The sequence below is a fragment of the Anomalospiza imberbis genome, chromosome 7, assembly GCF_031753505.1.
Source record: "Anomalospiza imberbis isolate Cuckoo-Finch-1a 21T00152 chromosome 7, ASM3175350v1, whole genome shotgun sequence".
Classification (NCBI taxonomy): domain Eukaryota; kingdom Metazoa; phylum Chordata; class Aves; order Passeriformes; family Viduidae; genus Anomalospiza; species Anomalospiza imberbis.
Genome location: NC_089687.1, coordinates 18,907,458 through 19,170,216, shown reverse-complemented (window position 1 = coordinate 19,170,216; position 262,759 = coordinate 18,907,458). Strand labels below are relative to the sequence as shown.

At 37.3% G+C, this 262,759-nt stretch overlaps 2 protein-coding genes and 1 long non-coding RNA gene across 4 annotated transcripts; all 3 read right to left on the bottom strand.

The window, feature by feature from the left end:
- Positions 1-14,312: 14,312 nt before the first annotated feature.
- B3GALT1 (beta-1,3-galactosyltransferase 1) lies at positions 14,313-20,009 on the bottom strand. The gene is made up of 2 exons (XM_068195765.1): positions 19,818-20,009; positions 14,313-19,240 (listed from the first exon to the last, which is right to left on the bottom strand). Exon 2 carries the CDS (start codon positions 19,009-19,011, stop codon positions 18,031-18,033), a length of 981 nt encoding a protein of 326 aa, XP_068051866.1. The 5' UTR covers positions 19,012-19,240; positions 19,818-20,009; the 3' UTR covers positions 14,313-18,030.
- Positions 20,010-50,571: 30,562 nt separating this feature from the next.
- LOC137477092 (uncharacterized) lies at positions 50,572-194,921 on the bottom strand. 2 transcript variants are annotated; one of them, XR_011000796.1, is made up of 4 exons: positions 194,769-194,921; positions 113,352-113,491; positions 65,374-65,477; positions 50,572-50,590 (listed from the first exon to the last, which is right to left on the bottom strand). It is a non-coding gene; the product is annotated as an uncharacterized lncRNA (long non-coding RNA). The 2 variants fall into 2 exon arrangements; XR_011000795.1 differs by lacking the exon at positions 50,572-50,590 and adding an exon at positions 62,446-63,559.
- A 12,812-nt stretch (positions 194,922-207,733) lies between these two features.
- Positions 207,734-244,046, bottom strand: XIRP2 (xin actin binding repeat containing 2). The gene is made up of 10 exons (XM_068196791.1): positions 243,746-244,046; positions 229,243-229,396; positions 225,271-225,407; positions 222,873-223,004; positions 216,945-217,052; positions 216,530-216,596; positions 215,709-215,842; positions 209,900-210,033; positions 208,211-209,003; positions 207,734-207,952 (listed from the first exon to the last, which is right to left on the bottom strand). Exons 1-10 carry the CDS (start codon positions 244,025-244,027, stop codon positions 207,734-207,736), a joined length of 2,160 nt encoding a protein of 719 aa, XP_068052892.1. The 5' UTR covers positions 244,028-244,046.
- Positions 244,047-262,759: the final 18,713 nt, after the last annotated feature.

Here is a 262,759-nt window from a genome sequence, read left to right as displayed (position 1 = left end):
CTTGAAGAAATCAATGGTTTTCCCGGGGCAGGCTCCGTGTGCTGCCGGTTTGTGCAGAGCCCGGGGTGGGGTCGGCGGCCCAGGTTGGGCGCTCTGGGGCCGGTCAGGCCTCTTGGGGCTGTTGGTGCCCTCAGAGCTCCTGGTGGCCGAGCCCCGGGGCTGGGCTGGCTCTTGGCAGCGTGCGGCTGGCGAGCAGCGGGGTAAGTGAGCCCTTCCCCCGGGGCCTGGGCCCTGTGCTCTGGGCCCCGTGCTGGCCGTGGCCGGGGATGCCGGGCGGCCGCCGGGGCTGGCCCGGCCCGGCCCGGCCCGGCCCGGCTGTGCGGGCCCAGGGCGCGGCGCGTCCTTCTGCGGGGCAGGAGGGTTCGCAGCCGGGTGTCCACCTTTGTGCCTTTGCAGCGTGAGTCAGTAAAAAAGGTACCTGAAACGTGCACGTACCAGTGACCCAGGTGATAACTTGCAGCACTGCGATGGGGAGGGGCTAAATTCTGAGCGTCGCTATGGGATTATTTTAGTGTACATTTCTCTAAGCATTGCACCGTTATTGACTAACCCCCCTGCACTACTGCTACAGTACTTTCTCAGACGAAGTGAATGTTCGGGGAAGCGTCTTGTTTTCACTGTTCTAGAAGAAGAAGTGGAATATATATAGAATATCTATTTGGATGAAAATAATGTTCCACTCGCTATACACCTCCCCAGAAGCTGGGAAGAAGTGTTGGGATATGAGTAGCAACTGTCAAAAGTGCTCATCTGCTGTGCTGGTTGGAGCTGCAGGAGGTATCTAAATAAAGAATCCAATGTTTTAATTGAGGCAGTCAGCAGTATTGTACCAAGATAAAGTTGTTTCAGTTGCTGCTCACTTGTGGTCTCATCCAGAATCATGGGGGTGCTTCTGTGGTTCAGTGAGGCAGCAAATTCATGTGGCACTGTTGGCACAGCTGTGTTGGGTTTTAAAACTTTTTTTTGTTTTTACTGCTTAGATGTTGTGTATAAATACAATGTGAGCAAAATGCATTTTAGAAAAGGTAGAAAGGGTAATTAAAGCTGTAGTGTGTTAAAATGATGCTTGTAAGTAGTTTATACTTTTAGTATATACAGAAGGTAAAAAGAAGGTGAAAATATATAGTGCATTGCAGTAGAAAGCACTGAACAAACTGATGAGTAGAAGTAAATGGCAAATGTCATAGCAATTTGCTTTTTTATTATTATATACACATCCTCTGTTGAATAATAAGGGAGAAAACTAGGAGCTATTCATTTGCTCATGTTTACATGAAAAGCGTTAAGAAGCTGGTTGAAGTTCTTATACATGTGACATTACTTGCCCCAAAATAGTTGTGGTGCTGGCTACAGCACCTGTCTTGTTTGAAAGAAAAGGTCTTTAATTAATGAGGTGAAGCTGGAACAGGGGAGCTACCATGTAGCTGTCTCTAAGGCCAGGAAAATAGGGCTTAATTAGATAGTGCTAAAAATAAAATCATCTGTATGGTGATTATATGCCAGTGCCTGCAGCTGGGCACTTGCAGGCTCTGTGGGCTGATTAATGTCAGTGTCCATGGAGCCAGCCATGCCAGTGTGCTGTGCTGTAGCTTGCTGAAAGTAGCTCTGTGGACTGAGATGAAAGTCAGTCAAAACACAGCTCTGCATTTATTAATTTCAAAGTGTTAGGATGAATATAAACATAGAATTTAGCTAGCACAAAACCAGATCTGGAGACTGGTTTTGCATATGTAAAGGAGTGGGAGAGAAGGGACATTTCCAGTCTTTTATCTAGTGGGACTCCAGTGTGGGCTGTAGGCCAGGAAAGCTGTTTCCCATGCTGGCAACATATGCTTTTTGTGCCAAGAGAACAGGAGCACATATCTTCCTTCTGACAAGTGCTGACCTCAGATCTTCCCACCAACGTGTACAGAATTGTGCATTCAAATTGCAATCCAGCTAGCTAGTTTGATAGGTATTCTTGTTTTCTAAAATACTACCCTATGTACTATCACAATTTCCTCTATTGCCCTACAACACCCTTTGTGAGTGGGAGTGGAAGAAGTAAGTCAGAAAACATAATTGAATTTTCTCTCTCACATGTTGTCTCCTGAGATAAAGATGTGTGCCTTTTCACATAGCTTGGTCCTTTGTCACATCTCCAATTTTGGGGCTTCCAGAGCAGTCCTATGAAATTTGTATGTGAGGTATCTCTCTTCAAAATGTTTTTAAACACTGTTATTTCTCTGAGAGGGAATGCTGTGTGCACCTTATAAATGGTATGCCTCCCACTCATGCTTTTCTTTAATCAGAGATCTGTTTTCCTTTTCACCACCTACCTCTGCATAATGATGTTGAATGGTGAGATTTGCCTGTGCCTGAAATCAATTAGCTCTGATGAGGACTCTGACACAGACCCAAAACACTGCTAATTGAGTGCTTTGAAAATGCTGATTTCTGTTTAGCAGGGAGCAGAGGATGTTGCCGCCCGTTCCCACCTTACCCTCCCACATTTTACCAAAGCAGCAAAAAAAAAACAATAAAAGGGAGACCTTGTTGATTACAAATAGCAGTCTATTTTTTCTCTGAATCAATTGTGATAGAACTTTATTCAGTCACTTGCTGTGGGTTTTTCTGCTGCATCAAGTGGGCAGCCTTTCCACTCTCTTGCAGTGCACTCATGTATATGCATGCACAAAGAATGCTAATTATTTTAAAATGAGAAGTTGGAAAAGGATCAGGAACCTATGTCTTTGAGTTCCCTGTGCATGAGCTCTGCTAATGAACAGCCAGGTTTATTCAAACCACAAAAACTCCGACACAGTCTGGTTTCCTTGCATTTTATTGCACAGTGGCCTAGCTGATGAAATAATCCAGGCATATTAGTTGAGCATTGTGACATTTTAGTTATTCATTTTCCCTGAATGACTAAGAGTAACATTGCAATGCACATAAAAATATGGTTTTATATCTGCTTTATGATTGTTAGATTGATGCTCATCAAGCTGCTTTCATAGTTGTGTTCATCTGAGATGTTGAATCAAACTCAGTAGTTGTGAAGTTGTCTGCTGCGAATAACATTGAGAATATGGACAACGGTGGCTCAGTGAGCAATTACAGAGTCATGGAAGAGTATGTGGTAAGAAGGAGAAATAAAATTTTCCTTGCATAAACCAATAAGGAGGCAATCTTGTCCTTTTTGGGACATGCATATTTTGCCATCTAATTTTCAAGCATGAATTTGAAAGGCTGTGCTTGTTTATTGTCTCAGTAGGGTGTCAAAAATCACTTATGCAAGTAGATGTGTTTATGTAGAGGGACAGCTATACAAAATAGAATTGGAGTAGATGGAAAATACTTGCCTTTATTCAGTTTTTTCCCCATAGGTACACTTCTGAAAATTAATAAAAAACCAGCTATGTTTCACATAGGAAGATTTATTTATTTACTTATTTATTCTTATGGAAATAAAACCTGGTTCTTTTTCATCTGTGTAATCATTCAGACTCATTAAGGAAAGATGCTGCTCATGAGTAGGAGTGCTGGGGTTCTTTAGATTTACTTTGAGTAAAAAGGCTTTTTGAGTTGTGTCATGTTTACTCTGTAGACCCCATCAATCTAACTTTCTTTCCTTTTAGGGCACTTGAGTTATGACATCTCAAAATGTATAGGAATGTGTGGTTATTTGGTAATACAATTGTCTTTTCACATAAAAAGCAGTGTACATAGCTGTCATCATCAGGCAATTATAAATAATGAACCAGAGGAACCAGAGTATCAAGAGGGTTTGAGTAGGTGGACTTTGTGCTACTCATGTCCTATAAAAATAAATCAGTAGGCAAAAAGATTTAACCTCACAGGTAGTAAAACTGCTGTGTTCTGGAAGACAAGCTGTGTAGCACTAAACTGCTGGTTTAAGGGAGAGGCCTGCATTTTTACCCCCATCTCTGTTTTTGAAAGCGTGGAATTGGTTTTACAAAGCGTTCTGGTATGGGGAGGGGGGAAAACCCACCAAACTGCTTCCCCCCCAACCCACACCTGTACTGTACCTGTGGTGGTTTATAATGTAGAGGGCAAGGAAAGCTTTTGAAGACTGGTACCTTAAACCTTCTGGTATTTGTATTAAGGTTGCTGAAAGTTTACTTGTTTCCTTCTGGTAAATGAATATCTTTTGCCAGTGCCCTGCATTGTGTTACTGCTCTATTACTGACCAAGTAAAAACTCAAATGGTCAGCAAACACAAGTTTTTCGGAAGAAGGGAGGCGTGGGTGTCAATGCTTCCTCTTCTGCCTGGGGTCAGCCCGCGCTGCCGCCGCTGCTCCCTCCTGTGCTGGCTGGAGGAGGCGGCGCCGGTGCCGCGGGGCGGCTGCAGCTCCCGGCCCGCCGAGCGCGCATTGCTCCCCCGGCCAGAGAGCTGGGGTCTTTGCCTCTGAATGTGCCTAAGCAGAAAGTTAGCAGTGCTCCATTCTGATGTAAAAAGTACCTTCCTAGAGGTAAATTTACTATGCCTTTTTTGCAGGACTTTGTATTTAGGCAAAGAAATTGATTTTACCGTTTTCCAAGTTGCTTCTGTTGCAGAGATCTTACCGCATAAGCTGAAAGCTGCAGCTTTCTGATAGTGCAAAGTGGGCAATTTGTGAAATGAAATAAAATTCCTTACCATTTTTTTCAGCTCTGTGGAAAGCTTTTTGTGAAGTAAGTGTTTCAGTGCGGAGAAGTGCAGTAGTTATCTGGTTGAGGTTGTTAAACCTGAAACTATTCCCATCATTTCATAGAATCAGCTAAGAATCCTGTTGCATTCAGGATCTGTTTCTCTCTGACTCCCTTTCTTCTCTCTCCTTGTTAGATCACCTCTGATTAAAACAAAGCACTGGAGCATTTACTCTATATTATGAGAAATAGGAAGAGGGTGGAGAAATCTGCCTTGAATTAGAACAGAGGATCCAGAGGGAAGGACCATTATTGAAATCTCAGCCCCATGAATTAGTAATGCTTCACAACAGCTTCAGTGGGGCTAAAATTTCACTCCCAATCTGTGTCGATTATGAGCTCCTCAGTTTACTCCTGGGGCTATAAAACGGAAAAGGATCCAATCCTGATTAAAGAGTAAGTGTGATTTGAATGGAAGGTGATTACTAAAATCTCTCTCAAGTCTTCTATCCTGCTTATGCTGCAAGCTTTTCTTATTTATAATAGCATAGCAGAACTATCCAAGCAGAAAATTACACCAGAGAGAAAGAGTTTTCTGATTATCTCTGATTAGGTTCAGTGCTAACCTTGTAAATTTGCTTGTCAGATGGAGCACTGCCAAATCACCCATAAACCTGATATTCTACAAAAGATGGAAAGGGTGAGGGAACTCCTGCACTTTTGTATTGCTTGATACTTTCTTTTTTGTTTTTTCTCCAAAAGGATTTTTGCAAAGATGAATCTGGGCTCTTGGATGAGAGCTACTGAGCTACAACTTAGTAACATTAATTACTCATTTAGAAGTGCTTTGTGTTCATGGATTTCTGTTTATTTATGTGTATAGATGTATAAGGCTGCAAAGGTCCGAATCTCTGAGGTCTGTCCTGTTTGAAGGTAGTGTAGCTTGCATTGGTCTGTGGAAGTCAAAGCAGGGCTGTGTTTAAGGAAATGGATGAGTGTTACTCTTTTCCCTTTTCTATCATCTTCATATTCTGTTGTCAGCTTAGTTGAGCTTTTTCATAGCCAAAGATTTTAATTTTTAATAAAGTAATTGCGGATGCAGTCTTACAGTAGGGCTGTATGTATTTAAATCCAAATAGGGATGGTTGGGCGGGGCTGTTATATTTGCATATGCTCTATAAAACGTTTAGGCAACATAAAGAGTTTATGCTAGAAGTAAATTTACTATTCCTTCTCTTTTCTGGTATAAGCTGAAGGCCTAGAAATACCCTTTGGAAGAGTACTTGTGCCATACCAAATTAGTGTCAGTTTAAACTGAAGACAGCTGTGGGATACAAACAATTGCGGCAAAGTGATTCAAACATTCTGTTTCAGTTCAGGAGCATAAACAGGTTTGCTTCCCAGGTGTGTGTTAGATGTGTATCTTCAGTATTACAAAAAGGGACAGTGTTTTACTTGTGATGAAATTGGCATTTTGAAAATGCTTGGTACCATTTTGGTTTAGCAAGGGATATACTTTGAGATACTGAGACATGCAGATAATGTTCTCCAAATTATTTGAGGCGAAGTGTGTTCTTTAGCCTAACACCTTCTTACATCTTTATTTATGTTAATGCAAGGCAATGCATATAAGAAATTATTTATACCATAATATTTTGTAACTGTAACTTTTATTTTGTATTTTTGTGGCTTGCATAAGCCTTCTCTAGAGCTAGTCCAGGCAGTCTGCTCTGCTTTCTGGAGGTGGTTGAGCTCTTGCACTGAAGGTAGCCCAGCAGGGCTGTGGGGTGTTGGTTGCTGTGGAGTGTGGAGCCTTGTGTGTGCAGAGTGCGGGTGTGAGGGGTGTGGAAGGACCTCCAGAACATCGTCTGGATGCAGTCCTGCTGCTCAGCCTCTGCTCGTTATGTGTTCAGAGGGAGAGGAGAAACTGCTGTGGAGCAGGGTGGCAAGTGCAGAGTTGCCAGTAGATAATGGGGAATGTTGTTACCTCCTAGCTTAGATTTAGTCTGTAAGTGCCTGTGAACAAATACCTGAGCTCTGATTCTCTCACCCTGCACCAGCACGTTTCTCTTGTACATTCTCTTATTTTCACTCAGTGGTTTCAACACTGAGTTTGTAGGGAGGTATGTGACTATAAAAACCTCAGAGTGACAACAAAGATCTTGATAAAGCATTTAATACATCCTAGAGGTGTGTGCATTTTTTGTGCTGCTCTTGCTTGTTTACATGCTGTCCTTGCTTCCTATCTAGAAAGTACATGGCAGCAATTTCTTAAACAAACAAAACTCTACTACTTCACATACCAATTTAATTAGTGGCCTTTGATTCTTCCAAAAATTGTATCAGTAATTGTTCAACTCTCCACAGTATTTCTTTTTCTGTCCCAATTTATAGATACATAAAACTGTTGTGAACCTTGCAGTTCACAAAATACTTTGTTTTGGTTTTCTTCTGTTCTGAAAGGTTATTTTTTTAGCAGTGGATTTATCTTTTTGTCTGGGTTCACTCATCCCAGCACTTGACATGAGAGCAATGTGAGGCATTGGGCCCCTTGTTCTGTTTCCTTAGCCCTGCCTTGCCTTTGCCATGGACAGCTCGCTGTCGAATGAGGAGATCTCTGGGACCCACGGGTGCTGGTTTGTGGCTCGTGCAGAGGTGTATGTGCAGATTCTTTTCAGAACTTAGACCTGCTGTTGCTTGGAAACTGCCCCTTCTAGAAAACCATTTCAGGGCTTGCTCACAGCTTTACATGATTTAGTTCTTCATAGTCAGCTCTGGAGCCCAAGGTGCTGCTGCATTAACTGTTGAGCAATTCCTAAATATTCTGTACAACAGACTCCCCCAGGTCTGGCTTACTCCAGCAGTCATTTGTGGGCTTTAAAGCTACCACTGTAACTGTGAAAAAAATCTAGCAGGGCTTTGATATCTGAAGAGTTAGATGGTGTAAAAACCCAAACCCATTCTGTAGCTGTAAACCTGAGTGGTTCTCTCTTACAATACTGAGCTTTTGGTATATCTGTGCTGTGTTTTTCTTTTATTGTCACCTCTGAACTTGTGTTTTTCTTACTAGACCTGATTTCTGTTTGTCTGTCAATACAAATTAAGCTAATGGAGCATTACTAATGCTTGACGAAATAAATCTCTGGAATTTACAATTTGTTAGTACTTTTAAAGGCATTTGAAAAAACAAACCAAAACTATTTAAATCCCATATATGCTTAGATCTTAATGAGATCCTTTCAAACGCTTCTGTTGGAGACAAGCATGCTTGCATGTTAACATTAGCTAATATAAATTGGTAACAAACTCTGAAAATTAGGGCTTCTACTGCTTATCTATCAATGATCACAATCCTTGTGTTAGTCACAAAAGAAATCCCTTAACTCTGAAAATAATTTTTTTGTAATTAAATGCAAATTTACTGCATTCTGGAGAGGAATTTAGAGCTGATTTGTTCTTGTAGAACTGATTCATATTACTGTGAATTTTTGGTAAGTTAACACTAAGATTATTTGTATATAACGTGAATAATGGCAAATCTAGGAACAAGGATATACATGACTTCACAAGATACAGAATGGTACCTATATCCATTCCATTGTAACAATCAAGCAGGTGAGGCTAAGTTATTGGTCTATGCCTTTTACATTTCTATTACTTCTTTCTGTTGTTGATGTTTTTTCAAGCTAGCATGGAAGAAGTTTTTCCAGAAAAAAAATGAAGTAAGCTTTAGTAATTTTACCTATTGGTGACATATAATCTTGAGGAAATGTAATGTGGTTTATGGTTAAATTAGGTCTGTGTTATAATTTAAATTTGTTGTATCAAACATGTAATTTTGGCCTAAATGCAGTGATCTGAATTTATTGGAAAAGATATGACTGTGGGAAGAAGACAGAATTTGTACTACTCCTCTTGAAAATGCTGCTTTTCATCATGGTGTGGGTCCTGATATGATTAAAATTGCAGTTTCACAGATATGTACTTTCAGAACCGTTCAGATAAATCTGTTGCCAATTGTCTGATATGTTGCAGGCAGCTGGAAATCCCCCAGATGATGATGTCTCACCCATTGTGAATTACTGCTTAAAGCAAATACACGTCCTGGCATTACAGCAAACTAAGAATAAACATGAAAATTAGAAGCAGTGGTGTACATGAAATTTCAGAACATGATTATTTTTCTAGAGCTTTTTTATCTGACATAGGTTTCAAATAAATTAGTTTTTTTGTCATGTGCAGTGTGTCAGTTCCACTAAAATTTCTGCAGTTCCCAAGTTTTTTGTCTAGTCCTTGTACGAAAGGCCTCTTTATTCCTCCCCACCACCTCCGGGTGGTGATGATGTGATATTCTCTTTGCTTCCTATCCTAGAGTGGTTTGGGTTGCAAGGGTCCTTTAAAGGGTCATCTGGTCCCACCCCCTGCAAGGAGCAGGAACACAGAATCATAGACTAGTTTGGACTGGAGGGGACCTTTGAAGGTCTTCTAGTCCAGCATTCAATTTTGGTTAGATCAGATTTTCTTGCTCTCCAGCAATAGCACAACTAGGGAAAGTAATACCTGGGAAAGGGCAGTGCTGTTTGCCCTACTGTCTCCTCATGAGCTGTCACCCATCCTCACAGTACTTGCTGAGAAAAAAAAGCAAATTTTTCTCATTTTATTTTTGTATTTCATGTACATGCAAGTACAATTTTCCAGATGGATTTTTTTCTGTTTTTTCTTTTAAAAGTTTGCATTACATTAAGTTTTTTTAAAAATTTATTTATGAAAATACAGAAATTATGATGCATTAAATTTACAGAAATTATGATGCATTAAAAAATAGTAAATTGTTAGGTGCTATTGAAATTAAAGGCATAGAAAAGAAAATAATGAATTATTGCTGGAAAGGGGAAATATGGCCAGGGGGTAGTATTACACTGACAATTCTTATGATTTTTAGCTTACTTACTGATATGTCTGTCCCAGCATTCAGATAAAATGTGATGTACTCCTTTGAAGTGGTATATCTCTGGTGTTTAGCAAAAGATAAAAATGCAAGCTTGTTTTCAATGACATTTCACGCACAGCAATTTCAAAACCATGAAAAAAAATCAAAAGCATTTCATTTTAAATGGTCAGGAAATAGGTGATTTGTCACAAATGAGGTAACTTTTTCTGCTAAAGGTTCACACTCCTTAGTTCATAGAAATCCTAAAATGTAGTATTTTGGGCCACCGTGGTCTTTTCTCCAAGTTAAAATGTGCTCTTCCCCAGTGTAAAATTTGTGCCAAAGTGTAACCAAAGATCCTGTAAGGTTTTTGCCTGCTTATCCTAGAAAGCTCTCCTAATATTGCTGCTGCAGAGTTTGAAGACCATTACTGCCCTGCAGATTTTGTTTGGCTGTCTAATACAGGTGTAGTTTGCTGTGGTGCCTAATAGGCTTGACATTTTTCGGATTTTCGCTTGACTTTAGCGGATTTTGGGTATTCCTGGAGTTCAAGAAAAGGAGCAACATCTGGAGCTTAAACCTTAAATTGACTGGAGTAGAGGCCTAGATATTTCAAAAGCTGTTGCATGTACTTGTGGACCTTCTTCCCCATGTCTCATGTTTTAGTAAACAACTTTGTCCTGAAGAAGGACAGCAGTAATCATCCCACACTGGATAAATTGCACACGGCCAGTGGGGTGTTTTTGGGAAAGTAAGGGTCGCCTATTTACATTTACTTAGTCTGATCATTCTTCTGGGTGTATGGCTGGATATATTGTCTTCACCTGTCTCTGAAATACAATTATACATCACTATCCATCATGTTAGGTGCATTGTCTTGTGTGAATGGTGGGCTTTTTAAATCTTATATATGAATTGATAAAACAGCCAGTAACTATTTTGTCAAATACTGACTTGCAAGGCTCAGTTTATTTTCCTATTGATATTACATGTTCAAAGTCCTTTTTAATGGAATCTGTGAACCATTGTGTAATTTAATGCACCAATTAACACAAGCCAATACCTTTGCAAGTAATTAAATCAGTTTAAAAATGTTGCACAACTCACCTATCTGTTTGAAGTGACAGCTAAATTGCAGTATAATACAATTTAAAAAAAAGTATACTTCCATAACCTCTACTTCTGTGACAGCACCTGCACTATGTGCATGTATATTCCCCTATTAAAAAACGTAATTTTAATTACATGCTGTATATATTTTTTATTCTAGCCCATTACTTTTATCCCCATGTGTAGAAATGCTGAATCCAAGAAACAAAGCAGTAAATAATAGTGCCTTTTAACGAGCAATTAAAGCAGCCCATCATCAACCTTGGCTTCGGCGGTGTTGCTAATTCAAAGTACAGCTCTGCTTAGAGCAAAGCGGTGCTGGGGTGCTTTAGTCGGCCTCATCCTACCGGGACACCGCTCTCCAGGGGCAGCGGTTCTTCATTTCTTAACCCATCCTGCCAAAGTGATGGCAGACGTCATACAGAGTTGAGTGCACTTTGTGGAGTTGGTCCGGAATGGTCTGGACCTTTCTGTGGCCATTGTGAGGGGAAATGGTGTTCTGTATAAAATTCCCTAACTGCATACAGGATGGATGTGCAGGCAGCCTTTGGGGAATACCGGGCGCGCTCGCTGGGCTTGAGGCTGCAGATGGAGCCCGGGGGAGACAAGAGGCCCTGAGCCGCCAGCTCCGTGTGACAAAGGGCGCTGGTGCCGCCGGGCATGGACACCGGGACGCGGCAGGAGCCGGGGCTTCCCCGGGCTGGGAGGGGCTCGAAGCCCCGGGCTCCTTTGCTGGGGACGCTCCGCGGAGGCGCCGGCTCGGGCTGTTTCTGTCACCCGGTCCCAGCGGCGCTGCTGTGGCCTTGCGAGTGCGACTGCCGGAGCCTCGGGAGTGGGCACGCTGGAAGTTCCCGGCACAGCATCTACCATGTCCATAGCTACTGCAGCCTTGCAGACTTAGTGTCTGCTCCAGAGGCTAGCGGAAGTTCATTTTCTGCTTTAAATGGGATATCGGTAAGATAAGCTGTCCCGTCTGGTGCAACAAATCCAATAATGCAGTTTTTGATAGCTCAAAGACAGCGACAGAGAAAAGCAGTGCTGTGTTCAGCCTTCATGCTAATACTCTTGTAACAGATTCAATACCAGATGTCTGACTAATGGGGAGATATGAGGAGAGCAGAGGCAACATGGAGAGCAGAAGCAGATAAAAAGGTTAAAACATTGAAATTGTGGAATAAAGTATACTTGATTAAGTGGGAGTTACAGTGAAACCTGAAAAATGCTGTTTCGAGTTCTGATGAGCTATCCAGGGTTGTGAGGAAAGGTAAAAGGAATAAGGAAAAAAAGCCAAACAACTTTAGACTTGTGATAGTGATCTCTGCAGGCAGAGGCAAAATGAAAGATGATAGATTTTTTTTCCCCATATACCTGAACTAGGCAATATCAAAGAAAAGATTTTTGAAGGAAGAACTTCAAGTGCTACTCATCCCTTGAAACTTACTGAAATCAGTTTGCCAGGTATTCATGTAGGACTGCAAACCTGTCAGGGAAGGGTCCTCTCTTCATGGAAACACAGTGTTCTTCGTGGCTGCTTTGAATGGATACCTTTAGATGGGAGAATGCTGAGCTGTGCAAAAGCACATAAAGAAAATGGAAAGAGTTTTGGAAATAACAGGAAAATGTACCAGATTGAAGTAGATTAAAAGTACAGAAGGACCAAGCAAGGCTAAGTGACTTTTGTAAATCAAGGGAAAAGCTTGTAATGATGCTGTAGGGTGTTCTCTGCTTCCCCCTTGCTTTTACTGATATCCTGTGATACCTAGAGGTCCCATTTCTCTTTGGAGAAAGATGTCATGTTAGAAGATAGGCGAGATAAAGGAACTCTTAAAGAGAAAAGGGATACTTGATAGATGCAGATATAGTAGGTGTTAGCCAGCACACCTCAAGTTTGGGGTATTTGCTTCACCCAAATGAAAGGTGTCTGCATTACAAAACCACTGCACTTAATTCTGTCCAGCTTGATATGTAATGCTGCCTTTGCAGAATAAGTGCTCAAGGATAAATCTTGCATGACTAATAAATGCCTCTTGCTCTTGGCTCTTTCAGGTGAGGCAGAGATATAATGTAGATTCAGCTAATATGCAGACCTAGCAGAAAAATGGATTTTTTTCCTGTGTTAGACAAGTCATCAGAGGAGGTACTTGACACAACTTAATTGCAGGTGCGGTTGAATAAATAAGGTACATTCTTCCTTTTTTTCTCCCCAGATGACTCTTCTTCTTCCATTTCATAAATTCATATTTTTAACAAGAGAAAAGGAAGCAGATGCTATTCTGTACAATGTTCCGTTTCATATAGATCTCCCTTTTTTGGTGCATTGCTGCTGTAATAGACCAGTGTCAGCACTTTTAAGAAGGTTTTCTACATACTATTATCACTTAGGGCACTGCAAATTTCTCTGGAAAATCTATGAGAATCAATTAAGTAAATGAGAAAATAGAATGCTTGTAATTAAGATAATCAAGCTACATGAAACCTACCCTACTAGTGCAAATATCTGTATATCTCCAAGCTGTCTATTAATTAAAAACCATGTAAGTGTTGCAATTAGACTCAGGCTGCTTTGGTGGAAACCAGAGAGATGAAAACGATTGGAGGGGTTTTGCTGTATGTTGGTTGGTTGGTATGCTCTTGGCTGCTTTAAAGCATCTCATTGTGGTTTGTAAGGCTGCTGTGTTGCTGCAGACACTCCTGGGATGCCTGAGGACTCTGTTGCAGGCTTCAGCTACTTTCTTGTGACCACTTTGGTTTGCAAAAGCTACCTTTCTTCTCAGAGGTGGGGTTATTTCCCCCTCCATTTCATGAATGAGTTTTGGATATTGAGCTCTAAAGCCAGTGGAAAAGAGGTTAGATACTTTGTTCTATGTAGGAAACTGCTAAGGGGAGAATGGAGAGAGATTATTTTTTCTGATGTTCTCACAAGAAAAGGGACTTATTCCTCCTTTTGTGTTATTTTAGTTTTTTGCTTCTATTTTGATATGAGGACCCTAAAGTTGCCCAGACCTCCCTGAGAGACAGGCCAGTATCTTAAGATATGTTGTTGGGAGGCAAAAGCTACATGAGACTTATTGGGTAATCTGAGTGTACTCAGACTGTGATTCTTCATTTATTTTCTGGTGTTTGTGGGGTGGGGGGGAAGCAAAAGGCTGTCATGGTCACTGTGTGTCTGTGAGAGACCAAGGAGGACCCCTTCCCTCTGTATGGGTGACCTGGCTGGTGACACAGCAACGTCAAACAACTTTATTGTGGTTTTACGAGATATGGGTTTTGGGACATTTCTCCTGTGTGCAGCTTTTGACGGCTGCAAGCCCACAGGTTAAGACACCATGCAAGTAGCAGAAGAGCCCTGCTGAGGGTGGGGAAAAAGCTTTGCCACCTCAGACTGGCCAAACCTGGGTCTCATTGGCTGGGGATGCCAAAGCAGCTAAACTGGGCAGAGCAGAGCATGAACCTGTCTGCTGCTTTGCCAGATGTTGCCAGGGCTGCATTAATATTACTGCTTTCAAGCTCAGAAGCTTCAGATGAAGTAGTGCACCTGATCTGTGTGGACATCAGCTCAATGAAGTTGTTGCACAAATAATGAATAAAAGTAGTATTTTGTTTTGTTTTGGGTTTTTTTTTTCAAATTAAAAAAAAAAAATATCTGCTTTTACAATACAATATTCTTCCTCATGACAAATGAGCAAGTTCACTGACCCTTGTTTCCAGGTAATACAATTTACATTTCTAGAAAGAGGTGAAGAAGAAAACTTACAGGACACCTTCCATTTTTCACTTGATTTTTTTTAATTATTATTTGACATTGATACAAAAAAATAGTATCTTGATTGGCAGCTTTGCTGGCAATCCCACAAAACTGTAAATAATACATTAATCTAAAAGAATGCACTCCTACAGACATTACAGATAAAACAATATATACAATTTAGACAAATAAATACATAAGTACAGCCAGTCATATATAATGATACACCTAAATTTCGGTTACTGTTGACAAGCTTTTCTAGTTAATTACACTCTTCATTTACAAATTGCCATTGCCATCTATATTATGACGACAAAAAACCCTCAAAGAATCAAAATTGATACTTAACATTATTATTAGGAAATGTGGAAAATGAACCTTGAGGCTTCTGTTTAAATTCTCTCACAGTTTTAGCAAAATAAAAAAGGAAAAATGCTTTTGTGAAAAAATTCCTCCTAAAGAGAGGCACTTCCCCCCATGTGCTTTTTCATATGCATTTTGGAATCAAAATGTGATTACAGTCAAACTTTTGAAGTGAGTAGAAGCCAGCATGTTTAACCAAGTTGTCATTTGTCCCATGCCCAATGGAACAAAATGACCTTTAAGTAATGTAAATATTTTTTGTTTAAAGGAAGTCTATTGAAAACATTTGTTTCTTTACAGTATCCCACATGGCACAAATACTACTGAGTGGAAGGGAAAACTGTCCCTATAAGTAGATGTATTGCTACCTTTCCATATCCAGATTCCAATAGTGAAATTTCTGAGCAAAGTGAAAACAATAAATCTAAGTCTAACAAGCTAATGAAATCTAATGCCAGAAAATTAATGGAAGTAGTAAATTAGGATTTTGTTGTGTTGTTTTAATTTCACTTGACAGCAAAAGAAAAAGTATCTTGTACATTCAAAAGTTAGGGCACACATGCTTAAGGCTCTTGAAACACTGGACAAATAATGCCTCACTCAGCTCCATGCATAACAAAATTCTACACAGCAAGCAGACAGACATATATATAAATATATATATATATACAGCTGAATACAGAAGAAAATGCCTTAGAAATATGTACATCAGTTTCAAGGTGAACATTTACATTTCTGTTGAAGGTCTGTCTATTTATAAATGGCAGGAAATACACTTTTTCAGATACTATTTTCAAGGTACCTTGCAATTATTAATGCAGTCTATTTGTATTAGGAGAAATTCAAGGCTACCATGCTGCTTGAGCCCTGAGGTATCTGGATTGGGAGCCCTGCTGTCCTCCTGGTTACTAAGCAAAGGCCACAGAAGCATCAGCAGAAATAAGGCAACCAAATCCATTTGTTTGTGATTCAGAACCCCCAAATTACTGCACAGTGCACAGGGATAGCAGAAGTGATTGCAGCCTGTGGGTTCAAATTATTACAAAATGTGTTCTGGGCAGGATGGCATCTGTGCTATCTGATTTACCCAAGGGCTGGAGATGAATTTCTCCCGCATTTCCATTCATAAACAAGAATATTATGGGATTTGTGTAAGGAAATCTGAACTTCACCCAGTCAGTGTGTTATATATTCACTTATGCAATTAGTTGTACCTTGGAAGTTCTGGATTTAATAGGGCATAGCAGCTTTAACAAGGACTAGATCAACTGGGGAAGGATAACTGTTTAATTATGCTGCAAGAGATTTAGCATTCTTATAAAAATTACTGGGGTTTTGGTTTGGGTTATTTTTATTTATGAAGGGTACACAAGCTCCTGTTAACAGTAACTCCTAGGCTGCCTGTTGTGTAGCTTCATCTTCAGATCTGACATAGATTTGCTTGAGATGGCTCCTGCTAGTGACTTAAAAGCCAGGTACACTTTACCTTATTTACAAGTAATTTCTTTTGAAATCATAGTGCTGCATCTGTGAACAAGACTAACAATTTGCCATGAAACTGCAAACCTTTTAGGATGGCATCTTCATTCCTCTGTTACTGTTGTAAAGTGCTGTGTATGTCTATGGCAAAATCAGGTCAAAGTTTCCCTTTAAATTCTTCTTCAGCTAATTTCTGACAACTTTATAGACATTCTCAATAACATACAGACTTAACAGTTTTGCATATGTTACACATAGTGCCAGCTGCAATGAATGAGACTGTGTGTGCTGAGCATGGTGTGAGTAATCGTCAGCTGATAATACATGCGGCGAGTTTTGGTTTTTGGTAACTTGTGTGTGAGTTCTTCATTCCAAGTTGTTTGCTGAGCAATATCATAGTTCACCTCCTTGTTATAAGGTGGTACTGAGTAGAGATGGCCTGAATTTATCAGAGCTTTCATGACATATCGTAAATGTTTATATTCAAATACATATAAGCATGTTATGAAACTTGAATAAATATTGTGTACTTGATCTCCTGAGTGGGACCTCAGTGAGTATTGACTGTGATAAGTAAATGGAGAACTTCAGTAGGTTTTTAAAAAGGTTAGCATTTTGTGTAGTTTTAATAGTTTTTTCCTTAAACCCCCTCTATTTTGCTGTGAAATTTGTAAATACATGTTATGTATTCTGTTGTATGTCCAGTCAACAGAAAATTGATTGCATTCTTTTATTGGACTAAATTCCTCTTTTCTACACCATTAGAAATCTGTTAGAATCTTGTTGCTATATGTACTGCAGCAAAAAGTAAAGTTTCCCCTTAAAAGCTGCTTTTGTGTTACTTGTTTTCAGGTAAATAGTGCACTGACTGATGTTGAAGAAATATGCTGCTTATTGACACTTTTAGCATTCAGTATAATTATATGTTGCTATTCAAGGTGTTTAATGGAGAATCTGTTAATACTAATGAGAGACGTTGCCTTGCTTTGAAATTAAAAGTTAAGATATTCATGCTTTACTCATATATTTTAAAGATAGTTTTTCATACATCTCCCCCATCTTATCTCACCTACAGATTTACTTAAATTTTAATTGTGTTACATATTTTATGGGCTATTTTAAGAATTGTAAAGAAATTGGTTATTCTGAAATAATTTAAAAAATACCATTTGGCGGATGAAAATATATTTCAGCGTGTGGGTTTGTTTCTGAGGCCAGTGAAACTTTGATGCTCTTACCTGTCTAAATTCTGCTATTACACCATTAGTAAGCTATTTGGGAATTGCACACGTACTATAAAATACACATGTCAAAGTAGGTATATAAGTTCAGTGCAAATGTATGCTGCTTAATTTATTAACAAGGCTCTAAATAGAAATGGTTGTTGGGCATCAAGAAGAAAAGTATGTTTGTTATTCTTCATTTCTTAGAGCCTGAGTCTTATCTCAGAGGCTGGGGTGTGAATTGTTAAGCAGCTCATAATAGTTTATTACTGTCCTTTTACACACAAATGCAAGAATGGATATGTGCAATAGATGGTAATATACAAAATCTGAGATTTGACTCCAGATTCTTTCAGTTGGCATAAAGTCCTTATGAAAAAGAGCCTGAAGTTTGTAAACCAGTAGTCAAAGTGAGAATGAAAAATCAGTCATTAAAAATCCTCTCACAGTTAATATCCCACAGTTTGACCTGCAAATCAGCAGATCACTTTGTCAAAAAATAACCAAACTCAACCAAAATTTAAAAAAAGGTATTTACATCTATAAAAATCTTAACATCTAAGGTGTTTCTTGCTGGACATGTCATTCCAAATTCTGTGCATTTCTTCTGGTGTTATCTGGTGCACTGTGATCACCCTGCGGTACCTGCACAAGCTGTAGGCCATTTTCCAGTGATTGAAGCCACTGTTTTGGAAGGGGTGAATGCCCAGCTTCCGAAGGCAGAGTCCAACGTACACATCTTCAAGATGTAGAAGTCTGGTATGAAGGGAGGTTTTGTAAATCATTTCTGCTACATCAGCTGAAAAAATGTAGCCAGTGCCTGAACAGAAGGGTGGGTAATTGCTGTCGGGATACAAATCTCTGGGCATGTACCACTTACTGCGAACATCTCTTATTGGTCCTCCATTTATAACATAGCCTGTGAAGTACCTTCTCCTTGGCTTGGTGTTAGGTTTGAGCAGTTTATAAATAAGATTGTCCATATTTACAAAAATATCACTGTCAGTCTTCATAACATATTTCGCCTTTGAACAAAATGTTGCAACCCACCTCATCCCCATCAATGTTTTCAGTGTGAGGTTATGGTAAGAGTCGATAAAATCTTCCACAATAATGTCATGAAAAATTTGGCTTTCTTGCTCTACCATTTGATTTAACACAGGATCTGCGTTTTTTCCAAGAAGAAATAGTGTGGCAATTTTAATTCCTTTGAAGTTGTTTTCATCGCCCCACGTTTCTCGAATGGCTTGCCTTGCATCAAACTCTTTGTGAGTTGTACTGATAAGAATGACCAAGAACGGGGCGCTCTTCTCACATTTGTTTGGTTCGTTGATAAGGAAGTCAAAGGAATGTGGATTTATCGGTCGAGTTCTTATGTTGCCAAAGGACACATTTTTTCTGGCTATGGATATGCTGCTGACCTGTCTGTGGCCCGTGTAGGAAGAAGTAGGACGAGTTATACTTAAGTACCAAAGAGCGCTTGCCCAACAAACTACTGTCAAAATGTATAAACATGAGACCTTTGAAGGCATTGTTCCTCTAGCTCTTCTATTCCATGTGATGAACCGATAGCCTTTGTACCGTGAGGGCACCTGTGTCCTGGAGAGGCAGCATGTTATTAATGAAACTTGAAAGTTCGATATAGAAAAGTAACTCTGTAATCATTCATGGATCTCAAATAGGAGCTATTAACCCTGGTGATACTCAGCTTTTCTTCTTTTACTAGCAGCGGCTTCCATTTCTTGGAATTTTCTGTTATTTCTGAAAAATATGAAGAAAAATTTTCCATTGCGAGACCATAAAAGCCTAGGGCACAAAAAATGAGCTTATATATGGTTGGCCATTAGTAAGCTAAATGTGTTAATGCATTTCTCAGATATTTCTTTTTTTTCTCATGAGGTACCAAAATGTGAGATAGTGTACTGGAATACAGCAGTGTAACTGAAGTAATGCCTTTATGACTGGTAATTTCTCACAGGTGGTTTTATATAAAAGAAGATAAGCATGCATAGCATGTTGACCATTTAGATAATTTTAAAGGTATATGAAAATTATTTTATGGTTTCTAGCATTTTCTTGCTTCTTAGCATTTCTTCTGGCCAATCTTTCAAAATGCGCTGTGGAACATTTTAAAATAATTTAAAGAATGAAAAATAGTGTACTTTGTTCTAGGATTGGCAGCATCTGTGGCAGCTATGCACACAAATACTTACAAATCTAATTTGGACTAAATGCTAATGTGTGTCCTGTTACCAAGAACACACTTTGGTGGAAATCAGACAGAATGGAACTCATTGGGAAAGGTACAGAAGAGAAAGAGATATGTATGCTGTCTTACCCATGCAAAGATCAGCGCTCAAGTAGACTCCATAAAAGTCTAAAAATAAATTAACACAGTTCAGTTATTCTTGTTAGCTTCCTTCTCCTCTCCCCCCAAACCAGTCTTTCCATGAACAAACATAATTTGTGGACCGTGTAAGATGAATCACGATGGCAGCCTAGTAATAGTGGTACTTCACTGGCTGGTGTGCAGAGAGTTGCCTGTCTGGACCAGGTTCTGGCACTGGCAGCCCTGTCTTGGGCTGTTACAGTCTTGCCTCCAGCATCAGGGAGTTTTGAGACTTTCCTGGATGGAGGGAATGTGCCAGCCCTGAACCTTCCATTGTTCTTGGCAATTTTGCTGGGAACCAGTTTATCAACGTTTTGTGGAAATGAGACAAGCTGCCTCAAGCCTCCCAGCTCAGTGCTGACTCCTCCAAGGCACATCAGGAGCTGGAGAGTGCCTGTAGGCTCCACCTTCTTGAGTTTTACTGCTGTGTTACTTCAGAGCTAAAGGATAGTAGAAGCATGCAACAGAAGAGCTTTTTGCAAGAGTCTCTGAAATATTTAACGTTTACTTTGGATAGAACAAAATATGTATTCAGATAAAAAGATAGAAGCCCTGTCTTAGAAATGTCCTCTCTGATTTCACACCACTGACACACTGCAGTCAGACCACCCCCTAGGCAGGCCATCGGAATGAAAGGACTGTTAGGTACCCATGCATTATTTCACACTGAGGTTTAAGAACAGCATAGAAACAACCTGAACATTTGCTAAATCTATACAGACTGTATTCTCCATATAAATTCTTATAGCTAGCACTGTCCTGCTAGTCTTCATTACATGCACTTTTAATTCTTTAATGACTGGAACTCACGTGCTGCTCTTCCCTTTCACAAACTAGCGTAATGTGAATTTTTTTGCCTGCTTCAGAGCTTCATCACTTTCAATTCGTTTTGTCCTATAACTGGGGCAATTTAATTAGGTAGAGGTGGGCTGTGATCTCCTTCATTGCTTTTCACAGGACTCAGGGTTTGCAATCTTTTCCTACCAAGCAGGACCAGCAAATGTTTGGGAGCAGTGCATTTAAGTGAGACCTTTAATTGCTCCACAGGGCTGCAGAACACAACAATCTTGGCAGAGCAGACACATGTACATACTAAATTAATATGGTTGTGATAAATATATACACAGATGTTACTGTAATGTCTGGAGAGGGGATGTATCTGGCTTTAACAACCTGCTGTGATACAGTTCTGAGAAAGGCAAAACCCGTCTGGTAGGTTGGTTGTGTTTCTGGCTTCACTGTGAAGCTCTGCTAATACTCCCACTGGAAGTGCCAGTGAGGAAAACCACCAAGTGCAAAAAGCCATAATGTAATGAAGACACAAGAGTGTAAAGTCTAGAAAACTGCATTAATAAAGAAAGAAATACAGCAATCGTGGATTGGAGCTGTAGAGCGAGAGATACATAAGTCAGTGTGTTTAATGGACTCCAGCATTAAGGTCTCACAACTAAGTGTAGTATTCTGCATATGATGTATTATTTTACGAAACAATATATTGCATTATCTAAACGTGTATTATGTTCTATATCTTTTCTTTCATAAGGATAGGTGCATTAGTTACCATGAGCACTGTGCAGACATCTGAGGGAAAGGAAAATTGTAACCAATGCCTCTTACAAACTGCAAAATTACATAAAATTGCTTTTCAGTCCAGCAATGTCATGGCTGTGATATCCAATCTTGTGTGCTCTGAAAGGATTAGAAGCAACAAAAGCCTTACTCCATTTTGAAAAAAGATTCTGTGCTGTTGTAGGGAATTCTTTTCTCAGTTATGAAATCTATAGGTAGCCCTTGGATCACTGGGTCTTGAAACAATTTTATCTTTTTCTGTTGCGTATTTGGTGGGTTTTTTTGTTTTGGTTTTTTTGTTTTGGTTTTTTTTTTTTTTTTTTTTTTTTTTTTTTTTTTTTTTTTTTTGTTTACTTTGCCTTTTAAAAGAACAATAAGGGTTGAGATGGTTTACTTTGGTTTGGAGTTTTCTACACCAACCCTGCAGAATTTTGGAGCAAAGTGCAGGTGAAGTGGTTAAGAGTACACAGGCTGTAGTTGATGAAATTTTACATTTACTTATTTTTTAGGAAGATTGAGGGAAAACCAAAATGAGAGCTCCCTCCTATTCCAGCTCTTGTGAGGTGAAGATGTAAAAATTAAAGTTCATATTCCTTCTTTACTTGAGCTTTGTGCTATACGTAGGGAAGAGATTTGAAAGAAAAGAGCATAAGCAAAATTGGCAAATAGTGGGAATGCAATACCTGTACAGTACAAATAGCTAATGCAATTAGCTGAGAAGTCGTGGTCTGTTGTTGGTTGAGGGACTGTGTACAGATTATGAATGGGATGGGATTGTTGTGGAACGTGTCTTGAGTTGTTTTATTTTCTTGTATTAGCTTTATTATATGCTTATGACAATGGGAAGATGCCAGCAGCTCACATCCCAGGCAGCAGACAAAGAACTTAATGTTACAACTTACTTTAAAAGCTTTTTGACTAATCACACAAAGCAAAAGCATATTGACAGTAATTCTATCCAACCACTATAAGCATACATACCTTTGGTTAAAACAATGTTCGCTTATTTCAAATACAATACCTGCTTGTAAGCCATAAGATACAATGCACAGAGCTCCATTATTAAGCTCAGAACTTCCTAATATCTCGCTAGATATACTTTTCTGTAACTTAGGGAGTTATTCTAGCCAAGTGTTAATACACTGACCATTCTTCTATTTGTCTTTACTTTCTACTTCTTGTATAATTTTTCTGCTGACAAATCTTATGGCTACTGCTTAGCTTTAATTCCAGTTCTGCTGTCTCTGAGGCCTGCCTTTTGCAACTTGTCCAAAACCTTCTGATATTAAGGGTTCCCACAATACTTTGTAATTTAGGTGAGATTATTTTTGCCTCCAGGACGGATCTCTCTTCCCCCTTGTAGTATCACGTAGGTGGTGGATAAGTAGCTATGTTGTGTATTTTTTTGGCCACGGGACAAATGATCCTACAGATTATTTCTGGTAACATTGGTCCTGCCCAGTAATTTCAATAATGTGTATTTTGTATTTGTATAAGAAAATATCTAGCTTGATTAAGCAGAGAAATATGAACTAAGCAGTGAAATACTTACTTTGTGATTTAGCGGTCAAGAATTTCAGACATTCATCTATTATTAAAGATTATGCTAATTAATCAATATCCTAAACTAGCACCTAACTCAGGCTTAGCAGCAATACAGGAATAATTCTAGGAATTTTGCAAAACTATTCACAGTATCAAAGTCTGTGACAGCAGATCTTTTTGTTGTCATGTGTTGTGACCTGTAACAAATTTACAGCCTTGTGGGACTTGAATATCAAGGATGTGAATTATATGGAGTGAAATCAGAGTGTAAAACTAATGTACTCAAATTATAGTGAATTAAAAATTTTGTGTTAATTACTCATTTGGAAAGGGGAGGAGTAAAGTATGTGAACTAAGATCGCTATGATTAGAATAATGACTGAAAGCACTTCAATGCCCACATTACTGTACTTCCTTTAGAAGTTTGCCCAGAAGTTATTCAGAATATTTTTAACCTCATCAATTGTAAATATTTCAAAAGTTGCCTTCAATATTTAAGTGTATTCATATATTGTATTTTAATCCGTTTAGATTATGGATTCAGTATATCATTACTATAAGGATGACTTTTTTTCCACTTTTTTTGCCGTGATCTTTTTTAATTTGGTGTTGAAATTCGAGGACCTTCTAACCGGGAGGATATGGGATGTCACAGGGAGAGTGGAAAGGTTTTATCAGCTTTGGATTTTGTCTGTTGGAATAGACTATATCACATCTGGGGATACTAACACAGGCAAAGGAAGGTGTCACCTCCTTACCTTTTTTCTTTGGAGTGAAAGAAAGCTTTTTAGCAGGACAGTAGCAATGTTTAAGCTCTTGGATCATTGGTTTTAAAGTTGTTTTAATTCAATCTGTCCCTTTTTCTAACCTGGTAGTCATACTGTAAGTAATAAAAAGCTCAAACATTGAGGATAGATGATGGCAAAAAGCAAATGTTTAGCATTGTGTTTCCGTACTGTGACACGAAGTTGTGCATTTAATTGCACTATTCACAGCTCGTGCTGTGCAAGCCAGAGAAGCCAGCCAGTCGGAGCACAGAAAGCTCTACTGTGTAACTTCTGTAAGTAATTGTCTTGATGAGGACTGTATTTGTAGCAAACCTTTTATGAGCTGACTGCACATCAAGAATAATCCTCCAGGTAATGAGCACATTTAAGAATCTTGTTAACTGTTCATGGGCAATTTTCAGGCAGACGCCAAATGAGTTCAGCTAACGTCCCTCACCAACGGCAATATTTTGCCAATATTTTGGAATGCTGCTGAGTCTGCTGAGAGGCTGTTGATCTTTCTTTCAAGAAAGCCTGTCCTATGTAAGTACAGTGGCATTAATGTGTCTAGATCCCAGTGGAAGCCCGTGACAGAAGCCACAGCTCTTGAAGCCTGGCTGGTTGCCATAGTTGTAATCCATGCCCTACCACTGCTGGTGAGGGAGGTGCTGAGAGTGCAGGCAGTCAGGATGCTGGCTGACTCCTGGGGATGAGCTGGGTGAGAAGCCAAGGGAGATCACAGCATTTCATCCTGACACAGCATTTCATCCTGACACCCAGGAGTCTGTTAAGTAGAGCACAACTGAGTCAAATTAACACTGTGCATCTCTGCTAAAATGTACCTTTTCCTTTCCCTGGAAAAAAGAGGGAATGCAGCTGCTCAGTTATTTAGTAAATGTAGCAAACTCTTCTCATTTTCCCTGAAAATTTTTGTAAATTTTCTGTGATCATGGCTTTCACCTGTATATAGACCAAGATGTTGAAATGACTTCACCATTTATGAAATCCTTAAATTACCTAAGGAAAAGTCTGTGATTATTACTGAATCTTGTTAAGAAGATAATTGTACTGAACATTAAGAACACATCTACATGGAAATCTGGGGATCTGTTATGTTCTAGGCTGTATGTTTTCACAGTAATTTCTGGAGGAAATTTTGAACAGATGGCACAGGTGATTTAGCAGAAGATTACAACCTCCTTTCTGGGAACTTCATTTTAAGTTTCCTAAATATTCTAAATGCTTATTCTGCCTGGGTGTAATGGATCTGAAACCAAATCAGTGCTGCAAAGAAAGACTTTCTTCTCTGTAACATTGTGGAAAGAGGCTGTAACAGATGCAGAAGCCACAGTCTTGGGGTGAAGGAGGAAAGTACAAGCATTCACTTCAAGTTCATGTTTTTTAGAAAAATAAATTCTTCTATTTAGAAGGTTCATAGCTGTCATATGTTAAAATATATGCTTTTCTCAATTAATTTTTGTCCAAAAAGGAGGAGGAGTAACAATTACATGAAGACCAGAACATGTGAAATCACAGTCTCTGTGGTGATGATAAGTCATCAAACTGGGTAATGAATCTACTTGCCATAATTCGTATGCTCTTAGGGACATCAAAAGAAAAATACAAACAATTAAAGCTTTTGGATTTACTGGGAAAAGTCCTAAAATAGTTTCGAGCCTGCCCATTAAGGTATCAGTCATGATGCTTGAGAAACTTGGCTTTTAACTTCATCAAAACTAGGGATGCCTCAGGCTGGAAACAGCTATATATAAATATATTGTTATAAATTCATATTGATGGTCAATACCTGGAAGGATTCCACAATATCATAGGCATATCCAGAATTCATGTTATCCTCCCATTTCTTCCACAGCAGTGAGGCTAGAAAATTTTGTAATTAGTGAGTTTAGCTGATCGTATTAATAGCATAAATTCAACTTTTCTGTTTAAGGATAAGGTTTGATAGTATCAGATGTCCAAGGAAATTGTTGGGTACTGTGACAATGTGTCTATGTGGGCTTTTTTTTTTCTTTTCCCTGGAAATATTCTTCATGTTGAGGACATCCCAGAGCCTTGACTTGTCCACGCATGAACAGACTGCAGTACAGTTTTTTTCATGTTTACATTACAGTAATTAATGTGAAGCTGTGTTGTGAAGCATTTGTCCCCATGAGCTGTTTGTAAGTCAAGCATCAGGTTTCTAATTCCCATTGAGAAGTTGTAATAAATTTAACACAGGCTCTTGCTTTTAAAATTGCATGTGTCTCACTGAACTGTAACTTAAAAAACCCCACAACCAAAAAAATTACTTTTATCTTCAACAAACAAATTACTTACTCTCAGATATGTGAGAAACATTTCCTAGACATACACTTTATTGGTTCTTTTCTCTTTTTGGCAGTTGGTAAGTCATGATTGAGATCCCCCAGGTTATTTGGGCTCTCCTGGTCAGGGCTTTCTGAAAGTTTTGCCTTAAGCCTGGCAGTTGGAGCAGTTTGGGCTGTACCAGGCAGGCAGGGCTGGCTGTGCCCCCTCCTGTGCCCCCTGCCCTCCGCTGCTCTGTGTTCCGTGCCTCTGTCCCACACTGCTCCGGCTGCCACACCCAGCACCTGCACCTCCAGCCCGGGCTTCCCAAGCGAGTTACCTTGCAGAGAGGGGACAGGCCTGTTGGGAAAATGGGACTCTCTGCTCTTTGACTGAAAAGTGGAATTATTGCCTTGGATGTTTGCCTTAAATACCTGGAGTGGCGCTTTTCTGCAGAAGTGTTGGTGTGGCCACCAGCCCATGTAGGTGCTCACAGGCCTGCTGACCTCAGCACAGCTCAGGGCCAGCACTTCTGGCTCTTAGGTGTATATAATTGCCTTAAAACTAAGAAACCAGTTTCTTTTCACTTTGTCATAACTAAATGATAGTTGAGGTTTTTCTCAAACCTAAATCAAAACCTACTTTTATGGGAATTGAACGAGAAAAAATTCTGCTGTAGAAGAGGGCATTGTTTTTGCAAAGCTGTTAACATTTGAGAGCAAGCTAGCATCAGACTCTTTCAGTTAGCACATATGGAGCATTTCACAGACATGAGCCCAGACTATTTGTCAGCATTTAGTTTTCTGAAGCTTGCAGTTGAATCGATGGCTGGGCAATGTTACACTTAAACATTCACTCAACACAAGAGGCCATATCTCTTGAGGCATGATTTTGAAATAGGCTCATAATAACTGGGGTTTCTTGGATGAATCAAATAAAGGAGTCCATGCTGTATAACTTTATTTGGTAAATATATATCCTGGTGAATGCATGGGAGTAAAACTGTCCTAATTCTTCTCTAATATTTCCAAAGTGCAGCAACTTGTGTCCCCATCTGAGAGGATGTTTGAAAAATACTACTTGGCATCATAAATGGGTTGCTGCCTCCTTAACTGAAGTGAAAACACATTTTGGGTTATCAGCTATGCCTACCTAGTCTACCCTCTTGCTCAAAAAACTGTTTCTTTATTTTCCCACTGTATCTCCTTTACAAAAATTGTGAAAACTGTGTATTAATATCAGTGAAAGAAACTTGGGTGTCTCTGTAGAAGGCAACCAGTTAACAACTTGTCCATTTGTGCTCAGATCAGAATTTAACCTGACTCCTATGAGAATTGTTAAAAGCCAAAATTAAGGAAGTTTTCTTGCAAAGTGTTATTGATGAATATTTTGTAAAAATTTCTTTGTTAATAACTCTTATCTCCCAGCTGGGCAGAATATGGCTGATAATCTTAGGTATCTGATAAAGCAGCAGGAAGAAGTGCATTTTGGTAAAGAGTAAATCTGAATTCCTATTCAACTTACTTTTATCACTTATGTCCTTAGAGCTGTCCTCCATGTGTACTTTAAAAGCTTTCACTAGGAAACATAAATTTCAAATCCCAGATATCTCTGTGAGCAGTGAGGAATACTGACTCATTTCCTACATCTTTTGTCTGTGAGGATTGTTAATTAGGGGTATTCACAGTGACTGGTAACTAGGAAAATAGCTAAACAAACTTCTTGCTAATGTTTATCCATATGTGTTTGTCTGTCTGTCACTAAATTTAACGGCCATTTCTGTGGGCTCATTATGCTGATAGCACATTTAGCTTTCTCTTTATCCTATTGTGATTAAGGGAGCCTAACCAGAACTGCCCAGAATAATTGGAAACTCTTCAGCTGGCTTCTCCACCTGTAATTGCATTGTCTGTGGTAGGCTGATGTAGGTATAAATGTAGACTCATTTGTCCATACTGAAGGATTTCTCAAAACAAAGGCAAAGAACTGTTATATAAAAGATGAGCTCAAGTGTATTCAGGATTGAAAAGCAGGGAAAACAGTCTTGCTTCTATATATTGACTCTTACTGAAACTCTGCTGTGGCACAGGTAAAGTGTGTGATTACAGGACTGCTCCAGAGAGGATTATGCAGCAGCTTGTGTACAGCATTGCTCAGTGTTTTCTGTTCCAGCTCCTGGCCTTGCACAGCACACCCCAAGAGTCACACTATGTGCCTAACAGCATTGTCCAAATGTTTCTTCAACTCGGTCATGCTTGGTGCTGTGAACACCTCCCTGGGGAGTCTGTTCCAGTGCTCAACCACCCTCTGGGTAAAAAACCTTTTCTTGATATCTAAACCTCCCCTGACTCAGCTTCATGCTGTTCCCTTGGGTCTTGTCTCTGGTCTCGACAGTGAAGAGACTGATGTTTGCCCCTCCAGCTCCCCTTGTGAGGGTGTTGAAGACCACAGTGAGGTTTCTCAGCTTTAGTGTCTTATGCCTTTATTCTGCCTTGATTCTAATGCAGCTCAACAGACAATATTCTCTTTTTATCACCCACTTTTCTTTGGGATGTGTTGGCTCCTGCTAGGATAGGAATGTAGTGCACTACTGATAGAAATCAACTTAGTGAAGCAATAAACAGAAAATATGTTTCTGTCACTATGCCCAAGGGAATCATATCAAACCTTAGTTATCCATGTGTTCGAAGCCAAGCCTTAAGGAAAAAGAGGGTACATGAATATACAGTGTAAAAATATAGATTGCTTCTCTACACTCCATCTGTGGACCTTCAAGAGCTCTAGAAACACAAGCTCACTGAGCAGCTGTATACCCCAAGGAGGCAGATAACACAGTAATAAAATATGCCAAGCAATTTAAGGGTCCAAATCTTGATACATACCACAGTGTTGTAAGAGTAGTTAGAGTAGTTTTAACAGAGACACATTATCTTCTGTGAGACTTTTTCTTACAAGAAGCAGCATAAGAGCAAACACCCCTTTTGATCATTTTCCAGACTTTGGAGGTGCTTAGTCTTTGAGCAGAATCAGAAGGGATTGCTATATAAATAATGTGAACCAAGACCTCTGGAGGAAGGTGTTTAGCTCATAAGGTGGCTGGTAACAACAGGGATTCTCCTGAGTTTGTTTTAACTCTTGTGTAGGGCTCCCTCAGCATCCTAAAAGCTTTTCTCACTTTTAGCAGTCTCCTTTCAGCATTATTTTAATCTGAAAGATCTCTTGAACAAAAGAGATTTTAAAGCAGTCTGCAGTCTTTGGTTCCTTTCATTTCTTGGCTATTCTGACATCAAAGGCAGCATGAAGCAGAAGTGAAAAGAAATGCAGTAAAACAGCTGTCAGGCCAACTGTTGTGGGATCACACAGGAACCCTGCTTTGCTGTGTGACCAAGTGCTCGATGTGGGACTCTGTTCCCTGACACAGCCAGGCTCTGTCTCCACTGGCACTCTGTCCATCAAGGAAGGAGGTGTGCTCAGATTCATTCTCCTCATGTGGAAAAAGGGCAGGAAACCTGAAAATTGATGCAAACATCAGTAACGCTTCATCCTGCTGCTTGGGAGAAAAGGAATGACTTCCTGACACTCTCAGGAAAGTGGGGCAAGAGAGGCTGTAGAGGCAGAGGTCGTGTCTGGTGGTGTCTGGTTAAACCCTCTTTGGGTACACAGAGGAAGACAGGCAATCCTGCCTGCATTGCAGAGTGAAGCCTCCCCATAGGGAATGGCTCAAGATGAGAGGAAGACAAATGATCTGAGTGCACAAAATTTAAATTTATTCTTTAAAAACCTTTGTTGCTAGATGTAATGAAGAGTAATGCCACAAAAAAAAAGGGATGTAAATAAATTCTTGTTTGTCTTTTGTGTATGTGGTAACAATGTAACCAAAAGCTACCCCAGTACTTTTAATGCTTTGTTATTCTTTCTCACTCTTCCTTTGTGTTTTTCTTTGAAAAAAAGAAAAACTCTGTATAGCTCAGAGTCTGTGTACTTTGCAAAGATGCTGCCATCTGCCATTTACTTTCCTTTCTGAACCGTGATCTTAGACATATATTTCAGGGAAAAGGAAGTCAAGTGGTTATTTTCCTTTTGTGTGAACAACAATGCAAATAATTCCAGAGCCAGGCAGTAAGGCTGCCTGAAATGCCAACTGCAAATCTCCTTTTCAGCGAGTCATTAATTCATTCTGTGAAAAATATGCTGGGTAAAAAAACTCCATTTCAATTCCTCCTCCACTCGCTGGATCAATTAAACTCCATATAGCAATTTTTTGAGATAAAGTCAAATAATTTTTTACATTTTCTAACCCTTATTCCAGCTCATTTTCCTTTCAGCCTCTTGCTATACGTGCTTCTTGCAGCAGACAGGGGAGCAGTGGCGAATGCTGCTGGACACATGGTCCAAGGTTGCCTGTCCTTGGGTCACCCCAGGCTGCCACGAGGCAGTCTCTCACCTCCAGGACATGGCCCTCTCAGAACTCAGGAACCCCTCGGTGGATGAGGGGGATTAATGGTCCCCTCCTTAAGAGGGAAAGCAAGAGCATGAGAAAGGGGTTGATCTTTCTCCTTCTCAACTGCTTTTGCCTTGTCTTTGGAGATGAGTTCTTCAGGAGCTGATAAAAAAACTACATGAGCTCAAGATGGAAAATACTTCTTTGCATCTGGGAAACTAGAGTCAGTGTGTCTAAGCTGGCACTGCCACAAAAATATCTATGCATTTATTAATGCTTCATGATGATTTTTAGTCTGATCGGTTCCCTGGTCAGATGTGCCTCATGGTCACACAAAAGCCTGGATCAGCACAGCCGAGAGGCATCCTCACATTGAAAAGAGACAACCAGGCAAAATGGGGCAGACCTGTTTTCATGACTGCACTCCTGCCTTAATGAGTATTAGAGAGCTTAGGGCTCCCCTTATTCCCTTGGGAACTGTAGCAATAGCCCCAAGATTTCCTTACACAGGAGTAAGACCAAGCGCACAGCTATTTCCTCCTCTTGCAACAATTGCAAACAAGTAAAAAACCAAAAAGCTTTTGCTTGCCTATCAAATATTTATGTTTAAATTTCAGCGATTACTGGAAAGTTTTGGAAAACAATTCAAGGACTTGTCAAGGATTAAGAAAAATACTCTCCCTTTATATTTTTTTTTGTTTTCACAATAACAAATGATCCGTTGGATCCTTTAACTCTCCTGAGATCACTCTGAAGTTAAACTGGAAACTTAATTGGATTTTAACAGGAAATCTGATCGTGCATCTAGCAGCTTTAAGTGGCATGAACAGAATAGCATTTGAGAATGTGCTGCTATTTTGAAGATGGATGTGATTTTCTGATTTTGACAGAAAATGAAAGCATACAGGCTGTCACAGGCCTCTGAATCAGCCAGATTCTTCTTAGAAGCCAAAGACAGCTTGGCTCAGGTAGGCTGTTCTCCCACATGTCTTTGCCAAAACAGAGTGTGTGCTGAGGCTTTTTGCTGTTGTTTTTTTCTTCCAGATGGTGTAACGAGGGATAGACTGCTGGTTGCTTGCCAAGGGTTGTACAGTATTGTGGCAAAATGCAATCCCAAGCTGCAGTTTTGAAGGTAGCATATCAATCACTTACTCATCAGGTTCCTATAGTTCTTGCATGTGGGGTCAAACTTCTGTCATTGGGCCAAGGCTATTAACAAGATTAGTCCAAATGTTTTGAGAGCGACAAAATTTGGTATGGTTTTCTCTCCAAATGTTGATTAAAGTGTCCACTGCTAGGAAGGTAGGAGCCAATATGCAGCTAATCCTTTTTAAAAATCTCTGTCTCAAACCTAAATTGCTAAATCCCTCAGGTCAGCAAAAAATAATAATGCTTTGGGTTTGCCTGTGATTTTTCTCTATATACATTTAAAGTAAAAGCAAGAGGTTACTTGGTGTCACAAATAATTTACCATTATGGTTTGAAACAAATTGAGTTTTTGAAGTTTTAAAAAAATTCTTGCACTTAAATGAAGTTATAATAATAAACAGAGCAAAATATGAGGATTTTTTACTAAAGCATGTGCAGTTTTTTGCCACATTGATATGTACGCCTTCCTCCTGTTGACAGGTGTTTTCAAAATAAACCTGATATTAATTGCACCTTCACTGGGTAACACAGTGGCAGAATGATCCACCTTCTGGCTGTCAGGTCTTTGAGTGGGATTAAACACTTCTAGGAACAAAGTTACCCCCTGAGAGTAGCACATACACACTATTTAGTCACTGTACTTGAGAAAACTTCCAATCTAGGCAGGGTTAGTAACTAAAACAGGCAAGGAAGTCAATCTACCTTGTCATCTTTAAGGTGTAACTTTATTTTACATAAACTGTTCTTGTTCTAGGTGCTCACTTGACCTTGCAGCAATCCAAGATGGCCAAAGTGATGGTGACTTAAAATAAATGCACTGGCATTTATGATCATAAAAGCAATTTTAATATAGCAATATGCTGCCATTTTAATAAAGTACTACAAGTAGTCTCTCCCTTGTGGCAGGGCAGGGTTGGTGTTGAATAACATTTTATTAAAGACTTCAGAATGACAGTGTGTATGAAAAACACATGTAAGAAGATTGCTTTGCTATGAGTTATAAAACATAGGAAAAAGTTCTCCAAAACCCAAGATCAGTTTTTAAAAGTGACTTGACAAGCTAAGTATGAGTAAACTTGCTCTCCAGTTTAGGCTGTTTGGAAGAAGCATGGCTGACATTTTTAGTGTCTTAGTGATATGACAACAGACAAAAATCTACAATCATTCTTTAGATGCCCAGTACACTGTATTTGGACCACCAAAGGTATTTTCTTCCTCAAGTAATAACAGATTATTATCCTGGCTGGCAGGAAATAACCTGTAAATTATATCTATATCTAGCACATATGGAAGAAAAGCCATCAGATAGTATCATACATGAAAAATTGGTTGCCTTGCTCTAGTAACAAAAAGTTTAGGCATAACATCTTTTAGTTTGAGAAATGATGAAACCAGCAGTAACAAGAATAACATTGCTAGTTTCCAAAAGTAGATGTATTAGATTGAGAGGTAGGTCATTTGTCAGCCACCCCTGTAGATAAAATGAAATGGAAGACAAAAACATTTGCTCAGTATCACAAAGCCAGAGACTGCAGCACAGTATTCCATGTCAGTATATAAGATTACGTATTCTAAGGCATCTACCTCTTTTTCTGTATACCTCTAGAGTCACTGAAGAAGGTCTCAAATTGCAGCATGCTCTAGCATCTCAAGTTCTGGTGGGAGAGAGAGATTTCAGGGAGTTGTCTTTATACAGCTGGCATCTGTATCCTTGAATGCCATTCATAAATTAAACTCTGTTGAATAACAGTGCTCCTAGGCACCCGCTGCTTAAAAAGTGCCCTTCAGAGGGATTGAGCGATCTTCTGCAGAATGGATTAAGCATTTTACAGTGCTCATAAGAAACCAATCTGAAAAATAGGTACCAAACCCATTAAATCACCTCTGTTGGTGGATCTCTTAAGTTTTTAAAAACCTCCTGTGTGAAGTTCCTTCTGCAGTATTGTTTAGAAATTGTTTAGCTATAACTTTACGTGATAGATGCAGAAAATGTAGCGGGCATTTCAGTTGTTTGGCAGTTGATCTTGAGTTCCACCAGAGCCCATTAAACTAATTTTGCTATAGGTTTACTATTGACATCTGAGATTAAATGTCAGGGTATGAAAGAATTTTTTTTAAGGACTATGATTTTTTGTTTCGATACAGCATGGTCAGGGCCAAAGGACTGTAACAGCCTGCTGTGGTGTATTATTTCAATCATTTCTTCTTGCCTAGGGAAAATATTTCTGATTAGTGTAGTTACTATCCCTTTGTTACAAGGTTTATACAAAATTCAGCAGTGTTACTGCAACTGAACTTAATAGGTGCTGTGAATGCTTGGCCCTGGCTTTTTCCTGTTGGCAGTGCTCACTTGTCTCTTATTGTCTCATAAGCTACAAACCAGGATAATTCCTTTCCCAGAGCAGTGGTGAATCTTGGTGCTACAATGCTTCAGTAAAATATTTTTCAGTCCGAAATCCATGCTTTAAACATGGTATTCTCACTCACCCAGTTGTCATTCAGTCTGAAAGAGATGGAGACTGGAGACCTGGGGTGCTTTGGAGGCTGGTCCAAGACTGCCCTTCCCACAGCTGGCAATGGGGGTGGGTTCAAAAGCAGCCAGAGCCAGTGCCTCATGGTTTTACCTCTCATGTTGGTTCTGGGGCAGCATCTGTGTTATGGCCTAGGAATTTAGTGCTGTATCTTTCTACAAAATACCCAAGAGAGTCCATGGAAATGGACTTCTGCAAGTGTAGGACACCTGTGTGTAAGTTAAACACATTTTTCAGTGTTTTGTCATGCTCTGAAATGATCCGAAACTTTCAAGGGCAGTGTGTGGTAGAAGAGGTCTCATAAGGTGTTTGTATAATTGTGATATATGCAGCCTAATAATACACTTTCTGCTCTTCTGCTTGATGGAAGCTTTTCCTTGATGTCCAATGGATATTAAGCAATTTAATGACTTGATGAGTAAGAACAAGGTGATTGCAGAAGTAGTCTCAGCCAGCTAAAAGTGAGCATGCATCTCTTTGCTGCTCTGCTTTCTGTTTAAATGGTGCATTTAATTATAGGCATCGCATTTGGCAAGAGGTGTTCGGTTTGCAGCACATACCTGACAATGTCATCTGGCGTCTTCTGTTACAGCAAAGACTGCCTGAGGGTTTGCCTGAACAGTGTTATTTTTTGTATCCCACCCAGTGCATAAGAAAAGACCTTCAGGCAGCAAACCAGCCCTATTCAGCATCTATTGCTGAACTAGGACAACAGGTTCAGCATCTATTGCTGAACTAGGACAACTTGCATGCAGCTTGGAGCGCAGGGCTGTCCGAGTGGCTTAAAAGATGGGTTTTGGCCAAGTGTGGTTGTCTTTCCTGTTACTTTTGTGAGGTTATTGCAGTCTGCCTGGGCCTCTCAGTATTAATAGCATTTACACAAACCCTGTTGTCAGCTGTTGCTTGAGGAGAGATTCTTCCTTTTTGCTGCTTATTCCTTCTCTCTGCTCCAAGATTATGTGCACGTACAGATACAGCTTCCAGATACAGTTTTGACTTAAATTTATAAATGAGTGTCAAGCTTCTTGTGCTACTGCTGTTGCTGTTATCTTTCATCTTTAGTGGGATGGGTCTTGTAGCATTTGCAAGCTTTTTGTTGCTTAGTCTTCTTCTTGAAGGACACCCAAGATAGTAACAAATACTTCTGAAATGGCTCCACAATGTGTTTGTGGTATGTGTTTAGGCCTCTGGTTTGGTTGTTTGTTTTGTTTTGTTTTTTTTTTTTTTTTTTAAAGTATTTTGAATAGAGCCTAGATTTGTTTGATAGATACAGTGGGAAGAAATAGAGTTGTTTACTGTGAACCCTGTCTTGTCCCATGACAGCCTAGTTAACTACAGATCAGCAGCTACAGCTGTAGACTCCAAACATGAAAAATCCAGGATGTGTTCCAAGGAAAGGCTAATTTACCAAGGATCATTTCAAAGTCCTGCTGATGCCTGGTTTTCTGTCTCTGGTGTCTGCAATTGGCCTGGGCAATGCATGGCTGTTTGTATCTCACAGCATGCACTGCTTTATTTCTCTGGTAAAGGTTAACTGTTTAACTGATTAATTATCCAAACAGACTAGATTTAGCAGTGGCAGCTCTTGGATTTTGAGAAGATGCAGCACATTGACGTTATAAATGTAGCATCTGGCTTTTCCTATTTTAGCATGTGATAACATTTAAGGAGCTGGTCAGGCTTCTGGAATTTTAAACCAGATGGGAATTTTATATTCCCTCTTTATTATGTCTAGTATGTACTGAAAGAAGTGGTGGCTGCCTCAAAAAGAGGACCTGTGTTTTGCAGCTCCCAAATGACTGGGCATTTATTTCTGTTGCTACTTTTAGAATTCTCATTATCACCTCTGTCCCTTCACCACCCTAAGCCTTGTCCATGTCCAGCATGTCTGCTTATTGCTTCTATAACACCTTTTTTAGGGCAGGATGCTGCCTTCTTTTGTTGTCACAGGAGCTAAACTTAAGACAAAATGGCAGATAGGAGCTGGGCTGTGCCCAGATCAAGTTTCTAATGCTCTCAAGTATTTTAGTATAAACACAATTATTTTCAAATTAAATAAAACATTTGGAGTTTTTAATCTGCATTAGAAAAACAAGATAAAAACTAAGCAGACTGCAAGGCAAACAAAAATTTTTAAATGCCAGTGGACTTCTGATGTTCTTACATACACGTCAACAGTTTTGTGTTTTTTGATATGCTTTACAAGCAGCAGAGAAAGGAACTTTACGTAGTCAGGATAAAGTGTGTCTCAGATTCTCCTGAGAGAATCCAAGCTGCAGCAGGCACTGCATCTGCAGCTCCTGTGTGTCAGCTGCTGGATCTAGTCCACAGTGGAAAGAAAAATAATCTGTTTCTGATGAAATGGCTCTTTGTGATGGGTGGTGTCAGTGGTGGAGATGCTGAGGTGTTTGTAAAAATAAACATGTACAGTCCAATATAAGAGCTCATTAGATAGTTGCAATAGTTGTTGATCAGTGCAATTGTAATATTTTCTTTAATTTTCTAGCTAAAGATCTACATCTTCCTTAATGAGGATATTGCTTAGAGAGAAAATTAAAGATCAGAATTTTGATATAAATGGATCCCTCAATATTATATTAATTTAGATTTGAATGTGTAGATGTGGAAAATTTTGGTTTAATTTTTAAAAATAATAATTTTAAAGGCTTTGAAATAAATAAATATATCTTATTTTTTCTTATTGTAATTAGAAGTGTAAGCACCACATAACTGGAGAAAGAGTGCCTGTTCACTTAAGACTTACAGCGCACTATTGCATGCTCAGAAACAAGACCCTCATCTGACCTTCAAACTTTTAAATATTTGGTTTTGTCTTCTGACGTACAGGAATTCCTTCGAAAATTTGAGATCACAAAAAGTGCATAAGTAGTGCTGAATTCCATGTATAAAGAACAGTAATCTAGAATTGTCAAACTATAATGCCTGTTCCACATGATAAATCTGCTGCATAGCCATTAAGTTATTATAGCATTATGTAGTTAAGAAATTTAAAAAAATGAAACTTGTGTTATCCAAGATTTTTAAATTGTGGTTTTGATGAACAACATGGAAACAGGAAAATTGTAAAAAAAAAGTTTCTATTCCTTACATTTTGCTGACCCTCATCCTTACTTTTAGGTTTTCTGCTAAATATCAGAAGATCTGGCATACTAGACAGTGACAGGAAGTGCATCTGACAGACCTCACTCTTAAGTGTTGTTGAATAAAACATTTGGTGGAAATGGTTCTTGGCACCCTCAGGTTTGCATTAGAAGTGTAATGGCTTTAAAGGAAGCCTAAACACCCCCTGACAAATGACAGTTCCAGATTTTAACATTAAGATTACAGATGCTGCTGAAGATACCAAAAGAAATGTGCCCAGCAGTTGCCTAGTGCACTTGCTCATGACAGTACTATTTGTCTGTCAGAAGATCACCCACATTGGTGATCTAACATTGATGATGCTGCCAATTTCTACATTATGAAAAGTAGAAGCCTTGATCATTTTGTCAGTCACACAGCCAAGGTTCTTGCCTTTCTCATCCATACCAGAAATTCCCCTTTCACATTTCTCTAGCGTAGTTGGAGGGACCAGTTTGTCTGAGTTTTCAGTTAACAAATTATTTCCATTTACTTGAAAAGTAAATTAAAAAAAACCCCCAGCTTATAAAAGCTGTTTTATTTTGCTTACTTGTTTTCAATAATAACCATGCTAAATACTATATAGGTTTTGAAAGATATAATCCTGGACAGAATTCTCAAACTACACTAGGTTGTACCTAGATGATCTTTAAGGTGTCTTCTAACCCAAAAATCTCTTATGTTTCTATGTTGAAGACTAATATAAGAGAGTAAATTCAGGCAATTATGTGGACTTAGCTGCACATGTTTAGCATATGGTCTGAAAAGCCATAGACATGGTATGTGCTGAAGTTGACTGCTGCTGTGAACTAGTCATTGTGTTTCCATGAGTTTTGTGGCATTCTCCAGCTCCCCACAAGCCACACCACCGGGAAACATTGTGTCCTTCAACTGCTGATGCTACCAGAAGTGACTGTTCATTATGGGCAATTCTGAATACAGAATTCTTTTTTATTGCTATATCCAGACACTTAAAATGAAAGACTCCTAATATGGTCTCCGTGGCACTGGTAAGCTCAGGAAGCATTCAAGGAGGATCAGAGTCACTGGAATGAGAATGAAGGCCTTGTCATCACTTATTTTACATTTCTCTTGGAAAAGTTATATTTCTGGGAATTATTTTTCCTCCACTTTTCAAAAATGAATATCAATAAAACTTGGAAATTTGAATGTAGATTTCAAAGATTTGTATTTAAAAATGTAAAATGAAGTTAATTGGGCAATCCTGACCAAAATTGTCTTTTGTTTGGTTTCTTGATAACAAAACTTGGAGATAAAATGAACAAAACATTGCTTAAGTTGATAGATACAGTTTTAGATTTAGAATTCTTTTAAAACATCAAAAGAAAATTTCTCATTTTGCTCTTAAATGCTCTATCAGGCAGATACTTATTTAAAAGTAGGAATATTTCTTATTCAGAGACAGTTATGGTCTCATTATTCTTATTAGACACAACTCTCATTGGAATCATCCTGAACTTTGCTTCTGTGATTAGTATCGTTTTGAATGAAACACTGACATTTTCAGGAAGCTCTTTGTTACACCACTTCTGCTTTGCTGTATCTTCCCTTCCACTCCTTTATTGTGGCAGACCTATTGTCCGGTATACTTTTGTTCCAAAAATCTATTAATTCTTTTTAATTCTTTTTTTTTTTAAAGAAAAAAAAAATAGGGGAAAAAAATCTCTGTATCAAAGGAAATTAATATTTGTGTCTCAGGGAATACTTCATTTTGAAAATTGCTTGGAAAACTTCAATAATACAAAACCTGAGATATAGTCTTGGTGGACTGTGGTGTATAAATACCTGTATTTTGACCCAATCTGTTTCAAGTGGGTTCATTAACAGGAACATAATGTATTTGACTTTTAAAATGGTAGAAAACAGCAATCAAATTAACTAGATGCTGAGTGTATTTAAACTGTAATTTCTCCTTCCAGTAGGTCATATAGTGAAATAATTTTTCCAGAGATCCCTCTTCCTGCCTTTTAACAACATTCTGGTTCCTGCTACTGTTACAATTAGAAAGTTCTTACAGAAGAGAATGTGAGAATACAGCTTCATCGCACATCATCATTTCATGTAAGAAGAGTTTGAAAAAGAAATTTCTCAGTACTCTTGGATACAAATCATGTATTCAATAGATACTTTTTTAATGATACATTGCCGTTTTCTGCATAGGATACCCTCAGTGTTTCAAGGATAATAATTAATTATCTGTCAAGCTTATCCCACAGGAGCTAATCATATCCATTTTTACTAATACTACTTTCTTCTCCAAAGGTGCTTTTTCTTTCAAATTTAATAAATGATTACCGTAATTAATTTAAATATAGAGATTTATTTGCAAGCTGCCTTTAGGCTGAAGTCTGTGGCTTCTTTTTCAGGCCTTGCTCGTGTTGTGTACCTAAAATCACATCTGTTCTTTTGTCTGCTATATAAAATCATCTCACAAACAGTGCTACCTCTCTCTGCAAACTCAGGTGTACTTAGAAAATACACTAATTAGTTTCCATTATCCTTCTACTTTGCATATTTTCCTCTCTACTTATAGTTTTATGTAATTTGCTTTGCTAGGCTTTGGTTTTTTTCCTTATGCTGTGAGCTTTTAAGTTCAGGGATATAACTTAATAGGATCTGATTTAATAAGATGCCAGCAGGTAGTACAGGATATAATAGTTGAAATAATTGTTCATAAATGCTTTTAATGCAAATGTATCTCCAGTACTTACTGTAGAGCATTTCATTTCAAATTTTCTATTTTGATCTAAAAGTTCTCTTTGTATTAGACTCTTGCTTTTCCAGCCCTGTGAAGTTAAGCACTGAAAGTTCTGCTGCTGTTAGGGGGTCAAGGGAAGATGTCACCAGCTAAAAGTCTGGGTCAAGGGAAGATGTCACCAGCTAAAAGTCTGAGTGGTTTTAATTGCTGTGTGCTACTAATTTGGTGACCTGCCACATAGGGCAGGTGTAATAGGACATTTATTCAATGTTCCCTAGCTTTCAGGTATCCTTGTCATGTCTAAACAGAGCGCTGACATTTCTGTCATCAAGTTTTGGGTTAGAATCTCAAACTTAAGCTAGTTTGAAACAAACAATTTTGTAACTTTATGATGATGATTAAAGAGAAAAGAAGTTCTGTCCTCTCCAGAACATTAATGACAGACCAGGTAATATCTTCCATCCTAGAAATGAGGTTAAGCACTTGGAAAGCCAAGGCATATCAACAGAAGTGAAATTGAGGTTTTCAGAGCAGACTATCCAATCATCTCACATTGCAAGCGAATCACTCTGTGCAGTGATTTTATACTGTGGAATGTTTTTAGAGTGCTATTGCTTTGTATCATCCTGAAGCATAAGTCACCATAGGCCTGCTATAGAAATGACCCTATCAGGAACAGCTGAACAAGTGACAAATCTGCACACAGATTGCCAAATTAAGTAGTACAAATTCTATGTGTAGCTGTGCTATTTAAACCTTTCAGTTTTGTGAAATACACTTCTCTGATGATGCTCATGTTGTTATTCCAATCATAGATTACATCCAATCACTTCAGGATTTTAAAGCTAGTCTGGGAAAACATGTAATCCAATTTATCACGCATTTGCAGTCAGCTGTAGTGATTGAATTGACACACATCTCCTCCTACAATTTTTCGGATCACTTTTGAAATTTGGTCATGAATTTGGGAAGAGCAATGCCAAGCCATTCTACACTGTTCCCACAATTGTGCTGGTGATGTTTGCCATCTTTGTCAAAGGGGGATAGAACAGTATTTATCTTCACAAAATTGGATACCCACTTTAACAAATTGCAACCTGTTTTTGCACCTCAAAAACAATCAGATCTCTGCTGGAGCAAAATTCAGTGAGCAGTCATCACCAAATATCCCAAGCCACTAAGCCACTAGGTAGAGTGGCTTTTTAAGACCTTCTGATAAAGAAATAAAGAAATAATTTCAGCATATATCATTATTTAAATCCAGGCTTGAGATGTAACTTCTCATGTTTTTAAAGTTTTCATACTTTTAAAATCTTTATCTTCCTATTCATGGCCAGGTAATTTTGCAGAATGGAGTGAAAGGAGGATATGGCTAACTTGCCAGTAAAAATATATCATTGCTTCTCAGGATATAAAACTGTGCTGCGAAATTGGACACTTGTGGAAGCTGTAATGTCTGTTTAGTGTTTCTCAGACAGATCTGGTCTTCTGTTTCTACTTTGTGGCCAGCCACCACCATGTGGCTCCAGCACAGGTGATGGACATGAAAAGCTTATTTGCTTTACTCACTTGAAGTTGTGTCTGCAAGCTGACCTGTCCTTACTGTTACCTGCTTTATTCCTCTCAATTCTGTCTAAGGAAAATGGGTCTAAGTTCTGCATCTATTATCTAAAGCACTTTAAATGTTTGTTTCACATTATCATCGGAGCCTTACTGGAGCTGTTTTTAATCCTTTGCAAACATGGTTTAATAGAAAGCATAGAGAAGAGAACAAAGTAATCCAATCTCCATGAGGATTTGCATCAGTGATTTAGGATAGGCAAAGGACACGTCCCCCAAAGCTGTAGATCCCCAATTACAGGACTTGCCTTGTGCATGCTGGAGCAGCAGCTCTCAAGTTTGCAGCTGCCCTCTACACCACTGCTGTTGGCTCACAGAGCAGAAGGTGTGTTTGCTTTGAGCCCCTCCTAAATTTTGATGCCCAAAGGGATCTTCACGTCTGAGAGGCATGGTGGGCAGAGCAGCTGCTTCCTTGCTTCTCCTCACTGTCAGGCTGGGACCAGTAAATAGATGTCTGTGTGGGGAAGGCAGAGGGATGTTCTCTTTAAGTGTCTTTCAGTTTTTCCATCACTGAAGCCTGACAGAGACTTCATTATTTATAATTACTATAATTTTCTGTTGCTGACCTACAATGCAAAATGCCTACGTGGATATTTTTACACATTTATACTATAGCCTGGCAGCTGGGGACTTTTTAAAGATGCAATTTGTGAATTCTGGGTGATTTTATGAAGCCATTGTATCATGACTGCTTTGATATGCATGTGACCCATGATAAGCTGTTAAGGCAGAACAGGACTGAGGGCTGGGTGAAGAGGAGGTGAAGTGGCTGCAGAGCATGTTCTTCAGGACATGGGTGTGGGGATGTGAAAATTCAACCTCTAAAGGTTGCCTGCAGAGATTGGAGAAGTTATATCCAATCACTGGAGTTGCAACAAGCCTAAATTGTACTCAATATTTAGTATTCTAATGTTTGCCTTGAAACACTAGTTTATTGGTTAATTATATAGCATGCTTTTATGTGTTCTCTCTATATAGAAAATATTTCAAAGAAGGGTCATAAGATTTCCTTTTCCATTTCCTGATTTAAATTAAACAGGAGAACCTTAATGTGCTGTAGCTATCTTTCTACCTTGCAGCACAGCACTGTGGTAATGTTAATATTTTTTGTGAAATTGTTAGTTTTGTTCAGTATCAAATTAAAATGCTAACAAAAGAAAAACGCTAAAGCAGAACTCAGTAACACATCATATGTTACTGCTGCTCCTTTGATGAAATTATCTTGTTGTTTTAATGTAGCAGGATCAGCTTTACCTTTCACTCCAAAATGTCATCACATTGTAAATAGCACATACAGCGTTCTGTGTACATATTGTCATTGCACTTAGGCTTGACTCGTTCTCGTGCTCCTTGTTTCACTGAAGTCAATGAGGTTATGTGGTTCAATGAGAGCAAAATGTATTCCTTTCATTTAAACTAAAATGGCAAATTACAGCTGTGAGTGCTTCTGGGAACATAGTGAAAGTCACAATAAAATTTAAATATAATTTATGCATTGATCTGAAATAGGAAACTTTAAGTGCTCAAGAATGTTACAGAAAATTGGAGTGACTAGTGTCGAATTTTGGTCCTGTTTCTTCATTGCATTTTTACCATGTCTCTACAATTCATTACAGAAATTGAGATCTGGTATTGCTTCTTACAAAAGAGGAAAGCAGTTTTTTTCTAGTGGAAAAAAAAAAAAAGTGTTGGACCCACTCTTTACCAGAAATAATTAAAAAAAATAATTGAAGGGAATAAAATTATTTTTGTAAGATATTTTCTTTTTGAACATAGATATGGGCTGAAATTAACAACATTTCATAATAAAATACCAGAACAGTGACTGACTTTGTCTTCATCATCATCATCATCAGTCATCATTATTTTAAATCTGAATGAAGAGGGTTGTGATTTGCACGAGTCGGTACATGTTCATCTGCATCAGATGTGCAACCAAGACTTGGCTTTTTTCTTTCTCAGCTTTTTCTTTTCATACTATGGTATTTTCTGCTGTGACACATTGAATAAAATGGAAGATTATATCCTCAGATTCTAACACCCAATCTAAGTGTGAGAAATCACCTACACGTAAGTTTTAAAGACCAGACTGTAGGATATCTACTAGCTTCTTCTATCTAGAAGTACAGAGTGCTAGCAGTATTTGTGATTTATCAGGCACTGCAAAGGAGAGGCCGCTTTCCTAAACACACTACAACACTTGTCTGTCCCAGACCAGAGCTGGTTCTTGGACCACTGCTGACTTTTCCCTTTAGTGGGATAGATGCTGCATCCTCTGTGGGGACAGTGAAGTTGGTGTCCTGATGATGAAGTGAGGAAGGCTTAGACAGCCTCTGAAAAGCAGTGCTTGGTATGATGGGACAGGTAATGCTCTGGGGCACTTGAGAGGGATAGCAAGGGAGGGAAGTGGTGCAGCAAGGATTCTGTGTAGATCTCAGAAATCTGAGGAGTTTGGTTTAGGGTATAACTTGCGGTAAACCAAACTGAGATATGAATTGGTGATGCTTGAAAAGTTACAGTGATTAATGTTGATTCTCAACAGAAAGGCATGATTATCACCTTTTCTTTATGTGTTTAGCTTTATGTAGAAAAAAAAAATCTAGTTCTAAATGTCAGTGTAATATTTCTGCAGTAGTGAATATTGTGCATAGAAAAAACTGGACAGATAAACTGCACTGACTCACCTCTACATAAGTAACTACTATGAATACCACAGTGCAGGACCTCGCAGTCAGTGGTGGTTGGATGTGCAGCACTGACCTGCTTTTGCATATGCAGAAGTGGAACACAGCACCCTTTGGGTCCAGCTGCTTCCTCCTGCACATTCAGACGCTGTGTGAAGCTTTCAGAATGTGTGCTAGGAATCTATAGTTTTATATGGGCAACTTAGTTCCTTTTGAAAAGTCATAGAGCAAACAAATGCCCCAAGCTATGGCTCTACTTTTCAGCTCATAGAGACTGTATGTAGGCTGGTTAAATGGATGAAAGGAAAATGTAGCTTTTTCTTGTAGTTTGGCCGCAAGAAAAATAAGTCCTCTAATTGATTGGGTCAAGACCCAGTCAATTCAGGGACCCCTGCTTGGATGAAAATGGAATGTCATTTACAGCACAGACAGGAAATCTGATCTAACACAGCTAAAACAAATCAGGAGTCTCAGAGATTCAAGTTAGAAGTAGAGGTAAATGTGAATAGCTTAAGCTGTGGAGGGCCAAACTTTGTATGCTCTGAGCCCATATTCATACCCAAGCTGATAGATAGGCCAAGCTATTATAGTTATACTTTCCATGAAGAGCAGCTTTCTTAGGAAACTGTGCTCAATAACACCAGAATCTCTCACTGGCGTTTTTAGCTGATCCCTCCACCTAGATGCCAAATTCGGCAGGCAGATAGGTAAAGTCAGGGTCCTGAACTGATTTGTTGGCAATTTAAAGTTGAAGTGAATATGAATTGGTGAGGACAGGTGAAGCAACAACAATATAACCAGCTACATCTTCCTATACAATGGAAATTGAGGAAATCATGGTTTAAAGTTACAGTGTTCAGGTTATGCTCTTGCATTCTTTCAGGTGCATTTTGCAGAGGAAACTGAACAATATATTCTTTATGCACTAAGAACAACCTGGAGTACCGTTGAAAATATAAGCAAAAATCTAAAATCCGTTATTGTTGCCCTGATTTTAAAAAGTGTTAAGTTTTCTTTTATAGTTCTTTTGAGAGTTTTAAAGTTCTCATAAAACTTCTCTAGCCTTCTGATAATGTTTAAAAAAACATTAAAAAATAATGATTGTTTTGCATTCTTCTTTGTGGGAGGAGAGAATTGATGGACTGTTGGTTTGACCAGTGTGGTTTGGAGAGGTGGTAATTCCATCCTCCAATCCAAGGTCACCATTGGAATTCTATAAATACCAGATGTCCGAATAAAGCTTTCTCTTTTTTCTCTTTTGAACTTACCAAGCTTCTGTGCACTCATTTTGTGTCCAATAGCGACACGTTACTGTGCCCATAATAACAAGTATTAAAGCCTTTTATGTCTCTCCTTCCCATACTAATGTTTCTATCTTTTTCCACAAGTGTTCAGGTTCAAGCCCCCAGTAGGATTCTCCTGGCAGGCAGGAATTGATGCAGCTGCCTCTTGCAGATGCTCATAAACATCTTGTATTGGTCATGGGGCTGTGGCAGGTGAACAGGGTGGTTATGTATGATGAGTTATAGTCTCCACTGATGACCTCGTGGGAGGACCACAGCCACCAGGAACAAATGAGTGCAAACAGCTTTCATGTGTTCAGGAGGTGGAGCAGAGAAGCAGGGCCCAGCCGGGGGTGGTGTGGCTGCAAGGAGCCTGGGCAGCCTCGGTTCTGTCTGAGAGGTGAGTGCTTTGCACAGCAGTGAGCAGAAGTGCAAGGGAGGGAAGAACCAGCTCCACTGACTGCAGCTTGTGGGTTGCACAACGATAAAAGAGTAAAGGATTTGCTTATTTGTATTAATGATCCACACCTGTTTGAGTGGGACAATTTAAGTCACTGAACCTATGGGTAATTACTTATATAACATACTTGTATGTCTATGTACCTCTAGAGAAAGCGCTCTGTAAGTACGTAAGTACTGATGGCTTGCTATGGCTGAATGATGTGACCCTTTATTTTGAACTTTGAAATGGATTTTTTTTTCTAACTAGAATATTAATGAGCCCACAGGAAATGTTTGCTTTTCAGAAAGTCTGGGATTTTTACAACAGTTTTCTCTGAATTAATTGGCAGAAAATGATCTTGACCTCATTTTCCAGACCTTGGAAAAAATGAATCTGAAGCAGTTGACAGCTACATAAAAATGGCAGCTTTGCACAACAATTTGTTAATTAATTTTTCCTACTTGGAGATGACTGTCCTTGTTCACAAGGGTTATTGATATTTTCTGTTATCTGCATTTTCCATTTAGCTGTTATAAGCATGCTATTAGTCACATAAAACTTACTTTGTTTTTGTGAAGCTGTTAATTATTTTTTCTACACAAGTTTTTGGTGGGCCTGCAGGAAAGAATGGTTCTGGTTTTTGATTTATTTTGAAGTAAGATTCCTGTGGGCTGGATTCAGTAATACAATCCATTTGTCTTGAGCACTGCAAAGGCTCATGGCAAAGCTCTAAAAATCAATTTTTTGAGACACAGAGAGAAAGCCTACAGCTGTACAGCAGTTTTACCAGTCCAGAAATGTGAGGTGTTTTAATTTTTTAACCAGTCTTTTAATGCTTATAGATTTCTTTGTTTTAATAGGATTATAATCAAATATTTAAGTCTCAGAATATAGAACCTGTAGGCAGAAAAAAAGTGGACATCATTTATAAAAGCAAATAAGATATAGTAATGAATTCAAAATAAAATCCCATTAAAGCACATTGCTTAGAGTGTAAGATCTCTCCTACAGAACTGGACACGAAGACAGAACTAGAATGTGGTGTTAATTAGAAATAATTTAATGCTGTGGTTCCATTCTGACTAAATACAAAATATGAGTGGCCTGGCTGTCAAAAAGTGAGCTTGGAAGCAAATTCTGGGATAATTTGAAAGGCTGGTGGCCCAGCACAGGTGCAGAGATGGGTGGGAGGGGGAAGGAGATAGTTTCATCTAGATGGTGTTGCCTTGAGTTCAGCTGTGTCCCCAGTGCAGAGCTGCTCTCAGTAAAAGCTCAGCTGGTGGCTGGGACAGAGCAGCCTCTGCATCCTCCTCAGGTCTGCCTGTCCCTCTGCTGAGAGCTCTGCCTGTGCCTGTCACCTCTCTGCAGCTCTGTCAGGCTCCTCCAGGGACGAGGATGGTGCTGGCCCCTTCTTGGGGGCTCAGCCAAGTTCTGCTGCTCAAGTGGCCTGGCTTGGTCACCTGCACAGTGTAAGCTCCATCTCACAGGGTTAAATCAAATTATAGAGGTTTATAAAGTAACTTTGTGAAATGGTTTCCAAATTTGTGATGCAAATTTGGGAATGCAGATGAGGTTCAGGGTCCTTTGAGTTATTCAGCCCTTTCTGTAGGGAGAGAAGCTGTGGTATGCGTCAGGTTGATTCACTGTAGGTTTGACTAAGGCCTGACTGTAGTAATTCTGAAAAAAAATGTTGAAAGTTTTATGGATAATGTTATACACAACAGAATGAAGGAACTGAAGTATGATTCTGACTTGCATTACAGCTGGGGATCCAAAAGATTCTGTTTTGCTTTGCTGCTGTGGAACAAACAAACCCTGGATGTGCAATATGTGTATTGGTAATATTTTACATAAATCCTTAATATGTTAATATTAGAGTGGATTTGTTTGAACAGAATAGGGATATGTTCAGTTCATTGAAAGACTTCACAACATTCATTTATAACAAAGCTGAAAAATAATTTAAGTAGACTTTTTATTAAGCATGAGAGACCTAATCCATGCTTCATAAATGTATTTGCATGGTTTGAGGGAACTTCTGGGACTGAAAGATGGTGAAGAGGAGGTTTAAAAGTAAAGAATTATACAGTGGTGAGACTTTAAAAAGACACCATATTTAATACTATAAATCCTGTAGGAGTTACAAGACCAGACTTCAGCTGATAAAGTTTTTGCTGCCCCATTAAAGTAATTCTTGTCTATTTATGAAGGAGATATGAAGGTTTATATTTTCAAATTGTATTCCTGTATAAAAAAATAATCTCTGAATGGAAGTCTGTGATCAGGGATTTTCCTTAATAGAGGTTATATGGCACTGCTGTCTTCCCCTTCCTGCAGAGCTGCCCAGGGCTGAGGACAGGGGCTGGCAGAGCCAGTGCTGAAGAGCAGGTGAGGAGATAGGCCTTAGTGCTGTTTTAGGGCAGGGAAAAATCAGATTAATCTGAAGTAATGATGCACCATCCTCAAGCCATGACTTTTCCTGCAGGAAAGCATCCTTCCCTTTTTTCCCCCACCTTGTCAGCCCTGGCACGGGGAGTCTGTGGCTGGACACGTGGGATGGAGCGAGAGCCCTGGGCTGTGCCCCCTGCCCGGGGGCTCTGCTTGGTAGGGTGTGCTCCCCCCGGGTAACAAACAGTCCCACCTTGGGCTTGGGGGCTGTGTGGTGGGCACTTGCCTAATGCCTCAAGAGGCCTGTGACCCTACCAGCTAGTTGGAAAGGCAATATTGCTTTGGCCTGCTTTTGGAAATGGAGCTCTGTGGCTTTTTGTTTTGTGAACCTCATGACTGGTAGAGATGAAGCAACTCAAATGAACTTTTAGGGTCAAAAATAAACCAGTTGAGGTACTGACTTGCTGCACGGACTTGATAACTAAGGATAGGCACTTTTGCTTCCATATCACATTTTTTAAAGAGGATGCCATGTAGAAGTTGATATTTATCAGTATATGACTTGCTAAATTATTAATGGGTTTGCTCCCATTATCTTGTTAATTTTGAGGTGCTAACTTCTAGCAAATTCTCCCTTTTTAGTAGTGGTAACTACTTTTAAAGTTATAAAGATTTGTGAGTCATAGCAATACATGGAATTACATATGAATGCTAAAAATTGGCATTTTATTTTGCCTAAAAATTATTAAAGTGAAATTCCTGGATATGTATCATCCTAGTTGTTTCTGTAACTCATGGAATGAGTGGTTTATCTGATTAATGTAGTCCTTTTTCTGTTTGTGCAATAGCAATATTTAGGTCATAATTTATTAAGTGATCATGTTTATTTGCCAAAATATTTTTTGAGTTTTTTATCTCAAAGAAGAACAGCGATTAAAAAAAAATTGTGCAGTGCTACTTAATTGTTCCTGTTTGGATAAGCAAAAGAGTAGTGCTTTATTTTAATCACTGGATAAATTTGTGTTGTTTGTATGTCTGAGTTTACCATTTTATTTCTATATATTCTCATACATTAACTTCTGAAATTTTTCTTTTGTTTGTGCCAACAAGTACCTGAATATTCTAAAAAGAAAATGCGAAGTAGCATGGAGAAAATCAAAAGGTGATTTAGACTCTGAAATAAAGAATTGATAATTTTTTGAGAAATTACAGGGGAAAAAAAGTAGGGTAATAAACATAATATTGGAGGATAAACATTTACTTAGTTATCTTCTAATTAGGAATAAAAGTGAAGAAAATCTGGAAATAATTCAGAAAATGTAAATTGAGAAAAGAATCAATTCCTGTAACCCTTAGAAACTCAATAGAATATTGAATGCATTTTTTGCATTGATTATAAATTTTCTGTTGAGTACAGAGGTGATTCTACTGCTCTTAGTCCTTTGACTGTTGATTTTTCTTCTTTTCAGTGAGGGATTTTCATAAAGCCTTTTCTAATTATCTCATTTATCAGTTAGGTCTCTGAAAGATGCCTTATAAACTTGAACAACTTTACTATATACCAATATTGGTATATACTATATACCAATAATCAGCAGTTGCTGAAGTAAAATGAGGTTGGGGGGGTTTGTTTGTCTTTATTTGGAAATCTTCAACTAAATTAGAGATTAAAATAATAAAAATGGATATTATAACTTATGCTATAGAAATATTTGCTATTTCATATATATGTTATTTCAAATATATATATAAATATCTGTTATTTCTGATAAAAAGGTGGGGTTTTTTTGCAGAGGACCATCATATAAGTGGATCTTGCATTGATGGTTGACAACAGCTTGAAATGGGTTTGGATTTGCTGAGACAACTTGAAGCTGTGCTGGCTTTTGTGGGTGTATCTATAGGTGTCTTTGCTTTTAGGATTCTACCCTGTGGTTTTTAAACCAATAAATTTTAGAAATTTCTGATTCTTGCATAAATATTTCATTAAATATTTATTCAGGATGTAAAAATTAAAGGAAGTTAATTTTTTTTTTCTTTATCCACTCATGTAGATTTGCTTATCCATATTCTACCTGTGTCACTTGGAGGCACGGGACACAATGATCACTGACGTCCTACTTTTTCTGTGAACATCATCTAAAGGACACTTCACAGAAAAAACACCTTTCATGTCCTCAGGACCCACTTCAAATGGGAAAATCTAAAGCATCAGGTGAGTCTGAATGAATGACTGTTTTACTATCAGATATATATATCACAATTAGGAAGCCAAGAACAAATGCAACTGTTTCCTGGGCAATGAGGCATGAGATTAAAGGCTGATGTCCAAATGTAAGAATCAAATTAGCAAGTGACATATGTCTGTGGTACAAAATCAAAATGCTCCTATTTCAATTACATATTCCAGCACTGTGTGGGTTCCTCTCCTTGGAAGAATTTTTTATGAGTAGTTAAACGTGTATATGGAATAATAATATTTGGTGTTATGAAGAAATGGTACGTGAGAAATAGTGGACAAGTGGTGCTTTCTTCCACTTCATGTTTTCCACACTGAACACTGTACACCAGGGCCTTTAGTAGTGCAAGTTATTTTGGATACTGACTACAGTTTCATAGCTTCTGATAAGTCTGGGGATAAGCCAAATCACTAGTTACACATTGGGTAGGAGAAGCATGTTCTTGAGAGGATGCTTGCAGTATCAGACTGCTGCATTTTGCAATGGTTATCCACAGTCTAATGGTGGTTTGGACATTCCTGTGATGTTTTTTTTAAACCTAAAGTAAATAGAGAGGAAATTGTACTGTTCTTTTGTGATGTGTTCCTTGAGGAGTGAACTGATGAAACTTAGAGATTGCTTTATGAGAGGAATGTGGTCACATTAAAGACTTGAGAGATTTTGGTGGAGGAAAGACTTGAAGGTTATAGACTAATTTAGATAGAGGCTTATTTCACAGGTCATTTATTTGGATGATTGGGACTTTACGAAAGAGTCTGCGGAAATACATTAGTTTCTTTGAAGTGACTACAGTGTATGGTTTTATGATCTCACTTTATTGGGTAATGCACCTTTCTGATTTCCTTTTAACAGCTCCCCAGAATGCATTTATAACTTATAGGATCATGCTTAAGCTCAGTATCTAAACATGCATGTTCATTGCCTGCATGTAATAATAAATGATAATGGAAGAAGAGTATTGAGCTGTTAGTTGTAGGCATTAGAAACCAATTATTTGATGACCAAGAATAAATACAACTGATGGAAGATACACATCTGTATATCTTCAGAGAAACACTGGGCATAGGTTTTGAAGACAAATATACATGGAGACTGGAAAATTGAGGACATATGCTGGCCTTTCAAACAATGTAAAGAATGTGCATTTAAATATATATAGGTCTGTAAAGTTGACCTAAACACCAAATAAAAAAAAGTCAACCAGATGTGACCCTGTATGTCTCTTAAACCCTACTGAATAGCTGCTTTTATTGCTTTGCACACAGTGCCTTGCTAAGTGTAATTATGGAGATCTTAAATCCACATTGGTTTAGAGTAATGCAAAAAGAGCTCTGTTTAAAATCAGCAAGTAAATACATCCCATGTTATTAGATCCTACATCATCTGAGCATGGCCTTGTGATTTTTAGTATCATGGCTGCCTTCATCCTAAATTGTATAATTAAAATGTTCCTAATTACTAACTTATTGGAAGGGGCTTTGAATGAAGCAGTTGAGAAATGTTGGTGAGAAAATAGAACAATTTTACTCTTCCATTGTTCTTTATTCTTAGTGATGCTTGGTTCATCCTCACAAGCTATCACCGGTTGTGGTCAATTTGCTCTGTTCTCATCTTGTCATGACATCTGCTCGCAGTCTGTGTTATGGATTTCACTACACTGTCATTTCCTGATGCTGTCAAAGTGTCTTTTTCTAAAAGAATACAGTTCAGAAGGTAACAAACGTGAGAGTTAGTGATCATAGTCTTTTATGTGAATTTTGCTTTGCTAGATTTTCTGGTTTTATACCATGAAACAAAACTAAGTTAGAGAGCATGTAGTTACTGTGACCTTTCCTGATACGGTTTGCTGTTTTACAGTATTGCTGCAAAAATTTACAGTGAATGAGAACCTCCTGAAAGTATTCAGTGTCAGTATTAGTCACCACAGTACCATTGGCTCTATAATGCTGCCAGAGACTAAGCTCTATTTTTCTTTTCTGGTCCTTTCCTGCTGCAATTGCGTTTTCTGAAATTAAGAACACCAAACTTTCTAGGGAAAATGTAAGATTTCATGCTAAATTTTACCTTGCTTCCACTCTTCCTTTTTGTAATTTAGGGAAATATACTCAAGAGATTGAGAAGGTGATTCAGATAAGGTGACAGATGGAAATGAAAACCAAAAATTTTGGCTCTGAACTTATGGATGAGGTTGTTGAACCTTATAGATAGATTCTGTTCTATTGGTGGTACAACTTGTACTGTTCACTATGGCTTATGAAAAAGCATAATACAGAGAATGAACTGATTGTTTTTTAAACCCTTTTTCCTTCTTTATACTTGGTACTTCATTCTTTCGAACCCCTTCTGCTTAAACTTCAGCTTTTAAAATTCCCAGTAGATAATTTTTTTTCTGCTAATAATGTACCAAAAGTAAATTGAGGTTGTTTTTTGCATGAATCCTTGTCAATACAGAACAATTAATAAACTTCTCTGTAATAAGAGGATGGATAAAAATGAAAGATGGGGGAAGGAGCAAAAAGTCATAGGGAAGACAGAGGACAGACTTTCTTGATTTAGCCATCCAAAGTGTGGAAGGTTTTGCAATATTCTTTGTTCAAGAAATTCAGTTCATTGTTCCAAAATGCCTGGTGTTGTAATATCTATGGTGGAGTTAATTTTCTTAATTTCTGAAAATTTCTGCTGTTTCTTGAGATGCAGGGGAAAAAAAATCAATGCATTTTAAGATTCATATTTTCGGCATTTATTGAATAAATCATCCTGACAGGAGAGGAAATAGCTATCTCCCTGCTGTGGATATAAAAGATACAATCATCTTTCTGCTGAACCTTTAGATCTCTTGCATGTTATTATAATAGACTTTTGTTACTGCTGAGACATGAAATAAAGCTTTCACCAAAAGTTTATATTAAATGCACTGGTTTTCAAAGCCTAAAGTAAGTGTTAAAGTAATGAAATGTTTTATATTCAGCTTTAACATTGGACAGTCATGGCAAAAAGGAAATATCGCTGCATTCAGACAGGTTTTTTTAATTCATATTACTTATGCTAGTCAGGGAGAATAAGAGATGCAGAAATAGCTTAGAGATGTCTACGATTTTCCTAGAATTTTGTTTTTTGGAGGTGTTTGTAGAAACTAATGTGATTTTAAGAATTTATTATTATTAATATTGCAAACATTATAATTATTAATATTGCAGCTTGTCATTGTTCTGTTGAATATAAATTGTGAAGCTCTGATTCATTTCAGCTTTGTTGTAACTTAGGGCCAGTTTCCAAGCTGTGCAGAAAGTGCACATCCTTCTGCTAAACTGGACTGTATCAGCCTTCAGAAGTCCTTAATATCAAGGTAGCTTCTATAAATAGCAACAGTAGTTGTTTGAACAGATGGAAAATGTCTGCTATTCCCTGAAAGTTCACAGAAATTTCTTTCATTTATTGAGATATTTTACCACTTCTTTAGAGATGTGTGCCTCTATGCAGTCTGCTTGGCATCTAAAGGGTGTGATACTGGACAGTTATAAATGAACCTTTGGTTTAAGGGGAGACATTAGGCAGACTGAGAAGTCACTCCCGTTGGACCATCTGCTACATAAAAACAGAGCTGAATTAATGCAGATTTGAGTAGCTGGACTGGCGAAAGCATAATTTATGAAAAATAAAATACAAACATTTTATTTTATGGGACTCTTACAACTGGAGGTACAGAGAATTCTGGGAAATGACAGTGCCTGGAGGGGCTGGTACCTCACAAGTGTTGGAAATTCAATGCTGCCATCATTTGTACGACTTAATTTTATTAAAATCAGCAGGCATTTTACCACTCATATTCACTACACTATCCCCTGTGGTATAAAGGCTCTCAGAAAAGTACAGAGCATTTGTTGACTCTCACCATAAACTGTACATTTCTATGAGCTTGTTGCAGCACATAGCTTCTTTGGAATTTCAGTCATCCATAGCAAACCAAAGCATGTTATCAAACCTTTGGTCAAACGAGTATGCAGTGATGCATAAAGCATGTCTTTTAGATTCCAGATTGTTAGGAGATTATGTAGGCTTACATGGACTAATATGAAAGTAAGCTCTTTCACATCTGTCCAGAAACGAATGTTATTTTTAAGTAACACTTCAGTATTCTTGAATGTTTTTTACTGGCAATGCTTTTCCTGCTGTTGCAGATATTTACAATGCAGTCTTTAGAATACTACAGCCACTGACTACTAGAAACTGCGAAAAGAGTTGTGTAAATCAGGTCTAGTAGGTCTAGCAGGTAAAACACAGGTTACAGTACTAGAAGTATTATGTTAAAGGAAGTAGAAGTTTAGAATTTGACATGCCACATGCTGGAAATTTATGTAGACAAAAATTAAAAAGACGAAAAGTCTCTCAAAAAAGCCGAGGAAAACAAGGAAGAAGAGAGTCCTAAATGCTTAGGTCCCGTGAGAGGCAAGCTGGTTTCTGTTACACAATACATCAAAAAATATTTTAAATTTCTTGATAAATTCTCCTTTTCCAAGGAACTCGGAGGGTTCTTCAGTCAGCTTTAATTGCAGTCCTGGCTTTGACACACAGGTAGATTCAGTAAAGTCAGGTACCAAAAAAGAAAGGCTCAGTCTGTTGCTGTGCAGTGTGGCATCCCCGATTGCTGTCACCAGGCTCATGCAGTGATTTCAGCGCTTCACAGTGGTGGTCATGGTCTGTCTCAAACTGGTACCATGGGAGACACTGCACCAGAGGAAACTGCAAATCTAGTATCTGTTCTATGTTTGAGCCCTTCCAGGTTAAGATATTAATCTGATCCTTTCTATTCTAAATGTAAAAGAAATAAATAGTCCTGAAAGTAAAAGTTAGAGCTCTTCATTCTTAGATGACAGAACTCATGGGCTACAAAATTCCTCCTCACTTTGTTTCATATCCATAAATCTCTGTGGAGAGTGCAAGAGTTTTAGCTGGCCAGGTGGGCACTGGGATATCATGAGATATTGGAGATAGGCCTGGATTTAGGGTGTCTGTATGCGTTTCACTTTGGAAAAGCAAAAGTATGCTTCTGGCCCAAAGTTAATTCCCAGGCGGATGTGCTGGACAAGCCGGCAGGGCAGGGCAGGTTGGGCTGTGAGTGTGGCCGAGCTGTGCCCGGCTGTGCCCCTGGGCCCCACGCGCCAGGCCGCCTTTCACCCTCGGGAGCCGCTTCCTCACTTCGCTGCTTCAGGGCAAAAGCCATAAGGCTGCAGCTCGTGGTGTGAGGAGCAGCAAAGGTGCCGACTGGGAACAGAAGAGACCGACTTGTGGGGGCCATTAAAGTGGAGCTGTCTGCCAGCCCCATGCTGGGTTTGTGGGCTCTGGGCTGAGCATCTGGAGTAGTGTCATGGCCTGCTGTTGTTAGGTATTGAAGATCTTCTCTTCGTGGCTGAACCAAAACCCTGCTCGTTAGCGCACACCCAGACCAGGCTTTCTTGGGGCACACAAAGCTTTATTTAAAAAGAATCCAGATAGGTGCTGCTCCAGCTGGTGTCACCAGAGGTCTTAAACAGTGAACTGAACCCTTGGTAACCAGTGTCTGTCAGAAATAATAATCTGAAAAAATGGACATAGCTGCTGCTTTAATAAATATTATCTTCCAGTGAAATATTTCCTAGAGGCTAAAACAGGAATATATTTTAGGAGATATTAATTGTGCTGTAAGGTTTTCTGCTGATTTGGTTTATGGCCTCTGCTCTTCTCCATCTACAAAATGTAGGTGGTCTTACATTATTCAGTGGTTCAGTGATGCTCATGTCATTAATAATTCTCAGATGCTCCTTGGGAAAGTTACACAGTAGTATAAATCTTATACGTGTTACTGCACTGTTTGTCAATAGGGAATTCCAGGCTTTTAAAAAAAGGTGTTTCTCTATTAAAATGAAGATGGGTCAGGAGCACTGATTTTATGATAATGTATGCTGGATGAAAAGCTTTAGAATGTATGTAAGTTATGTGCTGTTACCCAGTTTCTCTTGATTTTTTTCTCCCTCATAATTTCTGGATGGATCTCTTTCTTTAGCAGACTCCCAGAACAGCAAGTAACTAGGCTGTTGGACATATGCTGTTAAAACTGATTGTCCATGGCAGAGATCAGACAATTTATATATTCCCTAAAACTGATTTTAAAAGGTCTTTTTGTTCACTCTCTATCTTAAAAGCCAGTTTCAACAAGCCTTACTGAGATTTTGATTTACTGTTATGAGTGGTGTTTTAAACGTGCTGGTGCTTTCACAGCAAGATGAAAAATACACTCCCGTGTTACATTTTTCCAGTCCTGCCTGTGGTTTCAGGTGCAAAAGGCAGATTGTGCTTTTGGTCTACAAAGGCTTCTCTGAAATTCCCAATGACATTTAGGTATGGATTAATATTTTGTTGATTATTTTTAGGCTAAGCATTACTAAATACAAAGTCTGAATTGTGTTGCAAATCTTATTCAGAGATTATTCATTCTTATTATCTGTAAAAGTATCTGTCATTCCAAAACTTCATTACTGTAAAATAATCAGCAGTTATATACCTGAATGGAATTATAAAATACTAAGAATCTATAAATGCTACAGCTTTGTTAGTAACAGGATTACTAAAGTTCTGAGGGTTCTGTCTATCTGTTGTTCCATAGAAAATATCAGAGGTGACAAATTTGGGGAATGCTGAATCAGTACTGAAATATTTGCCCTAGGAAAATGCCAAACTAAGCTTACAAATATTTTGTATTCATTAAGAATAAAGATATATGGGTATATATTCAGATTGGGTATATAGAAAGATAATACTATTAACCAGTCACCACACTTTTCCATCCTTTCATCCAGACATTTGAATTATGGTCCATTCTGTAATATGGAGTTCGACAGTCATGACCAGCTTCCCTGTAACCTTGCCATGCCTTTGTCATGTTTGCTAATTCAGCTAATAGTCTTTTTCAAATACCTTCTGCTTTCTTTGACAGAGAAGCAAACGCCTTTGTGGTTCAGTGGTGCAGATTTTTGAATAATGAAATTTCTAATGTGACTTTAGACAAACTTGATGACTGATAAAAGTAGGAAATACACAAAAATTATAGCCCACTGAGAAGCCTAAACATCCAGTCACTTGTGTTGGTGCCTTTTGCTTAATTGTTTAATTCTTCTAAATGCTATGTTGCTCCTGAAATACACATTGAAAGTGAAGTTCTCTGTGGTTTACATTTTTATAGAATAGATATATAATGGCTGATTCTTAGCACCTCGACTGACATAATCCTCTCAGGCAGTGGGCAAAGTTTGATCTTCGGAACCACTGATTTGCATGACCTACTTATGCACTGACATGTAGCTTGGGGTACAATAGATGTGCTGTAGAATGACATTACAATGACAATATAAGGCTCCAGGTGCTCTCTTTTGACAAACAGATGTTTCAAATGAATACCTTGGTACTACATATGGAATGAAAAGAAAGACCTTTTCTCTAATAATGTGTACAAAACCTGATATTTTTAACTGCATACATGTGCAGTAAAATGAAACCTAGTGTTGATATAGCTCTGAAGTAAAGGAAAAGATGATTATATAATTGCAGGTATTGGCTAGTGTGCATTTAAATGACTTGCAGATTACATTCCTCTGAATGTATTCTGCAACAAGTCTAGTTGTCTAGTTAATGTTCCTTTAGATTTAAAAAGAAATTCTCTTCATGTCTTTTCCTGTCTGTTTGCAAAAATAGAAATATACCTAAATGTGAAAAAATTAAACCTTTCCAGTAAACATGATCACGCATCTGCCAGAAGCTACCCTGAGATAGGACATATATACATTATGGTTAACCACAATGTTATCAAGTGTTTTTAATCAATACTTTTGTTCTGAGTCACTGTTCCATTAGTGACTTGGGTGATATTAACTTTTTGGGTCAAGGAGCCTGTGCAAAACTTAGTTTCCAACATCTTTGTGAACAATTAATAATCTATTTGTGCAAACCAGGAATTTTGGCTCTATGGAGACATGAAGTACCATTGCAAGTTTAAAATTAGAAAATGGCAAACCAAAATTTTTATATCCAAGTAATCAGGCAAGTCAAGACAGATGAAAGCTGTTAAATGCTCCCCTCTCCTAATCTCACTGCTCACAAAAGCGTCTCAGCGCTACCTTCACTATATTCAGTCAACCGTAATGGGAAATGCTTTCCTTCACTGCCTATCACGTCCTGATACAGTTTTAATTCTATAGTTATAGTCAGTTGCTTTAAAACTAGTGTGTTAGATTCTGTTTTCTTCTTCAGAAATATTAGACCTGGGATATGTGCTTAAGCCATTTCCATATAATGGCAAGCAGGGCTCATGGGGTCTGAAGTACTTGGTAGCTTCAGTGCTTCGAATAGTGATTGAAACAACGTAATGCTCACAGCAAACTAGGAGTAAGCAATGATTGTGCATGGAATATTACTTAATTATTAATTAAAAGGAGCTTGAAACAGAGGGTATTATTGGTGAATTGTAATGCCCATGCTTGGCTACTGCACAGTGTTTGCTGCCCGGGTGGGAGTTTGAAGCAGTGTTCTGCATGGGCAATTCTGTGAGTTTGTCATTGTTTTGCCCTTTGTTTGTTTCATCCAGAGATGCTGTAGATACGCTGTGCATTCAGAATGACACCTGATGCACCAAGAATTAAAATGGAATTGTCAAACTTTGAAAAGTGTCTATTTAAAAAAAAAAAATTAATTTCCTGGAACATTAGTTGATACTCTTGAGGAAGATATATCTTTTGATGGTATTTCATCAAGATTGTTCTGTAAGTGGGTAGGCATTCATCTAAATGTAATTTATTCTTGTGTTTCAGTATCATTGTCTTGCACTGTCCAGAATACTCAGGCTTTAGACTTCATCTTTGAGTTTACATAGTAGGAGACATTAAGAGCATTGATTAAGTTTTGTTTCATACCTGTCATGAATATTCATAAGTTACGGTCTTGTGCCATTGCAATGCACAGGAAGTTATGGAATGAACTAAAGATCCCAGTTCTGTTAGACCATTTTTGTGCTACCTTTACCGGAATAAAAATAACCATCTGCAAACAATTAAAAACATTCAGTTGCACTTTTATCCATAAAACTGAAAAGGTTGAAGGATGTACAGTTATTACTACATCTAAAATGTGTCTTTGAGTGTCAGTGTTGAATTTCTTCAAATTATCTTTTGTTTTTTCTGAAATTTTTCTTTAAATAGGATTCCTATTATGTGTGTAAGGAAATATTTGATTTTCCTTGTGTTTAGATTTTGAAATATTAACTTCTGGTGGTAAAAATGCTCATTATTTGCTGAAAATTAACAGCAGCAGTAGTCTTGTGCAATTAATTTCACCATGGTATTTGACTCAAGATGAAGTAAAAAGTGAATTAGTCACATGTCCAATTTTTGCTTCCATTACTTTGCTTAAAATGCTTTATCATGTATTGCCAATGCATATTCTCCTAAGTGAAAACAGTTAGTAGTTCAACATATCATAGCCTGAAGATATTAATCTGGGTGTGATGGATATGCAATACACCTGGAAGGAATGTCAGCTAGTTTATGTCTGAGCTGATGAATAGTTGACTTCTTTTTAACATAATCTTTCTTTAGTGCCACTTTACGTGGGCCAAAATTAATTTTGTATGGAAACTGCTTTATAGCATGTGTGTAATGAACTCATGCTTTTCATTTGTTGCCTAATAAGGTGGTCTAGATTAGTAACTGTGAAAGCTGCCTTTACCTGGCACATTTTATGGTCTTTTGTCAAGATTAAAGAGATAAGAAAGGCAAATCCGCAGGGAATTATTAAACATGCAGAGTTTTTTAGATTATTGGTGAGAGATGAAGTGGGTAAGTTTGATATTCATGATGTAATGTCTGTTCTGTAAGCAAAGAAAATCTCTCATCCACGGTGTTTGTTTGCACATTTTCCCCAAAAGATGTTTTCATATATGAAAACCTCAACAATTTGAATGTATTTTGTATCTTGGCAGCCAGAAGATATGCAGGTACTGTCAGAGAAATGCTGATCCTGCATTTCACTGTCCTGTCTTTAATGCAGAGGATGCAGTTATGCTGTGGTGTATCTTTTACAGAGATATCAGGGTGCTTTTTACAACATGGGAAGAAGAAATAAAAGATTCAGCAGGACAGGAACTTTTTTAATGTTAGTAACCAAAACAATAAAATCTGCCCTAGAATTGCCACTTTTGAGCAGCAGTAATTCTAACAAAGACATAAAAGTACTGTTGATCAGCTTATACTTGAATAGATAGGGATATAGAATAGTCCATTTTAAGGTGAAGGATGGGGGAAAGTGGTAATGCTTAATGCCTGCTACTGGCTGGCAGAAGCTGTATGTCAGTGAATAGAAAGATATAGTCACTGGTTTATGTGTTGTAGGTTTTTTTTGTTGTTTTTGTTTTTGTTTTTTTTTTTTATTTCATCTCATCTGTTTCCTAAATTTATTCTAAATGTGGAACCTTTTTGAAATCCACTTGTAAGTGGTGTGTACTTTTTGCGGTGTTTGTTTTTAATTGTAATTTGGTCCCAGTAGTCAGTTTTATAACACCCCCCCCATTTTGTATTGTTATAGCATATTTGATTACCAATGGATTGCTCCTTTCCCCCTGTGTTGTTGGTTTTGCCTTAGTTGTCCATCTCTCCAAAGACCTGCCCTTTTGTTCTCTGTTCCTCCTCCCATAGAATGTCAATCCCCTCCCATGCCTGCCCTTTTCCTAAGAACTTCCCTATCAATTTTGTATCCTTCAAAGCCCCATTGGTTTAAATTGTTCTCCTCCCTTGTACCCCCCTATTGGTTTAAACGTTGTATTCCTTGCTTTGTGTTCCACTCCCAGTTTCTCCCAATTGGTTAAAGACTGTACCTTCCTCTGGGGCCTCTCCTGTATATAAGTTGATGTATGGCTTTGTTCAGGGTCTTTCTGTGCCTGACACTCTGGGGAGTAAACACCTTTGGGAAACATACAGAAGACCTCTCCCTGTTCCTTGTCCCTGCCCTGGGTGCAGTCCTATCCCCAACACAGTCGACCTGTGCCATAGAGCAGCTGTGCCCTACAGCCGCTCCCTGGCTGAGACAGCTCTCTGGGGGCAGCCACTCTTGCCGATAGTGTCGGGAGCCAGTCGGGCCAAAGCAATCCGGCACCGCAGCATTACTTACGCTATTATTCATTAAAAGGGTTATTGAGTGTACTTCTTGTTCTGAGCTTTGAAAATGAACCTTCTAGATCCTAAGCCTCCTTTTTTTTTTTTTTTTGCAAATTGATTATTAAAGTCATCCACATATCTGCAATGAATTGTAATATATGAATGGAGATGGCCTTATGCTATCAACACTGCTCTGGCCACAGGTTCAATGAAAAGAGAATGAATGAAAAGCACGTTCCGATCAGTTAACCAAGGAAATCTGAAGTCTGGTAGTTTAGCATCTGTCTACAAATCAAAAGTCATAGAATAAATTTTCAGGTTGTGGTCTCAATAATGTTGAGTAGTTGGAAATTAAATAATTGCTGCTGTAACTATTTAAATGCATTTTCTAATGCATGATCTAATTTTAAAGCTTTAGCTTCAAATGATCATCTGCATTCCTCCTTTACCATGCCCAGTGCATCCACTTAGACTTAGTTACATAATTCATTTTGCCCTTGCTTTAAGGTAGACCAAAGTGATAGTGCTGTTGCACTGAATCAGGAAGTTAGGACTCAGTGATTTACTTAACCTAAATGCTATTTAGGTTAAAGTCCAGCTGGTGTGAAATTGGTCTCTGAAGGCACACACTAGGACTGATCTAGGCTGCAAGTGCCTCTTGCTGCCATTCAGGGATCCCTGTATTTGTGCAAATATTCTACACTTCAGGGTAGCACTATATGGCAAACGGAACATGTGCACTGGGTTGTGTATGCCACCTTAGGCTATGCTTTTTTGCAGACTGTTACATATTCAGTTGCTTCAGTTTATTTTTGTCACAGAAAATGTATATGCCAAAACTGAAGTGATTTAGAATAGTCTCTTTTAAGGTGAAGGGTAGGGGGAAGGGATAATGCTTAGTGCTGCCACTGGCTGGCAAAAAGTTGTATGTAAATTAATCTATTTTGCCTTTTTCTGTGAACAGATGGTATTTTAGGGCAGTCCTAAAGGTATTTCTTCCCATTATGATTTTTGTAAAGCAGCACAGCAAATTGTCACTTTGTACACTGTTCTAATGGGACACAGTTTTTGGCTGCTGGGTTCCTGTGCAGCACTAAAAGTGTGAATTATAGCTCAGTGCTGTATCCTGGTGAATTAGTGTTTACAAGTGTCTGCAGTCATACAGATCAGATTTCTGAGTGACCCTGACTGTTAAGAATAAACATTTCAGGCATCTTAATCTCCCTTCCTTTAGCACAGGTGTCTAAAAATAAAGGCTGTGGTTGCGCTTAATTTTGTGAAATCCAGCATGCAACTTTTAACTTGGCTGACTTCCTTGGATCCATCCAGCCACATCTTCCTCCCAGCTTGCAAAGAAAATATTTTTCCTGACTCAGGTCTGTTGCAGTCCTTCTAAGGGTTCTTTCCAGCTCTGAGTGGCTGAAGGGTCTTCTGTTTTGTCCTTTGCCAGTCTCCTTTTCTTGATATATAAAGAGTTGCTATTTGCTCTGAGAAACAGCTTGATATGCACTTCTGCAGTGACTCGGGAACATAACTGTCCAAATACAGCAGCTGAGCTACGCTTTGAAACTGAGGAGCCTTAACACCCACCTTGGCAGGATTGATTCAGCATATTTGAAATTTCAACCTCACTGCTGACCCCTATGTTGTGTCAGTTTTGGGGTTTGAAATTTAGCCTTAAATCAAAATTGTTTCTGAAATTATATTTATAACAGGAGAAGAAAGCAGGAGGATAAAATTATATTAAAAGAAAACTTATATAAAATTCCTGAGAAGGAATGGATTGGGTTGCCAAGTACTCCCCAAGCCCCTGGTTTTTCAATTATGAATAAGAATGCAATATGAGCGGCAGCCGACTTGCTGATCTCTGTCTTCACTTAAAAGTCAGAGCTCAGGCATTAATTTAGAGGGCTGAATGCTTTTTTACACGAGAGCCTTTACAATTCTACCATTCACAGTTAATATTGATACTCTGCAGGGCAGGCAATTTTACTAGAGAAAGAATGCATCAAGGATTTAATGGAATTAGTAGAAGTTTAACTGTTGCTTGTCAAAGGAGGAAGATTAGACCAAAAGAGATCTAGGTGTTAAATATGAATCTGTATGATACAGATTTACTCACACCATTTTGAGTATATTTAAAAAAGGTTGCCTCTTTCTAGGGCATTGTCTTGGTTTCAGTCTCTCTGTAATTAGTTTCTATTTATGGAACAGATCAAGATAAGTAGCATGCAGATGTCTAAAAGATAAATGTTTTTGTATGTGTTTTCTTGCTTTATCTTTATGCAAATGGTTAGTTATTAATGTTTTTTAAAGACCACGGGAGGTATACAGACTCAAATTTTTTTTCTGTATGGTTAATACCAGCAGTTTAATTATTTGCTTTCATTGGTAAGTACTTCAAACTCTGCCATAGAAAGGAAGAATTGAGTTTTATATACTTAAATATGCATATAGATTAAAGTAATTGCAATCCTCATTTTTCAGTCATCTACATCATGATAATGGATCTATAATATGAAAGTTCTATTTTACAAAGTGCTATTACCATCATATGTTTCTATTTTTCAACTTGGAAAAACTTTATTTCCAACCTAAATTCTTACCACATATTTTCAAGTTTCCTTATATTATAAACACTTCTGTATCTCAAGAGGTTATGTAGTTTATTGCTTTTGACTCAAAAAAAATTATTTTAGGCAGTTGTGCTACTGAATTTTTAGTAAAATAATGTATGACATAAAAAAAAAAAAAGAAATTATAAATAGTTACTATCACCCAGATCACAAAGTTGTGCATTTAAATGCTTCTTCCTGTGCACTGTATTCTGTATGCTAGTACTGAATATTCTATTCTGTATAAATTCAGTATCCGTTAAAAGACCTTTGTATTGCAAATAAAATGTAACTATTCCCTTTTAATGTGGTACCAATAATGAAGTGGTAAATGCATAAACCAAAGTATTTAAGGCATGTAGGTATTCAAGGTGCCACATTAGTGTAGAAATGGAGGACACCATGAACACTGAGATACTTATATTAAAGTGTGAGCCCTTTTATAGAGTAACAGCAACCTCCCTTCTTGACCTTCGATTGACCTCATGTACCACACTGCCTTAAAGATGAGATAATAATGGAAATAGCCTTTGCTTATAGTTTCTTGTAGAATAAATGGGTTTTAGTAGTAGCTTTTGTATTTGTGCTATGCAAAATTTCCAGTAAATTCATTTCAGCCTTTATATTTTATCTTCCATTTTGGATTGTAAGGAGGGAGTGCTTTCTTAGGTTTTCTTTTCCTGTTAAACACTTATATTTAGGGTAAAGAGTGAAATCCAAATCTTTAATCATTAACAGGCCAAAGAACTGTTGAAGAATAAAAAAAGTCAGTCAACACAATTTAATAAAAGCTATATAATCAAATGAAATTATATATTAGTGTGCATTTTTACTGTTGTATTATCTATAAAATCAAAGCAGTCTGTAAATCATAGAATTATGTAGGTACTTACCATTTTAAAAGCAGCATCAAGTGGAATTGGTGAAAATCCCCAGGTTGTAATCAATAGTTGTTTAAAATAATGAGCCTTTATGGTATTATTTCCAAATGTACCATCTGAAATCAGAGGAAATTTATTGACAGTTGTATATTTTGTTGAAAAAAACATTCAGATGTATATTAGCCACAAAATCCATGTCTGTTGCCTTCTACAGAGTACAAGGAGAGTGATTTATATTGAAAATGTCTTTTAGCTGGGTAACTAGGTAACTTACACTGTGCTACATGAAAGTTTGGACTGTGTTTTGTGAAGCTGAATTCCAGTGCAATGAGTGAAGGAAACAGATGGAGTGAGAGGAGGACAGATGGGTATCAAAAAACTACAGCTGCCGTTTTCAGTACCTGTGCATTTACTGCCATAAATTAATTTATTTTCATTTACTGAAACAGGAAAATCATAAATTATTAAGCCAAAGCAGTACAGGTCCCAGAATCACTGTGTGTTGGAAGCGTCTATTTGTAGTAGCTAATTTGGGTCCAAAATGAGCTGCATGTGAGAATAAGTTTCTGTGGATAAGAATGTTGCCACCAGTCCAGTTATTTCATTCTGCCAGGGAGATTTAAACATCTCTCATCCCATGGGGGGAGGATTAGTTGGTTATTAGTTACTATGTTGGACAGTTTTAATGTTTTCCTTGTGGACAAGAGGTGGGCTACTGAAGTGCTGCAGTGAGTGCTAATGGACTGCTCTGCCACAAGGCTTCAAGCAGCCTGTGAGGCAGCTGAATCTACAGAGCCCATAAACAAGGCTAAGAGTGCAGGAGGCCACCTTCTCTCTCCTGCAGCAGCTTTGAATTGCAAGACGTGACATGGTGGTTGAGAAAATCAAAACACTGTTACTGTATATATCAATACACCAGCAGCTCTTGCTTGCTGCGTGGCACAGCTGCTCTGTCACATACTTGACCTTGACCTAATTTGATTAGCCCTGTGGTTAAACAGGAAGTTCAGCTGAGAGTCAAGTCATTTCTGTCTACCCTCACCCCACTAGTTACTGCTAGCTTGTCGCCGATCCTGTTGAATTTTTATATGAGCACCTGTCCACTGGAAATTGGATGTTGGCCGTCCAGACAATTTACATTTATTTTAGAATGCATTGCAATTAGCAGACTCGGAAAATTGTAAAATGCAAATAGAAATCACCTTGCATTAGAAATACGTGAGAAACGAAGACATTCAGGTCAGAATGTGTAAGTGCTCTCTATCTTGCTGAATTTATATCAGGGAGTTTTATGCCTAGAGGCACTGCATGAAGTTGCCACTGTATTTTGGTGTAACAGACACAGAAGTATGAAAAGGTCTGTAATATGAGTATCTTGGAATTGGTTTTCTGTGACATTTTTATCAGAGTTCCTTTTAAATTTTTCTATGAATAGTTTGAATTAAAAAATCACATTTGAAAAAAATTTTACTGCTTAATTTTCTAATTGAAAAAAAATATTAGGGGTTAGAATCACTACTTTTTGTAACACAACATTACTGAAATACGGTATTTTCTGATCATATGTAAAAAGATTGGTTAGGCTCTGGCCCTTAATTTGTTTAATGCAATTTAGAGACTAATGGTAAACACTGAAGTTTTCACCCTTGTTAGCTGTTTGTAGATTACCTTCCCAGTATTGTCTCATTCAAGGTAACCATTGTAGTGCCAGCAGTTACCCATGCTGAGGCTGAACTGCAGTCTTCAGCCATCAACAACCCTGTTGGAAATGCATCATCTTCTCACACTGTTAAGCAAATTTCTGTTGGATTGGGATGTGGCATATGAATTAAGCAAATATTTCAGAAGGGGTGTGATGGGATGAAAAGGATGCAAGATGGTTTGCCTTCATTTCATAACTGAAGTGGAAGAGAAATCAGTGGTTGGTTTCCTTCAATTAAGAAATATTAGCAATTTCAATCCATTTTCAGAATGGCTCTATTTATACAGATTCAAATATACTAGGTTTTATTAAATTTTTTTGAGTTGAGAATCATAAACACAGTTGTCATTATTTTTTTTAGTGAGGCTTCTTAAAAAATTCTGCCTCTCCATAGAAATCAAGCTGCTTCTGCTTCCCCACCAATCACTCACATTGCAGTCTGAGTTTCAAATAAGTGTGAAATGTTTCCTTTAAGCATGTAGGTGATAAACTGTAAACTACACAGCATTTTTAAGCTATGCATCCAAAAGAGACAGTTTAAAATCTTGACCAGCATCAAAAGAGTGAGAAATTATTTCTGCTTTTTGTTGTTTAAAGATGGAAAGGAATTACAACTTATTCATTCTAAAAGCTTAGAATTGCTTTATGAATTAAACTCAGACTTGTATTTACAATTTACTGCTGTGATTTTGAGAGTGAGCATCCTCACAACACACAAAGTAGTGACTGTTAAATTGCTATTAAATGTAATGGCCACTAATGAGTCTGCCCTAACTGATAACCCTTCAGCCCATTGAAATCTGGCAGTGTGTAGTGTCAGGAGCATCTTGATACCAGTATGGAAGAGCAGTGTAATTATAGTGTATAAATAATTATGTATAAAGTGCATAAAGTTAGACTCAGATAATCCTGGGAAAGGGAAAAGACCATGCTGCTGTCAATACTTCTCATCAGTAAGTGTGATGTGCAATTTCATTTATGTATTTGATTTGTATTCAGCCCAAGCTGAGATTGCCATTTCTGAAACTGCCTGATCATTTTGAATTCTTGGAGGGAATGCTTTTAGAAAAGACAGCAATCTTGCACAGTGCTCTTGCTGATGACAAAATCTGGGGCTTCTTGTGTATGTACTGCAAAGAAGAGGGCTCTTTCAAAGACCTCCTGGCAGACCTCAGCTGTTACGTGCTGAAGACTGTTACCCAAGGACTAAGACTAATCTAAGTTGCAGCAGAGGAAAACTGTCTTAAGTGGTCAAAACTCCAGTGCTTGGTCTTGTTAGAATTCTACCCACTATGAAAGATGGTGTGCTGATTTAAATGTTTCTTGGAGCTCCCATCCCTGTGGGTTTGGTCAGGGAGTCCATACACTTTAGCTTGATAAGGTAATAAAAGGTGGCTGTGAAACAGCTGTGGGGCGCACATGGCAAAAGAAAGGTCACAATCTTACAAGTACAAATGGGAATAAATGCCCAGTATTCACTGGTTTTGGAGCGTCTGTCAAGAGTTCAGTGTCCAGCACAATTGCCGTATAGGGAATTACTCTTCCCAAAGAGTTGTTTCTTCCTGTATTTTTGTCAGGCATTGAATCATTTGTGGTTAAGTTGAGCTTCATCAGGTGATCCAGCAGTTCAAACAAATGTATTCTCAACATTAAGTGTATACAATGTGTGAATTTGTCTAAGGGACTAGTTAGTAAGTTAACCAAACAGCAGATTCAATTCTGTATATGAAATTAGAATTTTATATTTAAGCTGTAGGTATCACTTTGAGATAATGAAAAAACTTTCAAATAAAATACTTCATTCTGGTTCTGCTTTGTTATTTCACTGTTAAGTAAAAATGAAACTTAAAGTTCAATGTATTTGTTGGTGTTAACACCATTTCTTTTGTAACTTTGGGATTCTCACTTACTGTTCTTAGTTACTTATTCCAAAATATTTGAAAAACAAAAAAGCCCCAGGCAAGCACTTTTTCTCCTGACACTGATTGTTCATGTTGAGATTATTGAGATTCCAACTTCTTTATGAGGGGGAAGATGAGGTATAAAGGCTTGAGGCAAGTTTTAAATTTTTTAAGCCATGGCTAAAGCTACATTAGATCATTTTGTCTGGGCTTGAGTGAATGTAGGGATCAGCAGAGAGGAGGTGGTTAGGTCCATACAATGAAAAATAAACTTAGACAAACAGGAATGTGATAAAGAAAAGTGTAAGTGAAGATATAAAGAAACTTAGACTGAAGACAGAACAGTGATTATTATATATAGCATAGCAAAAACCCAAAGGAACACATAGGAAAAAAAAGTCAAGTGGAAAAGTGTTGAGAGATTTTCTGCAGGTAACACCTGACTTCTTTTTTTCCAAGCTCTGATTCCATGATCCTTCACGTTTTTATTTTGTAGCTTCTCACTAAATAGTCACATGGAAAAATTGCAGCAACTAATCAGAAAACATGGAATGTTAAGATTTTTGTGTGAAGAGGGAATATAGGGGCAGTATCCAGAAAGATTTCTAGAACATTGAAGAAGAAATAGGATAGATAATCTGAGGATATTTTTGAATATTTAGCTCTGACAGTCAAGTGTAAATAATTTGTAATGATAGAAAGAGGAATCAAAGGACCTTGTTGTCTGTGTATGGTTAGTAAAGGACCACCTGTGAATGAGATAATTTTTTAAATATCCAGTTCTGAATATCTGGCAATACTTTCTTTTGCCTTTAAACAACAATATTAGCAGACTAATAACTCATGTTGTCTTTCCTTGGATGCCTAAAAAAAATTATATATATATATATATATATATATATATATATATATATAAAATTTCCTACAAATAGAAAATACTGGCTACAGACACAAATAAGAAAGTATTAAGAAAAAAGCTTTGTAAGGAACCTAATTTTCTCATGATGAATGCCCTGCAGATTGGCTGTCATGATATGTGCTCCCACTTAGCAATTGGAGAGGGATGTGCAACTAAGTATCTCATCAGATCAATGAAGATCATGTTTAATGCACATTCATTTTCCCCAGCCCTTTTTCTTTTCCTCCAAACATTCAGCTTGCTAAAGAATTTCTCACTGCAAAGGATGGTTCCTAGTTTGTGACTTATTTTGTGCTAGTTGTCTTTCACTGATATTAGTGCAGCCTTATTCCCTTGCCTCCATCCAAAAGGAAAAGTAGAAGATCTTATGCCACTGTACGCCCTTACATTGGAAAATAGGTGTTCCAATGCTTAGTTTTTGCCATGCATTTACTCAAGCCAGAATAGTTCAGTAAACTTCAGCAGTAATATTTTTAAGCAAGCATAAACCAGTTATGACCACTATCATAATTGCTATTCTTAAAGCTAAGGACTGATGAACTGTTGATTAAGAACTAAAAACCAGTGGCTAAAGCTTTTAGAATGAAATGTTTTGTTGTTTCTGCTTTCTGTAGCTGTTTCTGTAAACCTAGAATTGAATCTCAAGTGATGGTTTGTTCTAATGGTATTTCCATTTGGAAATGTCAAGTATTTCAGGAGAAATTTTATTCCTAGAAGATCTTGAATTGCAGCCTTTTTAAGCAAATATTTTTTTTGCAAAGCTGAATGGAATTCTAAATATATCCCATTCTAAGCTTTAAGCCTTTTTTACAAATCTTCTATTAAAATAAGGACTCAGAATTAGGAAAAAACCCCAACGTCTTAAATTTGTCTAATAAAGTATTGTGTGTGTGTCTGTCTTTACGTGACAATGTAAGTCTAATAAATCCAACTATAAATACAGATTTCTTTTGTAATGACTCTTGCGTATTGTAAGTAGGGCATCTGTATGCTGCCTGAGATGAAGTGGTTGCTTCTTCATTGAGTAGCAGCAGCAGAATTTGATGGCTTTTTAAGTAAATTCATGCCATCCTTACTAAACTGAAGTGCTTCTGTGTTTAGATGAAATAATGACCAAGGTCTAGTCCTGCAGCCTACAATTATTTGAGTTATTTTTGCTTTGTGCTGAAGTCAGCAAAAATTTATCACAGGTCAGGGACTTATAACTGGCTCCTTGTGTTTTTTGAGCACTGTAATTCCATGCCAGCTTGACTTGCAGTTATGTTTCTGACATCTTGCTATGTTTCTATCTGTTTTATGTGCAGTGACAAAGGCTGAGTATATTTTAAACACAGAGTTATCATAATATTTTACAGTGTCATTAAGACTTTTGGCCAGTCTGATCTACAGTTTTATCTTTTCTTAATGCATTTCCATCTTCCCTATATTGCCTACACATACTGAATTTAGAGGAGACACTACTTCATGAAATGTCTGCTTTTGTTGCAGTCATTTTACAGTTCTTTCATCATTATTGCATGAGATTTGTATTGTGTATATAATTTAGCTTTCTTCTTCCTCTGTGTTCAATCAAAACATGAATCTTCTGCCATAACACTTTCATGAAAAGAAAAAAGACAGCACTTAAACAGGACAAGGGTGTTTCAGCATGGTGTGCCAATGTGAAACATCATACTTGTGTATGCAGGTTTGAATCCCTGGGAGTTTGGCAGTGTCTTAAATTTCTTAAATGGCTGATGAGTATTTGGTTGTTTATGTGAAGGATTTCAGGGCTTCTGCTTGCAGTTCCTAATGCAAAAGTTTCTGGCACTGTTAAGACCCTTTTTGTGCTGGCTGGAAGTCCCAAGACAGAACAGGCAGGGTGTCAAAATTGCTGCAACAGACGTGAAATCCTGGCTCTGCTGACTTCAGTGGGAGTTTTGCCGTAGCTGACAGTGGGCCAAAGCTTTAATCCAGGAGTAGTCCTCCCTTGTTGATAATCCTAGTGTATGCCCTAGGGGAAGCTTTTGCTTTCTTGCTGCCACCCAGACTGTGTTTGTTTGTGCAGAGAAGACTTAAGTCTCTTATGGTGTCACACTGTGCCTTTCACAATCACAGCACTTCTGGGAATGAAACTGGGACAGAAGAGAAAGAAAATCTGAAGTGTGGACACAGGCTGTCTTATTGCTTGTGTCCTGAGTCATTCCCAGTAACATGGATCAAGTACCCTGACCTGAGCAAGATTAATTTCTTGAGACTGCAGAGGAGGGAGTCATCAACAGCTGCAGCCAGTGCAGCTCCCAGTCCCTGCTTCTGCATTTGCAGATTATCCCTTTAGCCACGCTTTCGGTATGTGAAGCAACAGTACATTCATTAATTCAATCCTACTTAGCCCATGCAGACTGAGTTATCCATGTAAGTGTGATCTAGTGAGCTATTCTCAGAGATGCTTCATAAATTTTTATGTTAAATGACAGCAGCAAAGGGGAAGTGTTTGACACTTTTAGTTATGAGGAAAGCGTGTGATGCAGAACATCAGAATTTGTATTTAATTGGTGCTGATTAAAAGAGGAAATGATCTCAAGTTGTGCCAGGGGTGGTTTAGATTGTATATGAGGAAAAAATTCTTCACTGAAAGAATTATCAAGCACTAGAATAGGCTGTCCAATTAAGTGGTTGAGTCACCATCCATGGACATATGTAAAATAGGTAGATGTGGCACTTAAGCACAAGGTTTAATGGTGGACTTGGCAGTGATAGGTTGATGATTAGACTTGATGTTCTTAAAGTTTTGGATTTTTTTGTGATTCTATAAGAAGAAAACCAGCTAAAAAATAAGTCCTTGTCCTTTGAGAGAATACATTTTATTATTTCTGTCAGGTGAAAGTGTTCCCATTAGAAATATTCTCAAGTTGTCTGTTTTCTGAAAATATTTATTCTCTTACGCATCCTGTCTAAAATGTCCTTTTGCTGCTTTGTGAAATAAGAGTCAGAGACTTTCAAAATTCAGGATTGTTTAGTTGTAAATAATGCTCATCCTATCAAGTACAAAATAAATAAACCATTACTGCTTCACAATGCTGGAAGCAGTGAATTGCTATGTGTTTCTGTCTTAAGTCTACATTAAAAAAAATTCAGAAAAGTAATAAAAACATTTTGGGGAGTTTTTGAAGAGTTGGTGTTTGCTGCCTGTTTTTGTATATCTCAAATGTATGAAAAGAAATTGCTGTTGCTGCTTCTGTGGTACCAGAAATTAAATTCAAAGCTTGTTTACACCGCTAACAGTTATTAATTTCAAATTGAAGGTGGAACTCAGTATTTTTATCTGTAATGAACTGGGAAGGCTCGTTAACTTCAAAGCATTGCTACAGTGGTTTATCCTGTCTAAATAAGAATTTATAGGCACAATATATGTATCCATTATGCTTATACAAGCCTTGTGATAATTTTACAAAAAAACAAAATAAACAAGTAATTTTGCTATAATTAACTTCACAGAAAATTACCATATTCATTCTCTTACTTCAGTCTTTGCAGAATTTACTTCCTTTCTACAGAGATCATAGGTGGTGGCAATCCAAAGAGCACTTGCATGTTGGCTTGGGGTCTGAATGTGAGATATTATGCTAGCTGAGCATTATTCTAGATTTGGATCTTAATCAGTCCCTTCAACTGCTCTTGAATCTTTGAATCCTTACAACATTCAATTCCTTCATAAAATTCAAGTATTAATGAAGTAAATAAAATATTTTTGCATCATAACAATTAAGTGTGTACAAACATGAAAGATGTATTCTGAGATAATGTTTCTGGATTCTGCTATTTTAGGGTGCATTTTGAAAGCAGAAATTAAATGGTGTTTCTTCACAAGAAGTTCTGTTTGCGTTTTTTCTGTAGTTCATAAAAAAGGTTGGTCTTTGAGATTATGTCCTTCCAGGAAGTAGTTTTTGCTTAGGGTATAAGACCTCTTTCTTGGATATGTCTGTGTGTGGCTTTTACTATTACGTATTTTCTAGTCTTGCACCCTTTTTTTCCCCAAGACTTATCTGCTTATCACTAATTCCTGTCTGAGCACCTTACATTGTATAATGACACTTTAAGTCTCATTAGCAAGACACTGGATATTTCTTCAGAAGAATTAATTGCATTTTTTATTGTGATGACCAGAGGATAAAGCAGTTCCTATTCCACAATAATTTAACTCGCTCTACTTCTCTCTTCCTGTAAATTCTGATTTCACATGCCTACTTCTTGAGCTATCTGCATCAATTTAATTTTTGTATGACAAAGCACTGTATACTTCTATGCAGGTCTATAAATAAAAAGCAATAAGCTGGCATCTTTCACCTGTATCAAATGTATTTCATATCCTCTTTTTTCTGGCATACTTGCTATCTGTCTCTTTATATGTATTGCCTGTCTGCATTTCCCATGTCACTCTGCCCCTTTTCTGTCAGTTGACAGAATTTTCAGCTGCAGATGAAGTGTAATACCTCTTCTACCTCTGTGCTGATGGATCCACACAACTTTGCAGACAATTTCTCTGCTATGGTATATAAAATAAACAGCCACATACTTGCTTTCACACATACACAGTACTGCTTCTTTCACGCAATATGTCTATATAGGGGGAGAAAGTTCTAGATCTGACTAAAATCTGTCTCTGAAATGAAGACAAAGCTAAAAACCAGAAAGCAATGGTGGGCTAAGATCACTGTAATCTCGAAGCTCTCAATAACCTAATCAGGCCACTTGCTACATAGCAGCATCTAAGATATTTTAAGTGTTCATGTTATACTTGTACATGGAAATTGTCCTGTGCGTGTAAAATTCAAATGGACATTCATGTATTCTTTTTTAAATACTAAACTACAGAGGTCACCTGCATGGAACTGGTCACCTGCATTGAAGACTGGTGTCAGACTGACTGATAGCTGCCTACCCATCAGAGCCAATTGCACTCATTGCTCTGGGACAGTCAGCAGGTTGCTTTTGTTTTACTCACACTGCATGTTACTGTACCTTGTCCTTGTGCCTTGGATATCATCCCTGATCTTTCGCCCTGATTCCTGCTCTTACTCTTGAGCTCCCACTTGCAGTGCAGTCTTGCTCTGGGTTTTGCTTGCTTAGTTCCCTTACTGGCAATACTCTTATTTCTCATACTCTTATCTCATTCCATGATTTGTCCGATTCTTGACTAAGGATCATCTTAACTAGATCTCTCATCTATTAAACAAAACAGGAAGGTGAGCAGAAGCTTTGATGAAATCTCTGTATGAGTAATTTAACACTTTCTTCAGGTTACTGTTGTAAACTGTTCTGTTAATCCCTGTCAATGGTGCTTAATCATTCAGGTTTTTTATAACTTTAGGTATTTTGGCCTTAGAGAAGTAATCTATAAGCCCTGTAACACCTAAAAGGTGCACTTTTAATTTACAACCAAAAGAGATTGACTTGCTTTTGAACATGTTTGACTGAAGGATCTGTAAACCTAAGACAAATACCTTGTAAGTAGTGTGAGACTTTTAAGAATAACAAATTATGGTGACAATGTGGTCTGTTACACCAAAAAAGTGACAGGATTTATAAATCCAAGTAAAGAGTTACAGAGAAGTAAGGAAAGGAGTACATACTTTGGGTGTCAGCAGGAAGAGCAGATGCATTTCAGTTTGAATTTTGTTCTCAATTAGCAATATGTATAATTAAAGATGTATCTCTGGGTAATTTTAAAATGTAAATGTGTCAATATTAAAAACAATTTACATCATATGAGAGGATGTAGAAAAAGACAATGAACAAATTCTCAGTGGTGAGGTAAGTCAACATGCCCTCAAGGGGTAACAATCAGATATTTGGGGGGTACTAGATCACTTCTGTATTTGTCCTTTTTTAGTTCCTTTTTCAGGTGTTAGGCAAAATCCTGTTAGGTTGGAAGCAAGAATAGCTCAACTGCAGAATCACTTTCTAATTGTAGACATCACTGTGGCTGCGTTTTATATCAGTTGAATTCATGGCATTCTTCCATGTTACCCATGGGGGCAGTAACACAGAGTATTGCAAAGCCTGGCAGTGTACAGTATGTTGTACAGCACTGGTATGGATGCAGTGCTCAGGTTTACCCTCAGAAACATAGACTGAGGCTTCTGATTCTTCAGATTTAACTGTGATGTTAGGGTCTCATGGGCACTACCACGCAAACTTGTAATCTGCAGAAGTGAAATGTGAGACCATAATTTAAATGAAGAGAAAACACAAAACCAAACTCACCTTAGTTTAGGGCCTCCTTGTGCTTTAATACTTCAGTGCTTTGATGACTAAGTCTGTGTGTGTGTGTGTCTTTATGAGATCTAGCATTTACTGTAGGCTTGTTTTCTGTAACAGTGTGCTGTGTCACTAATTGTTATTCTTGGTGGGTTTTTTGCTTCCTATTTTTCGGAAGCTGTTTGAATGCCAAATAGTAGTAATCATCTGTCACATAATAGATAGGAATCTGGGATTGTAACTAAATGTAGCTATAGTACATGCGCTTAAATACTAATTAAACCACACTGACTCTGAGGTCATAATCTGAGTGATACTAGACTCAAATAATGAACAGATCTTGTCAATATAATTTTTTTTCATTCCTAATTTTTGTCTTGCATAGAAAATAACTAAGTAGCTCTTACTCAAAAGAGAATTTCTGTCTCAAATTTTTTAAAACATAAAGAAAGCCTTTTGAAAAAGTTGATCCTCCACCATTGGATTGCTATTTGAAATTGTTCTTGTGTTAGTTTGCAAAGCATTTCATTAGTTTTATGAGGATTTTTGTAATAAATGTATATTAGATCTAAGGCAGGGAACAAGGCTATATTTACAGTTCCCAGAACTTCTCATTGTAACAGTTTTCATTCAGTTGCTAGGAGCTTAGCCAAACTTTTAAAGTATTTGGGCTGAAATGTGTTGTATTATGATACAGACTTTAATTACGTGAGAGCACACTATTCTCCTCCAACTCTTTCCCTGCCTGCCTCATTCAGGTCACAAGAGGGACAGTACTGAGTTAACAGACATTCTGCAAATATGTCATTTAAAGATGAGCTTCATTTGGTTTGTAATTGGCCCTCTGACTCAATGCAGCATTCAGATCTTTCTCTGAACATGACACTGTTGATTTTCTCATAAGACCGATGGGCTCCATCAAAACTACAAATGTTAGTGTCTACATTTTATAATATTCTTGTGGAATTAGTATTTACTATTATTTCTGTTTTACAGCATGGTACTATGGCACAATAATATATCCCTAAAGCACAGACCAGTTTGAGTGACTTATGTGAAATACACATTAACTAATTTTGCAAAGAACATTTTAAAATATTTTTAATGTTTGTCCAGAGCTGGAGTTTTTTAATACAAGCAAGTCAATTCACTTAACTTGCACCTGTGAATTGTTAAAACTTCTTCAAACCTAAGCCTTTGTGTGCCAGACTGTGTGCTCAGAATACACAACAGTTTTGACTGCAGTGGCAGGAAGCAGTGGCAAAACTTAAAAAAATTCTGGTCTCTGCTCTACTTTCTTTAGGATAAGACCTAGACCTTCTTTCATTTCTGTAGCAAAGGAAAGTGGGATTACAAGCATCAAGGTCACTCTCTACGCAGCTGGCTTTCATCCTCTGAATCTCATCTTTTCTGTGCACTGCAGTGACAAGATTTTTCTTTCTAAATTATAAAGTGCTGACTCTTGATATTTCACAGATGAGTAGGAGTCAGCAAAACATGTTTAATTTTCAATCTTACTCCCACAGAAGAAGCCATTTTATTTGAGCAGTATGGAAATGTTTCTCATAATCTTTGTTCTAGAGTTTAGCTTAAAACCCCCATTGGCATTTTTACTCCATATGTCATACTCCAGTCACTTGCAAAGTGTTCATGCTTGGGATCTACATGAAGAGCAGCCCATGCCATTTATTTTTAAAGTGATGTAGTTAGTTTTAAAGTTGTAGTATTTCAGGTCCACATTGAGATACACTGGATTGACCTAATGCCACATTCCAGAATTCTTATCTGGTGATATCTTCAATACGTCTTTACTAAAACAGTGATTTGATGATAGAAGCTGGAAATTTCTGAGTAAATTGACTTTTTTTTTTTTTTTCCTTGCTCTCATGTGAACAGCAACTTTTGAAAATTTTGAAATACAGAGCCAAGAACTTCTTTTACAAGGTGGAAAATTGGACAAGCCCATGCTCTGGGGCTAAAAGTCTGGGTATGGAGGGCTTTGCTGCTGAGAACTGCTTAAGCACCCATGGTCATACAGTCCTGCCCTAATGTGGCAGAGGACAGCTCTCCCAACTGTATTGTTGAAATGTATACTATCCTGATGTAGGCATACTAACTTGGGAAAACAGTTTCTTCTGGACAGTTACTCTTAACCTGGATCAGTTCATGGCATAGTTTATAGCAGAATTTCACAAGCATTTACAGTGCTTCAAAGGAAAGGCAGGAACTTCTTAAGCCAGCTTTTCTCAGAAGTGCATTGAATGTGGAATTATGAGTTAAGCATTGCAGTATGACACCTAATTAACATCCTGAATCCTGTCTGTGTGTGTGGTTAGTTACAAATACTGTCAGTTCAGGTCAGGATTAACATTTTGTCTTCTCCAAACCCACTTAGATGGAATCTGTGTTCATGGCAGCAAAACTGAGCTATCTTGCTCAGCTTTTATGTATAAAATAGAAGAGGATGGAGATCAGACATGGGATAAATCCACAGGCAGAATGCTGCTGCTGCTGTTGCTTGGTTTGTTTTTCCAAGCAGAACAGTACATGACACACAAGACAGTATAGTAACCTAAATTAAACTTCAGGGAAATTAGTATCAAGAACAAAATGAAGGGTTTTTATGCCTTGTCATTGGGAGAATATGAGTATGTGGTCAGCTGTGATCCAGCTGAAAAGAAATCTGGTCCATGAGATAAAAATGAAAAATCAGTTTTGTGTGTGTTTTGGTATTTGGAATCTTCATAATATACATATAATTCATCTTCTAAGTTGTCCCACAAGACTTGGGAATAAGGCTGCACCCTACACTTCATTATGAACCACAATGCAGGGAGGCATGACCATGGTCATGAACAGAGTATTTGGTACTCTGTGAGTAAACTGAGCTCTGTGGCCTTAGAACCTGGCATTTTGATATTAATAGACGGGCACAGTGGATGGGTGAAAAGACTTCAAAGTTACCTTTTTTTTTAGGAAATAGTCAGTATCAATTTTGCCATCTTCTGTGCCTGATTAATGCATCTCTGAGTCACTAGGAAAAGAGACTACAGTAAATAAGTACAAAGGTATTTCTAAACATTAAGTATCAGTAGGAAGCAAAGATTGGAGAACCTACATGTGTTAGGCAGAATGAAGAGTTTTCTTTTTTCTTTAAATGGCAGTGTGGAAAGATGGCTGGTTGTAAAATCACGGGAAACTGAGAAGTTATGTTCACATTCTAACAGAAGTTTTAACAGTATTAAAACAGAAATTTCAGGGTAAAATACAGTTGTTGCTCCCTGGATGCAATGTGGTTGGCACGTTCAAGACCTTACTCCATGATGGTTCCCCACACCTGCAGTGGGCAACCATAGCATCTGCTAAAGGGGATGGAATGGAGGGTGGAGCAGAGTGGGGGCACCGTGGTCAGGCTCTGTTGAAATCTTTGCAGGAAGGGGAACTCGATGGTACTCTGCAGCTGAGAAGCCACATAGCAACTGTCAGCCAGGGGAGAAGGGGGGATGTTCTGCTGCTGAGCCAACAGCTGTGCTGAAATCCCTCTCCTTAGATGAACTTTGTTCATTACAGCCTAAATGTAATATCAACACATCACCTCCATTCCAAAGTGCACCCAAGGTACAACCACCCCTCTCTGGGAATATTTTCTATATTTTCTGACTGTATCTGTAACAGCGAAGTGAGAGAGCTTTACACCAATCAGTAAAAAAAAGGTGTGTGTGGCTAAAGCCACTCAAGCTCCACCTAAACACCAAGAAATTGTATCAAAGTAAGCAAAGGATAGGGGAAAAGTTGAGGAAGACTCCATCATAACTCTTGGGATCATTCAACAGGCTGAATCTGTTTTCTTACCAATGGAAATACCTGTTGGGTAAGAGCCATGCTCTATATGTGCTAAATACTTTTACTGAGGATAACAGCTTGTCTGTATATCTCTTTGAATATGTTTTTGTGGTCATATATTATCACTGAGAATCCTGGAACCTTAACCTGTCACAATTTTTATTAATAAAGAGTGTTATTCTTGACAACTGCTGGGGTGAGTCCTTCACAGTACAGTTGTTGACAGGGGGTAACATACTCAAATAAAGAGGAGCACTCACTAAGGGGTCATAAAGTGGAAAGACCTATTTAAGGGTTTCCCTTATGGTGTAGGCATGTCCCTGAATAAGTCAATTGAGCCCCCCTCCAATCCAGCAGGAGTGAAGGGTCTCCCTAACGGGACACTGACAGACTGGCTGGGCACAAGGATCTCAGCTTCCCTGGGGTGCAGACAGGCAAATCCAAAGAGTGGAGTAAAGGAGATGGTAAAGGAAGTCTCCCCTTTTAATGTGACATGGTGCTATAATGTGAAGATTATAACAGCTAAACAGAGATGGTGGTACCAAAAAATAAATCAGCAAGTCATACTGAACTGCACCCTGAAGCAACTGCTTTACTAACAGTGTCTTTTAACTATCATTCAGAATTTCTGCTATTTTTCAATTTTATGTAAGTACTTAGTTCTGTAAAATTTCATAGTTTTGTATTTATCCTTTGTCAGTTTTTGTATTAATATAACCATACCGTTCAAAAATCATAGAATAGTTCTGGTTAAAAGGGACTTCTAGTTTTAACCCCTCACTATATATATGTAGATTAAAAACATTAAAAGTAAGCCTCCTTGCACATTTAGATAAACCCATTACTGAAGGTGAAAGAGAGGGAGAACCCTAATTTCTCTTTCTCAGTAACAGCTTTCATGAGACTGCCTGAAGACTCTGATCAAATTAAGAGATTTTGTCCTGCTGAGCAGCTGTCAGTAAGAAGGCTCTAAACTAATATTAAATGTCTTTCAGCAGAATATTGTCTATATCTAAATAAGAATTTTAATTTTCTGTACAATATTGTAATAAGAAGTATTTCTTTAGAAGTAATCCCTCAGCAGTGTTTGGAATTATTCAGTAGATTGCCAAAAGGAAAAAGAAATCATTTAGACAATATAGAGTTGCAAGGTAACACACAATTATAGACCTGCAGCAGTGTCAGCCAGTTAGATGTGATTAATTTTTGTTAACTTCATGGAGCTTGCTTTAATGCTCAGGAAAGAAGACTGCAAAATTGAAAACATTTAACTTGTTGCAAAACCATTTCTATAACCCAAGGAAAAATAACTCTGTCCTGGAGATTAAAGTCCCAAATGTCTGAGATTCATAATAAATACAACTCTTTTTTCCAGTGAAGCATGCACATTAATTCTGTGTGTATTCTTCACCAGCTAGAATTTTCTTTCTATAATCAGGGTCACTTATCTACATCTCTACTATGGCAGGCTTGCTAAAAGGTTTTTGAAGAACTGCTGACAGATACAGATTGTCCTGATGAACCTCTCCGGGCAGCACAGAGAAAAACACACCTCAAGGAGGTTCAATTCACTGGGCCACTAGAATTTATTTCAGAAGTAACAGTTTTCCCTGATAACTCCTATATTACCAAAGAGAACCATAAGTAGGAACAAAGGGAAAAATCCCAGGATATGTATTTTGCTGTTAGTACTTTATCTCCACTGCCTGATGACCTAAAGTGTTCAGCAAATGCACCTGAAGAAGCCTAAGCCAATAGACCATCAGGTACCCATAGTGTGTAAAGTATCTGGAAAAGAGATAGAAGGTCTGACATCTTGTGAACAAATAGCTGTATTTGTACCAGAAATCATTGTGGTTATTTTTCTTTTAAAGAAATACCATATTAAAGTACTTTAAACATTTTTCTTGATCTTACACAGGCACTCACTAAAGATTTTGTTTTTGCTTATATAGTGAAAGTGATGTGTCTCTTCATAACATCTCTGATATTCATTGCAAGATTCACTGGCGTTCACAGTGTCTTAAAAAATGTGGTATGAACATTAAATCCAGTGACAGCACAATCCAAAGTGAAGTTGCTGTGGTGGTACCTTGCTATTGCTCAGGAGCTGACATCAAAATTGAGTTAAAGATACCTTTTTTAGACAAGAAACTTCCTTAATGAGGCTGTAAAAGTTTTAAATTTTCAGAAATTGCAGTAAAGTGCATGGAATAGTTTATAACGTAGCTTTCAGTAGCAGCGTGTAGTTTCTTAACTGTGGCTAGCTCAATGACATGAAATGTATTACAGTTCTCTGTGGGATGCTGTGTGTGCTATTGTCTGTGGCTTCATCCACACCAAGATAACACATAAGAAAGGAAAAAACCTCAGCTCCTAACCTGGAAGGAAAATGATCCAAAAATTGTCTACATGCAATGTATCTCTGAATTGATAAGAAAAAATTTAACTGATGCATAGATTTCAGGCTGGAAAAAAGTCTTAACTGTTATAAGATGTGAGGAGTGATGATACTAGATTAATTATTCATATTATTGGGGGGGAAATAAAGGCTACAGAATATGTAAAATGTGCAAAATTAATACAAAATATCTCAAAATATTTTTGACAAAAAACCAAGTTTTTGCTCCTGGTGTGATTTTTTTTCTCATTAAATGTATACTAGTTACGGTATTTTTCCACTATTCTGAATCAATATTGTACTTCAAATGCTTTTTCATTCTAAAACACTTTTCCCACTGCACCATTCCCATTTTGTAAAGAAGGCTGGCACTAACACAAAGAACAAAGCACACTGGTAAGAGAATGTAGTTAGCAATTCCATGAGAAAATGTGAGGTCTTTCCTGGAAAGGAAGATATAAGTTGGAAATGGAGCAAAATTTTTAAAAATTACTTTTCCTTTGTACATTTTTAAAAAGTTGTTTCCCAAAGAGACAAATTCTGAATGGTTTCTTTAAAATCCGGTGGAACTATTAATTCTAGCAATCATTGAATTTTGAAGCAGATCGTTGCTAGTATTAACTGCTTTGAGTTCAGATTAAATTAAGCATCAAGGGGTGAATCAGTGTAAAATTCATCCCTCTGCAGAAAAGTTTTTGTGAGTTTGTGTGTCGTTTTGATATTATTTCAGTTATAATTCTTAGTGCTACAGACCTGAGCAGTAATTTGATGTGTGTTGTTGGATGACTGTGTGCAGTTGGGCAAATATTTCACCTCTCAGATTTGTAAAGGAGCTCTGGAACACTGCTGCCTTTCAACAGTGGCAGGTCTCTCGTATTCATAGCGATGTATTCATCTCAATACCTGGTGTTTACCATTAAGTCCCAGCAGCTAAATGAGGGTTTCAAAAAAATTGTTGGGTCCTTCAGACTGCACAAAGTCTGAAGACATGAGCAAATGTATTCCAGGTCTCAAAATGTAATAAAACCAGATAAACAAAAGGCTTTAAGTTCTTGGCATGTGATGAGAATCTGTACAAATACTTGGAGGTTGGTTATGTGAAAATTCTGGGGCTCTGGAAGAGGTGTGTGATGTATAAACTATACACTTCCATTTTGTGTATTTCCCTTTTCCTCTTCTCCTTCCCACTGAAACCCTAGCAGTTTTAGAGTCACCCTGCAATGATGTAGCAATTAAATAAATGATTGCCATATTGCTTCAAGCAGTGCTTGGAATACTTGGAAAAACTGGGTGCAAGAAACATGCGAAAAAAGGCATCTACTTCTGCTACTGCGGTGTTCCTTATCTTTACTAGGAGGAGAAGAATAGGATCTTCATGTTCAGTCATTTTAGCAGGTCAATAATTGAGATTGTACTATCTTTCATTGGTAGGCTTAGTTGGTCCTGAAGACAAAATAACCCCCAATATTTATACAGATTTTAAAATTCACTTGTTTCATGCTGTTTGTGATGAATGTTTTAACAAAGGAACTTTATGTGAGTTTTCATGGAAGAATACAATTTAAGTTCTTACTTGAGAGGAGGGTATTTGGAGGGCACATACTGGTTATAAAAATAATGTTCAGGCAAACACTGAACAAAGTCTAATACATGGCTTAATTAGTTTCACAGACTAAATTTTGAATAATAAACATTCACAATGGGATTGAGCTACAAAAGAGGAACTGTTTGCAGAAATTATTCAGCAAACAGTTGTAATGAATAATAAATATGAGAAAATTGTGATTGACTCATAGACATTTCATTAGTAAGTAAAAAAGGCAAAAAAAAATCTGAAGTAAATTATCAATGGCAAGTAAATTATTAATAATTTCCACAAATTTACTGTTGTGATGATGTGCTGACTTTGAATCAGTGGGCATGTGATTTCTTCTCACTGGTTTTCTGTTACTTTAACATGAGGGGTTCTGAGTTCAAAATGCAGATACTGTTCACAGGAGTACTAACCTCTTGTAAATCTTAAATCCTAAGCACCATATTATTCTAAAGGCATTTATCTAAAATAAATGAAAGGGTGTATTTGCATTCAAGCATTCAAGAGTGCTGGTTGACTGTGCTGGGTTGTTTAGGTGTCTGAAGGTAAGCACATCCCCAGGTGTGTGCTGGCTCCTGGGCTGGATTGCACGCAGGTAGCTGGGACAGACTGGGTAGGCACAGCCAATGAATGAGAAGAGCATGGGCCAAGTTCTTGGTTTTGAAGTACCACATAAAGTGAGGTACCAATTTCTGGTAGGAACAGTGCATGTTTCACTGTACTTTACAGGAGGGGTTTACAGCTCCCATTTTCACAGAGTCTCAAAATAGTTGAAGTTGAAAGGGATCTCTGGAGGTCAACTGGTCCAACCACCTAGAGCTGTTTGCCCTGACCACATCCAGACTGGTTTTGGCTATTTCCAAGGGTGAAGGGTCTACTTTTGTGCAGTTGGGCTTTCATGCCAAAGGGGCGAATGCTGCTGCTGGATTACCATCCTTGGTGAATCCCTAACCATCATAGGTGGTTATATCCTACTTACATGCTACAGAGTGAATATGGAGATATTTATTGCTTGAAGATCCTTCAAGGGAAAATGGAATTTTAGTATCATAGGAATTTTCTTTAGACTTTCTTGGCTTTTAATTAGTTAGTGGAATGAGTACATACCTGTGGTGCAATGATTTCTCACTATTTATGAAGTTTTTGTGAGCAATCATTCTGAAAATTAGGAATATATGTATATATAAAATTGCACTAAAACACTTTTGAGCAGAACAGTAGAAGAATTCTCTTACTTGAGTCACACACTGCACATAAATAAATAAAAAGGATGGGTTTTTTTCCCATGGCAGCATTTATCAGTAAACATTATTTCTAAAATGTCTTACTGGAATAAACTATTCAGGAATTGGAGCTCTACATAAATGGATAAATCATAAAATAACATTCCTTGGGAAATTCACAGGATTTATAGTTTGTGAATCCATAAATTCAGATGTGATTATCAATAGGTGGTTGATTTTTGTGCTATTCTCACATTCTTATCTGCAATAAAGCCAAAATGCAGTTTTGAGACAATACTTCTTCCCACATAGTACAAGGAGATATGCTGGTTTTATAACTGACTGTGTTACTTTCAGATCCCAGTTTGTATACCATTGAGAGTAAAATGTGTTATTAACCATACTTCTATATTACACATTTAGAGAGAATGATAAATGATGGTTTACCACATGTCCTTGAAAACTACTTTTTTTCTCAACTTCCAGAAGCATTTATCGCATTCCAGTTCCTGAAAAGCTTCTTTGAAGGGTTTACTTTCTTATGCTTTTTATATCTTTCTATATTTAAATTAGGTTTCAATTTAATGATTTCCATGTGATTTAATGTGTTCCATGTCTAAGCATTGGATTTCATGTCTCTACAGTATTTAAGAAGGAAATAGTGGTATTACCTGAGATCTTACTGTGGATTCTTACTGCTGTTATGTCTGTGAACATTATGCTAGGGCTGGATAAATTTGGTATTTAATAGGAAGGATACATGTTGATATAAGTTAACTAGAATTCTATCCCTGAAAAAACTGTTCCATTATTTTTCATCTCTCACAATGGACTGTGATCGAAATTCTTCTTCTAGTGGAAAATCTTTTATATTAAAACCTAATGCATGTAATGTTCATTGCAAGACCAGGTTCTGAAATACACATAGAATGCATGAACAGGCAACTGTAAACTCTGCTTTTAAACATGTATGACCAGAAAAAAACCAAAAAGGCTTCAATTTAATATATTCCTGGACTCACTCCACTGTTAGAAGCGTGAGAAGCAGTCTCTTTTGACTGCAACAAAGAATGAGATAAAAGCTTTTCAATTCTGGGTAACAGAAACTGATGTCTAGAGTGCCTGGCAAGTTTTCTCCTCTTATCTGCTAATTCCCAAATGCTGATCTTTTACTATTGAGCTATAACGTTCTTACACAGAACAGAAAGAAGGTGGATGAACTTAATGCTATTTTTGCCTCAATACCCAACTACATCTGTTGGTGTTTTTTCAGAAAATCTTAACATCTTAAATTTCTGGCACTGTTCTTTGGCAGTTAGGGAACTGTTTATGCTTTGAGACAGTCATCCTTGCTTCTGAATAAATGGAACAGTTTACCCACCTTTGCAGGCAATATTAAGCATTACATAAGACCAGGATTAACAGAGTTTCCCATACAGAAGACCAAAATGCCAAGTTATATTGAATTGTAAAGATATAGGAAAAACTGTACTAACTCCTAATTTTAGATATCGGTAATTGCCTATGTTTCTGTTATTATGTCTCTGTACATAAGACCCTAATAGCAGTTATTTGCACATGAAATGGTGATGCTACTCCCAATGTTATTTAGCCATTTTAGCCAATGATGTATGATGATTTAAGTTTGGAAAAGGTTTCCAATGGCCTAATTCAACTTAAATATAACCTGACAGATAATGTCAGAAGTCAACGAAGAACTCCTTTAATTTTGGAATTATTATACATTGGGCATTTTTAATTTCAGTGTTGTGACATTTAAGTTATTTAGTCTTACGTTGATACACTGCGTGAAGAGATTGTAAATTAAACACCCGCATATTTCAGACTGGGCTAATTTCTATGTTTTAGCCTTCAGCAAGTTGCTGGTTAAGTGGGTAAATGTGCTGACAGAAAACCAGGGAAACTTCCTTGTGAGAAGCTGGTTCTCTTAGCTTCCTCTGAAGATCTGCTTTTGAATTCTGCTATAATTTTATTGAATCCAATTGTCTACATTATGGTTTAATTTTGACAAATTGGCAAATTCTCATAAAAAACTTCCAACTTCTGGTGTTCTTTCTCTTTTCTAACCTTGATGCACTTATAAGGGACAGCATGGTCTAGAGGTGGTGCTGCTTTCAACTACCTCTGCTGTAAGCAGAAGTAAATATTTAGGGGTAGTTGTTTTCATCAGTGCACACCTGACAAGACTTCTTCTTTTAAACAATTTTCAGAAATACATATTCTGAATATATACAGAAAAGTAAAATATTGCCAGCCAACAAGGTGTCAATTTGATGAATAATATATGGGATATATTTGACGTGTTTTCAAGGTTCCATTAAGAGGAAAAATGCTGGACTTCATAGCATATTATATTTAATGTTATGGCTATGTCCTTATATATTTGATCTGATAATTTAATAGCATATCTAATGAAAGTTCTTTGGAACATTTTTCATCCTAACATAATCAGTTTTCATTCTAGCTCTCCGTGTTCGTGAATGGCTGCATTAGATTCCTGCTATTCAGACAGTGAGAACAGCCAGAGAAGGAATTGTCTCAATACTAGCCTTTAATTCTGAACCACGTGCACAGGATGAGGGTTTAGTTATCTTGTGCAAATAGTTTTGTAATGCAGATCTGATCTCAAAAGGTTACTGTTTTAAGTTTCTCACTCTTGCATCTCTCTGCTTTAATTTAAGGCATTTCCATTGGGATGCAGCAGTCAGCTTTTCTCATTTGATATTTACTTTATTTCCACTGTGATTTAAACCTGCCTACATGTCAATTTTCTTACTGCTTTAGAAAATTCAGTGATTGCTTTTTCCCTTCTACTAAAGTGTCTTGTTTCTAGGATTTTTTTCTCTTGTATAAGTTGGCATGTTTCTAGTGAACTTCTTGGAAGTTTCATTTTAATGACTGAAGTTTCATCTTCAGTCATTAAAAATCTCATCAAAGTTTGAATGTAGGACTGACTTGTTACAATTCTTGTGTGCTGAGAGATTAATCAATGCTGAAGTGATATTCACTGTAAACACCCAGATTTGTTTTTAATGCATATCTACAGAATGTTAAATAAACATTAGAGTTGCAGTAAATAATATAGTAGCAGTAAAACAACTTAAAATTAAGTATAGGCTGCCTTTGTGTAGGAAGGTTAAGCTAAAGTATTATCCATTCAGCTTGCTTTAAGAGAGAATGAGCTATTTTAAGATTCCTATGAAACAGTTAAAATAATAATGTTAATCAAAAGGTGTCTGAATACTCTACTTTCTTAAACATAGTTACATACACTGGTTGTGGTTTAAAATGGATTTTGTTATTATGTCCAGAATTTGTGCATTGAAGTTGCTGAGAGTTACTCCGTATCTAGCAGTTGGCTCATGATATCTTTTTTTGCCTTACTTTGCTTAAGTTGTTTAATTTGCATTCTTTTTAAATTGACATGTTTCTATTTTACAGTTTCAAAAATTCCAGGTGATAAGGAAGTGCTGACAGAAATGTAGGTGACAAAACAGCTGAGTTATGGATGTTTTGCCTTCTGGCCTTTATATTTATCAGTGCACGAGTGACTCTTAAGACCTAATGTTGGTTACTCACTGGTTCTTACTGAGAAGTAGGTTAAAAGATACTGCCATAGCTAGTGGAACTTAGTAATAAATGCTAGTTTTCTTTTGGTGCTGCTGTTGTGCTCAGTGTGATAATCTGATTTATATATTTCCTTTTGGTATCACAGTCTGTGTCCTCTTCCATTATGAATTTGTTTCAACATGGGATTTGGGCATATATGTGTTCTGACTTTGTTAACCTTCTGCACTGGGCATTGTCGCTCTGAAATGGTCTTGCAAACTTAGATTCTCTACATTTAAGAGAGGAGGCCATGTAGAAAAGGTATTCTGGAGATGCACAAATGCCCAAGAGATCACTTGTGAAGTGAGGAATGTGTCAAGTCACATTGCTGACCAAAATGTACTGTCACCAGTGCTTCAATAAGTAGGCTGCAGATAAAGATCTACAGAATTGTCAGTGGAGGAGACAGGTTACTGGTAATCTTTATCAATCTCCAAACTCAGAAGCAGTGTGAGATAAGCTATATTCTTTCATGACTGTTGACAACATTTTAGTGGTAGTCAGTGCCGGTCCCATTTCATTATGAGCAGAATCAAGGTAAGAATTCCTGTTCTTAGCTTCACAGGATTTAGTGGAATCCAGACCATTTCCCTATTCTTACAGCTGAAGTGAAGTCTTCAAGGCTGTGTAGATGAGTCTTTCTTCTCTACTTGCTGAAGGATGAGTCATAACCATGTCAGTTTTTTGGGGGGAAGGCTGGAAGGATTTCGTTTTGTGTTTTTACTTTTTTTTTTTTTTTTTTAGTCTCAGCACCCATTTATCAATCAAAGCAGCTTTATGCATTAGGATGCTTGTAAAAACATTTCACAGCAATTCTCTGTGGGCCTCCGCCCCTCTTGTAGATTTTACCTTCCTTACATACAGGTCCTTGCCTTATTTATTATTGGTTAAATAATTAAAACTGCCTGTACCAAAATACTTCATTGTTGCAAACTGCTACATGTCATAGTGATGGATTGCCAAAAAAAAAATTTCAATCGTGTAGTAATAATTTTAAAAATTACAAATGGGCATTAAATGAATAGCTAGGAAAGTTAAAAGATTGTACAGTCAAAGGTCAGAATAATTGTGGTGCTGTGAGTACTTTTCAAAAGGTTAACTCATCCATTTTAACTTCAGTGGCATTTTGGTGGCCTTTTAGAGAAGCAAGAAGGTCTGTACCAGTGCAAGATTAAAATACGCTTGACTTGGATTTTAGAATACTTTGGAAGAAGATCATGAAGGAATTCTTATATTCAGATTTCCATGTAATTTAACAACAGTGTCTCTACATATTTCTGAAATTAAGTTAACTTTCTTGGCAAGCTTTTTGTGGAAGAGGGAGAAATTGTAATTTTCATAATTGCGACTTGAGATTTATTTTCCATTCAAGGTCAGGCCTTCTGTTCTTTAGGAAACAGGTTTTGGTCTGGCAGACACTAAATCTTGTAATTATTATAAAAAATCATTAACTGATTGCTCAACTGGTGCTCCTGATCCTTAAGGACACTATTTAGATACATTTTTAAAAATAAAGCAACAGGAATAGGTAATCTCAAGCTGGCTCATTAAAAATGTTGGTAGGTGCTTCTGTTTTGGCATTAATTAAATTATAAGCAAATTATCATATTAAACAATGTATGCATTCTAAGAGATCTTAAAAGTTTGTATATATATCTGTTTATAAAGAACAAATGAAGTAACAGGTCCAAGAAAAGTAAGCCCTTTAAAATATATATGTTCTCCTTTCCAGTAGAACAAATGAATTAGGCTTTTGCAGACATACAAGTCCTGGTCTGGACTGTAGGCAGGCAGGAGGAATCTTTATTGTTAAGATAGAAATAATTACAGCAGTTGTGTTGACACTTTTCCTTACCAGGGATATCTTGTTAAAAGGAACAAGTACTGCCCCCAGCTGCAGATTTCAGTTAGGCCTGAAGGAGAACTAGACAGTTTTCTGAGGTTACAGAATTTCTTGTAATCTTGCTATTGTTTTGGATGATATTTAAGGACCTTTCTAAATTGTCTTTCTGAGCTGTCCTCATTATTTGTGTAATTCTACTTGTGGTTTGCATTGATGTTGCTGATGTTGCAAGTGTTGGAACAGATTAGCACTGATTACACATTGAATTCAGTATGCATGTCACAATATCAGTGGCAAATAAATTTCAATGCTTGCTGAGACATTTTGATTAGAATTTTGTGTATCATTAAGAAAATCTTTGCTTTTGCTTCTGTTTTTCCTAGCTGATATTATCTCTGCCTCACGTGTCACTAGAGAACCAAAACTGGAATAGCTTTGACTGGAAAATTTTGACACATATTCTTAAGGCAGTGATTGAAAGACAGTTCTTATTCCTTGGATGAATGCTCTATCTACACTGCATGGCAGCAAAAGGCAGTGAGTGCAGCCTGTACAAATCTGCTGTTGGGCACTTTCTGATCTTATTTGGCCCTCTCCCTGGCCTCACAATGGATGAAGTTACAGACCATTGGGAAGTGGAGAATGAGATGAGCTGTTCTCTGTCTGATGACTTCCCCCCATATCTAGCTAGGATTTCAGGGATTTGAATTTGCCTGGGGTATAAGCCTGAGTGCAGCGTATGTAGGCATAGAAGCCTCAGCAAATAGAAAAAATATTCTGTGCTGCTCAACCAATGAATAAGTGAAAACCCTGTGTAAGTACCATGGAACAGGAGATGTGTGGGGAGCCTCTCGGGACATGTTGGTCTTCCAACAGATGGGTGAGGTCTCTTTTATCTAAGTAGCTGTAGCTTACCAAGTTCATCCACTTGAGATAGTGCTGGTGGTGTCCAATCAGCAAATAGTGAGTCAGGCCTGTTTATCCTGGACAGGAACAAAGTGTAAGGTAGATATATGTTCCTTGAATTTCATATGCTTGCAGTGTTAGCAAGCAAATTCTCATTTGAATGTTGGCTGTTCTGAGTTGTGCTTCACATTCAGTTAGTGTGTCCCTGAATTTAACTTGCTGTTATGTGCAGACTATCCATTAAAATGCATGTTCAAATAGGCATGGGTAATTATAGCATAATCCAGTATTCTGTGAATTGCAGTCACTGCAGTAGAACAAGAGACTTATGGAAGGACACTGATTGAGTGAAAAATGAGAATTGAGAGGGGTTGCTATTAAAGGTGACCCAGATTAAAAGAATAGTTGCTTCTATAAATGAAATGCCCTGATTGCATGGGCTGCAGGAGGTTCTCTCTAGGGTGTGCAGTACAAAGCATCCACACAACCCTGCCAGGGTATCATGCCCAACTCAGCTTTAGGAAACACTGCCTTACCCACATGAGATTGACATCTTAATCACAGCATTGTAATGAAGAGCAATGATACCCAGCTTCCCAACACTTCATCATTCATCCCTTACTCAGGTTCATTATGCAGCTATTTTTCTTGCACTTCCTCTATGTCCTATCATCATCACAAACCCTGCACATTGCAAAGCGAAGTTCATTTGCCCTTCCTCGTGTTTCACTATCAGTTTTTATTTCCAGGTCTGCTGCTGGCTGGGTTTTTTTTTTTTTTTTCTGACCTGTCCTGACAGGACAGTTTCCATAATGTTTTCTTCTCTTCCCTGTTACTGAAGCTTTTTTTTTCCTTGTTGTTCTCACTTGTGTCCTGGCTGACTTCTTGAAGACCAAGCTCTTTTCTCATTCCCTCCCCCCACCCCAGCCCATGTCATACCTCTCTACAACAGCTGTATTTCCCTTAGTTTTCCTCTCCTGCCTTATTCACTGCTAGTCAGTCCTGCTAGTGGCAGCTCACCTGAAGGGCCTGTGCTCAAGCTGATGCAGCAAGGCACGGCCAGAGCAGAGCATTGTGTAAGCAGGACAGACTTTGCATCCACCTCCCTTAGAGCATGGGCAGAATGAGCTCAGGCTGCCTGGGGGAGACCCAGCCTTCTGTTTGTGTGTTACCGACATTCAGTAATATGCTCAACCCATGCCTATACCTCACATCAGATGGACCTAAGCAGGAAGGAGAAAAAAGAAAAAGAAGCTTGTTAAACACTGTTTTGGAAGCATGGCCACACTGATATGTCTGTAATGCTTGTGTTCTGCCAGGCAGCTACAATTGCTTTGCATCTTTCTGCAGCTGTGCAGCTTTACAAACACACCTGCATCCCACACAGCAGCCACTTGCTACACTATGTACCTTTTGGCTTCAGGTAGTAACCAGCTGTGACACATCTGTCTAATCCTTGCTAGGGGTCATAGGTTATCACACTGGAATGTAATTTCATGTCATGGTGCAGGTTAGTCTATGATAGAATAATCAGTGTCATTGCCCTTCCTCAATTGCCAGTTATGAACATTCTATGTCATTGTAGCACAAGGCACTCTTTACATTAGTAATCTCAGCTACCTCACAGAAGCATTTTTCTATTTCATAATTTTTCATTTTTTTTTCCAGGGTATAATGGATAAAATGGTTCTGTGATAGTGACATTCTTGACACCCTTTGAAGGGAGGAATGGAAATGTTAATGTTTACTGTAGGTGGAAATAGGTCTAAATCTCAGTCTCTTGGTGCAAGACTAAGTGTCTTGTGTTTGTCATAGAATACTTGGATATAGCTTGCTCTGGCAATTGCTTAATTGAAAAATCAGCTCTTAAGAAATTATATAAACCATAGATTTGGTCAGTTTTTTTATCTAATACACTTCTGCAGTATGTTTGAAATGTAGATGACAAATGAATGCACATTTGTGGTGGGTACATTTACAACACACTTTTTTTTTTTTTGCTGTGAGCTAAAGCAGTGAAATAGCTGAAAATTAAAGCTGTATGAAAAAATAATTTTCACAGCTGTAAATGGAAATCTGAAAGAAAGAATGTGTTTAGATTAAATGTTTTTATTCCCAACAAAATAGAAAGTTTTAACTTTTGATATAGGACTGGTATTTGTTAGAGAAGGCATGTAGGCATCTGCCTGGATTTTAAAAATACTTGCATCTCTCTTTTAGCATTTTACTTTTAAATAATTGCACAGTCACAGAGGGCAGAAGGTGGAGGATGACTCAGATCTGGGAACTGGAATATGGAATGAAGTTACCCCTTCTAAGTGAAATGAGTATTAACAGACAAAAGGAGAGACAGTGCTTTAAAATAGTCATTACCATGGTGGCTAAGGTGTTGTCTGGAAGGGAAGGAGATGAGAGCAAATAAAGGTAGTGGAGAGAAGTGAAAATTTTGTTCCAGCAGTTTGTCTGACATCCAGCTAGTGAGTTGCCCTGTTCAATGATTTACAGATGTTTGTTCAGGGGGAGCTTTGAGCAAGGAGGTTGGTAGTCATGGAGCTGACATATCAGTGGTTCTGATTTACTTGCAAAAACAATTAGATGATTTTTATCTTACAGTCCAGGTGTGGACACAGAGTTGGAATGAAGTTTCTAATTTGTCTGAAACTTCTTGCTTAGCTTTACTGAGGATCACTGAGCAACACATCAGTGTTTTTCATAGTTTGTTGGTATAGATACTTTCACAACTTTCCTTTTCACCTTGATGTGCTGCATTAAACATTTTTAATAAAATAATCAGATTTATGCCATGTTTTTTCTTTCTGAATGTAAAACTCTTTATCCATGTTAATAATGCATTTTAGCCTTGACTCCCTAGATAGACTACTGGTATTAAATCTTATTAGAGCATATTGTAAAAATAGAGATTAATGAAATTAGGTGGTGTTTTGAATGTGTTAATTTTTTTCAGAAATCATAGTTGGCTTAACAGCATATGTTGTGCTACTGATTAATTATAGTCATGGAACTACAGCTATCATGGAGACAGTATTTAGTGTTGAAGAATCATCAGCTTTCAGACACTTAAAATCTTCCTGTCTGTAAATATTACTCTGACATTTTTAATTTTCCACCTTTTACCTCAAAAGCAAGGTTCTTTATGGTTTTAGGGCCCTTGAAGTCTTCTTTACTATATCTGCTTCCTTCAACATGGAACTAGCCAAAATTCACTTCTCATTCTGTTCCCTACATATACTTCCAGATCTTTTATTTAGTTCTCAGATGAAAGAAAACAGATTTTACAGAACGAGGGGTTCTTTTATACATCTGAAGAAATGTACTTTAGTATAAAAGTTGGAAAATTCAGCATAGCACTCAGAGAGGCAGGTTAGGCCAATTACTCAGTGAACAGTCTAAGTGACAGAATGGGTTTTCTGTGACTGTGTGGTTCTGTTAAATTGAATGTTTGGAATATAGCTTCAAATAACTGTATACCTGCAGCAGGCTGATTTAAAATGACATAAAATTTTGTACATCTTAATGCACAATTCCAGGCAATGAGCACATGGAGATGATCTATAGAGACAAATTATTTCTTCAGCTCTCGAGTCCTAACTGTCCAGTTAGAAAAGCCAAGATAGCACTACAGTTGCATCCTAGAAAAGATTCCTTAATGAGATGTTCTGCAGGGCTATCCTGTTGAATCTTTTCCCTGGAGGACCCTGAATGCAAAGGAATTCTAAAATAGCTGCTTTCCTTCAGTACAAGGTCTGTCTTACACTGCTGGAGCTTGTAAGGAGGCCAAGATGTCATTAATTACTGATTTATTTTTGATCTACAAGTAGCTTTTATACATTTATTGCTACATTTATGTAAATTCTTACTTAGTTCTCAGCAAATTCTATCAGGATCCTCCAGCTGGCAATGCTGTTGGATTTTTAGGAGTTGGATTTGTTAATTCTGTCTTTGTAGAGACAAAAAATTAATGGTATTTGAAGGTACAGAACTGCTCTATGATCACCATTTTTGTATTGAAGTAGTTAGTTGGCATGTCTTACCTCCCTTCTTCTCAGAGATAATCAGTCCCATACAAATTACAGTTCACTGGTCCTTCAATTCCTCTGCCCATTTAAGCACAAGAAACTCTTATAAAGATGAACAGTCCTTGTGCTTCATTTGCACAGATTACCTGCAGCCACACAGCTGGACAATGTCAGCATTTAGGGGCTCAGCAGAGTTGGTCCCTCTGGGCTGAAGGATGTTTGTGGCTGGTGAGAGACTTTGGAGAGATTCTCCCATTGCAGGAAGGTTCATCTGCTGGCAGGGATATGATTCACCCTCAGAAGTGGTGACAGTTTTTGAAGTTAATTGTGTTTAATTGGATCTGACTCTGCATTTTCAGATAAATAATATGTTCATTTGAATTTGCTGTCAAACTTCTAATTCTTGGTTTAAATAGCCAAAGAAATTGCATGAGACAAAGCCCTGCATTCTAATTACTGGCATTTAAGTAGAGTAAGGAAATTCAATTCCTGTTTCACAGATAAGTTTTGTTGGGTTTTTTTTAACAGAAACTTGGCCATAATATATATATAAATTTAGCTCATAGCAGAAATAGAAGAACTTGAAGACATTTTTAGACATAAAAGAAAGCTTATGGGAAACATGAAGACACAATGTTAAAATATATCATAAGAAGATAAGAACAAGAAATTAGACACAGGACAAAATTGTTGCCTTTTTTTCAGATGCATTGACTTTGAAAAAAGGAATGTATTGAGCTATAATACCTGTGTGTATAAGAATTCATGCAGTCATACATATGAATTACTTTTACCTTCCCCAGTAAATACATTTTTATGAACTGCTGCCATGGAAGTTATGGGTAGAACCCTCATCAGCTTTAATGGCAGTGAATCAAACCTTAATTGTACTTCATCATAAATATTTTCCAACTTCCTGCATTAGGATCAGGGATGTATGTTTATAGTGAATTGTTTCTATATCATCATAGCCTCAGAACTCAGTTTAGCACTATTTTGAAGCATTTGATAATTATCATTTCTATTTCCTCATTTGAAGCTTTAAGGAATGTGTTTTCAAAGGAAAATGTCAGTGGGACTTCCAACACTTGTAGCTGCCTGCCAGTTCCAAACGCGCAGGCCCTCCTGCATGTGCTAAATAACTGTTTTGCACAGCTGCAGGCTGTTGCAAAGGAGTCCATTGCACCTTCCTCTGTAGGTGAGAAAACATTTATCAATGTTTATGGAAACAGTAAGCCCATGGCAAGTCCTAGTGCTGTAGGAAGGGGATCAGCAAACCTATGAGAAAGGACTATAGAAACTTGCACTGCAATACTTTCGAGAGTCTGTTTTACTATCTAGGTATTTAAGAAAAATATAAATTTAAATTAAGTCTTGGAATGTGTACCCTTGCTGTATACAAGGTATACAAGGTATACCCTTGCTGTATACAAGACATGCTGTCTAGCCTTTTCCAGTCTTTTCCTTGTATTGTTCATGCCACCTTCACACAGGAAAATCTCACATTATGTTCATCATCTAGAACCAGAATAGTTGAACAGGGTCAAAGTGAGATTGTTTTCTGCAAGCACTCAACAATGGTTAGTGCACCTTATGTCCAGTTTTTCTTTATGGTGTATGGTGGTATCCATTAAAATGCATGTCCAAATAGGCATGGGTAATTGTAAAATTTTGCAGGGGGACTAGTATTTGCCAAAAATGCTTTTCTTGCACAATATTCTCTCTGAATTCTCTCGATAAATGTATGTTACCTCAATACATGTAAAAACAAATATTTATGTGTGTTGCCACAGCATCATCTCTACTTGAAAATGTTCGTAGTGGTTGTGTTTTATCTGTGGCAATCCAGAAGGTGAGGTTTCAGGAAGAGAGGGTGTATTTTGTTAAAAGTAACGGATATGGCTGGGTGAAATAGATGTGCTTTTGGGAACATAGTATTTTCTAGATTTGTTGATTTCCCCCCCCCCATCAGCTATGTCAGTTGGTCCAATAAATCTATTCTCTCTGCCTTAAAACTTTGCCTCCCATGTAACAGCTACATCATTCACAACTCAGTGTTTGGTAAGGGAAGTCCCAGTGCTGTATGTTAATTTCTGCTTAAGGGGAGTGTTTTGACTCTCTGAGCTTGCCCTGTGTCATGTTATTAGATTGATAATATTAGGGATATATTAGAAGGTGCTGTGCCAGATATCAAGAGAGAAGTTTCCTTAAGAACAGAGTGTAAGTGAAAGCTGACAGGCTGTCATAGCCTTTGTATGAAGCAAAACCAGACCCATAACGACTGTTAATGTAATTCAACTACAGTGATGACAAAATGGACTTACTTCAAGGTTTTTATCAGTAATTAGGTTTCAGTGGAGAGTACTGTGAGACTACTCCAAGTAATTACAATTATTTTCTTACCCAGACCTGTAATTTTGTGTGACACTGTGCATGCCATAGGAATTTCTTTAGGTTTCATGGCACCTACCTCAAAGGTAGCATTCTTTTGCTACAGGACAAATTATAGTAAATTTTACATTTCCAGGTCAGTCCAAGATAGAGATGGAATTTCTTTTCTATCCACAGGTAATCATCATCTCTTTAAAAATTGCATTTTTGATTTGTACACACCAAGGACATTTTTTTGCTATCTCCCAGTCATGTGGATAGTTAAGGCAATTCATCAACACCATGCTTATGCACTCTTTCAAATTAAACAATCTGTTACATTAATTTTCTTGCAGAACAGGAAAAATGACAGATTGTATTTTCAAACTTTGCAAATTATTCTAGGATCCTGGTGTAGAAGGCATTTATGGCCACAGTGGAAGACTAAGTTTTTACAAGAAAGTTCTGGACATCTAGAAGCCATAATAGAAATCAGAGTTATAATTGCAAAACATAAAATATTGTAAGGAGAGGTAGAATTAAATCTCGAATTCTTGTTGTAATTCAGTACTTGCTCAATGTGCATTCAAAAATCAATCTATTTTTCTGGCCCTTGTTCAAAAGCCATACTAGCAAGAGCCCACCAACTGAAGCCCCTTGATGTGAGCATTTCTATTTCTCAGAAATAGTTGCTGTTACCTGGTAGAGATTCAAATACATGATACCAAAATAGGCTTTGGAATATTTCTCTTCCTTCTTTCTTGTCCCTAAAGGTACCACAATTAGTAGGCAGGCCTTAGTTAAAATGTTTTGGTGTTTCCCCTTAATTTTCCTTATTTATACTAATGTGTTTTCCTGGTTATGGTTTTATCTATTCCTGCCACAGATGTAAACACTGTATTATCATCTGTATTAGGCCCAGATACTTCATAAAGATACTGCACAAAAAGGTACATGAAATCCAATACTGGCATGGCCATCTCCAGTGAAAGCACTGTTTTCGATAATGCATATTTTCAGATGATTTTGTACAGTCCTTACTTCTGCACAGACATTTTCTACTGAAAAACAGTAATTTGTAGCTTGGTACCAAAAATAACTATGATTTTCAAAGAAGGATGAAGACCATAGCTCAACAGTTCATTCTTTTATCCATCCTGCACAGGAATTTGTGGCATTCCCTGAAGCTGGAGCAGCTGGATTAAATTTTGCCAATATACATAAAGGCACATGCTGTTCTCTCCACCCAAAAATTTGTACAAGCATGTGATTTTCATAGAATGCAGTATTTAAAATTTAGCTCCTTTTTTCCTTTTCCTTTGAAAAGATTGTCAAGATTTAGCATTTAATTTTGCTTGCTGTTTTCCACAATTCAAATGCTTTGTGTTGTAGCATCAGTGAAAAACTGCAAAATAGCTGTTGGTGGGTAGAACAGACTCATAGGGATAAACCTAAATATTGCACTATGAGCATGAAACTGAATTAGTTTACCCAGTCTTAATAGGTAGGATGTGATCTTTTACTTCCTGTGAGTTTCACAGAGGTTTTACCGGCAGCAAGCATTCATCCTACTTAAACACTAGACCAGATATGCCATGTTATCATAAAATTCTGTTTCATAATGGAGTAAAATTAATTGCAGTAAGAACTCAGATTTTTTTTGAAAGCCAAGCTTTTTCAAGAAATGTGTAACTCTATAGTTTCAGGAAAACATGAAAATGATAGTCGTATATACACCTGACTTAATATACTTGTTATTTTAGAGGCAGAAGGTAATTTAAATGGTTTGAGTATTTTTTTTTTTCACCACCATGCAGTGGAGCTTGCTGCAAAAATCCTCAAGACAATCCTCAAGTCAGCTGATGCATTAGTATATTTTTGCTTGGTCTTGCATGGAGGTTCTAGTCCAAACCCTGAAGCCAGTTGCTCTTCCACAAGGCTAATTATTTCAGACCAAGCTGTGCATCTTTGACTTTTGGAGGCAGATGAGCAGCTAGCTGAGATTTCTTTGCCTGTAGTCTGTGATAAGGAGTGTGTATGCTTGTTGTCCTGGAAAGCATCTTCACCTGGTCCTAAAGCTTGTCACTCGGTTCTGCCTTGAGGAAGACAACACTAGGTTTACTTGAACGGCTTATTTAGTAGTGTCGAAAAATTTCTGTTTAATGGCAGGTTTTTGGAAAAAAGTTGAAGATTTTTAAACCTGTAAATTCATGTTGAAAAATGTGAAAGAATATAAAGAACTAAGACATATACATGCAAATACTTTGTTTTGTACCCTGGTTCTTTCTTATTTTGGTCCATTAACGCTACTACACTTGCAAAAAAAAAAAAAAAAAAAAGCCAGCTCTTGAACCCCTGTTTCTGTAGTCAAAGGCATCAGGTAAGTGTAAGATGACCAATTTTACATACTTTGCTGCATCTTATTTAATTTACATGGGCAGTTAGACATATCAGCATGTGAGAAGGCCACCTTTTAGAACAGTTTCTTCAGAGAGCATGCTGTTTCATAAATTGTCTGCAGTTGAGGCAGCCATGGGTGAAATGGCCTTTGTTATTAAATGTCACAAGATTTAATGTCACAGTATAATTGGAATGGAGGGATAACTGAGCGAGGCTCAACCTGTCTTTTTCTGCTAACACATTATTAATCTACAGGAGTGTTAAAATATGTCTTATAAAGACCCTATCTTATTGAAAATTGTTGGCTCATAGGAAAAAACCCCCAAGCTGTTTTATTGCAGAGCTCATGAACAGCAATTATAAACTTCTTTCACAGAGAATTTAATTAGCAAGTTAAGTATACAGTAGAATGAGGCACAATAAGGAATTTATGAAACACATAGTCTTAAATATTTTTTAAACAAGCAAAAACTTAACACATATAGCACCCAAACACCATAAAACAGGTAATAACTGAAAACTGAATTCCTTTGGAAGTCGCAGCCTTTAACCCTCATTAGAGAATTTTCTTTCAGTAATTTGACTTGATTTAATTTAACAAATAGTTTATTGGTATAATGAATTCCTAGAGAGTTTAATTAGAGTTATTACTAACCAATTTGCTGATGAAGACTTTTCTCTCTGAATGAAAAGGCAATGTAGAAGATTAAAGACACTGTTGTGTCTTGAAATTTTAGATTTTTCCATTGCTTTTCAAGTAAAATACCTATAGAGAAATCTTTTGCAGACATAATTTATTTTTGATTGTTACTTCTTGAAATAGAGATTTTTTTTTTATGGCAAGGTTATAGCTTAGAATCCTAGATTTAGGTTGAAAAAGACCTCTAAGAACATGAAGTCCAGCCATTAACCCAACACTGCCAAGTCCACCAATAAACTCTGTCCCAAAGCACATCTACACGTCTTTTATATACCTTGACATCTTCTGGGGAAGCACTGTCTTACATCATACAGCTTTTGCCACTAAGAATCATTTTGAAAGAAAGTTGAAAAGAACCCAAAATTCCCATATACCTGTTTTATTGTTCCTTATTTGAAAAAAATACTGACAAACAGTTAAAGTACATTTATTTTATTTTTCTCAGAAAATATTCTTACCAAAGAGTGACTTTGCAACACAAATGCTACATTACTACACTAAAAGTCAGAAATGTTTCTAATTAGAAATATTTTGTGATGAAATTTTACTCTCTAAACAAAACAACTACTTCTGCTGAAAATTTGAGTGCCACTTTGCTGTAATTCAGAGGCATACAAAGTCTGCATGTGTCAGGATTTTCTTTCTTGGTGGGAATATATGAAGTTTTTTATAGCCAATAACTTAAAGTACTTAGGAAGCTAAATCTTTATAAATGTTCTAGAAAAGCAAGTCCTAACATTTAAGAGTAGAGACTCTAATTTTAAATGAAAAATAAAAGAAGCTTAAGCAAGCAATATATTTTCTTCTTCCCTTCAAAGAAATGAAACAAAGGGTGCCTATACTGATTAATCAAAATGATAATAAACAGTAAAAATGTTTAGAATTTGATGCAAATTCACTCACTTTCTAGTTCTTTTTGCCCATTTAACTATTTCCTCATCAATTTTGTTCTGCATAATTTATCACATTATCTTAATCTATATTTGCACTCTGAGTTTACAAAATGTCTTAGTCATGCAGAATGGCTGAAATAAATTGCAAAGAACATCAGAGTACTGCCTTTTCTAAAATAGCTGCAATAGAAAAACATGAAAAAATAGTTCCCTCTGATAGTATATACAGGAGAGATTTATAATGAGGAGATCCTTCTTACAAAGTAAATGTTTGTATTAAAAGAATTTTCTAAATCATGCTTCCAGGAGGAAATAATCAGAGGCCACCAGCCAATTTGATAGAACTTAACGCTATGCTTTTTAATATGGTAGCAGTTCAAATCTATTCAGGCCTCCAAGGAAGTGGGATGCCAGGCAGAGCATGTAGGTAGAAGAATTCCAGAAGCTAATGTGTTATTCTGTTGAACTGTAGTGCAGCTTCCCCATCTGTCAGTTTTTTATGGGCTGAAAGAACTGAGTGCAGCCAACCTTAAATGACTAATTTCAAAGTGGTGATTCTGAGAAATGCACATTTAACAGGTATTCTGTCTTTCTTGTTGAACTGCCAGACAGTAGCTCAAAGTTTACACATACTTTGCCTAGGATGCCTATTTCTGCAAAAAGTGGCTGAGGGGAGACCTCTGTAAGTCATCTTCCAGTGATGTAGTTCACTTCACTCTGAAATACTGCATAGTTGAAACTCAGAAGTGTAACCCCCTACAGAAGAACCGTACAGCAAACTCATCGTTTCCAGGTACTCATAAATTACTGTGCAGTTCTCCTCCTGGTATTTGTAGCTTAGCATTAGAGAAGATGAAGAACTTTGCTTCAAAAAAAAAGGAAAAATATTAAAAATCAGCTCTTTTATTCTAGCTGGCCAAAAAATTCCTTAAAAGTTTTTGGCCAGCTTGTGTCCTTGTGAGTTCAACTGGAAGAACCCTCATCATAGTCAAATCCCAGTGAATTATAGATAAGGTAGTCTATAGTCTAGTAGTTTTGGTTGTTTGCTTTTGTGGTGTTTTGTTTTGTTTGGGTTTTTTTTTTTTTTTTCATTTATTTTGTTTTAATCTTGAACCAATATAAATACTTAATACAAACTCTTTTTACTAAAAAAAAGAAGAGGAAGAACTCAAGGTGCATTTCTTCCTATAGGAAGGAAAAATATGGCAAAGCATCTTAGCAGTAGCTCTTCTGTGAAATAAGGGAGACAAAGTGACAGTTGTTCTCAGAATTAAATTACTGTTAATTAAGCTCCCTACCTAGCATGAGAAAAGAAGCCTTTTATTCCCTTGGGTTCTTATCTCTACTGATAGTCATACAAATCATAAGATAAAATCTGCTCTTGTAGAAACAATTTGTAACTGACATAGGCATATCAGGTAAACTTAAAGCTGACAAAAAATTCAGGCAAAAATTATTTCTTGAAAGTTGCACTAGTTCTGTATCTGCAAAAGCATCTGTAACTTCTTTTGTTTGAGATTTTTTTCCTTTTGTTTGCATGATGACATAGCTGCAGTTGCCTGCAGAATTATAAAGGTTTTAAGTGGCCATTACCAGAGTCCAAAATTTGAAGTACCTCTTAGAGGTCATTCTCAATATTACTTTGGGAACCAGATATGAAAAGTGGGAATAATATGCCTTAAAAATCTTACTAAAAGAAGATTTCCATTTTGCATGAATTATTCCCATTTTTTCTGAAAACATCATATTTGCTCAGAACTGAAAAAATCTGAAACATTTCTGTATCTCCTCAGGAGTTCAGACAGTAATCCTATCAATGTGACTTCCATTCAGTGAAAATTCATAGAATCCAAAACACTTCAGGAAAATACTTCTGGTTTATGAAAACAGATCTTGAAAAAATCTGTTTGCTGGAGTATTTCCAAACAGTTCTGTTTATCGTGGTTTCCAAGGTACCTGGGCATAATTTGCGTAATGCACATAGGTGTCGGCAATATTTCAAGTAAAAATGGTGAAAAAACAATTGTTCTCTTCAGTGGGTGCATGCAAATAGGAGCTATTGAACCAAGTCTGGGGAATGATGGCAATGTAGTCTTCAGCTTTCCAGGATGAATGAAGTCAAGTGATACATTCCTAGCACTGACAGTGTTCCAGGACTCGTTAGTTGTCTCTCACCAAGACTGTCAGTTTCAGGCAAATGTAAGCAGAATTCAAATGAGTGATTAATTATTGACTCGGTTATAGTCGTAGGTACAGCCTCTTGTAGAAGTGGATAAATAGTTTTTCCTTGACAGGAGAGGGCATACTTGCCAGTGTTTGGTGCAATCATTCTGGTCATTGATACAATCAGTGAACATCAAGTGCCACCTGCAATGAAAGTCAAGTCTAAAACTCCCTCTCCCACGTGCCAAGGAAGTAATTTGGCCTGTTTAAATATGTGTGTGTTTTCAGTCCAGGTTCTTCTAGATTAAAGCCACAAAATTTAATTTCACTCTTTAAGAGACTGAACTGCAAGTGCACAAATTAATTAACTATTAGCAACTGATATATGTTATAGTGCTGGTGAGGAAACTGCAGAGAGTGCAGAACAATTACCTCCTGCGAGGATAGCTCAGAGAAGCTTTTGTCTGCTTATTAAACATAAGTTATAGGAAGTCAGAAGGACGAACCAGAGAAGGCATATGTGTGAAACCCATGCACCTGATCAGCATAGCAATGATGTTAATATAGAAGCTGTGATACAGACATCTGTTGAAAACTTAGTATAATTGTGTGGTCTTTCCTGCTATGGAATCCTAGCAAATACTGATGAGCTTTCTATTGAAAACTGTAGCCAAACTCTACATGTGGGGGAATTCATTCCCATTTCACTTCATAGTAATACAATTAGTTTTCTGGACAAAGCCACTAGAATATACAACATCCTCTGAAAAGATGGAGCAGCTCATGCTTTAGTGAGAGCTTTTCTAGCAGATGTTTTGTCTGAGTTTGTAAAACATACTCAGACAACCTCAATTTCATTTGAACAAAAGAGTATTTGTGTGACCTATTCCTCTTTTCTGCTTCCAGCTTATGTTCTTGCTTGGCTTTGCTGTGCTCAATACTTACAGGTGCTATTTGTAGTAAAAACCAAAACCAAAAACAGAACAACAAACAGTTCTTCAAAGCAGAAAACACATGTTTCAGCTTCTAAATTTTTGCACACATGTTCTGATGAGTTTTATGCTGTTGAATAATCTTATGGCCCAAGGTATACTAAAACTGTTGGGTACTTGAGAAGGAGCAAGGCACACAGAAGCTGCAACCTACACCCTGGAGTCTACTTTAAGGAAATATCTAGTTCCCTTATATGTTAATAAATAAAATACTATATAACGACAATAGTAATTGAATTACCAATATGCATTATATAATGTTACCAGAAGTTCTTCAGTTATAAAATGAGGAAGGCTCACCTGATGAATTCAGTGTTGGATATGGGACACATTTTATAGGACTCTGTTGATATTATCAAACCTGAGAGTTACTGACCAGTGAAAATTATTTGTCTGAATAAGACATTAGAATTGTATCTACAGGCATTGCAATGCCTGAATTTGTGTTTTACAATAGAGAGATTAAAGTTTCATTAAATTGGATCAAAGAATAGAACTGAATTGCTTTTTTGAACTCCCTTGTCCCTTTCCATCGGATTACTGATATATGTACCATGTACTCTGTTCTTCTTAGTCGTGGTGTTTTACGTCACAATTGAATTTAATTTAATGGCTTCTTTTTTTTATTTCATTTTCACATAACATTGGGAATTGGAAAGAAATTACTAAAAAAACAACTGGTCTAAAAAGCCACCTAATCTACACTTAGCCAAAAATTACTTTGGGAATTGCAAAGCTGGTTAGTTTTTTATTTTAGTCCCAACTTATTCTGCACTTGGTTTCACCTGGTCTATACAGTCTCTGCCAAAGTAGAACAAATGCTAATTAGAGCTGTGAAGTGCTAATATACAACAAATAACTACTAGTATCATGAAAACATGAGAAAAAATATTTCTGAACAGATGGTCCAAAGGCCACAAGTAAAGTAAGTCAGAAAGGTTTTATATAAGTCTCTATAATCAACCAAACTTTCATATTATGATTTTTCCAGTGAAACAAACAAGTACATATTTGGAGGTTCCCCTATCACCAACAGTAATTTTCTGCTTTTGCAAACCTGCACAAACAAATCAAATAGTAATAAGAAAAGTCTTGATCCTGTTCTCATTGACTTCATTCTGAGTTTAGCATTGACTTGGAAATGACCACTGCTGGATGGAGAATTATTACATAAAATAGATTGTGTAATGCGTGGCAGTTTTTACTTGGAATTTTGCTAGAATTATCATAAGTAATTTTTACTGTTGACTCCTTAATTTAGTTTGCTAAAATAATTCAGTGCTTTGTGAGATAGGTTCTCATCTTACCTTGCATTACACTAGGATAACTTCCTTGTTTTGAAGAAAATTACAAGACTGAATTAGTAGAATATTCTTTATTTGGGAGGTATGTTAGATAATTTGTCTAAGAGTAAAGTACAAAAGTAAAATTATCTGTAGATTTTAAGAGCATATTGAAATAAGAGACAAAGCAGAAGAAACATTTCTTTACAGTATTGTCTTAAAACTGGTATTCTCTGCATCAGAAAATTGAAGTCCAGGAGAGTCCTAGGCAAAAGCACTTATGCAAGGGAAATCAGAAAGGTGCCTTCCTAATAAAATTAACTTTATAAAGCTCCTTCTCCACTTTGTTCCTTTTCTCACTTTGTTAAACTTTATTGGATGATCTGTGATTTATATCCTGACAATATAGAAGTCTGTGTTAGAAAAGCACTGGCTTCCTGAGTGGCAGAATTTTTATTAGTCTTCTTACATTTTAAAGATTTATATTATGAGCATGTTAAACCTCAGAGCCTGCTGCTTTCTCAGTTAAGAAAATTAACTGCTTTCTCAGTTAAGAAACTTTTAAAATAGTTCTGTTAAGTTTTATGTTGTCACATAAAAAAACAAACACCCTTTCCAGTCTCTCACATTAAACTCTATGCACCATTTTGTCCTGATGCAGACAACATTTTCAGTCAACTTTCTTTTAAATAGCTCTTTCTTTGTCATGGGCTTCTCTCTGCCAGTCATGATTCCTTCTCCCTTCCTGTTGCGGTGCTTCGTAGTAGTTATTTTGGTTTTTTCCCCTCTTCAGACTGCAGGAAGTTTTGGGGTTTTTTTTACTGGAGAAAAGGCCAAAGGTGAGAATACTTCTCAAGTTTGGAGGTGATTCTCCAAAAACCTGTATTTTTCCCTTTACTGAAGATTTCCCCTCCTCTCTTCCTATCATTCTGGGGAATGATCAGATGAGAAAATTACTGCCTGCTAGCTACAGCCCAGCCATCCCTTAAACACTGCATCTTGCCCATCAAATACTGGGACAAAACCAATGTAACTGTCATTAAAAACCATCTTTACTGATAAAGACCAAAGCACTCTGTAGTTTTAAAGAAATGTTAACATGCAATTGAGTAATTTTAATGAGTGTAGAAATTGTAACTCTCCAGATAGACATACATGTAATGAGAGCGATTACCATGGAACAATAAACCATCACTGCTATTATAAAACCATAAACTGTTATTCAATATACTATAAAATTCAAAATCTAATTGAATGTGCTAGTTTAGCATAATTCCCACAAGCCATCATTCTTTAATATTGTGAAATGAATGGGGGGTTTGTGGAGCTATTAATTGTCACTGACAAGTAATAACCACTCAAATGAAACTCCAATTATCAGCAACCATTAATCACATTTACTGTCATTTGCAATGTCAAAAAAATATTCTAAACAGCTAAAAGGAATTTATATCTCTTACGTTTTAACTCACTTTTTAGAAATCGGATGGTCTTCTGCTGGGATAAGCAAGGAATTACAAAGGGGTATTTTCAGTCCTGCTCAGTCTTGTATTTTCCAGATTTTAAAAACCCTCCCACTTCATTACATTTTGATGGCGGCTTAGGTGCTGTGCAGGTTTATTTCTCTACAGTTATGTATGATTTATACTGTAATTGTTGCTAGCATGATGTTATTGCACTCACTGGCTTTAAAAATAAGAAATTATAGAGATCATCTGAGCATGCAGTTCACTAATCTGTTCCAGGAAAGCAATTAATGTTGCTTTTAGGATGCAGCTTGATCAGGTGTAGTGTTCCTGGAGATGAGGGTGTAAAGAAGGGTGTCAGGATCTTGCTCAGAAAGCACTGTTCTATGCTTTTCATCTTCTTCATTCTTCAGATTCTGTTGTTTACTGCAAATAATTGTTTTCCTTTGAACCTACCCAGTATATCAAAACCACAGAGGTACATCTCTGGAAACAAGGGCATAGGAAGCTGTTCAGTTCTCGTGAGTGGATTGCCCATTTGTGCAGTGCAGATGTGGCAGTTAAAAGGCCTCGCTTGCAAAATGGGATCTGCTTACCGAAAATTTCCCCCAAAAAAGCAAATAACATTGCTGGACTGTTAAGGGCATATTGTGGCCCTTACCCTCAAATGATATTGAGGTTTCTTCTGAACTACAGAAAATCATTCTGAGTGATTAGGGTTTGAGTCTTTGCCAGTTGTTTACCTTGAGAGTCTGTCAGCTTTTGCTGCCATAAAAAGACTTAGATTTAGAATGAGGAAGCATTTTGGAAGCAAAATAAGGAAGCAAAATAAGGAAGAGCACTAAGGAAAAATTTGGAAGCACCAGCTGTGAATAACTTCATTTAGAAAAAGCACTGAAATCCAAAATATTTTCTTTAGTACACTATTGTTCATTCATGGTTTCAACACTTCATAATCCAGTGAAGATACAAGTACTCTAACACAAATCAGCAGAGTGGGTATAACATCCATTTATAATGTACTGCACATATCCAGCAGGGTATCTTTTTAGAAGAAACATACGAGAGTTGACAACTGAACTATATATCAAAAAAGGCAGGCCTAAAATATACACAAATTGTGTTTAGCTAGGTCTGAGGCACCTCTAAGGCACAGAGCTGTTGCTTATTTTTCAAGTTTTTGAATAGAGGTGTATTTATAAAATTGGATTTAGTAGTGCCTCTGGAAGTGAAAGTCAGAGGTTGACCGTACTAACACTTTTATTATTCCAGTTATTATTTATATAACCGGTTTATTATTTACATAACCGGTTTTCCAAATTTTCAAAGACTGCATTTTCACTAAAACCAATGTGTGTGTAATTGCCAGGATGGTTTTATAGTGGTCAGTGTACTCTTGAATAGCTTATCTCTTTAAGATTCTGTTGTCTCTGAAATCCTCTTAAGACACTGCCACTCATCAACCTTGCTTACTTAAAAACTGTGGTTGGATAAAAATACCTTATTTCTGATTTTCTTGCTGAATGTAATTGTATGTTCTTTCTCTGAAACACAGCAAATTTTTGGCCTGCCAGCATTTTCTTAAACTAACTGAACACATTGAAAGTGAACACATCTGAGACAATCAATATTACACTATAGTATTGTCGTGATCAATTAATCAAAAAAAATTAAGTGCCTAGATGAATTGAACTAGCAGAAAAAACTTCATCATGAGAATGCTATGGAACACAATTCTTTCCTTGACTTCGACTCCCAAACTCTATTATTTATCATTTTCTTGATGTTTTTCTGAGTTGTTCAATGTGAAACTTGAATAATTTGTAAATTTAGTAAAAATAGCAGTAGAAATAATAACCATGCTATGATAAGATTTTAGTCTGAGGAATTCATACTGACATTCTATTTCCCACATTTAATTAAACATTTCTATCTTTCCAGAAGAAATTACTAAGTATTTTTAAAAGTTATTTTCCATTCCCAATTTGGAACTGCTGCACTGAAAATTTAGCATAACTAATACATTAATTTATGGTTGTTATCAAGGTGACAGAGTTTATCAGAATAGTAGAAACCAAAGTATTTAAAATGTAGTTTTAAATTCTCAGTGTAGTAGGATAAGGTAAACATTAATTCTGTTAAAAACTAGTTATCTTTCATTAGTATGGAATTAAATTCATTCTTAGAAGAAAAAAGAATACAAATATTGTTCCGTCATGTAATAATAAACAGATTTCCTTTAAAGAAGATAAAAATAGACAAATGCTTGGTAATTTAGCAAGTCTCTTTACAACACTGTGCCTTTAAACTCGAGCTGACAGTTAACACATATTCAAGATTCCAGCTCACTTAAAAATGAAGAACACCTTTTAGTATAGTAGTGAGAACTGGCTTTTCTCCTCCCTTTCTTTCTTTAGCTCTCACTGAATAATAACCTTCATTTAGTGATAACAGTCATTTCTGCCATCAGCTTTTTTTATGACTGGAACAGAAGCATGAATGGCACACACACTGAAATGTGTGAAAACTTCACAGATTTTGAGAAGACACTGGAGAATGTGTCATGAGTTGGTGTTATCATTAGCTGAGAAATGAAAATGGATGCAGTAATTTGCACAGCAATTACAGCTTGGCCCTTCCTACCCTTACTGGGCAGCAAGTATTTACAGATGTTAACCAGTGCAATGGCAAACCTCGAGACTGGTAAACTGCACCCAGTGGGTTTTGGTAGTGAGTACAAGCTAGCAAGGGCCATACAGCCATGATCCTCTGTTTACTTACCTCTGAGCTTCTGTTTTCTTCAAATGACATTGAGACACTTAAATGACTTATTAAAAAAAATCTTCCTTATAGCTGGTAAAAACTAACAGTAAAGCACACTGCATAACCCATAATAGGAAATGTTTGGAATTAATAGAATTTATCTGATTTAATCCTGCTAGAGGTCTGGCTAAATGGAGCAATCTACTTTTTGGCTGCTCAAATGGAACACTTGAATAGATGACAGATTTGAAGATGTCATCTGAAATACTGCACAGTTATAATCAATAATTTGAAAATATTCTGTTATTTTAACAGATCTTAAAATGTCTTGTTCAACAGACTATGGCATTTAGAGCCAAACTTCTAAAACCAGCAGGCCTGTATGTTTCTGGTATTTGTTATCACAATATTTCTCATTTAAATTTTCACTGGTGACTGAATAATAATTCCCAAAGAATGATCTAACCTTGGTTGGATTTTGTTTCAGTCAGAAAATTCTGCTTATGAATTCTGATATACTGTAAAGAGAAAGCCTTTTTAAATTTGGAGTTGATTGTTTGAAATTTCTTGGGTCCTAGGGCCAGCTCACTTACCTGATATCAAATGGACACAATTAATTATTGTTTTACTTTAGCTGTTTTCAGCAAATACCCTCCCACTTTATTGTTTTAATAATTCATGTATTGGTTTTATTGTAGCTGTGCCTGTGGAATCTCATTTAGAGATTACTGATTAAATGTTTTCTTCAGCCTACCCCATGTAAAATTATCTTTGATGTAAAAACATATTTTGGGAATATGTGTAGCATTGCACATAGCATTTGCTGACTTTTAAGTCAAGTCTGCTTTAATGCTGTCTGTGGGCCTCTACATATTATGGCTGGCAGTTCCTTCCTGTTAAAATATTCCTGATAGAGTTTATTTCTTTTCAGTAGCTGGAAAGCAGTGTATTGCACTTTGAACTCATTATTTAGTTTCATCTCTGTTTCAGTTACAGACCTTATTGATATAATTAAGAACTGTGCAATTTGCCCTCATTTTTCTATATGCCTTGAGTGTGTTCTGTTCTTTCACTTTTAGTGCCCTCCCCAAGGCAATGCAAAATAATAACATGCCATATGGCAGATGGAATCAGCTGTAACACCATGCAGTGTCTTTTATCATGTAGCTTTTACAGTATGACATTCCCAAGTTTGTAACTGATGAATATTGCATGTCTTTGAGAAACTCCAGCTGTATGATGCTGCTTCTCCCATTGGAGGCATCCTTGCTGATGCTCTGCAAGCATGCAGCAGCCATCAGTCAGCAGCACACCAGGAGCTGGCAGAATGTCTCAACGTGTGGCGGTCCTACCAAACTGCACCAGGTTATCATGAGCAGAGTATTGTGTTATCATGCATTGTGCAACACATAATTGATATGTTAACAGTAATGTTGAGTTTTGTATAGTTTGTGAGGCTTGGCTAAGGACTTTTGTATGTTTTCATGTCTTTAGACCTCTTGGGAATTCATAGAATGTGTTTTTTCAGTCGTGAATGTCCATAGGTTTGGAGTCAGTCTTCTGAAACATGGTGTCTGGAAGCATTAGATTCTGCTCTATGGAAACTAAATATTAGCATAAATAAGTATTCTGTAGATGAGTTAAAGTACTTCTACAGGGCCAGACTTGAAAGCAATTTCTGTTTTGTGGATATACTAAATGGGTGTGGTAAGGTGATGGTGTTACTTAGGAATGCAAAAAACCTATAAGTAACCATTTCTTAATACTTCATGTGTGTTGCTATACCAGCATCTTAGGTTAGCTTTAGTTTTTTGAGTGGAAGGGAGAGGTATCAATTAAGTAGATAGATCTGTAATGTTTAGCTGCGGTTTTCTTTCCATCTTCTGCTTGTGGCAAAAATATAATTTCAGACTATTCTAAAAGTAAGTATTGCTAAAGTTTGTAGGATGTTTCTGTCATGAACAGCTCCATCAGGTAACGTGCAGTTAGCCTAGTGTCCAGTTCATTTTAGGGAATAGAGATTATACAGTCTGCATCACATTTTTGTTCCCATTGTGACACTACAAGTAGTGCAGCAGCTTTTCTCCAAAGCAGGAGAGCAGAAGAGGAAAGGATGAATTGTTCTTCCCTGTTCATCCAGATTTGGTCTTTGGTAAATATATTTCTACTCTCTGGTCATGCTTAGGAAATACAAGTGTGCCCAAGCTCTAAACAAACTTTGCACCTGTCACCTGTAGGAAGGGAGGGGGGTGGGTGATAACAGATGGTGATTTTCTGCAGTGTGCGTGTAATGTCCCAAGGGTTTGAGGACAGGACATTGTAAGGTTTCAGATCTTGGGGCTGTTGAGAAGGAACAGGAGCGCACACAGCACAACTCACTTTTACTCCTCTGTCAAACCACTGCTCACTTGGCTTCCTGTAGCAACTAGTACAATGGTTTAGTTAAAGGAAATAAAATGAAATACAGGAAATGGATTTTATTAAAAGAACTGTAGGATACCAGTATAATAAATATTTGCACTGAGAGTAACAGCAATTTTGCTCAAAAAGTAAATTCATTGTGTAAGTGGGGGGTTAGTAGGGCATATGTATGGTGTGTGTGCATATGTCCTAGGCACGTATAGAAGAAATTCTCAGAAATACCGGGAAGTGCAGGATAAACTATTTGGCACAATTCTTTGTCCATTTTACACCTTGTAGAGAATCACCTGAATTCCTTACCTGATTTTTTAGAAACAGCTCCATCTTTTTGTCCTTAATTTTTCTTTCTTGCTTATCTGCATTGTATCTACTGCTGTTCTCCACTGTTTGCTTGTCTCCTCATCACATATGAAACCAGTGTGAACTCTGTATTGAAAAACCTGCATTGACAAAAATGCATGAGTTACATATGTGTAAATGACAGACTTCTTGTTTCATTACATTTTTTTCTGTCTTCCATGAAGATGGAGATAGAACAGTTAGAGACTTGGGGTCAAGTACTGAAGTAATAAGTTTGCAGATACAAATACTGACATAATTTTATACTGCTAACTACTTAAATCCATGCACAAAACCTACTGATATACATTTTTTCACAAAATATGTCAACACAAACATGTAGAAATAATGTGTGTCTTAGAAAATGCATGCTTATGAGAAACAGAGAGTACAAGTGTTTATTAGGTTGTCCTCTGGAAGCCCAAACAACACCTTTAGAGTGACCACTCGTGCCTGGAGGTGTCACAGACTGGTTTACTTGCAGCACTGACCTGATTTCTTTTAGGCCTGGTCTTAAAGTTTACAAGGTACCTATCTGAGACACCTCTGCAAAGTTCAGTGATTTTCACAGAATTCTGATCAGGCTTGGAAGAATTATCCTTAAATTGCAAATGGCAAATTTGTAAAGTCTGGTTTTAAGGTTTGTCTGTTCTGTTTTCTGGTTTATCACTCTTTGATGTTTTTTGGTGGTGTGTTTTGATTTGTTTTGTTTTTTGGGGGATTTTGGGGGTTTGTTTGTTTGTTTGATTGTTGGGTTTTTTGTTTCTTTTTGTTGTGGTTGTTTTTTTCTCTCAGAACTTATATCTTGGCTTTTTCCAGTTCCAAACAATCCCTCCTCCATCTCTTTTGCATCTTTTCCCCACCTTTGCTCTGAATAATCATGTCTTTAGGTGAGATTTTGTAAATTAAAATTGTCCTGTCCTGTGTTATGACCTTAACTATTACCAACATTCTTGTTTCTAAACCTCTGATTTACTTAAGAAAGTCCAAGATAAACACCTCTTTGTGAGTTCTGATGAAGATTATTTGAAGCAACACATTTTTGTCATACAATCAGATATGAAAAATAATTAAAATTGGGAATGTACAATAGTGCCAAGGAATTTAAATTGTATTAAACTGTTGTCTATTGGGATACTATTTCTAGAATTAAAAACACATTTTGAAATAATTTTTATGTTCATGGGGAATTTATTTGCTTGAGAAGGACAGCAGTTATATTTTTTGATCCTTTTCCAGTTGGATTTGTGTCAGAATGAAGACAAAAAGCATAGAAGTTCTTAAAATGGCTTTCTTTAAATGGTTCTAACTTTAACGCAAGGAGTCCTCGAGTGTCCATTCTCAAGGACTGCACAAATCTCTGCCCAAGTGTGCCTGACAGCTGAGCCAGGACTGGCAGCTTTCTGTGGCTCAGAGACACCCAAATATTGTACAGTGGACAGAATAGAAGATGTAATTAGCTTAAAAAGAGTAGAATTAGGATTCATGTTTCTCTTTGTCTGATCGACAAAAAACTTTACGTATAATAAACACCGTGATCAAAACTCACTTATGACAAGTAAAAGTTGCTTTGTGCATCATTTTTCAGGGAGTTCTGGCACTAGGCTCATCCTCATACACTTGAACATGTAAGATGTGTTGCCTTGGGGCATGCCACATTTTATTAAGAATCCAGGTTTTCACAGGGATGATATTAAATAAAAAACATTCTTATTTGCCTGGAAATTTATGCCATACACCAAATATCATTTTATCTGTGATTACTTAGCAGGAACCATCTGTCAAGTCCCCACCCCCTCAGTGCTGAGAAAGGCAGAGACTGAAGGTGAGAAGTGTATTTACTTCTCACAACAAAAGCAGCTGCTGCTGTTACTTTTAGCTGTAAGGCAAACCTGCTGGAAAAGGTGATTGTCAGTTGTGGTTCTAGTGTACTGGGACCAAACATGTCTGTAGATGACAGCAAACCTCCTAAAACTTGGAAGAAAATTGTTTTATGGATTGTATCAGAAGGGCATGTGCAAACACAGCCCATCTGGGAGGTAGAACCAAGAGGAAACTTTGGGCTAGAAAAGTATCAGGAAAAAACCATGAATATAGAATATTATATTGCAAAAGACATTATTTTTCTCTAATGATAACATGAGATTCTGAAATTAAGCACAGCAGGTAGAAACACCCAGCACAAAATTTTTTTTAGAAAAAGAATTGCATATTTATATGCTGAAATCTTTTCCAGTGCTGCCAGCTAACTATTCCAAGTGGAAAAGGTACAAACTCTGCTGTTCATTCTGCCAATTTCCTTTCTTAAAACTCTGGCACTGTTTTGAGGGCTGAGTACTCTAACCTCTGTTATTCTTACCATCATCCATCAGGCTAAGAAAGATATTTACAGAGACAAATCATTTTTTTAATAGGATTCTGGGAAATAGGTATATTTTTAAATTTATGGGAAAAGGAAACAAGTCATTTCTTAAGTAAAATCACTTAATTCCTGTTACTTTCTTTCACAGTGTACAAGGGGAGCACTGTGATAGGATGTAAACGTACCTAGAGCATATTTCAAGACCAAAATATAAACACTGGTGGGAAAGGGCACTGTACACAAATGTGTTTCCTGAGAGATGGCTCTCCCTCCCTGATGGTTCTAGTAAGACAGAGTAATTTGGGAAAATAAGTGGAGTGCCATGCCTCTTTAGCTCTTTCCTCTTTTCTTGTATATCCCCTTGCAAATATGATTATGACAAAATAAAAGGTTCATTTAGATGGGAGCTTCTTCTAAAGTATTTTAAATATATCACCATAGAAAATGTAGAGATAAAGCAGAGCTATAAATGACAACACTTCTAGGAAGGGGAAACAAGTCAACATGCCTTACTCTGTATTGCAGTCGTTTTCCTTTTACAGCCCACATGTCAGTTCTGTTATCATTGTCTAGAAAAGAATTTATACTAAGTCTTTGCTTCAGTCAGTTTCCATGGTAACTTGGTTCTGTTTTAAAACCTTTACGTAAAGACGGCTTGGTTAAAATGATAATGAGCTGCTGTGCTCGTCCATACCTGAACTACCTTTCCCATTGCTCAAAACCAATCAACTAGGGGTGTCACTCCATGTGCTCTAGTTCCTTTGGTATCTACAACACTGTTAGAGTAGCCAAGTCAGATCAGCTTGCCATCTAGAAATCTGAGTTTTTAGAGTTGTAGGGGGTTCAGGCTACTGGCTAGTGTTTGTACATGATGTGCTGTGAAGCAGAGGAAATCATGTTGGGGTCTGGAGTCTTGAGTTCACTGGGGATGGATCCCTGTGCAGGTACAGAACCTACACTGAGGCTGAAAGCTCCAAGGACCATGGTGTCTTTTACCATATGAACCAGAAAAGGCAGACTGTCTCCCTTGCAGAAAACACTTACCTCAAATGTATGAACAATAAATTCCTGTCAGACCAGATCAAGGGAGTGAAAAGTTCAGGGGAAAAAAACCAAATGAAAGTTTAATTGATTCTAAGAATATTGTGATAATATCGCATTGTTGTGGATATGTATGTTTTATCCAGCCTTTCATTATCCCTTATCCTAGCTTCCAGCTTATCTCTTGCACTCATAATTTCTGGTTCTCTGGCCCAGTTGGACTTTGCCTTTGACAGTCTTGGCTTTAATTCTGATTACTTTATACCAATTCTCATCTATGAGAAAAATCAGCATTTTTAAAATGTAACTTAATACTATGAATTTCAGTTACAGGGAACAAAGAACTTTTAATGTGTATTTGATAGAACTCTTCAGCAACTACTTTGAAAACTTGCTGCATTTCATAGAAGATGGCACTTTCTGTGTACTATCAGAAATTCTTAAGATTCTGTTCTAGATCTGCTCTTATTGTATTGGGCAGCTTAATATTTATAGAAAAAGTTTTTTGTTCCATTAGAGACACTGATAGAATTTATGAAGAAACTTTTACACATCTGTATCTTCCAGGCAGGCATTTAAAAAGCTGATGAATGTAGGTACATAAAGCTGCTGAATGTATGTATACACCAGTTAATTTATGCTTGAGTTTTTCCAAAGACTCGGTAAAGATCTCATGTTTCACCATGGGACAACACGTTATTTTTCCATGGTAAGTGGTTGTCGAGCTGGGCAATATTAAGCACCTTAACAGAATCAACTTGGTGATCTACTGATTCCTTTAGGTAATGTAATCTCCCTGTAATTTAATTGCCCTTTAAAAGGAGTCAGTATCCTTGTCCCAAACCAAATAATATGGGCGTACTAGAAGTTTGATTTAGACCTAGATAATTCCCCCTCAAAACATTGAAAAAAACGAAAAAGCTTTCAAATGTAATTTTTCCAGCTCTTATTTTTAACTAACAGTTTCATTTACTCCTGATGTCCTAGCACTGTCCTGTAGTCATTAATTTCTGAGGGTAGGGCATTGTCAAATTAGAATATCATAAATCTACTGAATTCCTTTCATCAGTCATGGCAGTAACATCTTCACAGTACTCCTGTGTGTCAGCAAAGCATGACCTTCTTTGACTGATCTGTGCAGACTGTGCTTAATTGAACTGTGCTTTTCCAGTGAGCATTTTAACTTTCACACAATGATTTTTTCAACAGCTGACATCCAAACAACTGGTTTGGGGGTGAAAGAACAAATAACATCTGATGCTTTGTCAGTTGAAAAAAAAGTAGTTCCTATTTTTAGTACTTATAATATCTTTTATCTCAACTGAACAATTAAATCTGCTTAAAATGTCCATGTTATTTAATTCCTTTTATAATCCTTTGTATAAAATAAAGGGCTGATTCTGTGCGTCTTCACTTCTGTAGCGTTATGGATTCCATCCTGATGAAAAATCAGTGCTCCAGAAATACTGTACCTTGATGTGAAAACTGAGCATACCAGTTGGCTGCCTGAGATGGGACATTCCTTGTTATACATGGGCTTTAATACAGTTCTTATTTCATTTAATTAATCTGCTCATTACAATGTAATGCAAAAGGCTGTACTTCCTTTTGCTCTGGAGGTTTTTCAGCTATACAGAAGATCAATTGCTAACTGCAAAGCCATCTCAGTTATATTATTTGGTGTTTCAGCCTCTGATTAAAAATTACTGTTAAATTTAGAGGGTCTTATTCCTTAATTTTTAGCTCATTATGCTGACTTACTTTTTTAGAAAGTACTTTTCATGATTCATTTTTATTTTGCTATGTATTTTATTATCTTATGTTAATTATTACCAAGTATTTGAGACTACCAGTATCTATTACTAATTTGTCTGCTGGTAGGATTCTAAATAGCTAATCTCAGTCCTTTAAATAATTATATGATTTTTCCCCTTTTTTCCCTACCGTACAGCTGGGTTTTCTTATTGTATACAATTAATAAGATTTTGATACCTATTTTCCCCCTCAGTGCTTTTTAAGGACACATATTTTGAAATATAGTTATACTGTGATTAAAGGAGGACAAACCTGTTGGGATAAAATAATTACAGCTCAAATATTCATGCATCCATAAAACATCACATTACAAATCTCAGACAGCTCTGCTGCTGAAGGCTGAGTGGGCTATGTATAAACAAGCATGTAAAATGAGGATTAGTAGGGTAAGAAGTTAACTGTATTTCCAGTTGCTGCTGGCATATGCTTTCGAGCTGGATGAACTTTGCCATGGCAATATGAGCCTAAGTCTCTCCTGTTCCTTTGGTCCTCTACATGATGCGTCGTCCAGACTTCCACATTGTGTCCTAAGCTTTCTTTCAAGATACCTCTCTCTGAGATTTCATTTTTCTTATGCAAAGTGTCTCCTCTCCCTGGTTATATGTGAGAAATCATGTTTTGAAGTGTGTTACACAGGAAGAGATTAGCAGAGGAATACCACCGTGAATGTTACCGAAGAGGAACTGGAGGTGCAGGGAGAGTTTGGAGAGTGTGAAGGCAGGAAAAGCAGTGCTTTGTTTCTCCTCTCTGCTTGCTCCTCCTGTGAGTAGCACAGCCAAGAAAGGAGTTTGAGAGTAAGTTTGTTAGGATCACAAAGTTGTTTGCTGCCGAATTATCAGAGTAGAAGGGCCCACAGAACTGAATCAGATACTGTCCCTTTGGCGTGTGTGGTTTGCTTGAGTCAGAACTGCAGCACATGAATAATCATGCAGCACATGAATAATCTCACACTCTTCCCTTCTGCTGTTCTCTTGCCTCCAGTCCTCCTCCTGACAGAAGCACTGGCTTGAATGCTCCTGATCTTTATTGTTGTGAGTAGTAAACTACAATTATTTTATAATGGTGCAGGATAGAGCAGAGCAAATAGTTGCAATGGACAGAAGAGTTAAAAGCTCAGACCAAACCTTCAGGCACAGTTCAGAGACCACCAAACCCTGTTCTGGAGTCTTTGGAAGGCCAAAAAAATATTGTCAAGAAGTTTAATTTAATTTCATTTAATTTAACTTAATTAAGAGATTCTTGTCTCTAGAAGATTTTCATGATGACTATTGACACATGGAAGTATTGGATCAATTATTTGTCTTTTAACAGAACTGTTTTAAAAAACACACCCCTTAGGTCACACTAAAATTTTAAAAGTTCCACCTTATTTGGAAGATAACTGGTTATCACAAACATAATGTTTTCATGTCCCCTAATAGCACTGAAAAAGTAGATATGTGTAGTTTCAAACCGAGTTTGCTGTCTCAAGGTGACAAAGACATGGTTAACCATTAGGTCTGGAATATAACAGAGTAAGCCTAGTGAGGAGGACTCAGGGAAATTCAGATTCCTTTCATGGCTTCTAGGCTTTTTTCCTTCTTCTATAAAATGGAGACCATGAGTTCCAAAATTTGTGCAGTGGTAAGAAATACATTCCAGACTCTGTGATTCCCAGCTCTTATGAGGAAGAATGAGAATGCTGCAGTGTATATAAGTACCTAAACAGTCAAAAGAAAATTAATTATACCTAGTTTCTGGTCATAGTTTTGTCTTGATTTACTTCATGACTGGAATTTCCAACATGAAGATTTTCAATGACATTACATAGATAAATCTAGTGTAATGTATCATTCTTCCAAAATTTATATCAGGTCCCAGATGATTCCATTTCTAGAAAGAAAGGCATGCTTCCCATATTACTTTTAGAAGTATTGTATAAGCAATTAATTTTCATCTGTGTACTGAGAATCTGGGGTTTGTGGGTTTATTCATAAAATCCAAATTAGCTTGTTTGATTTTCCTCTTCCTTTCCTTCCTTAAAAAGTGTAATTTGAAGGAAGCACAAAATCAGATTGAAGAAGTAATTTCGGCCTCTTGAGATTATATGGCAATTATATTTCCTCTTACAAAGGGAAAAGAATTAATTTTTTCTAAATTAGAGATGTGAAAAGAGCCAACTATGGAGGTATATGTCTTAAGCTACAACAAAAAAGCAAGGTCAATAAACAGAAGACCATTGTCTGGGTCTGGCATTGTTCTAGAAAATGGGGAAATACCAATCTAATATACAGAATATTATGAATTCCAAGGTTACACATACCATAGCTTTGTGTCTGATTCACTATCTTTGAAGTTCAAAGACTTATGGATGTCTGAGCTTTTAAACTTGGAGTGAAGCTCAAAGGGAAATGGATTTGATAAATTTTGCTAAGATGTCAGTTTAGTCAATCAGAGAATAGCCTAGAAAAATACAATTAAGATTAAACAGAAAGATTTTTGCAAATCTGTCAGTGTGTAAATGTGCAAGCTTCTCTAGTCACCTGTATTTCTCCCTATCATTTCCAAAAACACAAGTATAAAATCAAGACTTATTTAAGATGTGTAGCCTGTAACATTTAAAGAAGCTCAGCTTTAAAAGAAAGAAAAAAAAATAATATAAAGTCGCGTGAAAAAATTAGGGTAAGACTCTCCAGAAAAGCAGAATTCAAAACATATGCTGAGGAGCTGAATGCTGATCTGAGTCTAGTAAAAACATAAAAAGAAAAAAAATATATATGGCAAGTAACTGTCACTCGTATAAGTGATATTCTAATCTTTGTGCTGTTCAGGAGTTTTCCTGTCAGGATTATTTTACGTTACTTTTCCTCTATCCTTTTAAAAGGACTATAAATCTCTAACACTGCCTTTAATACATACAAAATTACCTATCTAGCATCTCTTTTATACTGTTAAAATGCCCAGTCCTTTATGGTTCATATTCAGAACTCTCAATAGCTAAGTAAATTGTTTATGCATGACTTGCATTAGGAAGACACTGTAGTTAGTGTTTAGTAGATCAAAAGCCCTCTGGATCCCTACCCAAACTTAATTGTTTTGATGGAGGAGCTTAACAGGCAAGCTTTTTTTCCTAGCAGTTTTCTTTCAATAGTAGTATAATAGTGGGACTTGTTGAATTGTTATCAGGGTGGGGTATTTTTGTCATTTTTTGTTTTGATTTTGAGAAACAAAAGTTACAAGACAATTTTTTTGACTCAAGAAGCTTAGTCACTCATGAGAATTTGTTACCTTTGCTACTATAAAATTTACAAACCCAGTCATTAGCAAAGCCATGAAAATTAAGTAAAATCAACCATGCTAAACTTACAAGTGCCTAAAACATTTTTTTTAATACATTGTCTCTTTTTAATTTCTAAATGATGGCTGTAATGTTCTCAGCAATGTAAAATTTAGATTTTTAAATGTGAGGAGTGGGAGTTGAGAGAGAACAATGACGCATCCTACAAATGCAAGAGCTCAGTGTTTTTAAGGTCACTTCTCCATGTTATGAATATCCCTGCGGGCAAATTTATGATAGTCTCACTAAATTTCTGTTCCTCAGTACTACAGTAACACATTCACAGCATAAGAGGCAGTTTTGGAATTTTTAAAATCTAGAATTGAAAAGAAAGATAATGAAACAAATGCTTCTTTTCTATACGCACAGTCATGGTTTGAATTATGGGGTTTTCCTTCTTAGGTTTGCTTTTCATTTCTATGAATATTACATTGGGAAATCATCTTTTAGCTATTTTTTCTGTGTGTGCATCAGATGCCCAGGTGGTATAAGTTAGCTACATTAACTTCACTGATGGAATACAGATTTGTACCACCATGGAATGGAGCGCATAGATGTGTAACATAGCACAGCATAAAACCTTTCTCATCTAGCAGAGATTATCTGGCTTCATGACAGTTTCCAAGCACTTAGTATCTTGGACTAAGGACTAAAAAACCTTAGTGGGAGCTTTGCCACTGCCTTTTCTGGAGGTAATGGGAAATACTCACATAACTCAGTTTTAAGCTACTAGCTCAGATCAGATGATTACACAGAAATTTAGCAAAGGTAAAGTTGATTTTATATGGTCCAAATCCCTATTTAACAAAAAAGAAAGAACTATATTCTGTTAAGCTCTTTTTTGAAATTCAAATTATGTTGATACCTTAGGGAAATGTCTGACTAGAGGCTAACAGGGTTTGCATGAGCTCTAGATGATTAACCTACTTTGTATTGCTCTCACCACCTTGCATTGGTTAATCATTATCTTCAGCAGTGTCCTCAACAATTAGATAAAACACCATTTATTTCTTTTCTATATTTAGAAAACCTTAAACTAATCTTATTTTCCCTTTATTTTCCATCATGCTTGGCATATGATGGAACATGTATAGTAGAACTAATGTTAGACAAAACCCCCAGTCTCTATCCTTGACTAGATTCAGATGAGTTAATTCTTTACTGTCCCTCCAGGGCCAGTATCCATTAGTGTTGAATCAGATACTGTGAGTTTGTAACTGGCAATGAACAAATTTTAAAATTCAGTCAGGCATTTTTCTCACTCAGAATCTGGTTTATCAGCTGTTTTTTTTTGTTTTTTTGTTTTTTTTTTTTTTTTTTTTTTTTTTTTTTTTTGTTTTTTTGTTTTTTGTTTTTTTTTCTCTGAAGCATTAGACCACTGATTGGGAAGTCCAGTAAAACGAAGCCAGTCTGTTGTTATGGTAGTTTTGTGAGACAGCTCTGAGTATGTGTGATGATTAGATGGTGTGTTTCCACTCAGAAAACAATTACACTGAAGCAGGAGGATTGTTGGGTTGCCAGTTATTATAGATGGGCTTTCCAATGGTTACTATGTCATGGAGGTGAAAAAGATTTTTTTAGGTTCATTTCCAGGCCTACCAGCTGCAACCCTGCAGCCACAACACAACTAGAAATATGCAATCTATCTACTCTTCCATTCCTCTATTCAGGGATATAAATGTTGGTTTTCAGCTCTTCAAGATGGTGTTTCAGAATTACTGGTGTTACAGTGGTTTTTTTCAAATTACATGAGATTTTGCAATGGCCAGTTCTGCTCTGAATTTGCAATTCACAGAAGAATCTGACAAAGGGACTTTTAGTGGATCAGCAGAAAATTTTCTTTCTGTATCCTCATATTCTCCTACAAAGAATTTTTGTGAGAAAAATACACTAGCTGGTTCTTGCAACACTCTGCATGCTTGAACCGTAATGTCACATCACATGCAATATTTTAAACTTTTCTTAAGATGCTAAATTAACGAGAATTCAAAAATATATTATTTAACACATTTGCAGAAAGGCCATATGTAAGAAAGGAATATACAGCTGTGCTTATCAATGTGCCTCATCATCCTTTTTTTTCTGGTAGAAAACTATGTCAGCTTATTATTAAGTAGAAATACATTTAGACATTGCTGAGGAAATCTTTTGGAGGAAAAGAAATATAAGCAGTTCATAAAATTGTTATATATATATATATATATATATATATATATATATATAAACCAGACATTTGCAAAGTAATTTTATCTTTTCCCACAAGGACTGCCATCATAATACCAGAACATGTAATTTCTTTTGGGAGAAGGTACTTAACCATGCCCAGTACCGGGGCAGAGTCGGCCTTTATGGCCTCAAATTAAGGAACCAATTATGAGAAAGAAAATGCAATAGCTAGGAAAAAAACCTAAGTTTTGGCATATTTACATTTCTAGATATGATAGTGGATCTGATTTGCTTTCAACTATGTGCTGAATTCCACAATACCTAATTCTTGTAATTCGTGGGAATCAGGCTAAAGAAAATAATTTTCTCTGGACTTCAGAAATTACCTAATGGCATTGCCATGAATAATCCCCAGGAAAAGTCAGTCTTTTTTCTTTTTATTTTTCCTGTATGCCATCAAACAGAAATATGTCTCACTAAAGATAGTTATTCAAAAACTTTCATAGGTACTGAAAACACACAAATCCTTGAAAACTTTTATGTGGCATTGGAAAAGTGCTAAAGAAATCATGTGACATCAGCATGTCCTACAGAAAGAAGAGAAGGAGGGCTAGCTGGTAAAAGTGCTCCAGTGACTGAGAAAGAGACTCGTACCGCATGCTGCAGAGGATGCAAATGAAAATCCAGAGTCTGTCTGATTGTCTGTTAACAAATTCTTCACCTAACTCTGAGGATTGATTAACCCTGAGCATGTGCCCATGCTGCTCTCGTTGCAGACCTCAGGTGCCCCTTAGCCCCTCAGAGCATCACTGCACTGGGCTCAGCTGCGTGTCCCCTGCAGCTGTGTGTGAATCTGAGCCATGCCCAGGGCCCTGTCAGACCTACCTGTGCTTAGAGATCTGCTTTATTTACACTGCCTCTAGATGGCCAGTGCTAGGAGTACAAATGTCAACTGAGTAGCTAGGACAACTTTGTGATGGTAAAGACTGGCTAATTTTGGAGACCTTTTATTTATGAGAATCCCACCACAGTTAAGAAAAGAACTACATATTGTGAGCATTTATTATTATTAATTATGATTTAATATTATTATTTCAGAAGCTAGGTATTTAAATATCTCTTTCCCAGAACTGCAATAATAGAGGATTTCATTAACAACATTTAGGAGTTTAAATTATTGCCACAGAAACTGATGTTTCATAGTGCACAAAGAAAAAGAGAAAACAGTTTCCTCTCCCAGCATATTCTCAGTGTATATTATATTATTTATAGGGAGAATAATCACATAAATAAAGTATGTTTTTCTGTTTGAAAAGATACAAAGCTAGATTTATATCCAAATTAAGGAAGTGTTATCGAAACAAAATAAAAGGTTTTCACCAGCAAAAATCCTACATGAATACTAAGCACATACTCTATATTCTGTGTGCAAGGAATTTGTATTTGAAAAGGTTCAAAGCTACGGGGCTTTAGAAAGAAACTGTGAGGAGCTGCTGTAAATTCTTGAACATAAAGGGTTTTCTAATGTGCAATAATAAATACCTTATGATCCTGTGATATTTTTTTTAGTATTTCTACACAGACTAGGTACTGAGATAAATTTCATTTTTCATCTGTCTGTCTGACTGTCCTACTTCATTTTTCTTTGATTAGATTGCCTGCTAGGTCTCATTCATTCAGACTCAAGTCTTCTGCTTCCCACCCAGTTCCATGTTCCCTGGTGGTAGCATGTCAGGTACTTGCTGGGCAGATCCTCTCCTGATCCTGAACCGTGCATGCTGGAGGTAGTGGATCTCCATGGGACAAGTAGTTTTGCCTGCAGTTTATTGTCCTGGAACAGAACAGAGGCACCAGAATTGCATTAATGGGAATTCTTTTGCTGGCTGTTTGTTTGTGCCACCATCCTTTCAACCATGAATTCTCTACATGCAGAGAGATATTATTTCCCTGGTGTTACTAACTCCTCTTGTCCGATTTGCAAAACAAAGGAGATCACTGTCCTGGAATTGAGTATAGCCTTTTAAGCCATGCCAATATTGTTTTAAAATTACAGACTTACTATTTAACGGTTAAGATAATGTCAGGCTATCTACGCACGAGCTATTTAATTTTATCCTGCCCAGGACCTCTCACATCCATCTGGTTACTTTGAATTGCAGCTAAAGTAATTTCATTTTTGACAACTCAAACACTGACGGTGCATCTGCTGCAGAAGTGAATTTTATGTGGGATGAGAATCTGTGTGGGAGCCCATAATGCAGGTGATCAGTTCACACTGAACTTGCCTGAACTACTGCCTTGCCCTTGGTGAATTGATGCAAGCTGCAGCCTACTTTAACTAGTAGACCTTTCACAACAAAACTCAAAATTTGAAAATCTATATGGTCGTATTTCTTTTGTGCTTCAAATACTACCATTACACAGGCAAAGAAAGTACCTTCACTGGTAGTTTTCATCTTTAAAATGCTGTAGTAATTCCTGTTGGAAGAATCCACATAATCCAGTGTATTTTTTGTGTTTACAGTGTGTGATGTAGCTCTCTAAGTAGTTTGGATGTGTTTATCAAAGGTGGTTAAATACTATAAAAATTTTCCAGTTCAGTTCTCAGGTGGAAGAGACGATCCAAAGAAGCATACTCCAAAACTGGAAGTGGCCTCAATACAAACCCATATTGGCAAAATGAAGTACTTTTAGCTAGGTAAGATGGTGTACCACAGTTGCAGCTATGTTTATTTTAGCCTCCTTGTTGAGGAGCAGACAGTCAGAAATTCTCCCTTCTGTTGTGCAGAATTTGGTTTGTGTTTCCCACTGCCAGAGTCTATTGATCAGATCCAGGGGAAAGTGCACATTGACTTTTTTGACATTTTGTTCCTTTCTATGAAACAAAGTTTCCATTACAACTGTAAGAAGCTGAAACTTCAGCAGTGAATCCAGAGTATGTTTTAGGGGTTCTGTGGATATGAAATATAGAAAACCAAAGGTTAGTAAATGCTAGTTGTAATTCAGCACTTGGCACGGTGTCTGACCCAGTACTCTAGGTATGCTCTGTTAAGGCTAAGTTGTCCTTCCAGCCAAAGAAGTAAAAAAAAAGTTAATAGAGCATTTTTGATAGCTCTGAAAACCTAATTGTTGTCTTGGGCATGCCCTCATGCTCCAATCATAAAGTATGTTTTCCACTATTTCAAGCCAAAATACATGTTTTATAGGGTATTTTCAATCTGTTAGTATTTTTCTTCTGAATTTTATGACAATATAATATCAATATGGTGCAACTGAACTATGACATTTCCTGCAATGCTCTGACTGTATTAAACCTTGTCCTCTCTGAACTTGTTCTGAGAATAAGACACAAGGTATTTATTGCCAGAATCTGAGAACTGTGTATGCCTCTACCCAATGCCATTTAATCACTTGCAAGTATTTGAGTATCATCATGTAACAACAGAGAATTTAAGCTTACATGATGTGGGAAAGCTGCTGTGTTCTCTTTTTTCCTTAAGTTCCTTTGCACAGATCTCAGCTGATGCATATCTTTATGTTCTCCCAAGTACAGGTTTATTGGTGAACTTTTAAGATTTCACATCCTATCCATAAAATTATTGCAACAGCAAAGTAACAACAGTGTATACAGATTATTGACTTTTTGTTACTACAAATATTTAATTGGCTTGATTGAAAAAGATTTATAGACAGCTGGAAAAAGCAAAGCAAGAATTTGATTTAATACATAATTCAAACAAACTCGCTATTGGACTGTTTCTGACACGGGTTTGAATTGAGAAAGAAATTTAAACATACACATTTGCTATATAGTACTAAATATTAAAACAGAGAGCATGCTATAGCATCAATCTTAATGTACTGCTTAATTAGTGGAAGGGGTAATTGGCACTAGCTGTGACTTAAGATCATTGCTAGCCACAGCCATTACTGTCCAAAGTTGCATTTTAGGCTGAATGCTGACTATTCTGTCTGTGGAGAAACTTTCTGTTCCCTCTAATTAAACTGGATAATGCAATTCATGAACTGTTTCTGGATCAGTGCTCTCCTTACTTTAATGGAAATCAATGAAAAATAAGTAGGCTTCCGCAGGAGGAAATAAAAGTACAAATTCAATCTCAAAAAAACAGCCCATGAAGATTTGTCAAAAGTAAAGCACATTGGTGACCTACAGCCTTTTCTGGGCTTAATGCACTGTGCTTGCCTTGGAAATGTTAAGGGCCAGATGGAATTATTTCATGCTACTTTGAAATGAGTTATCAAGTCCTGCTGCTAGTGCGTAGCCAAATAAGCCAGAGTTTTGAAATAAGTTATCAAATCTTGGCACCAATGCACCATGAACCAGTGGAATTGCAATAGACTGCTGTGGAATGACCAAAACAAATCTCAGTAAAAGGGAAGCCAGAACACTGACTGCAATTACAATAAAAAAGGATGCAGCTTGTCCAGTGCAGCAAATCCGCCACCTCTAGAAATCTCTTCTTCAGCAGGTTTTGCTACTTCAGCTTCTCTTGAAAACTGGAAGATATAACAGTCCCTACCAAGAACAGAAATGCAGCACCAAATTAGATTTTGCTATCCCTTTTCCAGTTTCTTTCCCTTTGCCTGTGCAGAGGGATCTTAAAATGATTTGCGTTTCTTCTGTGGCCTAAAGCATTCTTCCTTTAACAGAGAGAATAGCTCCCTGTACTAATCTGGAGAGACATCACTTGGGTAATAGTGCATGATGTGTTGCTCCTAGAGGAAACCAATTGGGATTTTGGACAGTAAAACAGAAATTGGGCTGCTTTTCTACTTTTAATTATGTACCTGTTCAGATGTAAGTCTCATTTGTTGGCAGATGGTGTGTAAGTATTTTTAAAATACTGTCAGAAGATGCAGCAAAGATGGTTTCCAATTTCTAACATGTGATGTAATTTGGAGAAAAGTATTAATAGGTTTTGGTATGAACCAACATTCTCATAACCTTGTAGTTCCTATGATAAGACAACTTTGTTGTCTGGAAAGCTAGAAAACCCCAAACTTTGTGACAGTGTTCCAAATCTGTACTGAAAAAAACCTGTCAAAATTCCAGTTTTAAAATTCTCCAAGAATCTTTCATATGCAGAAGTCTGAATATTCTTTATCTTAGAAATCTGAGTATATCTCATTTAATGCATGTCCCTTTTAACTGTCTAGGATGTTTAATGATGATACTTGGGTTTCTGTGGAGAGTTGAGCATATTATAGTCCAGCAGCAAAAGCCCTTCAGTCCTTCAGGGGCAACAAGGTGGATGAAACAGTGAAGTGTCAGCTGCGTGGGAACGATGCCCCTGTAAGGGCTTGGCAGGGAAGATGACCAGGCCTCTAGCTACAAAGCACAAGCAGAGGGCATCTTTAAAAACCTGCATATCATCATAGCTCAGATTCTCAATTTAATCTTGCTATCCATTGCTGGTTTTGTCAGGTCTGTTTTCCCCAAACTATTTCTCCTCTGTGTACTTTTTCTTGCCTCCTAAGCCTCAATGCAATTAAAATGTTTAAAACCATTAATTGCAAAGGTATAATTTGTTTTCCATGATGTGAAATGAATTATTCCAAACATTGACTGTCTAGATGGAAAAAAAGTCAAAATTATCTGTTAAAATGTTAAAAGCACTAAGTCAGCCTTAATGTTGTACATGGTAACACATTCCACCTCGATATTTTTGAAATTTTCATTTCCTAATAACTATTTTGTCCACCTGAGTTAGCTCCTAGCTCTTCTGCGTTGCAGTAGTATTCGTTGCCATCTAAGAATCCTTTAAAAAAGGAACTACTGTTTAGTGTTGAATTGTAGGGAATTAAGAAATTCCCATGAAAACCTTTTCTAAATTATGACAGGATGTAGATGAAATAATGATAAAAGGATTTCTTTCATGAGACTAAGACTTGCCTTGCATAAAGAACTGCACCAGAGTACGCCTAAAATGGATGTCTATGACTCTGTATCTGCCAAAGGTCACCAGCAGATCCTGGTAAGAGAAGCAAGAGGCTTCCTGGTGTTTCTCTTAGCATGGATTTAACAGTTTAGTCAGAGTCTAGGCTCAACAGTAATTATCTACCTTCGTTGTCACCTCCAAATGATCCTTTAAATATTTATACATAAAACAATTAAACATGACAAATGGTAGTAAAATCCTGTGAATAATTAAAAAAAATAAAAAAGACGTTAGGGCTAGACTGCAGATTCCTTAACAGTCTGTGACTGATTTTCCCAAGTGAGAGATTACTTAATATCAGACTCAAGATAGTTTCCTGAACTTACTCGCTTTTGAGTGAAAAAAACCCCAAAAACCCAAACTGAAAACCATGCAGAATATAGATCTCTGAACCCTTACTCATCTCTGCCCCTCTATTTGTCATCCTCCTACCAGAAATAATTAGAGCCATCTCAAATTCTGCCTCTTAATCTGACTAAATAATTTCCATGTAGATTTCCCTTCCAGGGGTCTGTTTATGATCTTCAAAGCTATTTCATCTTAAGAGATGCTATATCTTTGATCATTTGTTTTAAAATGTATCCTATCATTCCAGTAAAAGGAAATTAACATTCAGAGGACACCTTTAGGTATTCAGAATCCTAAAACAATGTCATCATAATTACTTGGAGAAATACAAATACTTGGAGATCAAAACAAGGATCTAGTCCTCTTCTTTCTTATTAAGGGATGATTTTACTAAGAGAAGAGCCTTTTCTGAGATTTCACATGTATCAATAAACTATGTGGTGTCATCTTTCTCTGCCAGCACACAGAGATTGTAAATTTTGGAGAATCAGGAAAAAGTCAAGGACATTCTTGCAGATAAACTCAGCTATGTCTTGTCCTGCATAATTGCACCTCTCTTTGTTCTACCTGTAAGTCTGAACAAGACTACTAAGGCTTGGGAATACCCCAGTAGGAGCAAGGGGAACGTGCTGTGTGTCATCCCCATTGTGCCCCTGCCTGTGCCTTTGCTCCCTGAATCCATAGTGTTGTGACCTACAAGGAAATTTCCTTCTGTGACAATGCTTTTATGCTAAGAAAGTCACAGTGAATAGTTGTGGTGGCAGCTTGCTTTACTCTAACAGCCAGGTATTTCCTTCTTTTACAAAGCACAAATCTGTTGTGTCTATTTGGGAAGAGAGAGTGAAGCACTAAATTGTGCGATTCAGTGTGGCCATATCAGTGTAGTCTGCAGTAATAAGGTAACCAAAACATGGATACCTCCATTGCAGCTAATAAAATCTGACTACTACTTCAAAATCTAGGAGCAAACAGAATCAGAATATATGCCACGTTGCTGCTTTGCCCCTCTGATTTTTTTGTAAGAGTCATATTGTCCTGCCCACTGAAACTCATTAAGGAACAAATTGCACGTTTTGAAGGAAAGTCATCCTTCATTGACCATTCATACTGTGTTGTTGAAAGTAGTTTTATTTATGATGTTTCACTGCTTTTTCAGTCTACCATATATCAAACAATTTATCAGAAAGTTGTAATGAACTCATGATTTGATGCCATTAACAGCTGCACAAACAACACAAGCTGTAGATTTTCAGTTTGGAAAATTCAATTTTATGTACGAGCCACAGATTATCTAGAGTTCAGACTTTAAGTCATCCTGCCAAAGGCTATTTCTTTGTGTAGTATCTCTAACTAATTCCTAGGGTACTTTCTAAAATTAAAAATATGAGACTTTGAAATATTTTCAAACTTGATGCCTTGGCGATTTATACAATTATTCTGATTTAAGGAAGTACAAAAAAAAGGCTTTGGTTGATTCTTGGGAACACTACAAAGTCCCAGCTCTCTCCTAACTCAGTTAACCAAATCTTTATACACATCCAAATAGGAATGGGAGGAATACCTATTCTGTTCTCTCCTTTACTGCTGGACAGTACTAAAACCTATTCTATATTCATACTAGCAAAGGCAAAGAGAATTGAAGTACTCTTTTGTAAATCATATTTATTTCTTCCTACCTTTACATTTGATCAGTATATTTTTATCAAAACCATTCATTTTGTTTCTATGATATACTGTAAACAAAGACTTAGTTTTAACCAGTAATGAAGTTTTTGTGTGAACTAAAAGCAAATGCTAAAACTATTTTCAAAAATTCAAAGGATTGGAAAGGATGTCACTTCAAAATGTAGAAAGTAGTAGTGGAAAGTATTTTAGATAATATTGTAAATTGAAAAGACTCCAATACAATAACCATTCCTAGATAAATAATGACTATCTCCATAGTGCCTTATAGAATTTTAACAATAGTTTATGCCTTCCAATGAGGAAACAGTAATTCTGTGAAAACAGTGCGATGGTATTACTTTTGTTCTGAACAGTCAGCCTTTTTTTATGCATACTTTTGAATCGGGAGTTCTCAGGATAATACTTTTTGAAATGCTGTATGCACATGCCAAAGAATCCATTTGAAAGCACTGCTCTTTGTGATTTTACACTGCCAGTAAGACATAGCACTTTAAACTTGCTCTGTCAAATACACCATTTGTCTCAGAGATTACACAGCACAACCTTTCTTTTTAAGCTTGTTAGTACTAAGTATCCTTCAACACATTTGGGATGGTATTTAACACTTTGCCTTTTACCCTGAAACCACTCTCTGAAAAGGGAATTGCTTTGTCACAGATAATTCATAATAGATCCACATACTTTAATTTTAAAATATGGTAATTTACAGCATAGAATTACCAGTACCATCAAATACTTCCCGTAAGGATAACTACGATGCTTGAATTAAGAGTACACATTTGCTAAAAACTCAAAAAAAATTATATTTGAAAGTAAAGATTAATTTTAAGAAGCTATCTTTGTACCATGGTTCAATGATAGGAGTAAGAAATTTCCTTTTTTGCAAATGGAAACCAAATGTGAAGGTGCAACTGTGAAGGACCATAATATTTGTTGTCCCTAAGGACAAAAGGGCAAACTGAGAACTGAGAGTTCCTACTGAGAGGTTGTCATGAGACTGGCCACAGATTTGAGTCCATGGTAGTCTTTGCAGGTGCCTCACCACCTCACCGTGGCTTTCTTCCTTCTTTAAGTAGTTTTCATAGTTTAAGATGTTTTCAAAGCCTTACTTCAGCAGTCTCTCTTGAGAGTCCACAGTTCAGTATGCAGTTAATCTGATAAAGGTGCTGCTACAGGAGTCTGCAAAGCCACAAAACTAATAAGCAATATAGCAAGGAAGAGAATGAACATTTTTCCCCCCAACACATTTAGTAGCCTATATTCCACAGAAGAATCACACACATAGACAATATTTTTATTCCCCATCTCATGCTGATAAATGCAGGAAAAAATTAGGAGCTTGATCCAGTATCAGATGAAATTCAGGTTGTCCTTTGCAGTCTTCCATTTTCTTTTGCTCTCTATTCTCAAATAGACAAAATGCTGGCAACTAGAAATCAAATTTGAACTCTGAACTGTAACTTTATACTGAATCATATTAAAAATTTAAAGGTTTTAAGCAGGTCATTGTAATTTTGTTATCCAGGTACTTAATTCCTTACTCCTCAGTCCGATGCCTTTGGTGTAGCTCTTTTGCCTGCTTTTTTCACCCCTTTGTGTCTTTGACTGTGATAGGGAGAAAATAACCATTGTATTTTGTTCAGAATGTATTTTTGGTCAGGTAATTCTGTTTTCCAAGATTTCTTGCATCTCAGTGTGTTTTTCTGTTGGGAAAGAACCCATTGCTAGAGCAACTAGATTTCAAATAAAAACATTTTAGCTAAGAGGCCTTTTATTATTCTGAGTTCCAACTGTGTAGTGTTCTATTTTTCTTGGACAGCAAGAATAACTAGCTGTTAATTGCATCCTTCTCTTTTGACTCAAAATCCCTATTATTTTTGAAAATTGTGGGCAAGTTAAATAGCAGAGAAGAGGAGAAATATTACAGGAAAAAACAATGAAAAGGTTGTAGGGAAAAAGAAACTAAAAAAAAAAAACCTAGAAAATGAGAGAAAGAATCAAGAAAAATTACAGGAAAATAGAAATTACTGCTCTTTTCTTGAGACTTTTATATGAATTCTCATAGACTGAGCATGATCCTCTCCCCTTTCATTCCTATATCACACATTCTGCAGAAGAGGTGCCAAGACCATACAATTGTAGCAGAGCTCCAGTCCTACACCAGGATCCCACATGCCTGAGTCTGCAGTTTTCTTTGTGATCTGTCAACCAGACAATCTTTCAGCTTCCAGGCTGAAAAGAGGCCAGAGCAACTTTGCAGCCACAGATACTCCTCCAAACCCCTCCTTCCTAGCATTGTCTTGCTAAGAAGCACAGTCCTGATGATGTCAACCCTTCTTTGTCACAAGGCAGTCAGAGCACTTCTGATTCATAGGATTGAATGCTTGCATCCAACATGGGGTGAAAGATAACAGATACCCAGTTCTGTTGTGAGAGCCAGTGCTGAGGTTCAATGCATTCAGCATTGAAGGAAGTTGAGAATTCAAACCTGTAAGGTCACAAAATTCTCAAATGGGGATTATACCTCACTGAACATTTGGGGCAGAAGTTTCACATGCACTGTTGGCTCAATGCCACTTCCACATGGGATCAGCTTCTTACTGCCTTTATTTGCAGCAGCAAGTATCTGATATTGAATGTTTTGGGGAGCTCACCTGAAAAAAAATTCTTCATGCTCATTCTGATATCTGAGGTGAAATGCAGGCAGCATTGGCATACTTCTAAAGGTGGCTGTGCTGGCTGAACTGCAGAGCATTTCACATCCTGGTAATTAGACTTCAAATGCCTTGAGGAGAACAGCTAGGCAGCTAACAAGTTTGGAGTTTTTTTGAATCTTGCTTATCTCTGCCACATTCCTAGCTGGACATATGGCAACCAGGTTGTCAGTCTCGGCAGATTCAACAAGGACTTCTCTTGCAGGGAAACCCTACCCTCATTTGCATTGGAATTAATTTCTCCAGCTCCAGATTTTCAGCATGCTGGTGGAGTGTGCTGGGTCCTTCAGTTCGTAAACAGCATACTGCTCTCAGATTAGTGCCTTCTGAGGAACTCAGAATTGACTAGGGAAAAAAAGAAAACATTGTTGTGTTGGGGTTTTCACAGAAAAAACATCTGATAATTCACACAGATTTGGGGGATTTTTAAAATTACAAAATACAGTAATTTCAGTGTTCTGCAAATAAATGGCTGAGGGAGATATGTTGTGCTGGAAACTTTATGCAGTATGAACAAAGGCTGAGGTTTTTCTTCCACAGTGAAGTCAATGCTGTTGGTATATTTTGAATCGTTCTACAGCTTCTATGCAAAATTTGTCTTCTGCCATTATACTGGCGTGATACGTGGCTCTCTGTTTCCTTTATTTCTTTAGCTGTACATGTAGCACTCAGTGTTATTGCCTCTCTTTTCTTTTGTCTTTCTTATTTATTTTCTCTCTTATGATTCATGTTGCACAGTATTCTGGTAGAGAAAGGGATTTCCATTTGTTCTGTCATGTGAAGCCTGACTGTATGATATTTCTTTGTTCAGTCCTCCTACTGATCCATTCCCAAATTGCAGAAACTGTGGGTTTCATATGTATTCAGTTATCTTCTTGTCTAAAGTATCAATATAAATGCACTGTATTTAGTTGTTAAAGCCAGTAATTAATTCTAGTTTGAACTGCAACTTAACACATTAACACCGAGCTAAATTTTAAATGAAGAGTTTTTGAGATCCAATATATAAAACAAAGTGTTCTGAAATTTGTCATGGAATGAATCCTTATCCCTTCCAAAATCAGTTGAGTTTAATCAAAGAATTTTCTATCAATAAATCCAAAAGGATTTTGACCCTTTAAATGACATACTTGATTTACAAATTTCTTTCCAAAAAAGCTGTTTCAAAACCAAGAATGCACGGCATTTTGTTCGGCTTTAAAAAAGTGTTAAATTAGGGCATATTCCTAGCTGAAGTAGTTAAATCATAAACTCTAATTCCAAGAGGCATCACTTTGTTCTTATAAACCATATTTTGCAAGGATGTGATATTTTACAGATTATGATGAACATGTATTTCCTTCCTGAAAAAACATTTTGACAGAATGCTTTAATCAGCTCTGTGGAGAACCCAAATGACGAAGATGTTGCTTAACACACCCCTAAGCTAGACCAGCACTCACAGGCTCTTAGTCCATATCAGGAGGACAGAAAACATCCTCATTGAGACAGGGGCAATTTCTCCAGCATTCACTTTTATATTTCTCTACCATTCAGGCTCCGCAAAGTAACTGTGCCAAAAAGCAACATCAGAAGTATTTTTCAGAGTTACACTGTCAAAGAGATGACAGGCTGTGTCCCAACCTTCTAACCAGGTCATCTTTATGGCTGCTCACACCAGGCTACCTGCTGCTAGCAGCTGTTTTTATGTTGCCTCCAGGAAACAAAAAATCAGAATGAGATTTTTTTTTTTCCTAATTAATGATTTTTTTTTTAATGGAGGGTGCTGAATTGCATGCAAATGCATATAGTTGTTAATATATTTTATATATATGTATTTCTATTATATATTTTATATTTATATTTATAGTATATAATATATACTTATATAAGTATATTATATATATAATATAATATGTATAAGTATATAATGTGTACTTATATGATGCTTTTCAGTTTTATACTGTAAATAAAACTTTATAATAATTGAATAAATTAAAGTTTTAGGGTACTTTTGGAACAAGTTATAAATCCTGTAAGGGTTGTGTATACTTTCAATGCTTATTTCAATTACTCAGTTGGCAGAAGGGTTGTGTTTCACCACCGGGCTTACACTTTCTAGGAAACTTTACCATAGCAAGAAACCTCACCATGCTCCTAATGTTCTGGTGTTCTTCTTTACTTAGCAATATTGCAAACTGTAGGAGTTGAGCACATGTGTCTTTACAAGGCTGTGTCATGGCTTCACCAAGGCAATGAAGAATTGAACTGTATTCTCAGCTACCTCTTCAAAATGTGACATTTCCTTCAACACAGCTTAGTTTGGCTAAGGAGAGAACCAACTCATCCACAGTGTATCAGGAAGCCTCTTTACAACTGTAATGATGCCAGCAGAGAGATACTTGCATCTGCCCAGACATTTTCTGTCTCTATAGTGATAGTTTAAATGTAAGTTGAATCAAATAATTATAGCACACTGCTGTGATTGGTGCCTTGGAACTGTTTGGATATGGAGACAGAATAAGCCACCTATTAGAATTTACTCTTCCCTTAAAAAAAGTGAAGTATTTTCATGTTGGACTAATTGGCAAGTGAGGACTCATGTTTCCATGAACGGTTGCACCCTCTACAGCCTCCCATCACAGAATCATAAAAAAATGATAATAATTGTGTTCCAAGTATGAGCTCATGGTATTTTAAACACTGCACTGCATGTTTTCAAGTTTTCCCTTTCATCCAGTCCTCCACGTTTTGATACATTATTTATTGAGAAAATTCTTATTTCAGTAATGTTGGAATTCAGAGCATATTTTGTACCCTGTTCTTGCTTCTGCAGCATCATAATAAAAGACAAACTCAAGTTTTTTAGGGAGTTGAACTGGAGCAGTAGTGTTCTAAGACATAAGCTCTGCACAAGGAACAGTCTCCTGTAAACATCGGGATTCTGCTACTGCTTCAGATTATGTCTCTCATCTCTGAGTGTTCAGGCTATGGGAAAACTGGAAGTTTGTGTGTCTCAGCCAAGATTTACAAGTTTTCTAAATACTAATAGCATTACCCTCCTTGTTTTTTGTTGTTGTGTTATTAAATCATTCTTTATTTCTTGAGAAGTTAAGAAATATCATCCAATACTTATCTGTCATATGGGGAAGGGGCAATAGCAGAACTCTGGAAAGGCACATTGGAGCACAGTTTGAACAAGAGCATCAAATCCAGGTTAGGAATTAGGAAAGGAACAAACCCTAGAGGCTTAATCATGTCTTTCTTTTGCTTATCTTCACTGGAGTACTCCATGAAGTTACATAGGCTGTGCTCACAAGGGCCTGTACCCTACAAAAGATAAATGTTACCAAAAGAATGACAAATGCTCAGCACTTCTGCAAATTGTGTTGGATATATGCTGTAGATATGAAATCAGTATTAATTAGATTAAAACACATGTATTACAAAACAGTAATATTCATTGAATCATAGAAGAAGATGACTTGGAAGGGACCCATCAGGATGATCAAAGTCCAGCTCCTGGCCCTGCACAGGACCAACCCCAAGAGTCACACCATGTGCCTGAGAGCATTGTCCAAATGCTTCTTGTACTCTGTTGCTTGGTGCTGTGACCACTTCCATGGGGAGCCTGACCACCCGTGAGGTGAAAGACCTTTTCCTGATGTCCAACCTAAACCTCTCCTGACACAACTTCAGGCCATTCCCTTGGGTCCTGTCCCTGCTCCCAAGAGAAGAGATCAGTGCTGCCCCTCCTCTTGCCCTCACAAGGAAGTTGTAGACCTGTGATGAGGTCTCCCCTCAGTCTCTGTTCTCCAGGCTGAACAGGCAAGTGACCTCAACTGCTCCTCATACAGCTCCCCTTCAGGGCCTTCACCATCTTTGCTGCCTTCCTCTGGACACTCTCCAATAGCTTAATGGTTTTTTTTTATACTGTGGTGCCTAAAACTGCATGTAACATTCAAGATGAGGCTACATCAGTGCAGAGCAGGAAAACCACCTCTGGCTGTCTGGTGATATATTTATTCAAAAATATTTTTTTTCTTTGAAAATAAAAATAAAAATATTATTTACTTTAAAAATGTAATTTAGCATTTTTTAAATGTTCTGAATATTTATAAGGCCTTTTGAATCATTACTAGGTAACAGAAATAGATGAAGCCATCCTCTGGTGGATTTAAAATATAGATGCTTGTAGAATGTAATAAATAATTAGTTTTTAAAAAAAAATGTTGACAGACATTAATATCTGTGTCTCAATGGCTGCAAAAGTAGTATTTTTAATGTGCTGTATTTTTTCTTTCGATTTTAGTATTGGCATTATACTCTATAACTCACGTTAATAATTCACAATAGAGATTATCCCACAACATGCATAGTATGGATTTACTTTGGGACTATTCCCCTTACAATTCCCTTAATGTTCTCTCCATGCCTGATTGTATTCTTTTTTTCTCAGTTTGTTCTTTTTAACTATCCCTTCGGATATCTGTATTCCTTTTTGATACTTTTTAAACTTAAATAGTTTATAGAGGTGGAGATTATAAGAACTCCATCACCTGCAGTTTAGTAGAAACCCTGACCTGAAATATTGAGTATCTGTTAGCTGAGTGCTTGTTCTGCCTAGAGGATATGTAAGGAGCTGTGCATGAGTAAAGATGTTTTTATATGATCCGTATACTGCATACTCATTTGGAAGTTATTTATAGATGTGCTGTGCTGTTTCCATTTTCTATCCCTTTATCTCTCTCTCAAGATTACTATTGCTTTCTGCCTCCCTCTAAATGTGAGCATTTCTGTCATTGTAATTCTGCTACTCTGATCCATTATTGTTCTACCTCATTTATTTAATACAAGTCATTCATCGAACTTCATACATTTGGGCAAAAGGAAGAAACATGATACAAATGGATTCAGTTGGAAAATTTGAATTCATTGTGCACTGCCAAGTGCTTGGGGAATATATGGGATTAACTTAGTGGTGAGTTAACCTCATCTCATTCTCCCTTCTTCCCTTTTCTCCATCAAGGCATGATGCTGTACTTCAGCTGCAGCTGAACAGTCACCTTGACCTGTTTTGAGTGCAACCCCTCACTGAAGGTGCGATTCCAATGGCTCCCTTTATTCATGGCCAACCCTACATCACCCCACTGTCATTTGTACAGCTAGATGATGAACTGGATCATGGACTAACCTGGCTTAAAAAAACCAAAATATCAAAAAAAAAAAAAGAGCAAAAACCAGTTGGCTCAGTCAGACTTACTGCACTGCCATGCAAATCTGGGAAAAGATAGTGCAATTGCACTTAGCAGCAGCTGCCCATATATCTTGCAGCAAAGCAGCCATGGAATTGTGTCAGTCAGGCAGTAGTCCTGGGAGATGGGAGGGAAAAACCCTATTGACTGTTTGAGCTAGAGATCAGGGCTCCCCTTTTTTCACAAGTTTAGGTGTCTCAAAGTTAAATCAGGAAGGTGTCAAGAAACACCGGACTTGCATGAAAAAGATTTTTGCATTACAGTAGTCAAAAAACCTTTTTCAAGACAATACTGTGAAGATCCCTTTTTATTTTTTTTCACTTTAAAAAGTATTCAGCAGCCCTTACTAAGGTGAGCAAAGAAATACTAGCATAATAGAAAATAAAATCTGTCTCACAAGATTTAATATGTTGGGAGAAGGGGCAGTGACCTAGTACTAAGTTCATCTTAGCTTACAGTAACAAATTGTTTCAGCAAAACTACATGGTAAAAAATTGTTTCAGCAACATTACATGAAGGAAGGAATTTGGCTGAGTTCTTGAAACAGTGGGAGGGGAAATTGAGCTGCTGGAGGTTGAAACAAATTGGTTTCTGGGGCTCTTGGGATGTCATGCCAGCCCTGTGCAAAGTACACCGTGTGTTGCTTTTGATATTAGTTTGTTTGTAAAGATAATAAAATACTCAATGACTTTGTCTACTCATTTTCTTCCAAACAGAAAATAATCCTTGCTAGAGCCCAAATTGTCCATAGGACTTGAAAGTGATAACAATGTGGAGTACATTAGTATAATGTACATAAAGCATTTTATGATTTTCAGCTGAATGCTTTCAAAAAAGCCGGACACAACTTTTCCAACACTCTTCTTTCAGAAATAAAAAGAAAACTCTTTTGAACTTGGCCAGTTCAAAATGTACTCTTGGCAATGGAAACTTTGAAAGATGCAGCATACTTGGCATCATTTGTATCTGTTGGCTTATATTACTTCTAATATAAGCATTTCAAACAAAGATAGGATGTTGTCTTAGCTCTCTTGGAATGTTGACATTAAATCATCCATACCACAGGGATACTTGTCTAAGGATCACACAGTCTATTCTGCACTTTCTTTGAAGAAAGAACAAAGATAACACTAAATCTGGTGGTTAATAGTTTAACTTAGACACAGCAGCGAAAGACTAATTCTGTTTTTTGGAACCAAAAAGCAGTTGGTAGTCAGAAAAAAAAAGATTAATATCTAGATAACTAGAAGGGTTAAAAGACCAGGAAAAATGAGGAGTATTAAGGAATACAATGTTATTTTGGAGGAAAGAATTTCAGAATGGGATCCTATGGAATATTTTTGGGTATCAATCTTAGCCTTTTAAAATATTTGAGCATTTTTGTTAATTAGTTACATTTTATAGTATTATCTTCTAGTTGCATATATAAATCAAACCTGTATAATAGATCTTAACAGCATTAAATGCTTCTATTAATATTTTTAAATTCTTGTGTGCATTGAAATACTTCATTACATTAATATTAACAGAAGCAGAAGTGCCAGATTCTGCTCCCAATTGTGCTGGAATCATGCAGTTCACTGGATGGAGACACCCTAGTTGCAACAGGATCACTGAAAGTAAAACTGCATCTTGCTTTCTTGCCATAATCAATTAAAAATTAACTAAAGTACTACACAGGCAGTATGGATTCTTTTTCACCACAACAAAGATTAAGGTTCCATACAAGTGCTCAGGTTCCAGGAAAGAAATTATTCAAAATTGTGTAAATTTTTTTTTTTGAGGACAAAATTAAAGAACATTCCCTACTATAAATAGGGGGGAATTTTTTCTCCCACTATTGATACATTATTCATCAATAACTTATCCTTGCTAGAACTTCTACAATTAAGGAAATGTCAGGATTTGCTCATACATCTTTTGAACATAATATTGGATTAGCAATATATAATAGTAAACAATACAACATTAAAAATGAAATAAAAAATATATAATCAAAATATTATATCTATAATAAATATAATAAACCACATAATAATAGCAACCCTCCTCCCCTTCCACTGCTATTACAGAATGTGGTATCATTTAAAACCACTGAAGGATTTGTGCAATAGAGACATTTGAGAGAAAGTCACACCTTTTTCTTGGTGTTACTTACTTAGATTGAAATGTCAGGTTAAAATTTTGCAAAAGAGAAGAAGCCCAGCTGCTTTTAAAGCAGGAAGAGGCAGGGCCTGCTTCACCCCTCAACCTGGCAGCCTCCTTCTTAAGATAAATGGGGGAAAAGCAACTGAAAGCCAGCATTTCCATAGGAACATTTTACAGTTTTTGCTCTCTGCTTTTTGCACAGAAATGCAGAAATGCAGAGATCTCTTCAGAATATGTTTTCAAGCACCTTTAAACATGTTGGTAGTTTGAGGCACATACAGTTTCCATTATTGAAACAATTTCATATGATTTGGTTTTCAGATTACTAGCAGGTAACATTTTGTTTCCACACAATCAGACCAGAAAAGTAGGGAAATGTAGAGAGCTCTTCTCATTGACAGAAAAGGGATACAATTCTTCAGTTAATTTACAAGACTCCCTTTTTTGCCAATATATTTATACATATATTTGTATATTTAAAATTAATACTGTATTCAGTTTTGACATAATAAATAGTCTTTTCTCTAAATATAATGCTTAGGCTAAAACAGTGCATTCAAATAATATTTGCTCTTCGTCCTTTTCTATTTTCTATTTTCTATTTTCTATTTTCTATTTTCTATTTTCTATTTTCTATTTTCTATTCTATAACATGTCTAGAATTGTTCTCACTGTTTTCCTAGAAGTATTGCATTCTGGTCATTTTAGTAACTACTTAAGAGGAGCTTTCTATGAAAACCTTCAAGTAAGAATGTTTTGAGAGTGGGAAATATTCTTGCTATCTTTGTGAAGAGCTTTGGGAGTCCTTGTCTTGTCGTTCACGTTCCAAACCAAACATACTAGTTTTCATGGGCTAAGACATGTTGTTTCCTCAGCTTTGTTAGTAATAGCTTATGGAAAAAAGCCTTCATTTTAGCTCTGTTCCATTCATCACATTAAAAAAAAAAATTCCCCACCTTTATACAATGGCAGAATGATTACAGCCATTTCCAGCAGCTTACATTGTAACAAGATTATCTATATATGGCACAAAGCCACATTTCTGTAATAACTCAAAAAATGGAGGAGGGTAGAATTCATGCCTAAGTTTATTTCCTCCAGTATTTCTGTGTTTGCTCTGTAAAGCTGATTTACTGATCTGTTTTCTGCTGCTGATGCTAACATTTTGAGGTGTCTACCAAAAGGAGAAAAAAGAGCAAAGAAAAATTTGAAAGACAGAGAAGCTAGAACCAAGCCTCAATAAATCCATTACCTAACCATAAATATAAGGGGGCTTGCACATCCAGCCTATCCTACCTAGGAAAGCTAAATTGTGTTACAGTACTTAGATTAGTTCTTGCAAGTCCTCCTGTGTTGTGTCTGTGCACTTGTATTTAAATTTGAGAACCTTTGCATAACATGCTGCAATAATTTGCTGTCTGTTAAAAAGAAGTTCTATCTATAAATGTTTTCCAAGTAATATTATCCTTCCCAGCTGTAAAAAAAACTGGTGTAAGCTTCTTTAGAAAGAAAGCAGTCATAAATTGAAAAATTAACAATTGTCTTAAATCATATTGGAATGTCTGTTCACCTAAGAGATGCCCCTGTGAGTTCATCATCTTCCTTTTCCTTTTTCTGCTTTCCTTTTAAATCTCTTTATTGAAATTGGAAGCAGTGCATTGATCATCTTGAAAGATCAGAGGCAGTAATGAGTATTCAAAAAGGTATATTTTCATATACGTCATACATGTAATCTTTCTTTTGAACAGACAGACATAATCTGGGTTTGCCGTTGTCCACAAAACATCCTTGTGGGTTTTCATTTTAGCTCTGCGAGGAGTGTCCTTGGTCACAGACTCGATCAGACTTAACATATATTTTGCTCCACAGTAGCACTGTGCCTTTTACAGTGACAAATACTGTAAGTGTAGTTTTAGTCTCCTTTCACTTGAACTTAATTCTGAAAAAGAAAATACAAACAATGAAATGTATAACTGAGCTAGAGATTTCTTTAGGAAAACTTAATAGTGTCAGTGTTTTCTGAAAGTTGTACCTTAATTACTTGTAGAGATTTATAAGAAAATAAATGTTTCAGCAATCAGTATGGTCTTAGATATACCTGGCATACTAAAGTTTTTTTCAAAGTGGGGCTGTTACAAGCTTATGCAAACATCATTGCATCACCTTTCAGAGGTTATTTTCTGCGACAGGTCTTTGCTATTCAAAATGACTCTGCAAAGCAACTAAAATCTGAAACCCATCCACTGTTTTTCTCTGTACTTGAGCTCCTTCAGTAATAACAGATCAAACACAAAATGAAGTTTGTAGGTGCTTTTCTTTTGCTTTCTTCTAATGGTAAATGGATAGATGCTGTGTTTGCCTTGGCAATTGCAGATGATGTTTAGTAGCTGTTTCCCTCTTCAAAATGTTGCCTCATGCTCCACATTTTTTATCAACATTTACATTCTAAAATGTGGTTGAAGGTCTTGCTGTCAATATAATTTCCACTATACAGCACCTTTGTCCCTCACCTGGAGCGAGGTTGGAGATCCCAGAGCAGCAGCTTACGCACACAAAAGCACCTTATGCCAGATTCTGCTTCTATGGAAAGATAAAAGTCTGGAAAGCAAAAATCTTCCAGGTTTCCTTTACAATCTATATCCTAATGAATTAGGGAGCAGATTCTGGCATCCATTCTACATGTAACAACTCAAAGAACCATTACTGTTGAAGTAAGTATCTTTATCTCCTCTTTTCCCATGTGCTTTTGAATGCTCTTGTAAGTAACTGATTAGCAGAAAGCTGATGTTCCCTTCAGAGTGTGTGTATCCATCAAACTGTGATGCTAGGAGTTCTCTCCAAAATGGACTTCAGATCCCACGGCACCTTTGAATACAAAAGTTTTTCTCCTTCTGGATTCCTCAGATATTCTGATCAAACCTGCTGCTTTTACTGGGTCTTGCAGTGACACGAAGGACAAAGAGTACACAAAGTCACCCCAAAGCTTATGATGCCTCTTTAACAGCACATACTCTGGATGTCACATCTGCTAGACAGCAGGTATTTAAATGACTGCAGTATTACTGCAGAGTCCTAGGGCAGTAATGTCTACTTTAAGTTGCTAGTAGTTTAATATTCCTGGTATGTTTTTACTTCTTTTGTAATGAAGTGCTTGACTGGTCTGGTGCTTGACACACGTAACAAACCTCCAGTGCTAATATAAGTTACCACGCTGCTCCTTGCTTTAGAGGTTCTGTTACAAGGCAGGACACAGATGTTTTTGTCTGGAGACTTACTGCTAGGTCCTTATCTGAAATAATGATTGAAATGTGTCTATATTATTTCAAGCTCTTCTTCTTAGTTTTGATCTTCAGGATCGAATTTTTCAGTGTTAGGGTTGGTGTGATGCTGCTGCTGCCGCCTTTTCTATCATCTTCTCACTTGTGGGTCCTGGCTGTGTATGTTTGTCTGAGAAAACTGTTCAAATGTCACCACACTGAACCATGGCACAGTACTACTTGAGACAACTATTCCTGCACGTTGGATTGTGAAAAGAAAATTGAGCATATATATATTAAATACGGCTGTTCTCCAATCTGAATAAATAAAAAACCCCTTTTTTGATATGTGTGGATCACATCTAAACTGTCCTGCATTATTGCAGCAGTCAGAGCAAGCCAACTGCATTATTGTATTCACTTATTTTAGTGCAGGTCATTTTATAAATAGCATTATTGGTCAAGTTGTCACTAAGATTAGACAAGCATTCAGTGAGGTTGTGGGTTACATATTACTGGGTTCAGTCAAACTGTGTTTGGTACTAGATGATTTACTTAAAATATTGTGACCTTGTATTCATGAAAAACACTAGCATCTTCATCTCCAGACTCATGCATGACCTTGGAACTAATTTTATTCGATATTAGATATGCCCTGACTGTCCAAAAAATGTGTATGTTCAAATATTTCAGCTCTTGTATTTCCAGCATTTGCAATTGCTAAATCCTGTTCCGATCCTTGCCAACCAACAAGGATAATCTCTGGGTTTTACTCTCAACTAGCACCTCAGATAAAACAGCATATAGGAAAAATATGCTTCTGGAGATCATGCATCCTTGGCATATTATATGATTAGTTTATATTCTAATTCTCCATCTTAGAAATGATTCCTTCACCCTGACAACACAAAAAAGAATATATGTCCCTATGTCTGTCATACTTGATTCTCAATTTTGAGCTGCAGTGATCTGATAAATCAGTTTTGTGCAACTGATGTTTTTATACTTTTTACTGGCACGCTTCAAATGTACACTTTGAATCTGATGTACATCAGCTGTAAACCATTTCATCTTTTATTTTGTTGTTTTAGCACTCTAGTAATTTTAAGATTTGGAAATAATCTCTGCCAAAGTTATGCCATATTTGGGACATCTCAAAACTACAGTTTATGTAAGTTTTGAAGATTTCTTCCCCACACCCAAAACTATCCTACTAAGCAGGCAGAAAACTAGTAAGGATTAAGGTGAAGAATTATACAAAAGACTGTAAATCTTAACCCAGCCACCTTCCTTTACTTGCCATCCTCTGTTGCTCTGTCACAGTGTTGACATCACTGATAAGCTCTGTGCAACATGGCCTTCTTCCCAGTTCTCCAGTAAGCCACAGCATTGCAGTGGGAACTTGAATGCCCTTAAGCAGGAGCAGCAAATGGAAATGGGTGGAGTAGCTTAAGACTCTTCCCAGCAAAATCCTCCTACCTTTGGGCCCTCCCCTGCCTTTATGAGGGTGTAGGAAAGCACACATGAGTACCCATTAGCTTGGGTAACAAAACCATGTGTTTGCCATCCTGATGTATGCTGGCATACATCATGGGACACCTCATGCCCAACTTGCTTCTCTCTTAAGCAAACTTTGCCCAATCCAGCAGTTGATAAGGAACAAACTGTGTAGGAGCATGTAACCTTAAATATACACTACTATTAGTGACTACCAGGATTGTTTTGTTTGACAGCTTTCTTCATCAAGTTGCCAGGAATTTTGAAGAAGACTAGGCTCCATTATATTACTGTGCTAATGTACTTAAATTTTCATTAATAATCTGAAGCTAATGGTATGCTGGGCCAGCAACTTAATTTTACAAGATAAAGACTTGACTGTTCCGAAACACTGAAGTTATTCACTGGATACGGAACAAATCTAATTCTCTTAGATCAGAATTTACATGATATTAAATGTATTCTGACAGCACAGTGATAAGAGTAAAAGAAAATAGTGTGCAGAGCTATACTGGCTGCATTCATCTTCATATTACTTTGGGGATTATTTTTTTCCCACTTAAACTTTGAGTTTGAAGAACCACCCACAAAATGCAAATAAAAGGAGAGGGGTTCAAATCTAACAGCTCATGTTTGTTACTATTAACAAGCCTCTGATGTCATCAAAGTCATAACAAGTGGTTTGGATATATTATGAATCATCAGATAATAATTCAGGCATATTATATTAAAAAAACCCCCAGGCATTCAATTAGTAGCTGGAATAATGTTAATTAATAGACACGGATCAAATCTTTCTTTGTAGAGATCTCCACAGAGTATAATATTGACTTATTACTATGAATAAAATACCATGCTATGATCCCCAAAATGTACAGCAAGTTTAGCCAAGTGCCCTTACAAACACCAAAGATGTCAGACACCAGTGTGAAATAGCATTGCCGAATTCCTGGGTTTCTTCTGTCTTTGGCTGGTTTTTGACTATGGGCTATTATTGCACAGGCCAAGGACAGATAGTTGTGATTTGTGTTTCTTCACAGCTACCCACAGCTTTCTGAACTGGAAAATTGCCTACTGGACAGCGTCCAGCAACTGCCCAGGGCTGTGCTAGAATGGCCAGAAACTTGGGAAGGTAATCATTAATCTGTGCCCATGCTGCTTGGGCAGATAGCAGGCTTGCTCATGACCTGCCTAGGGCACTGAGGAGTTAGGATTTCTGACAGAGGCTCAGTGTTGCTCCTTCACAGATCTGAATGCGCTGGCAGGGCTTATGCCAAGCACTCAGCCATCAGTAAAGGACACAGTAAAGAATCCTGAATAGAATGAAGATATGAACAGAAAAGTGTCGGCAGAAGTCATTGTTTAGTTTTGTTTCTTTGCCCCAGCTTCCTACAGACAATATTTTTTTTAACCCCTATTATGCTTTTGAATGTGTTTCCTGTGAATGTTGTCAGCATTATAAAGGTTTCTTTTATGTATTGCTGTCCCTTTTATTCATGTTCCAGCCTACCATAGGGAACACCAAGTTTTCTTCCTAGTCTTTGGGCTAGAGAAAGCTGCAGATGCCTCAAATGCAATGTCCTCAGCCCTCCTACTAAGTACGCTGTTGTGCTTCTCTGTAGCATCCCGGCACTTCAAGGGATTTAGGCCAAGTGAAAAGGCACAGAAAGCTGAAATTCAATTTATTTTGAGGCTGGACCATTGTCACCTCGTGAACTTGTCCTGAAGCTTAAATTATATCATTAGACATGAAGGAGCTTGCAATAGTCTGTTGTATCTGAGCAATTGATTAGATGGATTCCACAGAGAAAATCTGGAGATTCAGGCACTTTGGACTTGAAGCAATTGCATGTGTACAGCAGGAATTGTAATTCCTTCTCTTAGGTATAAGATTTGAAAATAACTTTTCAAAAAATAAAGCTCACAAAGGGGAACACATGATTTTTTTCTTGCATGTGTAAATTTCTTTTTTTAAGCAGTTGTATTAATAAAGGATCACTGGAGACATTCACTGTCTCTGAGTCTCTAGTTTTAGGAAGATGTTCATTTGATCTTAGAAAACATTAAGCATTACTTGTGATCTTTGATCACTATACTTTAATAAAACAGCTCAACCCTTTTTTCTTCTATTCTCCACTTTCCTGCTCCTGGATTTGTTTTTCTAGTTGACCTTTTCTTCTAGTATTACATTATTTATATAAATAATTTCCATTGTCCAAATTCGTGGAGCTTTTCTTCCAGTTTGACTTCCCAGGAAATTACATTCCTTATTAAATAAGGACTAAATTCAGTTCATTCAACAGTCTCCACAAAGCAGGATATGTAAGAGTGCAGCCAAGCCATGAAGTCTCCTGATCTTCTCTCTCCAGGTTGCCTTGTACCTTACAACATACTTGTAGTGCTGGGGTCTCTGCACATGTTGTTGCCTGCACACAGACCCTCACAGTAAGGACTAAGCTCTCCCTGGAAAACCTGGGCTGATGTAGAACCTGTCAAAAAACTCATTTGCTCATGAAATAAATGTGAGTTCAAACTCAAGGAATGTTTGTACACAATCCTCTAACAAATCTGGGTAGATTTAAATCAAATTTGATTAATTTTGAACTGTAATTTTTGATTCCTGTTCCTGACTTGTGAAAAGGTATATATGAACAAATCTGGCAGATTTTTTCTGTTCTGTTCATTTAGAAATTAGGTTTTACTTTCATGATTTTTACATCTAATTACTTAAATAGCACTGACAGTACATTACTGACATTTCCTTATTATACTTTAAAAATTCTCCTTACTGCACAAAATTTGCTTTTTAAAAATGTTATTTTAGCTTTCCTAGTGTAAAGCATAATGAGTAAATTTATGTTTAAAAATATCATTTGAGCTGATACTATTATATCCATACCTTGTAAAAGTAGTATTTAGAAAGTTATATGACATAAACCCAGTATAATATAAATAAACCCTGGAGGGTAGATTATTCTGTTGGAAGTACTCAGAAACCTGAGTTCAACATGCATGAAAAGATTAACACTTCTATTTTTAAAAATTATCTTTCTGTTTCAGAACAAATACCACATTACATCACAGTTAAGACTTTTTGAGGTAAAGTCCATGAAAAATAATCTGCCTAAAACCAAACACAGTCCAAAACCTACAGGCATCAGTAAATCTGTGTAAGAAAATGTACTTAAAGACACTATTCTGACAATGGCATAAGGTATTTTCAGACTCCTTTAACACATGAAAACCAGTAATTGGAAAATTCAATAATACAATTACATACATTTAATCACTTTATGTAACAGTATGACAGAACTTCACTGCAATGTTATTAGAGCTTTTAATTTTAAATTGCTTATTGAATGGACTGATTTTGACCTTTAGCCAAAGATAAAATTAACCATAAAAGCAAAAGAATAAGATCTTTAGGTACTGCAATTTGTGAGAGATACTGCAAGGTCAGCAGAGCTTTGAAAGTTTATCACTCCTGTCTTCTCATTAATTCAAGACATATGTTTGGATTCTAGATGTGCCAAGAGACCTAGTGCAAATGAAGTGATAACTTTACAGAGATAATATTTTTATTATTTTTCTAAGCACTGAAGTTACTCATAAGTTTTGTATTAAAAACACATTATCTGTTGTTCTTAGATTCTGTCTATATGGTAAACCAATTAGAAGCTAAATTTTTAATGTATTATATTTTGCATATCTTGCTTCACTAAAAAGGGCATCCAGAAAACTGCAAATAATTTTTACTTTATCATTTTAAAGAATCTTACTGGAATGGCCAGTGGACATTTTTTTTCTTGTAGTTTTCTGTTTGTTACAGAAAAGCTCTCTCAGGACTTGCTTTTGTGAGGGTTCAATATCATTCAGTAAATGCAGTCAGTAAAGGTAACAGTGCTGTGGAACTATAGATACTCTTATTCATAAGAAGTCAATATGTTGGTGATCCAGTCTGTTCAACATGCACATTAACCCTTTGGGATTTGCAGCTCAGTACAGAAGACCAGTCCCTCACTGATTAGCAAATTCAAGAGCAAGTAACACAGAAGGATGAGAATGTGCTCTGTGCCTTCTCAGTGGGGGCACATCCAATTTGATTTAGTGTTGCTGCCCAGAGAATGCCTTACCATAACATGTTCTCATTGTGCATCATTTTGTTGTGACTTTCAGTCTTAGTGATTATACAGGTGCCTTTAAAGACTATTTTTCTTCATTTATTCACACTGTAGGCATAAAATAGCCACAGCACAGTTTTCATTAAATGATCTAAATCCCATGCCTAATTTATAGTATTAAAACCTTTTCCATTCCCTGTAATTTCCAAACTCAGCAGTTTAGACTGTAACTCCCGATGATGGCCCCAGTTTTTGCAAACCCAGACATTCCTGCCTTTCAAAGTTTACAAGAAGGAATTTATTAGAGAAAGCCATATGTGCCATTTTGTTCACAAGTTTTCATAAACTGAGGATGTCTGCATATTCCATTTGTCCATTTATTCTTCAGGATTATAATTCTTTAATCATATCTGTGTTTCTATTTAGGCATGTTTCATTAAAAGACTAAAAACCATGTTCAATCTATGCAATTAGAGAGTTAATTTCACTTTTATATTTTCTACTTGATTGTTATTTTATGTATGGAAAATTTGACAAAATGGCTATCTGTAAGTGCTTAGTTAGGGAGATTGTACCCGCTTATACACTGTTCTTGCCCATGGTATCTCTATATTTAGTCCTGTGAAGTCTTTAGTCAATACTAATCAAAATTAATCACTTTAAAAATGAGTAGCTATGTAACCATAGCTACCATAATGAATTTTGGAGACCATAATGAATTTCACAGCTAAGCACCATTTCTGTATTTCAAAGAAAGGTCAAAACTACACATTGTATTCTCAACTAGACTGCAATCTCATTTATATATAACGAGTCTCAAAAGGTTATGACTTTACATTCATTATGCTGTCATTACAATGTATATTCTTCCTCTAGGTCCCAAGACCTATGCAGTCTCCTAATGGAGCCAGTATACATTTATTAATTAGAAAATAATTTTAATTCCTGTTGCGTCTGACAAGTAGTATGAGCTGTAGGTGTTAACAACACCCCGTCTTTTGCCTCTTGGTTACATTTGTCTGTAGTGTAGGAGCAGCATGCACAGGCCTGCTGTTCACATTAGAGGAAAGCATTCCCACACCTAGAAACCATCAATAGGTAATTCTGAGATGAGGGTGTACCTTTGTGCTGCTATTCATTTGTCTCCTTTGTCACCTAGATAACACTCGAAGGCAAATAGAGATGTATTTCTAGTTCTAAATAGAACTTCTGTCATAGTTCAGACACAAGCTTCACTTTTAATGTCTTTACCTTTCAAATTTCCTGCTCACAGAAAATTTACACTTTGTGATCCAGCTGCAATTCATGTGTGAGGCACCCTATCCTCACTGCAGTGTTGTGCCATCAGAGACTTCTTGTTGCAACCTTGAGTGCCAAGAGAGGCTGTTCTGTCCAGACTGTGGACCTCAGCTACACGTTCCATGTTACCTGCCTCTCACAAGAGACAGACCTTGCAGGCTGCTCCAGGCTGCCTTTCCTGTGTCTGAGTGAATCCTGCATTCCCACGCTCTGTACCATCACGATGGCTCTTTTCACTGACAATTCAAACACCTGCATGCTGGCCAGTCAGGCCTTAAGTAGATGTTCACTAAAAAAATGCTAGTTTCCTATTATTGATATTTTCTGCCCTGTTAATATCATAAAGTCACAGAACACTTTCCTGCCTTGAACCACTGATTAGTTTTCAGATTACTTTTCCTAAATCTCTTTTTTTACTTTAGCTCTTCATCATCAAACAGGGTAATATAAAACAGATAAATCAATGTCGATATACTTTAGTTGCATCTTATACTGCATGGTATAGCTGTATCTTAGTAGAAAAAAAGAATAAAAGCTATATTTTGAGGATCTTACTATATTCACAGACTATTGTGAGGAAAGAGATTAAAAGCTATTAAATTTTTCATTTGTGTGACATATTTGCACAGCCCTATTAAATGTCTACAAGAAATATTTCTTGTTTTGTACTTAATAATTTAACATAATGGATATTAGAGTTGATGGACAGACAAGAAGAAAATCTGGCAAGCAAAATATCTTCTGAAAAATACAGGGAAATGAAATGTAGTCTTGTTTTGGTATTACAAAAACACAGACTGAGTTTCAGGGACCATATATTTATTTTTTCCCTTATCCCTAGTGGAAATCACAGTCCTGAAATAGGTACAACATTTTTTCTGTGGCATCCACAGGTTTGCAAGGTGCTTAAAAATGACTGCTACAGTAACTAGTCTGCAGGTAGCCTCCTGCATTTCCAGGAGGGAAATGGAGACTTAAGTCCATCCTATCCTAGGCATATTGATACTTAATTCTAGGATGAGGAAAAGTGCCTATTTCCACTGAGTATTAAGACAGCTGAGTATTCACCCCTGAGCTGGGTCTAATACAGGTATTATACCCTCTCAGAAAACAGCTGAGAAGCTTCCTATCAATTAATCCAATGATCACACTGCTTAAGGAGTTAGAAAAAATAGGTCCAAATTTAGGATTTAGCTGCCTGCCTAATCTTGAGCAGGCTTGAACTTTATATTTTGCATCTGCCAGCATGTCAGATTCTTATCAGGGCACAATCATGTTAGTATTCTGAAACAGACCTCTGGAAGCTGGTGGACTTCGCATTAACAACAAAATATCAACTGAAGCCAGAAGTAGAGATTGGCTGAATCCCCCAAGCTTTAGGGTATTTAGAATTCACAGCTTCCTTCTGCAAAATACTCAAGCATTAAGGAATTTATTAGTGGACAGTAGGGCATAGAAACATTTTAGATGTCAGCCTGGCAGGGACACAGGTGAATCCAGCCCCTCTCCAATGCTGAGGCAGTGATGTGTACCCACATGTGCACTTCAGCACCATTGAGAGCCTCCCTGCTCTCACCTGCTCTTCATCAGACTCCTCTGGCATCAAAATCCACCTTGTATCAAACTGCCTGGGTGCTGCATATGCAAGCAATGCACAACTGAGGATTACTGTGGTACTTAATTAATCCTGACATGCAGTTAACGTGCACTGACCCTGTCAGGAAATTGTAGCCTGATTTGGTACCTACCATTTTTGGTGTCTCCTGTGAAGCATCTCTAAACAGGAAAATCCACCAAACTTGGATATTTTAAAGGAACATAAACATCTGGCTTTGGAATTGAGACTGGCCCAATGGTTAAAGCAAGACTCAGGGTGTAAAAATAAAGCCTTCAAATAATTTCTCTTGAGAGGTAAATGTACAGTAATTGCTAGTAAAAAGAAGCAGAGGAAGGCATATAAAGACAGAGCTTAACAGCTAAATGTTTTCAGACTTTGATCTTGTTTTACAGTAGCACCATGGAGTTTTTCCATATGGGAAATACATTGCAGTCTATTTTTTGGATAAGAGATGTGGAAAGTAGACTGATAGTAAAGCTGCCAGTATTATTTCTGCCAGGTGAATCTTGAGACTGCAGGCTTTCTACAGTGATGTTTTATTTGTTTTTCAGTCCATAGACAAAGCAAGGCTGTGCTAAATAAAATAAGGTATAATTAACTAAAAATGAAGATGTATCAGGACACTCTGAAATACACATACTATAAATTTTAGATATCATTAGAAAATTACCACCTCACTAAAAAAACACTCTATGAATTCTGAGCACGAGTTCTTATTTTACTGGCAAAGATTTCTTTTAGCATTCTCACTACTTTTAAATTTCATGTTTACTACAAAACATGTAGTCACTGGGTTAATATAAGGGATTACAGTAATCAGTTATATTGAAATGGCATCTTAGTTTTCTAAGCAGCAGTTTATCACAAATTACTTCTAGAAAATGTAATTTAAATGAGTCATTTCTTTCTCTTATGTCAAAAAGAAATTCAGACAAAATCCATTTTTGCCTTTTAGATTTTCTACAATTATTTTCATGAAGAAAACCTCAGATCCCTACAACCCAATATAAAAAGACAGCATTTGTCAATTAGATCTCTGTGTACATTATCTAAGACTTGAGTGTAAGCGAAATGTAAAAAAAAAATAAAATAGTAGAGTTTTATGTCCTATATCTCTCCCAAGAATAATGGCATGGACAAATATTTCAGACTTTAGACTGGTCATTATTAAGTTAGTTGGAACTGTTATTAACTCTTCTCCCTGAGGTTATCTGTGGCCTCATTGAACTGTTCTTTTCCAAAACACTCCAGCTTATTTCTTAATAATACTCTCTTGTATTTATTAAGTGAAATGAGGAATGTAATTATAATGCTGTTCTTAACATGTAAAATAATTTAAGAGAATAGTTGAGTGATGGATCAGTTCACATACTTCACAGGAAACATGGACAAAACCAGCATTACTGTCTCCCACTTAAACAGTAAGTCGGCTGATTTCAACATGAAACCCTCCAGAATTTTTTGGAGTGCAATACTGCTTTCTTCTGGGGGCATTGTAGGTTAATAGCATACTTACACCAAGCTAAAATAAGACAATAATGTTTCAATCAATTCAAATGACATAGAGCTGAAATTCTCAGCTTAGTGTCTACTGAGACCTCCTTTTTCAGCTTGAGAGTTCTTATCTCTCCAAACAAAGAAATCCACTTTCCTTGGAATTGTGGAAAGTCTGTAATCACCCTAATGCCCGGACACTTGCTTGCCACTCCATTGAGCATTAAGACTCTTTGGACTCATATCCTTTGAGACATGATGGGAGTTTCCTTTTTTATTTCCCCCAGTTAGCCAATTAGACTCTAGTCTACCTTTGCAGCCCTTTGCTGGACCCACTCCAGAACCTCTGTGTCCCTCTGGTCCTGAGGAGCCCAGAACTGGACACAGCACTTCAGATGTGCCTCAGCAGGGCAGAGCAGAGGGGCAGGATCAGCTCTCTTGAACTGCTGGCAATGCTCTTCCTAATGCACCCTGGGACATCATTGACCTCTTGGCCACAAGGGCCCCGCTGGCTCATGGACAGCTTGTTGTCCTTCTCCTCAGAGCTGCTCTCCAGCAGGTCAGCCCCCAGCCTGTGCTGGTGCATGCGGGTATTTCTCCCCAGTGCAGGACCCTGTTGCAACTTATAAACACAGAACTTCAGCTCTGCTTTAATAATTACAGAATAGCATGTAGACCACTTCTGATCTTTTTGTGGTGTATTACCCATCTCTCAGCCAAAACTATTCAAATAAGGGATGTTATTTTTCTGTTGTTGACCTGAAAAGATCTAAAGCATTTTCTGGTAAGATCTTGAAGGATGAAAACAAAGAAAAAGGAAGACTAAAAAAAAAAATGAAGGGGTCAAAATAGCAAATATTCTTGCTTACTGATATGAAGTCCATACTTTCACTGGACTATTAGGAGATGATAACTAGTAAAGAAGAATTACTAGAAATATAATGAATAACTAACACAGATAACTTTGTACTTCAAAGATATAAAGAACTCCCCATCAAAGCACTCTAGATAACTTTCTTGTAAATCACATTTTCAGAGTTCCAAATAGTTGCTAGCACTGTCTGCCTTTATCTATCTATGAGACACTTGTGGAAATAGCAGTGTTTAATTCAGCACAGAAAAAGTCATCAATTTGTTCAGTTGACGTCCCTGACAAAAGACAGTTAACTGATTACATATGATGCCATCTTGCCTCAAGTCTCCTAGCAGAAAACTGCAAGAGAACTAACAATCTCTTTGTCATACACAGTTTTTTGTGTGTATGAATTGTAGCACAAATCTGAATAATACCACCAGCTGGTGCAAACATATGGACAATGGCAGGGAGCACTGCATTGTTCAGGTTACGGATTTGGAAGAAAGATTGATGCTGCTTTCATTTTCTCTTTGTCCCTGTTTTTCAGGTATTTCACACAACTATGTTCATGCTTTTACAAAACTAATTCCAAGATGTTCAGTAACTCCATTAATGATTTATTTTAGTATCGTAAAAGGAGCACAAATGTTGACAATATATTGAATATGAAAATTCCTCAAGCATTTCCTCATTTATATTACTTAAATAGCTACTTTACAAGTTCTGTGTTGTATTCTGATCCTTTTATCTCTTGAGAGCATATTTACCTAAATAAGTTTATTCAGCTTGCCAACTATTTTAAAATTGACTAATTTCATCAACTCTTCATTAATCCATATAACAATTTTCTCCTTGTATTTCTGTCCCCCCTGCAATCCATTTATAAGAGCTTTTATCCCTATACTGCCAACTGGGAAAACCTTTAATGAATTGAAAGCTGTAGTAAGAGATTTCCTGTTTTGTATCAACGCCTGCTGGAAAGTTCTTTTTTTGATGAGTACAAGGACTGACCTAAAGAACAGCAACCTGAATATGTGGTGCTAAACTTTCAGGGTTTGCAGTTGAATTTTACAAATTCCAGTACCATTTCTTATGCTTGAATGATGCTTCAGCTTTCGCTCTGAGAAATGTGGAGTTGATACAGAGGATTTCAAATAACGAAGACTGGACATATATTCTCCAAATATTCCTAAGTAGGACATTGTAATTCAGTGATCTTCAAGAGTTACCACTGGGTTTCCTGGTGTTCTCTAGTCTAGTCTAGCCCAGTACTGCAGCACCACAAAGTCAAATTGAAGAGTGTTTATTTGAGAGGAGCTACCTGCATAAGGGAATTCAGCATTTTTTCTTAATAAGTCCGGTGATTCGTTCTGCACGACCTTTGCCTTTTGTTACTTATTTTCTCTTTCATATGCCTTTCTCCATCACCCAGTTTTCTGTATCCTGAAATAACAAACAGTCTAAACGAATCATAGAGTTAAAAAATTATATAAAAAACAACTACCTAAGGAGGGCATTTCTCTTTGCTCTTTAAATTATGGGAAATAACTTTTTTGCAGCAGAATAATCTTGATTTTCTAGTAGTCTCTGCCTCTCCATGGAGGAATTTAATAGTTCAAACTCCATCAGAGTCAAAACCATCTCTGCTCTGATGGCACCAGTTTTCCATCTGAATTCTTATCAGTCATCCTAAAAGCGATCCTCCAATTATCTTACAGAGAACAAACTATTAATACTAATGAAATACTAATTAAAATCACTTCTGTTACACTTGAAGACTGAGGAAACACCCCTGTGGATGGCAAAGAAAATGCCAGCGAGTCAATGCAATTTTGTAATCCCTGTTTTAAATATTATCTTACCAGAGAAAAGTCAATCTAACACCAGTTACATATTACAAATGAGGGTTGGGAGTTTTTAGGCATAATATTTTTCTTTAATATGAAAATTTATTATGATAACAAACCTGCTATATACAGCTCATTTGCAAAGGAATCTTCATAGCGGAAAGGGCAAATAATGATGAACTTCTGTTATTTCTTTTATGAAAAAATATGTTTATTGAACAACTTTTGCAAGGTATGTGCAGTAGTAAAAACTTACGACTAGATACACCATATAAATTCCTCAGGAGTCTAAATGAAAATCAAAACTGCTATAGGAAAATAACATTTTGAAAAACTACCTTTTCCTCTCTCTTTTTGGAGCATTGACTATTCAAAAGCAGAAAAACGCCATTTTCAGTAATTAAACTGGAATATATATTGTGTCTAGTATGACCTACTCTATACACTAAAAAAATCAATAATATTAAGAAGCACCATAAGTCTCATTATTGATTATTCTGTATTTCTTTAATAGCTCTATAAAATGCACAGTGCAATTTTTTCTTTAAATCACATTCAGCATACTTTGGTCATAGGATTCCCTCTTCATTTTACCTGAGACACATGGTCAGTATTTCACCTATACTTTAGTTGTTATAAATAGAGGCAAAGAGGGATGCCTAGAGATTTAACCTCAATGCTATTAGAATACATTCTTATTAGTGAGTGGTAGCAGTTGTGCTCTTTCTAGAGGTATGAGCCTACACGTTTTATGCCTGACCTGATTTAGTAGTATTCCATGAAATTAATCTTAAAAAGAAAAAAAACATTTTTTGTAAATTTGCTGCTCAAGTTAGAAATCTCAAGAGTTCTCATTAACAGAAAACTACGTTCATGTGATCAAGAAAGCTTTTGTTATCCTGCAGATGAAATTAGCCTGTGTGGAGTCACGAACTAAATTGAAACAATTTGAAAAAGCAGCTAAAACAAAAAGACGTTTTCTTCTGATGTTCTTATTAAAAGGAAGATATCTCTATGAAAACCGATTATTCATATGAATGGATAGTTTCTATGAACAAAAAGCAGCTAACAAGGAAGTCCAGACCTGGCATTGAATACGTCCATAGTGCCTGAAGCAGAATTTGTCCCTTGCTGCATGGTCTTTGTTTGACACACAGGCAAATAGCTCTTAAAGCAGGCACTTGAACACTCCCAGATGCAACAAAGTCCTCTTAATTTATACACAAATGGAAGCCTACATGTTTTTCTATTATTAAAAGCAGGTTGGCATATCATGAGGTGTTGTAGAGTCCAGCTGGCTTCTTGAAATGCTTAGAAGTTAACTACTATTAGTAATATATAATATACAAATGTGTATAATTGTATATCTTTTTATGTATATATATTTGAAAATATGTTATTTTCAATGTATACACATTGTTTATCTATAAAAAAGAGATGAGACAGACTTCTGCACAAGGATAGCTCATTCTCCATATTTATGGTTGGCATAGAAGTTGTACCTGTGTCTCCTTGATCAAGGTCATTGAGAAAAGTCATTAAGGCTGTTAACTCCATATTTATGGTTGGCATAGAAAGTTGTACCTGTGTCTCCTTGATCAAGGTCATTGAGAAAAGTCATTAAGGCTGTTAACTGCTGGTGAGGTCTGCTACCCACACATTTCAAGTCAAAAAAAGGGCAGAGAAAGGGAGAGGAGATGGTTTTATGGTTTGTTTGTTTTAATTTTGTGTTATTTCAAGAAAGTAAACCTTTCAAACTATATCACAAGCTATCCTTGAAAGCAAAAAGTAGTTTTACATTGTACATCAAACCTCAAACTGCTATCTTCTCAAAAAAGCCATGATTTTATATAATGAAGAAACAGCAAACAAGTCACTTCCAATCACCTTATTTGCAAAAGGAATCTGTTAATTATTGTATCCCTTATGGGCACTTGCTGGAAAATATGTCCAGTACATTCTGAATCAGTGGTAGAACTTCTGCCTTCCCAGCAGGCTTTGCACCAGTTTATTCTCCCATAAGTTAAGCATTCCTTCAGGATGTGTATTTTACTAATATGTTAAACCTGTGCTTTTTCCAGAAAGCTGCATATTGGCACAGCCATTGAATTCCTTTCACTTGCTGAATTTTTTTGAGACAAGATTCCAGCTATTCACATTTGCAAGTTTCCCAATGGTTATTCTCAGGTGTTGCTTCCTGGCATAATTCCCCTTTCTGTTTACATAGAACAGGACTTCTTTTCTTTTTGCAGAATGGGGCTTTTTCCTTTTAGCATGTTCTGAAGCTTATTTCAGTGATGAGTGAGTAAGCTCCTCCTTTCAGAGGAACTAAATACTTAATTTAGACAATACCCCTGAAGTCACCTGCTGAACATCTCTGTAAATAAGAATTGTGTGAGCATTGTGTAAGCCTCATTTGGTATGGGTACCGAGAGCAGAGGAAAAAAAAAAATATAAAGATCAGGCCAGCTCAGGTCCAACAAAGTGATACCAGCTTTGGAGTCATCCAGAACGTGGCTTCTGGACAAGCCAAACAAGACAAAATGCGCTAGTGAGCTGAACTGAAGCCAGTTTGGGCTTGCCTGCTGAGCACTGCTGCCACATTTGTGGTTCCAAAGTGTCTCTCTGGGTCAGATAGACCCAGCTGCAGCTCCTGAACTGGCTCCATGTGTTTGCATAGTGTCCACATTGAGCACTCCTGGGAGACAGACACAGGTGGCACACCAAGCTTCAACAGTGGAGCTAAATTCTTCCTCAGTCTGGGAAAGAGAGCTTCTTCCAGTCTGTTTTTGTTACAGATAATGGAGTCTTGACTGGATTTTAATGCTTCAGAATTTTATATTTACCCTTACTGGAAACTCTATAAATATTATTCTGTTGTACAATGTTGAACAAACTTGAACGTGCAAACCCTGCCAGTTCCAAAAGGAGGTCATTAGTGCACAATAAACATCAAGAACTTTTCCCAAAAAGTTTCCATAAAAGTAAATTTAATCATACAGACATTTGTGACTTTCTTTGAAAAACAGATTTATCTTTGAAAATGATACTGTACTACTTATTGTCTCTGTGCTACTGAGAAGCACTTTAGCCAAATGTTCTCTACTATTCTTCTTTCTTTAGACTGACATGGGCTTTACAGAAACATGTATTTTACCAGACTGGTAAGAAATTCTGAAATGCTCTTTGATTTGCTTATACATCATTTAAGTTCCTGGTGAATACTCATGTTTTAGCTTTGAAAAATTCTTTTTTCTTTGCCTGCATTAGAAAGATTTGGTATTTGTTTTTTGTATTAAAAATACTTGGCTATATCACATTCATACCTGTGTTTCTTAAAGATAGGCTTGCAGTCTCTATGTTTTTGTTTGTTTATTTTGAGAGACAAGATGTTTGATCTTTAAATGGGGGTTGACTGCAGGTTACTGGAAGCTCTGTATGTGAACTGTGGAAAAAATATGTCCCACATGCTTTTAAAAAATTATCACATTCCATATGTCTAATTTAGATTCATATTCAATTTTCATCTTTTTACTTCTTCATTCTTCCTGCGTTCAAGATCTGATAATTTCATTCCTTATTCTTCCAACTTGTTTATTAAAATAATCTGATAACTTTAGCATCAATTGCAAACATGTATTTCTTGTTTTGTGCACTAATTTGAATTCACCTTTTTGTCTCTTAATTCATGCCTTTCTCTTCAGAAAATGCCATCAAGTATAAAAAAATATAAAATTTATACTGATTACATATATTCTATTTTTATAAATGCATATGTATTAATTAACAGTAGTAATTAACATGCAGCGATTCTAGCCTGTAAAACTTTTTCATACTATTAATTGTCCTGGTGCTACAGAAATCAATGTGGAAACTCACATTAATGAGCTAGGATTTCACTGTTAACTTGATCTAAGAGAAAAATGCCAGGCTCCTGTACAGTGCAGTGTCCAAAGATCAATATGCCAAGCCTCTGGAAGAAAAACTCATTGCCAGTTTATATGGAGCAAGGTTGAGACAATGGTTTCATAGAACAAACCAGATTTTGCACTCTTTCTCTCAAAAGTGAGCTCAGTGTTTGTGTAGATTGAATTTTACTGGTTCCAAATGCCTGCAGGCTGTCCTGACGAGCCTTGTCAAGTCCAGATTTACAGGTTTCATTGGTCTCCTTAGGTCAGAGACATTATGTAAAGCTGAGAAGGAAGTGAAACTAGACAGGAACCCTCTTACAAATTACCTTGGAACATCTGCAGGAATTGCTAGTAGGCTGCTAAGCCATTGTCTCAGCACAGATGCTTTGCCTTCTTCCTCAGCCATGGCCCCCCACCTAGGTCTTCACCAGACCAGCACAGCAAGTGGCAATGGTCTGTGCACCACCTGCTTGAAATGTGGTTGGACAGAATTAGCATGGAATTAAGAAAAATAAATCTACTTCTTATAAGTTTCTTCAAAATACTTTCTCCCAGAAGGATCAGTACTGTGTAGCCATGTAGAATATCTCAATAAATTGTGAGAGCTAATTTATAGCTTTAAAATATAAAAATATGCTTTTGTATTATTCTGATTTTACATAATTGAGCACAGTCTGTTCTGGCAGAAAAGAACAGCTGTCTGAAGTAACTTCTTGTTACATCTCCAATGGCACATATTTTTCTATCTAGTTACAGATAATTATATGCAATTACAACATTTTAGTAATCTTTGTGAAACAGCTAATTTAGTTGTCTCTTTTTTTGTCTTTTTTTTTGTCTTTTAATTCTCTTCCTTAATATTCTGAAGAGTAATATGAAATGCAGAATGGATTAGAGAAGGATTTCACAACAATTTTTAATAATCTTAAATGTGGACCATCTACGAATCCCATCTTTATTGCTACAAATTTTGTGCAGGCATTAGAACACTGTATTGAGTACAGCTCTCCTGTACCTTGTAAAGAGTTTTCAAACTTTTCTGTGAGAAAAAATCCAGCCAAATGGACTTAATGCATGGTTCAGCTAAATTGACTGTTCATTTAAAACTCCAAAGAGCCAAAGGTCCCCTCTAACTCTTCTCAGGACCTTTCCTTCTGAACTGCCAGTGGAGCAAGTCCTTGCCCCTAAGTTGCTGCATGTTCTGTACTTCACCAAAAAGAATCCAGTGCCAAAACTGCAAGGTGACTGCAGATTTTCTGCCTGTCATGCACTTCAGTCTGTGCCCAGGTACTGAAATCCTTCTACACTGCAAGTTTGTGTGGTCTTTTAACAAGCAGGCATAACAGTATAAAAAAAGGTTGCTTCATACAAAGAAAAGAGAGTAATTCATTTGTGAATTTTTATAATACCTTAATTAGAATAGCTAATTAATGCTTCTGGAGCATGTGAATTCTGCCTTTCTCAGGCAGGGGAAATTAGAGAACTATAAATCTCTCTGAAAATCTTGGCAATTACTCAAATTACTTTAATTCCTATGAGATTTCTTCTTGAAACACAGAATTTTTTTCCCCCAAAAACCTGCAGTGAGTCCCATAAGGTAGGTACACAGAATCATAGAAAAATGAACTAGCTTTGATTTTTCAGTGCTCAGCAACTAGAAAGAGAATCAAGGTTAAATGGAGATGCAAATATTGTATGGTTCTTATCAGGGTATTTCACTAAAGCCAACCAGTTTTGTAATTAATACGTAACATTCTTGCACTTCCAAATAATGGGATGTGTATCAGCTTTTGAGTATTAATTTTGGTAAAGATTTGCTAATCTACAGACAAACACATGCAGGTTAGTTTTCACTGGAGCTGGTAAAACAAAACTTCTAGACACAGGCTATGGGACAGACAAAAATACAGTTCTGGGATTTCTGCAGTTGTGTGTTTATATAGTGAGTGAGGAAGGAAGTAGTAAATAAGGAAGCTTGTTTCAAATAGGGGCTGTATGAACAATTTTGTACATTTCCAGCATTTTAAAGGCAACTGCAGTATAGAGACAAAAATAAATGTAGGGTTGTGGAAGGACATTACCTGTTTCATCTGCTGACTGCCATTTGAAAAATGCAGATTTCTGCTGTTCTTTCAGTACGTGGGAGAGTGTTTTCTTGATAACAGTAGACTTTTAAGTTTCAGTGCCAAAAAACTTTAGTAGATTATCAGCCTTTGCTACAAACACCACTCAAGCAAACCAACTTTCCACTTGTAGTTTGAATTACCCAGCAAACACAATGGAAAACGAAAACAACATAGTCTTGTAACACACCCAAAAGGCTTCTTAGGTAGACTTCATATATCTTTTAAAGGCATAACAAATGAATGACTGTCCTTGTATAGCCAAGAATTTATAAGAAAATTTTCTGAAAGAAATAGTTTAGTAAAAAATGAAAAGATTGTACAAGTCACCTGTGAAGAATTCAAAAAGGTTTCTGTGTATGAAAGCATAATGCCTTATTTTTCATACTGTCATGTGTCATAAATTTAAGTGCTCAATATTGGACTGGCCAGGTGTCAGAAATGAGTAGTGAACCTGCCAGAAGAGATGTTTTCCATTTCTTAAGCATCATCCTGGTCCATGACAGAACTGTTTGGCTTTTTCACATACACTGATACTACTAGCGGAGATAAAATACTGTCTGTCTTTAAATAACTATCTTTAGACCAAATCTGTTCACTTCAAGTGAGTTCAGTATGATAAATATTTTGATTTCTAAAATGATAAATGAAGTCATCTAAACACTTAGTACTCTTAAGTTATTTTTTGAGATTAAACTTCTGACAAAGGGTTTGCTTTATAATTGAAGCCTAATGTAAGCACAGTGTGCAGTAGGTTTTTCTCTTTTCTCAATGGTACTTGACCTTTACTTCACTGAATGGGTATCTTAATCTGTTAGGCACTGTATGCTGTTTCCTGTGGGAATTTGAGTTCTCAGTCAGACTTGATTGCTTTCCATTATGGTTTAAGGTGTTAGGAGACTCAACAAGACTGTTCCACTGTCAGAACACTGATCTAAAAAGAGCTCATGACTGGTCACTCTTTAGCAGTCTGCTGTATGATGTAGTATTTCCTATGATTTGTGAATTATGTGATCAATTTGCATCGCAAATTTGAATCACATTCCAGTTATTTTTTTCTTCTGTTGTGTTTCTCCCTGCTGGCCAGCCTGTCCTGGTCCCAGCATGAGACTCTCATATAAAGGTTAGCATTGCTAGGTGAGTCATCTGCCATTATGCAGAGAAAAATTTAATTGATCAATCATCCAGGTCAAAGAGAGTCCTTTTCATGATTTTAATAGACCTCAGTGAGGTTGGTAACTGAGAATAGGTTGCCTCAAGATTGTCCTCTGGAGTTAACTTGTTAAAATCTTGAAAGGATGAACTTCTCAAATCTCCTTTGACATGTATCCAGTTTTTTAATTAATTCATTTAGAATGTGCCTGCATAATTTGGTCATTTGTTGGCACTGAGTCATTGTGATTTACCTCCTCCTCTGGTTTATCATGAAAATAATAACATAAAAAAACTGTATTACTGATCCAAAACCATCTATCTCTATGTCTTTTGTAGCCTTGCAATGAGTAGGCAGTTTTGCTGCTTTCATTGCAAAAAGCCACATAGTGATCAGGAAGCCTTTGGAAATTCTTCTGAACTCCCAAGTTCAGAAAATGTGTGTTAAACCCTGCAGGTTGCATTTGAACCAAACATAAATCAGTGAATAATAAAGGAAACCACTACTACTAGGACACTCAAGTTTACCATGGTTGTGGTTCCTTCTTTCATGACCTCAGTGTTCACTTAAGGTGAATGTTAATATGTTAAGTTAATTAGTTGTATGTTAATATGAAAGAAGCATTATACTGACTGTAACAAAATTAAAATTACCAGTTACAAGAGCATTTTTCTATACATCTTGACAGATATTTTAAAACAATAGGAGATGACTACCATTGATTTGTCTGAATAAAAAGATTTCCATCACCATTACAAAATTTTCTCCTCTTCCATTATGATGCTTTCCACAGTGAGCTAGCAAGATAAAGGTATAATTATGCAAACATGAGTAACTGTACAGTTCTCTTTAAACAGTAAGTTATCTTCATAACAAAAAGGATTCAAAATCTGTTTCCAAAAGCATATCACTCCTGAGGAAGGTTATATTTCCCTAATTACTCTCAACAGCTCCATCTCAGTATTCTCAGCACATAAAATAGTTTTTATTTGGAGAATACCTATGAAAAGCCAGCTGCAACTGTACAAATGCTGCATAGTGTCAGATCATATAAATTTAACTCTTAAGGTCCTGATGCCTAAAGAAATAAATGGCTTCTATGTCTTCAAAATCTCAGACGAGGATTTAGTGATAGTCATTTGTTTTAATACACTGTTGTGAGGTCTTTATGTTCTGTACACTTCAGTGATTTCTTAGGAGTTTCATGCAGTACTGATGCAAACAGTCCAGCCCTGGAATGAGGAGGGAAAGGCACAAATGCAGCAGCACAGTCTGCTCATGACTGGCAGTAATCGAGCAGCGACAGCATGAGGCAGACGGTACTGGTGGTGACCCAGAGGTCCATGGTGCACACAGGGGATGCTTTGGGGCCCCACTGCTCTCTTCAGCAGTGCACAACTACAATGTCTTACCTTAGCCTGTGCTCAGCTTCTGATTTATTGAATTGTAGTTATTTATTCTGCCCAACAAAATAATAAATTGTGTTTTTATGTTGTGCTGCAAATAAAGCCACTGAAAGAGCTGAGTGGCCATTTCAAATTATTTCTCTGACAAATGTGCTACAGGCTCCATCCTTAGCAGATATTACTATATTCTTGCTAAAAAAACAAATCATAAAAAGGATAGAATATATTTGCATCTGTTCTAGCTAACAAAGCTACAACATCTACCATGAATAGTGTTAGGATCATAAACAGTGATTAGTAAAAGTATGCAAGTACAAAACATTTGTATTGTGAAAATCAGCCATATTGCTTACATGCCTGCAGGGCTCACTTTGGTTCAGCTGAAATGCTGATCATGAAATAGACACTAAAAAGTTCAAGTTATTGATTATATTGATACGACAGGAAAGTTAAAAACTTAATGTCACATTTCTGGGATCTTCAGGAGTGTATATTTAAGTAAGTGCCAATCCTGACTCGGCTTGCAAATCTTGACTTTTGTCCTTTTCAGAAGTAACCTGCTTTTACAGGCTACCTGCCCACTTCTAGGTTTCCTCCTTGGTCTCACTGCCATTTTCTCATCACAGTTGCACAGCTCTTGCCTGCAAAGAGCAGTCTGCTCTGGAAATGCACCCCAACACCTCCAAGTTTCATTCTTAACCTCCTTGCTGAGTTATTAATTCTATTATCTAGGCAGTTGTTTTTCCTCAGGCTTTTAATGATCTCTTGCCACCCTCTCCTGTTTCTCTCTCTCCTTCCTTCAGAGTACATGTGGGTACACACACATACACAAACACACACACACATACATTTCCTGGAGCTGTCACCCTCCTGGGCATTCCCACCCTTCATCCCTCTGGTGTCAGCTTCATGTACCAGGATCCTCATTCAACCTTTATTGCTTTCTGTTTATACTTATGAAGGGAAGATGCCCTGGTTCTCTAATAGGAATGAAACACTTATTAAAGAGAAGTTGAAAATAATTTAATTTTCTTTTTTTACTTTTATTTCCATGTGTTTTGATTTGCATTGTGCAGAATTCAGCTGATATTGGACATAACTCAGAATGAACTAATTTCCAGCAATTTCTATTTGGTAATTTCCCAATCTTTCCAGTAATATAGTCCCTATTTCAAAAGATTAGAAGGCTGAATATGCATTGGCTTTTTTACCAAAACTCATGAGAGGCTCACAAAAGTCAGTAACAATAAACAAGTAGGAGAGAGAACGCAGCAAACAATGAAAATTGAAAATGAACCCACAGATGAGGGTTGAGTGCCAAGTGAGTACACTGGAAAATCACTGAGCTTTCCTTTTGTTTCACAGTGCAAAAGGTTACTTGTTACAGTATGATGTGCAATTTTTTTTTTGTATGGCTAGATTTCTTCCTTAGTGTGTTCTACTTTTTACTCAGGTATTCTATTCAAATTCTGCTTGACAAAGGCACAACAGGGATGCCTTGACAAAATCCTAGATTAGTGCAAAAACTGAATATGTATTAAAAAGATGTGGTTAGAGTAGTGCCCATAAAATGAATGGATAGAAAGTTATTTTTAAAAGTACATATTAAATACATTCTCCTATTTCTAAAAACCCTGCTTTCATTGTTACCATTTGAGGTACACAGTTAGAGCACCTGGAACCAATCAGTCCTTTGAAGCTTATTCTTTCACATGTATTATTAATAAGAAAAGGATTCTTACAGTAGATTAAAGGTACAGTAAGAACTTTCACTATCTCTCTGCATTCTCTGGATGCTCATTGATGCTTTCAGGAAGAAAAAAAGGTAGACTGAAATAAAATTCTGCCATGTTTCACTCTTCAGATTATAAATGGAATTAAAAGGTGTAGAGATGTTTCCTCTACATGAATCAGGTGATAGGTTTGGTAAGAGCAGAGTAAAAAGAGTACCATTTTTATGTAATTCATACAGAGAGTTGGGTTGTTACATACCCAAAGAGGTATGGCATTTTACTGCAGATCTGGGGTGGTACTAGAGAGGTTTGAGTAGTACCATGCTGCTTTAGTCAGACAATTCAAAGCTGAAAAGGAGCATCAAAACTTCATGTCTTTTTTTTAGAATTTAATGCCAAGAAATCCATGCGCTTCCTCCATGCCTCCCCTGAGATGAATATCCTTGGGATAATTACTTGTGCATAATACAAGTAGCTGTCTTCCCTAGTCACTGTAAGACGGCCTGGGATCAGTGACCTGTAGCAAATTTGTGATGGATGGGATGATTCTGGAAGAGCATAAGAGTAAACCAAGAATAAACTCTAGAATATTTATTTAAGTCTTCTAGATTTTAATGCAGAACCTTCCTTGGCAAAATGTCTGTGAATACAGTCAAGAAAAAGATATTTAATTACCAGAATATCTTATGAGCAAACTAAGGAACTGGCTGCTTTATCGAGGTATTTAAATGTTGATTTAGACAATGGAAGCCTATATTTTCCCCCTTTACCTTCTTTGCCCAGGATATATAGGTGTATAGTTAGCATACAGGCTTCAAGAATAAAAAAGTCAGGTTTGTATCAGGAAAAAATGGTAAAGACAGGTGTGAATGACAAGACCAATTGCCCAGGGGGGAAGTAGTAACTTTTTTTGTGCTGATGATGACTTGGATACTAAACATCCTCTGTCTGACCTTATCTGCTAACTGCAAGTCATTCCCACTGCAAACAAGGATTTGCCCTGTCAGATTGTCAATACCATCTATCTCATTTTATTACAAATTACCCCTTTTTTCACTGGCTGGCTTTGGTCGGGACTTTCTCACCTCAGTGTAAGAATGTAGCCAAATGCTTCTTCCGTGTCTCTGACACTAAACCTCAGCATGCCTGGGGTGGGGGCTGATGAAGAAAATGACATAATAGATGCTGACTGTGTCCCTTCCCTACATAAATAATGTCAGGAAAGTTGTTGTGGCGGTGCTTTTGGTATTAGATTATCTAACAGTAGAAGGGTCCTGATTTTTCTTCTTATTGTTAACATGCAAGTAATTCCTTTTACATGGAAATTAGAATAAAGCAAATGCAGTATCAGGAGAGAACACGTGCAATACAGCTTTCCTCATTTCTGTACACCAGTATTACCATTTGGGGAAGAAAAAAGTGTGATTCTTTTTATTGAAGGCATTACATGATTTATTTCTTCATCCAGATGAAAAGGCAAAACAAACTAGTTTCACTTTTTCCATAGGTTTTCAAACCAGAAAACTGTCTGTCTTCCTGGTAGATTTTCCATTTTCTAGTGTAGGCAAGTAATGTTGTAGAAAGCTAGAGAACTAGAATCCTTATTCTCAGAAGCTGCCTAGAACCAGACAGAGCTTCAGCTTGGTGTTCTGAATTTACCCAAACGCACCAGGAGTGTTACATGATGATGTTCCCAGAGGTGCTGGAACATCATTTGTTCCCAACAGCGAGTTCATTTGTCCCAACAATTAGCTACCACAGCTAAAATTCAAAGATGTTCAGTGCCAAACATGGCTTTGAAACGGGAGTGTATTCGCCGATGCATTTAGCAGAAGGGCTGGCGGCTGGCAGAGGACAGGAGCCTCTGCTGCTCTGCAGGGCAGGGCTGGTCACTCAGCCAAAGCTGCAGGAGTTCTGCTGCATCCTGGGAGCAAGGCACAGCTACACAGCTCCTGCTTGGCCACTGCTGGATTATCTCAGCCACTGAAGATGGCTTTCTGAGTGGGACCACAAAAAACACTGTACTTTATTCCCAGTGACTGTGAGACCTTACTCAGGAGAGAAAAATAACTCCTACTGCCAGACAAGCAAAACAACTGGGAAAATGGTTGTCTTGACTTTCAGGTTCTTTCTTATATTTCTGTATCTTCCCTTACTGAAATAGCCCAAATAGCCTGTTCCACATACTGGGCAGAATTTGTAGGAGTTATCACCTTGTAAATGCTTCTTAGAAATGCAAGCTTCAATATATTTCTAGTTACTGAATAAGATGCTACAAAATTTATCAGTATATAATGTCCTTCTTGATGTTCTGGTGTAAACCAGGAAAATGTAACTGTCAGAAATAACATGAATATAATTCCAATCCTTTTAATTTAGTGAATTGGCTCATATTTGATACATAGATCTGAGATTACTTTTGGGTCTTATCTGATGATGGTTTCTTTGAATTTCATCTTCGCTTGGAGATATTTTATTTCTCATTTTTGCTCAAGTGCATTTGTTCATATGACTTATCTTCAAGATAGGGAGATGATAATTCTTTCCCATTGTAAATATGCCCCATAACTTTTTAAAGTTGTAGGACTACTAGTATTATTCCCATCTAGAAATGTATGAGCATGCAAGCAGCTCAGTTTAAAACAAACCAAACAACCCCCCCAAATTCAAGCATGTTTTTAATTAGCATAATCATGAACAAAATCCAATTTTTTCTTCCTGTATTACATACCCTTTTTTTGAGCTAAAATATGTATTAGTGAACATGAGCTTTCTAAGAAGTCAATTTGTTAGAATTCCATATGGGTATTTTTCTGTTTTTGTAAGACTTTGATTACGTTCCATCCAGATTCATCTTAAAAGTGTGATGGTTGATTACAAAGGTGGGTTGAACCAACAGAATGGGTATTTCCTCAGAGATCTGCACAGGCTTCTCTGAAGAGGAGCATGGGATTAGGAAGTAAGACAATTCCTTGTACATTCAATTCAGAGCAAATGGACAACTGACCATATTGTGTCAATCAATGAAGATCCCAAAATCTTTCTAAGGATATTTATATGATAAAGTTGTTAGACTCCATTGATTCCATGAAGGGCTGAACGCTTCAGTTTGCACCAAGAGCAAGCTGTAGGAATCTCTTTGAGGTAAAGAGCTCTAGAGGCCACTAGAAAAGATCAGAAAGAAGGGGAATGCATCGAATGGTTAATATCCTAAAAGCTAACAGCAGCCTATTTTGAGGCCAAAACGGTAACACTCTAGACTGTAGATGTCATTGGCAGCAATAGAAGGTGACACAGAGAATTCCAGGAGGTTTAATTTGATACAACCACAACACTAGGAAAGTTTAAATACAGCTTTGATATACAAAGGAAGGTGGGAAAGGCGTTTGTACAATCTGGAAGCTTATGTAGACTTCAGTTGCAAAGCACACGGAACCCCCGTGCCTCCATGATTGCACTGGTCATACTTCTCTGCCACCTCCTGAATGAGAGTGCATCAAAACATTTAAAGGGAAAGAAGTAAAAACTAATGAAGATTGAGTTGGATTTTATTAGTTCATTATAGTTTGAAATTCCAAACTAAACCACAGCTGGGTACTGACTGACAAAAATAACGTTATTTACGTGCATTATGATATACCTTAATGCAATAAAATCTTATTCAACAGAGTAGCCAGTCTTGTGATGTTTAACTTGGGAACAGGAACTTCAGAGAGTGAGACTAAAGTTATAGTAGAAGTATCCAAAATTCCAAATGTTAATTTAGTTTTTAAGGACTGATATCATAAATCTTTTAATCCTTACTAGTTTTAAATAACTTTATTTGTTAACCCAAATAAAAAAAGTTTAATATTTATGAAAATTAAAAAGAGATTTGTTTCTAGTACCACAGTTTTCATAGCTTTTAATATTCATTTGGTTTTAGTTTATATCTTTATTTTTAAGAAAGGTGACGAAATTTGCTATATTTAAAAAATGAATGCTCATAGGAAGTGCTTTAGCTGGAGGAGAAACTTTATTGATTTTTAGGGGTGGGATTTGGGAATTGAATTTTTCTGGAGCATAACATTTTATTTACTGGTGGTTGATAAACTGCAGTGTCACCTGCCAGCTGGCTTCAGTTAAAGAAAGCTGATTGATAGCCCAGGACATACATATGAAGAACAAAATGATAAAAGTGGTAGAAACTTCTTTCCCCCCCTACAATTAGTCAGGCTAAGTATTCCTTTGGCTTGAACAGGATCATTCTTATTATTTATTGCCTGCATTATTCTAACTCTTATAGGTACCAATTCCCATTAAAGTTTCTGTCTGCTAGGCTCTTAACATTCTGTGCAAAAAATTGGTTTGGACACACTACACAGTCCCTGAATGCATATCATCATCATACAGCGGGGTTGAGACATTTATCCAGGTGTCACCTGCTATTTCTTGCCCTTTGTATGAAGATGCCTGTGTTAGACAAAGTACTCCAGTGTTCAGGAGTAAATAAAAAAAACTTACATTAAAATAATTTCAAGTTAAATGCAGAAGTAGAAAGCAAAAGCTTTTCCCTAGTGGGTTTTTTGGTTTGGTTGGGGTTTTTTTAGTTTCTTTTGGTTTGGTTTTGCTTGTTATTGTTGTTTTGTTTGTGGGTTTGGGTTTCTTTTGAGGTTTCCAAAATAACCTCATGACTAATTCCTTCCATTTTCTATACACTACAACTAACAAAGTAACAGTCACATAACCACATGGCTGTTTCTTCAATACCTTAATGTTTGTCTGGACCTTGAATCTTGCCTTAACCTTTTTCATGCTTGCTGTGGTCTGCGCACAACTGCTTTTCACGCCTGTTAGTCCTGTCTCTTGACTTGTGGTTTCAAACAGGTCTTTCTGTCAAAGGAAGATGCCCTTCTCAAAGGGTCAGAAACCCAACTCCACCTGCCAAGTTTTCTACTTTAGTTAATAAAGGACTGGCAGCAAGGCCAAGGAGGCCTGTACCATCATACCAGTATTTCATACCCATCTTTTCTGTCACCAGATGTCTAACAAAGGATGCAAGTGGCAGACAGTAATCTTAATTTTAATTGGTATTAACAGTGATTTATAATTTCAATTATATGTCATTTTCTGGACCACCAGTTTTGGTGAAAAACAATGCTTAATTAAAATGCTGTTATCAGAAAGGTGTATCTTTATCAGATACACTTATTTTTATAATTTCAGGGGGCTATGAATCCAAACAAATTCATGAAGATTACAAAATATGTAGTACAGTGGTTCTGTTTTGTTTTGAACATCTAGAATATATCAGATTAGTCCACAGAAAATCCTTGTAATGTTTGGGGAAAATAAGCCAGACATACGGGCACAAACCATACATTACTGACAAATGCTTATGAGAAATTTGTGACTTTAGAGGCCTCTCTTTTGAATACAAGCTCTTATTATTCCATGCCAATTTTCTGTTCTAGGAAAGGGAAACAATGATCTGTTATTTACCTTTAGGATTCTCTAATGCAGGTATAGAAGAGATCCTCTATACAGCACTAGTGAAAGATCCTTGTACTGCCTCACATTCTATTGGTGAACAAAACTCCCCTTCCTATTAATGGAAGTCTCATGTGTCAAAGAATGAATAATTGTGGCATACCATCCTGACCTCATATTTTATGGTACCAAACACAGCAGCTGGAGAGTGGGAAAGTGCTGTTTTGTGGATGCTATCAATCTGAGTGGTCCCATACTTCAGAAAAGCAGACAAGGAGCTCTTAGTTGTTTACTTCCTTCATTTATCAAGAAGGAAATGCTGATCACAAGTTTCCACAAGATTAGTTGGCAGTTAAAAAAACCCCAAGAACAAACAACAGAACCAAGTCTGCACTAAACAAGCATAACCCACATGGAGCCTGTGAGGCCTGTTCAGCATCTCCAGAATCTGCAAGAGAACCAATGATGTAGCTCCTTACATCACGGGTCTTCTTACTTGCCTTTTAAAAGCAACTGCTAAATTAAGACAGTGTTACTGATTTAGGTACCTTCATCAGTTTAAAAAAAGCCAAAAACAATCAGAGTTCTCAGCTTCATTCCCAGAGGAATGCAGAATCACAGAATCATTGAGGTTGGAAGGTCCATCTAGTCAAAGCCCCCTTCCAAAGCAGGATCACTTAAAGCAGGATACACAGGATCACATCCAGGGAGATTTTGAGCATCTCCAGAGAAGGAGACTCCATGACACCTACCAAAGGACACAATCATAACAAAGCTCACTTGAAGTACAACTCCTGCAACTTTATTTACATTTAAAAGTTGCATTAAGGAGATCTTAGCAAGCATAACTTAATTCATGCCTAACTAACAGTCCTTAGACCTGGAAAGAGGGGTCAACCAAGGTTTAAAACTTGATGCCACAATGCAGCCAGCTGAAGGAAATTGCTTATTGGCCAGTCTCTGCCTAGTATAATAGTCATTGAAAGACTTTCCTACATAGGTCTGTGGCTTTCTTACACAGAAAGAGTAGCTGGTCTGTGCATAGGGAGGAACAGGTAGGAACTGCCTGGGCAGACTGACACTAGTCACATTTAACACATATAACACAATTCACCTTAAATTATTCTTCACTGACTGAAATGCAGCTATCTGCTTTGTCCAACCTCACCTCCATCTTCAGGCAGCTGGAGACAACCTGGTCTCTCTTGCACAATCCAACCATTTGGTAGGATTATCTAATTTATATGAACTACACTGCAGAAGCATATTTTCTTTCAGAAAATAGAGCTATGGGGGGGATTAAGGGAATTTAATGAGCCAAAGTTATTTATTGTTTGAAATCTAATATTTTCTTGCTGAGCAGCAATAGTGGAGCCTTTATTAGGAGGAACAGGATTGTTAGACCTTGGCTGTGATTCACTGTACGTTCTATTTTGTCTCACTGCTCTAGGTTATTTTCTTTTTCTTACAACTTGAATAACCAATTTACAGCCATCCCAGAGCTGGGTGGAAATGCTGGGATAAACACTGTAGTGAAAATTAAGGGTGTTATGGCAGAATAAGATGATTCACTACTGTTCAGAATCTCTGGATCACTTCTGCACAGCAAGGCCAAACTTTTAAATGTACATGTAAGCACATACAGTACCAAAATTAAAATGTAGAGGTCTACTGCTGTAGGCTACATCCTTGAGTAGCTACAGTGCTGTCACCTTGAAACAGCTTCCAGCCCTGGCTTGTGATTCCAACATAAAACAGCAGGGAAGGATCGTCCCTCCCACAGTCACTGTCTGTGAGCAGCCCAAAGTTCATCTAGCCTTTTGCAAACATGCAGGTACTGTCTAGAAAAGATGTTCATCAGGAACAATGTAACATTAAGACTACAGAATATATGGCACTAAAGAGGTCATGATTTCACTTTGAAATTACGGCTTGGAATTCTTCCACTGGTCACACAATTGCTATCTCTGGACATTTAAGAATTGTATGTATGTGGTGTAAACCAGCCAAACTAACTGAATGGACACAGCAGTTCAGACAGCTCAGACACACTATCTGGAGACATTTATTAAAGGAGCAGAAGCAGCATTCCAGTATTTTCCCTATGCTACACCTCAAATTCCTGAACATTTTCCTGAGAGGGCTCAGGATTTGCATATAAGTGCCTACACTTTTTGGGTGACTGCTCCTCTGGAAATAGAGAGTTCACAGATACTCATTTTGCCTCCTGTAAATATCTGAACAGCTCAGTGCCAAAGCCTACTTAATTTTTTTCCCCAACAAAATCAACAAGAAGTATCATGACTGATAAAATTAGAACCCACTACTATAACCATATTGTTTTCCTCTGTAGTAGTATTTAAAAATGAAAAAGTACTGGAAATGCAAAGACATTTGTAGACAGTAGCAAGACATCATACAAACCATGCTGACTTCACAAATTCTTGTTTGTGATGAAAACCTGAATTCTCAGTTGACCTAAGAAATCAATCAGAGGATTGCCAGCAATCCCATCAGATTAGAAGCTAAAGTCTGTGAAAATACAGCTTTCTAGACGATATTTCCCTCCCTTTAAAAATGTTTTGTCTTCACAGCAAAAGTTATAAATGCAGATACACCCCATAATTCATCTATCTAACGTGGATTGAATTATTAACAGCAAACTTCAAGTATTGTGGAGAAGGGGCTGTTGTCCTTTTTTATATTTATGCTGCTTCATGCAAGGGCATCCAAATTACATACATGTAAAAAGGAACACTATAATAATTAACATTATTTGTTATACTATTGTATATAAAATTATGAAGACTGGTGGAACAGCTCTAAAATGAAATTTGACACTGAAGTGCATGCTGTTTTGCAGTAGTATATGGCTATCTCACAAACTGAACTATGGTGCTGTTACAGACTTCAGTGAATAGAACTACCAAGAGTAACTCCAGCAAAATATCAATTAACTGCAATCTCTATTAATGACCCTCATGGAGAGATTTTTACTTAAAAACCCAATCTTCCTTCATAGACTACTGGTTTTGGCTGGGGTAGAGTTACTTTTGTGCACAGTGCTGGTAGGGGGCTGTGTTGTGGGTTTGTGCTGAACACAGGCTGATAATTCAGAGCTGTTTTGTTATTGCTGAGCAGGGCTTGCACTGAGCCAAGGCCCTTTCTGCTCCTTGTATGGCCACACTGGAGAGGGGGCTGGGGGTGCCTGGGAGGCACAGCTGGGACAGGGGACCCCAGGTGACCAAAAGGACATTCCAGACCTCATGACATCATGCTCAGCATAGAGAGAGGGGAAAGAAGGAGGAAAGGGGGACGATTGGAATCCCAGCATTCGTCTCCCCAAGTCACTGTGAGGTGTGGTACAGCTCTGGCTGTCCTGGAGGGACTGAGCCTGCCCATGGGAGCTGCTGCTTGTTTGGCTTTGTTTGTGTGCTCAGCTTTTCCTTTACCTCCTGAACCACCTTCAACTCAACCCATGAGTTTTCCAGATTTCACTCTTCTGATTCTCTCCCTGACCCCACCAGTGCGGGAGTGACTGAGCAGCTGTGTGACATTTGGTTGCTGGCTGGGTTTAAACCACAACAACAGACATAGAAGAAAAATATTATTTCATTATGTAAGATTGAATATGGTGTCTGTGAGTATTTGACAACTCAGGTGGCATTTGCAGATTGAAAGGGTTGTTTTTACAAAAAGGTGCTAAGAAATTAGAGCTGGACTTCAGAAAAAAAATAGATTTTAATTTATGGCTAAGAGATGCAGACAGCACTGTGATGTAGAATGGGCAAATTACATCCCATTTAAACATTTATATTCCAGTTCTAGATTTATTTTCCAACTTTTGCCCCTTCCTCCCATAAGACATTAACTATTTGGATCCAGTACTTTGCATCAAATCTGCTTCAGGTTTGTAGAAAAAACCCCAGTACAACTGCCCTTTCCACAGAGTTAAGTTAGTTGGAAATCAAACTATAAATCTAATACAAAAAAAGTTGTAGCAGAGGTGCAATTTCTCATCTGCTATATTAAAAAAATAGGCATTATCCAGGGTAAGAAAAGACTCGAAAAATGCCAAACTACAATTAATGATATTCTTGCTGCTCTAATGCTTCAGAAAGAATGTATAACAATCTTTTAGTCCTAGGTAGCTCTTATACAGACTTTTCAAGGTTATTTTAGAAACTGTTTATATGAGTATTAAACTCATTACTGGTAAAAAATCCCAACAATCTTCTTGTAAGTACCAAATATTTCAACTGAAAAAAATTATCTCTGGGAGATATGCAACAACAGATATTTTAAAAAACCAGGTAGATATTTTCACTGTACCAAGGAAAGCAAAAGTATTTGACTGTGCCTTGGTGTTTCCCATGCCCATTGTCCAAGTCTGAACAATTAAATTGAATAGGAGAAAAGAAGGAATAGAAATAATGTACTTCATATTTTAAGAGATAGATTAAAATATTTTCAGACTGTTACTTTACAAAATATTTTTCTTTGTGTCACTAACAGAAATGCATTACGCTATTTTAGAAGTGAAGTAGAACAAAAGTGGGATAGCAGACAACTATATACAACAGCAATTACAATGTCTAGTCATGTTTTCTTTAGAATTATTTATTTTACATCCTTCATTCACAAAAGCAAACCCAAACAGCTAAGTGAAAAACATGTGAATGCACATAATAATTAAAGCTTATAAAATATAATCAATTATATAAAAATATAAAAACTACAGAAGGAAGTTATTCTATTTTATTTAAAAAGGAACATTTCAGAAATTAGAAACTGCTTCTCAGAACAATGCATGTGGAACAAATTATTCAAAAGGAGGTATCACTTAAAGACTGTACTGTGAACAGAGTTTTTGGAATCAATTTGAGATGTTTCTTCAATACTAGAAGTTGTATTTGGAGGGGAAAAAGTTGGACCTTTATGAAAGGTCCTAAGAGGAGCTAAACCATTGGAAGAGTCAAATACTTAAAGGCTGACTAGAGAAGGAAAAAACAAACCCTCTAACATTTAGAAAAGGTTGGAGAAATCGATAATCTGCAAAAGCAGATTATGAAAAGGGTTTTTTTAATCTTTGGCTAGTGTGGCTGGTGCACACAACTTCATTAATTTCAGCTGTGTTTTGACAGTATCTATTCACAAAGTTTTGTGAAGGCCATGTCCACTGGGTTTCAAATTGTTGTTAGGAATAACATCATGTTTTTAGACAGCTTACTGTGAGATTGCTTATTGAAAGCATCTTTCAAGATAAGGCAGCTGAGCCTGGAAGGATAAAATTGCTTGAAAACTATAAATATATGCCATACAGAATTTCAAGAAACGGCAGACCCTTACGTGGCACAGTACAACTCATGTCCTGTCTGAATTCTACCATGGCCTAAAATGCTACAGAATACCTTTTGTTTTTATCTGAACATCACACTACTTGTTGGGTTCTTTAATCATCTAATTAAAGAGTATTTGTAACATTTTTGATTTTCTAATTCAGTTTGAACAAATGCAGTAATTGCTGAGGAAAAGATACTCCATTTCTGTGTACACAGTATGTGAGACAAACTTGCACCAGTGCTTAAATGAGTGAAGCAATTAACTTAAAGACAGTATCACTGTATTGATGCAGTAAGGAAAAATATTGAGATTTTAGCTATTATATTAAAATGAAAATCTATAGTAATATTTTGATAATTTTTGGAAATGCTTAATGCTATAAAAACAAGTAACCCGTGTTATAGCTGTATAATTTATGTATTGCATTTACAGTTTTAATAATATTGAACTGTTAAAATTGTGTTTTCAACCAAAATAATTCCAATTTGACAGATTCTGAAATCAAATTACAAAGTCCTATAACCAAGTAATTATAGAGGTTTATATTACAGACGTTGTCATTTCATAGCTAAGCAGTTTTGTTTCCAAATAAATGTTCACTTTGGAGCAGGACTACTCAGATCCTCCCCATGATTTACCCATCCTCATTTTGTTAAACAACAGACTTCTGGCAGCACAGACTTCCAGTCAAGTGAGCTGGTCTTAAAAAAGACTACACTATATGGGATTCTTGGGACTTCTTTCATTCCAAAGATCTGTCAAACACACGAAAACACAGGTTTTACTACTTCTCCTCTGCTGTGTTCTTTCCTCCCCTCTAGCCAATGTATTAATTTTTTGCTCACCTAATCATAGCCCCACCTAAGGATCCTGACATGCTCCTGTCAGCCGACTGACATGCGTACTGTGCCTTGTATGCCACTGTGGCTCTGTCGCCTAACATTGCTGAGAACATCCATCTCATCTTCTTTTTTTTGTACAATGAGATGTGCTCTGTGAATGTAATATTCAGCTCTAACCACTCTGAGGTAAATTATCAGCATAGTGCATTTTACATGACTCACATTATATCCCACAGATACAGTGTAAGCTGCTCCCTAGCAACTGCAGCAAAAATATACCCCTTTTGGTATTTTTTCCAGCTAAAGAAACCAACTTTCTGTTTGATGAACTTCATATATAAAACAATCTTGCCTACTGTCACCTCAAATTGTTCTGACTAATGGTCCTTAAGATGCGTTTTTAGCCCTTTGCCTCGTTTGGGTTCTGATACTGAAGTTTCTTTTGCAAACCTTCCACCTCAGTGATTTTAGCACCAAGGGAAAAAAAGTATTTTTCCACACCAAGAAATATCTTCCCAATAAAACCTAACCATTTATACAAGAATTATAATCATGAGCTAGAAATCCATTTTAGGTGGAAAACGTAACTCCCAGCATGCTGGCAAGAGTGAAGACCCTGGATTTATTTTGTGGAACACTGAAGTCTTTTGGTTCAACTTATTCACATACTGAATGGAATTCCAAGTATTTTCAAAGAACTATAATCTTTTAAGTAGACTATTGCTTCTTGTGTCATCCAAAATCTATTTAAGTGAACTTAGTTAATATCTGGGGAGAGACAGAAATTAGTCCTTGTTTAAAAACAACTAGCCACATGCTCATGCATCACACCTCATGAATAAGATGTGGCTGGTGTGACACTGTTATACATTTTAACACACCATAAAATATTTTAAAGGTAATACCAGAATAATAACAGCTCATTAATACTTCACAAATGAACAGAACCCTCCACCAATATTTAGGAATTTCCTCTCCTCTGCTAGGGAAAGGGTGTTAGAGCAGACAGTTAACTTCCCCAGTGGAAGTCAAGCCTTCAAGTCCGAGGCTGCTCAGGTTAGCACATTTAGGCAGAGGCTACTTTGCTATTTTTGTACTGATCTACATCAGCCTCCACTGGCATGCAGCCCTTTGCATGGTCAAAAAGACAGCAGTTCTAGGGCAGAAGAGCAAACAGCACCTGTTACGTAGCCACAGAAAATAGCAAAAGCAGAACAGCATTGTCCTTTCCCTTCAGGAAATTCTGTCAGGTCTGTTACAGACCTGTGAAGGGAATGAAATCTGTCCTTTCAGTTGAACAGGACAACAACCACCCCCACTCTGTTGATGGATACCTCTGATAAAAAGCAAAGCATGTGTTGTGTGACCACACTTCAAGCATCTTCCTTGGTACCCTTTAGTGAAACTGACTCTGCAAAAGCGTAAAGGAAATTCACATACAAGTTTATGCCAGTTTTTTACATGACCCTAGAACAGGGCCCTGGACAGCATCCCACATGGTGAAGCAGCAATGCTTTTTCTAAGAAGTCCTCTGTCACTACCACCTGAAGTCAAATATTATACATAAACTGGCATATTTAATAAAACGCCATCGAAATAAATCCTAGTTAGAATAGTGCTAACTGACATGCCCAATTCCTGAACCAAAGTACTCATCTTCAGTCACTGGGTAACTACCCGGCACAAAAAATGGCATTTCTATTAGAGCCATGTATTCATCACTTCCATGTTGAGTAAACACTGGAGTTCAAACTGCATTTCCATTATAGAGTTCAATGCACTATAGCTGGTAGTGTGTTATGAATTCAACCTTGATGCAAAGTTTTATTAGCAGTAGTACAGTCTTCCGTTCAGTGAGATTCTCATTTCATGAACAAACATCCTATTGACTTTCCCGTGACATTTATGTAATTTAGGTCTGCCAAGTCAGGTCTTCTGTATATGTCTTAATGACCTAATTAAAAGAACTGTTGTCATATCACTATATAATGTAGCAAGAAGACAGGGCAGACTGTTTCCCTTTTTAGCTAACAGGCACAAAAATCTGTAGGTAACAGCTTTTAGTTCAGTTCTGAATTTCCTCATAACAAGAAATAACTGGGTTATATGAATGCCCCAAATGATGGAGTTAGGTATTTTAAAGGAACAAAGAACATATGGATGTGGCATGCCTTCCTATGTATGAAAATCTAGTTGAATCAGAAGAGAAAAAAAATAAAACAGTTTTGCAAACTTCACACTCAGAGAAAACCAAAAAATAAAATACAGGCTTTCTAGCAATGCTCAAACAATCCCTATAAAACAGAACATACCATTTTATTTCAAATCTCCTTTAGAACCTTAAAATGAATGTCAACTTATAATATTACCTGTATTGCCAGCTTAAATTTCTCACCCAAACTCACACTGTTTTCACTTTTTTTATCTCTCATTATTTCCAGAACAAATATACTGCAAAAAATTGAGCAAGGTGTTCCTGGCAGTAAACAAATACTAAAAGAAAAAATTCAGTACAGATACTATCCTGATGAAGCCCCAGGCTACAGTTTTTATAGAAAAGAAAAGTATGAATCTTTGCAACACCATGTTCTAGAGAAAGCTGTTAAATACACTGAAGCTACCTAAATCCTGAAAACTGGATTCACTGAATTTCAGGGAAGTCCTGGCTTTTCATTCTTAAGCAAGAGGGGAAGGAACTTAAGACTGACTGAATTTAACTGAGGTGCTAGAGATCACTTTTAGTTAGTCCAGTGGGCTTTGAATAAGGACATTAATGTGAAACCCACTTGGCAGTCAACTATTTTTACATCTGAAAAAATATTTTATTTCTATCTGCATACTTATGTATTAGCCCCCGTTTTATGCATTCAACATTTAATATGGTCATTTCATTCTTACAGTTCTGTTTATTTTAATGTTCATTGCATAAAAATTATTTAAACAGTATAATTATAATGTTTGCAGAATAACTCCTGAGAGCTAGTTGACGTTCTTCTCTAAAGGTGTGCAAGGTTATTACAATATTTCATTAGCACAAAACAATACATCTTCAGATAGAGGCAGTATTAGCTTGAAATGTTTCTTGTTACCATGCTACGAACCTTTGCTTGTGAAGCAATTTAATCACTTCCATATTGGTTATACATGATATATTAGTGCTGTGCTTCACAGGGAACACCTCCTGCATTTTCATTACAATATAACTGTATTACTAACAGAGTCAGAAAAATCTATTTCTCTTTAAGCATGTCATTGCATCTCACTGAAAAATTTCTAGCCTAAGTTTTACTAGTTAAAGAAAGAAACAGTCTTTCACTTTTAAGTCCTCAATTCAACCAATCTGGGTTTCATTATTTTCTAAACTCTACATGTCCATGGCTCTTTTAGTTATCTTTCATATTAACACCTATTAGAACTGCTAAAATACTATAAGTCTTTATCTTCTGAAACAGAAAACAACTCAAAAATTTTAATATCCCATGAGATAACCTGGTACTTATACATCTAAGACTAACATTCTTATCTAGCTACTGTATAGCAAAAGAAACTAAGATTACAACAATCTTTATGGTTTTACATATGAAAGACGTGGTCATCATCTTCAAAAGATCAACATTTTATTTTTTCAACAATGAAAATATATGAAAGTCAAACAAATTGCTTTATTTTCTCCATTAAAATAGTCTATCAGATAACAAAGAGTTACTGTTATTAGTACCGTGCCCTTCTTTACAAATCAAGCAAAAATGTCATCCAGTGAGTTATGAAATCCTGACACGTAAGAACAACACGTACGAAATGGAAGCAATTACAGAATTCTGAGGTAGTACACAAGACAACAGATTAACAATGTAATGCATAAATACATATACAGCATATTTAGATTATTTCAGAACTGAGAATGTTGAAACTAAACTTCTGATCAGTACTTTTATCATCACTTTGGAACTGCTAGGTCACGCTCTTGAGCGTGTGACATTCTACAGGAGGAGCAGGCTGTCACAAAACCAGTTAATAGCCACTTGAGTCTGTAGTGTCCTCACACAACTGTGGTGCCACTGGCAAAGGCTCAGCCAGGGGACCAAGCTGTAGTGTCTTTGAACTTCACCCACCCAAGCAAGAGCAAGTGCCACCAGGTACCCATGCATGTCCCTGCACCTAAAAATACTTAACAACCGGGCAGATCTCATCCCGCTCTCCCAGTTGCTCTCTAATGGCTGGGACCAACTCTTTCTGGCCATGCCACGTGCCTAATGTGACTAAAACAGATCCAGCACATCCAGCCAGGACTGCTCCTTTGATTATCTCTGGCTGGAGCAAATCTGCTCTGGTGTTCACAGCAGCAGGGAATCCAGGAGCCAAACCTGACACCATGAGTCTGCTGCACTGTGTGCAATCTTCTTAACATGTTCTACAGACAACTGAGTCTCAAAGACTGTTTCTTTCCTAAAAGCATTTGTAGTATGACTGATACCAAAACTGATTTCTGGTATTAATCATCATACTTTTTATTCAGAGGATGTTTCAACATACAAGATGGTAATTGCTTTGTTCTACCTGACACACATGCTTTGTCTTATTATAAGAGACTTACACAACACTTTCTAAAATGTAAAATCAGGTAGCATTTTTAATACAGCTGCTCGAAGTCACGTTGTTAAAACCATGACTAAAAACTACTTTCAAACAACTGCATGTTGTGTAAGTGGAACCGTGGCCCAATAACATAAAAATTGATAGTTTGAAAGATTGGAAAAAATTTAAAAAGTTTGGGTAGATCTGTAAAAGTTGGAAAAACACACAGACCCTTTATTGGTATCTTGATAGAAAGAATTGCATTAACAATAACTCTAAATAGTTCCAAAATATCAGGTCACATACAGTCAAAACCACCTGAGCCCAAAAAATGACAACAGGTCTGAGTCTTCATTTCACTGACACCTGTACAAAATGCACAGGGATTGCTCAGATAAAAACTGACTTGTTTGCTCATGCCCAAAGCCTCTGCAGAGCAATCACCTCAAACTCATCTCTAGCAGCAAAAGGAAAGCATGCAGTAACTTGGCTGAGTGACTGCTCAGAAAACAAGGACATAGTTTACAAAAGACAAGATTGATTAGCACTTGTAGGTTGCTTATTTTATGGGTTGTAAATAAATTTTCCTTTCTTGCCGTTTTCAAATTATGAAGGAGATGATTTCCAGGTGACTTCAGCTGGGATACATTACCTGATATATGACTTCCCCAGACTTTGGGGTTAATACAGTAATATATCATCTTAAATGATTTAAATCTGGCCAAGGCTCAAACTCCTGTGCCTTGGTGCCTGCCTCTGAGTGGACCTGTGATCCCACGACAGCCAGCCAGAGTGATCTGCAATACCCCAGCCCGCAACAGTCAGAGCCTCAGTCAAAAGCCACTGATGAAATGCAACAGCAGGCAGAGGCTCAAGGAAGTTTTTCATCTCCAGGTGGGCTGTCTTTGTTCTGCTAAGTCCTTGCAGGGCAAACAAAACCTAGCAGAAGTCTACTGTGACAGATTGGTTGTTGTATGATGCACCACTTCTGCTGCATCATCCACATTCATTTACACATTTTACTATGACTTGATGCATAGCCTGATACCCAGTACAAGTGTAACACCTTCAGAGGAAAGCCTATTACTTTTGACTCAGTTATTTTCTGTGAATTTTTATTGAGCTGTTTTGCAGTGTCATTTTATGTTTTACGTTCTTAAAAGAATAAATGAATTTTGTTTCAGAAAACTGAAATGAAAAAAAAAAAGTCTGCAAGTGGACAGCTGATGTTATGCATGACTTTCCTCCCAAAACCTGCAGGTGAGCTTTTCTGCTTTTCCTACTAAATTCTCTTGCTACCTGCTTTTGTCATGATTGTTCATAAGATTAAAACTCTCATTGTGTCAGATGATAAAAAGCAATTTTAGAATGTGATCTGCAGTACCAAAATCAGTTTGCAGGAGACTTCAGCTGGTATCAGTACCAAATCCTAAAGACAAGAATAACTGTTTCTTCTCTGCAAATAAAAAATCAATTCACAGTAAACATCATATTTTGGAACTTCTCAACAGAATTGAGTCTGTTTATGTTTGGCATCAGCAGCAATAACAGAAGTATTTAATTAATTTAATTTCCCTACTGAAAATGAAATTAATAAACAGTACAGAACTTCTACAAATTAGTTCTTAGTTTTAGTAGTATTTTGTTTGATGCATCTATGTTCATGCACGCATGGGCAAAAAAAAAAAAAAAAAGAATTTTTATTTTCTCCTGAGAAATATTCAGAATAAGATACCCATAAAATGGTATTCAGTATCTCCTCCTCACTTGTAATTAGGATATAATGTGTTGAATTCTACTCCCATTGACTTCTAATTTCATGAACTAGATAGAATACATGGATAAAAGAACTTTTTTCCCAGTAGCGGTATATCTTCCATGTGAAATGTTTAATATGATCCAACTTACAGAATCAGTAGCAGACTGGATGCTCAAATTCTATTCCAGACTTTTCTGGCCCAATTCAATGCCTGATTAATCAATGGGAATGTTTGACTTTGTATAGTAATCTGAAATCTGCACATGAAAATTCACCAGCAAGGAGGTCAGTCTCTTCAGGGTTTACAAAAATTTTTTTCACCTTAGCTGCAACACAGCAAAATATTTGTGTAAAAGTATTTCAGAGCAGAAGAAGTAATGTGCTCTTTAACAAACTGATTGGGTAGAGGTGAATCCCAGACAAGAAAATTAGAGTCATCAGACTCAACATGATTTAGTTGCCACTTACTTGGTGAGAAACTTTCATTTGAAGTTTAATTCTTGTGGTGAAAACCTCATATATTTGAATCTTTTACCCAACTTTTAGCAGTGCTTTATTACTGCCTAGCTTTTTTAAAGCAAATACAGTATAAACTACATATAACAGAATTAGGTTTATGATTATATTTGTGTTAAGGTGCATTTTCTGTGGCCTTTTAACAAAAATCTAGTATACTCAAAAGCTTGGCAAAAAGAAAAACCAGTGGCTTTACTGCAATGTCTGAAATCCAAGTTAAATGTGTTATTTTTCTACATGGAAAAATCTTGCAAATGCTGAAAGCTTTAGGTAAACATTAATATAATAGATTTTTATAGTACAATGCTATCACTGTACCAATGCCACTCTTATAAGCTGCCCTACAGACCTTATAAAAAAGTATACATATGAAAGAAATTAACCTGTTATTCTTTGGATGCCCACAACCATGAGGCTTCATTTGCATGTACCATTGTACCTACATCTGAGTATTTTTCTAGGGAAGACTGTATTAAAATTTGGTTGATGATTCTGAAGTATCTTACAAAAATGTTAGATGAATGCACACATCTTACCACAAGAAGATATTGTCACAATTGAACAATGGAACACAAGTTCCACTTTGTACAGTGATAGTCTGTTTAAGGCAGATAAGCAGCACGTTTGGCACTGCTCTGTCACTGCTGCCAATGTATTCAGCACAGATTCAGCAGTTATCACCACTGTGGCCTGTAAGTACTGGGGAAAAAGACTGTGCAGGCTGACAGTGTTCATGTCCATTCATGCCATCCTTGCAGGCTACCATGAGCTCACTAAACTAATTTTGAGCTGCATCAGCCAACAGAAAGCTGTTTTGACTTCGCAGCTACTTTTACATATGGACATGTTTGTCATGAAGTAGCACTGGTGGGTTTCAAGCACACCATGCAAATGGAATACACCAAAACATTTTTCTTTGGCAAACTGCCTTGTTTTGGTTGCTACAGATTCCAGCAAACAGCTCCCATTTTATAGATCAGGAACATAACTTTAAACCACCCATGACAAAAATCAAGTAGTAGAAATACATTTGTTATGTACTTGAATACATGATAATTTGAAAAAGCTGTTCTTATGAACTGTATTACAGAGCAAAACAAAATGAAAGAAGAATCCTATTGCTGCAGTCAACTACAGTTGGTAACAGTCTTTTAGACAACCAGATTTACACAGCACATGACCTCATAAATTGGTAGTAGAGCAGCTGGGGCCTTTCTTCAAAGGAAGTAAAATGTAATTCTTTAAGCTAAATATTTAAATTAACAAAGCAAGAGGCTGCCTACTAACATAGTCCTGTACTTCTGCCAAGTACTCGAACAACAATAAATCAAGAAACAGAACAGCACTTCAGACTAGGGTTTGACAAGCACATATTATAAACTGCTGCTGTTCAACCATCTTGCTCTCCTCTTGCATTTACCTTCCTCGTTCTATGTCCTCCCTTGCACAGCCTTCATAAGGTCCTCTGTGAAGCAGATTCAAGCTGGCAGAAAGTAGGTTTCTGTTTTGTTCTGGCTTTTTAGGTCAGCAGCCAGTCTTCTGCCAGACTTACGTGCTGAAGTAGTTCTGCAAAGGGTTAGGAAGGATGGTGTTACTGTGACTGGGAGAAGGGAAAACAGGATCATCACAGACAGGCTGCTGGAGTTACTTGCCCTGCTGTAAAACCACGTGTTACTACGTAACACTAAGCAGTGCTAATAATACATTTCTGAGGTTTCTTTAAACCTCACTCTCAATGCTGTTGGCAATGCAGCAGCTTTTCTAAGTGACATGCTTTGAGTATCAAATGACGAGCCTGGCTTTGAACAAGGAACATAAAGAGATCCTTTCCATATGGCGGGCTTCCAGCCTAACCTCTAACACAACTGGGAGGGAGGAGAAGAAAACTTTAGTTATTATTTTCATCTTACTATGAAATGCAGTTCACAAATGAAAGGTGATTAATTAGATAGCATTGGAGTTAAGGCTGTTGTGTATTGAATCCGTAGAGAGGCTAGGAGAGCATTAAAGGTATTTGAGTAAATAGGGCTTTGCACTCCAATATTTTTAAAAGCTTTGTTGGTTTTAATTAAAAAACATTTTAACAGCAATCAACGTGGATCAAATACCATAAACCACCATTCTCACTTCACCTTTCATTGCAGTTGGAATAAGTGCTAAGAATGGTATTTTTCAGAGTTTTCTTTCTGTTTTATGTGGTCTGGATTTCTGGGCACAGCATTAACCTGTCTGAGTTTACTGAGGTGAAAAAAAACAAAAACAAAAAAAAAAAAAAAAAACCCAAAACAACCTAACAAATAAACAAAGCCTGTGTTACATTCAAATGGGTTTTAAATCTATGAACACCCTTGTCTGAATATGCCACAACACTTTTATTCCTCACAGACATACATGGAAAAAATTCATAAGCTATAATACTGTTGGCAAAAAGGAGACAAACACAAGAAGTTGTCTTTGAGCATAGAACTAATGCCACCATGGTGGCAAAGAGCTCCAGAAGCACTGTGCAGGACTCAGAGTGGACAAAAAGATGACATATGAGTTTCAGTATAGATACATAGATACAGGCTAATACATCTCATGGAAAATAATCTCAGTCACATACACACCATGCTGACAAATGACTGGGGAAAATTATTGACAGATCCTTATGTACAACAGCAAGAAAAACCGTAGCAAAATATTTAGTATCATGAGGAAAGGCATTGAGAAGACAGTGCACATTTATACAACCTTGGTCCATCCACATCTCAAGTACTTCTAGTCTCTGCATCTCAAGAACAGACTCTAGTCAGAGAACAAAATATCACTAGGATGGAGTGCCTGCCTTAAGAAAAGAGACTTGAGGGGCTCTTTAGTTAGAAAAGAAGACTGAAGCAAGAAATGATCAATCAAATCATGAAGATGGTAAATAAACTAACGTAAAGCTGCTTGCTAAATCCTTTAGTAATAGAACTAAGGGACCTTTTACAAAGCTAGCACAACATCAGTTTATAAAAGAATTAAGTGCTTCTTTACAAAGGGAGTAGTAAGCTTCTGGAACTTGCTGCCACATGAGGTTGTGAAGATAGTAAAGCAACAAGTTTGAAGACAGGTTCTTGGTCTGCAGGTCCACAAATTGGCTCTAAAACCACTGAGCAGATACATACCCACCATCTGTAATATGACAAACAAGTATGCAGGAAGAGTACAAGAAAATATGTTCATAAAACAGCTAGGTTTGTGTATAGTCCCTAACAGCATCCCTTAATGTCACTGCTGGAGACTGAACCCTGAGTATGAAGGTCCACTGGTCTGACACAGCAGAGCTTTTCTGATGTTCTTCACTTCAGTTGCCTTCAGTATCTTCTACTGAGCTCTGAAAAATCCATGAAAGTTACACCCCTGCTTCTTAGCAGCTGTGAAAGATGGAGGTCAGATTTGAATAACAGCAGTCCTTCAGTATAAATTCCAACACAACATCCTATGCTAAGCAATAAATTATTACTGTATCTTTAAACAAAAATAAGGGTCAGACCCAGGAGGAAATATTTGCGTTACTCCAAGCAGTGTGACCCCAGAAAGCCACAGATGTTGTTCCACAGCAAGATCAGCTATTTCAGTGAAACTGTAGCCACCTGCTGAGGGACAAAGAAACAAACATCAGCCCCTCAAAGAGCTGAGCTGCAGAACTGCTCAAAGGGAAGCAAGGTTAGCCATGTAAGTCATTCACATTTTTACTAAAGTAAGTCTCAAAAGACAGTAAGAATTAAAGCCTAGTGGTACTCAGATGGCAGTCTTAAAAAACTGAGTGCAAAAGCCAGTATCTATCGGGTGTTTTCTGCCTTGATACACTGTTTATACATGAAATAGGCATATTATAATTACAATATTTTGAGACTACTGATAATAAAGAACACCTGCAAAGGGAAAAGGTATGCTGGCAACACTCCACAGAAATGAATAAATGTAGCTCAACAGATTTCTCACAAGATTTCAGTTATGTAGCATTTTCTTCATTCACTGCACTTTTCACCATTAGCTCCCTCACCAGCATTTGGTAACTTCTTCTAGTGCAAAAAATGCATACTTGTGTATTTCATAAATATTTGTAGTGATACATGAAATTATACACTTATATATGCATTAAATTACACATTTTAATCCTTAAGGGAATAATAAAGTAGAGTTTTGATGAGTAACTATTGCAGATCTCTAGATTATTCCCACGAGTTTGGGAGTTTGATTTGAGAGCTACAAAAATCAGAATGCAAGAGGGTTAAAAAGTGTTCACTCCCCACGACACATGCAATACCTGGCAATTTTACATTTTAGGTAGTGATACAAGAAGAGGGGTGTCTCATAATTGAGATCTGTAATTCATTCATTATCACACCTTGATTCATCTCTGTATTAAAAGGAGGCACAAACAGGCCCAAGACTCTTTTGCATCCTTTCTTTCTCCTGGTTGTGCTGGGGAAAGCCGATCTCTTCCACCAACAGTCTGCAGTCTGTCAGTCGAAGAACAACCTGCCCATCTTTGCCTCCCTCCCTCTGTTGAAGAGCTGTGTTCTCAGCACTGGGAGCTGAATTCCTGTTTAAGAGTATCTTTTTCTAAGTTCCTTGGAAGGCATTCTCAGGAGACAGAGGTGCTGAAGCAGAGCACTCGTGGTTACCATGCCCGTGGCACTGCTAGGCAGCAGCTGATACAATCACTGTTTGGAAACATCTGAGGCCTGTGGGTAAGCAACAAAGGGAACACTTGGATGCTGAGGCATTTTATACTTCTGTATATCTGGAGTTCTGCACAGCTGCCATACATCAGCATTTAGAGTTGCTGTGTTTGATGAAGACTCGGCTAGCAGCTATGAGTCCATATTTTAACTGCAGTTCAAAAACAGCATTAGCTGTTCCAAACAGATCAGTGTACCGTTTGTATAACTAATACAGCTAGGAGATACATCATTCATTCATCTTTTCCCTGAGCTTCTGCAACTCTTCATTGGTTCAACTGAATGTACATAGGTACTTATTTCTAAAATACACTTAGTTCTAAAAAGCATACCACTTGTTTTCCCTAGCTGTATCAAAATAAAGAATTTCCCTACTAGTCATGGCAAATTACATCAATATTATTTTATTATCCATCTTTATCTGTTTAACTAAATAAGCAGCATGGTGGAGAACATGACAGAATTGACTGCTTCAGTTCCAGATTTCTTATTATATGACATATGGCGAAACTATCCTATAAAAATTACTATTACAAAAGCGGCTTTGGAAAATTCAGGATATCTCTGAGTGTTGGGAGGCATACAGATGGACTAATTTTCTTTTATATAGAAGAAAATCATGAAAAGCAAATTAAAAATTTCTGAAACTTCTGCATTCTCCTGTAACTTTTAACTAGGTATGAGCATTATGTAATTACAATACTTATGAATTTTAATAAGTTTACAGCTGATTAATATTTTTTAACAAGTAAATACTTAATACACTTATATTGATTTCAGTGGTGGAGTGATTGCTGCTCCAAAAAATTTAATTACTTACTAACAGACAAAGAAGATGAATAAATACTAAATCGAGCGCCCTTCTGAAATGACAGCATTGAAATATTTTGATGGTTTAGAAAAGGTTTCCTCAGAACTGTGCATGGAAAAAAGGTATTTAAGACAAAGATGTAGCAAATACATTGGCATACATTCTCCTGCATGCATGTTCTCTTGGGAACAGCCCCACTGAAATGACTGTCACAAATAAAGTCTACTCTTGTGCTGAAGGTTCTACAGTTTACCCATTCACATACTAAATATTTAAATTAAAATTTGGTGTCACTCACAAGGCAGGGCGAGGGGAAAGCTTAGTGTTTTCAGCCTGTACTCTCTAAAGATTTCACTGCTCTCTTCCACAAAACAACCACAAAAATTTGGGATTTTCTTTCATAAAAAAGCACATGAGGAAAAAATGGGTGATGTTATGAGGCAGAGGAGCAAAGCTGAGTGCATCTCAGACATTGCATCGTGGCTGTGTATGACATACTTGGATGAGGATTGTTCTCTACATTAATCTAAAATACTCTGGTGACACTGAATCAGGTTAACTAAATGAGGTTTCTGAAAAAATGGTTTGACAATATGACGTTTGCTGAACCTGTATAGATCTATCCAGAATTAGAGATGTACAAGAACTGAAATCTCATTAGCAATTTATGTTCTGCCAAAAATGTTATTTAGTGAGTACCTATGCAGGGAGGGAACAATATTTAACCTGTGTCAACGCTAAATTCCCCACCTCAAATCTTTTACACTTACTTGTGCCTTCCCCACAGCTTTAAAAATGGGCTTCAGCTCCCCAAAGCAGAGTATGTATGTGCTACAATGGTGTTTGCACTGCTTATTCACCCTTGCATCTATCATGATTTAAAACATTTCTGAAAACACCTTCTGTATCACGTGATTGAACACGTCCTTATAACTAACTAATCAGAATACTCAAGTAATCAAGAGAAAGTGAACAAGATCAATACACTCCTAGAAAGTAGAAAAGGAAACTTAAAGATACAGAGGAACCAAAAAAACCCCTGACTCAAACTAAATGCTCTTTACATTTTCTGCGGACAGTGTTTACATGTTTAAAATACCCAAACCCAAGAGATGCAAAATAACCAGTAGATAACACAAACTGATTTCTCTTGGTCTGTTAGTTGTGGATGCTATCCTGCTTCCTACCGAATCTATGTCAAAACTCCTCTGTATTTCCACGGCTGGAAGATCAGATTCTTCATCACAAAGTCTGGCAACATCCTGGCAGATTCCTTGTAATGTTATATAATCAAGATACTTAATGTTTACAACGACATCTCTAAAGAATACCTGAAGGCTGTCTTTATCTAAATTTCCAAGATTTGACAACACTTCAAAGCCTTCCAATATTGTCTTTATCGCTAAAAGAACAATGGAAAGGAGTGCATAGGGATAAACGGGATTTCCTCTTTCTAATTCCTCCGTCTCAATAGCCAGTGGTCATGTACCAGCCGTCACCGATACGCTTCCTTTAAAATAACTTTTCTTTGAGCTAACTGTGTTAACAACTTTAAGATCCAGTCTGCGGCCACACCACCACCACTGCCGCCTTCGGCTGCGTGACTGTCCCCGCCGGGCGTCCAGGAACACCTTCGAGTAAAATCCTCCCTTGAAGGGAAGTTCAACCCGCCGCCCCAAGACCGGCGCGGCCGCGCGGAGCGCGCCCAGCACGGGCCCGGGGCTCGTCCGCGCTGCCGGCTGCCGCGACCGAGCGGGGCACGGCCGCGCCCGGGGCAGCGCCGTCGCCGGGACCCGCAACACCGCCTCTCCAGCCGCCACCCCCGGCGGCCCCGCACGGCGACGCCGGAGCCACCGTTCGGCGGCCACGTTCGGCGGCCCTCCCGAGGCGGCGGAGCGGAGGGGCAGCGCCGCAGCCCCTACAGGAGGGCTGATGTCGCCCCCCGCCGCGGCACCCGCAGGCGCCGCCGCCAGCCGGGCGGGGGCAGACGAAGTTCCCACCGCACCGCCGGTCCCGCCCGGGGACCCCCGCGCCGAAGGGCACGGCAAGGGGCGGTGGGGGACCGCGCCCGCACGCGACCCCTGCCTGCCGCGGCCCAGCGCCGCCGGCCGCCCCCGGCATCCCGGCATCCCGCCCGCTCGCCGCTCCTCCCGTGCCGGCACCCGCTGCCCGGCGCTGCCAGCGGCCCCTTCAGCACCGTACGCAAGAGATGCGCACGACGACGGGCATCCCCCGCCGGACCTTACCGGCCGTGCTCGCCGCCCTCGGCCACCCGGGCTGCCGCCGCTCCGCGCCGCGCTCCCGCAGCCGGGGCGCATCCCTGCTCCGCCCGCAGCCGCACCAGCCGGCAGAGCGCGCGCCGCGCGGGAGCGCAGCGCGGGCACCGGCGGAGCTCGCCCTCGCCGACTGGCACCGCCGGCAGCCAATGGCCGCCCGCGCCGCGCCGAGGGGGCGGGACGGCGTGACGGCAACGGGCCAATGGGAGACAATCCGCGCGGCAGCGCCCCTTCCGGGCGGCGGGAGCCGCGCCGGGGCCGTGCCGCCCGTGTGCCCGTGGCCGCTGTCCCCGCCGGGCGGTGTGCTCGGTGTCCCTGCGGTCGGTGTGCTCGCCGGGCGGTGTGCTCGCTGTCCCTGCGGTCGGTGTGCTCGCCGGGCGGTGTGCTCGCTGTCCCTGCTGTCGGTGTCCCCGCCGGGCGGTGTGCTCGGTGTCCCTGCGGTCGGTGTCCCCGCCAGGCAGCGCCGCAAGCTCTCCGGGACGCCCTCCAGCCCCGGCAGAGGGTGCCGGCGGTGGTAACGCGCACGGCTGGGCCAACATTGCCCATCCCCAGCCGCTCTGGAAAACGAGAACGGGCTGAGGGCCGGCCGTGCAGGTGCGGAGCGTGTGCCTGCCCACTCCGCGCGTGCACTGGAATGTGGAGCTTCACACCAGGGCGCTTTGTTTAAAATAAGAAAAATTTAGTGGAAGAAGATGTGTTTTTTCCAAGGGAATTCCACTGAGCTGAAACCGTGTCCGCCAGCAACATCCCTGCGGCTGCTGCCGGCTGCCGCCGACCTTGGCGCGGCCGCGGCGGGCACAGGACCGCGTCCCTGGCTGCTGGCTGCTGCCTCGCTGCCGAGCCGAGCCGAGCCGAGCCGAGCCGTGCCGTGCCGTGCCGTGCGGGACCCTCCATCGCACCGCACCGGCTGCCGCTGCGCTGCGGGGTTTGCCCCGAGTTTGCAAGGCCTCAGAACTTGTCCCGCTGGCAGTGCCCCACCTGCCCGCACCTGTGTTTAAATTGGTTCAGCCGTAGCAGTGATTTTTGCCAGCGGACCGGGTGCCTGTTCCTAACTTCTGTTTACGTGGTGCATTGTTGTTACTCTGTGTAGGATGAGGTGATCTGCGCGCTCACCTCCGTGATGTACTGTAGAGGCGTACGGGTCTGCTACGGCTCTGCTTCACTTCTGCACAGGCCCTGCAGAAGTGAAGATCGAGGATGGATCATAGAGGATTATTGGTATAAGGCACTAAGGGAAGGGGCGTGGGCTTGGTACTGGAGGTCCGTGGTGATAAACGGCTCACCTGCAGTCACTTAAAGAAATGCAAGTCTAGGGCTGGACGAAAGTAGGTTTGGAGGTTGCAAAGAAACAGTACCTGACATATCTAAAAGATAACATACTAAATGCAGGTGCAGAATTAGAGCTACAAACCAGTGAAGAAAGAAAAAGTGCTTGCAAAGATAAAAATGATCTTAAGGGGAAACTAGAGGAGGGGGAAGAAATCATAAACCTGAATATCGGACTTCTCCTGACCAAGGACTCCAAATGCTCGCAAAGTCAGTATAATCACCCTTTCACGTTAGGGTGGAATCAAGAGATCCAGGGGAAAGGGGAATGCAACAGCAGGAGAGGAGTACAACAACTTCAACTGCATTATCACTGTGCTTCCTCTAGGAGTAATAACTAGACTCTTAAGATTTCAGTTATGCTAAGAATAAATGTCACTTCCCTCTTTTCCAGTCTGTCTAAAAAGCAAGGTGTAATGCTTGAAAATGTTTCAGAAATGTATTTTACTGCTGGGTTCCTTTCAGTGTTGATGGTCTTTACCCACTGTTTTGGAATTTGCTTGTCAAGTAGAGCCCCTTGTTTAGTTCTGTGCTTTCTTTGCTGATTCAAAAGGGTGTGGAGATTTATTGATTCCTAGTGGCTTGCCGTTGTATTTAATGCCTAATAAGAAAGGTTTCTAAAATCAAATATTCTATCAAGTTAATCTGGTCATAAGCAAATGTTTGTTAATTCCTTAATGAAATTTTGTTAATACCAATATTAGATACAAGCTATAGACAGAATTCCATGTTTAGTTATACCAGATGCAGGTGCCCTCATCTGTGCTGAGTTCAGAACTGCTAGCACTGTTAAACAATGTGAAAGTCATGCCCTTTACCTCATACTCTTCAACAGTTTACTTTTTTTTTTCTTTTGGTGGCAGTTGAGTTTGCTGTGTACAGTGTGAAGACTCAATGTGCTCATTTTTGTTTGGAATGAAATAAGAAGAAATGTTTTAAATGCTCATGTGCTTAGACACTGTGCAACAGCTCAGTCAGAGATGTTTTCTTCTAGCTAATGGGTTTTATTACTTCAGGAACTGATTCAAGCCTTGAGAAAGTACATTTTTAATAGTAGCATTTTATACTTAAGAAAAGGTATCAGGTTTTTTTACTCTTTGTTAAAGCAGGGTGTTTTAAAACTTTTGATATCAGCCATATTGTTAATCTTGAAAGAAACCTAAAACCCAACACACTTTATTTACTGTGGACAGTTTTACAGATATTACAGAACTGACTAGAGCATTGCACAGTTATAACTTTATAACTCCTGCAGAGAATGAGGAAATATTAAAAATAATCCTTGTAAAGGAATTTCTTTCTAGAAAGCAGAACATACATGTGATTAGTTTTAATACTTTAAACATATCCAAAAATATAAACAGAAATTCAGATAATCATGCCTGAATTTTATGTTAATGTTAAACTGTGGACTTTGAGGTTCTGCTACAGCTTTTTGCAATCATATGCACACCTCAGTGTGTAAGTTAGCTAAATCCTTAAAAAGAAAGACAAAACACTACATTTACTACATTTCAACTAAATATCCTGTTTATGAGACGAAACAACTCAGAGGAAGATGTTGTTATAGGTGTAGAAGCACCAAATAATTAAAAGCAGAAAAGACATGAGAAAAAAAATCAGTACACCTGAAATATGGTGCTGGAATAAAGTGCTTTACAGTACACATAATATATTCTAAAGTTCAGCAGCCCCCCTGATAAACTAGGGGCTTTTTTTTTTTTTTTTTTTTTTTTTTTGTATCTCTAAACTGTAATTTAGCCTTCAGTCCTGTAAGACAGTTCAACAGTTCTTTTTATTGTGCTCCTGGAAAGCACTAAAGGACATACATGAGCTGAGCTGCTCTTATTCACAGCTGAAACAGTATAAGAAATGTAATTTCCCTACAGCTCTGTGAGCAGGAGTCCTTTCTGTCCTAGATCAACAGGTGTGATAGAAGTTAAGAATCACACCTACTAAAATCATTGTTTTAGCTGTTAAGGCAGCCAACAAGATGTGAACTTTGGGCTAAGTGCTGCTATTGGGGATTCTGGCAGATGGTGGGAACTATCCTGAAATTCCATTATGAAGAAAAGAAACACAGTTGCTGTATATCCTTTAGACTTAAACTTCAGGTTTTAGGAGAAGAGTACTCTAGTACTGAAGTGTACTATAATTGGCAGATCTTTTACATTAGACTGTAAAATGACCTCTTAGAGATAAACATTATTTCACTCCTCCCTTCTGATAGGGTTTGAATACTTAACTGATGCATGGATGTAGCATTGCTTTTGTAGATCTGGGGGAGGAATATTTGATTATTTAACTGTGTTACAAATTGCTAGCATTATTCAGCCTCTAGGTAACCTTTTTGTTAATATCATGTAGATGTATGCTGTGAGATGCAAATCGCAGTTATGTGCTATATAGACGTGTAAGGAAACAAAGGGTTCTTGCCCCCACAAACTTGCCTCCTGATGCACTCTCCTGAAGGTGCATTGGGATCTGATTTCACACTCATGACAAAGTGTTTCCTTTTGTTATTTTATCTCCCATGTGTTATGTCAGCTGGAGGGAGCTAATCTCCCCATAAACAAAGCAAGACAACTTCCTTTGTGTGCAGAGTGAGTCCTTCAAGATATTTGTTTATCTGCAGAGATCATTTGTAAGCACAGCTTCCATTTATACAGCGTCCTTCAGAGCAATGTCACTGTGAACATAATGAATATACTTTAGAAGTATTTAAAGATTCTATAAATATATATATAATTGCAACTACTTTGAATAGTGATGTAAGATAGACCTTTTGTGTAGAGAAATGGATGGGTGGTGAACCATTTTTCAGATCCAAGTAATTCTGCTTTGCATGAGTGACCAGTTCATATAAAGAACATTTTTCCCCCTCCATCAATCCAGTCAGTTTGGGTATTTTTATCTTTGTTTTAAATATATTAGAGTTTTCATTATTCCCCACCCCGTATTTAATTTTGCGGTGGATGAACTGTTTTGACAAATATTTGCACTATTACCTAAGAAATTAATTATGAAGAATTAATCCAGCTCTCAGCAGGGTTAACCAAGAGAGAAGAGCCTTCCCATCACAGTCTGTGGCTGAATCCAGCTGGCAAAAATCAATGTGGTTCTGTTTAATTATGATTAATGTTTTCACTTATTTTATAATTTTGCATGCAATTTTCTTTTTTTTTTCCAATTTTTCATCCTCTTGGAGGATGATTTGGCAATTGCTACTCCTAAACCAGAGAGCTTGGTTCTGTGTCATCTGATTGCTTATCAGCAAGAGGATGCAAGCAGTACTGGAATGTGACTGGTCCATAATTTCCATTTTCTTGAAGTACACAGCTACCAGAATACAGGAGTCGTGTTCCCTGCTACTAACACTGCAAAGCTTGGAATTGTCATCTGGGAATATTTTATGATTGACACACAGGAAAGTTTCTGTTACCCTTATTTTCATTGAAGAGCGTTTTAAGAAAAATCACTGACATGTTTCTGTTACTGGAGTAGCATTCTCATAGATAAAGATGTCTGCCCACTAAGGACTGAGGATATTGGTACCAAAATTTATTCAGAGATAAAAGAACTACATCAGAAATATTTGGCTTTGTACTTTTCTTATCACATGGAAGAAAAAAGTTGTCTAAAGTCTCAGTCCCAAAGAGCTTGTAATGATAGTAGAAGAGCAACCAAAGGAAGCACAGAATATATGATAGAAAGAGAGAGGGGGGAAAAGCAGTGAAGCCACTTTATGAAGCAGTTTAGTGGCTGTGAGCTTCCTAGTTCTATATATACACAGCTGGTGTTACAGTAATTTGCTGATTGCTTGTGGTTCTACTTAATGTATACATGCGTGTCTGTATATTTATATGCTTACAGACATGATACTCATGTATTACATTAAAAGATCATTAAGTTTGAAAATAAGAGTGCCTGAACTCAAAAGCTATCTTTATAGTCTTTAGTTTTGTGATTGCACAGAGTTTTTCTTGGGACTCTTACCTTGTTCAGAGTATAGAAGGGACGAATCTTGCTACTTGCAAAATTATTTAATATTTTGATTTATTGAATTATTAAAAATATTACCTCAGGCTTTATTGATTGCAATCTCCAATTTATCTTCTAGCTGCTGCACCAATTCAGAAAGAAGTCCTAACAAAAAATATTCCCCTGGTTGTAAATCAAGAGGACGTGATTTGTACCATAAAAAAATAATGTGACACGATGAAATGGAAAGCTATATAGCAAATATGGTCAGAATAGAACCAGATCAAAGTTGAGGCAATAGTCTGATTTAAATTTTTTCAGCTGAAAAATATTTTTTTTAGAATGGGAAAAAAATCTGTGTTCTTACCAGGTATTTTTCCTGGAAATGAAAAAAAGTCTTTTGGTAAAGCCTTAAAAGTAAATCAGTCTGTCTGTCCTTTCCTATGTGCAGAAAGCTTCTCCCCAAATGGATAATGAGACAAAATTATCAGCAATCAAAAGTCGCATTTTTTAAATGGCAAGTATGCAACACCATTACTAGAATGACATGACATTTTCCCACAATTAAATACATACCTGCCTGTGTAGGATAGAATAAAACATAGACTTTAACATTACAGCTTAGCTTGAGTAAGAGTGTGTAATTTACAGAACCCACCCCAGACAGGTGTAAGTGCGGGGTTTTTTTTGCTCCACCAAAGCATTCAATGTGTGTTAAAGAAGAGTCATTCTAGAAAGTTCTTGAAAATTCTGTGATTTATTTTTTGTCCTTCAAAGACTTGAAAATGGGGAGGAATTACCCCTAATATTTTTAAAGTCTAGAAATCCATAAAGCGTGATACCTTGATGCTGGTCTTTAACAGTTTTCATAACTTTCAAGTTGATCCAGATTTTGAATTTCCAGAATTCAATCACTTGAACTGTGTGTGGCACATATGTAAGTATGTCTTCAGCAAATATATTAAAGGAATATTAAAGTTTCAAATTCAAGCACTCAGATCTTGGGCAGTGGTAAAATTAAAGTTGTCTGTTTGACCTTATTTCCTGACCCTGTGAATTATGATTAATTTTTAGAAATTAAGCTAGGTAATGACTGAATCAGTAATATAGGGGGTATTAGTAAATATGGTAATACATGTACACATGTTTGAACAAACTCAGTAAAGGTACAGGAGGTACAGAATTTCATTTGTTAATCATCGTCTCTCTGTAGCTGGGTCTTCATGTCAAAAAATGCAATGCTATGTCACTTCTGTCTCTTGTAGGTGATGATGAAATTTGTAGCTGGTTAAAGAAAATGGTTTGTTTTCTGGAGTGCTGCAGTAGTCTTGAAATGTTATCACAGAGCATAAATGTCTGGACACTTAATCCAAACCTCACCTAATTGGTTGGAAGCTATTTGGAAGAAGTTTATAAAGCTGAGTTTTTACAGGTGCTTAAAAATAAGGTAAATTAGCCCTATTTTTTTCCTGATTTTCCTCTCTTTCCTATAGAGCACATATGCTTTCTCTAAAAATAAAAACTTAAGATAATGGTGCACTGCAGTATGTCAGTTTGTAACATTGGTATTTTCATATATAGTTTGCAATACATTACTAGCCAAATGTTTATATCATGATGCCTTCAGAAACACAGAAAGGTATTCTTGGTTGTTGTCTTAATGTTTTATTTTGAAAAAAAGAAAAGGTTTGGACTTCTATTCTGGCCCAAGAAGCTGAGTCCATGCTGTTGCTGTTTTATGGCATGCTGTTGGCATGGATAGCTGCCAGTGCCTGGTAATGCAGCTTTTCATTACCTTCTCTCTGGGCACAGAAGAACCACTTGGCAAAATGATTTTCTCAGTCAAGGCCACCCAGACCCAATCTGTGTAGCAGTACTGTCCTTCCAAAGCAGAATAGCAGTTTATAGGAGATAATAAAGAGATTCTAAACACTGTTTAAAACAGTATATGACACTGTTTATTTGCTATTTCCACTCTAATATTGCTTTATGAAAAACTGTACAAAAGCTCTTAAGATTGGAACTGCAGAGTTTTTTTTCTGTGTCCATCTGCACAAGCAGACTTTATAGCTATCTATTTCTTCCTGTTTATCTAATGTCCTGTAGAGGTCTTAACTGTGATTACAGAGAGAAACTGGAAGCATATTATAAGTGGTAAGAGGATATTTCATGTGGATGGGTTTTTATTTTTATGATGATATGTGCACTAGTATTGCAATTAGGATGACAATCTAATTTACCAAGCAGTATATTGAAGTACTTTGTTTAGTGTTCCATCCCGTCATGGTAGAGCTACACCTTCATTCCCCCTTAATTTAACTATTTCATCTCATTTACTGAAAATTCATCTCTATTTTTGGTGAGAAATGACTTCTTGATCAAGAAATTTTTTGTTTGATCCATTTTTTTCTCTAGTAAGGTTTAGTGGAAAAACAGCCTGCTTTTTGATTTGGAATATACAGTTTTTGTGGGGAAGGAATGGCTCCTTCATAGGTATTTGTTGTGATAGGACATTACTCCTTGTCAGCATCTGTTACAGGTGTCATTTCATCAGTCTAAGAGTAATTTTAGATGGATACTGATAGTGATGGCTACAGTGTCAAGAGCCAAAAGGTAAAATGGGTTGAAGCTCTGAGGTTTTCCTAGTTTTTTTTTTTTTATTTAAACAGATTATGTAATTTTGAAAATCACCTGCTGAAATGTGTAGTAGATTTTTCATGTCTCTTTTTTAGTAAAATTACAATGTACTTACTTAAAGACAGATTAAAAATAAATTTTATTTAATAGACCTTATTCTTTTTAAGAATTTAAGAAGACCTAATTCTTTCTTTCTCTTCCTACCCTAACTTCAGTGAAGAGAGGTGAGGGAGCAATGGGAAACAGCAATTTTTCTCCTCTTTCCCCAAAGTAGTACATTACAGAGCTGCCTTATTTTTTTTTTTTTTTAGGGACTATACTGAAAAATTCAGATCTTTCATGGCTGAATTGTAATTTACTTACTTTAAAAAGCCTAAAATTAAGGTCAGTCTGATTATGTTTCTAAGCCAAATTTAATGCAGATCCTCTCTTTAAAACATTTTAAAACACTTTTCATGTCAAAATCATCAAATGTAATCCACATACAAGGTGAAATATTTGTGAAAGGCAATAAAATTTACCCAAAGGATTCAAGTTAGGTTCTTCTTAATGGAAGAAAGCATGAAAAAAGACAAAGGCTTTAATCGATGTTTTTATCTTCATGTTTTCCTGTTTTTGTGAGTGTACCCAGGGTAGTTAATGTTTTTGCAATTATACCTACCAGCTGGAGGTATACTTGACTGAAGCGACCCAAATCTTTTATAAGTAATTCTGCTAATTATCCTGCACTTTGAAAATAAAGCCTGAACTATAATCATTTATGGGAGGGATATTTCAAGACATGTTGTGTTAGAACCAGGCAGATCCATAGCATGGATCAGTTGTCTACCCTGAGCGCTGTGTCATTTAAGGTAACTAGTGTAGGTCTGCCTGCTGATATGTATGAAGGAGATAAGTGCTCAACAGAAGACAGACAGGTATTTAAACTTTTCCAAGTAATCCAGTATTTGCATTCAGCAAGTCCTTCACTTAGGAGGAGTCCACTTCAGCTGTACAGCCAAAGTGTTACTTAAGTCTCTGTAAAGAGTTTTGAGGATGCCCCTGGCTCTACAAAGGCTTCAGAAGAATTAGTTGATATGCCAAACCTATAAAAACAATTTAAGTAAATCTAAATAAGTTTTTGTGCCAATTATGTTAATGAAGTTGCAAATGGATGGCAAATTTAGAAGTCCTCTAAAATTCAGCGCTGGCCCAGCTGTTAAATCAGGCTCTTTAATCTCTCTAATTGGTGCTTTTCGGTATAGAAGAATACACGAGCCCTGCTGTGTTCTAAAAGCAGTAGGATATCTTCACTAGCCAATAATAGCCAGTGCAAATATACTTCTCAGACTGCAGGTCTCCTGTACTAAATAATGATGTGGAAAAGTTTCATTTTACTGCTACTTGTCAGTGCAGCTTTACCGTTGAACAGTGCTTGGCTGCAGCTGTGCTGGAAATGAATCAGCTCTGCTCTCCATGACTGTAAGGTCCCTTTCTTTGGGTAAATGTCCTGTCCATGGGATGAAACTTAGGAGTAGCCAGAGGAAGCTATCCTGCTGAGAGAATTGGAGGTTCACTACCAGAATTCTTCCCAGGAGCCATCAAGCTTCTCCTCACAGAATGAGACTTTTACAGACTGATGGCTGGTTATTTAAACTCAGGTAGCAAAACTTAGAAAGCCTAGAGGATAACTCGAACATACTTAGAATAGCAACTTCTGCTTACAGAAATACAACTCTAATTGATGCTAGTTCTTCTTGAACCAACATAGACCAGCTCCTTGGCTGCAGTAAAACTGTATGGGTTCACTAAAATGCATGAGGTTTTTTAGTAGCTAAGGAGTTACTATTCACTTAACATTTCATTTACAGAAAACCTATAAGTTTGCTGCTTTCTACACATTTTCTCTCAATCTCACTTTCAGCTGCTGTATGCATTCTCTCCACAGTATGACTTCTGCAGTAGCAATGTATGTATACATCAGGGTGACATCTCCCATCCTTTTGCCTTGGAAGGAAGAGAGTTTAAGACTCAGTGAGTTCAAGCCTTATCTCATCTCTCATTATTTCTACACTAAGCTTCTGGCTGAAGTCCTGAAGAGCTCTTCTACTTAATTTTTTTTTTTACATTTTTCTACAATATGTTATTACTCATGGCTGTTTGTTTTCTAGAACAAGTTTAGAGCATGTCTTCCTTATGATTTGTATAAGAATCCCAAAACAATATAATAGGGCTTGTGCTTCAAATAAATAATTCTGCAATATAATTTCATTTCCTTAACATTCATCCTCACTACTGGTGGAAGTAAAATAGCCACTCAGTAAAAGAAAAGAATGCAAAGCTGGTGGATCCACTAGAGGAAGGCTCTGCACTTCTGTGTCTGTCCCACACTAAACAGAAACTCAGTCATGGAATATCCGAAGAGATTTACCCCATATGGTATGTCAATATTCTCTCTGGGAGTAAAAATTTCTGTGTAGTCTTGCTTTTTTATACTATTTCAACAGAGCCTTTGTTTTGGTCTTATCTAGCTGGCCATAAGGAGTACACTTTTTCTGTGACTCTTTTTTGATTTTGTTTGAGGGGAAACTAAAAGGTCTACAGTTTCCAAGGATAGTTTCAGAGGTGCTGATTTCTTGGTGTGAATTTTTTTTACCATAATTGACATCTGTCACTTCTCTAGATTGTAGTTTATACAAGGTTAAATTCATCAGAATATGCAGGAGGATGACAAGTGGCATAGGACTGTACTTCAGGCACAAATATTGCAGCCATGTTAGCATTTTCCTGAATTCTTAACTTGCATATGATCACACCTACACATGCACACATAAACACCACCATTTCATCTTCAAGATAACTCTTCTTTCCTAACTAATACAGCCAAAACTAATCTTCTGTCTAATAAGAAATTTTGAGAAATGGGGGAGACTTAAAATGTTAATTCATGTAGAATTCTAAATATGCCAGTCAAATTCCCTTTATTTTCTTCAGGTATGCATTTTCTGGGGTTTTTTTGTTGTCTTAGCAGGAATTTTGTTGATGTTATTTTTAATTATGTTATCTACTCAAAAAAGAGAGCAAAGTCATTTAGTGCTATGTAGTAATCTCTTGGCTTTTTAAAAACAAATTATGATGGTTACACCCAAATGGGGGAAGCAGTAACAGAGAGAGAGAAATCTTGCTGAAATGATTCTAAGATGTTCAAAAGCAGCTGTAGGCTAATGCTTTTTAATAAAGTTCTCAAATGCAGTGATATTGGAGTGTCTTGTGCAAAAGGCTGTTCTTCTGGTAACATTAATTAAAAGAGATCTTATATTTCTGCATTTACTGAGAATACTTTGGAGCAATATATTCTTGAAGTATGCTTGTGGAAAAAAATGCTGTTCATGGTTCTCTGATGTGTGTGTATAGTTTATGGTTGTTTCTGTGTAGGTATAGAGAAGTCACATGTGGATTTCCCACTTACCCACAACCCTGCTGCTTTGGGCAATGAGTTGTAGTGCAGATAATGTTTTGTTCTAGAAGTCTGAAGCACACTTTCTTAAATGTTTTAACATTAGCTTGTCTTTCCTGTAAATTATTTCAAATGCCTGTCTTTGTTGGGTCCTTCAGGAATTATTTTGAAAAATGTATTTTGATTATGATTCCTTTTCTCTCTGACACTTTAGTTTAAACTAGTCATTGCATGAAGAATTTCACAAACTATTTAAGGAAAATAGTACATATAAATTGATCTTTAAAAAATTCACAAAATATTTTTTGTAAAGTGCTTTTTTATTATGCATTGTCAACAGTTAAATGATATGTTGCTGTTTCATACAAGATGGGAGTAGTTTTAAGTGAGCAAATGTTAATCCATAAGCATAGGTTTTAAGGAAAAAAGTGCTAGATCTGCATAAATTTGTACAGGTTTAAATATGACACTGGAGAGCTGCTTCAGCTAAAATGACTTAGAATTAATTACGGAAACAACCACTAGTCTTCATTGCTTAGTGTCCCCAAACCCTGTTTCAGTTCTATTTAGGATGTTTGGTTTTATCCAGTGTTAAAATTTACACACTTTTTTCTCCCCTGTTACTCGATATAACTTAGTAGCAGCTGTGGGAATATAGCAAAAGAGTGCTATTCACCAACCAGCTGTGGTTACTATGCAATAATTATCCAGTTCAAACTAAGTATTACATGATACTGCAAAAACAGAAACAAAAAAGATGAACCCCCCAAAATCTCAACCAAACCCCAGATTTTCTAGCATGAGCTAACACAACCAGTGTACATAATATGTCATTGAGAAAAAGCTCAGTTAGAATAATAATACATTAGAAAAAACAATAAAGGTATTTTTTTCTTCCTTTGTGCACTCCAGGTGCTTCACATCTGAAGTTGTTACAAATAAAAAATATTGAAATAGATTATGTTTCTCCAGGACAGTGTAATAAAATATTCCTTGCAATGTTCAGGAACATAATAAAACAAGAGGTGTTTTATAATTACAGATGGAAAAAAAATCTACATCTTCATTGTCTTAAAGATAAACTAACTGAGTAAAGTCTGGGGAATTGACAATATAATTGTATTTTTTATGTACTATCTGGATATTACATTTTCATGAAAGACTAAAAGAAGTAGACTGAAGAAATACCTATTTAGGATATACTTTGTAATGAGTGACAGACATAGCTGACCACTTGGATGTTTTATTAATTTTCATCATAAAATCTATTTTTTTAAATTTGATCATCTGCAGTGAGCCATTTGAACTTGACTTTCTTGCCTTGGAATGATGAAACAGTCGTATGTCTTGAGCTCAGTAAATCTAAGCTTGTATTTATGTCAGCCTTTGCCAATTGGATTATTTCACTTTCTTGACAAGCGTTAATATAATTCAGTCCTGTATCATAATTTCCATGTTCTTTTGAATATGGACTGCAGGATTTTTTACTTACATCTGCAGAATCTGTTAGACCATAGTTTAAAAACAGGTGGTTTTTTTTAAGAAAAAAATGTCTTCACAGTGTCAAAATAGTATTTAGCTTTTTGTCTTTCTTGTCATATTCTGATTCTTCTCCAGTGCATAACAGCTCAGTATCAACAGACAATGTTGTGTTAGTTGCCTTCTTCAAAACAAATGTGCTGCTAGTACAAGACGTCTGACAAGTGGCATCATTATTAAAGTGACCAAGACTCTTAGAAGTAACAGCATCTCCATCTTTTGAGTTCTTTTCATCCTGTGCAAGTACAGTATCACTAGAACAGCTCTCATGAAGTTAATACATCTGATATATTTCTTCATTTCCAGACTGAGTGTCCAGCTTTGCAAAGGCATGCTGTGATTCAGTTCAAATAGCATGGCTTAATGCTGTCTTTGGGGTAGACACAACTGAGAGGGTTGTTTTCTGTGTACAAATATTTCGATGTGAAAAAGTGGCATAATTATTGTTGTTGTTATTCAAGCTGCATTCTTTGTGATTTTTTTGTACTGTTACATCATCAATGTTAGTAACCTGTACAACTTCTGAATTATCAGTTTCAGTAATTTGTTTCTCTTGCTTCTTCCCAGTACTATCCACAATTACATTATTACCTTCATTAATATCCTTTCCACTTGGCTCCCTATTCTCTGATGCTTCTAGTTTATTCACCTTATCTTGCACGTTCCCAGCTTCCTCATCCTTTCCCTTATCGCCTGCTTCATTTTTCTTTGCTTTACAGGTATTTGTACATTCTTTTTCAGACAGAGTGGATGAGTGTTGATTTTGTTGTGAATTTGTGGTGTTTTTTTTATTTTGCTCCATCACAGTGGGATTTTTCTGAGATTCCTTTTTGTTGCCCAGAGGTTTATTTGTATATAAACTAGAATCTTCTTGAGCAAAACCTTCTGGGGGCCACTTTGTCTTATTTACTTTAGCTGATTCTTCAATAGAGAATGTTTTCTTATATGTTGCATCATCTGTTGAAGGAGGCCATGTCATTTTTAATTTACCCCTTTCTGTGGTTTTCAAATTATTATCCAAAATATCAGGACAGCCGTCTTCAGTAGCTGAGTACAAGCCTTTATCAACTTCTGTGATTGGTTTAAGATCAACAGGTATGTTATTAATGGGATTTGTTTCTTCAGCTTGAGTTTTGTTAATTGAACTAAGTTGATCTTTAGAATTCCATAATTCCTTATGCTGCTTGTGTCCAAAACCTTCATCATAATTTCCTTTAGATTTGAAAAGTTGCTTAAAATGGGGTTTACAATATATTTTTCCATGGAGAGATGCATAATTTCCCAAGCTGCCAAATGGAAGAAAATTTGTTTTATGCTTTTACATATCATAAATTACCATACACCTTCCCCCTTTCTCCCCCACCGCACCCCCCCCCCCCCCCAATAAAAGTATCTAAAGTCTTTACTTGCAAATTCCCATACAATTTCAAAGTCAAAATGAAGGAGAAGAGTCATGCTTGGTGAATTAAGAAAGAACATAACAACATAAACTCATTCGGTTGTTGCACAGAATAAGCTTCAAATAGAAATGTTCCACAGCACTTCCAGGCTTTTTGGACCATTTTTCTTCATCTTATTAAAGTCCAAATCCTGAGTTTTTCTACAAAGTAGCAGCAGAATTTACAGAAATTTGTATTTGATTTATACTTGGATTCTCCTCCCAAATGAAGTAAAGGAAATGTGTGTAACTAATCCAGAGTGTGTTAAAATCAAAATTGTTGGTCTTTGCAGTCAGATAGGGCAACAAATCCTACATTTTATATTAAGGTTACAGAGTGATTAGAGTGATTTAATAATGCAGAGAACCATTGTAATTAATTTTTTGAGTGGGGAAAATTAAGAGAAAATTTGGTGTTTTGCTGATATCTTAAATTCCACCTGAATTCCTGTGTCTACTGCCTCTGTTTCATGCTGTCCTGAAAGTCTGCAACAGTCAGTAGGAAGGAATATGGGGAAGAACTTGGAAGGTACTGGGATGTAACAGTTCTATAAGGAATTTAAAGGACTCATTCCATGTCACAGTGCAGATGTTAGAACCAGAGAAGGAAAGGAGAACTCAGGATACCACCCTGTCAATCCAGCATCCTATGGGCTGAATAATCCTACAGTTGAAAATAATTTCACCATCTGTATTTATATTCAAAAGCAGGATTGTGTGAGTGAACATGTAGTTAATTCTTACCTTAACTGACTGCCACAGTGGTGACATCGGAAACACGATTTATGAAAATTCTGCTTATCAGCAACTAGACATTCCATGGGGTACACTCTCTGTTGACAGAGTTTGCATGTTTCATTTTCCTGAATCTGCAGTTTCTGCAACCACATATTAAAAGGTTACAAATTAGTATAAGCCACATGTTATGATTTGATTTGAGCAGTATCAGACCATATATTTTGTTGGAACATTTTCCATTTTCTGTTAGCTGGTATCTCAGTTGTTTATTGTAGGGCTTCCTTTTTGTTCAACTAACAGTAATACTTGGAAAGTTAAAAACTACTTACCTTTCCCTTTGCAGGAATCCATGCATTTGAAAGGACTTCACCAGGTACAATAGCTTCCATTTATTGTAGTAACTAATTATTGTGTGAAATGTGGTAGAATAATAGAAGGTTTTCTAGTATAAGTGGAATTGAGTATAATGTATGTATAATCTTTGAATGTACCATGTGATTTCAAGATCAATAAGGGATGGATGTTTGAAATTCTAATGAGGAATTTTTGCTTAGCCATGCCAAATACACAGTAGGGGTTACCCCTTTTGTGGTAACCTCCCGAATGTGCACTCACATGGTCCAAATATGCTATGGACATAATTATTTGTGATTTTTACTATTTTAGTTGTCAGACCTGATATTTTTTCAGTTGAATTTTAATACTAAGGTAGCTACATTTATATTAATAGCTTTATAAGTTCTTCTGTGAAGTGTATTTAATTATAAAGGAAACTATTTCTCTAGAAAGTACAAAACATGACTGGAAAGTTTCATACCAGTAAGGGGCACACATACCAGTAAGGGGCAGTCTGTATGCACGGACCGCTTGTGAGCCAAGCACCAGGACTCAGCTGAATATTCTTAGGTACACAAGTATTCTGAATGTAGAGGGAGGAGAGGAAAGAGATAAGGTAATTAGGAGGGGAAAAATGGTGGCATGTATCCTGGAAAATGGTCTCATTGAATGGTTACTTGGCTTAGTTGGAAAATTGATAGTGAGTGTTGTGCCTCAGAAGGCAAGCCAAGAGAAGAGGAAAGCAGAGGGAATTTATGGGAAATGTATCCCAAAACAACTTCCAGGACTGAATAGTGAGGCAATAGTCATCTCCTTGAAATTGAATTGCGTGTTGTGTGTCAGTGGCACACTCAGCCATGCTCCTCCTGTCATTGGGAAAATGTGTTCCAAGAGGGCAAAAAGCTGCACATGCAGCCAGGACTGAGGGGCAAAAGTGTCAGAACCAGCCCTGTGAACTTTAAGGTCAGAGAAGAACAAGGGGAGGAGATGCTGCAACAGAGATTCCCCTACAGCCTGTGGAGGAGACCAGGGGAGCAGGTATTTCCCTGCAGCCTGGGGAGAGGAACATGCAGGAGCAGTCATCCACACTGCAGCCTCTGGGGAACACCACAGTGGAGCAGCAGGTGGGTATTCCCAGAAGGAGCTGTGGCATATGGAGAGCCCATGCTGAAGCAAGGGACAGGTGTGAGAAGGAAGGAGCAGCAGAAAGGAACTGGTATGGACTAACCCCAGCCCCCCTTTCCCCATCCTCTCTGTGCTACTGGGGGTGGGAAAGGGATGAGGAAGAGGCAGAAGTAAAGCTGAGACTATGGAAAAGAGGGCAGGAGGGGAGGTGTTGTAGTGTTTTTTTCTCACAATCTGAATCTGTCTTAATTGGCGATTATTTTTTCCCATGACTATAAAAGTAATTGATAAGTGTCCTTATGTTGTTCCCTGTCTTTAAATTGTCCCATGAGCTTCTTCATCCTATTTTTTCTTCATATCCTGTTGAGGAGGGGGAATGGGACAGTGGCTGGAGGAAACAGGTCAACCCACCACATGTGAATGGTCCTACAAATTCAGTGAGGAAAAGGCTGGTCTGCTATTTGAGGTCATCGATATTTACCAGATAGAAAGAGATTAAAAACAAAATCCATAGGGTTGACTTTTAGAAAACTCCCTATTCTACTGGAACTGGGTGTTTCTACTCACTTTTAACATAGGTATTTACTGAGACTCTCTGGGAGGCAGTTGTTTTCTTCATAGCAGCCTGTGCAGTGCTGTTTTGAATTTGGGCTCAAGCGCTGACAACACACAATGTTTTAGCTGATGCTGAACAGTACTTGCCCAGTGTCAAAGTCCCTTCTTCCTCCCACTCTGCCCTCCTGCCCATTCCCAAGCAGGTAGACTGGGGATGTGCAAGAACTTGAGAGAGCACACAATCAAGAGAGCTGACCCCAGCTGACTGGATATGGATATTCCATAGCATATAGCATCATGCTTAGCAATAGAAACTTTGGAGGGAAAGGAGAAGGAAGAGGGACATTCAGAGTGTTTGTCTGTCAATTAAAAGTTGTGCATGTTGAGGCCGAAGTGACTGAAGTGACTAGACGTCAATTCCTTCTTTTTCTTTGCTCATGCCCCAGCTTTGCTTTCTCTATTAACCTGTCTCTTCCTCTGTCAACAGGCTCTCTTGCTCTTCTGATTCTTTCTCCCAGCCCACTGTGGGGTGTGGGTAAGTGGGTGTTGTGGACTTAGCTGTCAGCAAGAGACAGCCCACCACATGAAGTGGGCTACGGCACCGCTAGGCTGTGCCTGGTTTTACAGGCTCACAACCCACTCATGCTTAATTCTACTCCTAGTGTGATTAGAGATCGCACCCCTCTCTTGGTGCACAGTGCTGGGAATCCCAAAGCAGAGCTCTCTGTTCTGGAGATTTGCTGGTGCAGGAGTGTTTAGCTTTGTTCTGCCATTTCCTCTGCTGTCAAGCGTAAGCATTTGGTTCATCTCTCAAATGGCTCAAGCTATGGCAACATCTGGTCTTCCTGCAGGATCCCATCCGTATTCAGAGCCCAAAATAGATGCAAAAAACGAGGACACTGATGCTCATCTTTCAGTAGCATATGTAATATTTTCTACGTTTCAAATGCATAACTTTGCAAGCTAAATGCTATTTTAATATCATTTTTAAGTAAAACATGCACCATAAGAAAAAAGTCATGCTTAATTTTCCATGTTTACTTCATATTCAGTTATAAATATATATATATTCACATCATATAGTCAAAATTTTTGTTCAATATGAAATAAATAATGGGCTTCAGCTCTTTGACAGACTCACTGAGTGCCTTCACTCCTTAGTGATGTGAAAGCAGGACCCTTACATCTCATTTCATTGCCTAATTCAGACTAGAGCTTTATGAACTGGTTAAATCACCTAGCAGGAAATAGCAGTTTGTTTTTTTAAAAAAATTGCATAGTGATTTTTAAACCATTTCAGTAATTTTACTCAAACAGAAAACCCACTGAAACATAGTTTACTTTGTCTAATGTCACATCTTGTATTTTACTAAACTAAAAATGGTTGTGCACAAAACATGAGCATTATTTTGTCTCTACAGCTGTTTTTTACAGACATTTTACTTCAGTTTAGAGGATGTTGTTTTAATTTTAAACATGAAAAGCGAGGTGCATTCTGTGCACATTTTCTAGCATGTTAATGTATTTATAATAAAACAGTAATGCTATTTTAATTTTAATATTTATTTTTAGTATCTTTTTGTTTTGCTGCATGTAATTCTTCAGGATAGATCTCCTAGTGTTAATCCTAAGTTCCTGCATCTTCAGCTTCTCAGTCTTCTGGACTTCATGGAAATCTATCTATTTGAATTCCTACGTCTTATTTTTGTACTACTTGTGTATCATTGCCATCCAATTCAGAACCAGAAACTGTGGTTTGCTCTAGTGTTACAGAAGCTGCTGCATCTCTTGTGGGATCTTGATCTTGCTTGTCTGATTTTTGTAGTGGATGTTTCAGCTGGACTTAATTCCTTTGGATCCTATGCGTGTCAAGGCTTTATTTCAGCTTTTTTTGCCATTTGTTTAGCACTGTATGTCTTCCTCCATTGAGATTACACATTGGAGTTTTATTTTCACAGGTAAAAGCTGCATTCATCTGGCGTGTTATTGTGTGATGTCTCTTTTCAGTGTCTTATCCACTGAAGCAGTGGGACAGCTTCAGTCTCCCATCCTTGAAGCTCTCTCAGGTAACACACAATGGCTGAGGTTCAAAATACATTTTACTTCTCTTTACTCTTCTGTGAAGAGCTCAGCTTCTCTTTCAGCTCAGGCTTTGTCTGCAAGAAGTTAAGGGAAATAACTGGGTTGAACTGCTGAAGTTTATCCAGATTCTGTGGTTCCAGCATGTACCTCAGAGTCTTCACAGCACCATTAGAAACTTCTTAGATGCCTGTTTCAGCTGATACTTGTTCCTCTCTGGGGATTTTTATTCATATAGTTCAGTGGCTGTATTTCAAACACCCACCTGCCTGTACCAACACCTCCTCTACCTAATGCGTGGACATTGTCCTGCAGAGCATGGGCCATGTGCATGCAGCACGGCAAGAGGCTGCATCTGAAACATTCAGGCTGAGTATTTTAACATTTCTTCCTGCGGTTCCTTCTCTGCAGTACTTCTAGCTTCAGCTGGGTCTGGAGGATCATCTTTAAATGGAATGAAAGGCTGATTCTCTCACCTTAGAGAGAGGACCCCTCCTCTCTGGATTTCATGTCACTAAGCATTATTTTTCTGGCCTTGTGAACATCTGAATGATGAAGGCAAAGCCATTTAGATATACCTGCTGCACATCTAGAGTCATGTTCTGTGTTTCAGATCCATGACATAAAATATAAGAAAATATAAGTGTTAAATATAAGTGTTTTCTTAATATTGGGTGTAAAAAATTATATAAATGTCTTAATTCATATGAATTGCTTTGGATACAGATCTGTGGACACAGGGGACTTTGTTGGAGAGCTGGCTGGTCTCATGGACTCAGAATATACTGGCAGTTCCATTGGAGGTTTTGCGTAAGTATTGGGAAGTTTTCCTGTCCTTCCATGTATCAGGAGCAAATAATGGCAGAGGTAGAAGTTCCATCCTGTTTTTTCCTTGGTGTAAAAATTTCCTGTAGTCTGCTTGCTGAAGCTGTAGCAGTAGCAGATGAACTGTTGAAGTTAATGTAATTTCCTGGTACGTATTTTCCATCTTTAAGGGCATAAGTGTTGGGTTTTCTGTGGTTTATGGTTGTGGTTTTTTTCCTTGTTTTTTTTTCTTTTCCCCTTTTTTCTTAAGCACAGTAATATAGAAAACAATTTTTCTATTCTGCACAAAAACTAGTTCTGCAAGCATCCAAGCAATAGGATTATAATAGGATCTGGAAAGACACAATCTATCAGCTATTGCTCAGAATGCCTAAAACCAGTCTTTTGAGCTAAGAGCTTTGATATTTGCATCATAGAATATATGTTAAAATAAATGTAGAATTCATGCAAAATGATGATTGAGCAGTCTTGGAGATTTTGCTGCAACAAATGCAGACTTTGCACTATAGGCATAACAAACTTTAGCTGTAGCTTATGCTCATTTTAATTTCTTTTGAAAGTTGTATTTTCCAGGCTTCTGAGAGTCCAAGGTGACAAATTATACATACTTACAGATTCAAAACAAGGAAAGAGGAGACTATTCATCAGAGGAGGAGAAAATGCAGAAGTTTTTACCTTGAATTGTTTTCGTCACATACTGTAACTACTTATGGAGCCTTCTAATGTATTTAATATTACATTATGTGCACTTAATTCCTGAAGTCTATATATTCCCACCACTTCCATAAGGTACATTTTTAATCATAATTATTTGAAATAGAGAATCAGCATGACAGACCAGTGTCTTAAATGCTCATTTGCATAAGGAAAGATCACTCTTATTAAAAACACAGACCTTTACTTCCTTAGCAGATGTTGTGATCTCTCTGTCAGAGTGAACAGCCTTTTCCTGAGCTGCCTTCTCAATCTGCTGTTTTAAAATCTGTGTTACAGTCTTTGGGAGCTCTTCATTCTGAGCTGAATTGATTACTGCAATGGGAAGAATAATAAAAAATATTGGTTTTCCTCCAACCTGCATTTTATGAAATTGACTTTATCAGTGAATTATAAAACTTTATTGTCTTGGAAAAATTATGTTTAACCTTGTAGAAGTCTAGAGGGTCACTTGATCAGTACAGAAATCCAAAGAGAACATGTCAGAATAATTGTTAAGGGACATGATATAAACTACTGTTTTGCCATACCTGAGTGGTGTGGCTGGGCCAAAGGGTGCTTGAGGTCTGTGGGAGAATGAAATGCATGAATTCTCATTCAAGGGCTAAACTGCAGCAACAGCAGTGTCTCAACGCTGTGATCTTTTTCACTGTGATATTCTGCAGGGTTATTCAGGTCAGCTACAAACTGAACCTTACCCATCCACAGCTTTGTATGTACAGGGACTGCTGCTTGCTTATATTTTCAGACAAGTTGTCAAGTCCCTTGTTCTTTCAAGCAACTCAGACCATACTTAAAACCACATCCTTATGCAAGCATAATCTCTTCGTACTGAATTCTAAACTCATTTCTGAAGTCCCATTAAAGTTAAGGAATGAGCTTTGCTGAGCATTCGAAGCAGTGTGTGTTTTCATGTTTATATGCTAAGAAGGGTACATTTGTGGGAGTAAAGACATTTGCCATTGCTCATTTGTGAGCGTTTCTTCTCATGCCACTTCTTACCTGTGTCATGCTGAGTGAATGTAGAAGCCATTTTCATTTCATGAATAACTTGCTCATGAGGAGAAACCTGTACACAAAACCTTCACATTACTCATGATTTAGTGCAATGCATAAGAATTTTACATACTTCTGAAACCATATTTAAAATATTGCATCAATGAAAAATATGAATGTAAATATAAAAATTATTGTAATAAAACAATAATACATTAAAAACTAACACATTAACACATTTAACTACATTAAATAATACATTCATGGAGTGAAACACCTTTAGAAATTATTATGCCTTGAGTAATGAGATAAACTCAGCAGAAAATCCAGATCTTGCTGTACCAAGAGGTAAAGGAGGAAGAAGCAAAGCAGGTATGTATCAGTATAATTGTCCAATGAGATTATTAAATTATATAGTTACCTCTTGTGTTTGAGAGGCTTCTGTTTGACTTTCTTGGAAGGTCATTTCATTGCACTCAGCTTCCCTGGTGCTACTTGATACTGTGTGGTGCCTGCTACTTGATGTTTCCTCAAGACAAACCAAAAAATTTCACATTAACAGGTAATAGTAAATCAGATTTTTTTTTTTGCCTGAAGGGCTGTCAGAAATTAATTATAATGGAAACGGTGTAAGTAGAGCAGCCATTTTACAGCAGAGTGCCGTTGTTATTATCTTTGATATTTATTGCTATCAACATTGGAACTAGCTTTTTTATAACACAGATGTCAAGTCTCTGTTACTGCAGCAAGATGCTGGCCAGCAGATATGGCAAGGTACATGAATAGATAAAATGCATAATTGGACTGGGAGGGGGCAGAGGTGATAAGGAGGACTTGTTCTGGCTTTATGTGCTGTGCCTCCAACTTGTTGCCTGGCAGTGGGCATGATGCTAATGCAACTTTTTAAAAGGAAGTGTGATATGTCTGTATGAGGTGATGACTCCCTGCATATGCTTTATAAAGTTCTTCCAATGTAAAAATCATGCTGAATTGCAATTGTGAAAAATATGACCCATAGAGTAACCAAAAGATCCTGTAAAATATACAGGGTAGCACTGTAACTACAAGCCTAACAACTGCAGTGTAATAAACAGAGTGTATCTTCAGGAGTTTAAAGCACTGTCCAAGATGTCTGTGTAAACTGATTTCTGAATCTGTGTTTGGTTTGGCTTCAGATTCTGACAGTGATTTGCTTTCTTATTTGAAGACTGCCATCAAACCTGTGTTACATCATTACCAGAGTCCGTGGGGTACTTTGAGACTTAGTGATTAGGAGAAATAAATCTGAAAGATTGATATTATTAAGCAGTCCTGGTCTTCTTCTCCCATGCACACAGAGCCATCTAACAGATAATTTCACTCATGTCAAATTATATTTTCTTCTTCGTTTGTTAGAAGGAAGCTTGTCTATTAGTTACTACTACTGATAATAAGCTTTCAAATGAAAGGAGCTTCTGGTCCCTCCAGCAAGAGTTTCCCAAGTGTTCAGTGTAACCTGGACATGACTGGAGGCAGTACTGTGTTTCTGAGATTGCTGGTGTACATCTAGTGCAACATAGAGCTGTGAGCTTCCTGCATCTCAAGTCCTGATTACTAATTGAAATTCAGTTAATTGTGGGGCAAGAAATTACTTCTTTCTCTTAGTCATGCCATTGAGAAAGCATATATTTATGGGATTTATTCCACCTTCAAACTAAGGAATGCTTACACAGCTTGCATCTCCATTAATACTACTGCTGAATCAATATAGGGGTCATCTACTACCTGGCCTGTAATTTCTGCCATGCAGTAGGCAGCAAGGGTTCTTAGATCTATGGCAGAGAAACAATGAGCGTTCCATCTGTGGGCTTTACAAATTCTTTTTCACTTCTGTGCTGCCAAATCCTGTTTCAGCTATAAGATGAATTAAAATTGTACGAACAAAGGGTAGAATAAATTCCCTTATTGCTGGCTCAGTAAATGATTTAGTGCATTACCAGTATCAAAAGCAATCCTGTCTGAACTGTCGGAGTGCATTGAGGCTTGAGGAGAGCAGGTCACAGCATGTCCTGCTTTTACAGGATGTCCTGTTTTACACTTGCAGGTTCTGTGTGCATAACAGTTGTGAGGGAGCTGTACAACATATGAGGAGATGTAGAGCTAACCACATAGCAGGTTGAAAAGAGGCAGTTTAAAAAGAATGAAGTGCAAATGTCCATCTATTCTCTGTTTAATGACTGTGTAGGTGTATGTCTAATATGCCTTTTCATTCTGTATGGATATACTTTTTAATATATTTATGCATATATATGCTTTTTTCATTTAAGATATGCTTTTCTGTTCTAATGTGCATGTTTTAGATATGTAATTCAAGCTCTCATTACTGGAAAAGCTCATTCATGATACATGAAATATGTTCAGAGTAGTCATTATGTGTCCTTTGAATGGTGTGGGGCATAAAAAAGAAATATAATTAGACTTAATGTAGTCAGGAAGCAAATGTAATCTGAATGTCACTAGTGCTTTATTGCTGTAACTTTGGTACTGCTTATGAAGTAGTTGCCATATTGCAAAAGACCATTATAATTTAATGCTATAGCGATGGCCATCAAAAATGCAGCCCAAACATTATGAGCCAGATTTTGATGATATAATTACACTGCCCTGTTCTGGGCATGCTGGGAGGTAGAGGGACATGGAGGATTTCTTATTTTGTGTGTCAGTCAAAATGGCTAATTGAAATTCCAGTAACAGGGTGTTAAATGCTGCTGGTTTATTACTCTGAACAAGTGGAGAGTTAGAAGACCTGTGATTTCAACCCTCCTCTATAACTGCCAACTTTTGGATACAGCATTACTGTAGGTAGGATTAATTTAATCTACCCCATTATGGTTTGTGGCATGTTTTGTAGATCCCATGGACTTTGTAGTATATTCTATAAAATCGGTCAATTACATTTTGTTTATGGCATATCATGAGTAAACTTCAGAAAGCCCTGTCAGCTGGATGATTTTTGCCATGCTGCTTGCTCATGAATGGTTTCTTACAATTTTTTCATTTTCTTTCAGACTTCTTTATCCCCAGTCTCTCACATTTGTTTCCTGTCACCCTTTGTGTGGGCTGCTGGCCTTCCTGTGCGTATCTGTATGGTGCTTAACACAGAGCACTACAGTGTACTGTTGTGTCTCTGGGTAATAAGTCACTCTAACCTAAAACAATATGGTTTAAAAATAAACATGTAAGTCTGAGAATAAGTCTGTATAAGTGTTGTTAGAGGAGTGTTTTTTATGTAGGCATTCAGATCCTGTTACTGAAGAGAGCTGTAATTGCTACACACATTTATGTTAGTGGCCCATACAACAACTTTAGTGCTTCTGTACTGCAATAATTTAGATAGAATTCTTATTGAAAAATGTGCCAAGATTTGAATTACCAGTAATTGTTCAGTGTAATTTAGACCAAGGTTTGCTTTTTTTTTGTGTTGATATTTTTAGTTTCCTTCTGTTCAAATAACAATTAAAACTTACTTTCTCTTTCAAAAATAGAATTGTTTTTCAGCTCAGAATATGTACAGTACATTATATGTAAATATGCATAAAACATGTATACAGTTCTCTATCTATGTAAGTATGTATTTCAAGGGGATCAAATGGCTCAGAGGTTCATCCAAGCACAAGAAAGTCTTTTACTATCTCACAATTGATGCATAATGTTGAACTGCACATTATGGTGCAACATATAATTACATCAACATGACATGATATCAACATATAATCTCTCAGAAGTTGGCTAATGTAATATTGTTTATGTATTGACATATTTAGAACTTTCTGTTCTAAATGAACAGTATGTATAAACTTGTAAGCAGAAGTGGAAGTAAATTGTGAGCCTGAATCTTAAGTTACAAAGTTAGTGACAATGGAATGACTATTTGGCATGGATCTTAATTTCTTCCTCAAAGCAATGTTTTTTCACCTATTTATGTTCTTTAGCACAGTCTCACTGCACATCAGCTCAGTGAGAGTCTTGCAGAAATTTCATATAAGAACTTCACTTATCTGCACTTCATCCCTATGATTTGTCAGCCTTGCTTATTTGTATGTATATACTTAGGGTGCCTTGGGCACTATATGAAAGATTTCATTTAAATGTCAGGTTTTCACCATTCAGTGACGTTGTCCCATTATTCAGTCTTTTTCTCTGCAATTGCTAGAAAATGGGCAATTGCTACAGTAGCTGTCTTAGAAAATTGCTCTGGAATGACCCTGAGTGAAGGAGGGGTATCTATGCCCGAGTCAGTTCTGACATTCTGTACTGTATGGGTGAGTGAATATCAGATGTTTTCTCTGTGTTCCACTCCTTTGCTGTGTTGGAGGTTCAAGCTTACTTGCCAGCTAAGGCTCATTTCTGACGCCAGGCACTGAGGCTGTGCCTGAGCTGTCAGGTAGCTGAGCTGGGGTAGCAAAGCACTCCAGGCTGGCACCTGCACAGGTGTCACTCCAAAGCTCATGGCCTCTTCTCCTCTTGGTGGCTGAGCTAGAAGGTGCTCATGATGCTAGTGGTCAGAACACAGACCAAGTCTCTGATCAGACTCTGGCTGAGTTTATGAGCATAGGGCAAGTCTGCAGTCAGTTTTCATTGCTGCTCACCATTTTGGACACGAGTTTATTGAGCTCTACTGGTATTATGGCATCTATTACAAAGAACCAATTTCCAGTACAATGTAGAGAGCTAAGAGTGATAGCTGCTGCCTGAGAAAAACAGGGAGATGAATAGTTATTATTTGCATATTTTATGACAATATTTTGAATGCAAAGTCATTAACTCCTTATACAATAATTGAATATATAATAGAATGTTCAGCTATTTAGATTGCTGTTTAAATATTTGTGTCCTTATTTTATCTTGGATTAATAGTTTGAATTTATCCAGATCTGGTGATCTTCAAACTATATGTTTTCTCTGTTTTGCCCCAGGATGGATTCAGTGACCTTGAATAATCTTTCAACTACTTAAGTGTATAATCCCATTTTCCATGAAAGTGCAGTTATGTTACATAGAAATGGGATTTTATGGTCTTGCAGTAAGTTATTTAACCTAAATTTAAGGATGGTTCTGTATGGTCTGAGTGATTTCTTTTTTCAGTGTATGTGGCTATTTCTGCTGATGATTTGAGAGAGCCTCCTCAACTAGCCACAGAGGAAAAATCCGTGGATAAGTATGCTTTGAGGTCACATCTTTACTGGAGAAATGGGACCATTCTAGTGGCTTTGTGGAGAGATGGATGTCCTGGGAAAATGCATCTGCACATCACAGAAATGAAATTATTGGGTTCTGCGTAAGAGAAAAGTCACATAATTTCTCTACCGGGTTCTATATTCATTCACCCAGAAAACTGGCAGGTAGAGTGGGCCACGTCATCAGAAAAATATGTTCATAAAACTTACAATACCATAGATTATGCACCATTGTAAGTGTGTCCCACTATGGCATTTTTCTGATAGTTAAAGATGCATTAATACCCCTGCAGCAAACTGTGTCTTCCCTACAAACTGGAGTTTTGCTTGTTGTCTGTGCAAATTGTTGATATAGGTATTAATGTATAAGAAATGAGAGATGAGTGGTAGATATGATGATACTTATTTAACATGAAAATAAACCTATGGCAAAATGTTAATGTGTCTTTTTCTACAAAGCTGGGAGAACAATATTGCTTAAAAATCTCTCCGAAAAGTGCAGGATGGTAAAGAAATTTACTGTTTTTCAGAGTGCACAGGACAGATTGTATAGCGTTTTATTGCAGGGGATTTCACATAGTCCAAAATCGTTATCTCCTACAACGATTTTGCATGGTATAGCCTAATGAAGCAATGAAATATAGAGGTCTTTTATCTGAAGCAACACTTAGCTACTGCTTTGCTCTACTTTCATGTAATGTCTGGGTTCTTCTGTGCAATTTTTGATCTGTTTAGGGAATTTTATTAGATTTAATTCAATGGAAGCAGAAAATTCCTTTTGAAAGAGAATGACTTAACAACAAGTTCAATAAATGCAAAATATCACCATGACACATGATAATGTATAAATCCCAGTCTTATAGACAGGTTTGGGTATAAAATACTGCTATATTAATAATCTGCTTTACACTCAATCTGAGTCTGGTTAAGTCTAAATTATAGTGAGTGTTCATCTGCATAAAAAATATATGAATCCTATGGTGCATTACAAATATAAAATTCTGTGAGTATGAACATTAGAAAAATGTTGTCTTACTCATAATGAAAACTTATCAGTAAAGCAAGCAATCATTTTTTTTTCCTCAGTTATCTAGCAGGGCGGACCTAATTTGTTAGTATTAAAATGCTGTTACCTGTAGAGATCTATGCTGGTGCTGGTACTGAACAAAGGTCTTTTTTGGAGACATCCTTTGTACTTTCTCGAATTGTTTTCTTACTGCTGCCAGGCCACCAGGCACAGTACAGAACTTGGTCTTCTGTGAGCTCTAGAGTGATAAAATAAGACCAGTTGTTTTCTATTTGCATACAAAGCATACTTCTATGACCTAATTTTCTTTTTTTTTAACTAGTTAACAGCAGTATGCAGGAATGACTGTGAGAATCATGAATACTCGTTTTGGCACATTCATAGACCACTGCCCAAGAGGCATACTTGATGATTTAGACAACTTAAAGGTATGCTTGGCCTGAATCATGAGCACCAAAAGAAGTAAGTCCCATCTGCTTGATTGGCAGTAACAACCACTTTCCAGAACAACCTTTCTGCTGTTCCCTCTTCTTGTCTCTTCTGAATTCCATAGCATTCAGAGTTTCCACCTGGTCCTCTCTGTGTTTCCAATGGGTAATGTTGGAAAACATGCAGAGAGCTTCAAGCAGGCCTTTCTGGGATGGCCTGTCTTCCCCAATAATAGCAATGAAAGTCACAAGAGGGCACTTAGCCCCAGGCTTCCTCTTCCAGTTCTGTCCCTTTTGTTGTCCTTTTTAGATGGTATTGGATGAAGCTTTAAGCATTTTAATGTATTAATTGCTATGCAGAAAAAAGCCCACCCAAAAATTAGCAATACATTTGTAATGAAGCTACTAAGTAGATTTACTATTTATATATATGAGTGAGTAAGCAGATCATAAAAAAACAGGTGGTTTTTTTCTCTGTGATGAAGGCTGCATGATTATATATGTACATGGATATGTGAATGTGGAAAGTAATTGTTTTAATGAATGAACATTTCAGGCCCACCTTAACAGTCATTTGGAGGTATTTTGAACAGGTAAATGCAGTTATGGGCCCTCTATTGAAATCTATTATTTCCCTTTAATGGAACCAAATATAAAGTTCCTTTTTTCAGGCAACCATTCATTTCAGCAAGAAATTTCAAGAGGTTTCTGAGTCTAAATGAAATAGTTCCTATGTGCTAAACACAGGTTGGGTCAGGCTTCCTGCAGTTCTTTTCATTGTGATAGAGTACTAACTTCAGCAAAGTTTCTAATTGCTGGAGTAGGGAACCTTCTCAGACAGGTGAAATGCAGGAATATGCTCCAAATACACGCCAAGCAGCTGGGTCATCAGGCAGGAGTTTGATGGCTGGAAAACACTTGGACTCTGGTGGCTGTTTTCACTATGTGGTTTCTGGATTATCCAGGCACCCAGAAGGTCCCTTCAGGCAATGCCAGCCCCCTTTTTCCAAGACTAAAGTGAGGTAAGACTGGGAATCCTCTACAACTGTACTTGCATATGGATGAAGATAATGTCTGTTGAGAACTGAATTGTAGTCCTTGTTTTGCCAGGTATGGTCTCTGATTTACAGAAATTACTCTGGCCTAGTTTACAGTGAGAAGAAGGTATTCTTTGCATATGCTGAAAGTTTGCTGTAAACAAAGACCTTTGTCATTCTGACATTAGAGCAAGCCCTCAAAATGCCTTCCTTTCCTTATACAAGGGATCTGAGCTGCAACTTCTAGCTGGGATTTTAAGATATGGTAAAAACACACTTTTTAACCCTTAGTGTTTCTGCAGAACCGAGGAAGATTTTCCTGTCTGAGATCTGAAGAGACAGTTTTCAGATATTCCTGACTGATAATTCAATGTGTAGTGAGGAAGTCTGTTTTACTAGCTTACAAATTCTGTTAACCAAATAAATTATGTACTACTTGGTATCGATATTTTAAAATTTGCAGTGAAATACTTAATCCTGTTGATAGACATTTAGAGAGAGATGTAAAACAAAATTAAGAAGTATTTTTTTGTAACTACTCTTTTATATAATGCCGATTTAAAATAATTTTATTACACAACAATACTTATTCATACCCCTTGTCTCATAGAGCTACTATTTTTAAATGCAGCAATTTAAAATTCCATAGTTTGAACAGCAAGAGGTCTAAACTTAAAGTGCTTTTGAATATGATTTTATTATTTAGTAATAATTTTAGTAATGCAGAAGCTGCTGGCTATCACAATCCTACAGCCCTAATAAATGCAGCTCATACAACAGTGAAAGGAAAACCCAGTCTTTCTAATGAGTTAAAGGGAATTGTCCAGATGACCAGAGCTTTATAGCATGAAAAATCTCTCTCACCAGAGATAGAGACTGATGCATCAATAACTTTGCTAAGTAGGTTTGTTAATTTAGGTGTCAAATTTTGATCCCCAAAATGGTCCATCAGGCAGCCTGGATAAATAAAGAGGGCAGGATATGTCACGGTGCAAAGCAAATGGAGAGGTAGGAAGGTAAGAAACCATTGATGTCTTACATGGGCAAAGGACACCGCAGCCTTGTACATAGCCATTCTTTCTTTAAAGGAGACAGTCTCCTGGAAATCCAGCAGTGTGTTATCAGCCCTGGGAGTGCTCTCTTTAGATAGTCCTCTTACAAGTTTGCGAGACTCCACTGTAAGTACAAACAGACATGGCATTTTCTAGGAGGAAAATAGCTACATTTTTACTAAATCTTGAAATAAAAGCCGTAGCAGAAAGAAGTAGCATACATTTTTTTACAAGTTTATCTTATTTTCAATTTAGAGCTTAGAGAGTACAGAAAAATTTAAGTCAATGAAATTTTTCAGAGTGGGAGAAATTTCTTGTATAAAAACAATAAACTCTTAATTTAAAAAATTAGGAAATTTAAAGAAGCATAGTATTTTTCTGATAGTGTTATATTTGCATTATTTTATAATGCAAAAAGTAATTTTAAGTACTACAAGTATTCTATTATAATTAGATATATTATGTTCGAATTAGCCTTAGTCTTTATAGTATTAATTTGCTTACCAGAGTCTGTCTGTTCTAAGTCTCTTGTACTGATCTTACATTAGGTTATGTTTTAGTTGGTTTAGTATTACTAAAACCTTGTAGAACATTACCTCCATTGCTAACTACATTTTAACCTTGTTTCAAGGTGTGAAGAGGTTATAGACTTATCTAGAAGTATTTGCAATTCAGCTACAGTGCACGTGGAGACAGCAGCTCAGAGGACTCTTGAAAAAGCAGCTCTGAGTTACTAGCACTAGGAGGTTGTTCTGCTGCTTTCTGCACTCATTTGACCTTGTCAAAAGAATTCCATGCACCCCAAAAGGTGCCTTAAATTTAGTGTAAAGATATTTTTCCTTCTTTTAGACAAAGGGAAAAAGTACGTTGTGATCATCTCTGTTGTCAGTGATAAGAGAAATTCAACAATAAAAAAGTGACTTTGGAACAAATGTCTGTTCATCTGGCACAGAACATAGTTCCAGGGAAGGGGTATTCCACCAAACAGGGGAGATTTCCAAGGCACATCTGGCCTTTCTGCCTGTTCCCTCTAAAACTGTTAAGCTGGCATAAGTTCAGATATAGCAGCAAATATAACAGGTAATTCTAATCTTCAGTGAAAATCAGATGCAGACATGCATAGAAGAGTGATCTCAGTGTAAATATACTCAGTTTCTTAGTATTTTTACCTGACCCTACTCAAGTATAGCTTACATAAGGAAAATTTTCTATTAAGCTTATCCAATGCAGAAATTTTGCATATTTTATGTTATGATGATAGACAAAAGAATGGTATAGTTCAAGAAATAATAGTAGCAGCAGTGAAAGAGTCAGTGAAAGTCAGCTGAAAGTAAAAGAAGGATTTTCAGGGAAAGTAGAAATCAGGAGAGAAATCTGCTGTTTTTCAAATAAGAAGTCTGTGCATTAAACCAAATCCAATGAAAACCATGGAAAAATTGAAAGTTTGGCAACACAGAGGTATAGTCCACCACAGCCAAAATGTGTCAATTCATTTTTAAAGGCAGATTGAATCATGTAACACACCAGAATGAAATTTTTATGCCATTGCTTTAATTGTTAAGAATGTTTAGGAGTTAAAAATCTTTCTTGGCATTTTGGTTCAGCAAGGGATTTTTGGATTGTACGTAGTCGTAAGCATGCAAATGGTTTCATTAAGTGCAATGGGAATACTTGTGTGCATGAAGTTGGATGTGGTTTAATTCCTTGCTGATATGAGGCCAATGAATTTAATAGACTGTTTTAAAAAACATTTTAATAGATACATATTATTAACCACCTGGGGAGTGAAGGTAATAGAAACTATTCTCTTGTTAGCTTTAAAAGCTTTAAATGGAATTTTTTTTGTCTTAAGAAGCTAGTTAATTTATAATATAATGTGAAACTCTTTGTAGAGGTATGAGAGATTATATGATCTAAACTTTGCTCATTCACTTTGCTCTAAGCTTTGCTCATTCAAGTGAACTTGAAGGTGTAATATATTCTGATTCTTTCGGAGATAAATGTATGTTTTAAAATGAACTAGTTGGTAAGAAGAGCCTTATCAAGTTGAGCTATGCCAACAAAATCTGTTTGCCTTTGTCATATGGGGCTTGTACAATAGTATCTATTTCTGAGAATTTAATTCTTTTATTAGTCGTGAGTTACATTAATTCTGTAAAGTAAATGAAGCTTGACAAATCATTTGTGCATAATAGAAATTGAGAATTCCAGATTTTTTCCATTTTTTTTCCCCTAACAATATGCCTGCATAGCTATCCAATATGGGCTTCTCCAGGTTTTCATGGCAGGTTGAACAGCAATATGAGCATGACCTTCATTGTTTTTCAGTGGAGACAACTGAAGTTGTTGGTACTCAGTCATAGAGCTTGCAGTAGATTATGCTCAATACCTCGTCTACGAAAATAAGGTTTTGGCATAACTGGAACATTTAGGAAAAACTTCCATAGCACTTAAGCGGTTTGAGGGTATTGTTCTTGCTGAAAAATTGAAGCAAGTTGGCATATATTGTTATTGGTTATAAAATACTCAAATCTCACGGTGATGGGAGAAATAATCTATGGATCAGCATTACCTTATTTTTTTCAAGACCTGAGTATTTATTCAAGTGCCGAGTTGCAGATTTCAGTGCCTGACCTCAGCTATTAGAAGTTTAAGAGTTTTCACCAGTGGTTTCAAATGAAAATGAATCTATAGGGAATTTACATCTCATAAGACTGTCTGAATGCAAAATGAGATACTATGGCTCTCACAGGAACAAGGAAAAACATTATTCCCTATGGGGCTGTCACGTTTTTGGAAAAAGCTTAATGTATAAGAGGTATAAATGTGCATTTTTGCATAAATCATATTCTTTGTTATTCCTGGTGGATCAAAAAATGCTTATGAAACATGCTGTGCCATATTTAGACTCAGAGGCAAAGTAGATGTGGAATGGAGGATTCTGTTTTCTTGTCAGAGAGGAAAAAAAAAGGCTTTGTGATAGAAATCTCTAAAAGAAGAAGGGGGAAACACTCCCAAAATAGTCCTTAAATTCAAAGATACTTGAAAAACTTCAGAAGATGCAGAGAAGAGGCACAAAAAATACTGCCATAGAGAGAACCGTAGCTGCCTAGTTAATGTTAGGTAGTTGTGGAGTGATATATTCTTAATATATAATTATCCTTCCAAGAAGAAATGTGGGGATATTAAAGGTCTCTTTAGTGTGGTAGGGAAAAAAAGGAAAACAGATAGGCAGTGGCTGAAAGTTAAACTTGATAAAAGAGCAGGTCTGTAGTTTGAACAATGAGCTTAATAAACTTAGCAACATTAACTAGAAAAGGTCTTGTGAATTAAAATTTCCCTTTCCCTTTAAAATTCCAGAGTCTGACATAGGTAAATATGCAGTCTAAACATTTTCTGATCAAAAAAAGAATGGAATCAATAATTGTTTGATATTATGTAGAAGACTTATTAATTTTATTGGGAGACTGGACAAGTCTTTTAATGCTATTTATTTGGGTAATCTGTTATTTTATATAAGGTCAAGTCCTAGACACTCAGAAGTCAATAAGTGGTTTTTAATCAGAAAATTTGATGGTGCATATTCTTTCTCTGTTAAAACAAACCAAAGCACAGATATAGCCACCTTTTTATATCTTCAAGCACTGATCTCCAAAGCAGGATATGTGCATCCCAGGGCCTGTGCAACACAGTCGTTTGGGGTGCAGGAATCAAATATTTTTTTGTGAATAAACACTTTTTAAATACTTCATTTTTAATCCATCCTACTTTAACTTTTATTTTGGCGTATGTTGCCTACGGTTGTACTAGTAGAGTAGTACAGGCACATGATTTGTAAATAAATATACAAACATTGGGAGGGCAGACTCATAAATATTTTAATGGTAGAGGTGACCATCAAAAAGGTTTGGAGACCACTGCGTTAAAGCAAGGTATCAGGTCAGTGTGGTAATGCTAACCTTCAGAGCTGTTGCTATGCCCATTTTCTGATGACATCTTTTCAAAGATTGCTCTCCCTCTTTTCACACTAGACTCCTCCTGAGAAATGGCAGAATGGTTCCCAGGCTGACTCTTCAATGGTGATGAAAGTGAATTTCTCTCACTTTCTGTTTCCTGTTAGAAGACATCAAGAACAGGATATGTGTTACACATTATTAATAGGAAAGAAATGTGGATTTTGGGGCAAATGGAGTGTACAGAGAGTCAATGGATTAAACACCAGTTGCTCTTTTAAACACATTTGTGCATAGAAAAGTTGATAGAGGGAGTTTTATTAACTTCATTTATCATTACATAATACATAAAAACAGCAAATGATGTCTTGGAAGTCAGATGTACATCGGCATTTGTATTTCAGAAATTTGATTTTCCGTTCTGCTGTGACTTTTCAACTGCATTTAGGTTATCACAGTAGTGGGCCAATGTTCCATACAGTTTACATAATATCATTAGCATCTCATAATCATTCTGTGGCCTCAGCCCTTCAAGGCAAAATGGGTAAATTTTTGCTAACCAAGGCTTTAATGTGTTGCAGTTTGTGTTTTGGGGTGCTTCTTCTTCCTTCCATGCAATTTGCTACTCAGTATGGAGTTGGATCCAATGGCTGTAAAATCTCGTCTACAACTCTTATGTTAAGTAAACAACTGAAACTGCTTCAGTACCAAAAATAGACTTTTTTTTTTTTGCAAGAGAATAACTTGAAAGGTTCACTGCATGTCCATTTCTGTTGTTCTGAAAAAGAAGTACAGTAGCAAATAAAAAGTGACCAGGTGGTTGGTCTGGTGACAGCATAAATCTTTCCAGCAAGGTTTTGCAGCACTTATCTGCTAGAGCCCTTAATTACTTAAATGCTGTAGGTTTTCAAAATGTACAGGCTTCATTAGACTACGTCCTTTTTATTGTTTGCAGGCAGCTTTGTTACTGTACACAAATTGTGTGTTATCCTTGTATGTGATCTCACTGAAGTAACTTCTAACTGCTTTTAGATTTAGAGATTATGCATGGTTTGTGTAAGAAGCAGAATAACTTGACCCATGAGTTGATTATCCTAGGTTAGAGAGTATTTTCCCATAACTGCTGAAAAAAAGAAAAAAAAAAATAATGCATTGCACATTAGTGAATTCTCAAATAGAAATCTTACAAAGGAAATAATGAAAAATAAATTGTAAAAGCAATTTTTGCAGTAAAATGTAAGCAATTTATATGTGTTCACCTTGGATTTTATGAAACTAAAAGTGAGAAAACACTGGAAATCTACTTTTAAAATGAGTGCATCACTAGTAATCAAGGACAATTGTGCTTCACCCATCTTTAATAAATTTATGCTTTTCTCAGACCTGCTGCTAGTTTTTATCTTAAATATGGGTTGTATTTCACATCCTGACCAGTAGTCATTCCTTGCAAGAGTGTTCCTTCCAGCACATGTACAATAGGTTATGTCTTGTGGAAATCCATAATTTTTAACAGTCTGCCTACTTCTGTGACTTACAGTAGCTCTTGCTTGACAGCAACAGGAAGTTTTTGCATGATGTGTCAGCATTGAAAAAAATTATTAGACCATAGAGGCTAAAGGTTTTTATTACCAGGAGTATTGTAAAGCCCGCTTTTTTTTTTTTTTAATACCTAAGGTATTTTCTTATTACATTAGTCTGTCCCCTCTTCCCCCTCTATTCCTTGCAACAACCACAGCTGCTCCCGAATTAAACTTGAAAAGTGGTCTTGGATATGGTGGGTGGTGGGGTTTTTTTTTTTTCTTTGTTTTTTTTTTTTTTTTTTTTTTGTGGGGTTTGTTGCCTTTTACTTATCAGTTTTACAGATTTAATAATAAAAAACAAAACATAATTGGTTTAAAACTAATTCTAATTATTCTCTTATTGCTTTTACAGTTAGAAGCACATTTTCCTTGACAATTATGGAAAGTATTTTGGAGGCAAATAGCAAGATAAAGATTTCTGGGGGGAAGAAAGTAGCTGTTCTTCTGCTCCATGACACTTCCGTGCTCTTTCCTCACTAGTCTGTTGATACTCTCAGGTTGTACACCCCAGTCAGAAGTGTCACAGTGGCACAGTGCCAGTGACACAAGCTCTGTGACCAGGCTGGGTTACAATACACAGCAGTGGTGGTGGCACTTGCAGCACAGGAGGAGAGAGAGCTTGGCCGGAATGTGGGTGCGCTGAGAGGAATGACATGCTTGTGTGCCAGGGGTAGCAGGAGACAGCACGTGGCTGAGAGGAATCGGGTATTTTGTGTGGGAAGGGCTATGGCTTAAAAATGCTATTAATTTTGTACCCTCTTTCAGAGTTGGTTATAAGTTACAATTACAGCCCAGTATTAATTATGGTCTTTTTATTTAAAAACACTCAAATGCTGGCCACTTTTGTCTTGTAGACAATCCATGATGCAGAAATGGCTCTGCAGAGGAGAAATGAAGGAGGGGGAGGGAGAGAAGAAATTAAAAGAAAATGCAGCTGTGTATATTGTTAGATCATGTTTGGCTCCTCCAGGTACTGCAGGCAGCCAGTACCTGGTGTAAATGAGAACAGCCTCAGGATCATCTTGCCCCAGCAATGTGTGTGCTTTCCCAAGTGAACACCAGAGAATCACTTTAATGATGTTCTAACTTCTACAGCATTAGAACAAAATAGAGAACTCAAAATATACTATGTTTTCAATTACCATTGGCATCGTTGAGAACAAACTCATTTGGTTGGGGTTTTTTGTTTTGCTTTTGTTTGTTTGTTTTGTAATTTCTATTCTTTTTTATTATATAGATACCAGTAATAGCCAAAAACTTCAGAATTTACTGTTTCTTACTATTATTCTTATTCTTGCAAACCAGGGACCAATATAAATTGGATTTGCATTTCTCTTAACTCTGAATTTTATTAACTTGTAGCATGTATCTACGATATTTTTTTCATATTTACATCTCTGTGGTAACAATTCCATTATCTATAAAATTTAAATAACTTAGTATTTTACACATGAATTTTAATAGGAATTTAGAAAAAATGGATACATCCTTTTTGACCATTTTTAATATGAATTACAGGAATATTGGCCCTTCTGGGGGTTTTCATGTAAATTCTCTTATGGAGAGACTTCTGAGATGTGGGCTACTATGGCAGAAGGTACTTTTAGACTCAAGCTGCTCTAACCCCATTTTGCAAACAGCATCCCTGTCTTAGTGGGGGCTTCGGGGTGATGATTTTCTTGCACAATGGCTCCAGCTGCAGTGCTAGAGCTCAGATTTATTTTCAAAATTTCCCAGGATTTCCTACTGTGAAAAAGTTGTTGAAGAGTGTTATGATTACCATAAACTCAGTTTAATCAGGATAAATTTAATTTACATTCTTTTCTGTTGGGGTATCTATACAGATAACCTAATGACAGAGGTTGTCAAAGACATCTTCTTAATAAGGATAGAATTAACATTTGAAAAGGCACTGAGGTAGTGCCAAGAGGTACTTAATTAGAGGCTAATATATGCAACTCTTGCAAAACTTGGCAAACGAAAAGTAAAAGATTTTTTTCTTTCTGTTTAATGCAGCATTCTGTTCATATCAAGCTTTTGTAGCTATATGTGTGGTCTTGGTGGGATCAGGTATTTAATTGGGATATAATCTGTTCTGTTGAGCACCGTGCTAAAAGCATTTCTACAATTTCATTTTTGTTGCATATAATTTCTTGAAGTCTGTCCATACTCAAGTAACTTCCTGTCATGTAATTACTTCAGGTTTATGTACTGCCTCTGATATTACATTCTATTTTTGTATGTGCTTCTCAGAAAAAGGTGACACAAGAAGCTATTTTTATGTTCTGATCTCATACTCTAGACATGATGAAAAGAATAAAGCACTGGAATGCCAAATTTCAAGGAATATGCAATCATTGCAGTTAGAAATGCCAACAGTAAAGATTCCAATTTCACTGGCCCACTGAGTGGCTATGCTTCATTTAGATAGTGAATTTTCCACTTGCTATCCAGTCCTGCACTCATCTAAAAGTCAGTAAGCCAGAACACATGAAGTTTTAAATAGAGGAAAACTATTTACCAAATTACTACTACCTTTTCTGCATACATAGAACTACCTTGGATTGCAAGAAGAATTTGCATTCAGCATATAAAGTAGATTTTCAGATCTACTATTAATTTTCAAAGTATTTAATATTTTTACAGGATATCTTTAAAAGTATTCAAAAGATGCAGTCTTCCTCATCCTGTGTGTGTTAACTTCATTCATTACATTTGCTACCTAAAGGAAAGCTGTCTACCACCTAACTTCCTTTTTATATGTGGTGTCTACTAAAAGGATGCTTGTGTAAGAATGGACAAAGAGGGGTAGAAGGAATAGGCCCAAAGAGAAAAGATAAAAGCGTTAGTGGAAAGGAAAATAATAAATCTGTAATTGTTCGAGGAGGTAGGACATGAGTGGAGCAGTAGGACGAGTGTTTGCAAATCAAATCTGTTGTTTTAAAGTTACATAAAATCTTGAGCTGTTAATGCATTTTACTTGGGTTTTAATTTTAAGTTAGGGTTCTATTCAAATAGTTGTTTCAATGCTCTTTGCAGAACTGACTCCTAACATTTGCTAACATTTACATGGCCTACAAAATGTTGGCATCTCAAATTCTAATTCAAAACAAGAGACTGCTTTGCTGTAGAGTACACAGAAATTATTTGAGGCCAATTCTTGTGCTGAGCAAGTTGATAGTATCTGCAAATCCCTCAATCATAGTGAAATAATTAAAAAGAAACCAACAAAAAAGATGAAACAGTACAATTTTGTCCTGTCTGAAAAAAACCTTTGGAAATACCAGCATGAGAAAAGCCTCTTTCTGATACATTTCTCATCTGTAATTAAAATTGTGGTGAGAATCCATTCTGGTGCAATGGGAGTGCATGGAATCATGTTTACCATCTGCTGGAATGCTGATGGCATTATTGAGATTGATGACAGACTCCCTCAAGTGCCTATTAGAGAGGAATGCTAATAACACCTGCTACATAAACTCTGAAGCCAGTAAGGAAACTGTTGAGTCAAAGCCATGGTTCTCGGTTGATGCTCTGCAATGCTCCATTTCACTAAGAGAATTTCTCTGGAGGCTTTGTAAAGAATCCCTGTAGCTGCCTGGGACCTGCTCGTTCATCTTATCTCCAGACCAGATCCAGAGATACGTAACCTTTTCAGCTGGAGACAGTTTTAAAATAAGACTATTTTCATTTGGAGGAAGGGTATAAAATAGCTGTGCTGTGTACATGAAACAGAGGCCCTGAAAAGAGCTTGTGACAACCTGAGGAAACCTTTGCAGAATTGCCATTTGTGCTGGTTTTGGCTAGGATATAATTTTTTTTTTTTCACAGTATCTGGTATGTTTCGAATTCTTACTGTAAACAGTGCTGGGTAATGTGAAGTTTCAGTTTTTGCTGGGGTCATACACAGTTATATACAGCAAATTGTATTATATTGATTTGAAATGTTACAGCATTTCTCACAGCATGGTAATGAAGACTGGTGCTAAATCAGCAGCTCGACAATGGATTAAATAGACAACTGGAGGACTACAGTAGGTACAGAAACTTCCCTGCCTAAACCAATCCTGTGCAGTGGTCCATATCTACTGGTATTATTGGCAGTCAAAGTACTTTTGTGTTTTATAAGCACATAAAGAAACTGAGGGCACAGTCAAGAAATTTGACAATAGTCAAACAAGTTTGAATGAGCCTTTTTGTAAGTATTATACTATAGTGATTGAGTAACATTTTTTAAAGCAGGGCAGGTAAAGTATCATTAAAAAACAAAATCAAGATAAAATTTTTGAAGACTAAACACTGAAAAAACCACGAACTCGGTAGAAGTAAAATTTGCTGCAGCGTTTGAAAGCAAATTTAAATAAAATCACATAAAAATCAAAGAGAATTTATACTAAGTGTGTACTAGAAGTCTATATAACTAACTAGCAGTACATTACCAGAAAAAGATGCAGAATAAGAATTCTGGATCTGAGACAGCTGTGTTTAATATGAAATATATTAGAAAGAACAGCAACAAAAGACCATAGAGGGTAGAGACAGCATAGCTTTCTGACCAACATTAACAGACTACAATTTCCAGGCTTGCTTCAAGTCATGGAAACTGTTTACTAAACCAGTGTGATTAGTAACCAAGAATATTATGGGGTATTTTTCCAGAGTCCTGACCTGAGGCAGCATAAAAGGCTCTCCACATAGGAGGCACAAATTGAGGTTTGAAATGCAGTGAAAATTAAATATAGTAGCTTTCTTCCTCTATCTCCTCCTGCCTTTTTAAATGTACAGATATATACCAAACATTTGAATCAAATACAATAACTGACACATTCTGTTTATGTAATTCCAAAGTAATTGGAAAAATACCTACCACAATATTAAATAAAATCCACACCAACACTTTTTTATAGAATTCTGGTCTTTTTTTAGTGCAATAAAGTCTTATTTTAAGTCCACAATGAACGAACTCTCTTCTTTGCATTGCAGTTGTAAAAGGAACACTGCTGTATACAAAATTAATGTGTCAACCTAAGTTTATCCTTTTTTTCTTTATTGCATTTCTCTTAAAGAGCATATTTAGAGATGTGATATCTTATCTCTGTGTTTTCACCTGTACATGCTACTGTTTGAATGCATGCAAGTATGAAACAAACATTATTTTTTGGGGGTTTCATGAGAGCATGTGGGGGCTCCAGCTTTTTGTTTGTTTCTTATAAATTCACAGACAATATTTGCTTTTCTTTGCACATTCTTGTTGAAATTTACTTAGCTACAGAGGCCTATTGGTTTAGCCCTCTCAACATTCTAAAAATGTCTCGGAGTGTTTCTCTGCCTTTCAGCAAAACAAAACAATGGTTGTGAAAGTGGTGTTTTCTAACATAATCGTTTTGTGTCTAGTACTGCTGCAGACGTTTACATTCTTTCTGTTGTCATTTTCCACAGTCATTTGCTATTTCAGGTTTGTTGTAATTATTTTAAATAGCTGAAAATTATTCGAAGTATGTTGTGGTGTGAAAGAGAAAATAAAAATACAAAGCAGAAACAAAAGCAGAGTGGGGAAGCAAATGGCTAAAGAATGGCCAGTACTTCTAGCTCTTGGTAGGGACTCTGTTTCAGCTGCGCGTACACTCTTTCCTCAACCCTCCCCTTCGTTTCCTTCCAAAATGTTGCCTGGGTGCTAAGATTTGACAATTTCCTATAAAGCTGGTTCCCAGATTTCACTGATACCACTTTTTGAAGTGGACAGGAGTGTTTTCCTTTATTTGTTTGAGCAACTGATGCAGATCCCTCTATTGTAGTCAAGAGCCAAAAGTAAATGCACAGGCTTAAGTCTAGCTGCAGTCTTTCCCTTAGGACAAGGTCCAAGGAATAGACACAGTATCAAGGCTTAAATGTATTTATTTCCATTAAACATATGATAATTTAAAAAAATTTAAATATGTGGTCCATTCTCTGATGTTCCGTCCAAAATTACAGAAAGTAATATATGTTCCAGTGCCCAGCATTTGTCATTTGTTCAGGAATTACACAGGGCACCTTCAACATAATTTACTCTGTACATCACCAGAGAATTGCATGCTGGGAATTTTGGTGGTCAAAGCATTCATGAACTTAAAATTCCTTGTAAGCTTTTTCTCAGTGAACTAAATTAAGTTTTACCCCACTGCTTTTTTAAATTATTATTTTTAATAGAATACTTGTATAGGCTCTAGATAGCAACTATCTTTAACAGGCCTTTTTTGTCTAATATTCATTGCATGTTTTTAAATTAGATTTTTTTCCCCACAATATTACTATCTATAAAAGATAGTAAAATTATGGGTTATCAGCATTCACTTTTTTAGGAAATAGCATTTTATTTGGTCAGATAGTGGACTGATGTTTGAAAATGAGCAATAAGGAAAAATGAAACATACTCAACAATGGATGATTAACAATGAGCATATAAAGAGGTTATTATGTAAGAGATGTAGCTGCAGGGAATTCAAGATGAGCTATAAATGATGGAGTTTCTGAGTCAATGGGTATAATTAGGGAGAGTCTCAAATTTAGTATTACTCTGGACCATTTTCATATCCACAATCCAGCAGTGATATTTAATATCTGTGACAGAATTTTATATAAACAGCTTTAAAGAAATAGAGTGCATAGCTTGAACACCCCTGGGTATACACAATTCACAGACTGTCTAATCTGCAGTTATATCTATTATTCCAAACTTGTTAATCAGGTGTTACAGTTGAAACAAACATACCATCACGACAGGAAAAAGAAACAATGTTCAGCAGCAGTGATATTTTCTTTCAAATTTTCATTTCCCATTTGCTAAATGCCTCATAATTGCTAAGATTTAGGATAACATGCCATGTTGCTTTAAATCTGGAACATCTGGGAAGCATCTTCACAGCATGTTTTTGAAAGAGGCAACAGAGCAAGCAGAATTGCTGCCAACAGGGAAAGACAGAGCTAAAGGAGCAGAAACAGAAGCACACAGGTGAGATCTTTGTAGTGAAAAGGATTCCTGAAGGATCTCTTCTGTTAAGATGGCTGATGTAGTAAAATGTGATTTTACAGGTGATTTGTACCTTCTGTCCTATAATGGCCAACATTGATATCTACCCATAAACTGGTACTACCTGTGCCTTGGACACGTAAAGATGGGAAGTCTTCTGTGCCATACATTGAAAACAGAGAAACTATTCTGCTTTCATGAAGATTCACAGCAGTAACATGGAACTCCTGAATATGGTTTGTTTGGACCCATTCACTTCAGCTTCACAACTTAAGAAACACGGTGAGTCCATTTCTCTTTGTACTAGATACTGTCAAAGAATAACAGAATCGTTAACAGTTTCTTCTAACAAATGCTGTTTAGGGTGGAGGAAAGACAATAGACATATTTGAGATATTATTTTACATGTATAATTGCCTGTTGAAATATTAATTATGAGTATGGTGCAGGTGCTTACTTGATTAACTTGATCATGTTCATTTGACACATTACAGGTTGTACTCTGCAAGCAATGTCTCTTTCACTCTTGTTTAAATTATGGATATGCTTTCTCCTGCATACCAGCACTGGTATGCCTGATTTCTCAGGCTTTAGGTCACAATCTTATTTCCTACCTAGTCAACTCAGTGTTATGTTTTCCTACAAGGGCTATTTCCAAAGACATGCTAGTAATGACATATTTACTTCTCATCTCTCCACATCACTTTCATGCTTCAAGAATTGATTGAGCTACCACAGGCTGGTAAAATGTTCCAAATAGAGCAGACAGAATGAAAGTGAAAATATTTTGAGATTTGTTCTGACATACAGGATAAATACTCAAGCAATTATTTAGGATAAGAAGTATTGTCTATAAAATATTACAAACTAAATTTAAACTAAATGTGGGGATTAAGTGAAAGAACATGTTATAAATAAAACATACCTTTCCAAACGTCATTTTCTGGCCACTGACTGTGGGAAGGAGCTGTGCCTTTCCAAGTGCTCTGTGGTCAGTTTCCCACAGAGGTTATCAAGTCTGATGCTGCTGGTTAATAGGTTGGAAACCATACAACAAAAATAGACTTGGCTAAAACGAGGTATTTACTGACTTATGTGTCAGAAAGGGAAGAAGTAATTTTTTTTGATGACCTAGAAAACTCAGTCCTTCACCTTCAAAATCAAACTGTACAAAACACAATGCGCATGGTGATTTGTTTCTAAGTAAAAGGTTTTAGCTTTACTGATCCCTGAAGATTTAAAAATGTTAATGATTATTTCTACAACACCCAGTTTTTGGATAATTTTTAAGTTATTATATCTTTAAAGAATACTTTGTGTGTGTGTATGCCTTTCTTAAGGAGTCCCAAGTGTCGTATTCCTCCATTGCCGATCCTCTTGATGTGCTTATTTAATAACACACAGTCACATAAGAGATAGCATCTGCACGTGAAGGCAGAGCTTCTTTGCTTTTCTCTGCCTACTGGAGACTTGAACCAAAGAATAGTCAGTCTGCTATAATCCTGAACTTAGCAGAAGGTAATTTATAAATCAGGCCCTAAAGAAATATGAAAAATATCAAATCTCCTCTCTGTTTGGAATGAAATTACCAATTTTTGAAAATGCAGTTAGCTAGTTGCAAAATCTAGTTTCTTCTGGCAACCACCACAGCTTAAAAAAAAAAAATCACATTCCTCTAAATCCTTCTAAAAATGAGAGGAAGAGCAAAAGGAAACATGGTTGTATTTATTTCCATACACCTTATTGTTCTTTCATATGTTTCACGTAGAAACATAGATATGTCTATTCTACAAATAGAGGTATATTACACTATTAGCATATTGAAAGAAAAACCCAACCTGATACTTTTCTTTTCTTTAGTTTTCCTGAAGTGAGTGAGATTCTTCTCTGTTTACGCTATTCAATAATTACAAAATTAAATGATACTGCTCTTTAACATCAGTGGTCTTTACTGAAAGACCTAAAGGCAAAACTCTGTCATATCTGCAGTGATACGGGTAGAAGTCCTGGAAATCTCAAAAATTGTCAGAAGCCTTTTATTTCTAAAAAGTCTTTTGTTATACACTCTTTTCATTTTCTAGACTTCTACAATACCTGTTAATCTGCTGTATATATTTTTAATTTTGTGGGGATATCTGTTACCATGTTACCATGTAATTATGGTGTTTAACAGCATTAAAAAAATTTGGACCTAATCTCCTAGAGATGTGCTTTGTGGTTTTAAATAGGCCTATTTAAATACTTCTCTGTTCCAGAAATAACTGTGATTTTCAGACTGCCTTCCTAGGAAATTCAGTCATCCTGGGAAGTGGCATTTGATGCACTGTCATAAGCCGTAGCTCAAACAGTAACTTCTCTCCCTGTGAGGAAAAGGGGATGATTCTACCCTTGTAAGGTGAGATCCCATTACAGATTGTTTCCTCTGCTGTCTCCTCTGCTGTCCACACCTCCAAATAAAGAACAAAATGGTAAAGCTGAATTGAAGGTAGAAGAATAAAAGCGTTCTTAAGGATCTGCTAAAAAAAATATTATCACTTTTTATTTGGAACACATACAAATGCTTGACCGAAGCATAGCTGCTTAATAATTAGGCAAGTAGTAAAACAAATTGCAGGGACCTCTAGAGAAACCACTTACCAGGTATGGTGGAGGAGAAGGTCTGACATGTTGATGTGTCCCAAGTGTGAATAATTTGTGCTTATTTCAAATCCAGTTTTGCATAAAGTTATACCAACAAGTGTAATGGTGTAACTAGCATGTAGAATATACCTTAGAGGAGCTGAAGAACTGCAGGTGGTGAACAGGGATGGAATGTGGGTCTGTGCCAGTTCACTGATTAAACAGGGAGGAACAGCAGTACATTATAGAACGTACTTGGTGTATCTACATATATATATATATATATATATAGATAGACAAATGCATAACATACTGTAATAGTTTGGGGAAGTGTTTGTGAACAAAGGAGGTTTGGGAAGCTTCATTTTTACCATTAGAACAGCTGCTTTTTCTAATGTAAAACATTGTAAATGCCAGTGAGAAGTCTGACATACACTTTCTAGAAAGGCAAAAATTTAATATATCTTCCAAACTGTGAAAAGCCAGGCCAGTTGAGAAAAGAGTTAAATAACAATAGGCCTAAATTAAAAGGCTCCAAAACTAGACTTGATTATTAACTTATTAATACTCCTACGAAAGAAATACATCTAAGTTCCACTAGGACAACCTCAGGTGAATTCAAAGTAATTTGAATTCATTAAGTGATTTAGCTTCAAAATCACTGAACTTGGTATTTACTGACTATTTCCTCATTTTGTGTTATTTATTGCAATATGAAGCATTAATTTCATCCAAATAAATAGGATTGGGCAAAGTCTTAATACATTTGCATCTGTTTGTAATGATGTCTTCCACTTCTGAAGCAGCAGAGTGTTCTTTATATGATTGATCTAGTTCTTTAAAAGTGGGGTTATGGTTTAGTGTGATTTAATTGTCCTGATTTTCTCTATTAATTTTGTACATATACAAATAATAGCACTGCAGTGAAAATACAACCTGAATGAGAGATTTTAGAATGTTTAATCAGCAGTATTTTGCCTCAGAAGAAAATCTGGTTTAATATATCTGTGGTATAATGTAATAAAATGGACTCAGTGTTGAAAGTCTGGTTAGTCAAGAGATAGTCCAAGCAGGGTTCCAATATTTGGCATTCTTTTCCTGAGTATAAAGTTAGTAAAGATACTCGTTTGTTCATATGGTAACATAGGGCATTTTGTTTAGACATTTTGTTTAATTTTTTCCAATTTCACGGTGATTTCTATGACTTAGTTTTACATATTGCTGTTTTTAATTTGGTTCTAACCTTCTTGATGGCTTCTGGGTGAAACTACTACAAAAATCCAGGGAAAATGCATCATCTCATTCTTCATTCTTCCCTCCTCCTGCCCATGTAAATGTACTGTGGCTGAAAGAGATTGAATCTTAAGCAGTCAGAGTGCTGAAACCTTTCCATGGCCTTTTATTATGTTGTGATATAAGTATCTTCTTGTGTCAGTCACTACTTGATGATAGAAGTATAGTCAAGATGTGCATTCTGAAGGCATCCTAATACAAATTCTGTTGTTTTTCATGGTAAGTTTTTTATCTCATGATATATTTAACTACTAAAATACTTAGCAATAATTAATATTAATAAATACTACTGTTAACTCTAACCTCTTAAGTCATTAGCATTAAATGCTTAATAAGTACCTTTAAATATCTTCAGTATTGTTTAAATAAAAGTCTTTAGTTCTCTCAAGAGAATAATGCTGTATAAGTCCAAAATATTATTCTTTCTCTCTCAGTAAGAAAGTCTTCATTCCAGTAAGACTAAAAATAGAACCAATTTTCTCCTACAAGATTGATTGTGTTTGCAATACTGAAAGATTTGCTTCATAGAGAGAAAAGTTTATTTTGCTACCTTAAAAAAAATTCTAGGATCAACCGAAAAGGTCTCCACCTTAAAAGCATTTGAACATGCCACTTGGAAGCAGTCTATGGCTATTTTATATGGTCTTTAAAGTGCTCAATAACCCCATAAAGTTTTAACCTTTCTTTTAATGGTTCCTGTTACTTTGTATGTTATATGTTTAAAGCCAATGAAAAGATTTTTTTTTTCATGAATCACATGAATTTTTATTTTACTGTTCACATAAAAAAGCTTTATAATACTTTTTAGTACCTCAGTTTTGTGTATGAATTATATAATTGTCAGCAGGTATTATTCTGAACTGCAGATTCTGGACCAGAAAGCCATGTTTAAATCAGCCTGGGTATTAAAATGAAGTGGGTAAATGACTTGACTGCATGGACTGGCAGAGTCATCCTGCAGCAGAACACATTATGAAATCAAGTATTAATATGTCTTTAATTGTGAAGCGGGGTATAAGTTATTCAAATGGGATTTTTTATTTATTTTTATTTATTTTAAACTGATAGCGAACAAAAACTGAGGAATTAAAATGTGGAAGGTATAAAATACTCCATCAGCAACCAAACCTTGCAGGGGCATTTCAGTTTTCATGCAGAAGAGGTAAAAGTTGCTGAAAGATTTTCTAGCTACAATAATGAATTAAGTCACCCTATTTTAAATAAGATTACTAACCTTTTCAGTATCCTTCACTTCTATGGAGCATTTTTTAAGCTCCAAGAAAAGTCTAGCTTTTCCCCATATAGTTCAAAGAAATCAGAGACGTTTCTCAGACAAAAATCTGATGCCAAATAAAGGTTGCAATTTGACCAGGCCTGTCATGTTAATGCCAGTGAAAGCTAATGTGTAAAATGACAGCAAGATTCTCATTGAAAGGGAACCAGTACTGCTCCACAAATAAGCAAATGCTTCAGAAAGTTTTGGAGTGTTTGTAAATCGTTTCATTTGGGAATTCTTCTATCAGCATTAATATGAGACCCCGAGATTCACTCAGTTGGTCAGAGTATGGTGCTAATAATGCCAAGGTTGTGTATTTGATCCCTGCTCAGGCCATTAACTTAAGAATTGATGATCCATGTGGATCCCTTCCAACTCAGATTATTCTGTGATTCTGTGAAATATCTTGGTTATTTCCTCATCTAAAAAGCACAAGCCAAACACAACTGCACACTAGTTCACCTGATAGCTTGGCAATTAGCACCAGTCAGAAACCATTAAAATGAAATAGACCAATAAAATTGTGCAGTAAGGAAAGCTATAGATAATAATAGATAATGACAACCACTGTTAACAAACTGATGCAAACAGTCCACAGGACATCCATGGGAGCTGTGGCCCATGCTTCCCATTCCCAGCAGGGCACAGCAGAGGGGCAGTGTGAGGCTGGGGAAGCCACTCTGGGCCATCTCCATTTCTACCCTCAAGGTGCCTCCCCGCCCAGGCACTCACCTTCCTGCCACCCAGCGCCTCAAAGTGGCTCCGCAGCTCCTCCACAGTGACAGGGACGTGCTCCATCAGCTGAGATCCACCTAGGGTCCCCTCCTTGAACACATCTGCCCTCCTGCTGTCTGATGGCATCTTCTCCGGGGTGATCCTGTCTGGCACCAGGGATGGTGGGAGTGGTGAGTGCTGGAACATCAGGGCTGGTCGTGTAGCGTTGGCAGACTCCCATCTCTGCTTGAGGAGCTCCACGGAGCCCTTCTGCAGGGGCAAGTCTGCCAGTTCCAGCATGCCCTGCCAATGCAAAATGCACCTGGGTCAGAGGCCAGTGCATGGTGCCAGCAGAGTGCCACAGAGTGGTTCAGGAGCCCTTGTGGGTCGCAGGACAGGCTGGGACGCAGACTGGTGGCTGGGACAGAAGCCACTTCCCAATGAAAGATGTGAGATCCAGTAAGATCAGATCCAGTAGGAGTCAGTGAAAGGGTTCAGTGTGTTCATACAAGAGGAATATGTGAATTATAGAGTGAATTAAAGGTGCTGTTCAGACATTTTATTCTTAAGCTTGACAGCAGAATTGCTGTCTATCATGAATGGAAAAGGAGCAAGCATGCAATTAGTGAGAATTCCAAACAAAGTGGGGTTAATGAATGAGTGCCTGGTAATCAGTGTGTGCTGCATGAAAGCTGTTGTGACAGGTGACTGCTGATTTCTTTAAGACCTGATACAGCTGTCTGTGTTGTGGGTTGAGTCATAGCATTTTAAATCAGCTGGGAGAGAAGGGCTACTGCATTAGCTGAGAGACTGCTTGGGTAGCTGGAAACATAACCCAGGGTAGTTCTCCTAATTGCACTGTAGCTTTTGTCAGGTAAATTACTAAGTGTTGATATCCAGCCTTTCTGATCTCACAAAGACTTATTCTGTCTTTCTTATGGTACACTTGGGAAGGAAAATTGCTATTCTGTTATTTTGCACCAGTTGATGAATTCTGCTCCCCTTTTCCTGAAATCAGCTCCCAACAGGTTTGATTTTGTTTTCTGCCTTGTAGCAAATACTCAAATGTAAGTTTTCACATCTCATTCTAAAGGAGATTAAGTAAAAAAATGTGAATTTAAAATAGTAATGAGAAAGAAATGTTAACAAGAACTGCAGCCCAACTAGTAACTGAAATCTTAATTCATGAGTCCCTTTCTCTTAGAAAGGAATTCTTGTATGTGTGTAACAGTCCTTTAATTGCTTATGTTTGAAAGAGTTTAATTTAATCTGCATTGTTGGGAGTTGGACTTCAGGGTTTTTAAGTAATTTTTTAACCAGAATTAATGTGGTCTGTAATATTTTACTTAGGAGTTAAAAATACATGAGGAGTGCTGGGTATTAGATGTATTCCAAGAGTAATTTTAGAAGGAGACTTCAAGGTCCACTTTTCTTGAACAATATGGAAAGAAGTTTCTTCACTCACAGTTTACATCTTCTGTATAAGCAGAAGTTGGCCCAAGACTTGTTTCTCCTTTAGTTTTTTGTCAGAAATACAGTGTGAATATGGTTAACATCCTGCTAGTTTTCCTTAACTGATACCAGCTGTCTCCCAAACCCTTCCTGCAAGCAAGAATGACATCCTTCCTTCCCCTACCATGTGTATTTCTTCCAGTGAAGATCCTAAATGGGTCTGGCTTCTGGCCCAAACTGAAGAACAGCTGTTAAATTCCCCAGTTGCAAGAATGTTCATCCTAACTCACAGCTGTAGGTTAGGAATACTCCTGATTTATGCTGCATCTAAGGATTGACTTCAGGCTGTGGAGAAGGGTTTTCCTAATTTGCTTGAGAGTGCTTATGCAATACCAACGTTCTCCTGTATTTTGCTTCATTGCTGGTGGGTCCTTTTGTTGGTTTCAGTAATTTTCAGAGAATGTGTTATGCTTCTTTCAAAAATAGTCTGGAGTGCACCTACCTCTCCCTCGCAGATCTCAAAATACTGTTAACAATTGTGGTAACTTCTTTTACTCTTGTCTGGTGTGGTACCCGTGGCTGATAGTGGATAAAATGAGTATCTGCCTTGTGCAAGTGCATGCTTTGGATGAAGGGAAATTCTGTGGAAATTCACTAATTTATAAAATTGGATTCCCACCCCAAAAGAGATTTCATTGTAATATCTGCATTTGTGTCCAGAATAAATTTGAATGTAGGCCCAAACTTGACTTTCAGCCATTTTCTAAATATGTATTTTAGTGAAAATGTACGTTTGAAACTTGGGAAAGGAGGGGAGAACAAAACAAAAAGCCCAAACCAGGTTTGGGTGTGCTTTAGAGGTCATTTGAAGTTTTCACAATTTTTATTACTGGTGTCTCTGATCTTCTGATTTCTTTCCCTACTTGTTCATAGTAGATTCAACCACTGTAAAATACTAACAATAATTTATGTGAAGTAACATATTTGAGGAATATTTGATATCTGGGATTGTAATTTATTTTCATTGTTACCTGAGCTTTTTAGCATCTTTAGGCACTACTGAAATGTAGTGCCTTTCTGAAAATGTAGGAATAAAATAAATGAGAAAAAACCAGATTTTGACTTTGACCCAAGTCATTGTTATAATTTCATACTGGTTCTGCTGGTTGTAGTTTTTTAACTTTTACTGTCCATCTGTAAAATTATCTTATTTAAGTGACAGGGAGAACAGATACTTCTTTTATCCAGTATCAGAGCTTTTTCTTTTGTGTCTGCTATTTTTGGCTCTCAGCTGTCTATATTTGTCCTCTGGCCTATTTATTTCTCCCCCAAACATATCTTGATTTACTATCTCATAGTGACAATAGACTTATTACATTATCCAATTAGCTGAAATGCAAGCAAATTTGGATCTGTGGGTCTGTGACGTTCCTCTTCCCAGGAGATGCATACTAGGAGCCCACCATGAATGGGACTGGTGGCAAGGCAGAACTTAGAGTCTGTTATAGTCGTGTTTTCAGTCCTGTCACACCTGCTCACAAGAGGTTAGAGCGTGCCCATAAAAATGAGCAACGTATTTATTGTTAATGTGATAGGATAAAGGTTTCAGTCAGATTAAAAGTTTGCAGGGAGCATTGTCCTCTCATTTTCCTTGGTTTGGAGACTCAAGTGTGCTTCTGTGGCAAAAAGTGGAAAAGTGAAGATTACCGTATGAAAAAATTAGTGAGCAGTCATTCTGGCAGAAATGGATGATGGAATTTTTGTAAAGAAAGTACCTAAAATGCTATATAACCTTCACAAGTAGGTCTTTGTGAATGCTACCTACAAACCTGTTGCATTAATGGGTTTGTTTTATGAGGCCAGTGATGGTACAGCATTCAAACACTGCAGTCAAATTGTAGGTTTTCTTTTTTTGTGTGTGTTTTTGCTCTGGGCTCTTTTGTATCTCTCTCCTACTAATTTAATAAGGCACCTACAGTAATTTTATTTAATGTTATAAACCTGATAAATATATACTTTTCTTGAACAAAGAGCAATAGGAAGGCCTGTTGATTTTGTGGGCTCATGAATTTCAGGGATCTGGTAAATGTCAGGATTTTTTTAAATCAGAAGTTGTTGATGAATCTGTCTTGACAGTAGGATATTGAATTGGTATTGTTTTTCTTGCACTGTCAATGAGACATGCCCTCCTCTACTGTTCACAGACTGTGTAGTCCATTAGTAGATGAACATTTGCATTCAAGGAAAGCTGTTGAGGAAAACTAAGTTCTGCTCTGCTTTCCTTTGGCAAAATGGCTACCTGTATCTTTATCATATTCTTGCTATCTAAAATGCTTCTTAAATGTAAATTCTTCCATTTGTTCACTAGCAAAGGAGAAACTGATACAGTTTACTTGTAGAACTATTTGTGAATAATGTTCCTTGTATCCCCATGGGATGATGCCATCATGCATATTGTACTGGTAAGTCCTCTACTAACTTTAGAAAACAGTTTGTTGTCAAATAATTGGCAATTGACACTGCATATTGAGCTGAATTTCCTTCTCAATTGAAAAAAAACCCAAAAAACCAACAAAAAACCCTAACAAAACAAACAACGACACAAAAAAGACCCTCATACCAAAAACCCCAAACATCTTTTGAGGACAGGATGTGACAAGTCCTTTTCATGATCTGCCATACTACTTCATCCAGTTCTTGTGTCTGAGACCTCCCTTTCTGTTTCACTCTGATTCCAATTAATCTGAACTCTTGGGAATCCCTGGCATGAGGCTCCATAGGACATCTTGGGATAAATTATGAAAAACCAGCACATTGCAAATGAGGACTGTATAGCATTCATGGGCACATTTCTGACACCGTTGCTTGAAAAGCTTGCAGTTTCTTCTGCAGGTAAGCAGAGCCTCCAGTATCTGTAACATTTCTTCATTTACATTTCAGACACTTCTTAACAAAAGCAACTCAGACAAGTTTATGAAGAGTTGAAACAGTTCTTCATTATTATAAAATGTAAAGCACTTCTAAATTCCTAGTCATATTTTGAGAAAATACATTATTTGGGACTATCATTTAACATGCCAACCTTTATCCTGATACAAATATGCATAGGTAAATAATAAAACTTTAAATGTTGTTTCAACTTTATCACAGGTGCTGTTCTAGCTAGTGTAACAAGGTTCCAGTATTTTAAGGCAAATCATGCTGAGACAATAATTTCTCATACCTTACCAGCAAAATCAACACATTTTATCATCTAATAAGAGAGGACTAGAAAGTGCATAATTCATATTAATGGGATTGAGGAAAAATATGCTTATTATTTTTCTTTTTATCCCATCATCCTCATTTATTACATAAGCAGTATCAGGCCCCCCACTAGACGTGCTATTTTTGAAAGCAAAAGAAAACAAAACAAAACCAAAAATAAAAGCACAAATTGCATATTTGCAGTGAGTTTCTTACCACTGTGTTCTTCTCAGTCAAGTTTTCCAGTTGTGGCTGTGCTGCACTCATTTTGAGATGATTTAAAGAAAGACAATTTTGAACATTCTCTAATTCATTGGTCTCATTTGTCTAACGAACATGAGGCTTGACGGACACACGTCTGATAGTAGTTATGAGACACCAAATCTCTTGCGTGCTTGCGTTGCCAATGTATTATTTAGTGAGGCATGGAGGTAAGGTATGCTTTCTGCCGTGCCTCTGGCTGTGCTGTGTGTGCTCACCTTACACTGCTTAGCACTGGCAAAGGCTGCAGGCAACAGCTTTAGTTTCAGTGCTCATTGGCAGGAAACAAAGCACCTTCCAGTAAAAAATTGTTGGTTTTTAAGTACCTAGGAAGGGTTTGGAGAAAAATTACAATTGGTAAGTCGTAAGTCAAATGGATAATAAAGTACTATGTCAATTCATGTAATTCAGACCATCTAAAGATACTACGTTCCATTTCTTAATAATAAACAGAATTGCTTTTAAACAGTTTCATTGTGGACCAAAAGTACAGAGTATAAGTCATATAGGAAAAACATTCGAAGATCTTCCGCTCCCTTTCACTCTGTTTTCATCTGCTATATTCCAGGGCTGTTTTTCTGTCTTTTTTCTCCAGTCCCAGTCCACATCTGTCACAATTGCATTTTAGCAGGTGAAGACTGGTCAACAGATGCTGCCTTTTGGCATTTACTCACCTCAGCACTGTGGAGAAACAGCTGAATCCTGGGTTTTCTGGGCTGCTGACCTGGTGAGCAGGCATGTGCTCCTCAGCACAGCAAACCTTGCCTTCAGAACTCCTTTTCCAAGGACTGCAGTCAGGAAGACAGGGACACAGCATGTTCTGCAACCTCTCCCCAAATGACTTGGTGTCATTAGGGACATATTTTTGGGGGTACTATGCTGTAGATAATAAAAATACCCACACATAGGCAGCACCTGTCTTTCATTGTTACTGTCAGTTACTTGGCTAACTTGAGGTTTTCTTGCATAGCCAGCTGAGAAGGAATAAGTGTTCAGTCAGCTCTGGTATGCCATGCTTGATTTTCTTTGTTTTACACTTGTTTTTCTTTCTTTAGTGTAATTGAAACTTTTTTGACTTTCAGGCTAAGGCTCCTTGTCCAATAGAAGTTTAAAGGACTCTTCAAAGTAAAGAGTACAATACACTAAGGTACCCTCTTGTTCCACTCTTATACCATATTTTTTTGTAATTCATAAAAATGATAAGAAATCTTACTTAAAAACACAAGACCGTAGAATGTGAAAAATAACAAATTTATTTTAAAACTCTTTCAGTTTTCCCCCATACCTTTGAAATAGTGACAAAACTTATATAGGAATAACCCTTATTATGCTACAAGTTGATTATATGTGACTCATGCTTCAGTCTAGTGTCTAATGAGAGCTGGGTAAAAATCTGTGTGCAGAATCTCCTCTATCCTGCCCTTGCCAGTTATATTTACTTCTTTGTCGTTAGTACACGGAATTGCCAAATCACTGTGCAGGTTTTTTCTCTGTCTCAAGTTTGATCATGGCTAAATGACTACAAGGCAACAGGGAATTAGGCCTCTTGTTTCATGGTGTGTTTTTAACTGAAAGTTCAGAAAGCTCATGGCAAATATTGCTGAGCGTGAAATCCCTGTTCTGAGGATCATCCATCTCACTGCTACATCTCCAGAATTTCCATGCAGTCCCCCAGGTCTGTCCTTGTGAACTGATAGAATGCTCCTGTACTTTTAAAACAGTCTGACTGGAACTACAGAGGAAGTTAAGCAATTTATTGCATTTAGCTTTTGCTTAAGAAAATCTATTTAATCTCTTACATTTTTAACAGTAGGATTATGTTTTAAAATAAGAATTTTCTTGATTAATATCAGCTCTCTGTCATTCCTGATAAGTCTTCAAGGACAGTCACTGTGAGGCTATTTTATGTACATTTCAGTCCTCTGAAAGTGTCTTTCTACGTTAACCTGTTCTTAGCAAAAGTGAAAGTGGAGAGAAATCCTACATAGATCTCTTTGCTTCTATAGAGAACCAGGAAAAGAAATCTATAATGACATAACCTGAATTACAGCGACTTGTTCCTCATGGTTATGATAAAAGGTGACCCAGAGATGCACATTACCTGTCTACTTTAGGGTACCATCTGTTCTACATTTGTATATGGCTGACAGTTAATAAATGTCCTTGGGAATATATTGCAGGAGGAGGGTGCACCATAAAAAAGTCTTAATGTTGAGTTTTAACAAAAAATCCCTTATACTTGACTTTAAATAAGGAGTTCTGAGTTAGATGATTATTTCAAAGTAGGATTCTGGGAGAAGTTTTCCTGCACAGATAGAGCCAGACAAATGGAAGTAGGGAGTTTATAACCTCATCACTGTAGGCAGTGTTCTGGGAGCCCTGAATTGCAGCCACACGTGACTGTTACAGCTTCATCTCGGCAGGAATATAAGAATCAGCAGCAAAGCAGTATCATTTTGTCAACTTGTGAGCAGAGCAAGCCTTGCCAACATGTGTTACATATCTGGCTGAAATTCCTAGGATTGTGGTATGATTCACTCAAATTGGATAACTCTTTAATTGGTCAGTTATTTTCAAATGGAAAAATTGCAACTGGTTTTCTTGTTGGGAAGAATGTGTTATGACTATGTTAATAATAATTCCATTAGTATAATTCATTGAAAATAACTCTTATGTGATTGCAAGAGACAGTGGCATCCATTTGAAGCACAGCTGCTGACAGTGGATGGTCACCCCTCAAACTGTAGAAACCAGAGCTCACTGTGCTTAATCACTCACCCTCCATTATAGAGAAAAATATTTAGGATGCCTTAATTTTTTCATTTAATGTCTCTCAGAAATGGCTGGTGAAATGATGTATGACGTTGTTTTCAGTACGGTGGATTTTATTCGTAATACTGCTGCATCTAAGCTGGAAGTTAGAAGGGAGTTCCATACTGAGGGATCTTGAAACAAGTATACTGTAGTTATCTCACCCATCTTTCTGAGACTCTCATGAGAAGGATTTTCCACATGAAAGACAGTGTTACTAATATTTATTGTTTACATTATTTCAGTTATTTTAATAAGTATTGCCATGTGCCTTCATAAGGGAAAAGGTTTCAGAGGAGCAGTTATAACTCTTTTGAATAAATGAATATTTATTATTGTTGCATCAAATTATTATTATTATGAACATGTGAGTATCTCCTGGAAGTAAATGCATTTTGTATTTATTCTTCCTGTAGTTCAGCACATGGGAGCTTCAGTGTGTTACAGTCTGGTATGCTGGGATCAGTCAACACAAGCGTAGCCTTGGTTTCAGTTTTGACAATATTAAAGACAGAACCAAAGCAATCCCACCACCCTGCCCATAGAGAGGAATGTTTCCTTAGGCATAAAGGCATCTATTTTAATTTGCTTCATTACTGAAACTATCTCAGTGGAAGGGACAGGGTTTGTGCACCTTCTAGACAGTCATGGTGGGGAGCGTATTTGTTCACTAGGTCTTTCCATTAAACTTCTGTAAACATATTTGGACTGTAATGCCACTGAATTCACTTACCTGCCTCTGAGATAATTTGCCTCCTTTCACTTTCTTCCTCATTGAATGATTTCATCATAAGTCACAGTATATTTGTATGCTGGTGATGTTCTAACAGAGGACCCATTTTCCAGTATATGCAATGATGTACAATGTTTTTTCTGAATGAGATTAATTTACAACTTCAGAAGCTGCTTATACTCCTCTCAAGCCTGATATGTCCTTACTGTCAAGAAAGGCAATCATAATTTTTGTAATCTAATTCATAATTTTAATTTCTATTTCTAATTTATAATTTTTTGTAATTTAATTTATAGGGACAATGACTTCTTAAGAAGGCAAATTATTTTGTGATTACTAATCAAAGTTATGGCTAATTGATTTTGATTAGCTCACCATAGAAATACTAATTCTGTATAACCACAAGATATTTAAGGAGCTAGGAAGGGAGAAGGAGGATGTGCTCTGTGAGCTCTTACAGAAAAGCCTCCTTAGAAGCAAAGGACAGTGCCAACTAGAGATAGTCCTTGGGCATTACATGTGTTCAGGGCCTGCCACAGAAGACATGAAAGTGCTCTCAGGTCTCTGCTTACACAGAATGAATATTTCTTTGAGAACTGGAGGTAGAGAGAATACTGAGCTTAACCTTTTAGCAGCATTTAGTTATACTCTAGCAGGAAATAATATCCACAGTCTCATTAATTTTCTGTAAGACCTCCCACCTCACAGACTCGATGTGATGACTGTATAGGCTTGAGATAAAATTCATTGGATGAATGAACTCATTTGTAGGGCCTCACAATCTCTTCTTTGTCATTTTTAATGCCAGTCCGTGGTATTTCTGCTTTCAACTTTCCTTCTGTATTGGAGGAAAAAGGATTTTTACAAGAATGTGATGAGTTTTCTGCAGTGTGTTAATGTGGCTCCACTGGAGCCAGTGGTCCTGCTGGGATTCAGAATTCTTTTAAAATGTGAGGGCTGTTATTTAGAGTGCATGGGGATGATGCTGTTGAGCCAGGGACAGGAGAAACGACTCATACGATTTCAGAAGGCAAATGAGTGTTTCTTCAAAAGTACGTCTCTCTTTTATAGAGAACATCGTGAACATTAATTCCATTGGTCTTAAAGTAAAAACATTTCACCTGATTGGTACACTGGACTTAGGTCAGTGTGGTAGAACACATCTATAAACAATATGAATGGAAAGCAAGATAATAGATTGTTTACATTCCTCTCAGACCTTTTCCCAGGCTTAGCCTGGCAGAAATCTTTCTCTTTTTCTCTCTGACTGAACTGAGAATATCCACATGGAGACATAATTTCCGACATTACCATTACTTTTGGTATTAAAATGAAGCCTTAAAAATAATCCAAGAAGAGTTTGATATCAGGATTGGGATTTTTAGCACACATCAGGGCTTCCCTTCTTGCTCTTCCTTGCCTTCCCAAACCAGGTTGGAGTGTAGATTGGCAGGAGTGCTGTTCTGAAGCAGCCGTGATTTGAGTGTGTCTCCTAATCCTTGTCAGCTGTGGCAGGCAGTCCCCACCACAGTGCCTATTTTATTTATCTATTGCTGCACTTCCTCTTTCTTTAATTGGACAAACAAAATGTTTGGATTCACACAAACCTATTACAGATTTCCTTGTTTTCTCTAATAAGGCTTAAGTTGAGAGCGATTTTTCAACAAGGAGACTAATAGGGAGAATACTAAATAAGGAAAAAGTAATAATTCTGACAGTATGGCTTTCCTTTCAGCTCAAGTTGTTTACAGGCTGGGGTAAGCAGCTATCTGAGGATTGTGGCAGGGAGAATACACCAGAGCATTTATCGTAAGATTTTAAAAATAATAGTCTGGCTTGCATAATACAGTAAAGCTTTTAAAAGTGAAACAGATCTAAGACATTGTGATTTAATACTTTCAGGTAAATTTGGTCATTTTTATCACGTATTTCTAGTCCTGTATTTGTGTGACAACCATTTGTCCTATTAGGGGCTGTTGTGCTTTAACCCCTGCCAGCAGCCAAGCCCCAGACAGGCACTTGCTCACTGCCCCACCAGCAGGATCAGAGGGAGAACTGAATGGTAAAAGATACAGAACTCAGGGGTTGAGGTACAGACAGTTTAATGTGTAAAATAAAAGCTGTGCACACAAGCAAAGCCAAACAAGGCATCCATCCACCAGTTCCCATGGCCAGGCTGGTGCTCAGCCATCTCCAGGACAGCCAGGGCTGCACCACACGTAACGGTGACTTGGGGAGACAAACACTGTCACTCCAAACATCTCCCCTTCCCCCTTCTTCCCCCAGGTTTGTATGCCATGGAGCATGGCACCATGTGGTGTGGGATATGCCTGTGGTCAGCTGGGGGCAGCTGTCCTGGCTGTGTCCCCTCCCAGCCTCCCAGGAAACCCTCAAGTTCCTCTCCAGCATGGCCTCATGCAAAGCAGAGAAGGCCTTGTCTCTGTGTAAGCCCTGCTCAGCAATAACAAAACATCTCTAGATTATCAACCCCGTGTTCAGCACAAATCCAAATACATCTCCCTACCAGCCACTGCGATGAAAATTAACTCTACCCCATCTGAAACCAGCACAAGGGCATAGTCTCTACCAACAATCAAGGATGTGCAGCTTTTTCAAGTGAAAAAAACAGCTTACCCAGAGGTTATTAGATGTGAAAGGCCCTTCCCCTACTCACACATATGAGGCTGTCTTTTTGTGGCAGTGCTGCTGATTTGTGCAGATTACAGCCTGCATCTGTTCTGGTGGCAAGGGGCACGACGGACCACCCCCACCCACAAAGGCAGCAGCACATCAGGGGGGGAACCCCTATCCCAGCATACAGGGAGGCTGACACTTCTGACTATGTCATTCCCCACATGGGAAACCAGAACCTTTTTCTGTAAGGATTGTTTGTTTTTAATGTACGTTATCCAGCCAGACTGGGATGGAGAGTGATTCGGTATTTGGCTAAGGGCTGTGATATAAATGACACATCCTGCATTGTGAGAAGGCTCCTCATCCCCTCCCATCTGTACATGTCCCAGCACCTCATGCTAAAGCCATGCTGTCACCAGTGACTCCCAAAATAGCCACATCTGCAGAGCTACTGGGAAGTTGGGACTGTTGTCAGCCCAGAAGTTCTGTGCTTTTAAATGCAGAGTGTTTAAGTGGTTTAAAATTAGTTCAGTAGAACTGTAATCAGAAGCATTTATATCTATATGAATAAGTACTTTGCAAGGCTTGACAGCAGTTAGGTCACTCAGAGTGTGTGCCCAGATCCTCTAGGAGCAAAGTGTTCTTTGGTGGGCTCCCTGCCCTGGAGACTGTGTCTCTAATGTTTGTGAAGAGCCTGGTGTAAAACTGCTGTGAGCCTCCTCGGAGTTTCTCTGATTTGCTGCTGCTTTTGTAAAAAAAATGAAGCCATAAAATGAGACCAACAACGTGTAACCTGGGGACCAGTCTTTTACAGGCATTGTGATTTAACTTAGTGTTCATAAAGTAAACATGTCATTAGCATGTGGCTGCTAAAAAATTCTCGTTGGCTTCATATGAGAGAGGTGCACAAACAGGAAAAAACCCTGCCTAGGGTGTCTGTTTCCCGTTTTATCAATGGATAGGTAATGTTTTTCTTCCTTTTTGACACATTAGGAAATTCCTATGTAAAAGAAGAAACTGAAAGCTGGTTATGTGTGCAGTCTTTTTGAGAAAAATAATCTCAATTTAAACTCCTATATTTAGATAATTTAGAGGGAGAGAGACAACATAACATAAATGCAAAATTTGACTTTAATATGCCTAAAGGGAAAAGACAGTGATGAAGATTGGAGCATTTAGTCAAGAAGTAGGTGTCACAGGATTGTGTGCCAAACAACGTTTTTCAAAAAGGCTGCTGTTACTGAAATTAGTAACTGCTGTGCAGTGATAGAGATACAGTGGTATGGTCTGTAGTGTTGTGCATGTTAGGTGGCATACTCTGTGCATACACCCACCACTGGTGTGTTATTTTGCTGGACTTGTTGATGTTCTTACTTGCAGGTTTATATTAAACATGTGAGCTGTAATGGATGCTTTTAAAAGTAAAACTTTATAAGATTGTTTTTTCTAAATCAGACAGATTCTCTGATATAGCTTCTGGAGTTGTTGAAAGTGAGAGACGCCCTTCAGGCAACAATATTGTAATACAGATTTCTGAGTGTCTTTGAGCTGCACCATGAGCAAATTGCTTGCAATGTCAGCAATATATATGTATTCTGTGTGACACTCCAGAATGTCAGGACTTTGAGGCTTCTTGAATGCTTGAAATTTAACTCTATTAGTAAAATGTTGATCCAGTTATGTGTGCAATAAAAGTGTTGCTGGAATCTACTTAGCTGCAACTCTGTGCTGCTTTCCTCTTGCTAAACCTTCAGTGATGAGGTGCAGCCTTCTTGCTAAAGAACATTCATGTTTCAGCCTGATTAACATTTTTAAAATATTAATGAAAGAGACCCAGAAATTTTGCTGACACTGTTTTTAGAAGAACTAAATACTCTGGAGCACACATTGAGTTGTATGTGGCTGCTGTAGTAGAAAAAAAAATACCCTGGAGATGTCTTTTTTTCTGGGCTCCATGACAAATTTTACGTCCATCTGCACTTTAGTTTCACAAGAACATAAATATCAAACTATTTTAACTTGCACCCAGCTGGAAAGTATATACTTTATGAGAGGAATGACATTTTTTAACAGTACTGTATTCATAGGTTATGGATCTCATGTGGATAATAAACTTGAACCCTACACCATATCTAGTATTACATAATGGAAAAACTCGTCGGTCATGAAAGTTTTTAGATCGCGTCCTTGCTTTATGAAGAACTCAAAAAAAGGACAAAGTTCACCTTGTATATGCTTGTAGTTAATACTTAAAAACCTTCTGACTTTAGAAATTATGTTGGTGTTTTCCTATGGAAATATGAATTATCTATTTATACACATAGAACCGATTGCATCTTCAGATGGGAGAGAAGAAAACATTCTCTGTGCTGGTCAGAATTAATTCTCCCTACTTCACCAATAGAGTAATTAGCTCTAGGGTTGCCAACAAAATACAACAAATTATTTTGTGTTCCAAAGTAATACAAAGTAAAAAATATAATACAAATGCAAAGTATTGCAAAGTAACTTGGTGATAACTAATTTGGACTTGATGATCTTAGTATTGACCTGGTGATAAAATGCCAAGGTTGTGGGTTCAATCCCTGTATGGGCCATTCACTTAAGAGTTGGACTTGATGATCCTTGTGCATCTCTTCCAGCTCAGACTAGTCTTTCCTTCTGTGACCTTGAGGATCTTTTCCAACCTTTATGATTCTATGAGAAAGTGATGCTGAATTATCTTTTCTGGTAGAGCAAAATATGAATAATTTAAGACAATACACTTTAACAATGAGAAGAAAAAAAAAGAAAATAGAAGGTTAAAAAAAAAAACACAGTGAAAAGGACAAGAGGTACTTTAAATATGGAGAATAGGAACCAAGAAGAGAAAGTAAATTAATGAGTTAAGAGACAGGCAGCTGTCATTGCTGTGAAATTCCATGATTTCTCTCATACACTAGCTTTCTTGTGCACAAAAAAGAATGTATAAAGTATATGCCTGTTTACGAAATTGAATACATTTTCAGTACAGTGATAAAATATCAATTTATTGTTTTGGCTCCCCACTTCCCCCCAAGGCAAAACAAACAATAAATTACAGAAATGCCTCTAGCAGAATTTTCCTGTCAGCATTCTAGGAGTCATGCTTTCTGCAGACAGGTTGTGGTCCTCTTGCAATTCAGACTTTTACCTATGATACTCATTGCCTAGGGAAAATACTGTGTGTCAATCGATTTAGTTTTTGTGTAATCTCTTCACCTTTCAGATGTTCCTATCTACCTCCATGCTCAGCTTAAAATCTCCTCTCCAGCTGTAGCTGCATTTTTACTTTTGCTGACAACAAGCTGAGTAGTTCTTCTCCAGCCTCTACTTCTTTAGGAAAGACTCTCCTGAGTTTAGTCTGAATGTATTTTAACTGTCTTTTAAAAACAGAAAGCATGTATTTTGTCTCTTCAAATGTAACTGACAATATTTCCTTCATTCTGGTCTAAAGAAGATAAAAATTAATGGAGTCTGAAGTCTCTATCAGTGCACTGGTAAGGACTCAGATTTCCTTTGCAATCCAGAAAGTTCAAAATGTATGATTCTTAGGATATTACATATGTAAAGGTAGAGTTGATCACACAGCAAAAAGTAATGTCATGTCAAGGTCATTGGAGTGTATATGTGAGAAATAAGTATTTCTGATCTATTTCTTATAACTCTGCAGTCTTAATGTATCATTAATACAGATTTCCACATGTAAGATCTCTAAGTTCTAATAAAGAGTGGGAAAGGGCTACAAGATGACATTAAGTTTAATGAAGGACTTAGGGCAGCCTTAAATGTGTGTATAGAATTAAATATAGAAGAAGCTAATTTTATCTTTCCTTATTAAGTATTTCTAATGGATTTGTCAGTCTAGTATGAATCAGTATGATTAGATAGAATTAATAATGTCTTATAGGGTTTTTTTTCTTTTCTTGCTCTTCTTTGATATCAGATCAGAATACTGCATGCATAGGTATTTCAAATACTGTCTCTTTTATGCCCTTTATCCTTTCTAACTGTATTTCCATGTTAGCAAACAAGTACTTTGAAAACCTACACAGAATTTCGAGAATGTAATACTAAGGGTTTTTTTAACTATGGGAGAGGGCAGGAAAAGTTATAACTATGTATTAACAGTCTACAAATATATGAGAAATACATAAAAAACTAAAAATCTTTAGGTGTAACATCCATTAATTTTTTTCTGGATAATAACTGTCTACATAGGTTTTTAAAAACGTAGCTCTTATAGATTTAGGATTTTTATTAAAAAGACAGGATGTTGAGGCTGACTCCAGAGACAGGAAGCCACAATCACATGATAGTGGTAGCCCAGATTTGCTGTGCTTCATACTTGGATTTTCAACTGTTGCAGGAACTGCATTTTCTGTACAATGGTAGCATTGCCCTCAGCGTGGTAGTGGTGTTTTGTTCTGTGCATGTTGGCAGCATGTATTACAGTGGCCAGCTCTTCTCTAAAGAAGTTCTATTTTATGGTCAGCAGAAGGGGAGATGCATTTCTTGTTTCATAAGCAGATAATGCCACTGTTAGATCATCGAGGGTAGATTCAGAGCAGTTCTGTTTTCTTGGAAAGGAACCCAGCCTAATCACTGCGGAAGTGCGGGGTGATTTGGGCTGTGCCTGACCCTGCCATCATCTCTGGCCTTGTCCTGGAGCTCCTACTGCCCTTCCTAGTTCCCACTGGTGCAGTGGCTGGTGCCAGCCTTGCTGCTGGGCTTGTTGCAGCTCACCTCCCCTTGCGGAGCAGCCGCCCCTCAGTTAACCAGTGAATATTTCTACAGTCCTCTGATATTGAGGGGAAAAACATTTGTGCATGATGTTACTGCCTGATAGGTGTGATTCCAATCCATGACTAATGGCAAAGCACAGTTGTTATTCCCACATTGCAATTAGGGATGAATATATTATTTTAACATGTTCTCCACCCACAGAAGTTTCTCAGTCTCTTCTAATTTGTATGGCATTTTACAAACAACTTTTTAGGAAAATTGAGAGCACTGAGGAAAAAGAAGCTTGGTGCAAAAGGCTTATATTGTGTTGCCAGCCACACACAAGAAAAATTGCAAGTTAGACAGCAGTCTAACTGTTAAGGAATTAAAAGTAAAGGTAAGCATCTATTTGAGGGATGCAGTGCATCCCATAATCATTACACATAACTGCCACTCGGTGAGCCAAGCAGTGTTCCAGCAGAAAGAAAGGGAACAGTTCAGTATGTAGAGACAGATCTGAGGAAATACGTAGAGGTTATTAAAACTAGCTAAAGAAAGTATTCTCGAAGTTTGTCTGGTTTGTTTGAGATTCAAGCTCAAATGTGATGATTTAGCGGGGCACCTAATCTCTTTTCCTTATTAATATTTTTCCTTTGAATTAAGATAACTTGAGAATTCACAGTAATTAAGACCACTTTATTAATGCCAGTGTCAAATTTTCATATTCAAAGGGCTTGGAAGATCTTGGAAATTGCAACAGGAAGAGAGATTGAGTGCACAAGAAGTAGAATACCTGGTAAGTAATGGGTCAAGAGTGAGAAAAAAAAAATTGGAGTATTTGAGTTTTGCAGTCCTATTTGATTCCCAGACTAGATTTATGCTAACTCACTGTGGTTTGGAGCAGTCTTGGAGATAATCTAAAGTCTTTCAGCTGTCCTCTAAATACCAGCCTGCCAACAGAGAAGACAGAAATCCAGCAGTGCCCCTTGTGCTTCTGTTCTGAGGCTGGAAGCTGGAGTAGAAGTGCCAGCTTTGTGTCTGCCAGAGGGACTCTGTACGAGTTCTGCAAACACAGGGAAGTTTTTGGCTGGGGAAATTGAGTTTGTTTCTGGTCTCTGTGACTAGAGCAACATAAAGGGATTCAGATGTACTTGAGGGACTGAGATTTTCAGTCTCTTATGTATATTTGATGCATTTTGTGCTGTCTGATTTGGAAATAAATGCAGGCATGTACGGGAAGGAGCTGTTCAACATTACTGCCAGAGCTCCAGCAGCTTTCTTAATACTGTGCAATATTTTATGAGTTACTGACAAATTCACGGGCGGGGTTGTCAGGCTAACCATATGGTTGGCTTTAGAGAAACCTACCAGTTTATTTGCTGGGTCAATTTTTTTATTGATTAAGGCAGTATCAGTTAGCTGACCTTCAGTTCTCTCAGAAACTGCTATTTTCTGGAGCAGCCTCCAGACTGACAGTGACAAGCACCTGAATTGAACCTGAGTTCAGCAATTTTCCTGAAAAGTGTCAAGTGAACAGCTGTACTAGGTCACTGTGGAGATTTCACTCATCTCCCTAGTGAATATGGCAAGTGGGACAATGTTGTGTTTTACTCCAGAGAAAAAAGACTTGGCTTCAGGTTTAGCTTGTTTTTCTTTATCCTATTTCTGTGGTAGTACATAAGAGGACATAATTTATGCAGTGTGTCAAAACATAGTGGATTTATTTTGACTGTCTGATGTTATGCCTCTGTAGCTCCTCCAACTTAGCAGCATTAGTGTTCTGACTATCAATTTAGATTCCTAGTAGGAAAAGAGGATCAAAGACTTCTACACCACAGCTTTTCTTCTTGGTCCCTACCCTTTCTGGCACTCAGATTGTAAATGAAAATTGGAGTGATGAAGAACTTGCAGTTGTTCTGTGGCTTGACTTTTATCCTCCCTCTTCTCTCCCCTCTGTTTTGTGAACACTTGAGGCCTACTTCAAGTTGTATTACTTTTCCCTATCCTATTGGACCCCAAAAGAAGGAGAACACCATCTGTATGGTAGCTAGCAAGAATCATTTTTGCATGATTTTAGACCCCTGTGCTATCTGATATAAATGGCCTGAGTGAACCTGTTCTCCAGCTGGCTGGGAAAGGCTTTATATTTCATTTTATGACTTTATGAGGAGCAGCAGCTTTTCCATCAGTTACGATGTTCTGTACAGTCAGTGCCAATTGCCTTCATATAATCTGAGAAAATGTGCACATAGCCTAGGATTCTGTATAAGGATGTTTTGAGCTCCATTGCTGATTTATTGTAGGCAGGTACAACTTGAATATCAAAAGGACGATAAGGAAAATTAAAGGTATTATTACAAGATTAGGTGGGAATGGTCTTGGACAGCTGAGTCATATTTGAGATAGAAGGTGACGTGAGTTGGCTACAGTAGAGATACTCTTGGAACATACTAAAGCAGAAAATACTATTAATATGAGTGAACTATTGCTTCTTTTTGGCAATTCAAAAACATCAGTAATGTGTATTGTGAAGTTAGATACTATGTCACTTGCCAAGTGTCACTTGGCACTCTTGGAAATACTGCTGATTTATTAATATATTGTCTGCTGCTGTTTATGTGATCAGTCATCTGCTCTCCTTGAATGTCTAACATCCCTCTGGGAATTAATGCTGCATTTCTACTCATGCTAATCAAAGTTGGTATACAAAGTGTTTCTGCTGTCAGGGGAAGTATAGTGAACAAGAAACACTGAACATGATCTGTCTGTGAATCAGCTCCTACATGTCATCTCCCTTTTTGCTTTTTAATCTTTATTTTCTCCCTCTTTAACAGTAATCACCACAAAGTAGTTTTTCAATCAATTAATACTTTAAATTAAACAGGAAATAAATGTGCATTTTTAAAGCAAGGACAAGAGGCACTTGTCTCTAATTCATGAGAAATTTTGACACTTTCTGGTTGGAGCACTTTTATAAGCACACTGCAGTGATTTTGTCTATAGAGAATTCACTCCTAATGCCCTGCTTCATGGTGCTACTTATTAAGGCCTAAGTACTGCTTCTTAGGCATTTCTTGCAGAAGTTAGCATGTGCATTCTGAAATAGTGATCATTTCTCCAGTGTCAATGTTCTTGCCTACAGATTGGTTCTT

Bases quoted from the DNA above. Each gene is read 5' to 3' on its own strand.
- B3GALT1 (XM_068195765.1), bottom strand. From the start codon at position 19,011: ATGCCTTCAAAGGTCTCATGTTTATACATTTTGACAGTAGTTTGTTGG.
- XIRP2 (XM_068196791.1), bottom strand. From the start codon at position 244,027: ATGCTGGAACTGGCAGACTTGCCCCTGCAGAAGGGCTCCGTGGAGCTC. The intron at 225,408-229,242 runs GTTAGCATTACC...TTGTACTTACAG, and splicing joins GCATAGCAACAGCTCTGAAG to TGGAGTCTCGCAAACTTGTA. The intron at 207,953-208,210 runs GTAACAGTACAA...GTACTTGCACAG, and splicing joins AGGTTACTAACATTGATGAT to GATGAAAAGAACTCAAAAGA.